General features: G+C 36.0%; 3 protein-coding genes and 1 non-coding gene across 5 annotated transcripts; 3 read left to right on the forward strand and 1 right to left on the reverse strand.

Annotated features, from left to right (window-relative positions):
• The first annotated feature begins 41,570 nt into the window (after positions 1-41,570).
• On the forward strand, positions 41,571-60,938 carry EIF3M (eukaryotic translation initiation factor 3 subunit M). 2 transcript variants are annotated; one of them, XM_069469787.1, is made up of 11 exons: positions 41,571-41,672; positions 44,217-44,349; positions 45,872-46,010; positions 46,287-46,410; positions 46,569-46,663; positions 53,458-53,541; positions 54,368-54,467; positions 55,087-55,168; positions 59,088-59,231; positions 60,152-60,212; positions 60,684-60,930. In XM_069469787.1, exons 1-11 carry the CDS (start codon positions 41,631-41,633, stop codon positions 60,802-60,804), a joined length of 1,125 nt encoding a protein of 374 aa, XP_069325888.1. In that variant the 5' UTR covers positions 41,571-41,630; the 3' UTR covers positions 60,805-60,930. The 2 variants fall into 2 exon arrangements, with proteins under 2 accessions (XP_069325888.1, XP_069325889.1); XM_069469788.1 differs by lacking the exons at positions 44,217-44,349; positions 45,872-46,010; positions 46,287-46,410 and having other exon boundaries at positions 60,684-60,938.
• A 326-nt stretch (positions 60,939-61,264) lies between these two features.
• Positions 61,265-155,777, reverse strand: CCDC73 (coiled-coil domain containing 73). The gene is made up of 17 exons (XM_069470565.1): positions 155,640-155,777; positions 141,569-141,640; positions 130,854-130,925; positions 128,679-128,714; positions 127,673-127,747; positions 114,996-115,034; positions 109,050-109,185; positions 108,737-108,816; positions 94,688-94,816; positions 94,154-94,213; positions 93,011-93,115; positions 84,039-84,149; positions 79,218-79,352; positions 70,194-70,380; positions 67,522-69,024; positions 65,465-65,598; positions 61,265-61,483 (listed from the first exon to the last, which is right to left on the reverse strand). Exons 1-17 carry the CDS (start codon positions 155,775-155,777, stop codon positions 61,265-61,267), a joined length of 3,231 nt encoding a protein of 1,076 aa, XP_069326666.1.
• A 10,470-nt stretch (positions 155,778-166,247) lies between these two features.
• Positions 166,248-166,350, forward strand: LOC138385538 (U6 spliceosomal RNA). Its single transcript, XR_011233771.1, has one exon. It is a non-coding gene; the product is annotated as a U6 spliceosomal RNA (small nuclear RNA).
• Positions 166,351-211,676: 45,326 nt separating this feature from the next.
• On the forward strand, positions 211,677-229,047 carry PRRG4 (proline rich and Gla domain 4). The gene is made up of 5 exons (XM_069469789.1): positions 211,677-211,779; positions 216,504-216,667; positions 218,123-218,171; positions 219,031-219,163; positions 228,813-229,047. Exons 1-5 carry the CDS (start codon positions 211,677-211,679, stop codon positions 229,045-229,047), a joined length of 684 nt encoding a protein of 227 aa, XP_069325890.1.
• The last annotated feature ends 9,958 nt before the right edge of the window (positions 229,048-239,005 follow it).

A 239,005-nucleotide genomic window follows, 5' to 3' on the forward strand; every position in this document is an offset into this window, starting at 1 on the left:
ATTGTCGGAGTCTTCCCCACCCACTCCTGTCTTACACCTGGCCCGATTTCCTCACGGCACCACCTGCTTCTCCCCTTTGACGGCTGAACTGACTGCCTTTGCATAAGCCTTTTAGATTTTTTACATTTATTCTTTTAAAAAAGACCTGATGTGTCCTTAGAAGACTTATAGCAGATTTATTCACACAGAAAAACAAAAACCTGAAAAAAACCCAAATGTCTATCAACCAGTGAACAGATAAACCAGTTTTGGTAACGTCCACATGGTAGAATGATGCTCAGCAATCAAAAAAAAAAAAACAACCAAACTACTGATACACATAGTAACATGCATGAATTTTTAAAAACATTTTGCTGAATGAAAGAATCCAGACGCAAAAGAGTACAGATTATATGATTCCATTTATACGACATTCTAATCTATAGTGGCAGAAAACAGACCACGGGGTGCCTGGGGCTGGCAAGTGGGATGGATGGTGGGGACTGAGCATGAGGGCCACCAGGAGGTTTTTCGCGTGACAGAAATGTGTGTTATATCTTGATTGTATCTTGGATACACAACTGTGTGCATTTGTCAAAGCTCATTAAACTACACACTTAAAATAGATGCACTGAATTATATGTCAATTAGGTTTCGCTAAAGTTGAATTTTTTTTTTTTTTTTTTTTTTTGAGACAGAGTCTCACTCTGTTGCCCGGGCTAGAGTGAGTGCCGTGGCGTCAGTCTAGCTCACAGCGACCTCAAGCTCCTGGGCTCAAGAGATCCTCCTGCCTCAACCTCCAAGTAGCTGGGACTACAGGTATGTGCCACCACGTCTGGCTAATTTTTGTATTTTTTATAGAGATGGGGTCTTGCTATGTTGCTCAGACTGATCTCAAACTCCTGGCCTCAAGTGATCCTCCCCCCTCAGCCTCCCAAAGTTCTAGGATTATAGGTGTAAGCCACTGCACCTGGCCAATTTTTTTTAAAGCACTGGTGTGCCTATTTTTCTTTTTATTCCTACTTCCTGCCACAATCATGCGTGGAGTTTGTGGCTCGTGTGTTGTAAAGGTGTTCTGAGGAGACTGGGTGTCCGAATTGCCAAATCCTCCAACCCAGATCTTTCTGGGAAAGATCAGATGCGTCTGTTTGGAAGTCAGCCCTGTTTTTCCATCACCCAGGGGATTGCTGCGGAACGCCGCCCCCAAAGTTCATTATCTCAGCACTTAATGTTTTGTTTTTGTTTTTTCAAAATACAGAAAAGTAATTAGAAGACATGATGAGCAATAACCCCTGTGCCAAATTACCTTGTTTTAATTTGATGGTGCTTTCGAATTGTTCAAGCTCAAATAATTAATTTTAAAACTGCCAGTGTCTTGATAGGATTTTTTTTGGAATGTGCATGCCAAGTATTATAAGGAATGTTTTTCACGGTAAAATCTTAACCCTCTAAGACACACAATGACCACCGGACCACTGATCTGCTTCAAATATTGGAAAGATAATAAGCCACAAGTTCACAGGCGGCGATTATTGCCTGGCCAACCCCTGGCAGTCGAGGTTTGACTATTTCTTTAGTGACATTTATAAAACCTCATTGCTTTAATCAGATCATAAGAAGACTGAATCAGGTTTCAGATTCACTCGGGGTTGATATTTGAGCTCATTCCTGAAAGGCCTCAGGAGCACTAAAGCACTGAAGTGAAACCATGGAAATTAGGGATTTGAATAGGAGAATCGTGAACTTTGGTAAAGAAAACATTCCCCATCGAGGGTGCTCAAGGAACGAGCTTTGCCGAAACCTGCTAGGATTAATGAAGGTAAAAGTAAGGAAAACACCATGAATCTTGTTTTCCCTGGGAAGAAAGACGAAAAAGAAGCAGGGGGAAGATCAAGCTCATTTACACCCTTAACTTTGTCATTACAGCCCCACATGGAGGGGGCAGCACCATGCTCCTTTCTGGGAGAGCCCGTGAGAATGCGCCGTCCAGCTCTTTCTGCTGCTGCGGATAGGGTTTGCCTTTGGAATAGTTGGCCTGTCGGAATGAAACTGGAGCAGAATTCCAGGCCATCTTTTATAAATGTTTGTTCTCCACAAGGGCAGGGTGACTTCCTAAGTGGGTAAGCTGGCTGAAGATCTGAGCTGAGCTTTAAAAAGAGAGTCAGGCCTGCCCTTGAACTCTGGGAGCCGTGCACAGCAGCACACACATGGTCCACCCTGGCTTGGGGCCCTGAAGTGGAACCCAAACCACAACTGCTCCAGAAAGGTCATGGTGCGCCCAAAGCACAGGTCTCATGTCTACCTTTAAGTCTCAGCCATTTTTGTTAAGAACAGGTAGGGCACAAGCCTTTTTAGATTAGGTTTTTGCTGGTACAATTTTAAAGGATGGCATCGAACCCCCTAGACCCCACTACTAACTAAAAAGTGGCCAAGTTTTAATCTTATCTATAAGAGGGCTCACAACCCTCTACTCGTTGGTAGATTCAAGTCTCTGGAGCTAAATGCTACCTCCGAAGTGGTGGCTAAAGTTAGAACGCTGGGAGGCTGAGCAGGAGAGCGCCCCCACGTCCCCGTAATGCCCGAAGTTTCACAATTCTGGACAAAAGGGCAGCCCTTCCTGCCCTATGTGGTGATTAGATTGTTTGCTCGTTTGTTAATTCAGTGAATTATTTTTGAAGCGTGAGCGTGTACTATGTGTGAGGCAACGTGCCTCATGTTGGGGAAGACACACACAGTGATGTCTGGGGTGCTCCAGTCCAGCCTGAATTATGATCAGATAAAATCCTGGCTCTTCCTCATGGAATAACCTTGGGGACAGGATCTGCAAACAATAGGTATCCCACGTCAGTATCTGGGCTGTTGGCTGCATCCTTGTCTCTGGGCTGGAACGCTTGTCCTGGTGGAAGGAGAAACCATGGATCAGGAATTTTGAATCGGGATACTTCAGAACTTCCCTCTTCATCTTCTTCTTCTTGTTTTTTTTGTTTGTGCTTTTGTTTTTGTTTGTTTGGTTGGTTTTTTTTAGAGACAAGGTCTCGCTATCTTGCTATGTTGCTTAGATTGCCCTTGAATTAATGGGCTCAAATGATCCTCCTGCCTCAGCCTCCCGAGTAGTGCTCTTCTTTTGTGGCAAGATGCCAAAAGCTTTCTATTAATAATAAACCACAACTAATCAGGAGGGATGAAAAAAAAATATTTTTGACTATTTCATGTACATGAACCATATCTTAATTTGAATTTAGGAATTTACCAATGATCACAAATCTAATTTTTACAAAAGGACTTAACAATCTGTTTCACTACACCATGGGTGCCAATAAATTAGCTGCAGTGGTAGCCACACTTGTTCAGCACCCATGCAAAACAGAGATTTCATTCATTTGTTGGTCTGTTTGCTCTTTCACATGTTTGTTTCTTTGACAACTCTTTATGTGCCGGACACTGTGCTACGAACTGTGAATGATGCAAAAATGAACAAGGTGCTACCAATGGCCTTAACACACTTGGAGGAAAGAAGAGGAGATTAAATATGCACTTAAAGAAATGTAGATTAAAATGTGATAAATCACCTAAAAGAATTAAAGTGCTGGGGGACGGAGATCTAGCTAAAACAAAGGGCTTTATAGAGGAGGCAGCTGGGTGGCTGGAAGGATAGGATACAGTTATGTGGAAATAGGAATGGGGTTGAGGACTGGGAATTAACATAAATTCTTCTGCAAAGAGGCAGCAAAATGCAAGACCTTGATGTGGAAAAATGAATAGTTCTATTTGATGAGAGTGGAATGTGTATCAAAAAGAAATCAGAGACTCATGAACACCCAACTAGGGAAGTTTGGGGTGAGGTGACCATATAATTTATCATCAAGATAAGGACACATTTGAGAGTGAAAAGGGGCATAAAAATAATATAAATTCTATATTTTTGAAATATTTATTGACCAACACATTTTTGTTATATCGGTAAATCTTTTAAAAAGTTCTATTCCAAAACTATTTTCAAAAATAAAATTATTTTAAAATACTAAAAATTATCTACCTGTATTTAGATAGATAGATATCTGGGGATGCTCAAGTAGAATTTTTAAAATTTCATGTTGATCATCTGAACATTTACAAATAACATAACCAGAACACTCATCCTTGGTGCATATTCACATACTTGAATCATTTTCTTGGTTGGATCTGTCTTCAATCTAGGGCACTAGTATTTTTCTGAAGAAGTATTATTCTAAAATTTTTTATAAAATTATCTGTTCTTCAAAGTCAGTTTGAAACTTTTGATACTTGTAATTGATGACATTTTGTAGACTATAGTTTTTTAAAAACATAGTTGCTCCACATGTCCTGAAGTGTCTATTAAGCTCAGAGTAAATTATACTAAATGGAAGGAAGATGTTATCAGTTTTATTTTTCAAAATAAAACTTGTGAATATTTTAGTATAAATAATTTATAAAATGCCCCTTTAATCAACTTCATTAAGGTATAATTTACCTGTAATAAAAGCACCCATTTTCAGTTGTACAGTTTGATGAGCTTTGACATAGGTACACACCCATGTCACCACCAACACAATTAAGCTATAGAATACTCATATCACAAAAAGTTCCTTCATATCTCTCTGTGGTCAGCGACCACCCTGCGTTCCTGGCCCCACAGAACCATTAATTTGCTTTCTTATATTATGGATAAGTTTTGTCTGTTCTAGAACTTCATATAAATGGGATTATATAGTAGATCATCTTCTGGATCTGTCTCCTTTCCCTCAACATAACGTTTTGAGATTCTCTCGTGTAGTCACTCATTTCAGTAGCATGTTCTTCTTTTATTGCTGAGTTGTGTGGATATACCACAATTTCTTTATCCATTCACTTGTTTTCCAGTTTGGAGCAATTATGAATAAAGCCGCTCTGAATGCTATCAATGTTCGTGTACAAGTCTTTATGTGGATATAATGTCTTAATTTCTTTTGGATAATACTTATGAGCAGAATTGCCGAATCATACAAAAAGTGAATGTTTAACTTTATAAGAAATTGCCAAACTATCTTCCCAAGCAGCTATATATTCTACACTCCCCCAGCAGTGCGCGAGAATTCCAATTACTCCACATTCGCTCACACTCGGTATTGTGAATCTCTATTTTAGAGATTTTAATAGCTGCATAGTGCTATATCACTGTGGTTTTAATTTGCTTTTCCTTGATGACTAAAGATGTCAGGTATTTTTTCATATGATTGTTGGACATTCATATCTCTTCTTTGGTGAGGTTCCTGTACAAATCATTTGCCTATTTTAAATTGGGTTTTTATCTTATTGAGTCATAAAGGCTCATTATGTACTTTAGATACAAGTCCTTTGTCAACTACATGTATTGTGAATATTGTCTTTTAGTCAGTGGTTTATCTTTTCTTTTTTTTTTTTTTTTTTTGAGACAGAGTCTCACTTTGTTGCCCGGGCTAGAGTGAGTGCCATGGCGTCAGCCTAGCTCACAGCAACCTCAAACTCCTGGGCTCAAGCGATCCTACTGCCTCAGCCTCCCGAGTAGCTAGGACTACAGGCATGCACCACCATGCCCGGCTAATTTTTTCTATATATATTTTAGTTGTCCATATAATTTCTTTCTATTTTTAGTAGAGACGGGGTCTCACTCTTGCTCAGGCTGGTCTCGAACTCCTGACCTTGAGCGATCCACCCGCCTCGGCCTCCCAGAGTGCTAGGATTACAGGCGTGAGCCACCGCGCCCGGCCGTTTATCTTTTCTTAATATTTACTTTGGAAGAGCGGAGTTTTGATTTTAAGGAAATACAATTTATCTTTTTTATCATTTATGGTTTATACCTTTTGTGTCTTATTTAAGAAATATTAATATTTGCTTTCCCAAAGTTACAAAGTGTTTCTTCTATATTTTCTTCTAGAAGTTTTATTGTTTAGCTTTGATGTTTAGGTATATGATCCACTTCCATCACGATTATGATTAATTTTTGTGTATTGTTTGAGGTAGGAGACAAGGTTTACTTTTTCCATATGAATACCCAGTTGGAATAGTTCCATTTGCTGGGGGGGGGGTCTTTCTTTCCCCATTGAATTATCTTGACACCTTTGATTAAAATCTCCTGACAATATGTGTGTGGGTCTATTTCAGGGCTACATATTTTATTCCATTGATGTTATGTATCTATCCATCCTTACACCAAATCTATACTGTCCAATTAATGCAGCTTCATCACAGTTCTTTATATCAGGTAATTTTTCCAACTTTTTCTTCTTTAAAAATTAGGAAAGCCAGTTTGATTTGTTTTGATGATAACCTGTTAGCCAACAATAATATCACAGACATTTTTGATGAATTATATGGGCACTACAACCAATTTTAAGTACTTTTCTACTCCAAATTAAGTTTCATAATTTAATATGAGCATTGTTTCTACCTCAACACTGTGCTCCACCAAAATTCATATTTGTATTTGTACCAGAAACATAAATAATTTTATCTTCAATGAAAGACTTTTAAACTGAATTTATAATAACTTTCACAATAATGACAGATGTTTCACCTTTAACCAAATGAACTTTCAAATATTTCACTCTGATATCATGAATTGAATTAAAAAGTGGAACCACTATTGAAGTGGATTTAATTGAATTTCTATTTAAAACATTTGATTTAGTCCATATAAATCAGGCATCCTTAACTAAGTGGTCCCCAACCTTTTTTGGCACTGAAGACCAGTTTCATTGAAGACAGTTTTTCCATGGACCAGGCTGGGGTGGGAGGTATGGTTTCAGGATGATCCAAGTGCATTACATTTATTGTGCACTTTATTTCTATTATTGTTACATTGTCACTTGCCACTCACTGACGAGGTTTTGATATGAGTCTGTAAGCAATTGATTTATTATGGTCTCTGTGCAGTCAAACCTCTCTGCTAATGATAATCTGTATTTGCAGCTGCTCCCCAGCGCTAGCATCACTGCCTCAGCTCCAGCTCAGATCATCAGGTGTTAGATTCTCACAAGGAGCACCCAACCTAGATCCCTCACATGCACAGTTTACAGTAGAGTCCGTGCTCCTACAAGAATCTAATACCGCTGCTGATCTGACAGGAGGCGGAGCTCAGGCAGTGATGTGAGTGATGGGGAGCAGCTGTAAATACAGATGAAGCTTTGTCTGCTCTCCTGCCACTCAACTCCTGCTGTGTAGCTGGTTCCTAACAGGCCACAGACTGGTACCAGTTCACAGCCTAGGGGTTGGGGACCATAGATTTAACTGTTTGTAAAGTTCTTTTTCTGCTAATGGAGCCAACACATTAGCAGTTTTTGCTGTGTATTTCTTGTAAGTACACACACACACACACACACACACTAGAGAGAGAGAGAGAGAGAGAGAGAACGAACCTGTTGTGCACCACTGCAATTTTCTCAGCCTGTTCTGCTTAGTCTGCACAGCAGAGCTTCCAAACTATCTTTCATCTCAGCTCTGCACTTTCAGTTTGGGGTTCTATTTTTTTAATTTTTCTTTTTTTTTTTAGAGACAAGGTCTTGCAATGTTGCCCAGACTAGCCCTGAACTCCTGGGCTCAAACAATCCTCCTGCCTCAGCCTCCTCCCAAGTAGCTGGGAATACAGGCATGCCACCACAACTGGCCTGGATCTCTTACTTTCTGTCCCAAAGCTTCTCTGTGGACCCTGGGGCAGAATACTTGTCATGCATGCACAGCCTGAAAGTGAGAGGAAGTAATGGCTCCTGGAAGGAACCTATAATCAACAGGGAATAGGAGCTAATTGTTAAATGGTACTTTTTTCTTCCTCTGAAGGACTCTCTGGAGATGTGTTAGTACTAACTGTACTAAGAGTGTTCAGGTGATTATACATTCTTCGGTAGAACTGTTCAGCCTATATTTCCTGTACATGTACACCTAACCTGTAACTTCCTCGTTTCCCTCTGCCTAGCCCGTGGGAACCAGCAGGAACAGAATCATTGACTACGTCTCCTGCCACCACTGCAGATGGAAGGAATTGCAGTCTCTAAGCTGCTCCTGTCCAAGGGCACTTTTTGTTTTTATCAGCAAATACTTTGCACACTGTCCTTCAAAGGAAGGTGTTAATTGCTTTATATCTTGAAAGGGTCCAGTAAAGAGAGGAGGGTTAATCTTCCAGATTTAATCATGTTTTAACATGAGGATTGTGTTTATTGCACATATATCTCACCTACAATAGACACCACAATAAAACCCCAACGTTCAAAGTGGGCATCTGTCAAAATCATCCCAAAAGGTGTCATCTAATCTTTTAAATTAATACTAGATACAGATTTCTATGTTTGTGTAAAAATGTTACAAATGTTTAATCTTTATAGCAACCCCATGGTGTTGTGAGAATTAAGTAATACATACAAAACACTTAGAATAGTGCCTGACAGCAGACACCTGTAATTTGCTGTTATTGTAATAATGTTTTATTTGGAAGATTTAGAAATAGTTACAAGAAATTTCAGAAGTAGACATAGTTTACTGGAAAATTTTCAAGCAACCGCTCAGATTTCTGTTTGGGATTTTCCTATTCATTATTCATTTACTCAGCAAGCATTGGTTGAGCACTTATTCATTGTAACTATTCTGATTATTTGAGGCTGGCTGTCACGTGATCAATATAATTTAATCACGTCAACATACGATCAAGACAATTCTATTGTTGCATCTCATTCTTTAACCAGTTTTAACTGAATCAGATAAACCATATGATAATAAAAATTTAAGAAGAAATTAGTTTTTAGATTAAATGAACTCATTCTGATGTTCAATTTGCAGACAATAATTGCTCTTCAGAAATGCCAGCAGGACGCAAGAAGCTGTAAAGTCAGAGAAATGTGGACATTAACTGAACAGCCAGGTCAGTTATGATGTCATTAAGTAAAACACACACTCACATAACCAGAAGCCAAATAGACCATAAAACAGGTGATTTCTTTCCACATAGAAAGACCAAATGCATCTACCTTAAGGGTGAGGACTGGTTTTACCAATTAGGTTGTATAGGGTAATTTCTGTAAATTGAATGAGTATAACATGAAGCTCCAAGGACCTGATAAAAATATATTTAAAGCATGTGGAAATATAAAATAATTTTAGCCAAAAAAACATTAACAAAGGAGTACTGAAATTAAAAAAAAATTAATATTCCCAATCCTTTCTGAATGTAGTGGGTTAAATAGGATACATTATAACATCATAAGCAAAAGAATAACAAACATAACTAATAATTATTTGTTACGTTTGGGTTAAAACTTGGGGTTAACCTCCCAGCAATTGAGAAATCAAATTATTTTAATAGCTGAAGCACAAGTCCTTTTACAAAATTTAAAAAGGATGTAATCTAGTTGTTGGCCAACAGAAAATTTTAAAAATTACTGATGCTAGATAATTATGTTATTTTAACATGTTTTTTGGAAGGAGTTCAAAGTATTGAATGACACTGCCCTAATAAAATTTCTTTGCTTCAATTTATAAGTGAGGTTTCTCAGTACTTACATACAAAAGAAAAATTAGAATAGAATTATTGCAGAAACCATGTTTCATTCTAGTCATAAGTAATATTCATCCATGAATATATAAATCAATTTTTAAAATGCCCATTTGCCTCATTAATTTTACTTTTTTGATTATTCATTATGTATTAGAATTTACAATATATTTTATAATCTTTTGATTTTGTGTACTGCAATATACTGTGAAGAATTTTAACTCATAAATGTTTATGATTATGGGATTTTTTTTAATTTAAAAAATTTCTATTTCAACTTATTTACATATTTCTGTGGTAGGGAAATATGAAAGAATGATTAACAAAAGAATTTCACGTTTAAAATAATTTACATCTGATGATATTCTGTAGGAGAATTAGAATGAAATATAAATCCAAGGGGAAAGAGAAGTGATATTAAATTTCTGACTAATATAGAAGAGTGGGTTTGTGTATTCCTTAAAATGGTAATGGAGGCCAGGCATACAAAGTCTCAGTTTGAAGGATGATAAAGTTTTGGGGATCTAATGTACATCATGGTGACTGTAGTTAATAATACTGTATTGTATACTTGAAATTTGCCAAGAGGATAGCTCTTAAATGTTCTCACCTCATAAGCACAGAAAGGTGAAGTGATGGGTGTGTTTATTACATTGATTGTGGTAGCCATTTCACAATATATGTGTATTAATATATCAAAACATCACATTGTATACCTTAGCTATATACAAATTTTATTTGCCAGTCATAAATTGGGGGGGAAGGGTGATGGAGCATCAAATCATTGAAGTGTCTAAATTCTACTGGATACATTTAAAAGAGTGGTATAACAGTTTTATTTTAAAATGTTAATGTTTACAATAAACCAGAAATTACATCCTTTACAACTAAATTTATGATAACACTTTCCTATGATCAATATAAATTGTGCAAAGGGGTACAGAGTTTTTCAAAATAAATTTGGGAGGTTTGAGAGCAAAAGCATTGCAAGATCCCTGCTGTGGGACATTATAGCCACATTGAGCCCAAAAGAATGAGGAAGGGCTATCCAGAGAAAAGGGGCTGGGGCTGGGTGAAAAGGGGCTGGGATTAGGTGACAGCCCTGTAGGACATGAGCAAATGCTAGGAGATTGAAGAGAGAGACTGACACATTGAAGGGAAAAGTATTGTACTAGAGCTGGAGCGAGGCCCCAGGCAGGTAGCTGATATGGGAGCAGACAGATCATCTGGGTGAAATGTTAGAATAAGCAGAGCAGCAGTCTGGGGATACAGCCTAGAGCCACAGGTGGAGAGGAACTCCTGAGGACCCTAAGGTGGAGATCAAGGTGTGGGAAGAGAATGGGGAGGGGATATCTGGAAGGCCCAGGGGAGAAGGAGTTTCAGGAAATGAAACTGACAATAGTGTCCATTGGATTCAAAGGGAAAAAGAATTGCTGATGAATCTGGGTCGCAAGCCAGAAAGTAGTTTTAGCAAGAAAAGTGGTAGCTTGTAAAGTCAGTGGTGAACGGGAATCAGGGCAGCTGTAGGAACTTGCACAGCTGCGACTACTCCCAATCTTCTGATTTCTGTTCAAGTTTCAAACTGCTAGGAGGTGGTGGGCCCTGCTCAGGTTAGGTGTCTACTCTTAAATAATCAGCCATTGCCATGGGAATAACATAGCCCAAAGTGGCCAGTGTGGGTCTATTCCCATGCACTGGAGCTGAATTAGGGAAGGCAGAGAACAAGGGGCCACCCAACTGGGGCCTACCACAGAGGGTCTTAGCGAGAGAAGAGGCAGAAGCAGAAGGCAGATTGCCGTGCTCAAGGAGTGAACGGGAAGTGAGAAAGTGGCTTTCAAGAACTTGGCCATGAGGGGACAGAGGGAGAGAAGGTGGTAACAATTGAATGACTGGGTTGAAGGAAGGTGTCAGCTTTGAACATCGGGGCATTCTACACATCTCCAGTGTGACAACTCTCCCCGTGCACTTAAGAATCTGGTCTTAAAATTCAACAGTAATTGTTTCTCAGTGTGCTTGAACTATAAAATAGAAGCCATAATGTGATGTGAGGGGAAGAATATGGACTTTAGAGATAAAAGACATGGATTTGGGCCCTGGGCTCTGCTCCTTAATAGACACATGAGTCTGGGCAAGTCACTTAGTTTCTCCAAGCCTCAAGTTTCTAATATACAAAATGGTGGTAGTAAGAATTGTGGAATGATTAAATTATAAAATGTATGTAACCATTTTATAAACTCTCAAGAGCCAAACAAATAGTATTACATAACATCCACCACACACATACAAATTAGAACTGGCACACATACACCAAAACAGCATCATTCACACTCTTCAGAAAATTCTATGCATTTGTTAGTCTAATTTTTGTTTTGGAGACCATAGAACTTTGGGGCTGGAAAAGTCTGTATCAGTCATCTAATCAAATGCTCTAATTCATTAAAAAGAAGCTGATGCTCAGAGAGGTTTAGAGACTCATCCAAGGTCATACAGCTAGTAAGTGACAGGATCAGAACTGACTCAAGCTTTCCTGAGTCCTAATCTTATACTCATTCCACTTAGTATGCTACTTCTAGTATTTGATTTGCATGTGGAAGTATAACATGCTATTTCTACAATGTCATATGTGATTTTTTTCAGCCTTTCCACTATGGTGAAATCTCCTTCTTTGGAAGTAAGGAGAAATCTCTACCGCATAGTCTTAAATGGGAAGAGAAATTTCTGTTAGATCACAGAGTCCTTGTCTTCCAATTGTGGAGGTAAAGAAATCACACTGGTATAGCTAAAGGGAATGGCTACTCAGGGCCAACAGCAGCCTCAAATATGTAGCCTTCTTGGGAGCACAGGTCTGAATCATGGCAGGGTCAACATGAGAGCTTAACCTTTTAAGACAGATAAATTGAGTTCTTGGAATGCCCGTTTAGTGGGCTCATAGGGGTCTTTCGGATGAGCCCCTTGCTAAGTGAAGCTCGGTCTGCTTTGCATCAACTTTACGCAGTCTCCCAAGATAATCTCAGACTGGATCTTCATGAAGCTAAAGCCAGCAATAGGAAATTCAGTCTATCAACTCTTTATTTGTCATAGGAGAAATTGCTGTATTATTCATTGCAACATTACTTATCATAGCAACGTTTGGAAACTGCGTATGTGCCTAAAAATTAAGCAATGTTTAAGTAAATTATGATCCATTTATGGGAAGGAAAACTGTCCAGTCTATGAAAATTATGCTTTTATAGAATCCAAGCATCTTATATAGCTAGTTTTTAAAATGATTGGACTTATATTTTTGACAAATTTTGGCACAATATTGACAAAGCTTCAGTGAGATCTTGTATGAGTCCCTTTATAATGTTCCCACTTACCAAACATCATATTATCTGGCCTATCCTGTAACGTCTTAACTATGACGACTATAGAAAACTTCTGGGTTCCAATGGGATTCATGGAATGGGGGGTGGTGGTGTTAACTCTAGAAGTGGGGTTTTAATCCTTTACAGAATCCTGAAAGATGTGAAACTGTTGAAAAGTTGAAAGTGCTACATAAATTTAATGCTATACCTCTGTTAACTACCTTTTCTAATTAAAAATCAAATATTTTTCTACGAAGTAAATACTTTCTCTAGTCTAATACTCATTCAGTGTCTGATTCTGACATTGTAACAATGGTACAAATAAACTCAGAGAGGCTATAACCAAAATGACTGTAATAACAAATTTTATTGAAGATGTGGAGAAATTGAAACATTCCTACATTGCTTGTGGGAATGTAAAATGGTGCAGCTGTTTTAGAAAACAGTTTGGCAATGCCTCAAAATGTTAAACATATTTACCATACGACCCAGAAATTCTACTCCTCCTACATATCTAAGAGAAATTAAAACATAAGTCTATACAAAAACTTGTATACAAATATTGATAGCAGCGTTATTCATGATAGCCAAAAAGTGGAAAAAACTCAAATTTCCAACTGATGAATGGACAAACAAATTATGGTGTATCTCTATAATGGAATATTATTTGGCTGTAAAAAGGAATGAAGTACCAATACACTCTACAATGGGTGAACCTTGAAGACATTATGCTAAGTAAAAGAAGCCAGTCAAAAAAGACTACATATCGCATGATTCAATTTATATAAAATATCCAGAATAGGCAATTTATAGAGACAGAAAGTAGGTTAATGGTTGCCTAGGGCTGGGAGCAGTTGGGGGAAAATGGAAGTAACTACTAGTGGATGTAGAGTTTCCGTTTGAGGTGATGAAATGTTCCAAAATTGATCATGGTGATGGTTACACAACTCTGTGAATATACTAAAAACTGTTGACTCATATACTTTAAATGGGTAAATTGTGTGATATGTGAATGATATCTCAATAAAATTGTTAAGAAATAAACTCAAAAACTAAAGTGCTCTTTGGTTAAATGCAAGGTCATACATGTCAGAAAATGGAGCATTTGTTTCTTCTCTGAACTTGAAAAGTTTATGGTAGCTAAAAGTCACGATTTCAAATGAATGAGTAAAGGTATATTTGGAGCCACTAACAAATGGGGAAAACACTTGATCTAAAACTTAGATCAAAAGTGCAATACACCTAGACTAATTTTTAAGACACCATCAAATAGTAGATGACAAAGTTGATGCAATTAAATAAGCTAAATATAAACTGAAGCATTCTGTTTTACACCTCTCCAATAAAAATAATTTAAACTATCACAAAAGTCAGTGGAAAATCATAACTTGCATGCTATTTAGTGAAACCCCTCTGCCTATCAATGGAGCCTAATCTGCCTATCAGAAGTGGATACAATTTTGATATATCTTTTGCTTTAGCCAGAGGGAGGAAGACATACCTACCTAATAATCACATCCTTACAGAAATTAAAAACGTATGTTCAAGCCATGGTGGTCCCGCAAAAACATAAACTCATAAAGGATTTCTTGATTCATTGTCACCATTCATTTTGTTCTCTGGAATAAGCAGAGTTTTACCAGCCTGGATGTTGACTGATAGCTTTTTCATAAAAGGATATTTTACAAAATATTGAGATGTAGCCTATTTCTACCTGATAAATGCCTGGACCTGTAAACTTTGAACCCTCATTGGCCTTTGTTGCTTGTGACCCTGTTTAAATGATTAATGTTCTTTTAACAATTGCAGGCTCTGGAAGGCAGCATGTATTTGCTGTGTGCAGATCCTGTATTTGAGGCAAAATGAAGTTGTTCAAACATAAAACTGCTAATAATATGCACCCTGGCTGGGTCATTTTAAAATTTCACATACCGTACTAAAGGGCTGGGGTTTGTAGGTTATGTATTTTTGAGACACATACTTTTTATTTTCAAAAGTTGTAAAGAGTCCCTGAATTTTTAATCTCTAAAAGAAATAGGAATACTCTGTTGACACAATTTATTCATCATCTCCAAACTCAAAATTAATGGGTAATTAGGATTACTTTATCACATGTTTTAAATTATTCTTGTTTTTTCAATGTTTTGCAGCACTTTTTTTTTTTTACCACTTTGCTATTATCATGGAAGTTGGTGAGTTATACCACTATTGAACTATGTGAAGTCCCAGACACCCCCAACTCTATCCACTGTTAAAATTTGAAACATAAATATCAAAGGTCTACATTTACTATAAGTCAACAGAATTACTTTTAGGGACCGAATGAAAAATAGACTGGATCTTTCTTAACTAACATCACTCTGGAAACGGTGAAAACATAAAGCATTTTTCTTATTGGCTTTACAGTAGCCTTGAAAACAAAAGAAAGAAAAAAAGGAAAAAAAAAGTTTTATTGGCTTACAAAATATTTTAGAATGTCCCCTGAAAAGGTTCATAGGAAATTTTAAAAAATTAAAAGTCTTTAGCAACTTGTTTGGTACATCGTTCTTCTCAGTAGGTAAAAGGATATTTGCAATTCTGAAAATGGATGTGTTTGATAAAATACATTTTCTCGTGACTATGGCAAGAAAGGCCCTCCTCGTTTAGGGACAAGGGAACCAGGGATGAAGAGAAGCCAGGGGGCTGTCCCATCACAGTTAGGAAGAACAGCTATGTTTCAAAAAGCTCATCTCCCATGTAATCAGTGGATTATTACATCATCACCACAAATGAGACGTTTCCTACCTCATCCAGGATCCACATCAGTATTTGTAGGGTTTCTGTTTAGCAATTTACATAAAATATTACTAGAGGTAAGTTTTTTTGTCTTAATGGCTCTAAGGTTAAAGTTGAAAATAGCAACTTGATGTTGTGCAGAGATGTGGCTGTATAGCATGTCATTTCCACGTTTTCCAGTAAATCACTTCATTATCCATAATAATAATCTTCACTGGCTTTACAAATAATTGCTTTGCTAAACTTAAAGGAAGTCTGATTTTAATTTGCTATCTACATCTACATTCTCATATTCTTTTTATAGATTTTTTTAACAAGTTATCAGTAGAATCTTCCTTCACTCAAACATAAGTGAAAGTTTTATCTATCTTGAGATATCACTAAAATAATTTATTGCTGGGGAAACAAAACCTTTTGTCTCAAAATATATTTCTTCCCGACAGCTGTGGTATTTCAGGGAAAGCACCAAAGCTATGATGGGCTGGACTGCAATCAACCGTTCTTAATAGGAAATTTTACAGACTTTTAATAAGATATCCTCAAATAATTTATGGAGAGAGGTTTTGAAGTGAAGAGGCATTGTTTGGCAATATGTTCTTCCTCTAATCTCAGGAAATTTAAATAAAAGAGTACTCATTTCCTCTGAACTCAGCAGTTCTCCTTTAAAAAAGATTAAAAAAAAACACCTGCCACAACATTCCCAAAACATGCTTTACTTTCTTCAAACAAAATTGTGCTAAAACACACAAACAAATACTGCAGCACTGGAGTTCTCTTGTAGACTTCCTTGTCTGTGACAGGTTAGAATTTTCCACTAAGGCATCCACAAGGACAGGGTTGTTTGAAAAATCATCTGAGAATCATCCTCTGTTTATGAAATGTACACAGTAGTCTCCCAGTATCCTGCTTCGTTGGACCAATGGTTCTCAATCTGTCCCATAGATCCCCATTCCCTACCCAGCTGTTTACTTGATATTATCTTGATGCTATTCTCAATTCTTTCCATTAAAGCTTCTACATTCACCTTCTTTGATTTCCTACCATTTTGTTGGGAGTTTTGTTTGTTCATTTTGGTTTCAGTTTATCATATGGTTACTTAAAAATGGAACTTTAAACTCTCTGTACCTGTGTTTACCTTGATAATTTCATCACCTTGGGTTATACCAACGTTCATTCCATTTGGTTGGATGGACTAGATCTGTGCCTCTCATGCTTTATGTACACTACGCACAATATACACACAAATCATTGGAGCCTTTTAATAAAAGTCTTAGTAGGTCTGACTTGGGGCCAGAAATTCTGCATGTCCCACAAGCTCTTGGGCAATGCCAATGCTGCTGGTCCTTGGACTGCACCGTGAGTAGCAAGGACTGGATGATATCAAAGGTCTCTTCCAACTTTAGATGCCATATCCTGGGATTTCAATGGGGATGGTCCTAAATCCTGATGAAAAGTTCAAAAAACTTAACAGCCACATATATTGTCCTTCTTCAGGAAATGCAATTAGGAGAAGAAAAAAGAAGCCTAACATTAACCAACGAGCCGCAAGTGTGATGTTGAACACATCTTTGTCTTGGGCCAAGAGAAAATTATTTTGTTCATTTTCATGCTATCTCTTTCTCTCCCTCTCTCCCTTTTCTTCCAATAACCTTGACCCCTCTCCCCCACACACATTCAGTTGGGAAGCTTCTGTGCTTACATAAATTCTGCTTTTATTCGTCAACCATCATTCAGAAACTCACAGCTGTACTGTTAAGAGAAAAGAAAAAAAGATGCTGACCTATGCCTGTGGTGAGACATACAAAAATTTACTAAAAACATAGGCTGTGTTCTCAGTGAAAGATGGGAAGAAGCATGGACTCATCATATATGTTCCCAAGATATCCTGAGGCTTTAGCCACTAATCCAGGAGACTTCTTTCTCCAGTAGCAACTCATCCCTACATTATTCTTACTGCATCTGTAGTTAGGGATGGATGATTCTTAAACCTTCAGCCAAGATGTGAATCAAAATTTTCCCCCAAGTTTAAATAATACTTGACTAGCTTAGAATCTATTGTTGTGCGATGGATTTCATGGATTTTTCTTCTTTTCTCTTTACGGTAAGAGATATGCTAATTTAGAAAGAGATATACTAATATCTCAGTTTTCTGATATCTCTTTGTTTCCATTTTCTGTATTTTTCAAGATCGAGGATAATGACTGCAATTTCCCACTTCACTTTGTAGATGAATATCCAGTTTAACAAAGGAAAAGACTTCAAGAACATTCATGGTACATTGGGTAAATGCAAGCAGAAAGAACTTTAAAATCTTTCAAGATATTACTTTTTATAAAATTGCCAGATCTATTTGCATAAGCCTTAGGTCAGATTATTTGAATTATTCGGAAACAACTAATGTCTAACATAAATTCAAAGGCTGATAGCAACTACCACAAAGCAAACAAACAAAAAGATGGAGAATGGAGCAGGGGATAGATATAGGAAGGAAGAGCAGGCTAGAATTGAAATAGTTGTCTCTTTCTGGGAAGGTTTCCCTTTGGAAGAACGTTTAGATCTATGAGGATTATACTTAGCCAGTATAATCAACTCAAAGGGTCAACAGTGTAGCAGACAGTACAGACTGATGACCCCCAGTTCCAGTTATTTATTGCTGTGTAATAAGCGACCCTGAAACTCAGTGGCTTAAAACAATAGCTCTTTTTATTATATCTCACAATTTTGTGGGTCAGGATTTTGACCAGAGTATGGATATTCCATGTGGTGTCAACAGAAGTCACTTGGGGATATTCAGCAGGTAGGCAAGCTCATCTGTAGAATCCAAGGTGGCGTCACGCACACATCTGGCAGTTTGACAGGAGTGGCTGTAAGGCTAGGCTCAGCTGGAACTGTCAACCAGAATGCCACCAGAAAGCTTCCCCAGCCTGGCAGCTTGAGGGGTTGAACTTCTTATAAGTGCCAGTGTCCCAGAGAACAAGGAGGAATCTGCATGGCCTTTAAAGACCCAGCTTTGGAGGCCACGTAGCATCACTTCCCTGTACTGTTTTTGTCAAAGCAGTTGTAAGTCTGCCCGTTTTCAAACGGCAGTGATATAGACCCCATCTTTTGAAGAGAACGGGTCAAAGAATTTGTGGCCGTCTTTCAAAACCGTCACACCCTAAAACCCATGAAATACTCCTCGAAATGGTGGAGCTCAGTAGTTAACTACTGACTACCATAGTGAATGTAAACGCAAACAAATGTACCTTTTTTCTCAGTGTTATGTATAAAAGGACATATTTGAAATAAAAGCTGCATATCCTAATTCACATTATATTCAAATGTATGAAATCAGTCCTTTAAAACTTTATTATTCAGTTTGGTAAAAATTCAGTTACCTTTTTTTAGATTACTCACTACTGGTATTTTATTCTATTGCTGCCTACTTTGAAGAGTATGCAAATATTGGTATCCACTGTTAGCTACATGACAATAAATCGTAGCCCTTGCTAATAACAATATACTGTTAGCTTATTGTAAAGTGTTTTCCATGTTAGGATTTTATTTGGTTTCTCTGCAAAATAGATAATGAGTGGATACAAAGTGTTTTGATATCTATGAATTTCATATTACCTGGGGGCACAAATTAGCATTTTCGGTAACAGTGATCATAGTTTGTTTAGTGGTTTTGTGCCAGATATTGTCTTAGATCCTTTACTTACCATTTCCAAATTCCTGCCCATAACTCTCCAAGGAGGTTATTAAATTTTTACTATTATTAACTATTAAGATAAATTAAAATCTGGGGAAGATTTTTTTTTTGAAAGAGAATGATATAAAATTAGGTTCACACACTTTTAGTGGTTCACTGTTTGTATTATTCTTTGCTCTGGAAGCTGAGATTTGCATCTGTTAGTAAAAACTAAATTGGCAAGAATTTGAAAAATCAAGGGCCTAGAATAGTCAGTCTGGCTCATCCTAGAAAGTGCACCTTCACACCATCTTAAGGGGACATCTTAAGCACCTGATTCTCATAGATGATGTGCTCCTGGATGACCTCTCTCTTGCTTTTTATACATAAGTCAGTTAAGTATAAATATACCTGGGGAGTGACTGCTAATGGGTGTGAGGTTTCTTTTTGGGGTGATAAAAAGGTTCTGGAGTTAGGTAGTGGTAATGGTTATCCAACTTTCTGAAAACAACACTGAATTGTACATTTTAAAAAGGTGAATTTTATGGTATGTGGATCATATCTTAATAAAAATATAAATGTGCTATTAATAGCACATGATCCTTATAAAAATTTTGAGAAGTAAATGTTATTAACTGAGAAACTTTAAAAATACTTTAGCAAGTGAAGTTATTATATATGATATGTGTGAAGCACGAACTAATTTATATTTTCTACCACATGTGTTGACAGTGCCAGCAAGAGTGAAGTATTAAATCCTGCAGTCAGGCAAATGAATAGCGAGTTAATCTTTGCCACTCGTTCCCACTTACTATCACCACGCCAACCACCCTCCCTAAACTGCTCATTAAAATGTCATGGAAAGAATGTGACCCAACCTCTCCGGCCTTGCTTTAATAAGACTATCAACACCACCAAATCAATATGTAAACCCACATACTCCATTTTATCAACTATTCAAAGAGGCATTTGCTTTGAAACCCATTTGAAAACACAGCACCAGAAAAACCACCACTAAAGTGAAAATCGCTGCTCATGTTTTTCAAGATTTGTTTGTTTAACACGGATAGCGTCTTTTTTTTGTCTTTTCTCCACTTAAGTGGTTTTCTCATCATTAAGGCTCACATTACGTTAAAAATACAGTTTTTTTTTTTGTTGGACTTTTTGCTGCAAAAAGGCCGCAAGAATGCCTGCTGATGATTAGTACTTAGAGAGTATGACTTGCTGCTAATATACCGAGATAATACACAAAAATATCTTTTAAATTCCAAGCATAAATTGGTAAAGAAAAGTTCATGAATTAAGTCACCAAAAACTAGGGTTGTAGCTATAATTCGATAGTCCCTGCCATGCTCTTCCACAACAAAATATTATCCCAGATTTTCACCACTGGAAATCAATAGATGCTGGATTTGCCTCTGAAAATAGCAGGGCCCATGGTGCTGCTAAGAGCACTGAGAGAGTAGATCGAAGTCATGCATGCAGGGCAGCAGCAAGAATGTCCCTGTGAGTGGGGGTACAAGACACTGAAGCAGTGAAGTCACTGGGGGCGTGCTCTGTCTGCAGCGCTCCCTCTCCAGCGTTCTCAGGCCCCTGTTGGCCCTGCGTGCCCTTGTGATGCTGGAGCCCTTTGATGTGTCCCTCCACTCAAGCTGTCACCTCTGACCATGCCCGATGCTCCCAAATTAGTCCTCCCATATCTCTCCATCAAAGCTCCAATTTCCTCACTGGCCCCTCCCCATAGACATTAGAAAAGTGATATGAAATATGGACAGGATGATGCTTTGAAAATCTTACAGCTCTATACAAATGGCCTCTGTTATTATAACTGATATGTTAGCCCTCCCTGTGGTTTATGCACATATAAACGAGGCTGAAGGCCAGGGTTGGTGGCTGACGCCTGTAATCCTACCTGTAATCCTACTACATTGGGAGGCCAGGAGTTCCAGAGCAGCCTGAGTGAGACCTCATCTCTACAAAAAAAAAAAAAGAAAAATTAGCCGGGCGTGGTGGCTCGTGTCTATAGTCCCAGCTACTCAGAAGCCTGAGGCAGGAGGATCCCTTGAGCCCAGGAATTGGAGGTTGCAGGGAGCAATGAAGACACCACTGCACTCAGCCTGGGTTTGGTGACAGAGTGAGAGCCTGTCTCAAACAAACAAACAAACAAACAAAAAGAGACTGCTTATGGTGATAACTTGACCCAAGGGATGAACCTGTAATGGTGGAAGGGTAAACGGTAGGAACGTTTTGGGAAACAGGTTTCCCAGACAGCCAGCCAGCCATAAATCACATCACGTAGGTGCTGTCTACTCTGTGATATTGATAAACACACAAGGCTTCTGAATTTCATTAGTTTGGAGTTAGAGGCTGAATGCTTCATCTTTAATGCTAAATTATTTATTACTGGATGGAAACTATTCACATGGCTTACAAAATGTTGACTACTTCACTTCGTTGAGTTTCTGACTATATTTATCACAAGCTTATTATTACACTGGGGCCTTTGTTGTCCAGGGATGTTCCTTCTACCCTGGCCCTTTAAACTGCCTAACCCACCGGGGACCATGCCCTGACTCTTTATGAAGAGAAGGCACAAACAGCAGAAGCCTCCTAGATCCCAGATGGTCTCGTCACTTGTGTCATCACCCTATGGGCTCAGATTGTCTGCTCCACGTCCTTACTTCAGTATATGCTATTCCCTCTTCTGTTTGAAGATCTACCCGTACCTCCTTCTGGCGTTTTGAACTTCGGATTTGCACAAGATTCTAAATTCTGCTCCTTCTCCCAGTTTCGGTATCCCACTTAGTTTCAGATGAGAAACTCCTCCCACGTAGAATCCTACCGAAACCAGCTCAGTCTTCCAGCAAAGGGGCAGTAGAATTCGCACAGGAAGAATCTTACTTTCAACACTAGTAATTGTTATTTAAGATAATAATTCATTATATAAGGGCTTACTTACATTCATTTTGCTGGAACAACCTGAGAAAATGATTCTTTTATTTTGTAAGACTATAAACTCGATGTAACTAAATGTATATAATGCCAGAAACAACACATATTCTTGCATGTCTTAAATAGGATGTATATTTCATGATGTGGCACTTAATGTCTCATATTTAATTCCAGGAGGCATTCTGTCATGTACCATGGAAGACTACTGTGCCAACAGGAGTGAAAATAAAGAATGCTCAAGATTTTTTAATAAAAGTAAGACACCTTCTGATGCTTCATAAATCAAGGTAAATTCAGCCAATTTAGACTTGGCCCAAGAGTCTTTATACAACATTTTTAAATGAAGAGGACATTGTCGTTGGTACTGTACTTTATGTGTGCTTGGTTGGTGGCAATTCCTTTAAGGGGGTATACATGAGAACTAAATCTGTGATTTTATCAATGTAAACAAGCAGGTTTGATGTTAGCTGTCACCAAATAGACATGCTCAGAAGAAATCTTTGTTCTAATCTGATCTGTGGAACCTCCAATTTCCAAGTGGTAGACATGGTAGATTAGCATTCAGCATCCATCCAACCAACTTTCTAGGAATATTCTTTTACAACAGAGGTTGGGAAGCTGAAATGACACTTCCTCGAGTCACTTGAAGCTAAGTGCATTATTTCCTGGCCTGGCTGTAACAAATTACCACAAATTAGGTGTCCTAAAACAACAAAAATGTATTCTCTCACAGTTGTGGAGGCCAGAAGTCCAAAGTCAAGGTGCTGGCAGGGCTCTTTCTTCCTTGCCTCTTCCAGCTTCTGGTGGCTCCAGGCGTTCTTCCGTCTGTGACTGCACCACTCCAACTTCTGCCTCTTTCTTCACATGACTTCTCCTCTCTCTGTCTTCTCTCCTCTTCTGTCTCTCGTAAAGACACTTATCATTGAATTTAGAGCCCACCCAGATAATCCAGGATGATCTCATCTTGAGATCCTTAAATAAATACACCTGCAAAAACCTTTTTTCTCCAAATAATGTCACATTCTCAGGTTCCAGACGGACCTATTTTTGGGGAGCCACCATTCAACCCATTGCACTAGGGTTTCTGGATATGAACTGGGTTCTGTCCGTTAGATGCGCTTTGTGGGAGTTGGATGGCAGAGGTGCGGGGGGGCATCTTCCCACTAGTTTGGCTGAAGCTGTTGGCAATCACAATTATGAAGACCTTGGGATTTACTGAAGGAAGTTAGCGGGGGATAGCCTTTGTATTTGTGAAGTTCAAAGGCAGTTGCAGAACTGTGTGGTGGCTTCCTGATCTGCAAAATCCAATTAGGGCAGAGGTAGCAGCTCTCTTGGAGAGTCAGTTCTTTGGTGTTGCTCTGGGAGTCATTCTGGGGTCCAACCTAGAACCTACAATTGGACTATTTAATTCTCTGTATTAAATCACTTTGTGCTTGAAATTATAAGTTCGTTCTGTTTCTTGCACCTAAACCTTGCCAGTACATTCCCTTTCTGCAGCTGAAAATAAATTTTTAATATTTAAAATGGTATCGTTTTAGGTTGAGCTCCATACTGCCTCTTAGGTTTGGCTCATGGTGACTAGAGCAAAAAATGATTTGTGTAATGAAGCACAAGAGAATTTTTTAGGGTGATGAAACTATTCTGTATGATATATCTTACAGTACAGGTGGATAAATGATGCTATACATTTGTCAAAACCCATAGGATTTCACAAAACAATGAGTGAGCCTTAATGTATGCAAATTTTTAAAAACTCATTTAGGAAGCTGAGCAATCCTCTTGAAGAATGTGACAAAATAATCTAACTCTATTCCAATTGTATGAAACAACCTCGATGAAGGGGTGGGAAGGAAAAACACCAACCTAACTAACTTTGGAAATGAGTAGAGTCTGTAAGATTAAAAGCCAAAAGGAACATTTTTTTTTTAAATTGCCCTTTAAAATTCCGTTTTAAATGATTATTTCCCTTCTTCATTCTTACCTGGGACATTCTGTGTAGAAGATATGAGAGTCCTGTCCTTTTCTCATGAATAACCTACATATCCTCAAAAATGTAAAGTTTGTTCCTAAGTTAATTCAAGGGTTGTAAAGTGGTGGCCTGAGGGCCAGATTCAGCCTACAGATATATTTTATCTAGTCTGCACAATGTTTTATTAATATTGGAATTAGTTGTTTATATTTCAAAAATCAGAGGATTATGTGTAATGCTATGATTTCCGGGTTTTTTGAAAAATCAGAAGCTCTAGCAAGACTAAGCCCATATTTGCATCTGACCATGTGCATTACAACCGTGGGCTGGAGCTAGAAGATGTTGGCCTTTTTAGACAAGGCTTGTTATCTAGTTTGCCATAGTCTCCACCAGGCCCACATCACCCATATAAGTTACCTGTGTGCCCTGTAGACATCTGAGTTTGCAGGCCCCCCATACTGGGAAGAGCCAGGTCAATCCCATGCAAGATTGTGATTTCAGCCCATCTCACCTCTTCTTTCAATACCCCTCCCCATCTTTCAGCTTCCCCCTACCCCTATTTCTCAACACTTCCAAAATTGCTTCCTGTTTTCCCAGTGGAAAGAAATCTGACAATGTGTGCCTCAGAATAGCATCTTTTGCATTGCAGAGAAAAGTCTAGAAAAAAAACCAACTGAAAGCTGTGAATCTTTAATGATAACGTTCTAAGCACGGTGAGGCATATTCTTGGCCACAAGACTTTACATAACTGTCATTCTACCTATTCATCATATAGGTCTTGGGCACATTCTTTGTATTAAAGCTTGAGGGCCATATCCTTAATTAGAATAAAGATTCTTTTTTTCTTAACATGGACATAATACAGTGAAACATACTAACAAGTAAGCCTTTAGTGTTGAAAACTACTCATTAAATTTATTGGTTCTTTGATGTCTAATTCATGGCAAACTCTCAAAGTTATTTTGCCAAAGGAAGTCAAAGTCATCAAGTTGTGTTTTTTAATGGGGATTGATACACTTTTATGAAAGGAACTTTGTGGAATTTTTAAAGACCATCCATTTCTCTTCTTCCTAAGTACAGTAACCTTGCCGTGGCCTTTTGAGGCTACTCAACACCAGTGTGAATTTGCTGCTCTCTCGTGAATTGCACAACCCATCGGACAAATTATTCTGACTTTTTCACCTAAATGTCAAAATCTTTCAGTTATCTAAGAGAAGAAAACATCATTGTCAAAAGCCTTTCTCATACTGATTCCATGGAAACCACTGACCATACATAGGAAAAATAACAGGCAGCTGAAGTTTAGATTGGGGCATTCATCTTTCCTTTGTGCTAAAAAGTTGGGCTGTGACTTGGGAACTCACTACACGCTTCATTGGCAGAAATGCTGTCTTTCTGCTTGAAAGCGTGGGTACTTCAGCAGTGCCTCCCTTTGCTAGGATGAGTAAAAACAATATCATTTTCCCTGATAGCTGCTGAATTGAAGTGAAGGATTATTTATTTAAACTTTTGAAGCATGAAGCAAAATGCAGCCAGTGCGTACTGTGTCTGTCTTCGAAACCATAAGTCAGAGATAAGAGTTTACGAAGCGTTAGATCAGCAGGGTGAGTCCCACTTTCTCATGTAAGCTACACAGAGCACAAGGTTGCAGTTACCAGCCTCCAAATCCCCATTAAAAAAAGCAATGGTTTCAGCTCCTTCCTTCCTACTACCGCACAATGCCATTACCTCTCCTTTCTTCATAAAAATATGTTTCGAATTATTCCACTACTGATTGTTGGTGAAAAGCTCTTTTATTACCTGCTAACAGTTATTGTTATTACCAAGAATATTGAGTCTGAAAGCCTTTGCTGCCCACTCATCCCCGGCCAGCCCCACATAACATTATGGGTTTGCCAAATCCCCTCCCATCAGCACCCAACTATTCCTGTGAATTTCACACATTCCTTAAAACCTGGCTTGGCTGCCTGCAATCAGATCTCCAGCAGTAGAGCCTCCAAACAAATTATCTCCAGAGCTGCTGCAGCAGAAATTCAAGTTGCTAAACTTGTGGAAGGTGAAGTTTAACAACTGCCCTGTTAACTAGTCCTTTTGCTTTCTTTTATCTAAACACAAGCCCTGCACCAGATCCCAGTAGCCTTGGAAGGTGCAAAGTTTTTCTTATTATTTTGTTATGATCCAAAACATACTGCCCTACCTCCTATCTCTTATTTTAGCACGAGGCTTGGTATTAGTTTTCTATTGTTGCTGTAACAAATGGCCACAAACGTAATGGCTTAAAACAACAGAAATACATTCTCTTATAGTTCTGAAAGAGAGCCATCCAAAATAAATTTTACGGGGCTAAAATCCAAGTGTCCACGTGCTGGTTCTTTCTGGAGACTCCAGGGGAGAATTCATTCCCTGCCTCTTCCAGCTTCTGGTGGCTGCTGGCATTCTTTGGCTTGTGGCCACATCTCTTCAATTTCTGCTTCTGTTGTCACATTGCCTTCTCTTCTCTAGCCAAATCTCACTCTGTCTCTCTCCTATAAGGACACTTGGGATCATTTTTAGGGCCAACCCAGATAATCCAGGATAATCTCCCCATCTCAAGATCTGTAATTAATCACATCTGCAAAGCTTCTTTTATCATATAAAGTAACATTCACAGGTTCCAGAGATTAAGATATGGACATCTTTGGGTGTGGCACACACCATCAGCCTACCATGCCCTCATGTGCAAAGTAGTGCTATTGCTATCATTTCCTTCTAGGTAGTAAATTTTCTTTTTAAATTTAAATGCCCAAAGAACACAGTGCTTTATCAAAGTAGTAATTCTGTAAGAAAAAAACCCTCAGGAGTCTTGGGAATTTCTATAACTGGATAGTGCTCTAAAAAGTCAAAGGTTTTGATATTTGAATCTAGAAAAAAAATTTTTTAATTCCCTTTCCCCCTGGTTCTCAGATTGTGTTTTCTAAATACCATTTTACTCTAAAATAACCCAGAGCTCCTTGAAGAAATAGCTGATTCCAGGTCGGGTAGGAAATTTACAAGATGAGCCTGAAACATTTTTCTGTGAAAGTTAGAATGTCGTCAAAGACTCCTGAGGTCTCTTAAAAGGACTCAAGAGACAACTTACAAATGCTCCCACTGGCCAATAATCTCAATGGATTGAAACACATGAAATATACACAGATCCATGAGTTTAAGCTGATGGTTAAAAAGCACCTCCCTTCTCATCTTTGAAGAATGCTGGGGAATCAACTTACTCTTAAAATTTTGTAGATAAAGAATCAAGCATTTATGCTTCTTTTCTTGTGCGAACTATATCCCAAAGTCATCAAATGGTTGATGAGAAGAAGTTTCTCTTTATAGAATTATTTCAGCTGAAAAACAGAGAAGGAACTATAGAATTAGGAAAATCAAAGTAACCCTTAATGAATTAGTGAATTGTGCAACCTCTAATGAATTAATGGGTCGAGATAGTGATACTCCATGACTGGCAATATCACAAAAACTAAAATAACCAGGCAAACGTGCCTCCTGGGAGCAGTGCACACCTACAAACCATTACTTGACAAAATGAATCTATCAAAGCTCTAGACATAATAACCAATATACAGGAAATACAGAGGAGAAAGGAACATATTAAACAATATCAAGTAGGTGCAATTTATAAAATTCTTATGTGAGGTACCCTACCGAACCAAAATTGGGAGAAAAAGTAGAGAGGGAGGGGGAACCTATAAATTAAAAGAGGTTCAGTGAACAAATCCATCAATCACAAGGTATAAATTCTAGTGCATCTTTATTCAAACAAACTGCAAAAATCTAACAATAACACAATCAGGGAAACTTGAACTCTGAATAGATATTTGATGATGTTAATGAATTATGATTAATTTTTAAGATTTTTTTTTAAGAGCGGTTTTAGGTTCACAGAAAAATCAAAAGGAAAGTACAGAGATTTCCCATATTCCCCCTCCCTCGCACATTCCTGGCCTCTTTCATTGTCAACATCCCCCACCAGAGTGGTACATTTGTTACAATTGATGAACCTACATTGACATCATAATGTCCCAAAGTCCCTAGTTTACATTTGGGTTCACTCCTGGTGTTGTAAATTCTGTGGGTTTGGACTAATGTAGAATGACATGTATCCACCATTATAGTATCGTACAGAGTCGTGTCACTACCTTAAACATCCTCTGTTCTGCCGATTCATCCTTCTCCCACACCCAACCCCTGGCAACCACTGATGTTGTACTGTCTCCGTAGTTCTGCCTTTTCCAGAATGTTACATAGTTGGAATCATACAGTATATAGACTTTTCAGATTGGCTTCTTTCATTTAGTAGTATGCATTTAAGATTTCTTCATGTCTTTTCATAGCTTGATAGCTCATTTCTTTGTATCACTGAATAATATTCTAGATGTACCACAGTTTATTTATCCATTCACCTACCAAAGAGCAACTTGGTTGCTTCCAAGTTTGGGCAATTATGAATAAAACTGCTATAAACACCAAAGTGCAGGTTTTGTGTTTTCAGTTCATTTGGATACATATAGAAGGAGCACAACTATTGGATCATATGGTAAGAACACGTTTAGTCTTTAAAGAAACCTCCAAACTGTCTTTCAAAGTGGTCATACCATTCTGCATTCCCACCAGCAGTGAATAAAGAGCTCTGTTGCCCCACATTCTTGCCAACACTGGATGATGTCAGTGTTCTAGATTTTGACCATTCTAATAGGTTAGCCGTCAAATTTCCTTATTATTTTAATTTGTGTTTTCCTGATGATGTGTGACGTGGAGCATCTTTTCATATGCTTATTTGCTGTTTGTGTATCTTCTCTAGTCAGGTGTCTGTTAAGGTCTTTGCCCATTTTTTAATGAAGTTGTTTGATTTCTTATTGTTGAGTTTTATGATTAATTTTTTAGATGTGGTAAGTGAAAAAAAAGAGTCCTTATCATTTAGAGACACCTACAGAAATATTTATAGACAAATGATATGGTGTTTGGGATTTGCTTCAAAATAATCTGGATTGGAGTGAGGACCAATACATGAAATAAAACTGGCCGTGAATTAATAACTGTTGAAACTGGATGGTGGGTACACAGGAGTTCATTATACTCTTCCTTCCAATTCCATATATAGTTGAATTTTTTCATATTTGTCTTTTGGTTCTGAAGTAAAATCTTGCTTTTATTATTGGCTTTAACCTAACACCAACAATAACAGTAGTTTAAAATTCTCCATGGGCTTGTTAGTAGGGAACATAAGATTCCAAGTTCAGGCACTGGGGCACTAGCTAGCTATTCCATGTACCTTACATACTATGTGAATTTTACTAGAATGTCCCACTGTGTTTTGTTATATATTAGGGCTAGACGCTAGATTTAAACATGCTATAAATCTTACCAAGTTCATAGATTGCTCTTATTACCTGTTCTCAAATATCTTGATAATCTTAAAGGCTGTAAATATCAGATCTGTTTCTGCCCTTTTGTGCCTTGGCATTGGAGAGAAAATTATAAAGCAAAATTCAGCCCATTGCCAAATGCAGACTTTCATTAGGAAGGAGGGCTAAAAACTATTAAAATTGTTCACAATAATAGCATGCTTATTAAGCTGTAAAGATCTTCCCCCGAAGAGTTAGCTATTTCTCAATAGTTACGCTATTCTCTCAGTAAACCAGACTCAACACCTTGGAGTCATCATTGATGTGTCTGGTGTGTTCTTTTCGTTAAATGTTTTCTGAGTGGTTACTATGTGCTTGGCACTGAGGATCCAGAGGGAATAAAAAACATTCTTGTCCATGAGTAAGTAAGCCTAGTGGATGGAAGAGACACATGAACAAAAATATTTGGAAGTCATTTGACTCAAATACTCACGGGAAATGTTGATCAAAGGGTACAGGCTGGGCGTGGTGGCTCAAGCCTGTAATCCTAGCACTCTGGGAGGCCGAGGCAGGTGGATCGCTCGAGGTCAGGAGTTAGAGACCAGCCTGAGCAAGAGCGAGACCCCATCTCTACTAAAAATAGAAAGAAATTATCTGGCCAACTAAAAATATATAGAAAAAATTAGCCGGGCATGGTGGTGCATGCCTGTAGTCCCAGCTACTCAGGAGGCTGAGGCAGAAGGATTGCTTAGGCCCCGGAGTTTGAGGTTGCTGTGAGCTAGGCTGACACCATGGCACTCTAGCCCAGGCAACAAAGTGAGACTCTGTCTCAAAAAAAAAGGGGGGGGGGGAGGGTACAAACTTTCAGTTATAAGATGGACAAATTCTGGGGCTGTGATGTCCAGTGTGGGTGGCGAGGGATGTGTTAATTTAATTGTGATAACCATTACACAATGTATATAGACATCAAATCATCACACTGTACACCTTGAATATATATTATCTTTATTTGTCAATTAAGTATTTTAATTGAAAAATGAAAATATCTGGCAAGTGCTCTGATCAAGTCCCCAAGTGCTGAGGCTTTTACGTGTCATCTTTTCCCCCTGTTTTTCAATGCCCATTGTCTGAAGGGATTGCAGAATGAATGGTCCCCTCCCAAGTGACATTAGAAGGCAGCAGTTAAGAGCACAGACTTGGGCACCACATTGCATGGGTTTGGGTCCTGGCCCTACTGCTCTCTAGATATCTTGGAGGTATTTGACATCTCTGTACCCCAGTTTCCCCACTATAAACTGGAGATAATAATATACCTGCTTCATAAGGTTGTTGCTAGGATTAAATGAGTGAATATCTATACAGGTCTCTGAATAGCGCCTGACAGAATGAGGACCACATGAGTGCCATTATCATGGCTGCTGTTTTTGTGACAATCCCCAAATCCACCCTTGATGTTGCTCATCACCCCTGACCTCCTCCTGAACCTCATCCACTTCTTCAGGCTGCTCTCCTCCCCTCAGGCTGCGGCCCTCCTAGAAGTTATAATTGCTTTCTTTAATTCAAGAAAGCACTGCTAATGAAAGGTGGTACTGTTTACAGAAACATTGCCAGAACCTAGAGTTCATGGATGATGCTCCTTTTCAGGCATTCACTTGGAGGACATCTCTCTGCTCAGCCCTCAGCCTGCTGTTGGGTTGCAGGAGCCAGCTCTTGGACCTCAAGGCAGGAGTCCCCTACAGCTTCTCCTCAGTCCCCACGCCTGGTGAGGCATGCCAAAATCTCTTCCATGGCCCTAGCAAGTAAGAGCTTGGTTTAAATAATAATTTTGGCCGGGCGCGGTGGCTCACACCTGTAATCCTAGCACTCTGGGAGGCCAAGGCAGGAGGATCGCTTGAGCTCAGGAGTTCGAGACCAGCCTGAGCAAGAGTGAGACCCTGTCACTATTAAAAATAGAAAAAAATTAGCTGGGTGTGGTGGCATGCACCTGTAGTCCCAGCTACTCAAGAGACTGAGGCAGGAGAATTGCTTGCGCCCAGGAGTTTGAGGTTGCTGTGAGCTAGGCTCTGTAGCCCAGGCAACAGACTCTGTCTCAAAAAAATAAAAAATAAATCCTTGAGTAAAAGGATAATTTGCCAAACTTGAAGAATATTTTATAAGTTAAACAATATTTTTAAAAAGGCCAGGAAGAAGCTAGGCTTTATTAAACTATTTATTATATCATCCTCTCAGTACTTTAGAAACACTGAGAGTTCTATCACCTTTACAAAGATATACACTTTGTCATTATAATCCATAAAGAAAAAACAAATGAATATACAATTTCAAATGTCATACAGGATACTTATGGAATTATTGGGGAATAGCAGGAGATAGAAAGATGTTATCCAAAGGGGTAAATCCACTTAAACTTGTCTTCAAAAAGGAACCTAAAGACATAATTTAATATGCCTAGGATCTGTCTCTACCCAACAAATACCTAAGAAGGGAAAAGCATTTGGCAGCCTGAGCCAAGATGTCTCTGCAAGGAGGCAAACTCCTATCTGTTACCAAGACACTTATGACTTTGAAAATATCAAAATGTCATCATTTGTTTTTAAAGCATTTCTTTTAGAGAAATGGATTGCATTGTGCAACCAATGAAGAAATAAATTTTTCTACCTGGTAAAATGTTTTTCTCTTTCCTTTTCCCATTCTGCCTCATTGGTGGGGGGGGGGGGGGTGGAACAGCAGAGGTGTTATTTAGCAAATCATCACCTCATTAGGACAAATGACATCACTTTCTTTTCTTACAGGGAGTCTCCACTCCTCCCATCTGCCCCCAACCCCAGCACTTTCCTTTTGGATTGGATCATTTTTTCATATACATGGGTTTTCCTTTCCTAGAGGTAGTGTGTCTCTCCAGATAGACTGTAAGCCGTCCCAGGGCTGGTTTCTCTATTTTCTATAAAACTTCCTTAGCTCTTTGCACAGTGGAGCGTCAAAATATATATTAAACTATTATTGGGTTGTATTCTTCTCGGGAACAGAAATGGAGTCATGACTCTGCTTCTCTCCTTGATTCTTTGGGCTTTCTTTAAAACCACGTTCCCAAACGCGGCACAGCTGAAATAACAACAGCACCAGCTTGCATTTTTACAGTACCATATACTTTTCAAAGTGTTTTCACATCGCTTATCTCTTTTATTCCTCACCAAAATCCTAGGAGGTAAGTAGAGCAGATATGGGTCGTAGTCTTTGATAGATGGTAAAACAGAGGAAGAGGGAGGTTAAGTGACTTGCCCAGTCTCTCACCACTCCAGTCCATCTGCCAGAATTATCTTCCTCCAAATAAATATAAACATGTCATTCCCCTGCATAAAATCATCAACAGGACTCTGGCTGTCTTCAGGGTAAAGTGCAAACTCCTTAGCAGGCATGTGAGTCCCTTCACACGCTGGCCTCTGATCCTGGCCAGCTTCATCTTCCACTATTTCCCGTGGCCCTCTCACTCCCCCAGCCTCACGGAACTCCCACCAGTACCCACCCGCCCCCATCCTCAACGCTCAAGACAGCAAGCCTCTGGACACGTGGCTTCCTCTACCCGGCATGCCCTTTTGGGTTTAAACTTCTCACTGCCATGCACCTTCCAACCTGAGAAATTCCTACTCAGACCCCCACAGGTGGGTCAGATGAAATCTGCTAGAGTGGGAGTCCCACAAGGGCAGGGACCTCTGCTGGTCTTGCTCACCTGGAACAATGTCTGACACACAGAAGTGCACAGTACATTCACAAAGCATTAATTAAGCAACTGCTATTCTGGCACTGAGGCTATATGTCTATATCGAACAGTCCCTTTGGTCCAGGAGAGAGAGGAGTGAGCTAAACCGTTACCGTACACAGTGAAAGTGCAGCGCTAGAGGTGTGCACTGCTGGGAATGAGAGCCCAGATAAGGGGTAGCGCAGGAGACAGGCCCGGGGGCAGGGTGTAGGTGAAAGCAGCAGACAGGGAAGGCTTAGGCTGCACGCAGGGGCGATGTGTGAAGAGAGAGCCTTGACAGCCATGCACAACAACCAAGTTCAGAAGGAGGTGGGGAGAATCTTTGCATTTGAGAAACTGCAAGTAATTTTTTAATAGCTCCATTAGGGTGTATATGGGGATAGGATATAAAACCAGAAAAATAGTATCTGTTTATATCTGTTTAGAAAAGGAGACAAAACTCCTGAGCAGAAAGGACCATGACTTCACCGCCGATTCAAATCTAATTGGGTTGTTTCTACCTCCAAAACAATGATGCTGCAGAGCACCCTTTCTTTGTTATAAAAAACTGCACATATACAACCACATGTGATGCATTTACACAAAGGAATACTACTCCACACAATAAGAATGAATGATCTACAACTACATGCAGCAATATTGATGAATCTTACAAACATAATGTTGAGCAAAGGGAGCCAGAAACGAAAGTACATATTTACAATTTCATTTATTTTCAACACAAAAGCAGGCAAAAATAATTATGCTGTTAGAAACTAGAATAGCGGTTATCCTTGGGGAGGAGTATTCTGATTGGAGGGGAGGATAACGGGGCATTTTGAGGTTCTTGTAATATCATCTCTTGATTTGGGTTCTGGATACAATGGCATGTTCAGTTTGTACAGATTTATTGGGCCATATATTTCTGATAACGTGCAGGGGTGTACTTAGAGTATTTATTTTTTAACACCCTCCTCCTCTACATGACAAAATAATTTTCAGTAAGAGTTATGAAATAAAACTAAAATAATAATAGCCATAAAAGAAATGTGGATAGCAAAATTTTTCTTTAAGTTTTATGTATACACACATAGATGTATTAGTTTTAAAATAATTAACAATATAAAAAAAGAAATTTTGAACCGGGTGTAGTGACTCATCCCCATAATCCCAGCTACTTGGAAAGCTGAGACTAGAGGGTCTCTTGAGGCCAGGAGTTCAAGACCAGCCTGGGCAACATAGTGAGACCCTGTCTCTTAAATAAATAAATAAATACATTTTAAAAGAAATTTTAATTTTAAAGATATTCAAATTCAATAAAATATATTATGTATGAAGTAAAATTTGCACTTACCATCTAAAAAATATTATGGCTTTCAGTTCATTTTTTGTTTCACTGTTTTAAATTCTAAACACAAAAACTTCAAGTAGTTACATGGATTGACAGAACTGAAGTCATTTAAGTTCTCTGTCTTTGTCTTTACAATCATGACACTATTAGTTGTTTATTTTGAACCTCCTATTTAAACACAGAAATATGTAGGACCACAAGGGTCAGAAAGAAAAACTGTGACAAAAGCCAGCTCCCGAGATTTCAAACCTTTAAGACTGACTCTTGATATGTACACATGTAGCTGAGCCTGCATGCATGTCAGGGACCAGCTGTAGACCTGAGAGTTCTCCAAATTAACTAGAATACAATTATTATTAAGGGATAAAAGCTGAGGCAGGAGGATCCCTTGAAGCCAGGAGTTTGAGACCAGCCTGAGCAACATAGCAAGACCCCATCTCTACAAACAATAGAAAACCGCCGGGCATGGTGGTGCACACCTGTAGTCCCAGCTACTTGGGAGTCTGAGTGGCAGGAGGATCACTTGAGCCCAGGAGTTTGAGGTTGCTGTGAGCTAAGATGATGCCACTGCACTCTAGCCTGGGCACCAGAGCAAGACCCTGTCTCAGAAAAAAAAAAAAAGGATAGAAAAATTTTAATGTGTTGATTTGATTCTTGCATATATATATCTCTATAGGTTCAGATGTATTTCTGGCTAAGAACTCCTAAAGGGAGATTCTTCAAAAAGGACTGAGGTTCCATTTTTATCCATTTGCTGCAGCTGGCCTTGCCAGTGTCAGCACAAGGGGCAGAAGTCAGCTTTTCAACCTGCAGGGCTTCAGAGCAAGGAGTTCTCAGTCAGTTGAGATTGGAGGCTGTCGGGAGAGAGTGGCTCTCAGCCTAAACTGTATTACTATCCATCTCTGCTTGCAAAGTAGCTAAGTTCTAGTCTGAATTTACCCCTATCCTTTGGGACTATGCTGAAAGTGGCAAGAAGTAACCAGAATCAGTCACCATAAATTATATCTACTCTTTCCCCTAACAATGACATAAAACATCATGGTTTACGTCCCAAGAAACAAAAGGAGACAGTTTTCCGTGGAGAATGTTTTGACATCATAAAACAAGGGTCATATTCTTCCCAGTCTATGAAATCTGTGTCCCCATTGTCAAAGCCTCAGTTCTTTAATGAAGCCAATGCCAAATTTTAGGTTCTATTACTTAAAGCACTCCACTTCTGGTACCAAATCTGTCCAGTTATGTTGGCTAAAAGTAACAAAATAAAACTGACATATAGTGGCTTGCAACATATAAGATGTTTTTTCCTTGGAAAACTAGAAATTCAGGAGTAAGTTCCACAGGGTTGAAAAGGTGGTTCCATGATGGGCCAGGACCCAGGTTCCTGTTAGCTTTCCACTTCTCTCTTTAGCATGTCGAATCCATTCTCAGCATGTTACCTCAGGGACTGCTAAATTGCTGCCCCACCCCCAGCTTCACATCTACATCCAAGGTAGGAAGAAGGGGAAAGGCAAAAGGATAAAGGATAAAGCCTCCTGCAAGTTAAGTATCTCCACTCAAAGAACTTTCCAGAAGATCCCACAAAGCGACTTTCCTATCACCTTATCAGCTAAAAGATGTCACTTCCCCATTCCCATTGGTGAAAGAGCCTGAGAAATGTAATTCTTTAGCTGGGCATGATGCCACTCTGAAGAAAAGCGAAGTGGGGCTAGGAAAGTAAAAAGAGAGAACATGTATTGGGTAAGTTACTAGCAGAGTCTGCCACAGCAATTAACTCAAAACAAAAAATTTAGTGCTATACAAGACAAATAAAATCTTTAGGCTACATCTGTTCTGAAGGTCCCCTGAGCACAATCGCAAAGAATGAGTAGCAAGACAGTAAAAGTGGAGGTAGGGAGAACAGTTAGGCGATGACATCAACTGCCCAGACAAGAAATGATGAGGGGCTGAAGAGCAGTACGAAGGGAAAGGATGGAACTGGTCAGTGTGGAGAGAAGTGGTCCCTCCCTGCTCCTGATGTCTCCCTTCCAGCTGAAGGGAGCTCTACAAAGTGTCTGTGCTGACACTCCTGATGTCTCTGTATCTTCATCTCACTCTGCCCGATGGGGAAGTTGAGTGACTTATCAGACTGGTGCATGTGGGAAGACTAATGAGACAGGCTCATTTCAGGTCCACCATTTTGCAGGAGAGAGTGGGCCTCCCTTGAAGAGCAGCGTTGGCCTGAGAAACTGGAAGTCTCCCTACTGGGCCTGCAGAGTGGGGAGCCCAACTGTCCCTGCCTTTTGTTTCTCTTGGGCATGCTGGCCACAGAAGGCATGAATGCTACGCTCCTCCCTGGTGTGAGTCTTACCATATCAGAGGCCTCCCTGTCTCACCTTGCCCATGCCAATGTCTGGGGCTGAGAGTTACCCAGCATGTTTGGTTCACAGATCAAAAGCCATAGCTGACCTAGCCTCTATCAGTAATGAAAGAGGTGCCTTTCCTGTGCATTTTTTATTCCTTTTTAAAAACAATTGCATTGATATAATCACATGTCATACATACAATTCACCCACTGAAGGGATATAATTCAATGGTTTTTAGGATATTCACACAGTTGTACAACCATCTCCACAAACAATTTGAGAACATTTTTATCATCCCGTAAAAAAAAAAAAATCTCTTACCCTTTAGTCATCATTCCCCATTTTCCCCCCTCAAATAGGTGCCCCCAATCCCTGCCAAATGGAATTATACAATATGTGTTGGTTTTGGCTTCTATCACTTAGCATAGTATTTTCAAGGTTTATTCATTTGGTGGTATATATCAGTCCTTCATTCTTTTCATTGCCAAATAATATTCCATTGTAAAAATGTATCACAGTTTGTTTATCCACTCATCAGCTGTTAGACGTTTGGCTATTATGAATGCTTTTGGCTGTTATGAATAATGCTGCTATGAACATTCGTGTACATGTTTTTGCACAAAAATATATTTTCAGTTCTCTTGGATATATACCTAGGAGTGGAATTACTGGGCCATATAACTCTGTTTAGCTTTTTGAGAAACTGCCAACGTGTTTTGCAAAGTGGCTGCATTTACATTTCCACTGTCAGTGTATGAGGGTCCCAAATTCTCCGCCTCTTCTTCAACATTTGCTATTGTCTGTGTTTTTTATTATGGGCATTCTAGTAGGTATGAAGTGGTATCTCACTGTGAGTTTAATTTTTATTGCCCTTATGGCTAATGAATGCTCTTTTTTTTTTTTTTACCTGGATGATTGTTATATGCGTATAACTCATCAAAGTATACATTGAAGATTTGTGCATTTTATTGAACATAAGTTATACTTCAATACAAAAGTTTACCTTAAAAGCACATACTCTACATCAAGAATTCTTACATTCTATTTTTATATTATTTTTATTTTTAGAGTTAGGGTTTCACTCTGTCACCCAGGCTGGAGTGCAGTGGTGCCATCATAGCTTACTGCAACCTCTAACTTGTGGGCTCAAGCAATCCTCCTGCCTTAGCCTCCTGAGTAGCTGGGACTACAGGTTCATGCCACCATGCCTGGCTAACTTTTTTATTTTTTGCAGAGACAGGGTCTCGTGTTGCTCAGGCTGGTTACAGGCATGAGCCACTGCGCCTGACCCTATTTTTAAAATGAAATCACCAAGAACAAAAAAAGAAGAGACAAGAGCAGCCGTTTTTAAGTAAGACAGACCTGAACAGGAATCCTTGCTGACTGATCCTTGCTCTGTGTCTCCTAGGAGCAGAGCTGCCTAAATCCTCTGAGCCTCTGCTGCTTCATCTTAATAAAATAAAGTAAAATAAAATAAAACCTCATATGGTTGTGGTTAGTGTGGCTCATATAGGAGCTCAAGATAATAACTTTTTTCCCAAAAACAAAAATTATTAGCTCATAAAATTACTCTTGCATTTGCATTGTTTGCAATTGATTAGACTCTTAACTAGTGCATTAAGTTTTTCTCTCTGGTATGGCCATGTCTTTCTGAAATAATTTTAAAAACATAAATGATGAATACATCTTCTTTGGATTCAACAGATTTATGAATGTTTCAATATCCAGCTATGTCACTTGAAGTGAAGAGGTTAACCTTATAAATTTTCTCTTATTACAATGACTAATGGGAAGATTAATGCTTTCAAATGGACTAAGTGTTTGAGATTTAAGGTACTGTTATTAGTTCTACTGCAGGATCTACAGCTCAGGTGTAATATATTTCAGTGAGCCACCAATCAACTGGCTTAAATATCATTTGTTTCACCTATAAAGTCACTATAATCATATGGTGCATCGCTAGTATAAAATTTAATTATTGGCTATAAATCTCTGAGATCCTAAGATGATAGGAGCTTTGTAAATTCAGTGTTACACCACAACAGCACTGAGAGAGATTCTAAGATTCCCACTATAAATATGCATGATAAAAATTTGTTAACTTGCATTTACATAAATCTTTCATTTACAAAATTATGACTTTAGACTTCAAACTTTTCTCTCTGTGTCAATCAAGATTAGGTTCATCTGTATATAAGAGAAAATCAACACAATAGTGCATTAAACAAGATGGAGGTTTCCTTGTGTTTTATGTATAACAAGTTCAGAGGTAGGCAGTTATAGGCTGGCACCACACCCTCCTGACGCCATGGAGATATGGCTTCTTTCCTCTCCACCATCATGGCTTCCACCCTCAAGGCCATGTCTTTGATTTGGTTGCTGCAGCACCCACCATCAAGTCCATATTTTAGGCAGCAACAAGGAAGAAAGGGAAAGGGAAAAAGAGTCAGCTTCCAAGCTGAACTGGCTCCCAGAAAGAGCTTTCCCAGGAGACTCTCTCAAAATTTTCATATGCATCTCATTGGCTACATCTAGCTGTAATAAGGTTGATAAATTTAGTTTCATAGAAGGGTACAATGCTACATCTACAACTACGATTTTACTACGAAGGCATAATAGGGTGGATATCAGGTTGACAGTCTTTGCCACACTTTAAAAAGTTCTTTTCTATGTCTTTCTAGAATGTTGTAATCATATTCATTCAAAATTAAAGTTTTTTCATTTAAAATTAAAATTTAAAACAATTATCAGAGATTTGTTGCAAATCAATTTACTGAGTTAACTTTTTAGGGTATCATTCACTAATACAACAAAAACTTACTCTGCCTTCTTTTAATAGGCACTTGTTAAAAAGTGACAGGATTTTTTATAGAGATGGGGTCTCGCTCATGCTCAAGCTGGTCTTGTACTCCTGGCCTCAAGAGGCCCTCCCGCTTTGGCTTCCCAAAGTGCTAGGATTACTGGCACAAGCCACCGTGCCCAGTTATATATGGATATGAACATGACACATTCACCACATCCAAAATAAGAAACATATCCATAACCCCCAAAAGTTTCCTCATGCCCCTTTGCAATACATCTCTCCCTTCTCCTTGCCCAGTCCCCCTCCCCCAGGCAACAATGACAATCTATGATGCTGCCACTGTAATGAATAACTGATAGATTGGTTTGTATTTTCTAGAGTTTTATATAAATGCAATCATACAGTATATGTCTGGCTTTAACACGGGAAAATTATTTTGAGATTCATTCATGTTGTTGCATGTATCAATAATTCACCCTTGTTTATTGCAGAGTAGTAGTCCAATACACAGATATATAACAATTTTTTTTATCTATTCCATCCACCTGTTGATGAACATTTGGGTTGTTTCCTGTTTTTGGCTATTAAAAATAAAGCTGTTGCCTTTGGAAAATAGCTCCTCAAAAAGCTAAATATAAAAGTTACCTTACAACTTAGCAATTCCACTCCTAGTTATATACCCAAGAGAAATATAAACATATGCCCACACAAAATGTTGTGTAGCAGTGTTCAGAGAAACATTATTCATTATAGCCAAAATGGAAACAATCAAAATGTCCACCAATTGATGAATGGATAAACAAAATGTGGTTTATCCATTACAATGCAGTATTAAGCAATAAAAGGAATAAAGGACTGATACATGCTACAACATACATGAGCCTTGGAAACACGCTAAGTAAAAGAAGCCAGGCATAGAAGGCCATATATTTTATGATTCTATTTATATGAAATGTCCAGGAACAGCAAATTCATAGAACAGTAAGTAGAGCAGTGGTTGCCAGGGGTTAGTGGGGAGGTGGGGCGTGTTGGGGGAGGGAGAAGTTGGGGGAGTGTTGCTAATGGGTACAGGGATTCTTTTTGGAGTGATGAAAATGTTCTAAAATTAGATAGTGGTAATGGTTGCCCAACTGCCAAAGTACTAAAACCTACTGAATTGTATACTTTAAAAGGGTAAATTTTACGATGTTATTTTATCCCAATAAAGCTATAATTTTTAAAAGCTGCAATGAATTTCGAGTACAAATCTTTGTATGGACATACACTTTCATTTGGGAGGGTAAATAATTAGTAGAATAGTTGGATCATATGACGGGTATATGTTGAACTTTTTAATAAACTGCCACTCTTCTGCAAAGTGATTGTATCATTTCACATTCCCAGTAGCAGTTTATGAGAGTTCCGGTTCCTACACAAACCCACCAGCACATGGCACGACTGAACAAGCCTAAAATTTCAGGGAGAAAGAGGACTTAGGGAGGGGCGGGCGCGGTGGTAACGCGAAGGACAATAAGCTACACGGTCCAGGAAGCCAGAGGCCGCGAGAAACTTCACTAGAACCAGGCGCAGCAAGTTCTGCTCACGAGTCCCACCCAGCCGCGCCCGCCACGCCCGCCACGCCCCCAGCCGCGGAGAGAGCGCGCGGTATGATTGGCTCTCCTGGCCCCGCCCGTCCCAGCAACCCCGGCCCGCCAGGACCTGCGCGGAGTGACCCGGAAGTGATTGTGTGCAACCAGACCGCCGCCCCGCTCCCTTTTCCGGTCGGCGTGGTTTACGAGTGGAGTGTCCGCGGTTCCTGGGCCTTCAGCATGAGCGTCCCGGCCTTCATCGACATCAGTGAGGAAGACCAGGTGTGCTCCCGGGCTGCGGGTGCCGCCAGGGTGGGCTGGGGATGCCTCAGGGGCATGAGGGACGTCTGCCGAACCTGGGCCGGGCGGGCGGGACGCCGCCTCGCGGAGCTGGCTCCGGGGCAGAGACCCACAGCTGTCTCCCACGAGGCACGGGCGCGCATTCCTGTCCTCGGTTCGCACCAGCAAGCCTGCCGGCGGTCCCAGCGTGGATCCCGACACTCCACGGCCAGCTTCCTGGTTGGCGCGGGACTCTCCCAGTCTGAAGTCACTTACGATATAGTACTTTTTGACTAATTAGGAATGGTGTCTGCTTCCGTCCCCCAAATGCAGCGGCTTCCGGAGTGGGAGGAGGCGAATCTGTAGTCGGCATAAGCAGTCTAGGGAAAAATAATACTGTACTAAAGATCAAAATGGTTTTATTATTGTGCACAAAGGCGAAGGTGACCCGTATTTTATACGTAGACCTGTGCTTTCTAGTACCACTTGTGCAAGTACTAATGCAAGAGTTGTTCTGTATCCCGAAAAGGTCAATTCCACCCTCATATACTTTAAAGCGTACACCTGGTGGATCCTTCTGATAGTTTTAAATTTCCCGTTTGGGGTTTGCTCTTTGGTACGCAAGGCAGATGTTTCTAATTTTCCCCATAACAAAAGTTTAATTGGTTGGGGTTAAAGTAAACATGAAATGATATTCTTTAATTTTGTATAGCTGAAAACTATTCTGTGAAGTCCTAAGTTTGTCATTTTGTTTATTTCTGCTACTCCACTAACATGGACATTTTGGTTTCCATGTCTTTACAAGTCTAAGGTAAATTCTAGAATTGCAGAAGCGTTTTTTTTCCCCCCTTGGTAGAAATGCAGTCCTGCAGCCCTGAAAAGCAAGTTAGGGAAAATGAAAAAAAGAGTAAAAATTTCAAGGATAGGGAGGGAGTTAAGCAGAGATAGAAAGGAAGGTATAAAAGACCAAAAAAAAAAAAAAAAACCTGAATAGGAATGGAAGCATGTTACCAGCAGTTGGTTATTAGGTTACTGAAAAAGTGTTGGTTTTTTTTTTTTTTTTAATGTACTTGTGGATAGAGAAATATGTCATTTACTACATTTTAAAGTGTCATTTCTTAGTTTATGCTTCTGTTCTTCAGATTTATCAGTTTCATACTAGGCAGTCCTTTCACAGGGACATACGTGATTGCTTCGGGAGTTTAACTTTGGTTACATTCTCAGCTTGGTTAGGATTAAAATGGGTTTTTTAATCTTTTTTTGTTTTGTTTTGTTTTCCTTTGCTTATACTGCTTCACAACCACCTGTGGCCAGTGAGGATGACATAAAAACAATAAACTGTTAACTGAATAGTTATTAGAAAAAGTTTGCTTTGTATCTGGAAAGCAGAAAGTGGACCAGTGCCGTTTTTCTTGATTGAACCATGTTTTATGCTTCCTTCATAGAGAAGCATGCTTTCCAGTGTTATTTTTGTTCTCCCTGACATGGTGACAGTGGGGTTGGTTTTTTTTTTTTTTTTGAAATCTTGCTTGTAATACCAACTCCTGTATGAAGTTACTGTGTTCTTGTTATCTGAAAGGATAGTACCATCAGAGCTATAGGTTTAACATACTTTTCTGAGGTAACTAAACATATTTTGGGGTTTAAAAATCTAATGGCCTCCACCAAGATTTTTTTGGTTTGGTCTAGAAAATGTGATACCTGTGCATTTACTAGTGGTATTTTTTCGTCTGCCTGTTTCACTTCATTTTATTATCTTTAAAACCATCTGCATTTGTTTGGCTGCCATAGTAACAAGTTGCCAAAAGAAAATTATTAAATATTATATGTAGGCAATAGGATAGGAAATGCCAAATGAGTGAACGTGGTATGTAGTTGTGTCTTTGTAGGACCAAAGGTGCTTTTTGACCCAGATATTCACTTTGCATTTTAAGAGATTAGTTATATAGTAGATCAATTTGATATAAATATTTTATTCTAAAGCAACATTCACAGACATTATCTTTATATCTTTGTATCTCCCAAAATGCTTGTCTCAAGTAGGTTCTCAAATACTTAATTAACAAATGATTACCCTTTTGCCAAGGTAATGTCTAACTTTTCTAGTAATTGTGTTCATATATACATTTGAGAGCAAAAAAATTTTCAATCTTTCAAAAAAGTTAAATTTACCAAGTCAGATTGATTTCTTCTCCCCAACAGCTCCCTTTGCCCCCCAACCCATAGAAATCTTTTGAGTTATATTAGAAAGGTTTTTGCTATATACTGGAAGTCTAGCAGGGTACAGATGGCATGAGAGAAATTCTGAAGGTGATCTACGTATGCAGTAGTGTGTCTTAAGGAGCCCCTGGGCCTTGTGGAGAAAAACCTTTGGCTCCTGTGCAGTTGTCATGAAGATGGGGTGAGGGAGGAGTTCTTTAACATAGTTGTTGAGTACAGTGTCTGCATTCTGTTTTTTGAGAAATAGAACAGAATGGGTTGAGATTTTGTGTTTTGTCATTCATGGTCAGTTTTCTAAATAAATAGTAACCATATTTCATTCAACAGGCTGCTGAGCTTCGTGCTTATTTGAAATCTAAAGGAGCTGAGATCTCAGAAGAGAATGCAGAAGGCGGACTTCATGTAGATTTAGCTCAAATTATTGAAGCGTGTGATGTATGTCTGAAGGAAGATGATAAAGGTTTTTAATATTTTCTAATATTTCGTACCAATAATAAGAATCTACCTTTAAAATTTTCTTGTGAATTACAAAGTTGTCCTTTGGTATCCAAGGTTGGGTGGAGGGGGAATCGGTTCCAGGACCCCCAGTGGATACTTAAAACCTGTGGTTTCGCATATAATCTATGCCCATCTTCCTATATACTTTAAATCTCTCAATTACTTATGATACCTAATACAGTGTAATGCTATAGAAATAGTTGTTATGCTGTATTTTTTTATTGTTATAATATTTTTTTATCTTCCCCTCCCAGATATTTTCCATCCAAGCTTGGTTGAATCTGTGGATGTGAAACCCACAGACCCAACAAATATTTTTATGTTTTGAATGTCAGATCTTAGGACTTTTTAAAAAATTGGTACATAGTGGTTGTACGTGTTTTGGGGGTACATGTGATATTTTGATACATGCATGCAATGTGTAATGATCAAATCAGAGTAATTAGATATCCATCACCTCAAACATTTGAGTTGAAACCTAACCTTCCAGTTCTCTTCTAGCTATTTGAACTGTACAATATATTGTTAACTATAGTCTAGGCACTGTTGTTTTTTATCTTATCTTTGAACATGCTTTCAGTTTATCTAATCTATTTTACCTATTAAGTGAGCCTGTTTTGAGAAAACATCTTTTTAACACCAGGTATATTTATTTCTTGGATATTATTATTACACACATTAAATGCTGATAGTTTCAGAATGAACTGAAGGGGGAAAGAAAGCTCTTTCCTGTTCGTAAGGTTTAGATTAATATCAAATGGTATATAATTCCAAGTAATCTAAAAGCCATTTTATTATTAGGTTTATTTCCTACTTATTAAGATAAAATGGGAAATTTCAAAAATTATGAGTCCTGATCTCTAGTTAAGGTTTAGAGCTTAAACTTGAGTATTTGCTTTGGTAAGAATATACTAAAAAAAAATTAGAGATTAAACTTAGGATATGGTTAATACTTACAATACTTGAAAATGAGTAACCCAGCCAGAAAATTAACAGCTTTAATTTCTTAATAATTTTCTATATGTAAATATAATGTTTTCCTTAACTGAGAAAGCATTCTAGCCTAAAACCTTGCCAGTATCTGCCACATGATTGAATATCATGACAGTAAAAATAGAAAGTGTGCATGTGTATGGTGTACATAAACATATAAATCAGTCTCTATTTTACTAGTTAGAAACCAAATCTTAGATACCAGTTTCCTTCCTCTTTAATAAAATATGTCATACAAGTTGCTCTCTGAATGTTTAGCTATGCAGCAGAGCTAGTTTAGTTTGAGTTCATGTACGCTATATTTTTGTTGCTCTCCATGGAAGGAAAAATATCAGTCCTCTAAAACTGTTTTACAGTAGCCGAATTACATCTTTTTAAAGTATCTTATGTCTGATGGTCTTCGTTCTATTGAAACACTGGAAATACATATTTAAGTAGACACATTGAATATTGTACTGTCATTATTGATTGTGTTATCAATACTTGTGTAGATGTTGAAAGTGTGATGAACAGTGTGGTTTCCCTCCTCTTGATCCTGGAACCAGACAAGCAAGAAGCTTTGATTGAAAGCCTGTGTGAAAAGCTGGTCAAATTTCGCGAAGGTGAACGTCCATCTCTGAGACTGCAGTTGTAAGTTAAGAACTGAAAAGGTGTTGGTATTTTAAGGGGCTATTGTCGTGTCACTAACTTTTAATGGTTCAAAGCAGGAATTCTGGAACTTGACGGCCAGCTGTGGCTCTTATTAGCTGTGACCTTGGACAAGTCACTTAACCTTCTGTACCCCAGTTCCCTCCTTTGTAATATGAAGTTATTAGTAGTACCTGCCACACGTTTGTTGTGAGCACAGATAACCTGAACTTAATGCCGTGGCTGCTAATCTCAAGTGTTGTTTTATTTGTTAACCAGGCTGAGCAACCTTTTCCACGGGATGGATAAGAATACTCCTGTCAGATACACAGTGTATTGCAGCCTCATTAAGGTGGCAGCATCTTGTGGGGCCATCCAGTACATTCCAACTGAGCTGGATCAAGTGAGTTACTATGTGGAATACTTGTTCTGTTTATCAGAAATGTACTTCTGTAGCTAAAATAACTAGCAGATGTGTGTATTCTAAATGTTGTCTTTTAAATTGTGAAAATATATTTAGCGGTGTTACTAAATTTTCTCCTTTTGATAATCTCATTGTAGGTTAGAAAATGGATTTCTGACTGGAATCTCACCACGGAAAAAAAACACACCCTTTTAAGACTACTTTATGAGGCACTTGTGGACTGCAAGAAAAGGTAATTCAGAAGTAATGAACTAACTTACAACTTAGCAGGCAGTAAGTAGGTGGAGATGTTTTAAAGACAAGTAGGGCCAGTAATTTGCTCTACTTTGTTCTCCACAGAGTTTCTATAAATCCGTTTCTATAAAATTTGCCTACTGAATTAAAGATAACTATAAAGATGAAAGTAGTTTTCCCCCATCTTTAAACTTTTTAAAAAGAAAAACTTACTTTTGTTCCAAAAATGGTATGATTACTAATCCCAAAGCTATTTATAACATTGGACTAAGTTATTTAATAGTGCTTTGATGTCTCAGTACAGGGTAGTGCTACCAATTTTATTTAATGGTGGTGAGGATCTATCAATCAAAAGTTACCACAGTCAGTCTCCTCTATACACAAGGCCTCTGAGATGAAATTTTGCAGTAGACTGTATCAAATGAGTACCTATTGGGCTTCTGCAAGATCTTGGGTTTCTAAGTCTTGTATTTAACCCAAAAAACTTTATACCCAAAATACTCTTCCATATACCCAGTTTTAGGATGCCTGCCAGATGATAAATTTGGTACAGTTTATGGAATTAGTCCTGTTTTGTGTGATAAAGGATGCTTCTGACTTTTTGCACTGGCTTTTCAATTTCTCTTTTCACATAGTGGTTAAACATTTTCAGAAAAAGTAAGTCTTCAGTTTCATTTTCTTGTATAAATTTTATACTGACTTTTACTGCTGGGGTGTTTAATGCATTAGGATCAGCAAGATTAGTATATTTCTGTTATGTTAGATGAAGTAGTATAAGTTTTTTACAGACCATTTAAATTAAAATACAAGAGGAAATGTTTGTATTTTTGTTGTGAAAGTTGGAACGTTATGTCTTAAAAGAAGATAGCAGGGGATCTTGCCTTTATAGCTTATTTCTTCCTGAGAGTGGACACTGTCTGTTACATGCTGGCATACTTGTGACAGCATTCTAGCCAGTTGTCAGTAAAGTGTTAAGAGTAAATATCTTATAACAAAGACCATTTCAAGTGACATAAAACTGTTGGAGACGTAAAAACTGTGGGAGAAAGAATCCACATTTTAATCCAGACTTTCACTGTGCAAGATGTGGGGTCAGACTGCGGGGATTCAGATCTTAGGTTTACCACTTGTTGTGTGACCCTGAATAAATTACTTAACATATGTGGACCTCAGTGTCCAACTTCAAAGTGGAAATGATGATAGTACTTACCTCAAGATTGTCAGCTAAATCAAGATAATGTACATAAAAAGTTCTCAAAACGATGGTGTCATTGGAAAAACAGTAAGTATTGGATATTATTATTCCTTTCCCTATCCTTTTCAGTTTTTTAAGCTCACCTTTAAGAACTTAGTTGATTTTCTGGCACAGTAGTTTTAAATGACAGGTGCTGTGATTTCCCTGTGAATGTCTCATGCTTATCAGAGATGATAACTACTCACTGGATGATTTCTCTTAACTGCTGTTAGTAGGTCCTCAGTCTGTGAGGTGTAGAAGGGAAGTAACTCAAGTAATGTTCTAAAGGATTCCAAAGCTAAGTCTCAGAGAAATCGAGATAGGACACGAGTACCCATTGTTCTCTACTAGATAGGTCCTGATGTTAACATATTAGAAATTATTTGCAGCATTTGTCACAGATGATCACTTTTTTCCCTTCTCGAAACATTTTCTTCAGTTGGCTTTTGGGGGTCCTTTCTCTTTCTCTGATTCTTTTATCTCATTCGCAACTCCGCATTTGTAGGTTCCTCCTCATCTTTCCTAACTCTAAACATTGGAGTAATTCAGTCCTGGAACTTTTTTTTCTCTATTACATTTATTTCCTGTTGTTTTTGGGGTTTGTTTGGTTTTTTTTTTTTTTTTTGCTGTCATTGTGGAGGTCGCTGGGGGCCAAATGCATTTTTGGAGGGGATGGTTGTTTGTTTGTATTGCTAGATTGTTAAGTCCACTACAAGACGCTTAGCATCCCTACCCTCACTGCCGTGATGCTAGTCAGTGCTGGTCGTGCTTCCCAGTCAGCACAGCAACTCCCATATACTTTCAGTTGCTCCCCAGGTACCCGGTGGAGAGCCATTGCTGCCTCAAGTGATCTCGTTCAGTCTCATGCCTTTAAACACCATCTATAGGTTGATTATTTTTAAATTTTTACCTCTTGTATTTCTTCCCTGAACTCCAGATGTCTATTCCTATTTAATGTTTCCGTTCTGATGTTCAAAAAGGCATCTCACACTGGACATCTGCAAAAGTGAGCCATTGATGTTTCCTTCTAAACCTCTTCTATTTTCTCCAACTTAGGGAAATGCCATTTCTATTCTTCCTGGTGCTCAAGACCAAAACCTGGGATTCACGCTTGACTTCTTTGTCTTATATCCCAAATCTAATTTACCTGTCAGCTCTAAATAAATATAAACTGGCCAAGTTCTCACTACCTCTATTGCTAGCAGATGGTCTAAGCCACCATCATTTCTTACTTTGATTCTTGAAGTAGCCTCTTACCCAGACCGTGTTTTGGTCCTTGTCCCCACTACAGTCTGTTCCCTTTAATGTGGAAGATCAGATTATGTATCCCTTCCACTCGGAACCCTCCTGTGGCTTCTTTCAGAGTGAAAAGGCAAAGCACTGTTGTAGAGCACTCTTCTCTCAGGTATCCACGTGGCTCCCGCCCTTCTTAAGTCTGCCCATTATTACCTCATCAGCAGTGCCTTCCCTGGGCCCCTGTATAGGTGGTGGTACTCCCACCCCCTCATTGCTTTTCCCCCATCCCTGTGTTGTTATTTCTCTTTTGCACTTATTATTAATAGCCATACTGTATATTTAAAGTTTAGTGTCTGTCCCTACTGGAAAGTAAGTTTCATGAGGGCAGAGACTTTGCTTCTTTCATTACTAGAACAGTAACACTGGTAGGCACTCAGTATATATTTGTTGAATGAATATTTATAGGGAAAAAAAACATTTGGCAAAAGCAGTGGCTACAAGAAACAGAGATGTGAGAGATAATAGGAAATGGTACTTTGAACTGGAGAGTGCACGCCTTTCCCAAGGCATTCAGATTAAAATATTTTAAAGCACTGCAAGTGTAAGAGCTGTGAATTTCTCCTGATTTTCTGATGGGGAAAGTTAATTTCTTGTATTTGAGTTTTGCTTCCTTCATTTTTAAGAACAGATGCAGTCCAGTGGACATTCTTCTCTTAATCTCTCAGCAGAGTGTGGCTGTGGTACCTCTTCCCTCATAGAAACTCTTCTCTTCACTTGGGTGACACCACCTCTTTGGCCGTTCATTCTCAGACACCTTTGTAAATTACTGTCTTTGCTTCTTTAAATGCTGATATTGCTCAAGATTTTGGCCTTGGACCTTTTTTCCCCTCACTCTACTCTCTCCCTAGGTCATCTCGTCTGTTCCCATGGCTTCTCTTACATATGGAATGAAAATCCATGACTGTAACTCAGGCTTCTCTTCTGAGCTTCAGCTCTTTATACCCAACCACTTTCTACCTTTTCTACTTGGCTGTGGCCCACAAGTGCCTTAATTCAATGTGACTAAAAGGAATGTATCATTGTCTCCCTCTAAGTTAAGTCTCTATATTCCTTATCAGTAAATGGCATGACTGTTGCCTAAGGGAGACATCTCCATGACATCCTTGATTCCTTTCTCTCCTTTCTCTCTTTTATTTATTCACCAAGTCTGTTTTTTTTCTCCCTCGTCAGTGATTGCATCTCTGCAGGCCGTCATTGTCAATTCTCTGGGTTGTCGCAGCAGTCTTAGAAGTGGTCTTCTCTGTATTCTGCACTGTGCAACCATAGTTTTTGTGAAACATATTTAAGCATATTATTCTTTCAGTTTTCATTTCCTTTAGGATATAGTATAAAATTCTTAGTATGGCATACAAGGCCTTTCTAACATGAGTTCTGACTTGCTGTAAATGTGAAGAACATCTTGCCATTTTTGGATGGTGCGGTGACACAATACAAAAACTTTGGTTCATATAAATATTCCCTCTCTCAGTTTCTGTCTTTATCTCTTACACATACACATGCCACACCCTTCCTCTTGCTTATCACACCCTAGACATAGTGAACCTGTGTCAGGTATAAAAACCATGTTCTTTTCTAGTCTGGACCAGGGGCTGGTACCTGTTTCTGTATGGTGCACAAGCTAAGAATGATTTTTGCATTTTTAAATGGTTGACAAAGACAATAATATTTCATGACATGTGGACATTATATGAAATTCAAATTTCAGTGCCCATAAAATTTTATTGGTACACATCCATGCCTATTCATTTATATATTGTCGACAGTTGCTTTTGCCAAGAATTGAGTAGTTGCACAGAGACCATATAGACAGCAAAGCCGAAATTATTTACTCTCTGGCCCTTTATAGAAAGTTTGCTTACCCTCGTCTAAATGGTCTACTATACTCAACTTCTCATCTCTGCCTCAAACACCCCCCTCATATTTAGGGTAGGTGCCTCCTTTTTACAGCACCTTCTACTTCTATCCTAGCATTTAATGCCCTTTGTGAAAAGCGAGGTTGTAGGCTTAATGAAGGCAAGGAGCCTCATCTTGACCTCAGCAGTGTGTGACCATGGTACCTCTTCCCTCATAGAAATTCTTCTCTTGACTTGGGTGACACTACTCTCCTTGTTTTTCTCCAACCTCTTAGGCTGTTCATTCTCAGATACTTTTGTAAATTACTCTTTCTTTGCTCCTTTAAATGCTGGGATCACTCAAGATTTCAGCCTATGACCTGGGTCTTATATTCCCAAGAAGGTCTTTAGCACATAATGGGCACTGAGTGGTTAAATGTTACCCACCTTAGGGAACTGGAAGAGGAACAATTATTTAAACACTAAATTTCTGTTACTCTGCTGATTTAAATTCTAAGATTTGGTTTTCTTCTTTAGTACACATAAAATACATATTTTTTTCTACTTTTAAATAGTAGAATTCTGAGATTTGCATCACCCTTTTAAGAAAGTATGTTTTAACATTCACAGGTGCCCCCTTCATGATTTTATTTATATTGGTGGTTGATGAGTGCAGATGGTATCATGCATTTTAAAGGATAACACTAGTAACTGAGCTGTTATTATATGTCACATGCTATGCTGTTCACTTTAAATGAATTAATTTATCTGGATGAAGGGTAAAAACTTACCTATTGGATAGAATGAACACTGTTCTGGTGATGGGTACACTTAAAGCCCCAACTCAAGCATTATACAAGGTATCCACATAACATTTGTTCCCCCTAATATTTTGAAATTTTAAAAATATTTTATCTGATCTTTGTGAATGAAAAATTTCTTTAGTTGATAATATGTACTAGACTGAAGTATACTGTGGCTGCTAAAACTGGAAAATTACATGTATCTGTTTGCAGTTTGGAACAAGATAATTAATGAGTAAAACATGGTTTTTCTTACAGTTTTTCTCTGAATTTTCATAGTTATATCACAGTGTTTTTATTTATTTAATTTTTTTTAGAGACAGGGTCTCGCTGTGTTGCCCAGGCTGGACTTGAACTCCTGGGCTCAAGCAATCCTCCCACCTCAGTCTCCCAAGTAGCTGGGAGTATGGGTACCTGCCACCAAGCCTGGCATTTATATCACTATATTTAAGATGCTGCTTACCATTTAGCCATGCCTATAATTATATATTAGTAAACCTTAATTTTGAAAGAAGTTTGAGAATACCATTTAGCTTTTTAAATGATACGGTTCCTACTGATTTTACCCAGGTTGAATCCAAATGTGGGGGAAAAGTGTTTCTAGAAAATGAAAAAATAAACTTTTTTCTAGTTAGCAAAGCTTTCTATACACTTTCTGTGAGCTAAAGATTGATCACTTTAAAGGAAATAACGAAGGATGAAGACAAACATTTCTAAGAGTACAAACTGAATGCATTTAATTACTTTGCCCTTTTCTCTATGGTGAAAATTGATCTGTATAATTTTAAGGATAATTTAATTGGAAGGATATCTTAAGTAGAGTTTTTTAAATACTTGGTGTTAGTCCAACTTGATGTATGCTGTCCAAACAGTTTCTGGGACACACAAAACTTTTTTCCCCACCCAGGGCCTTTATACTTGGTCTTCCCCTCTGCCTGGAAAGGTATCTTAACCCACCTTCCACCCTAGGCCTTTTGATGGCCAAGAAAAGGATGTAAAAGGATATTTTGTATCCTTTAGGTCTCATCCCATCTTCTCTTCAGAGAGACTTCCCCTGCTCACACTATAGAAAGTAGCCTCCTCTTTCAGTGTTCTGCCCTTGTTACTTTATTACATCGCCACTTACTGCCGCCTTCATAGCACAAACTCATTCGTTATTTTTCCTTAGCTGTCTGTCTTTTCTACTAAAAGAAAAGTTCCGTGACTTTTCCTATAGATAGGGACCATGTCTGTTTTAGTCACCATTGCATATATCATCAGCGTAGAACCTGGCACTTAAAAAATACCTTTAGGCTGGGTGCAGTGGCTTGCACCTATAATCCTAACACTTTGGGAGGCTGAGGTGGGAGGATTGCTTGGGGTCGGGAATTATAGACCAGCCTGAGCAACATAGCAAGACCTGTCCCTACAAAAAATAGAAAAATTAGCTGGTCATGGTGGTGCACGCCTGTAGGGCCAGCTACTTGGAAGGCTAAGGCAGGAGGATCACTTGAGCCCAGGGTGCTCAAGTGCTCATGCCTAGGCAACAAAGCGGGACCCTATCTCAAAAAAAAAAAAAAAAAAAGCTTTTAAATGAATGAATGGCAGTAACAATACTTCAGATTCCTAAAGCAGAACTTCTTTTTAGTGACGCTGCTTCAAAAGTTATGGTGGAATTGCTTGGAAGTTACACGGAGGACAATGCTTCCCAGGCTCGAGTTGATGCCCACAGGTAAAGTTAAATATTGTTCTAATGAGGGCTTGTCAGCTACTGAGAGGTTAGCTGCAGTACTAAATTATATGACTCGAATATGCTTGCAATCACCAGTGGTGCAAAGGCATTTGATACTGTGTGTTCCTTGGTGATTCTAATGTAGTACTAAAATTCAGGAGTTGATACCGGAAGAACCATAGATTGCATGTGAAATAACTGCGTGATGTTTAGGGATGATGATCCCAACCTAAGAAATAGAACCTAGTCTTGGATCAGTTATCTTAATATTAAAGCATGTAGATGGAAAGTTGTTGGCTTGCCAAAAATTAGCCCATTGCTAATGAGAATAAAGGCCCTAAACAGTCCTAGATCTAACTAGTAATAATAACAGGATCAGTTTTTTAAATCTGAGAAATGAGAATCATGAAACTTGTTTATTGGGTTATTGCTTCATGTGGACCTATATATGCTGAGTTGGTAAAAAGGGGAGTTAGTAGTAAAGACCCTGGACTTTGAGGTCAGACTGCCTACATTCAAATTCTTACTCCATGCCAAGTTAGTCCTTATTATTGGGCAAGTTACTTGTTCTGAGTCTGTTTCATCATAGATAAAATGGGCATGATGATACTGTGTGTTTCTTAGGTTGTCGTGAGGAATAACTGAGACACAATGCATATAAAGCACTTAGTGTCTGGCATATGGCATTCTGTGGCCTTTTTAATGCTGTATATATTGGACTCTTGGATATTTTACTGAATTGAATATATTTTGTGATTTGCAAAAAGTCAGTGAAAAGCTAGGATTTCAAAACTCTTGAGATTACATTTTTGTTTTCCAATTTAAGGTGTATTGTACGAGCATTGAAAGATCCAAATGCATTTCTTTTCGACCACCTTCTTACTTTAAAACCAGTCAAGTTTTTGGAAGGCGAGCTTATTCATGATGTAAGTAGTTTATCCTTTAATGTGAAGGATGTTCTTTTCCTAAATCTTACATAACCAAAACAATACTTTTTCTTTGTATTAATAAAAACGACTATTGGAGAGATCCAGAACGATAGGAACTATTTATTATTCTTATTTCAGGAACTGATATTTCAGGACTAGCTTTTCTCCAACCACTGAACATAGTCCTGTTTTTCCTCCCTTTCCTTCATCTCCTCATTTGCATGGCCATTATGGACTTAGATAATACAAATTTCTTTTTATTACTTCTGTCTTTAGCTCCAATTAGGAAGCTAAATCTGGTATCTAAAAACACATGTGAACACACTTTTCAAGTGCAAGAATAAATACATTTTGAATTATTTTCTACTTGGACTATGCCATTAAGCATCATCATTCAGTGTGAATAATTTAGAGCTCACTGTATTTACCGATTATTTCATTTTTAAAGTGAGCCATGTGAAAGCAGATGGTTTGAGTGGTAATTTGATGAATCAGATTGATATTTTTGCACTAAAAATCAGAGTTTTATTGTTAGGAGTCAGTGTCTTTAAAATATCTTGAGTATAAATCTTGATTGTGTATTGATAGTATCTTTTTTTTTTCTCTTACCTTATAGCTTTTAACCATTTTTGTGAGTGCTAAATTGGCATCATATGTCAAGTTTTATCAGAATAATAAAGACTTCATTGATTCACTTGGTAAGTTTGGGGGTTTATTCTTTAAGGCGTAGAGAGATGAGAACATGTTACTCTCTATTAAGCACTGTGAGATCCAGCAGATAATGGTTGTGGCCTTATTTGTAGATTACCCTACAAGTGGAGTATGTCAGAACAGCACAAACATAGGTGGACAGTTTAAAAGATTACTTAGAATCAGCTGGGAATCAGAAACTGAGAAGGCGTAAGAGGTAGCATTTGTGACAGAAAGCAATGAAAGTAGGAGTATGAAACAAATAACTTGGGCCCTTTTTCCCTCCAGCTCTTCTTTATCATGATTCTTTGAGGTAAAGTTATAGCAGGAATCAGGTGCTTGGAGGAGATTCAGATGGAAATAAACAGTTCCATTGATGTATGTGTTTTTAAATTTTTGGGAGGGGGGAGGGAGAAGAAAAGCAACTGAAAGGATCACCATTACTTTGATCATAATGGTAACTTTTGGAAGTACCTATTTTAAGAGCTTATAAAATTTGATGATTAAAAGCACTTTATTAAGCTAAATGTTATTGTTTCAAGTCATTTCTTTGTAGAAGACCTTGTTCCTCAGGTGTGTGGTGATCTGTATTTTCGGTGCTTTTTAAAGTTGTAGTTACGAAACTGTGAACAGTTTTTCCCCTTCTAATATGGTATTTTATGCTTAGTTCCCCGACCCCCCATTAACAAAAGTATATAGCATTGCTAATTAAATCTAAAAGATAGAATTAGGAATGGAGATGTAGTAATTTTATACCATAGTAGAGACTTTCCTAATTACAGTTTGTTCAAGACAGCATAGTAAGTCTTAGTTTATCTTTGACTTTTCTTGTCTAGCACATCAGAGTTCAGTAAATGTTTACTAAATTGAATCTTAGTAATCCTCACTGAGCAAACCTCATTTGAACATTTATGTTCTACATTTTAACATGTTCTGGAGCTTGTTTTTAACATACTAAAATTACAAAAAGAAAACTTAGAAAATCTGCACTTGGACAGGTTTTAAACGTTCTAAAACTCTACCAGTTTTTTGACAGTGAAGTCAACTATGAAACTAAGGTGCTTTGTTTTCCACTAGGTGAAAGTCAAAATACATTGGATGTTGATTATATTTTCCATATTAAAATTGAATTTTTAGTCTTCCTGGTTATTTGAGATATAGATGAAGAGTATAATTATAATCTACTTTGATTCTACTTAGTCCTTGACTTTGTAATCATTAATTCCTGTCACCTGTAAATTTTGTGCAGCCACTGGAATTGGGGAAGATTGACTTACTCTGAACATAATAAGCCATTTGAAATACACCAAGATAAAGTAGATGCAAGTGTGTTGGTATAGAATGCTTTGCCAGGTGCACTAGACCCAGAAAACCACATTCTGTCCCAGTTAATTTGTAATGTGGCATGAAGCTATGTGATGGAATGTTAATGTCAGCAACCTCTTTATTTACGCACCAAGGAAAAAGGAGTAGTAATTAACACTTTGACACTCCCCCATTGATGTGTAATTGACTGTTTCAAAGGAGCACTGGTTCATAAGCTATTGCATGCATTAAAATTGCGTTTTCTATATTGCAGCATTTTAAGACAGGGGTCAGTGACAATGCAGAAATTGCTCAATGATGCACATTTTTTTATTACTGCATTAAGGTTTTGACATATTAGTAATGAATAAATGTTTCCATAAAAGTAGATTTTTTATAACTTTAAAATTGAAATATGGCACAACACACTGTGACTTCCTCTTTAAAGGTAGTATTCTAGTTTTATGAAACAAAGCACAGCTTCCTGCAAGTCTTTAACTCATACTTCACTGACTTAATAGTTTGATTTTTCAGAACAAGAGTCCTAAAGGCTTTAAATTTGGTTTTGTTTTAAAATGACTTTAAACATTGATTTGAAGTGTTTTTTAGACATTAAGTTTCCATGTGTAACATAGATAATGGTTTTATGTAATTCATTCTAGAAATAGTCTTCATTCCTCTGATAAGTTTTAATTTCAAGAGTATTTTAAATCATATCTTAGAAATTTTAGGAGTTTCTATCATTTTATCATATTGAAAGAGAACTGTATATGTCCATAGAACTGGGAATGTTAAGGAATTTTTGAGAAAATCTTTAATACTTGGTCTCTGATAGAAAAAAATTCATAACATTGCTAATTTATTGTGCCAACTAGAAATCAAATTCCCTCATTTGCCTTTTGTTTCTTAAATATCTATGCAAATTAATGATCTTCTGTTAGAAATTTGTTTATGTAAGATGCCTTTCCCAAAAGCATTTTATTAAATGTATATATTTTTGGTTTTAGATGTATATCTAGACATTTATTACAGCTGAAAGTCTGGTTACAAATGTCTAGATTCCACAGGTGGCAATCGGTTTGTCAAAACATTTTCTTTTATTAACACTGACAACTTGGGCCAACAATAGCATTATCTTGTGTCAACTGAATTGCCCTAACATGTCCACATGTAATCTGGTGCTATCCAGTTGCTACCTTCTTGCTTCAGAAAGTTAATCAGAATCTAATTTGCATTTGTTAATTAGGGTTAATGTGCACTAATTGATTTTTTTGATGCTTGTAGATTTCCATTAAACCCAGTTAGCAATACTTACTTGTGTACCTCATTCATTTGAGTTATGATGATCATGTTTTTGTTGAATCTGTGCCAAATAGGAAGCCTGTATTGTAATTACAGCTAATTAACAGATGATCATGCCCTATATTAATGGGCTTCCCTGGTCTTCCACTAATATATGAATAACTTCAAATTTATTTATGGAGTGCTTAGATAACTTTTTTAACAATACAGACTTGAAGCGCTGAATTATTAGAGGGCACATGATTATTTGCGGATTTTACGTAATTTGAAAGTTCAGAGAAAAGGAACATATAAATCTAGGTTAGTTTTAAAAACTTGTTTTCATAATTTAGTATCAAAACAAGTATATATGATAATGTGTTTTAATTCTGCTTCTGTTTAGACCAGGTTATAATTTGGATATTTAGGATTTATAAATTTTATTTGCATTTATAGTCCTTTATTTTACAATTGAACTTACATTTTAGGTCTAGCACTGCCTACTGTGACTGTAAGTCATTTAATCTCTTTGCTCCTCAGTTTTGTTTTTGAAAGTGAAAGGATCAGGACTAGATAATTAAGTTTCCTTCTATGGTTAACAAATTGTGATCTGAATAATTATAATAGTATGATTCATCAGAAATTATTATGCAAAATTTGAATTATTTATACAATTTTCTACTTTTGCCTTCTAAAGAACAAGTATCACAGTTATTGGTACTATTTAAGTTTATCTTGTACTAACCATATTGGCCTATAAATGCTAAATGGTAAACATACTTTGTCAGTTTTAATTTTTAAGTATTAAATCCAAAGTAACCTGAAGCAAAATAGAATGTTTTCATAACTAAAAATGTTTATGAAAATATTTTAAAACCTCATGTTTACCAGCACTAGTGACACAGAAAAACCACTAAGTAGATAAGGCTTGTGTTTAAATGAAAAGCTGTTAGTGAAAATAAGCTTAGGTAATTCACTAAATAGAAAATGTTCTCATGAAATGTCTTTGTAGATTTTTGTCTCCTAAAATGTATAACTATGAACAATATAAAATATACAAAACTTTAGAGCCTAAAAATAATTTTATAGCCCATTCTTAACTTTGAACCTATCACCTATGGCACTAGTAATAAAGAAATACAGTTTTAGAAAAGTAGTTTTAAATACTTCGTAACTTCATTGTGGGGTCAGTTTATGGTTTGTAAATATAAGAAGTTTTGTCAAAATTATCCTGTATAAGTGCTCAGACAGTAATTTCCATAACTTAACATGAGATATAAGTGTATAGGTCTTGACTGATTAGTATGGATACTCATCGGGCTTCACTGTTATGTTATTTAGGTCTATTGCATGAACAGAATATGGCAAAAATGAGACTACTTACTTTTATGGGAATGGCAGTGGAAAATAAAGAAATTTCTTTTGATACAATGCAGCAAGAACTTCAGATTGGAGCTGATGATGTTGAAGCATTTGTTATTGATGGTAAGGCAGATAGAACATTTTCATTTATTTCTAGAATTTCTATTATGTGAACATACTAATATTTTTATCATGAAACTGAGTCTTATGCTAACAGAGATTCTTTTGTAGCAAATGTGTTATGTTTAATTAGCAGATACACCTATAGTAGAGTGAAAGTTGAATGGAAATTTAAATTGTGTGGTTTGTGGTGTTTGTTCTATCCCTTGAAATCATGTAGAACAAAGGCCTTTAGGTAATATGCCATAGCGGTTATAAGGGCACAGATTTTAGTATCAGACCCGAGTTTGAGACCAGGTCTTCCTCTGTGAAACAGGAATGTAGGAGTTCATTTGTGATTGAGGATTAAGTGAATGAATGCAGGTAAAGCACAGTGTCTGGCACGTAGTAAATGACCTGCAGATGTTAACCATTAGCAATTTATGTATAGTCTAGAAACAAGACCTTCTTCCCCAGCAATTATAAAGTGATTTAACTGTTAATCAGGGACTTTTTTTTTCCTGAGCTGTAAGTTTGAAAGTTGGGATTATATATTTATTATATATCTTTATAATTTTAAGATAATAAAATGTACGGTACCATTGACATGGTTTTTTTCCTAATCCAAGTCTCAAACAGTCCTATAAAGAAATAATAACTTATTAGGAAATCAGGTTTTTTCCTCATATGAAATAGTAGGCATAAGAACACCTAGAATTCTTAGTAAAAACTGTATGTAATATTAATAAAGATAAGACAAATGTATGACTTTCCTCTTGGTTGCATCATACTGCTTTGCTTATTAGAGTCGAACAGTCAGTTTGTAAAATAATGCTAGAAAACTGTGTAAAGTTTTATTATGGCTTAGTTGGTCAGTTTCATACCTTAGCTGTTTTTCTTGGAAATTGTCCATATAACATACCATGTAAAACTTCTTTTTCCAGCGGTAAGAACTAAAATGGTCTACTGCAAAATTGATCAGACCCAGAGAAAAGTAGTTGTCAGGTAAGACATTTAATACTTTGCAGCATTTTATAGAACAATTTAGTTTGATTATTTCACTTAAATGTTTAGAGAACCAAGGTGGTGTTCTTTATCAGTTGACTGTAGTTAAATAGTTGCTATTTATCATAATTTTATTAAAGTTCAGACTGAATGTGATTAGCTTATTTAATGAAAGAGTCCTATTTTCCAGCACATTTCATTTAATGGCTAAGCATTGGCTAGAATACTAATGACTTTTGTATCTGCTTTATATAGTTGTTCAGGAGAATAGGTGGTTTAGGATCAATATGGTAAAGAATTTTTAAAAATGAGCTTCTAATTCTTAAATTCACTTACAATTCTAAATTATGTCTTTTATGTATATTTAATCTTGTTTTGAACTACATTTAAATGTGTAGGATATTATAAAAGAATACCAGAGGGTAGATAAAAGATTGACTAACATTTTGTTTTTAATTTTTCAATTTTTAGTCATAGCACACATCGGACATTTGGAAAACAGCAGTGGCAACAACTCTATGACACACTTAATGCCTGGAAACAAAACTTGAACAAAGTGAAAAACAGCCTTTTGAGTCTCTCTGATACATGAATTTTTATGCATACAATTTTGATCTTTTTGGGGGGAAAAAAACCCTAAATCATAGTAAAACATTATAAATTAAAATTTTGACTAGTCTGGACATTTATTGTCTCAAATTTAAACTAAAATCACCAATTCCAGGGGATACAAAGTAACAGTTACAAAAGGTCACAATGTCTATCTTGTATAAGTTCTGTTCTGTAAGGAAGGATACTGAAGGAGCAACAAGCTCTATAAAGAAAAGACATATGCAGGGAAGACAAAAGTTTAGAGTATTAGATGCTCACAGCAAACTCTGCAATAAAAGGATAGCTCTCAAATGACAAATTTGCAGAGCAAATAATGTTTTTAGAACTCATGATATAAAAGTAATTTCATCACATCAGAAAAGATTGGAAAAGTGAAGACAATTGTTTAAAGCTTTAAATGTAGTCATTTCATTCTAGTAAAAACTATACCAGTATTTCTGTTAATCTGTTGTTTTTTCCAACATCTCTTCGGCTTTTCTTTTTTTAGGTTGGTTGTCATTTTCTAAGTTTAGTGACTTTTCAATTTCATTTATTTGATTTGTTATGAGCCTCTGCCAGTCATCTTCACCAGAAGAGGCCACTAAACCAGTAGTATCTTTAATCTTGATTGCTTGAAAATGGCTTTGTAGCAGAGTTGATTTGAGAGGCTTTGTTTTCACCTAGGAAAAAACCAAACTAGTATTACCATTAAAATTATTATACAAAAGACTTCAAAGAAAATCTGTGAATCCTCTGCAATTACCATGTTTATGTGATAAAGCCACCATATTCTTGGCTGGCTTGCAACAACCTTAGTAATTTTGGCACCAGAAAACTATACAATGTGAATTAGTAGGCTTGTGTAATAGTTCTTCAAAATCTCTAATATATAACTGAAGTAAACTGTATAAAAACTACCTTTTATTTCGTATTTCCTCTCATGCTTCAGAGCACCATTGTTGAAGAAAATGACGTATTTGGAAGCTGGCCTGTTTTCAAGGCACTGCATTGGGTCATACTTTTTAACACTCTTAAAAAATAATGCATTTTAAGGTTTTTTTCTGATAATACTGGCAATTTAGAAAATAGAGAAAAGTACAAAGAAACTAAAAATCATTAGTACTCCATTACCCAAAGGGACCTGTCAACATTTGGTATTGTTTGCTGCTAGTCTTTTTTTTCCTATTTTTAGCATATTTGATCATTCTATAGAATTTTATATCTTGCCTTTTCCTCTGTGAGCAATTTCCTAGCTCATTAAAATTTTTCATAAACAATTGTCAATGGCTGCTAAATACTCCCTTTTATGGATGTGTGATGATTTAACTATGTTCTACTACTGAATGTTGTTTCCAGTTTATCCCTCTCAAACATAAGTTTGAGTTACTTTCATGAAAAAAAATCTGTCTTCAGATAGATTCCCAGATAAAATCTTCTATTCAAAGAGAATATATTGTTTTAAAAATAAGTTACTGTATTTTTATTTTTTAGTTGTAAGGGAAATACACATGTATTTTAGAAATATGGAACAGGATAATAATTAAAATCATCCAAGATCCCAGCCACCATTAAACATTTTGGTATAAATCTTCTGATCTCTTTTCTGTATATACTTTACTGGGATCCTATTTTAATCAGTTTATGTGCTATGTTAAAAACATTTTTAACATTTCTGCCTGTTAAAAATTTATTAAGAGGATGTATATTGTTAGACATTTAAATTGCAAGGAGAAGATCACCGTTATAAATTAGGCTGCAAAGAATCATTTGTTCATAAATCTCTGAAGATCTCTGAGGTATTGCTTAACATTAAAATCTTTTCCAGTTTGACTAGAAGTGTCATAATATTGTCATTTTCAATGTAAGATTATGTAGTAATAAGTTAATTTTTTAAATGAGCTTAAATGTTAAGAATGATTAAATTCACAGTTCGAAGTGATCCATACAATACCGAGAGTAGATGGGAAGAAATGGAGCAAATCTAAATCTAGGTTGCTAATAATTTTGAAGAAAAATGATTGATCATCTGTATGACTTAATGGTCCTATCTTGCCATTAAAATGCTTTGTGCATTTTGGTATATTTGGCATCCAAGTACAAATTAGCAGTTTCCCAAAATCCCAATTCTTTGGCTTTAAGATGTTGGAAAGAAAGGACACATTTACACATATCTGATTGGGTTTCTTTCTCCATAACTACCCACTTGGGAGGAGGGGTGGGAGCAGGGATAGGCTATAGAGAAACAAGAGATACAGTATAGACTAATGTTTGCACTTAACAAAACTGGTCCTATTTAGCTTACCTGAGGTTTACTGCAGCCTCCTGCACTAATTTTACTTGTAGTTGTTGCCAGATGTGTTGACATAAAACTTTGCTTGTTCTCTTCCTATCTCTTTTAGAAAAAATTTTTTGTTAACCCCCGCCCCCCAACTTCCTCTTTCCCAGCCTGATTTAGAAGATACGCTTTTTGTCCTAAAAATTTCCCCTCACTTGGTACTAGTCCTTTTATTTCAGCCTGGAATGGTAGTTTAAAAATTTAACTTAAATGAACCTAATTCATTGGATGTATAAAATAAGTCACTTGCTTTGCTTATTTGGGGTCCTCTCTTCCATCCTCATTCCTGGATATCATCACGATTGTAGCAGACTACCAACCTAACTCTCTTCAAGAACAAAAAAACATACCTTATTGTTTCAAGTTGCTGTGAACCCATAGAGAGAAAGTGGACTGGCACCTAATACCTGCCCTGAGTTTAACAGAATAATGTGCAGAGTGTACATAAAAATATGTTGAAAAATAAACTTCTGTTCCTTTTTGGGCCGTAATTCATTTGTGTTCATTTAGAACAGGTTAACAAACTTTTTCTGTAAAGAGCCAGATAGTAAATATTTTCAGCTTTGTAGGCCAAATGGCCTGCTTAATTCTGTCACTGCAGTGCAAAAGCAACTTTTACAATATGCAAAGGAATGGGCGTGGCGGTCCTCTAATAAAATACTACTTTTGGATTTGTCCCACATTACATAATAATTGATAATCAAGCTTAAGCTAGAATAATGCTGCTTAGCATAGTGCTTGGCACATAGTAATAAGCACTTAGAAAATGTCTATTTAGCCAGAGTACTGAGTTTGTTTTATATCTACCAATATTTTGAGAAGAAACGTTTTTTCTGTTATCAAAGTTGAGAAAATACAGCATTTGACTAAGAGCCAAGACATCTAGTCTAGGTCTACCAGATTCCCTTGATGACCTTGGAAAGTTATTTCGCATTTGTCATTGTTTCCCTATATGTAAAATAGAAAAAATTATTTACCTTTACAGGATGGTGGAGAACTATTTCTTTGAAGAAGTTACAATTCTATAAACATAAATTCTTAAAAGCAACATTAATTGCAGGATGAGCATTAGGAATTAGATACAAAGAACTTCCTTGTTAGGTTAATTATAAAAATGGGCTTTCCAGGGAAACCTGAAACTTCTACTTTGAAAATACAACAGCTATCTTGTAAGTGTTAAGTATTCAACCTAATTAGAAATGAGGGTCTAGCTTTGATGCTCGCAAGCTTCCCCTTTGCTTTGACTAATTGGCCAAGGTCGGAACTTTTCCCAATGCCAAAATTACTGCTCTTTAGTTACCATATTTTAAAGATACACACCAAGTTGAAACTATACTGTTGTAGCTGAGCACAATTATGAAAATGTGAAAAGGGTTAAATCCTGATTTTTATTTCAACTCTTCAAGAGGGAGAGTTATACTATCTCACTTGAGGTTTCTACCATTTAAAAAGCAAAATATAAAAAATATATTCTTGAAAACTATTATTTATTAAGGATGTGTTAGTACTACAGTTTTCATTTTGTATGTACTAAAGAGAAAGTTGTTTAATGTGCATCTCTAAAATTTAAAATATACAATGACTTTAAAACCTGTCACTATGCAGTTATTGTTTTATAAATAATCTTTCCTAACTTTTTGAGATCACTTTTTAGCAATTATACCTACAATTTTTTTGACTTTGAACAGTACAGACTTTTTCTTGCTAAAGTTCTACACACTAATATATAAAACTTATAAATTGAACCAAATAACTTTCCTGCTGTAGTTGCTTTTCTTACAACAAAGGGACTCCTGGGAGCCATATAATCTCTACAAATACTTTGCTAAATATATAGAGCCCTACTTACTATTGTATCACACTGTGGACATTTGATTCTTTCACATACTGTGTTCTAATTGAAATAATTTTAAATAAATTCCTTTCACCGTAATAGATTCCAAAAATAATTGAATTAACCTAAATGTTATGAAAAACAATTGGACTTGACTTAGCTTTTTTAGACGTCATCTTTTATTAATATAAACTTTTAAATACTCAAATGCCACTATTTCCAAATTTAGGTGAGTAAAAAATAGAAATATATAATCATGCCTCACATTCTCCTTTACAAAACAGGCTGCATTATATCTATTTGATTTATACACTGTGACTTTTTCCTGCTGTTTTCTATCAACCTTAATTGTGAAAAATGGTGCCATGTTGCCCTCTTGATATTATTTTGGAGATCAGTTAGGTCTTAAAGCATCCAGATGCGTACAGTTCTACACATATCTGTAGAATTAGCTCACTAAGGTCTGCTCGGCAATATTTTTAATTGACTTACATGTTCTGTGGGAAAAGAAGAATCATAAAAAGTCTTTGCGATTGCATTCCTCTCTTCACTGGGTTCTCCCTTGGGATCTGGATGGATACTCCAGTTATTCAAAGTGTCAGCAACTCTGTTAATGCTGGTAGTATCTGATTGACAAAGAGGAAATGGCAGCAACTGAATTTTATTCTCCAGGCACTCATTTTAGTGACTGAACTTGTTTTTCTCTGATTCTATGCTTTTGCATTTAAAAAGCAACAAGTTCTATGTTCCTTTTACTTTGAATATTTTATAGTTTTCCTAGATTTTGCTCTTATATTAGGCATTTCATTTCAGAAAACCTGACTACTATAATTCCACATTAAAAGGAGTGAAACAGTATAAGTATCTTCTAAGACAAAATAACTCACATAAAATGTTATCCTTATTCCCCTGGTCATTGCATTGCCCACACACGTAAACATTTATATAGTGAACATTTTACCAATTCAGATTAATGGAAAAAGTCTCAACCAACTAAATGCCAGATTTGTAAATTATATGTAAAGAAATTAGACATAGTAAGAATCCCAACAAAGGGCTGTTTAGAAAGGCTCATTGGGCTTTAATAAATAGATAAAAATGATTTAAGGAAACATGTCAACTATAGAGGTTAAAAGATAACTTATGTTTAAGAGTATTTCATAAGTTGAATTTCTACAGAATTTTAGATTATCTCCCCGTATATCTTATTTATATCACTGAAATTTAACTTAGAAGAAAAGACCTTTGAGAAAATGGTAAATGATAGACCAGTGCGTAAAGCAGCACTTGATGACTACCTCTAACGGAATCTAAAGTAATACATTTTATTATAGTAAAAAAATTACAGTTTGGGAAATGACGTTATACAGTATTTTGGCTATTTTTTATTTTTCCCTACATTACTTTCCATTGGTGCTAGTAAACAAGATATACTTATTTTGTTTTTAATCCCCAAATATTCTTTTTAAATTTTTCTCAATTTTCTTTGTAAAAGAAGCCTGTTAAAAGGACCCTACAAAGCTTTCCTTGTAATCTGCATTTAATGGGTCTAAATGCACATTGTTAAACCCAGCAAAGTTTCCTTAAAAATGTAAGAATGTCTTTAATAATCTCGTAGTTATTCAAGACACAATGTTTTTATTTTAAAACATTTTTATGAAAAATTTCAAACACAAAAGTAGAGAGTATGAACCTCAATGTACCTATCACCCAACTTCAACACCCATCAATATTAAGTCATACATTTTATCCATTCACCCATTTTATTTATTTTTTGGGGTATTGTAAAGCAAAATTTGGAAATTAAGTCATCTCATACGGAAGTTGTAAAGAATAGAACTGCCCCTCTATTCTCTAAAGTATTTAACATTTGAAAATATTTAAATAAAAACATTATGGGATTTAAAGTGTTTCAAACAGTGACAAGTATCAGTGATAGGAAATATATTAATGTTATGCTTCAGTATTGCTTATAAAACAGAAGAAAGCTGGATTTATGGTGCTAGTGAAGGAACAGATAAAAATGGAAAAATTAAGGAAAGGGGGAGAAAATTACACAAAGAAAGTGACAACATAAGAGAAACTAAAATGTGGTTCAGAGAAGAAAATTTTTAAAGATCTGAGAGTACGGAAAGAAAAGGAATAAACACGCACGCACACTTTGCAACTACTTCACTGCATTTGCTCTAGTTTTTTTTAAAAAAAGGGAATCAGATTGGGTGGGTAGTTGTTCCTGATTTAAAATTAATGCTTGGAACTGTTGTTTTTGCTATTCCTTGATGACAAAAAAACTTTTAAAAATTTCCAAAATGCGATTGTACGCATTGATAATACTGACCCAGATTTAGGTGAAAAGAAATTCACTTCCTTTTAAACATTAATAATGCCTTTCCTACTTTTATATATGCACATATGTGTGCAAAACTTTAGGTTGAGGCAAAAAAACAATTAGTGTAAACATTTTCATGTTAAACAATTTGGAGACTTTTTTATCAAGAATAAGTGGTAAAACACATTTTAAGAATTAAAACATACCCTTATTTTCTTACCTGGTCCACTATCTTTTCTGATGTCATCCACACCAACATTTTTACAAAGAGCCATTGAAATTATCTTTTTGTTTTCTGATGTACCTATTGGTCTCTCCTTCAGCAACAAAGAAATGCTAGACGTTGAAGTATCCACTGTTTGACTTTCAATTTGATTTACTTTTGACCAAGGACTGGGTTCTGAAAAACTGATGTATACTGGAGTTTTCTCAGTTTTTTTATCTGAAGTTGAGGGATCAAAGGCTGACCTTCCACTTCTGTTTACTAAATCTCCAGATGGCTTTATATGAAATGAATGTGATTCCTCCAGCTGTCCTTCACTGTATATATTTCCTGAAACGATGTCATTTAATGACTCTGTTTTCTCTGTATTAGTTAACAATGTATGCTGTCTTTCATTAACATTCACAAAAAGGAAGAGGTCGTTTTTTGTGGCTTCAGTTATCTGATTCTCATCAATCTTTCTCTCTTTATTAGAAAACTGTATTTCTGTGGAAGTTTTCGGGTCAACAGCAGTTTTCACATCTTTGGTTTGTGAAGCATGACTATTCTCATCATTAACTTGAAGATGGGAAATGGTCACCTCATTGTTTTCTAAATATCCTATACAGTTCTTAAACTGATTGTTTTGAATATCATTCATATTTTTCCATACAGTTCTTTCCCCAGGGCTTGAATTGGGTTTCACCAACGTAGGCATACTGTTAACATTTTTATCTGCATTCTTAAGTACTTTCAAATTATCACTGAATGCAGATGAAATGGGGTGATCAATTACTGTATCACACGGAACAGTTAGTTCAGGTTTCTCTGAAGTATCATTGCAGACTTGCTGAAAATCTGAAGCTTGTTTAAAAGGTAATGTGCTACACTCACTTTTTTTATTTAACAGTTGTATTTGTTTTATTTTACATTGTTTATCATCTAACGTAATTGAATCCTGTAAACTATGTTTCTGACACAGAACAGGATCCTTTTTTACATCTAGAGATGAATCCAAATCTGCTTTGGTTTGGTCTCTAATTTCCTTCTCTGTAGCATTTTCTTGAGTCCACAGGAGTGAACTGAATTGTTTGAATGGTTCATTTTCAGAAACATCTTTATTATGATTTGCATTGTGAGCTGTCTCATTTAAAACACTGTTAAATGATGTTGTGTTGTTTTCATCCTCCTGGTGTGTATCTGCACGGTGAAGATCTAATTCTAATCCTTCAGTTCTTTCTGGGTTTATCTTTTCTGTTTCTACTGCTATACCTACCACTAAAAGAGGATTATTTGGTGTTTTAAATTCTGTACGTCCATTGTCTTTTTCTAAGCACATCATGTCTTTTATTTCTGTAGTAACTGATTTTCTAATGTCAGTAACATTCAAGGTTTGTCCTTGATGAATTACTTCTCTTTGTAAGCAGAGGGTTTTGCTTAGGGAGATTTCACTTTGATTTTCCTTCTGAGATACAGTAGTATCAATTTCATTCTTGAAGCTTTTTTCAAAAAGCTGTAAATCTGTCATGATAGGAACATAGTAAAATTTTATATTATACATTAAGCCTGATTTTATAAAACATATATATCACCTTTTTTATAAAAACATATTTAGCCATAAGTTATTTTATTGGCCAATAATTATACAAGTTTGATGACATCAATTTTACCTAAATATTAGGTTTCCTTTATTATAACAAGCATATATTTAGCATGCTAAATACTTGGCCCTACCCACATTAAATTTTTATTTCATAACAGCAAAAATATTTTTGGTTTAAATAAGGGGAAGTTGAGATATTACAAAATGGTTTATTTCTCTAGTCTATTGCTTCCTTTAGGGCAGACAGCATAATTCCATATAAACACATAGCTGATAAAAATTAATTTATGCTAACAGTTTACACTAATTTCTATTACTACCCAGGTCCAAAAACATCCAGAAATTGCTAGCTGGCTTCTTTGAGACAGGCAATCATCACTATTTTATTCACTGCCCTGTGAATATTTTTAAATTCTGGAATAATTTTGGGCAGTGTATAGAATAACTACTTAATCAAGACATTAATTTTATTCATCTATGTTTTAACAATAGGTTTCAAATTTTTAGTATAGTTAAAATAATCTAGAATACAAATTTCACGTCTTTGAAGGCCTTTTTTAGTCCAATCATTTTTTCTACAACATCTCCACCAAGTGGTTGTTCAGCCTAGGTTTGAACACCTTTAATCAGCATCATCTTTAAACAACTCTTTTTCAAAGATTGAAGAATTAGTAAATTATTTCAATGGTTACAGAAAGGTCATTTGAATTAAGAAAAGTACTCGAGGTCTGGTCAGCAAAAGGCTACTGGTGACTCAAAAAACATTCTCAGTAAAGCAGTGAAGGCATAAACCAGAATACAAAAAGCCAAGGAATAAGTGATGATAAGGGGAGACAGAAATGTAGTTTTCCCAAAAATATTGACTATAAAACAATAGCTAGAAGGATGCTTATTTTGTTGACATATACAAATGAAAAGGTAAGTGTTTCTTCAACTACACTACAAGGTTCTCAAAGCAAAGACTGTAATTGATACTCCCCTAAATTCCACAGAGGGCCCAGCACAGCGCTATTGCAGATCCTTTATTTTGGAAAAAAAAAAAATTCAGTATACAAATTAGAAAATATCAATATAATTTTAAAGTTACCTTCTATAATGATTTCTTCTACAGATGGGCCTTCTTTCTTTTCCTCCTTTTTTCTGTATCCAGTATCTGAACAAAAACTCTCAGTATTTTCTTCCCTTATTTCTTGCTCAGAATATTTCTGTATGATAGTGTTTTCTAATTTTTCAGTTGACATTTCACTGTTTTCACTATTTACTTCTGGAACATTCTAGTAAAATGGAAAAGATTCCTTTAATGTAAAAACAGATTGTTAAAAAGTATAAAACCTTTGTGCAACCTTTGCTGCTAAAAGTGGAATGTTTCAGTTCAACAATACAGCAATTTCCATTTCAGAGCCAAACAATTTTTAAACTAAGTTTAATATACTAACTCTTCATAACAAGATCACTTTATATGTTCATTTTATATAGCCTTAAACAAAATGGAGATCTTTATATGTTTTCAAACACGCATACCACATTATTACATAATACCACATATTCTATGTAATAGAAGAGCCACCCCTTTATTAAAAACCAGCCTGGGCAACATAGCGAGACCCTAGCTCTGGGGGAAAAAAAAAAAAAAAGCAGCAGCAGCAGCAGCAAAAATTAGCCAGGCATTGTGGCCCACGTGTAGTGAACTATGATCAGCCATTACATCCCGGCCTGGGTGACAAAGTGAGATACCATCTCTAAAACCACCACCACCACAAAACTAAGGTTGACATGGCAGGCAACTGTTTTAAGCAGTATTTTTCTTTTTTGAGAGACTGGGTTTCACTATGTTGCCCAGACTAGTGTATAGTGGCTATTCACAGGTGTGATCAGAGTGCCCCATAGACTCAAACTCTTGGGCTCAAGTGATCTTCCTGCTTCAGCCTCCCAAGTAGCTGAAATTACATGTGCTCACCACCTCACCTGGCTAAGCAGTCTTTGTATGTATCTTTAAAACAGTGAATCAATTCAATATGCTTTTTCTTCCTCTATATATTAGACTATTAAGTATGAAATGTCCAATTTCCTTAAGTATTAAGTTTGACAGTTGATATCTCTGACATTTCACTTTGACACATCTTGTTTTATTTTTATTGTGAAGGTACATCCTTAGTCCTTCAAATGCATGGTTTGGCTTCTGATTATCTTTCAAATTATTTTTTTAGAGCAATTTTTGTGAAACCATGGATAAGTCAAAAATTTGTGTTATTTTCAAATAAGTTCCATCTTGGAACCAATGCAGCACAGACAGCTCAAAATATCAATGAAGTGTTTGGGAAGGATGTGTCTAATGAATGCACAGTACATTGATGGTTTGAGAAGTTCCATTCTGGTGATTTTGTTCTTGAAAATGAGCCATATGGCTGACCTGAGACCAAGGCGGATAATGATGAGCTGAAGCTGTAGTGGAAGTGAATCCATCTCAACCTATGTGTGAATTAGTAGCAAGGTGTGACATTACTATTCCAACAATACTGAACCATTTGAAACAAATGGGCAAGGTAAAGAAGCTGGACAGATGGGTACTGCATGAATTAAATGAGCCTCAGAAGAGAAATCATCTCAAAGCTTGCCTTTCTTTGCTGTCACGCCATAAAGGCAAACCATTTCTACATGGTATTGTTACGTGTGATGAAAAATGGATTCTTTTTGACAATCTCAAGTGTTCAGCACAATGGTTGGATAAAGATGAAGTGCCAAAACACAGTCCAAAACTGAACATTCATCAACAAAATCTAATAGTGTGTGTTTGGTGATCCAGCACTGTTATTATCCACTACAGCTTTAAGAAATTTGGTCAATCAGTTACAGCAGATGCTTACTGCAACCAACTGGACGAAATGATGATGGCTGCCATGAAGCAGCCGAGATTAGTCAATAGGGATAGGCCAATTCTCCTGCAAGACTATATGTCGCAAAAAACAATGCTGCTCAAAGTATAGAAGCTGGACGTGGAAACTCTTTGTCATCCACTGTATTCACCAGAATTTGCACCAGCTGACTACCACTTTCTCCAGGCTTTGGACCACTTCTTGAAAGGAAAAATATTCAATTCTCAAAAAGCTGTGGAAAACGCCTTTTGTGATTTCATGGCCACTCGCTCTCCAGGCTTCTTCACTGCTGGCATAAACAAGCTACCATTAAGATGGTAAAACTGTGTTCATAGTTTAGGCACATACTTTGATTGACTGTACTGCTTCTTGTTTGAGATATAATATACTACGTTTTTTATTTGAAATCAGACACTTCATATTTAATGAGCTAATATTAAGCCATGTTACATGTGAAGCACTGCACTAAGCTTTGGGATACAATGATGAACAAAATACAGTCCCTGCCCTCAAAAAACTTATAGTTTGGTACTAAGATAGGAAAAGAAATAACAGGCAACTTTAATAAAATGTGGTAAGTGCTCTGAGAGGGATAAATACAGACTACTAAGGGCACAGAGAGGCAAGTCCTTTCCCTGCTTTGGGGAGTCAAGGAAGGCTTCTGAGAAAAGGTGATAACTAAACATACCTGAAATATAATATGGAGTCATATACATTGGGATAAGGAGGCACTCCCGGGAGAACAAATGGTATATATAGATGTTTGAGAGCAAGCAAGCAAGATTAGAATCTCTTCAATGAACTACGAGTGATATAGTTCAGTTAGAGCTTAGATGCTGGGAGAGTAATAGAAAGAGAAGGCTTGAGGCAAGCTGGGCCTAAGTCATTAAGGGTCTAATATAGCATCCTAAGGAGTTTCAGCTCTACCAGGAAGACACTGAGAAGTCACTGAAGTGTTTTAAACAAGGAATCAATAACATGATCTGACTGGAGAGACCATTCTGGTTGCAGTATAAAGAATAGGTTAATGTTTTCCAAACTTCATTGTCTGAAATCAGCAATAAGAAATATGTTTTATAACTCAATGAGTACACCACACAATACTTATTGTGATACAGTCTAATGTTTTCTATCTCATTTTTAAAAGAATGCTGGTCACAAACCACCAAACTAATTTCTATGAATCACTGATAGACTGCACCTAGGAAGTCTGCAAAACACCGAGTTAAAGGGAGATAAGACAGGAGGCAGAGAGATATATTAGGAGAGTGCCTGAGTAGTCCAGGTGCTATCAATAATAAAGAGCATCCCCTCCTCACCTAAGTAGAGTTGATCTCTCCTTCCTTTGTGCCACTAACCTGCTCTAGGTATGCTGCTATTTAAGCACTTTCCACACTACACTATAATTGCTTTTTAACCCATTTCTTCTACTAGATTGGAAGTTCCTTGGAACATCATATGTGTCTCTTTCATAGTAGTCCCACAATCTTCCACAGTATGTGACACATAGACGATATTCAATAAACATTTATTAGTACATAGGTAAAAAGAATGAATTAAGTTAATAAGCACATGTATTATCTATTTAATAAAAAGCATATGTACATTACAAAAAATAGAAATATTTGCTTTAAAAGGGACTAATTACAGAGCTCTTTAAGACAGTACACTCCCCTAGATCACTTAGCATTTGATTTTTAAAATTTAGACTTATACATCTAGCTATGTCAGAGTCCTGACGTGCCTTCCCAATTTTCTTGTAAATTATTAGAAAACTAGATGAAATGTATGAAACAACAGCTTTCAGACAATGGACTACATATGGTGAAAAAATGTGTTCTCTGAGAGAAAGGAAAAAATGAGATGAATAAACCTTATGATTACTCAGGCTTACTGCCGGGACACTCTCTTCACAGCACGAGGAGGACGTACTCTTGCAAAGTAAGATGGTCTGAGTTGGCAAGACAGGGATCAGAGTTTGGAGAGGCTGAGGTGGATATTAATTTGTAAGGCAGAATACTGAAGATGAGGGAACTATACAGAAAAAGAGTTCCAAGAATTTGCATATTCAGTCTGTTGCTGAATATTAAACTAGACGTGAGGAGTAGAGACCCCAGAAGAATCATGCCCTACTAGTAGGTTTAAACTAGCCCTAGAGTAAGGGCTATTCTAGATTCTCCCTTACATTTAAAAACAAGCCTCAAAATGATGAAGCTTATCAGCAAGTAACTTAACGCCTGCAAAATTTCAACATTCTTAAAAGGAAGACAACAAAATCTAGCAATCAGCAATGTAAAATTCAAAATGTTCTAGTCCAATAAAAAATTACTAGACAGGTAGAGAAGCAGGAAAAAGTAACCTGTTATGTTACCTTTTATAAAGCAATAAAAACAAATACAGAAATGACACAGATGGTGGAATTAACAAAGAAACTTTAAAACAGCTATTATAAATGTTCAAGATTTGAAGGACAATAATATGAACATAATGAAAAGAAAAATTAAAAATACCCAAAAAAGAACTAAATGGAAATTCTAGAGATGAAATACACAGTATCCAAAACAAAAACTCACTGGTTAGGCTTACTAGCAGATCAGACATTTTAGAAAGAAAGATAAATGAATTTCAGAACATAATAGTAGGAATAATCCCAGTTGAAGCAAAGAGAGAAAGGGGCTGAAAAAAATATGAAGTGGAGACTTAGTAACCTATAGGACAATATCAAACAGTCTAACATGTGTAAATGAAGTCCCACAAAAGGAGAGGAGGGGGAAGGAAAAAAAAATTGAAGAAATAATGACCAAAAATTCTCCAAATCTGATGAAAACTATAAATCCACAGATCCAAGAAATGCAATAAATCGCACAGAAAGATACATACAAAGAAACTATACCAAGGTACATCGTAATCAAACTGCTTGAAAACAGTCAAGAGGGAAAAATCTTAAAAGCAGCCAGAGATAAAAAGACACTCATAAAGAGGGATTATAAACATATAAGAATTGCCCCAGATTTACTGCCAGAAGCAAAGCAAGCAAGAGAACAATGGAAATGGCACCTTAAAATTAACGAAAGGAAAAGATTATTGATCTAGAATTTTACACCCAGTAAAAATATCCTTAAAAATTAAGGAGAATTAAGTACCTTTTCAGACAGACAAAAGCTGAGAGAATTCCTTACTAGCAGATATACACAAGAAGAAATGTTAAAGGAAGTTCTTCAGGATGAAGGAATATGATAATAGGTGGAAACCTGGATCTATGCAAAGGAATGATGTGTAACAGAAACAGTAAATATGGTGATGAATATAAAAGATACTTTATCTAATTTTAATTTTCTTTATCATGTAATTGACTGTTAAGAGTAAAATAAATAATATATTGTGGGGTTTATAACATACGTAGAAGTAAAATATATGATAACAATAGCACAAAGGACTGGAGAGAGAAAAAGGTAATGTAGTTTTGTAAGTTTCTTACCTGATCATAAATTTGGTATATTATTATTTGAAAATACACTACAATAAATTACACTCTAGAGCAGGAATTGGCAAAATATGGCCAAAGGGCCAAATCTAGCCTACTGTTTATTTTTCTAAACATTATTTTATTGGTATAAGACCATGCTCACTTGTGAATGTACTTAATACCATTGAACTATACACATAAAAGAGATTAAAATAGTAAACTATGTTATGTATATTTTACCACAATAGCAAAATACAAATAGTTCTCAAATAAAGAGAAAATAAAGGACTTCCTCATATTATTCAACATAAAAAAATGAATATTCCCATTAAAAAAGTAACAAGATGAAAAAGATATATTAAATATAATGCAAACACTAATCATAAAAGATGAAATAGCTATATGAGTATCAGACAAAAGAGATCTCAGGACAAGAGGTATTACTAGGATAAAGATAGACATTTCATAATGATAAAAAGGTCAATTAATCAGGAAGTCATAACAACCATAAATGTGTCATAATAATCATAAATCATATACTTAATAACAGAGCTTAAAAACACAAAAAGCAGAAACCAACAGAACTGAAAACAGAAAGATAAATTCACAGTTATAATTAAAGGTTTCAACACCCTTCTCCTACTAATTGACAGAACAAATACCTTCTCCTACTAATTGACAGAACAAGTACATACACACACACACAAATCAGTAAGGATGGAGAATTTGAGTAACATTATCAACCAACTTGACCTAATTGACATTTATAAAATATTCCACTAGCCAACAGCATGATACATATTCTTCAACAGCACATGAAATATTCACCAAGAACAACATGCTTGGCAATAAAACAAGCAATAATATATTTAAAAGGATGAGTCTTAGCTAGAATGTTCCCTGACCATAACCAAATTACATTTGAAACCATTAACAGAAAGGTATTAGGAAAATTCTCAAATACTGGGAAATTAAACAACATACTTCTAATGGGTCATACTCATACCCATGGGTCAAAAAAGACTGCACAAGAAAAATCTTAAAATATTTTCAACTGAATGAAAATGAAAACACTACATATAATTCATGGATGCAACTAAAGCAGTGCTTAGAGGAAAGCATTTACCTTTAAATGCTTATATTTGAAAAAAAGAAAGGCAAATAATCAATTATCTAAGTTTCAACCTTAAGCACCTAGAAGAAGAAAAAGCAAATTAAACCCAAAGTAAACAGAATGAAGGAAGAATGTTATTAATAGTAAAAGTCAATGAAATAGCAAATGAATAAACATGAGAGGAAAACCAACGAAACAAAAACCTGGTTCTTCGAAAAGACTAATAAAACTGAAAAACCTCTAACTAAACTAAGATAGACAGATCTCGGGGGTGGGGAAGAGAGAAAAAAAGAGAAAGATACAAATTACCAATATCAAGAATGACACAGGGACATCAATACTGATCCTACAGAATAATATAATAAGAGAATATTATGAGCAACTCTTAGCCAATAAATTGATAACTTATGAAAAGGACAAGCTCCTTGAAAGACAAAAATTACCCAAAAGGACTGTGTTGGGGGTCCCCAAGACCACCATAAGTATCAGTGATTCATTAGTAGGACTCATAGGACTCAATATACTCTTACTCATGGCTAAGATTTATTATAGCAAAATAATACAAACCAAAATAGGCAAAGGAAAAAGCACATGAGTTGAAGTCTGGAGGAAACCAGGTAAAAGCTTCCAAGAGTCATCTCCTAATGGAGTCACATAGGACACCTTAATTCCTACAGTAATGAATTGTGACAACATATGTAAATCTTTGCCTACCAGGGAAGCTCATTAGAAACTTAGGGCCCAAGGTTTGGGGGTAGGGGTGGTATTCGTGCAGGCACCCTCTGCCTAGCATGTGGCAAAACTCTAGACTCTCAGAAAGGAAACAGATGTTCAGAATAAACCACATTGCTTACACTAACAGTTTAGGCACACTGAGCCATATTTTTATCAGTTAGAAAATGGTGAGAACAGCCCCCAAAATCCAAGTTTCCAGCCGTCAGCCAAAGGCCAACCTTATGCAGGTCTTTATAAGGACAGTATCCACAGGCACACTAAGTTAACTCTTTTCTGCACATCAACACAAGAAGAAACTGAGAATTTGAATAGCCCTGTAAATAATTTAAATACTGAACTAGTTATTAAGACTATTCTCACAATGTAAAAGTCCAGATAGCTTCACTGATAAATTCTACCTAACATTTAATAAAGAAATAATACCAAGTCTACACACTGAAACAAATATATTACAAATCCATTTATGAGGCCAGTATTACTCCTGACATAAAAACCAGATCAAAGATTACAAAGTAAAAACATAAGAAAAAACAAAACTTACAGATCAATATTCTTCATCAATGCAAAATCCTTAGCAAATCATTAGCAATTCAAATCCAATCATATTAGAAAAAGCATTTGATGAAATTTAACAGCCATTCATGATACAAACTCATTCATGATAAAGGCTCAGCAAATTATGTACAGAAGGAAATTTTCTCAACCTGATGAAGAGTATAAACAAAAAACCCACAGCTAACATCATATGAAATGATGAAAGACTACTCTCCATCGGAGATAAGAAACAAAGCAAGCATGCTCACTCTCACAACTGTCATTCAACATTGCATTAGAGTGTCCTAGATAGTGCAGTAAATTGAGAAAAAGAAAATGTATGCAAGAGTTTTAGAAAGTAAAACTGTCTCATATTTGCAGACAACTTGATCACATACATAGAAAACCCCAAAATTCAGCAAAAATCACTACGACAACAATAGATTAATCTAAAAATGAGGTCAATGTACAAAAATCAATTGTACTTCTAAGTTGAGTCCAATGGCACATGCCTGTAATCCCAGCTACCCAGGAGACTAAGGCAGGAGGATTGCTTGAGCCCAGGAGTTTGAGTCCAGTCTGGGCAACACAGTGAGACCCCCATCTAAAAAAAATTATACTTCTGAATATAAGTAATGAACAATTATAAAGATAAAAATTTTAAATACTATTTACAATAGGATTCAAAAACATAAAATATTCAGGGATAAATGTAACCAAAAATTTCCAAGACCTACACACTAAAAACAACAATACATTTCTGAGAGATATTTTTAAATATCCAAGTAAATGGAAAGCTATACCATGTTCATGGACTGGAATATTTAATCCCAATCAAAATCTCACAGACTTTTAAAAATAGAAATTGAAAAACTGACTTTAAATGTGATAAGGAAATATTAAAGATCTAGAATGGCAAAAACAATTTTGAAAAACAAAACTGAAGAACTTATGCTACATTTTAAGACTTCTTAAAAAGCTATACTAATAAAGACAGTATGGTGTTGGCTTAAATATAAACATATAACCAATGAAACATATAAGAAAAATAGACCCACATATATTTGGTCAATTCATTTTCAAAGAAGTTACAATGGGAGAAAAAATAGTCTTTTTAACAAATGTGTATGCTGGAATAACTGTAAATCCATATCCAAAAAGTGACCCTCAATCCTTATGTCATACTGTATACAAAAATTAACTAAAAATGTACTACAGACCATATGCTTATATTCATTTTTTAATTTTTTTTACTTGTCACTAAGCTCTTTAAAGATGAAATATACTAATTTTTTAAAAGTTGATAAACTTAAAATGTAAAACAAGGAGAAAATCATCAGTGATGGCCTTAATTTAACAATTTGTGCCCCCCAACTACTTGAATTTTACCTGAAACTTCTTGTCTTCCTCAAACTTTTTCTGATTGCATAATTTGTTGTAATGTTCTTGTAACTTAATATGAGTTTCTTTAAGTAATGATAATTCATTTTTAATCTCCTTAATTTCCCCATTAAGTTCTTCAACCTATTATAAAATTTAACCAAAATAAACAGGTATATAAATATGTTTTACCTGAAAATTATTAACACAAGTTTTGGGAATTAGTAAAAGAATAAACCAATCATGAAGTAACTACAAATATTAACAGCTACCATTTACTGAACTGGGCTGAGTACTTAATAAACATAATTGCATACTCATAAAAACCCTATGAAGTATTATCATGCCCAAATAACAAGTGAGAAACATGAGGCTCACAGAAGTAAAGTAACTTGCCCAAGTGCACACAGATATAAAGTGCAGTCAAGATTCAAATCCAAAGCTAAATCTAGAGGCTGTGTTCTTAACTAGTATATTAAATCCCTCTTGTTACAAATGAGAATTTATGAATTTATTTTTCATCATACAAATTCTATAAAAGTTACACCTTCACTGCCTTCTTAAAAATTTATTTTCTTATTGTAAACAGGATACACAGATTTGAACTAGGTGAAGAGTACTGAACATTAAGTGGTACCATAGAAAACTGACATTTCAGCCTAATATTTATATCTATAAATTGGACTTTCACTGCCTACAAAATTTCATAATCTTTTTTTGGGGAGAGCAGTCTTTTACGGAAGGCACAAATATGAGACAAGGTAAATTCTACTGAAGAGAAAACGCCCTTTTGTCATGGAAGATTATAAGTTTCTCTTGAACAATTTTAAAACTCCTACCACAAATCCCAAAAATGCACATAATATTCCTAATATTTTGTAATTAATATTGCTCTATCTATCCCTATATAGAGACCAGCAGACATAAATTCACATTACTTTCCCTTCATCTATTAACTATCTTTTAATCTATCTCTGCAAAGTATTTTTTCAAGGCTAAACTCTCCATGTGTGTGTTTTTTTTTTTTTTTTTTTTTTGACAGAATCTCACTCTGTTGCCTGGGCTAGAGTGCCGTGGCATCAGCCTAGCTCACAGCAACCTCCACCTCTTGAGTTCAAGCAATCCTACTGCCTCAATCTCCCGAGTAGCTGGGACTACAGGCATGAGCCACCATGCCTGGCTAATTTTTTCTATATAATTTTAGTTTTCCAGTTAATTTCTTTCTATTTTCAGTAGAGATGGGGCCTTGCTCTTGCTCAGGCTGGTCTCGAATTCCTGACCTTGAGCGATCCTCCCGCCTCGGCCTCCCAGTGCTAGGATTATAGGCGTGAGCCACCGCGCCCAGCCCATGTGTTCTTTATCCCATCCTCTCCTATCTCCCTTAGTCCTAGCTCTAGCAATTTTCTCTTTTCTTCTGCCTATCCTCAATCTCTCACACTACATCAGCATCTTCTCAGCCCACAAATACGCTCTCCTCACATTCCTATTTTTTTTTCCTCCTTTACCCAGTTACTCTGTCTCTCACTTCTTAAAATAGTCCACACTTGATACTTTCAAATTCTGACCCCCCCCCCCATCACTCCTTAACAGCCTAACTTTAGCCTGCATTGTTCTGTTTTGTCAATTATCACCTGCAAATTAGCAAGGGAGTTTTTTCCCCAAGTCTCACACCATTTAACAGTTCTGTAGCATTTGACCATGTTGACTATCCTGTTTTTGAAACAGCCTCTTCTGGCTTCCATGGTACTACTCGCTTTATCCTATCTTTCTCACTGTTCTTATCAGGCTCTTGGCTCCTCTCCTACTCACACACACACACACACACACACACACACACGCCCCCACGCATGCACGCACGCTCGCTCACTCCCTCCCTCCACTCACAAAATGCTGGTATTCCCAAAGTTTCTTTTTTAGCTCTCTTCTCTTGAAGTCCTCTATTCCTTCCATAGATGATTTTATTTCACCTGTAACTTCAACTTTCAGCTTTTGCTAGTAAATCTTAAATCACCTATCTCCTCCCCAACCTCTCTCCTTAGATTCACATTTCCAAACGGATAGTATGCATTTCAAGCTAGATGTCCTGCAGGCACCATAGGTTCAACAGTTCTCAAATTAAACTTATGATTTTCATCCAGCAAATCTGCTTTTCATTTTAGATTCCTTATGTCAGTTAGTGACGTTATTATTCTATCAGTTATATTAATCCTAGAGTCATATTTGATGCTTTTCCCCTCCCAATACCCACTATATAAAAAATGTCACTAACCATACCAAATCTACTTCCAAAATGCTTCCTACATCTATCTCTCTTCACTGTTCTCACTATTACTCTAATTCATACCCTCACAGATTCATTATTAGATTATTACGATATTCTTCTTACTGGTCTCTTTCCATAAAGTCATCCTCCATAGTGTTGCGAGAGTTATTTTTTCTAAAACACATGTCTGTTTATGTCATTTCTTTGCTTTAAAACTCTCAATGGCTTCCCATTATTTAAATCCTAATCCTTTAGCAAGGAACCCTTCAAAAGCTGAGCTCAACCTATTCTCCAATGTCACAATCCACATATCCTATTTATCATTTGGAGCAGGTGATTCTTGAAAATGCAGTTTCATGCTTCCATGATGGTTTCTGTTCTTGCCTAAATGGAATGATAAAAGGATGGAATGGAAAGGTAGAGAATGGGTACCTTTTGCTTGGTGAAATCCTCTTCATCCTTCAAAGCCAAACTCTAGTGTCATCTTTTCTCTAAAACTTTCTCCAAACTAGCTAAAGGATATGATTTATTTTGTGCTTTCATACTTCTTTGTTAATAATACTAAAAAGCACTCTGCACTGCTGTGATTAATTCCATAGTTTATCTGTCCCTTGAGAGTGTAAGCTCTTTGGTAATCTTTGTATTTTAGACATCTCTGAAAACTCATTGTCTAGGATACTGCCTAACACATAGTATATGTACAACAGACGGTGTGAATTGAATTCCTTTTGTGACCTTCCTTTCCCTAAATAATTTCTGAACATCCTCATTTATTGTCTGTCTATATTTATCTACTGATTATATAACTAGTCAAAGACAGATAAACATAACACTTATTTTAATATTTCAATGAATTTTAAATATATTATCTAAAAATACGTACTAAGTTTTATTAGCACAGCATTTTTTCACTGTTTTTTAAATGACCAAATATAAAACAGCAGTTTGATTCCAACTTATAGCTGTCATGTCTGTATTTTTTTTTAACACATTTTAATAGAATCTCAGCAGCTATACTATTTATTACTGTCCTTCACTCGAGAATGATGAAAAACTTACAGAGACAGAAATAAAATTAAAGAGTAAATCTGATCTCACATTCACGAAAACTCTTATAGAACCAAAGCAGCTTTTTCTTACTTATATTCTCTTTAATAGTAAGGCATAATGGAAGCGAAATGACTGTAGAATCTAAAATTTCTAGGATAAAACCAATTGTATCCAAATTTATAGATCAAGGCCTCATCCGTGGAACTATTAATTTTTCTTAATTGTCTTTTTCCTTGGGGAAGTGGCATGGTTGTAGATGCAGAGAAAATGAATGTTTAATTTTCTCAGCTCAACTGATTTTTTTTTTTTTGCATCTTTGGCATATTTATATTTCCTTTTCACTTATAGTTTTCCTTATCCTGACACTACTATTTCTTTTAAACATTGGGGATGAAAAGGAGGTACTGGGATGCAGTATTGACTAACTGAAGCTAAAATGAAGATTGGTATGCTTGTTGCTTAATGATAAATTTTACTAGGGTAGAGATTATTATGTTTTTAGTATTCTGATAAAATTAAGTACAAAATATTTTCTTAGATTTGAGTAAAGCTTATCAAAATTATTGAAGACTTGATCTCTCCAAACTATAAATTAAGAAAACATGTTAGCCTCAAATGAATCAAATCAAATTACTTATATAAAAATTTAAATCAAATAAAATCTACAGAAAATGTTATCAAGCTAGTATTTAGACATACATTATGTAAGTATAAAATATTATATAGTATAATATAATATATAATTAGTACAATAGTCTAAAACATAATCATGCCTTTGTAAAATATAGCTTCTTAAACTCATAAATAGTGACTTTCTACTGTGTTAATTCTTTAAAAAGAATTTAAAATATAATTGATGTTAAAATAATCAATTTTGGAGGTCTACCAATCATTAAAGTGAACCTTCATATTTCACAACTTGAATTTACATCATTTTACACTATTATTTTATCTACTTTGCTGAAATTAAAATTTAGTGTAAAATAAACAAATGTGGTTTAAGGAAACAGCCATGTTTATAACTTATCAACTCTTATGGATAAAATGTTAATACTATAGAACTCAACTACTACATACAAGTTCTAAACATGGCTCTAATATATCTTAAGAAACTGCTGAGGAAAGCAAAATAGATCAGTTAATAACAGTACATATATAATTCTTTATTTTAATCATTTACTAACATACCATGCAATGGTTTTATGAAAAAGTAAATCAATTTTTGACACATACGGAAGATCAAATTATATATATATGTGTGTGTGTGCATATATATATGGATGTATATATACACAAACGTATTTGTGTGGTCTTCCATTCATGAAAACATTACAGGGAATTTTATTCAATTTATTTAGCTTTCAAAACCATTCACCTTTTTAGAAATATGAGTGTAAGAAAAAAAATGTGTCTGACTTTATTCCTGTATTATTTCTGCAATATTTTCTTCGCATTTAATAGTTAAATGTCTACAACTATTTAAAATATTTTAATATTTTACCATTTAATAAACCTACATGTCTTTTCCAAGTTCCTAGTACTTTCTCATGCTCATTTTGAAGATTGAGAAACTTTTCTTCATTTTCTTTTACCTTCTCCCTTTGCAGCTCATTATCTCTTTCAAGGGTCTGCAATAAAATTAATTATCCAAAAAATAATCAATACCACATTAATGAATTTTGATGTGTTTTATGTTGCTTGGACCTTTGCTTCTAACATGCTGAAAGTGCCATACAGATCAGTGATAATGTGCTATCTCAACAATAATTTTAATAAATTAATGGAAAGGTGCTTATAGTTTAGCTAACAGGAAATAGGGGGAGGTTATGATAAAGAAATGGCTATAAAAGGGTATAAAAACATTGCCATTATTCAGTTTCACTGCATAAGTTTTAATGTACTGAAAAAGTAATATAAAGTGCAGCACTGAAAAGTATGAAATGTAGCATAATCCAGCCTAACCCTACTAAAGAAATTTAACTACCACAGAACACTTTTTCCATTATCCATTTTAGAAATTAAGTGGCTAGAAAACCCTTAAATATAATTTTAATTTTAATTTCAAATTAATACTTTTTAAGCATAATTTAAATATCTATCACATTAACCTAATTACCTCATTGAATTAATGTGATTAACACCATGCTACCCCTCCCCCAAAATAAACTTATAAAGAGTAAAAATACTATCAAGTGTTTTATAAGACTAGGCCTTTAAAGCTATTAAGTCAATGTCACTAATATTATGTTTCTTCAATGTCTGCTGATAATCCAAGTAAACTTCTGTAAAAAGATAAATAGTAAGAACTCTTACCTACATGTCTAATACATCTGGAATCTTTAAGTTCATTTGTTTATCATTAAAGCTATGTACACTCAGGGTAAAAGCCACACAAAAGGATATAGAAAGAAAAAGTAAAGTTATCCTCTATCGGTTCTCCCCAGAAGTAACCACTTTAGCACTTTCTTGGGTATCCTTCCAGAAATTGTCTATAAACATACAAGTATATAAAATATATCTTTTAAAATACAGATGAGACCATATCATACATCTTGTTCTATGTTTATTAAAAAAAGTCTTGCTTACTTTCCATATTACTATACATAAATCCATCTCATTTAAAAGGCTTCATAATATTTCATCTACTTAGAGTTTTCAATTATATTAATAAAATTCTATTAAATACACAGTTACAATTATGCAAAATCATGGCACCTTATAAGCATTTTACAATTTTAACATGGAGATTCTCCTCTAGCTCATAAGGAGCTGTGCACTTTGAGAGCACCCAATAAATACCTATTTTGATTCCCTCTATGTCAGGATAACAATTTTTTTGTTTTTTTGTTTTTTTTTTTTTGAGACAGAGTATCGCTGTTGCCCTATGTAGAGCATAGTGGCATCATCATAGCTCACTACAACGCAAACTCCTGGGCTCAAGCGATCCTCCTGCCTCAGCCTTACCAGTAGCTGGGACTACAAGCAGGCATACACCATGACGCCCAGCTAATTTTTCTATTTTTACTAGAGACAGTCTTGCTCTTGCTCAGGATGGTCTTGAACTCCTGAGCTCAAGCAATCCTCCCATCTCAGCCTCCCAGAGTACTAAGATTACAAGCATGAGCCACCATGCCCAGCCAACAAATATTTTTATAAAAGTAACATTTCCTTAATTTATAGATGTATACACAGTCACGTGATGCTTAATGACAGGGATACATTCTGAGAAATGTGTCATTAGGAGATTTCACCATTATGCAAACATCACAGAGTGTATTTACAAACACCTAGATGGTACAGTCTACTACACACCTAGGCTATATGGTATAGCCTATTTCTTCTAGACTACAAACCTGTACAGCATGTTACTGTACTGAATACTCTGGGCAACTGTAACACAATGGCAAGAATTTGTGTATCTAAAGATATCTAAACGTAGAAAAGATATAGTAAAAATATGGTGTAAAAGATAGAAAATGGTATTATCTGTATACGGCACTTACCAAGAATGGAGCTTGCAGGACTAGAACTTGCTCTGGGTTAGTCAGTGAGTGAGTGGTGAGTAAATGTGAATGCCTAGGACATTACTATACACTACCGTAGACTTTATAAACATTGTGCACTTAGGCTACACTACATTTATTTTAAAAATTTTTTCAATAATAAATCAATCTTAGCTGATTATAATTTTATAAGCTTCAATTTTTAACTTTTTGACTCTTGTAATAACATTTTGTACAACTGTATAAAAATATTTTTACTTATACCCTTATTCTATAAGCTTTTTTCTATTTAATTTTTTTTTTAACTTTTTAAACTTTTTTGTCAAAACCAAGATACAAACACACACATGAGCCTAGGCCTACAGGTCAGGATCATCCATATCACTGGCTTCCACCTCCACATCTTGTCCTGCTGGAAGATCTTCAGAGCAAATAACACCCATGGAGCTGTGATCTCCTATGATAACAATGCCTTCTTCTGGAATACCTCCTGAAGGACCTGCCTGAGGCTGTTTTACAGTTAACTATTTTTTTATAAGTAGGAGGAATATACTTTAAAATAACAATATAAAGTATAGTAAATATATAAACTAGTAACACAGTCATTTATTATCAAGTATTATGTACTCTACATAATTGTATGTTGAATGGCAGTGGTTTGTTTACACGAGGATCACACCAAACACATGAGTAATGCATTGCACTACGATGTTATTATGGCTACGATGTCACTAGGTGATAGGAATTTTTCAGCTCCATTATAATCTTATGAGGGACTACTGTCATATATGCAGTCTATCATTGACTGAAACATTGTTATGTGGCGCATGACTATAATAGAGCAGTTTCTAAATATTTATAGTGGTATATAATTAATAGATGCTTAGTACTTTAACATTCTAACAAATATTTTACAGTATTTATTTTACTCATAACATATCGCATCTTAAGATATACGGAGTTTACAGAGGATATGGGAGAATAAACCACAGTCTCTATTCTAGTAATAATAAATGACCAAGAGCATCATGTTCTTAAAACAGTATACTAGATGTCGATCATTTCCTGTCCCTACCATACGCCCATCTAAAAGAAACTGTCTATTTCAGGTATTCTCTCAGTTTCAGTTTTTTGGAGACATTCATCCTTCCATTACAATTTTGACCTATTCCTTTCTCAGTCTGCTGCACAAATCAGGTTATCCTTCTCTCTTCTGTCATGGGTCTCCTGTTTCCTAGATGTCATAGTTTCCTCTTTCTTGGTTTACTCCCTTGTTTGTCTTGGTAGTGCAAATTTTATGTTAATATTACTTCTTAATAAAGGACGCATGGATGGTAAATTTCTGGAGATCCTACATGTCTGAAAATGTCTTTATTCTACAATTAGTTTGATGGAGTACAGTATGGCAATCAATTTTTCCCCAACTTTGAAGGCATGGTTTTACTGTCTTCTGTATTTCATTATTCCATTGTTGCCACTGAGAAATCAGAAGCCATTATGTTGCCATTCTTTTTTTTTTTTTTTTTTGAGACAAAGTCTTACTCTGTTGCCCTGAGTAGAGTGCAATGGCGTCAGCCTGCTCACAGCAACCTCAAACTCCTGGGCTCAAGCGATCCTCCCGCCTCGGCCTCCCAGAGTGCTATGATACAGGTGTGAGCCACTGTGCCTGGTGCCAGTCTCATTCTTAATCCTTTGTATATGACCTACTTTTTTTCTCTACAGTTTTAGAATCTTCTCCTTATGTGTAGGACAAAATTTCATAATGATATGCATTGGTATTGGGCAAGACAAATTCATATCCTCCAGGCCTGGGTAACTTTTTTATACTATTTCTTTGATCATTTCCCCTCCCTCCATTTTCTCTGTTCTCTAAAACTCACCAGACATCTTGGAATGACTCTTTTTCTCTCCTGTTTCCTACCTTTTTGTCTTTTGGTTCTACTTTCTAGAAGACTATCTCAACATTATCTTCCAGCCTTTCCACTATATTTTTATGTCTGTTAATATAGTTAAGGGCTCGCTTATTTTATGAGTGTTTCTTTATAGACTTCTAATTCTTGTTTTATGAATAAATATATTTCCTTCAACTAAATATATTTTCTTAGTTTCTACAAGGTTTTTTCATTACCCTATTTGTTTGTTTTGTCTGTTTTTCATATTGGACGCTTTCTTCAAATGCCCAGTAATCTTCAACTATCTGGGCATATTTAAGAGTGTGATATTAAAAGGCTGGTTGAAAGTTTTGTCAAATGGTGGGTTTCACCATAGGTTGATCTGACTGAGCTATTTCATTGGAGAGCTTAACTGCAGCAGCTACAATCTTTTCTCTTGGGCAGGTTAGTTTCCCCTGAAAGGAGAACCATTCTCTTGCCTGGGAAGTTAGGCTAGCTGTCCTCTAAAAGAGGAAACTGGGCTGGGAGGTCTCACCATTTAGAATTTAGACTTTCCACCCTGATTTTCAATATCACACTCCCAGTAATGTACTGGTGAACTGATTGTCAAAAAAAAAAAAAAAATTGCCTGATTTGTAGCATTTGCTATTTTCATTAGTGTTATATATTTCCATCATGGTCAATGTCAAACTATCATCGGTTTAACAATAAGTTCTCAAAATTCCTTAATACCCAATAACCAGCTCTCATTGGTTGGCTCTAGCACACCACAAGATCCCCTCCCAGCCTCAGCTGTCCCTCAAACTCTCCAACATAAACCTCCAATCTTCTGCCAAGTAGGAGAAAGACACTGCCTATTCGCACAGCCTGGGGAAGAGAATTGGAGTTGGAATGGCTTCTTATATAGATCTTGTAGTTTTTGGCTTCAATGGCATACCTTATTTCTAGAGGCACACAGTAGTTGTAATTCCTGACCATTTCTGCATCTTTGACTTAGGTTTCTATTTCCTCTCTGTGCTAAGTAAATTACTAATTGTCAATCTGTTTCCCACTTTTAATACTTTATTTTTATCTTTTCCTCCCCCTATTTCCTTGTCCTTGTGGATTTATTAATTCCATTTTATTGCAGTTTCAAAAGTAGAAGTGACTGTGGGGTTCAATTCAACATGTTTCACTGGTAGCCCTGACCAGGCAATATCTGAATTTGAAAAGACTATGAGTTTATTCACTGTTCATCATTCTTTCATTTAGTAAGATTTAATGAGCTACTATTATGTGGCCAGACACTGCTTTAGGTTCCTATGCTACACCATTGAAAATGTTGCCATCCCCATGGAGTTTATATTCTATCAGGAAATTATTTTGTATTATCTGTATCTGGATTAACAAATCTGCAAACCATCTCTGAAAAATGGATATTGTGAAAGGTCAAAATGAAACCATCTGCTACTGCTTTAATCTACCACAAACGAAGTAAATTATCCTAGTTAATACTATGACTATAGGAACAAACTAAGTAAATTATTCTTGTTAATACTATGACCAAGTGAATATAACAATACTCATAACTGCACTAAATTACAATTAAATCACAGAAAATATTTTCTATCTTGAGAATTCAGCTATGTTCTAAATTTTACTACTAAAAGAATAAGACACATGACAGCATGATTGCAGAGCACTGAAAAACAGTTGGCCATTATCAAGAGTAATGATCCCTTTTAGTACAGGTGGAATGAGAATGCTCAAGAAAACACTTGCGATATCTATGCAGCGTAATGCAGCAACAGTTCAACATTAATATTTTGTTATGCTATATATCAATGGTTCTCAGACACCAGGCTGTAGACAAGTACTGATCCATGACAAAATTTTCACTAGTCCACAGCAAAAAATGTCAATATAAGGTCATCAATGTCTTTTCTTATAAAGGACTGTCCTTTATCCTGAGATTATAACCTCAATATACTTTTGATGATAAAATGTTCTCTTATAAAGTGACAGTAATGATAGACAGTATTGTTTGGTTTTTTAATATCTTTACTAATCAAAATAAAAAACTGACAATTCTATCCTGTTCTTGATACTTTGAAATTTTACTGTAAAAAATCTAGTTTCTCTTTGTACTATAAAGGGTCAGGTAATAATTGTGATAGTTAAAGAAAAAGGTATTTGGAAAAAAAAGAAAGAAAGGCATTTGGATTATCTAAGATATTGGCAGTCATAGTTAAAAGATCCTGGAATCATATTTACAGTCACTGTTAACTCAGAGAAACACATAACTATATACTTATGACTACTGTAGGCTCTTTAGAATTCAATAATACATACGTACTGGACTTAAGCTCATGAAGGGGCAATGTATTGTAATAGCTGTGGTCTTGGCATAACTGATCTAACAAAATTGGCAGCTCTCACAGATCTAGGAAAAATATCTTCATGGTATAATGTTGTAGAAATAGTGCTGGATTAGAATCAGGGGAAATATTTAATCCTGGTTTTGCCATTAATCATGAGGCTTTGAACTATACTGCTTATATTTTCTGAGCCCCTATTTTATCATGAAATGAAATGGTTGGATTAGCTAATCTTTAACAATTTGCTCACCCTTAAAAAAAATCTATGTTTCAACTCCTTTAAATAGATTAGGAGATGCTCTTGGTAACAGCTATTCATAAAGAATTTGGTTAAATTATATCATATGTTTCTTGGACAAAGGTTCAATATATTACGGAAATAGCCCATTATCTGACTTTAGGGTGGGAAAAGGGGGTGGGAAGAGGAGATGTGAAGGCAATACTTGCTGATACAGCTGGACTTTCAGAGAAATTTTTTTTACTGGAATAGATGAAGGGTTAAAGGAAGGGAGAGGTCTGGCTCTAGCACACCACCTCTCTCTCCCTCTTCTATAGTATTGGGGTCAAGCAAGAGAAATAAGGCAGGCAAAACTTTACATGACAAGCCACATAACATAAATGGTTAGATTAATTTGCATTGCTCAGGTTAAATGTGATTCCATTCAATGATGATAGACTCTGCATAATTTGTTGGGCCTGGTATAAAATGAAAAAAGCAGAAGAAAAGTACTGTCAAAGACACTAAAATATAACTTTTTCCTTTCCTTGCAGTCCCTCTCAACCTGTCATGGAGCTTTTCATTTTCTATTTAATGTCATGATGTCATGATCCCCTGGGCTAAAGGATATTCACAGGGCCAATGTAGACCTCACACATGTCTAAGGGCCTCATCACACAACTCAGCATGGGCAAGATCTACCAGTTACCGGATTTCCCTTCCTGCCAGCTGCTGGACCCTTCTACCATGCCCTGACCATGGGTGGGGGAAGTTAATCTTACCTTCAACCCAACCCATGGCAGATAGGTGACTCCCAAGGGATTTCAACCACCCAGAATGATGCACTCAGTACCTGGACTGGGGATTCACCCCACCCCAGCCTCCTGCCAAGTCTCCGGCCTAACATGCCAACGCACTGCTGACCTGGAACAGGGCCAACTATTGCCATGCCATTGCCAGCATTGTGGGGCACATGTACTCAACCTAGACCCTCCCTGCCTACACCTAGGCATCCACCAAGTAAAGGTTAACAGCAGAACATAGGCCTTTCCCTGCAAATGTGACCCAGCTGACCTGCAGCAGTGGTGGGATAGGAGCAGGGAGGAGGCAGCCAGGCAGGGCCCAGAGTGGCGGACGGTAGAAGAGCTAGCAGCTAAGAACCAGACCTGAGAGGTAATGGGGAAAAGACAATGCCTGAGCTGAGGCTTCAAGCCTCATTCAAGCCCCCAGCACATACTCCATTGTCCCATAAGACTTAATTTACAAAATGTAAATTCAAAGATAAAAATTAATAAAAACTTCAAGCCAGTGACCATGAAATATTAAACCTAAACCAGGAAGCCCTTCTGAGTGTGGGTCCCTATGCAACTGCACTGGTCATATACTTATGAAGCTGGCCCTGGTCTCTACTGATGGTAGTCTCTATGTGGGAGGTGACTATAGTTTTCATGGGAAACATTCTGCTTTACCTTGTTTCCTTTGCTACCAAGAAGCTCTTCAAAAGGGCAGAAATATCTTCTACTGGCCACCCTAGTTGAACATGCCCTCAATTTCTCAGAGTTGGACAACCCATCATTTGGCCCAGTGACACCCGGGGCAGTTCCTGCCCCTCCCCCAACCTCTACTTTCCTTCATGTGGAGCCAAGGAATCACCAAGGTTCTCTCTTATGCACCCTTCTAGGGCCATATAGTATTAGAACAAGCATAATACACTTTAAACCTCATTGGTACAGATAACTCCAAAAACTTTTTTCGAAATTTCTAGACCAAAACTGGGCATCGGTTGTTATGTTTGTGGTAAACATCCAAACTTTAAGAAACATATGCCAACCTATTCCACATGAACATGTATGTCACATTTCACTCTACTGGCAACACTAAAGTGGACCTTTAGCTTTCTACAGCATCTCAAGCATCTATCCAAGGAACAAGATGGCAGTCTTCCCTTCTTGTAACCCCAATCATTACAAGAGATTTTCTTGTAGACTCCTTCACTTAACTTCATGAGAGAATGTAGGAGAAAACCTTTGAACCCTGCACTCTGAAAATATCAATGACCATAATGTCTTCCCCTCCCCAATCATTTTCATATATATACTAGGAAGAGGATGATGAGGTGATTATTGCGGTAATAGTGCCAATTTTGTCACGTTCCTGTAAAGAGGGATCTGCCCCAAACTTCTGAGAGCTGGCTGACTGTTCTCTTAAAATGTGGTTGACATTTTCACCTTTTATTTTCAGTATTAGATCATGGCCACAATTCTAAGACGAAGAAAAAATCCCGTTTACCCTGTTACAAAATGAAGTCAGATACTTGATAAATTTTAACATTTAACTAGTTACTTAAATGTTGAAAAATATATATTCATTACTTTAGGCACTAATACCAAATTGATATAGGAGGTCAATATCTTACCTCTAGAATTCAATATGATCTCAATAAAACTGGAAAGAGGAATCCAACTAAGCAGGGAAGCTCATTAGATGGAAATATACTAAAATATATATGTATATATAAACCTGTTTATTTTCTTTTAGCACCTTCAATTCTGCCTCCATTTCAGAATTAGCTTGAATTTGTTGCTGAAGTAACTGCTGCATATGTTGGAAAGAAATGATGATATCCTTGAAAAATACATAAATATATACTATATCAATTTTTTAAAAGTTTTAAGATAGTAGTTATCTTTCTAAACTCATTCTTCAAATACATTTTCTAGTTTATTAACCCATTATCCTTACAGTTTAATTTCAATACTTTATATTAAACTAATGAGACATTTTATAATTTAACATCTAAAATAATTTCTATTACATGATTTCCTATAAAGTACTATCTCCAAGACTCCCTCAAATAATTAATAGTTTTTTTAAATGACTGCAGACTCTAAGACATTATTGAAAAATATGAAGAATTCAGGCCAACTAGAAGTATATATAGAAAAAATTAGCCGGGCATGGTGGCACATGCTTGTAGTCCCAGCTACTCGGGAGGCTGAGGCAGTAGGATTGCTTACGCCCAGGAGTTTGAGGTTGCTGTGAGCTAGGCTGACACCATGGCACTCACTCTAGCCTGGGCAACAAAACGAGACTCTGTCTCCAAAAAAAAAAAAAAAATTTAAAAAAAAAAAAAGAAAAGAAAAGAAAAATATGAAGAATTCAAAACTAAACATTTGTTGGCTTGCCCCTCCCAAATAGTAAATATATCACTAATAAAATGACATATGGGCTATAATATTATAAAACATCATAATGGGATGTCATGGTATGCATTCAGAATCAAATGGAGGGAAGGCAGAAAAGAAAAAAGAAACAGCAGTCATTTTCTCTCACACACCTTTAAGAATTATAAATATCAAACAGATTCAAATGAGAGCATACTATCCTGAAAAAGCACACACTAAGCATAAACGCATTTCAGTAATTATCTGCTAGGGTACCACTGGTCTAAACTATCAAGGAAAAAAACTAATTTATTTTTTAATGGAAGTATATGTGAGACTGCTTAAAAAAGTATACATGTGTCCATTCACTACACATTAGCTGAGTGCTTACTATGTGCTATGCATTGTGCTAGGCATGACTGCATTTATTATTTAACTTGTTTATTTCCCACATTGTATCTTATTTTTAAAAAATTTACTGGCTTCCAAAATTGCTTACTTGTTTTTCTTCTTGCATACGGGTAACCTCTTCATTAATCTTCTTATTTAATTCCAATTCCTTTTAAAATTTGCAGAATTTTAGGTATGATACAAAACTGAATAAATTCTATATTAAATTCTGTGCTCAACAAATTTGGGAGTGTTATGACCTATAATTACCCCAGAGGACCCATATTTGTTTGTGGTTGAAACAGTGACTTCAAGCAACTGAAGAAGGTATCATATACCCAATACAGTCTGGTACAAACTTGCAAATGTTAAAAACTACAAAATTCCTCATCTCCAAAGCTGTTCTGGAGATAATAGCATACCACAAATTACTCAAAACCATATTAAAGTAGAAATAAAATGGTTAAAGCCAAATTTTATTGTTCTAAATTCTTGCTAATGCCAACAAATATCTAATAAAAAGAAAAAAATCCTAGTACCTTAATCTTTTTACTATGTATTAATATATTACAAGGGCCATTTTTATGTTATAATCCTGAAATTCTCATTAATTTTATAAACTTGAATACATTTAACCAAATACCATGTTGAGTCTTTCTTGAAGTTCTTGAAATTTTTGTTCTTTAATTGTTAGATTGATGTTTTCTTCTCCCAGCTTATATTGACATGTGACCTTGGACTTTATCAAGTCTGAGGCTACCTTTTTTAGTTCCTTAACATAAGAAACACATCAAACAGAAAATTAGTATACATATTTTATCAAATCAAGGTACTTTCCTGACAACTTCAAAATTCATCTTTAAACCTATAATTACAATTTGCTATATTTTATAAATCGAGGTAACATTACTGGTCCATCAAGGTCTATCTCCCCTAGTTTCCTTGCAAGATTACCGAAGGTGGGAAAATAATCTGTGGTTATGAATTAGGCAAAGCCAATCAGAAAGATAGAATGCATGACCTTAGATCTTAAAAAGAATGTACTAGCTAAATGAACTAACCAGCTAGAATTAGGGTGTTTTCATTCATTACTTATTCAACATCTTCTGAGATAAAAATATGATAAAGAAATCTGAATTCCCAAATTTGTAAGAAAAATTTACGTGAGAAATTATTACAACACAACGTGATGAGTGCTATGTTACAGAAATGTATAAGAAACATAAAGAAGGAAACTGTTTGAAGGCATCAAGAAGGCATTACACAAAAAGGTGATATTTGAACTGAATCTTTAAAGATAAACTTGCAAAGAGGACAAAAAAGGGTAGACACTGAGGCAAAAGGTTCTAAACACACAAAGGCTAGCATGGTATTTTTCAAGACAATAGAACTTATAAGATATAACTGGAGCTAATACATTATTTTGGAGGACAGAGTAGAGTATTTATAGGTGTAACTAGAAATCTGGCAGGATTCAAATATTGAGAGAGATTTGTATGTCAAACTAAAGAATTTTAATTTTATCCTACAGAAAATAGGGAATTAACCATTGAAAGATTTTGAGTAGGAGAATAACATAACAAGATTTGCATTTCAGAAAAATAACTGCAATGTTGTGGAGGGTGGAACTGAGGATATAAAAGAAGTCTTCATTTGTGAAGTTACTTGTCCACTGAGTTTAGCAGATACCAATCAACCACATTAAAATCCTGAAACATCAACTTCTGAACTGGTAATTGTACTGCTGCTGTTCTGTGTATACTAACTATACTGAATACTCAGGGATCATGATTCCCTTTGTATTTTAGAAGAACTCTACAATATAAGAGACTACTGACCACCAGAGAAGCTGAAATGCCAGATACTAGCTTTATAAGCATGAGGCCAGGCTCTGCTAATCACATGTACCTGCCTTGGATTTTGGATCAGGACCTTGTATCACAAAGAACAAGGACTACTGCAAATCCATCTGTTGGCAGACAGTGGGGAGAGTGTAGTAACTGCAAGCTTCCGTGGGCGACAGTGATACCATGGCAGCAGTAACAGCATCCACTATGGTCAGCAGTGATGGTACAAGCTGTAGTACATAGTATTCAGCAGTGGAAACTGGTTTTATGTTATGGTCTTGGATACTGCATAGCCTCCCTTGTTTCTAACCATTTTTAAAGTCTGAGATGACCAATATCCTTCCAATAAATTCCTTTGCGGACTAAATCAGCTTGAAATTAAGAATCCTAACTAATATACTTCATTTTTTTAAAGGTTTTATTATTTGGATAAATAACAACAAACTTTTCAGTCTTTCACAGAAGTAAATTGATTCATGAGGGTAGTGAGATTATAGGAAATTTTTATTTTCTTCATTATGCTTATGATTAGTGTTTTCTATATTTTTCTAAAATAAAAACATTTCTTGTGCAGTTTTTAAAATAGTATTTAAAACTATAGAAACAAGTAAAATCACTTAGAGAGTTATTAGAGGACAGAAGATAAATGACTGAGTCCTAAGGAACTCCAACATTCATAGATTAGAGAAGTTAGTATAGAAGGCTAAGAATTACAGTCAACTGAGGTAGGAGGAAATCCAACAGAGTGTGGTATCAAGGAAGCAGGAAGAGGAGCAGTAGAAAACAGGGCTGCCAATACCTCCAGAGTTCTGCATATTACAAATTCAGCCCCCCAGAGAGAAACTCACCCAATTATATCTTGACCTCAAATTCAAAATCCAGGAGAAAGGACTCACTGGTCTTAGCTCATGTACAACCATTGGACATGTGCACTGCATAAAATGACTGCTACAGTAACCATGTGAGTCAAGAGATAGGGCTGTATTCTCAGAAAAGCAGGCAGACAAATTAATGTCTCATACAAATAGAACAATTAGCATATATCAAAGTAAGGAAAGTAAGTTTGAATGGAAGAGGTGAGGTAGACCTTGAGCTGGGCTTTGAAGAATGAGCAGTATACTGGATATCTAACATTTGTCCCCCCTGATTCACTTTGTACCCTTTCTCCACATTGCTCTGTGCCCTGTGTGGCTGAAATCTAAGCAAACCCCTGGTGTTCTGGCCTCTGGTTAGGTTAAATGTGTGGGAGGTATCAGTAGATCAACAGTCCAGGAAGAGAAAAAGAGTGAGGTATTTCCCCAGCTCCCTCTCTACCTGACCACAAATTGGCAGTGGCTTTATACCTTTACCAAAGACAACAGCTTCTGACTAGTGGCTTTTTTCCAGCATCTGCTTTCATTCCTTTCAGGTGTGGTAATCATTCCCCCCCTACTTTTATCTGTGGGTTGCTTCAGGATCCCTTGTTTTCCTTACCTCTGTCCACAACTGAGTAAATAGTGTCTTCAAACTTTTCCCAATTATCCATTTCAAATGTGCCATCTGTTTCCTGGCCCAACCATGTTTAATACAAGCAAATTGAAAGGCATTTCAAGCATGGTAAGGGATATGGAAGAAAACAAAAGCAAAAAGACAGGAAGAACTAAGAATTATGCTAATGGTAATAAAAGATTTTGGCTAAAATAGAAAGGAAGATGCTTGATAGGAAACAGTAGCAAACAATGTTGAATATGTAGAATTGGCCACACAATGGAAGCTCTGGAAAGCCTACTAAAGAAGTCTGGGACTTGACTTGGTAGGCAAAGGAGAACTATTTAATCTAACATTGCTTCTACATATACTAAGTATTCACTGTGTGTCAGGCACATAGAACTGATACATTAAACCAGTAATATAGTAAACTTAGTCTGGCAAAAAGAGTGAATAAAAACTAGAGAAAACATTAGCTAAGAAACTATTATATTAATTCAGGCATGACATGATGAGTGTCTATATTATTAAAAAACAGAGAATGAAAAATATGAGACATTCTAAAGGAAGACATAATAGAATGGAATGAAGGAAAAAAGATGACTCAAAGATGACTCCAGAAGCCAGGCATGGCAGCTCATGTCTATAATCCCGGCACTGTGCAAGGCCGAGGCAGGAGGATTGCTTGAGGCCAGAAGTTTGAGACTAGCCTGAACAACATGGTGAGACCCCATTATATAAAAAATTTAAAAATTAGCCAAGCATGGTGGCACACTCCTGTAGTCTCAACTACTCAGGAGGCTGAGGTGGAAGGATCGTTTGAGTACAGGAGTTCAAGGTTGCAGTGAGCTATGACTGTACCACTGCACTCTAGCCTGGACAACAGAGTGAGACCCTGTCTCTAAAAAAAATATTATTAATTAAAAAAAGATGATTTCAGAGTGTCTAGGTGAAGCTGGAAGAAATGAAAAGGGGTCCATGAAATGTTAAAGAGAAAGATGGATAAAAGACTTAAAAATGTAATGCACGAAACTAAGAATTCTAGAAGAAAATGTAGGGAAAAGTTCTAGATATTGGTCTGGGCAAAGAATTTATGACTAAGACCCCAATGGCAATTACCACAACAACAAAAACAAATAAATTGGACTCGATTAAATTAAAAAGCTTCTGCAAAGCTAAAGAAATAATCAACAGAGTGAATAGACAACCTACAGAATGGGAGAAAATACTCGCAAACTACACATCTGATAAAAGACTAGTATCTATAATCTATAAAGAACTCAAACAAATCAGTAAGAAAAAAACAATCCCATTAAAAAGTGGGCAAAAGACACGCACAGAAGTTTTTCAAAAGATTATAGACAAATGGCCAAGAAACATATGAAAAAATGCTCAACATCACCGATCATCAGGGAAATGCAAATTAAAACCACAATGAGATATCACCTTACTCCTGTTACAATGGCTTTTATTAAAAAGTCCAAAAACAATAGAGACTGGCACAGACGCAGAGAGAAAGGAACACTTATACACTGTTGGTGGGACTGCAAATTAGTACAACCCCTATGGAAAACAGTATGGAGATTTCTTAAAGAACTAAAAATAGACCTACTATTTGATCCAGCAATCCCACTAATGGGTATCTACCCAAAGGAAAAGAAGTCATTTTATCAAAAAGACACCACTCTTGAATGTTTATTGCAGCACAGTTCACAATTGCAAAGATGTGGAATCAACCCAAGTGCCCATCAATTTATGAGTAGATTAACAAAATGTGGTATATGTATACCATGAAGTACTACTAACCCACAAAAAAGGATGAATTAATGCCTTTTGCTGCAATTTGGAAGGAACTGGATCCTAAGCAAAGTATCTCAAGAATGGAAAAACAAGCACCACATGTACCCTCTCTAATAAATTGGAACTAACTGACAGGCAAACAATTGCACAGAGGGAAGTAAAAGTCACTGGAAATCAAGCAGGGGAGAAAGGGGAACAGGAGAGGGCAAAAGCCCACCTAAAGGGTACAATGAACACTATTCAGGTGATGGGCACATTTATAGCCCTGACTCAAGCCTTGTAACAAAAACATTTGTACCCCCTTAATATTTTGAAATTAAAAAAAAAAGAATTGTGAAAGAGAGAAACATGAAGATGGAAAGATATGAAAAATATCTGATGAAAGATATGAAACATATATTTAAGACAACATTAAACAAGAGAGAAAATGTTCTGAGACACTCTTAAGAAAACCAAAAAGCACATTAAGCCTTAACCATTGGCTAGTATCATTCTCAAAAAAAGTCCGTTTATATTTTTTGGAATTACAAAAGGCTGCACATGATGAATTCCCCCAAATGAACTTTCAATGTATCAGTCATGATTTACCTTCACAGACAGCAAGATGGTTTCCTTTGAAAGAATAGCATGAATTTTGGAGGTGAGGGAGTAATAGGAGATGGGAGAATAAAAATCCTATGTGTGACCAGATAACACTGAAGTTATAAGAAGTCACAAAGGAGATGATCTATAGGCAGTTGAAAATACAGAACTGGAAATTAAAAGATATGTGAGACTGAAAAAATGTATGGGAAGGCATGTACACAAAGTGAATGGTAGAATTAAGAAGCATGAACTCGTTGAAAAAAAGACTATAAAAAAAGAAAAACAGAGACCTTAGGATAGTGTTTCGGAAGAATGGAAGGAAAAAGGTAATTAGGGAGTCAGAGAAATTTGTCAGAGTAGCAGAAGACCTTAGAAAAGTGAACCATCACATAAATGTCATAAAACTAATCCATTTTATGTTTTAAACATCCATCATTTTGAACAAAACATAATATTCTGTAATGAAAAACACAAAGCATCAGTGTGTCAATTAGGATGCTTTGGTTACAAGTATCAGAAAAACATAACTAAACCACCAAATACTAAGGAAATGTACACTCGTATTAACAGGGAACCTAAAGTTAGGCGGATTCTAATGGTGGTTGATTCAGGCACTTGTATATTATCAAAGACTAGTTATTTTCATTTCTTCACTTTCCATTCTTAGGACTCTTCTTCCTTGGACTATTAATAGCAAGAGGCCAATTCAGGTGTTATGCAGCAACTATCTCATCGTGGGAATCCTTTTGAAGAGAAAGAAAATGTTTCCTTGAACCACTTCTTGCTTGCCAAAATTGGGTCACATGCTCATTCCCAAACCAAATACTGAAGAATGGAGTGACATTAATTGGCTTAGAAATAGACTGATCATCTGAGGTGGAATGGATGTTGAGGAATTATCACAATGCTTAGTAGAGTTTCAGTTAACGTTGTAAAAGTTACAGATTGTTTAGAATAGTACTGATTATAAACATTATGTAGAACAAAGTGAGGATATGTGGAGAAACTTTTTATAAGCTGCTTGACATTGAGTAACTCACTTACTCTCTTTGAGTCTCAGTTCTCACTCCAAAAAAAGAAAAGTTTGAATCCAGTTAACAATTTTCAAATTGCACTCTGAGAAGTCTTGCATGGAGCCCCTCCGGGGCTGCTAATAGAGAAGAGAAGCCAACAGGTATAAGTCCAGGTTTCCTCCAATCCTCCCTTCAAGCATATAGGCTCTGTCTACCTTTATTTGCTTCAATACTGAGCTTCGACATCTTGCAAAAAGGTCAAAGAAAGATGAAAACTAACAGATTATATTGTTATGATCTATGAAATTTAGAGATGATCTGTAGAAGGTAACAGTTTACAGAGAACTAGTTATTATAGAAATAGAGTATAGTTTAACCATGGAGGAAGAACAACTGATCAGTCACAGGGAATTTCAGACTTTTCAACTGAATAAGGCATTTTAAAGGCAAATGAGTCTCATATTTTATTTATATTTTTATTTTTTTTGAGACAGAGTCTCACTCTGTTGTCACAGCTAGAGTGCAGTGGCATAATCATAGCTTACTGCAACCTCAAATTCCTAGGCTCAAGTGATCCTCCTGCCTCAGCCTCCCAAGTAGTTGGGATTCCAGGCGCGTGCCACTATACCTGGCTAATTTTTCTATTTTTGGTAGAGACGGGGTCTCACTCTTGCTCAGGCTGGTCTCAAACTCCTGACTTCAAGTGATCCTCCTGCCTCAGTTCTCCAACAGTGCTAGGATTACAGGCGTGAGCCATGTGCCTGGCCAAGATTAGCATTCTAAAAGTTTTTTCTCCTTCAAGGTTACAAAATACAACAGACTTCCAGGTTTTTCTACATATTTCAACAACTAAAAATCTGGAGCTATTGTAATCAGCTAAGTCTTATAGGAGAAATCCTAAAATGCATCAATTCCTATTACAATTATTGTTATGAAACAAAATGGAGGTGGGGAAAAGAAAAGTAGAGGTAGAAAACCAGTATATTACTGACAAAAGTAAAAACTAATAATTTCTTACATCTTTCTTTTTCTCTTATATATTAATCTTAAGAGCATGATAAATTAAAATTAGAGACCTCACAAAATGATTTTCCACTGAAAAATATGCTTTTGATTTTATAGTCTTTATAGGGCTTTAAATATCCTGAACTTTAGTACACTGTCTGTTTTCTAACCATATTATTCAAAGCTGTTAGTGTAGCAAATAAACAGCACATGCTTTGATCTCATTAAATTACAACTTATAGTTCCTAGAGTCATAAATATTGTGCTCTTTTCTCCTTTACCCCTCCTTTTCTGGTATGGGGTAGTCTGTTTAATATCACTATCTCCTTGAGTGCTCTGACATTTACTCAGACAAATAGCAGAGGTTATGAATGCTGCTCATAGATAGTATCGGGAATTCTTCACGATTGCCATAATGGTGAACCCAGCATTCAGAACTGTAATACCTAGTTTTATCTAACAACTAATTTTGGTCTGTTTAACTTTGCGCCACAAAAAAAGGAATTCCATCTTATCACAAACCAATAACTTAACTGTTCTGGACAAAATCATAGAACAGTATAAGAAAAATGAAAATTATCTTTAGGAAAATTAATGATTAGAAGTTTTAAATGAGTGACATAACCGATGTTACTAGACTTGATTAGCTTCTGAAAAAGAAAATGAAAAAGAAAAATCTTTTCCTAAAGTTAAAAGCTACATAAAATATACAAAAGATAAAATTAGTATACCTGGAATACCTAAAATATTAAAAATTGGCTCTTAAAATATATTTTAAAATTCTCACCCTTTCAGTTTCTCAGACTTTGAAGTCTCAAAGGTAATAAAATTCTCTCACTTTACCCTTCCATACAATCTCTCTTCTAGCATGGACACTGATAGTAATAATGCTTTGTAGAGTGACAGAGACCACTAATGCATGACATCTCAGTACATTTAAGTAGCCCTAGCCTAGGTCCTAAGACCCGAGAAAAAGAGGCAAGTGTCCCCATGAGCAACACGATTCCACTCATGTATGGAAAGACATTCTTCACCTTCTTACATAAATCCACTAAGAGTGATTCTCCATGAATTTACATGAGCCTCATCTGCATCTACAGGTCAATGTCTTACACCGTACTTTGGAAATACAATAGTCTATTATGTTACAACAAAATATTTGTTTTTATTTAATGCAAAAAATAATTTAGTATAAAAATTTATGAGGCATAATCTTTTCATAATAATGCAGAAACTACTTCAAAAAAGGCATATGAATATTTTAATATAATCACCAAATTAATATGGATGTTATTTACACAAGTCATTGTTTAAAATATTAATATATAAATGAACCAAAGAAACATCATAGAAAATGTTCTTGTTCACAACCACTGAGTTATTTAGTTATTTATATTTACATTTGAGGTTTATATTGATAAAAATGAATGGTCCTTTTAATAATTCTCTGACTTGCAATTCCAGACAAATTTTTTAAACTATAACTTTTTCTCTTTATATTAAAAAGAGCCATATTTAATTTTCTAGGATGTGACTAAAAAGATATGCTTTCTACATATAAATTGTCCCCTTAAAGATAGAAATAAGACTTTTAAGGGCAGAAACAGGGGATTATCAGCACCCATTCTAATGTTCTGAACCGAGCTACAAGTATGCTCTTACTTTCTGATCCCTCAGGTATAAGAATATATAACCAGGGAATATATAAACAATTTATTAGCAGTTATAAGATCAAAGACCCACATTTAACAGTCAATAACATTATAAATATTAATGGTCTTTGGACTCTGGCTTAGTATTTAGAAGGCACCTCAATCTTCATCCCTGCTTTCCTTGAAATAGTGTTAAAAGGGAAAATAATAAATTTCCTGATTGCTTGAATTATGCATTGAAGTATTTGTCATCTATCTGGTAGCACAAAACACCCTGCTTCAAAACTTATGCCTATGTCTCTATATCCCTAATAAAATTTTAATTTTAGTAAAATTATAGCTAAATATAGTTTCCAGATGGGCATATAAGGAGCTTAGAGCTGCAACTCCAACCTAACAAGTAAACAGGATTTTAAACAATCAATAATTCTTCTTAGATCTGTCAGAAAAGTGAGGTCACAGGGCAAACTGCTGGCCCCAACAATGGAGAGACAGACAGGCAAATACAGAGTATCACAATTTGCTAGATGAAAAAGCTCCATGAGAACCAGCACCAGGGTAGGAAAACCTGAATTGTAATCATACAAATTGCTGGAGGCTCAGTGTGGACAAGTCTGAGAGTGAAAAGCTCCAGGGGTATCCAATCACTGGGGGGTGAAGGGAAGGGGAAGCACACTTTTCTGAGTTTTACCTCCAGGAGATCTATCAGGTCCTTACAGTGAATACTGGAGAAAAATCCCCTTCTACTTTTGGCAGGGGGAGGAGAAAAGGAACCATTTTGAAATACACCAGAGTACTATGTTCTTTTGCTCCTTTTAACAAGGCTTGCCCTCAGGAGAAACTATTTTACCAAAGCCTAACTTGCTAGGGTTACATCAGAGGCTAACCTACCTAGGGGAAGGGAAATACCCAATTCTAGCTCCCTCCAGCTATCCTGTTCCACCTAAGAGGGAGGAAAAAAAATCTGAGAAACACTGGTGAAGGTCACAGTCTGGTGACACAGGTTCACCAAAAGACTGAGACCTAAAAATAGGACTACAGAACACATCTCCTCCCCTGGACACCATACCACTACAATACTAAAGGCCTATTTACCACAGTTGCTTTTACCCAGTACATCATGTCCACCTTTCAACAAAAAATTACAAGGCATACTAAAAGGCAAAAAACACAATTCAAAGAGACCAAACAGAATTAGAACTAGAATCAAGTATAGCAGGAATGCTGGAATTATCAGGCCAGGATTTTTTTTTTCTTTTAAATTATGATTAACATGGTAAAGGCTTTAATAGGGCATGGTGGCTCATGCCTGTAATCCTAGCAATCTGGGAGGCCGAGACGGGAGGATCGCTCAAGGTAAGGAGTTCGAGACCAGCCTGAGCAAGAGCGAGACCCTGTCTCTACTAAAAATAGAAAGAAATTAGCTGGACAACTGAAAATATATATATAAAAAATTAGCTGGGCATGGTGGTACATGCCTGTAGTCCCAGTTACTCAGGAGGCTGAGGCAGTAGGATTGCTTGAACCCAGGAGTTTGAGGTTGCTGTGAGCTAGGCTGACGCCAGGGTACTCTAGCCCAGGTGACAGAGCGATCTGTTTCAAAAAAAAAAAAAAAAAAAAAAAAACACCAGACAAATAATCAGTGGAACAGAATAGAGAGTCCAGAAATAGGCCCACATAAATATAGTCAATTGATATTTGACAAAGGTACAAAGACAATACAGTGTAGCAAAGATAGTCTCTTCAACAAACGGTGCTAGGACAATTAGATATCCACATGTGGAAAAAAAGGCTCTAGACACAGACCTTATATTCTTCACAAAAATTAACTGAAAAATGAATCACAGACCAAAATGTAATAGGGCAAAACTATAAAACTCCTAAGGAGAAAATCTAGATGACCTTGGATATGGTGATGACTTTTTAGATATAACACCAAAAGGCATGATCCATGAAAGAAAGAATTGAAATTCTGAATTTTACTAAAAACTTCTGCTCTTTGAAAGACACTGTCAAAAGAATGAAAAGATGAACCACAGACTAGAAGAAAATATCTGCAAAAGATTCATGTAATAAAAATGAAAGACTGCTATCCAATACACAAAAAACTCTTAAAACTCAACAACAATCCAATTTAAAAATGAGCCAAAGACCTGAACAGACACTTCACAAAAAAGATACACAGATGACAAGTAAGCATATGAAAAGATTTTCAACATTACATATCATTAAGGAATTGCAAATCAAAACAAGACGCTACTACAGACCAATTGGAACAATCAAAATCCGAAACTGTGACAACACTAAATGCTGGTGAGGATGTGACAGTGGGGAAGGTTGCACATGTGTGGGAACAGGGAGTATATGGGAACTCTGTATTTTCCACTCAACTTTACTGTGAACCTAAAATAGTTACTCTGAAAAACAGTTTATTAATGAAAATATATTAAATTATATTAAAATGATGAAAGTCTATGTATAAAAAAAGGTATATATGCTTGGATTTGTTTTTTGGTATTTTTATCCTTTTAAAAGCAGAATCTGGCCAGGCATGGTAGCTCACGTCTGTAATCCTAGCACTCTGTGAGGCCAAGGCGGGAGGATCGCTTGAGGTCAGGAGTTCAAGACCAGGCTGAGCAAGAGTGAGACCCCGCTTCTACCAAAAACAGAAAAAATAAGCCAGACATGGTGGCATGTGCCTGTAGTCCCAGCTACTTGGGAGGCTGAGGCAGGAGGATGGCCTGAGCCCAGGAGTTTGAGGTTGCAGTTAGCTATGAAGATGCCACGGCACTCCAGCCCAGGCAACAGAGCAAGACCCAGTCTCAAAAAAAAAACAAAAAACAAAAAAAACCCCAGCAGAATCCTTTAGAGTCATGATGACAACACTGACCCAAATTAGTAGAAATTATTTTCTCCTCAAAATTGATGTATCTGAACACCACCATTCCATTAGAATCCAAAATATATTCCTTAGAATCCAAAATATATTGTTGAAAAATGGCTGCGTGAGGTTTAGGGTACAATCTTTGACTGTGAAACAGAATTTTCTCTGTATGAATCAACTATCCTATACAGAAACTGAATTCATAGCTTTGGTTTACTAATGTCATACCCTAACCAAACATATAGTCAGAATCCCAACAGGAAACAGATGGCACACATAAATTAGGATAATTTGAAGATGGTTTATTTGCAAAGGCATTGACAGGATATAAAGGAATTACAAGGGATGGTGCAAGTTCCAGCGGCTAGTAGCAGTGGAGCTTTCAGCACCCCTAATCTAAAAAGGGTAAGAAGAGAGGTTACTGGAACCCAAAAAAGAAAGAGTATCAGGTAGATTAGGCCAATTTGAGACAAGTAGTGACTCGTTAAGGGATATGGCCAGCCTGAAGTTACTTTACAGGGAGGAAACAGGGGAAATAAATACCCTGATTCACTCTTTTCTTTCTCCTATCTCCTGCCTAGGCTTTCCACTGGCCCAGTTCAACAGAAGGGCAGAAGATATGGAAGCCCATTGATGCAATCCATATAGTTAAGCCTTCAAAGGGTAAGTCTGTATCTGGAGGGACAAATGGAAGATATATTACACATCAATAAATTGAATAACTACAAATAAAGTACATTTTAAATGGTACTCAGTAAATGTTTCAAAACATTTATGGAGTGCCAGTAAGGACAGGTACTTAATTTTCTCAGGGATAAGGTGATGGTCCTAAAATGATTCAAAGTGGTATTACTTGAGATGGGGCTTTGAAGGGAATGGAGAAGGGAAACAAGAGGTCATTCTCTGTTGAAAGAACAAAGACTCGGCCGGGCGCGGTGGCTCACGCCTGTAATCCTAGCACTCTGGGAGGCCGAGGTGGGCGGATCGTTTGAGCTCAGGAGTTCGAGACCAGCCTGAGCAAGAGCGAGACCCCATCTCTACTAAAAATAGAAAGAAATTATATAGACAGCTAAAAATATATATAGAAAAAATTAGCCGGGTATGGTGGCGCATGCCTGTAGTCCCAGCTACTCAGGAGGCTGAGACAGGAGGATCGCTTGAGCTCAGGAGTTTGAGGTTACTGTGAGCTAGGTTGACGCCACGGCACTCACTCTAGCCTGGGCAACAGAGTGAGACTCTGTCTCAAAAAAAAAAAAAAAAAAAGAAAGAACAAAGACTTACCTACTTCTTTCTCTCATATCAACCCTCCCTATATATCAGTTGGAATATTTTTAGTTGCAAATAATGGAAAACTGACTTGGTCCTAACCAAATTGGCTTAAATAGTAATGGGGACTTACTGGCTCACATAATTAAAAAGTCTAGAGGTAGGACACAATGCAGGGTTTATTGATCCAGACACTAAACAATGTCATCAAAGAATAGGTTTCTTTACGCCACACCAATTTGGCATCCACATTGTTAGGTTTCTCCTTTTCAGTTTCTCTCATGGTTATAGGCTGAATGCCAGCCACAGTGGAGGTTACATTCTTCCTGGTTTATAACCAGAAACTAGCTAAGATCATTTGCCCATTCCTGAACCAATGACTACGGCCAGAGGAAAGAAATATGTTTGTGACCTTCTGCCAATTTAGGGATCAGCTCTAAAGCCGGAGGCATCAAAAAATCTGGATAAGTTTAGGGAGAAGAAAAGAGGATACTGGTGCTCAGTAAGCAAACAATAAGTACTTAATGCACACCTTCATTTATGATGCTCCAGCGATACTAGACTTTTTCTAGTTCCTCAAGAGGAACGAGAGTACTAAACTCTTTCCTGCCTCAAGGCTTTTGCACATGCATTATTCTCTTCCCTCCTCCACCCTATAACCCCCAATCTAATAAAGTCACCTGTTATTATATCATCACATCCTTTTTCTTCAGCTCACTTACAAGTTTTAAGTTATTTAATCTGTGTAATAAATTTTTTTATGTCTAATCACCCCATTAGACTATAAACTTCCTAATAGCAGGAACATGGTTTATTTTCTTCATAGCTATCCGTATCCTTAGTGCCACAGTACCTGGGACACAGAAGTCACTCAATATATATTGAATGAATGAATGGTGCTAATAAGGTTGACATACAGTGAATCCTTATTGAGTATTCACGTCACCATAAATATGTATGCCACTGGTCATAAGTCAAAGAAATAATATTTTGCATGGATTGGAATTTTTTACATTTACTGGAATCCTAACTCGAATTTTATGAATCTGTATTTAAAATATTTTATTTATCCTTCCACCAAAAAAATCTACCCAATTGTTTTCTAGTAATATTCTATAAGACTATTTTAAACTATAATTCTTACTTAATAGTATGAAACTATATCAATCATACCTTCTTTAAACTGCATATTTCAGATTCCTGTTTTTTATTTAAAGCTGAAAGTCTTTTGTTTAATTGCATTGCTTCCTGTACTGCAATATGAAAGGCATTTAGGAAATTATATTCAACGTACATTTCAAAGAAAGTATCACTACCATGAACAGGGAAAATAGTACCACTGCAATGCATATAACGATCACTTAATTTAAATAATAGTCATTAAACTGCCATTTACTATTACCAATATAAGTTTTTATTTGTAATAACTTAAGTCCACTTAAATATTCCCTATTAAACATGCAAGTTTAAATAAGATAGCACATACCATTTTGTTCTAACTTTTCATGATTCTCTTTTACCAATCCAAATTGACCTGTTATAGTGGCATAGTATTTCTCGATTTCATTTAGTTGCTTATGATAGTCTTCTTTAGCCAGAAAATGTAACTGGACCTTTTGTTCCTATTTTGAAAAATAATTTTAAATGTTATACACATAACACACACATATAAATATATATTGAAGTATTTTGTGGTAAACAAATGTTGTTAATAATATACCATGAATGTCATGAAAAAGTACTGACTACACCATAGGGAGCAAACGTTAGGAGATATTTCTAAATCTATGTAAAACTAAAGCAAACATTTTTTTTCCTGTAACTAAATAGTCACTTCAGGTTATATTTCCCATGTTTACAATTTCTTTTTCAAAATCAATTATTTATTAAAATGTTCATCAGTCCAGCACTAAGCAAAGTGGGGAGAAAATTAAAGCAATATACTCTTGGTACTTTAGGAAATATTTTTTTTTTCTCTAAATCACCTGAATAATCAGGACCTACCTAAATTACTGTTTTGATTCTTTGTCCTTTCAATTTGCTAGCATAATTTCAATGTGCATTATCAAAACCCAAGTAATTTTTCTGAGATTAATTTTAATGCAGATAGCACCTTCTCACTACATTGAGAAATGAAATGACAAAGACAATAACTCTCACTGACAGGGAGACAATACAATATAGGAGAAAGTCTACTTAAAACTAGAGACAAAACTGGTAAAAATTGGACCCTACTTATATGAGCCTCCACTGCTTTCAGCTAAAGGAGCTACTTTTACCATACTTAGGAATATGACTAACTCTTAAAAAGAAATATATTAATAAAATCAATAACACTTGTTAAAGGTTTTTATCTTGACATTAGCAGAATCATTGCTTGGTTTCACAATTTTCATCTATTTTTTTCCAACTGCTTCACCTTCTATGACAACCAGTGCTAAACAAAGAACCATGTAGATCCCTAAATTAGCACTCAATAACTGTTTTCTGAATAAGCTGTTGTTGTCTATATAGGATTCTAACAGTGAAAATTTGTTAGATTTCACCTGACCAGCATCCATTTCCCTTACTAACGATACCACAAATTTACTTTACTGCAATACTTCTTCCTCATTATAATCTCATAGGACTAAAATTCAGGGGTCCTACTCTATCCTAATCAAGAGAATGGCATATTACTCAAACCAATTGATTTTTACCTTCCTGGAATTTGAATCTTGAGCAAAAACACTATAAAACTAAAGTAGTTCAGGGTGATCCTGTCCAAACTGATGAGACCTCTGTTGAGGGTTCCTATACCCTGTTTCACAAACTCTGGAATTACTCTGGCCCCTGTTCATTCTCATACAATTCCTCACTCTCTGGTTGACTATGAATGCTTCCACTAAATTTCTTTTTGCTTAAATTAACCAGAGCCATTTTGTACTGTTTAAAACGAAATACGGAGCACAGTGGTCAAAAACTAGTCTGCCTGTGTTTAAATCCTTTCTCTGTGACTTAGTGTGACCTTGGGTAAATTATCTACCCTGTTTTTGGAGGTGGCATCTATAATAGTATTTCCCTTATAGGGTTGCTATGAGAATAAAATGAATTAATATATATATAAAGCACTAAGAACAGAGCCTGTCACATAAAAAATCACAATTATAACGATTTGTTATTATTCCTTAACTGACAAAAGTGTCAGTTTAACTTTCATTTGGAATAAGAAAAACCTTCTCTAATATTAATAAAGAACACACATTACAATTTAAGCTGTGCCTAATATATTATCTCAGCAAGTCTGAAGGTAGTCTTAACTTTTTCAAAGTTACTTTTTAATGATTTTAAACAAAGTGATAATATCATTGTTAAGGATCATGATGTATCAGTTGAAAGTTTCTCATGCATTTTGTTGGGCTTTTCAAATTCCCTACTTAGTCATTGGAATTAATTGTGCAGCAGTTATAAATGCAAACAAGTTGACAAGTGTATTTAGCCTGAGAGATCTTATGCCTACCTGGGTAGTTACTATTATTAATATCAATAACTAATGAACAATAGACCATATATTTTCTTCTAAAATATCATTTCATTCCTGATCTAAAGAGTTATATTAGCTCTCAGCAGATGTGTAGAAACCAAACTTGATTTCACTGAAAACTGGGCCAACAGCATATTTTCAATTCAAGGTATTTTAAAATTTTTCAATTTAAATCTATATTTGTGTAGCCTTTATTAGAACATTGTCTACTACATATTAATGCATGATCCCACAAAAGCTTTCTTAACCTTTCAGCTAAAAAGTAAACAGGCAGTCAATGCCTGCAACGGTTAACAAGCCTGTTAACTAAAAATATAGCAAAGATCAAAGAGATTTCATGGGTAGTCCTTATGCATACAGCTTTATACACATTAATTTGTGATATATCTATTTCAACATCTTTTGCTTGAGGCCAAAATTGAATTCAATGAAAATGAAGTTTCATTTTTTGCATGACACACTCTAATTTTCAAATATATTAGCCTATTCAATGGCCATGATAAATACTATTAAGACTTCCAAATCACATGGGCACCTACAGCTTATTAGCCCCTATATGTCCTTATGAACCTAGTTGGCTGCCCTGGTTTAGTTTTGATAATGAGATGAAGAGGTCAGCTGTCAAGTCTGTCACTAATTGTGTGACTGTCAACAAATAGTTTAAATTCTTTGGGAAACAACAAAAAAAAGTAATTAGTAATCACACCCAACAGATGTAAGAACATTTTAAAGAATACAAATTGATGTTACTATTATTAAAACTTTAATATTACATATTATATTTTAATAGTAAAGATTATTTAATTGAGATGACTAAGAAATAATTAAGTATATATTGTTTTTGTTCTTTTTACTTCCATGAATTGATTCAAATTATTTTTTCTTTTACACAATTTTACTACTAAATCAAAGAGTCACAAGAAAATAATATCAGGATTCACTGCTTTCTAAACAAATGCATACCTCATTTTTAAATAAATCTAATTTATGAAAATCAAGATTAGAGGAAAAATAGCACATGCATAATTATGTATGTGTGTAGTCAAAAGTTTACTTTAAAGGCTTGAGGCATTTAAAATAGGAATAATTTTAAAATATTTGCACACAAATTTTTAGAAATATATTTACTAATAGAAGGCATAGATGCATGTTTCCCCTTTTTCCTATTACTTAAGGAGATTTTGGAGACAAAATTAATTTTGCTTAAAATAATCAGTTTGCTATGAGTAAATTTCAGAGGAAAAAATAACAATCCAAAAATAAACTTCATATATTCATTTCCAATTTTGCAACTTACCTTTTTCTTCAATATGAACCCAAACTAAATCAATGGCATTATAAAACTCAATTTTTAAAAACCTATGGTATGCTTAAGATACCTTTCCCTTTTTAGTCACAAATATAAGGCATCGATTACTTAAGAAATCTAAAGTTATGCTGCTAATATGTGTGTACGAATATACATATTTATAATCATGAAGTTATTTCCAGACAAGTCCTTCAGTTTCTACATTCTACTCTGAAAGAAAATACGGGGTTATTTCAAACCATATCAAGACCTTCAATATTGAAACCGCTTTAATTTAATAAAGAAAAAGAAATCTTTCTTGTAAGTCTTTTCTCCAGAGGAAAATGATGTACAAAAAGAGAAATGAAATATGACTTAAAGATGGTTGAAAAATTTTTACTTTATTAAACTGTATTAGCTACTCAGTTATACAACAGTGACCTATAAATTCAATTATACAACATAGTCATCTATAATCACCGAACTCAACAGGAAAGATTTTTATCAATGACCAAATCACCATGATGGTTAATTTCAGGTTCTAAAGTTTCTCTTTAACATGCTTTGTTGCATTCTTATTATTGATAATGATTGTGATTTTTTTCAAGGGGGAGGTGTTGGTACTTTTTGGGATAGACAAATCTTTTCATTCATGATTGTGTTAACTTATCTAGGAATATATCACCACCTCTACAAGAAAATCAACTTACTGAATTCCCAGAAGACAGAAATTTACTAGTTAAGGACTCACCTATGGGAGATCATATACTTCAAAAGCTTTATAATGCTATTTTATAATATATATAAAAATGTTTAGAGAAAATATTACTTTTAACTTTTAAATAAAAAAACATTCTGCCAAAATAAGCACAAAATATTAAATGTTTCAATATATAGAACTATTTTAATGAAAAGTGATGTAATGCTTTGAACTATCAGAAAACAGTATTACAACTATAACTCAAAAATCATTTTAGTAGGTATAAAGGTTGTAACTCACAACAACAAAAAGCTCAGAAACCAAAACTAGGACAACTTTTTCTAGTTTCCATGTTCTTTAAAGATTATAAGCATTTGTTTGATGAAATTTTAAAGTGGAATAAAATAAAACACATTTTATGTTGCCTTTGATACTTGTAGCCTTATCTCCCAGGTCAAAGGGCACATTATTCAATTTCACTATATTTTGTGTAAAACCACTGTTGCGTTGAAGATGACTTTCAGTACAAATGTCATGGTACTTAAAACTAAACCAGAATCCAGTTTTTCAGCGTCTTAATTAAAATCACAGTTTAAAATAGTCTGACAATATTATTTTTATTCTTTCCAGTTGAACAGTGACAGAATTTTCACATCTTTTATTCGATCAAGCTTATCAATCTTTCTATGGCTCTTTTATTTTCTAACATACCAAAATAATTTCAAGAAGCAAAACACTTTATGTAACGTCATAAGAAGTGATGTCTTATTTTTTTACTTCTCATATATTAATATATATAAGCCTTACTCGAAAATTAATTTTACTTGCTTTACATATTGCTTCAAAGAATGAAGACTGAATAGCATAAACCCACCCAAAAGCCCTCTGAAGATTTAAGCAGATATAGGAGAATTTTGCTCAAAAACACAGGGAAAAAAAAAAAAAAAACCCTTCTGAACCAAACAAGGCTAGAAAGGAAGAATATCAAAGTAAATATTCCATAAAATGTTATACTGTAAAAACAAAAATATTATTTTTTAATACACTATAAAAGAGGAATGCACAATAAACACTTGTTGAACAAAAAAAGGATCAGGACCACATCCCAAGTGTAGTACCATACCCCATGCGTAGAACAATAAAAGTTGAGCGCCATATCCCAAATACCACTTCATATATTTCAATTTTTTCAGGCTATAATTAACAACCACATATTTATATAAATACCTAGAAAAGATATCATTAAAATAAGAGACTTTAGAGTTTGGTGTTTTTCTTTCTTTTTTTCTTTTTTCTTTTTTTTGGTAGAGACAGAGTCTTGCTTTGTTGCTCAGGCTGGTCTCAAACTTCTAGCCTCAAGCAACCATTCTGCCTCTGCCTCCCAAAGTGTTAGGATTACAGGCATGAACCACCACACCTGGCCTTGTTGGTTGTTTTTAATAGAGGATCTCTAACAGTAGTTTGGGAACTGTGTAAAATTTTATAATATACAAGTTGAGTATCCCTTATCCAAAATGCTGAGCCAAAAGTGTTCCAGATTTGGACTTTTTTTCTGGATTTTGGAATAACTGCATTATACCCGTTGAGCATCTCAAATCAGAAACTCTGAAATCCAAAATACTCCAATGAGCATTTCTTTTGAGCACTATGTTGGTGCTCAAAACGTTTCCAATTTTGAAGCATTTTGAATTCTTGAATTTGGGATGTTCAACCTATGAGCACTATATAATCTGGAAACAAATTTGTGAAATAATTCATTTATGCAATATTTGAAATCAAGTCAGGCCTTCAAAGGGGATAGCAACATTCAGTTTCAACTACTTTTTTAACTATAAAAGTCACATTTATATTCACAAAAATACTAAGCACCTTGTGTTATTGATCCAGGTGGGGAAATATATATATATTGTAATTTCCTTACCATTTCACTCATTTTCTTCTGTAAAGAATATTTAGAAACCTTGAAAAATGAAGGGAAAATCTCATTAAAACTCTTTAATTATCTACAACAAATTCCTTCTGACATTAAAATTTCATGCTCTAAAATGTGGCATTTATCTTTTATGTAGCATTTTAGTGGCATTTTTTTCCAAAATATTATTTATAATAACCCTCTTCCTTGTAACAAAAACAATATATTCACATATTTATTCAACACATATTTATGGCACCTACTATATGCCAGGCACTTTCCTAGACTCCAAGGATACAGCACTGAACAAAACAAAGTGCTTGCCCTTAAGCAGCTTTCTTTCTAGTAGGGGTGGTGGTAGACAGACAATAAATACAAGTAAAAAGTATAATATGTTAGACAGGGATAATTACTAAGACAAAAATAAAGCAAGAGAGATAGGGAGAGCAGTCTAGGACAGTTTGCTAGTTCATATAATATTAGCTCTTCATTGAAGATGATTTTTTTTAAAAGATGAGCATTTTTCAGAAGAGCTTTTGGAAGAAAAATAAATAATTTTTTAAAGGCTAAAAAAAAGATAAGCATAAGAATAAAAACTCTTCTAAACAAATCATCTCACAACCCAGAGATAACAGTCATGAACACTTTGATACGTCCAGATTTTTTTTATGCATTTACACTTTAAAAGAGAGCCAGTTACTATTTTGTAACCTATTTTTACCTAATATATAATAAACACCTTTCTATGACAAATATACAACATAATTTTTTAATGGCTACATAATATTCCATTGTTTAACTTTACCATAATTTACCTAAATGTTCTCATGTTTCAATTGTTTACTACTATGAATTATTCTGAAATAAACATCCTTGTACCTAGCATTCTGTAGCTACTCATATTAGAATTCCAAGCAGAATTCCTAAGGTTTATTCATTTTTATAGACTTTTAAAAATTGTCGGCCAGGCACAGTGGCTCACGCCTATAACCCTAGTACTCTGGTAGGCCGAGATGGGTGGATTACTCGAGGTCAAGAGTTCGAGACCAGCCTGAGCAAGAGCGAGATCCCCGTCTCTACAAAAATAGAAAGAAATGATTTGGACAGCTAAAACTACATATATAAAAAAATTAGCCAGGCATGGTGGCACATGCCTGTAGTCCCAGCTACTCGGGAGGCTGAGGCAGTAGGATCACTTAAGCTCAGGAGTTTGAGGTTGCTGGGAGGTAGGCTGACGCCACGGCACTGACTCTAGCCCGGGCAACAAAGCAAGACTGTGTCTCAAAAAAAAAAATTGTTACAAAGATCTCGAGAGTGGTTGATCAAATTAAACTCCAACCAGTCATATATAAGTGCTCATTTTCTTAACCCCTACTTCTATTTGTTAAACTTTAAGCAAGAGTATAATAATTTCACATTTCCTATGAAATTTTTTAGCCTACTGCCATGAATGAGCTGATAATTTTATTTTGGTAGAATGGGTTATATATGATTCATTTCTTTAAAAAATATTGAATGCTGGCCGTGCGTGCTGGCTCACGCCTGTAATCCTAGCACTCTGGGAGGCTGAGGCAGGTGGATCTCTCGAGGTCAGGAGTTTGAGACCAGCCTTAACAACAGCGAGACCTCGTCTCTACTAAAAATAGAAAGAAATGATCTGGCCAACTAAAAATATATATAGAAAAAATTAGCCGGGCATGGTGGCGCATGCCTGTAGTCCCAGCTACTCGGGAGGCTGAGGCAGTAGGATTGCTTAAGCCCAGGAGTTTGAGGTTGCTGGGAGGTAGACTGACACCACGCACTCACTCTAGCCCGGGCAACAGAGCAAGACTCTGTCTCAAAAAAAAAAAAAAATATTGAATGCTTACTGCAAATAAAGCATTGATGTAGACATTGGGGGTACAATAATGCTGGACAAAAAAGAATCCTGCCCCATTTAAATTGTGGGCAAGATAGACAGTAAGTAATATAAATAAGTTAAAATATATGGTATATTAGATGACATTGATAAATGCTAAAGAAAAATAAAAAATCAGGGAATCAGATTACATAGATCAGAAAAGGCCTTTCTGAGATAACAACTTTTGAGTAAAGACTTGGATAGAAGTAAGGAAGAACATTTCAACAAGTTCAGAGGCTTTAATATGCGGCAATGCTGAGTGTGTTCAAAGAACAGCAAGGAAGTCCGTGTGGCTGAAATGGAGTAAACAAGGGGAAGAACAGCAAAAGATGAGTTCAGAGAGGAGCAAGCGAAGGTAGGGGGACTCAAATAATTGTAGGCTTTGTAATTTGTGACACGGATTTAGGTTTTTACAATGAAGGAGACAGAAAGCGACTAGAGAGTTCTAAGCACAAATATGACACAGCCTTTGTTTTTCAAAGGATCACTCTCACTATTAACATTAGAAGGGAACAGAGATTGTGGCAGGAAAACCATCTAGTAGGCTACTGCAATAATCCAGATGAAAGAGGATGATGAAGGACTAGGGTATTAGTAGTGGATATAGTGAGAAGTAGATGCTAGATACACTCTGAAGGGAGAGCTGAAAAATACATGCAACTGGAAAAAGAGTTGTCATTAACCAGGATAGAAAAGACTAAATGCTGGACATGGTGGCTCAAATGTCTAAGAATTCCTCATAGATAAATGTATAAACTCAAAGCTCCGAGAAGTTAATTTCCTTTTGTCAATGTGATTAGGTATGGCCTAATAAAATTAGGTTTCAATAGTAGAAACAACCTATTTTGTATTAAACATGGCTTCAGTTCTCTAGGAGGAATTAATATTTTACAAATTCAGTAAGTTTAAATTTAGTGAAATAAAACAGACCTTTAGGGTTGAAAATCTTAGATATCATCTATCCCATTACTCCCAATCTCGATTTTACCACATTCTACCTACTCTCTCTTATTCATGTCTTTTCTGGGAGGTTTAATGAAGCCTCTTTCTCCACTTCTTAAATCCTGTTATCCAGGGTAGAGAATATAAGTATGTTATTGCTTCACAAATGGCCTTGTTTGGGAAATGCTGATGTAGTTCAATTTCTTCATTTTAAGTAAAGGAAAATTGAAGCTAAGGAACAAAGTGTTTTACCACAGGACTATGTAATAAGTCACTGATAAGCAGAAAACAATTTATTTAAAATCTACAGAAAAAATTAGCAAAGTATGTTTATTTAGTCCCCAGGCATATTATCTTTATAAACAGAGTTTTGTCAGATAATTTAGATGCAGGAAAGCTGCCCTGCTCTAAACCCATCCCTTTGAAATGAACAAGTTACCGTGTTTAAATAGAAATGGAACACATTAAAAGAATACATTAAAGCAAAAATAATTCAGTTTTTTGGTGTGTGACTTTGTTTTGTTTTGGAGTTCAATAAGTAGAATGTCTTGACTCTGAGCTCCATAAGAAAAGGCAACTTATCTGATTTCAAATTCCTGCTACTCAGCACATAGTAGAAAGGAAAAAGGGAGAAAGAGAAGTAAGTAACTAGCAAAGCACAGGAGGGAGGAAAGTTGCTACATATTGGTTGAGAGACTTCCTTGCCTACTGGCTTTATATCAGATTCTTAATTGAACAGAAACTTCACTTATCTTTCTTCAACTTTGGGGGAGGGGAATCACAATGTTCGGCAGACCATGAAATACCCTATACATCACCTGTACTATGTCACAGGTTAAACAAGGCAAAATAAATCTTTACAGCTCTTGCATAGAAGGTCAGCCATCTGAGGAATTTTTTTTTTCTCTGAAAATACTCTTTATTATATAGATAATTAAATATTCATGAATGACAGCAAATAAAACAATTTAAGAAGGAATGCTAAAAAACAAAGTACTTAAACAAAATGAACACATTTCTTTACTGACAACTTTTTAGTAGGAAAAAATGTAATACTTTTTCAAGATTTATTAAGAAAAAAGAAATTAGGCAAAACAAAAGATAAAACTTATGACTAGTTCAAGACACTGTAAGAAAACATTAGAGAGGTGTTTTTACAACAGAAATACAGCTACAAAGGTAATTTCTGTTCTCAATTATAAGAAAAATTTTTAAATTTTTCCACATAATCAGTAAACAAGTTCACCTACTGGGATCATTTTAAACTGGACATCTGAGGTGTGGTAAAGTCACTAAACTTTATAGCTACATAAACTTTAAATAGTAAACTTGTTCCTCTATTTCTTGTTCCACCAACTTGAAAAATTATTGCTGGATATCAGTATTAACTTCTTGCCACATCATTACTTTTGCATTGACAAAGTTAATAACATTTAAGTTTTATTCTATAACCATAATTAAGTTTTCCATGCTTTGTTTATGGGTTAATTCTAGAAGTGGAAGCCAACACAGTATTTACATTATCACAATCAATATAGATATTGTTTAATTGCAGAGCCCAATAGGGTGCTAATACTCATTTCCCTTTCTATAGGTCCAGTGAGCTACTTGAAGGATGATTTTAGTAGGCTCAGGACCAAAATAACTTCTCTTCTTACCCTCTACCAATTTCTCTAAACCATTCCAAATTTTAATTTGCTTTATATCTTTCTTATGCAGTCATCTGTTTTCCCCAGAGTTTCTAATCACCACTTTTTTGGTGAAAAAAGAAACAAGGAGGATTCTTTACTGCATCACAAATGTCTTCCAGCCTCTTATTCATTCCATCTGAGGTGTGGAATCAATTCTCTTCTTTTGCCTGAAAATATTTATCTTGTAACTCATTGACATTTTGTTGCACTTGATTTATTTTTCTTTACTCTTTTCCATCAAAATAACAAAAGTAATAGAAAATTAAAATTGCCTAGTACCCCTAATGAAGAGAACCTAAATAGTGTTAAGATAATTGGATAGAGATCTGGAAAAATACATACTTAGAACCATATCTCATATTATACTACAAAGATAAACTTCAAATGATCAAAGATCTAATGTAAAATTTGAGTACACAGAAGTAATAAAAGAGAACACGAAAGAGATTAAACTGGGCATGTCATTATCTAAACAAAAGAAAATCCAAAAGTAAGAAGCAATAGCTGCTCCAGATGAGAAGGAATCAGCAAAATAACTCTGGAAGTATTAAGAATCAAAGCAAAAGGACACCCCCAAAAGGGAACACCAGCTCTCCAGCAATGGGAACCAACCAAAATCAGAATATTGAAATGAAAGATGAAGAATTTTGAACATGGATTGTAAGGAAACTCAATGAAATACAAAATAAAATGGAAACCCAACATAAAGAAACCACAAAAACAACACAAGAAATGAATGAAAAATTCATTAATGCAACTGGATTATTAACGAAAAATCAAACAAAAAATTCATTCAACAAATTACAAAACACAATGAAAAGCCTTAAGAATAGGTTAGATCAGGCAGAAAAAAGAACATCAAAGCTTGAAGACAACATCTTTCAACTAAGCAAGTCAGTCACAGAGATAGAGAAGTAACAGGAGCAAGCAAAGCCCACAAAAAATATGCAATTATGTAAAGAGACCTAACATAAGAAACAAGGCATCCCTGAGGGTAAAGAAGAAAATACACAAGGGTTAGAAAACCTACTTGATGGAATAATCAAGGAAAATTTCCCTGGCCTTCTTAGAAATCTAGATATCCAGGTACAAGAAGCTCAAGGACTCCTAGGAGATCCACTGCAAAGAAGAAAACACCATGACACACAGTCATCAGACTGGCCAAAATAAACACAAGAGAGGAACTCCTACAAGGCATAAGGAAAAAGCAGTAGGTAACTTACAAAGGAAAACCCATCATACTAACTGTACACTTCTCAACCAATACCTTACAAGCCAGAAGGCATTAGGGCCCCATTTTCAGTCTTCTAAAACAGAATGGCCAGCCTAGAATTTTGTATGCTGTAAACCTACATTTTGTATATGAGGGGGAAATAAAAACTTTCTCAGACAAGCAAACACTGAGGGAATTTGTCGAGACGAGATATGCCCTACAGGAAGTACCCAGAACTGCATTACACGCAAATCAGCACAATAGACATCCACCAGTGTAAAATCGCCCAAAAGCTGAAAGTCAAAGCCCAGATACCACAATGGCTCAAGAGATAAAACAAAGCAACAAAGTTCTACTCAATAGGATGAACAGAAATCCACTCCACTTATCAATTCTTTCAAATAAATGTGAATGGCTTGAGCTCCCCACTGAAGAGACATATGCTGGCTGAATGAATAAATACAAGGCAAGTATCTGCTGTCTCCAGAAAACACATCTAACCCATAAGGACTCATTCAGACTCAAGGTGAAGGTATGGAAAACAACATTCCACGCAAATGGAAACCAAAAGAAAGCTGGTGTAGCAGTTCTAGTATCAGATGACATAGTCTTCGAATCAATAAAAGTAATGAAAGACAAAGATGGTCATTATATAATGGCAAAGGGAACAATTCGACAAGAAGACGTAACAATTCTAAATATTTATTCACCTAACACAAATGCACCCAGATTGATAAAGCAAATCCTACTTGATCTAAACAAAATGATAAAGAACAGCACTGTAATAGTCGGGGGCTTCAACACCCCTCTGACATAAATGGACAGATCCTCCAAACAGAAAAAAACAAACAAACAAAGACTTACACAGAACTCTAGAACAAATGGGCCTGACATTTACAGAACATTCTACTCAAAAACCACTGAACATTCTTCTCATCAGCTCATGGGACATTCTCTAAGATTGATCACATTTTAGGCCACAAAACATGTCTCAACAAATTTTTAAAAATATAAAAATTATACCATGCATCTTTTCAGACCACAGTGGAATAAAATTAGAAATCAACTCCAACAGAAACACTCATCTCTACATAAAGTCATGGAAACTAAACACCCTACTAAAGAATGATAGGTCAAGAAGGAAATTAAGATGGAAATCAAAAGATTCCTTGAACTAAATGATAAAGGGGACACAAGTTATCGAAATCTGTGGGATATAGCTAAAGCATTCCTGAGAGGAAAATTCATAGCGATAAATGCCTACATCCAAAAGACAGAAAGATCACAAATCAACAATCTGATGAATCATCTCCAAGAACTGGAAAACAATGAGCAAACCAATCCCAAACCCAGCAGAAGAAAAGAAATAACCAAGATTAGAGCAAACTAAATGAAACTGATAATAAAAGAACTACACGGAAGATTAATGAAACAAAAGGTTGGTTCTTTGAAAGATAAATAAAATTGACATGCCTCTTGCTACAGTAACCGGAAGCAGAAAAGAAAGGACTCTAATAAGCTCAATCAGGAATGAAAAAGAAGAAATTACATTGGTACCACAGAAATACAAAATATCATCTCTGAATACCATAAAGATCATTATGTACAGAAACTTGAAAATGTGGAGGAAATGGACAAATTCTTAGAAACACACAGCCTTCCTAGGCTCAATGAGGAAGAAATAGAATTCCTGAACAGACCAATATCAAGTACCCAAATTGAAGCAGCAATAAATAATTCAAAAAAAAAAAAAAAGCCCCAGAACAGATGGTTTCACACCCAAATTTTACCAGACCTATAAAGAAGAACTGGTAACTATCTTGCAGAAATTATTCCACAACATCGAGAAGGAGGAATCTTCCCCAATACATTTCACAAAGCCAACATCACCTTGACACCAAAGCCAGGAAAGGATGCAACAACAACAACAAAAAACTAAAGACCAATATCCCTTATGAATATAGATGCAAAAATTCTCAATAAAGTCCTAGCAAACCAAATTCAGCTGCTCATCAAAAAAATAATCCATCATGACCAAATGGGCTTCATCCCACAGATGCAGGGATGGTCCAACATATGCAAATCTATAAATGTAATTCACCACACAAATAGAAGTAAAAACAATGACAATATGATCCTCTCAATAGATGCAGAAAAAGCATTCTAAAATATTCAGCACCATTTTATGATAAGAACTTAACAAAATAGGTATAGATGGGACTTATCTAAATATGATAAAAGCCATGTACAACAAACCCACAGCTAACATCATACTGAATGGATAAAAACTGAAATCATTCCCACTTAGAATTGGAACTAGACAAGGTTGCCCTCTATCACCACTTCTATTCAACAAAGTGCAATCAGACAAAAGAAGGAAATCAAGGGTATCGAAATTAGGGCACAAGAAGTTAAACTATTACTCTTTCCTAACAGTATGATCTTATATCTAGAAAACCCCAAAGATTCTGCCAAGAGACTACTGGAATTGATAAATAAATTCAACAAAGTCTCAGGTTACAAAATCAATGTACACAAATCAGTAGCATTCATATATACCAACAACAGTCAAGCTAAGAACCAAATCAAAGACTCAATACCTTTCACAATAGCAACAAAGAAAATAAAACACCTAGGAATACATTAACTAAGGAGGTGAGATACCTCTACAGGGAGAACTACGAAACACTGAGGAAGGAAATAGCAGAGGATGTAAACAGATGGAAAACCATACCATGTGCACAGATCGACAGAATCAATATTGTTAAAATGTCTATACTACCCAAAGCAATCTACAGATTTAATGCAATCCCTATTAAAATACCAACATCATTTTTTGGAGATCTAGAAAAAATAATTCTACACTTTGTATGGAACCAGAGAAGACCCCATACAGCAAAAGAAACCTTAAGCAAAAAGAACAAATTGGGAGGCATCAATTTACCAGATCTCAGGCTACACTACAAGGCTGTAGTAACCAAAACAGCATGGTACTGGCACAAGAACAGAGACACTGACCAACGGAACAGGACTGAGAGCCCAGATATAAAACCATCCTCATATTGCCATCTGATCTTTGACAAAGCAGACAAAAACATACACTGGGGAAAAGAATCCCTATTCAATAAATTGTGCTGGGAAAATTGCATAGCCACACATAGAAGACTGAAACAGGATCTACACCTCTCACCACTCACAAAAATCAACTCACGATAGATAATAGACTTTAATCTAAGGCATGAAACCATAAGAATTCTAGAAGAAAATGTCTGAAAAACTCTTATACACATAGGCCTAGGCAAAAAATTTACTAAGAAGCCCGCAAAAGTAATCACAGCAACAACAAAAATAAATAAATGGGACCTGATTAAATAAAATGCTCCTACACAGCCAAGAAAACTATCATTAAAGTGAATAGACAACCTACAGAATGGGAGAAAATATTTGCATGCTATACATCCAATAAAGGGCTAATAACCAGAATCTATATAGAACTCAAGAAAAATCAGCAAGAAAAAAATCAAACAACCCCATAAAAAGTGGGCACAGGACATGAACAGAAACTTTTCAAAAGAGGATAGACTAATGGCTAAAAAATATACAACAAAATGCTCAAAATCTCTAATCATCAGAGAAATGCAAATCAAAACCACAATGAGGTATTACTTTATCTCCAGTGAGAACAGCTTTTATCAAGAAGTCACAAAACAACAGGAACACTCATACACTGCCAGGGGACTGCAAACTAGTACAACCTCTACGGAAAATAGTATGGAGATACCTCATAGAACTAAAAGTAGAACTGCCATTTGATCCAGCAATCCCACTACTAGGTATTTACCCAAAGGAAAAAAGGACATTCTATAAAAAAGACATCTGCACTCAAATGTTTATAGCAGCACAATTCACAATTGCAAAGATGTGGAAACAACCCAAGTGCTCATCAGTACAAGAGTGGATAATAAAATGTGGTACATGTATACTGTGGAGTACTACTCAACCATAAAAAAAAAAATGGTGAACTACCTCTTCTATTATCCTGGATGGGGCTGGAGCCCATTCTACTAAGTGAAGTATCACAGGAAATGGAAAAACAAACACGTGTACTCACCATTAAATTGGTACTAATCAATCAAAACTTATGTGCACATATGGAAGTAGCAGTCATCTGGTGTTAGGTGCGTAGGAGGGAGGAGGAGGGAATGGGTAAACTCACACCTAACAGGTGTGGTGTGCACTATCTGGGAGATGGGCACACTTGTAGCTCTGACTTGGGTGGTGCAAAGGCAATTTATGTAACCAAAGCGTTTGTACCCCCGTAATATTCTGAAATTTAAAAAAAGAAAACATGAGCAAATTCCTTTATAGTTTTGGAGTGGTAAATGCCCTTCTACCATGACAAACTCCAAAAGCCATAAAAGAAAAATAAATGAACTTATTTATGGCAAAAATTAAATAAAAAGCTCAACAAACAAAATCAAAAACGAAAAGACAAATGACAAACTAAGAAAAATTACATGAATCTCAGATCACAGACACTAAGAACTTACTCCTAGGAAATAGAAACATGAAGTAAAAAGACCAACAACACAAAAGAAAAATAGGCATGAACAAGCAGTTCACAGAAAAAGCAACACACATAGCATCTTAAAAATACTGACTCATAATCAATAAGCATACTTTATCTCATTATTTATATCTTTAATTTTTCTGAGCAATGTTTTATAGTTTTCAGTTTACAATTTGGCACATTATTCATTAAATTTATCCCCAAGTATTCCCTAAGTTTTGGTGCTCACATAAATTGTATCATAAGTGTATTTCAGGTTTCTGATTGTGCACTGCAATAGAAATACAATTAATTTTTGTATTCCATGACCTTGCTAACATCACTTATTAGTTCTAGTAGCTTCTTTGTAGATGCTATCAGGTTTTGTATAAAATGGCCATTTTGTCTGAAAAAAAAATACAGAGTTGCTTTTTCCTTTCCAATCTGTATGTCTGTTATTACTTTTTCTTGCCTTATTATAGAAGTCTATATCCAGAGAAAATATTCTTCATGAGTGAAGGTGAAATAAAAACATTTTCAGATGAGGAAAACTAAGAAAATCTACCACCAGAAGACCTGGTCTAAAAGAAGTGCTAAAAGAATTTCTTCAGACAGGAAAGAAATCATAACAGAAGGAAACTTAGAGCCAGGAATGAAGGCTGAAACTTCTGGGTAAATATAATAACCTATTCTTTTCCTCTTGACTTTTTAAAGTTATATTTGGTAGTTGAAAGAAAAAATTATAACGCTGTCTGATATGATGCTTAATGTACAGAGAGGTAATATTAAGATAACTGTATCATGAAGTGGGAAGGGTAAGAATCTGAATGGCGGTTAAGTTTTCTACACGTCACCTAAAATAGTAAAATGTTGCTATAAGTAGCCTATGACAAATACGTATGTTTCTATATCTATATATAAATACACATATTCACATACAAATACATTTTTAATCCCTAGAGTAACCACTATAGATATTATAAAAGAGATATGCTAAAAAACCTACACCTGCAAGTCTTTATTCATACCCTTCAGCTAAGAATGATCTTCTCCAGGTTTTTCTACAAAATCAATTACCATTTTTCCTTACTTTCTTTTCATTGTGTTTATACACACATATACTTTTTGGTTTTTTTAAATTATCTGAAACTAAGTTGTAGCTATTAAGTAATTTCACCCATAAATATTAATACTTTATCATGCATTTTCTAAAAATAAAAACTTTCTGGCATATGTAGCCATAATGCCAATATTACGCCTAGGGAAGTTAACAATAATTCACTAATATCATCTAACATACAGTCATATTCAAATATCCCCCATTTGTCTTCTCAATTTTTTTACTGGCTATTTTTTTCCTTGACCCAGGATCCAATGAAGGTTCATATATTGCACTTGGTTGCTATATCTCTTTTATTCTCTTTTAATCAAAAGTAGTTCCCCTCATCTTTTGGGGGTGGGGGTTTCATGACACTGAAGTTTTTGAAAAAGCCAATTGTCTTACAGAATGTCCCATACATTGTGATTCTGTCTCATTGTTTCTTCATAATTAGATTTCAGTTAATATTTTTGGCAAGACAATTACATAGGTGAAGTTCTGTGCTCCTTATTGCATAATAACAGTGGACCCATGGAAAGCCAGTATCATTATTAACACTGCTAGACCTCATCACTTGATTAAGGTGGTGACCTTCAGCATCCTTCCATTACAAAAATATATTTTGCTCTTTGTAATTAATGTCTATAGGGTGACACTTTGAAATCATGTGAATATCTTCTTTATTTTACTAGTTACTTCATTTAATTTTTTGTCTCCCCCACTAGATTGTAAGCTTCACAAGGGCAGATATTTTTGTCTTTTTAATTCACTGCTGTATCCTCAGTGCTGATAAAAGTGTTTGGGACATAGCAGACCTTCAATAAATGTATATTGAATGAATCATCACTAGTTAAATACCTCTGTATTCTCCACAAGACCATGAACAACTTAAGGGCAAAGGTGACGTTTTCTTAATCTTTATTTGTAGAAAATAAGCACAGTACATACCACATAGTAAAGATTCAATTAATGCTATTTTAATTTTTAAAGACCATGGGTCAATCAGTTATAAATATAGGCCTTACAGGTTTTCATGATGAATAAAGTGTTAAAAACTCTATTTAACTGTATTACTACATGAAATAATGAAAGTTATTTTAACATTTCTTCTTAAAATAAACTATGAAAATCCTAATTTAAAATTCAAAGTTCTCAGGAAAAAAATATTAAATTATGTAATACATTATGAATTTTTGTCAGCTTTCTTTTGTCAGCTTACATATTTAATGGTGTTTAACTGATACGATGCTAAAATGTCAAATTCCTTTTTAAGCAATACTAAGTTACTTTACCTGTAATGCTTTTAATGTTTCCTTCAAACCTTCTATTTCTTTTTCTTTTATTTCTGTAGCAAGTTGATATTTTCCCTTTAAATAAAAGACCATATTTCAGTACTTTCTAATGTAAATCATATCACAAAAGGGTAAAATTTAAGAGCTCAAGAACCAAAATCTCTACTTTAAACCTAATACTTCACAAGCTTTAATCTCGTATCTACACTACAAATTACATTTCTAATGACTTAAAAATATTATAAAATTATAATAAGGCCATTATATAGTTATAATTATCATGAAATGGAATGTCTTATTATAACAACAAATCATTTTCTCAGTAGAGCATTCATGAGAATTTATAGAAAGTTTATAATTATTTAATTCATACAACTAGAATAAATATATTCTAATTAATAAAATACAGGTACATTTATCTTGTGACTGTAAGGATATGGGAGAATTTTTAAAAGAAGGTCTTTTGCTAAAAATAATAAACTATAAATTATTATAAATGATATGTTCATTGATACAATAAAATATGTATTAACTACTAGATAGCTAGAGAAAATATTTAGTGCCAGATAAATTTCTAGGTTTGCTGGAGTTGTATCCTCTTTGTCAGTTGGTATACACCCGGACGTAAGTCACTTCAATGTTTTTTAAAGAAGATAATCACATTGAAAAAGCCCTAGAAACATACTATAGTTAATAGAAACATTGTAGTAGCATGGTAAGAACATTAATTTGGGGGCTGAAGAGGTATGAGTACTAGTCCAAACTTTGCCACTTCAAAGTGAGACCTTTGGCAAGTCATTTAATCTTGCTAGGCCTCAGTATTCTCAATTGTAAAAGGACAGAAGTCAAGTAAAATGATTATCTCGGGTCCTTTCTGTTTCTAAGATTTTAGGCAGTTAACCATCTCCATTAGTTTATTACTAATGCTCTTTTCTATGATGGTAAACAACTGACAATTAAATGCATTTAGTTATGTTTTAAATTATTTTTAAAAATTAATAAATACCTTTTCTTCTTCCAAGGCACACATCTTCATTTGCAACTGATAAACAATTTTAAAAATTAAAATACAGGTAGGTAAACTGTTAACAGTGATTTATACTGGTCAGTGAGAGTTCAGAAACATTTTACACATCTATATTGTTTGAATTTAATATAATGTGAATATGTTACTTTCAGATTCAGAAAATAAAATAAAGATATAAAAGGATTAAAAAAAAAGCCCGTCAGCCAGGCATGATAGTTCATGCCTGTAATCCTAGCACTCTGGGTGGCAGAGGTGGGAGAATTGTTTAAGGTCAGGAGTTCCAGACCAGCTTGAGCAAAAGCGAGATATCATCTCTAAAAAAATAGAAAAAAAATTAGCCAGGCATAATGGCACTCCGCTGTCCTAGCTCTCAGGAGGCTGAGAGGCAGGAGGATCACTTGAGCCCAGGAGTTTGGGGTTGCAGTGAGCTATGACGATGCCACTACACTCTAGCCAGGGTGACAGAGCAAGATGCTAAGAAAAAAAAAGCCAGTCAGTAAATGAACAATTTATTTATTTTTAAATTTTTTTAGAGACAAGGTCTCACTATATTGTCTAGGCTAGACTCCAACTCCTGAGAGCAAGTGATCCTCCTGCCTCATCCTCCCAAGCAGCTGGGGACTAGAAGTGTACACCACTGCACCTGGTTGTAAATGGACAATTTAATCACACTGATTAGAGATATCAATCAACCTTGATAGTTTCATTTTCTCCTCCAGAAGTTTTTTCCTTAAATGTCTGAATACTTTGCCATCTACTCCCAAATAATGGCATGTATCATCTTCTGAAGGTACAATTTTCTGAATTAATATCATTTGTATTTGCATTGACAATATGTATGTTCTGAAAATTTTTTAAAACTCATACAGTGGTCTGATAAATAACTTTCTTAAAAAATGAAATTTCAAAACAGAAAAATTAAAGTGCATGTGCCAAAGGAAAATTATGAAATATTCTAAGCAGCAATAAAGATATTAGCTAAAATTTTCAAGAAATATAGTTTTTCGTTGGAACTTCCCTATCTCTTTTTTCACACTTCTCACTTATATTCAAGAATCCTTTCTATGAGGTAAACACAAACAAAAAAAGATGGAAAAAAAGGAATACAAGAGCACTTTCTCTTTTACCCTTCAGATATGTGTATTCTTATTTTGCCCAAAGGTCCTTGTGATAGCAGAGACACAGACTTACTCTTTCATAGAGAATATTATGCTACGCTTTTGGCTTCTGTTTCCTTACCCTTCAAATAAAACTCCTGTAACTTTGGTTAGGTCTACCTCAAATTAAAGGAAGAAAGTCTGTCATTTATTTAACCAAATTCATACTAAGGTGTAAATTATCAAGAACCTTTAACCTACTAATGACGTACATTATATAGGTTTATTTTTTTATGTGTATTTCTTTTTCTAAACACACACACTTGTATAGAGATGAAGATAAAAAGGAAGGAAGGAAAAAATAAAAAATGATGATGTGAGATAAATACAAGGAAAAAAACTTTCAGAGAATACTTTACAAGAACACATTTTCTTAAACTAGTATTTTCTAACTAGGAACTAAAGAAAAATTTGAGACAGTCAAGAAGAGCTACAGAATTCAAATTGGCTGAAGGTGTTGCTATTATTTTCTTCAATCTTTTTTCTTTATTTTTCTACTTCTATTTCTTAGTTACTGATGGTTGACATTTACCAAGGGTTCAGTATGTAATAATTACCTCTCCTCATCCTTGACATCCCCCTACTTACATCTCAACTTTTCATCATAATGTTATCAATCTACTTGGGTAAAGTGGGCTAATATGAAAAAGGTAAGATTCTAGGATAGTCTAATAAAAGAGAAAAGAGGAAAGGGAAGGGAAAGAACACGAACACACAAAACCCACTCACTTACATTATTCAGGACAGATGAAAACACATCTCCATCTCTAGGAAAACAGATTTCCTAATCTCCCTTCTTAACTAACTCATTTGACTATTACATACTTTATCATCGGTTGTTATTCAAAATAAATTTATTCGTTTCCTACTTTCCACAATACCATCTTGTCTTTTTCGTCTTTGGTGAGCATGGAGAACAGCTTGCCATAATGTTCACAGAAGGAAAAGGAAATGCAGTATTTACAACTGTAGTTTTTGTCTATCCTTATGAAATTACCTGCTTTTTAAAGACAGCCATTGCTTCCTTGTGTTTATTTGCTAATGTTTCCTTTTGATTCTGAAGAGTTTCCTATTTTAAAAATTATAAGAAGTTAAAAGACAAATTCTAGTAACTCAATTTTAAATCTTAATTGCATTCACAATTTAAATAAAAGTTAAATATACTTTTTCGCCTACATTATGTTATGCTTTTGAAATGCAACTTCAAACCAAGTTTATTATTAATTGTCATGGAATCATTATACAAAAATACTGCTTCCAGTTGCTTCGTCAGGATAAAACCACATTGCTTTTTAAATTTTTAAACTGGACATGATTTGCTTCAAAGCTTTCCTCAAGAAAATATCTTTTAACTAAAAGTTACTATTACAATGAATAGTTCTAGTACACAAGCAGACTATATAGTCTTAGGGTTTCCAGAGAAATCGATGTTATTATCCAAGCACTAATGCTTACCTGTCCACATATATGTCTTTAAATTCACTGAAATAATTTTTTTTGAGACAGAGTCTGTTGCCCGGGCTAGAGTGCTGTGGCGTCAACCTCACAGCAACCTCAAACTCCTGGGCTTAAGCAATCCTTCTGCCTCAGCCTCCCGAGTAGCTGGGACTACAGGCATGCACCCCCACGCCCAGCTAATTTTTTTCTATATATCTATTTTTAGCTGTCCAGATCATTAGTAGAGACGAGGTCTCGCTCTTGCTCAGGCTGCTCTTGAACTCCTGACCTTGAGCAATCCTCCCGCCTCAGCCTCCCAGAGTGCTAGAATTACAGGCGTGAGCCACCGCGCCTGGTCTGAAATAATTTTTTATAAAACCAAAACTACCCCAGGGAATTTTTGAAAAACAAAAACAAACAAAAAAAAAACCCCACATATATGATTCCATTTTTTTTCTTCCCTTCTTCCCCTTTTTTTGGTGAAGGTTGTATGTTCTGTTCTTTAGATTCAAGATGACTTTAAATTTTTTCTTCCATTTTTGTCAAAGTTAATAATTCTTATTAAAAAATTAGGTCTCAAAGTGACAAATTTTTCAAATTTTTCAAAGTGGCACTTTCAAAATTTTATTTGCCTGCAGATTTCTAAATAATTATGTTATCAATTTTAGAAGTGTATCTATTGATCTCCTATTATGATAGTTGGAAGTTTAGCTTTTTTATACAACCATTACCCCACACCACCTCCCCTATTCTTCCAATACAGTTATATCAAAATCGTGGCTTAGGGAGGCGGGGGCAAGGGCAATATACGTAACCTAAACATTTGTACCCCCATAATATGCTGAAAAAAAAAAAAACTATGATCAAATAAATTTAGATACCTTTTGTCCTATTAAAAAAAAAAAAAACTTGGCCAGGCACGGTGGCTCCCGCCTGTAATCCTAGCACTCTGGGAGGCCAAGGCGGGAGGATTGCTTGAGCTCAGGAGTTCGAGACCAGCCTGAGCAAGAGCGAGACCCCGTCTCTACTAAAAATAGAAAGAAATTAGCCAAACAACTAAAAAGAGAAAAAATTAGCCAGGCATGGTGGCGCATGCCTGTAGTCCCAGATACTTGGGAGGCTGAGGCAGGAGGATCGCTTGAGCCCAGGACTTTGAGGTTGCTGTGAGCTAGGCTGACACCATGGGGCACTCTAGCCCGAGCAACAGAGTGAGTCTTTGTCTCAAAAACAAAAACAAAAAAAAATTTACATGATTATTTATAATGGCCATAAATAATACTGCAATTATGTATCTGTCACTGAGTTCTTGTCAGTATATTAAAGAAGTGTCCATTGGAAATAACTATAATGGAGATAAGTTTTGTTTAGCTTCCTACATCAGCAGATATACAATATTATCTTAATTTTTCCACATATCTCCTCAGCTATTGCTATTTTATACAAATAAAGAACTATCCCTGCCCTGAAATAAATGATATCTTAATAATGATAACAAATCACCTGGCTTCTTTATTTAAAAAAAAAAAAAATGCAAGAAAATGACATACTGTTTAGGAACACATCCACAAGAAATATGAAGACATTCACGGAAGGATGCCCACCAAACCCAACATACTACGAAGGAATTGATTTAGTGTGGGTAAGCAAAATATTTCCACAAAAAAGTAATAATCTATCATTTCATAACCTAGGTAGTAGATTATATAATGTTTATTTTATTAATTTTTAGCTTTCTGTTTGTCACAAATATTTAATAATAAAAATAGAATTTAAAAAATCGTGGCTTGGCCAGGCGCGGTGGCTCATGCCTGTAATCCTAGCATTCTGGGAGGCCAAGGCAGGTGGATCATTTGAGCTCAAGAGTTCAAGACCAGCCTGAGCAAGAGTGAGACCCCTGTCTCTACTGAAAAAATAGAAAGCGATCAGCTGGACAACTAAAAATATACAGAAAAACTTAGCCAGGCATGGGGGCGCATGCCTGTAGTCCCAGCTACTCAGGAGGCTGAGGCAGGAAGATCACTTGAGCCCAGGAGTTTGAGGTTGCTGTGAGCTAGGCTGACGCCACGGGGCACTCTAGCCTGGGCAACAGAGTGAGACTGTCTTCAAAAAAAAAAAAAAAAAAAATGGTGGCTTAAATCAATAGTCAGTATTTACACTGTCATGACTATGTAATTATTATTCAATGTTAAGCCATGTAGTATGCCATGATATTTTTATTTCCATACAACTTTTTTTCTGAAGTTAGTAATTAGTTTAAAATATTTTAATTCCCACAGCTAATTAATACTGCATGTTCCACGATCTTTATCAGTTGGCTCATATTCTTAGATGCCAAAAAAAAAAAAAAAAAAATTTGAATGAAAAAGGCAAAGAAAGAAGATACCAAGAATGACCAAGAACTGTATAGGAAACCAGACAGATTTAGAAAAGCTGCAGATATTTGACAAAATCAGAGGCTATCCCCAAAGTTTTTCCTGTGAAAATAAAGTTAACTCTAATCCAGTCCTGCAAGGAAGGAAGAAGGAAAGAATGAGTCCATTGGAGACTTCAGGAATAGGTTCTTTGTGGAATAGATTCTGAAGATGTGGTAACATCTAGCTCTTTCCTTTTTTGTGAACAGCCTGAAATCCAAAAACAGGAGATTTAATATGCAACAAGTTTGAAATGGGAAATAGCTGTATTACCAGATCTCCAAATCCAGATCTTCAAAAAGGGCTTAGAATAAACTGATGGCTTTATAGATAAAACAACTAAATACTCCCACTATAATTCATCGAGCACTGGGAGAAATGGGCCTCTTGGTAAAGACACCTATAGATACTTATTATAAGCAGAAAGGACATTAGAAAAATAATTGTCATGTTCTAGCTAAGAAAATAAAGGGGAAAAAAATCAAGTGGGCAAATCAATGGTACTGCTCTGGGGGAAAATCATGCACCCAACTTCTCATTTTATCCTCAAACTTGCAAAGAGAAATTTCTTTAAATATTAAAAGAAACCTCTCCTTTGGAGTGAATGAACTACTCAGATAATGGGCATCTCTAATAATCCACAGATTATTATGCTTGTTTCAGCCTATAACTGTTCCCTTGGATCCCCAAGTAAGAAATATTACTTTCTCCTTTGTGACACCACACCCATTAACTTAAAAGACAGGGATCTATTATGTAAATAGAATTGCAAAATTAAATTGTCTCCTGATCTTTTTTTAAGATCCCTGAAGACTTTCCTATTCATAATCAGATCATAGCTAATTTGCATATTGACTTATTGGTAAACCTGTACGTGATCAAACCAAATTGTAGAGCTCCATGAAGTGGTACCTTTGCGGGCAAAAAGTTTCACTGATATCAGCAGCAAAGTTCAGATCAACCCATCTAAACTTCTACATACGTTTACAAAATGCCTCTAAAACCAGAAGCTAAAGATGAACTAAAGCCAACAGTCCAAAGGAGAAAGGATGAATCATACATTCTACCAGTCTTTAAACACTGTTGTTTCCCAGTCAAGAAACCAAAATAAGTGAAAATAAAAATTTGTTCAGGACCTTAAGGCCATAAACAAAATAAAAATTTTACTCACTTCTTCATAGTACTGAGCCCAAATACTATTTTACCTTCAGTGCTACCTGAGGCTGCATATTTTACCACTATATTTTATTTTTACCACTATATTTTAACACTATATGTATTCTGCTTTCTATGGAGTCCCTTTAGATCAAGATAGTCAACACCTATTTGTTTTTTCCTAAGAAAGTCAACAATTTACCTCTACCGTTATACCTCAGAGATTTAGTGAGGAACCTTAAGGACCTTAAATTTCCCTGTAACACTATAGTTATATGATATGCAGACAACGTTTTGCTATGCTCTAAAGATGAGGAGAGCTCTAAGATTAACTCCATTTATCAACTTACTGTTTTAGCAAAGACATGAAAATTCACAAAAAAGTTTAGAATTTTGTCAAAACAAAGTAAACTATTTAGGGTATGATTTATCTCAAGGGGGTAAATCTATCACTTCTGATGAATTATAACCCATTCAATACTTTCCAAGGCTGGTTACTAAGAGACAAGAAATTCTCTGAGTTTCACTGGCCATTGCAGACACTGGGTTCCAAACATTTCTAAAATCACTATACTTCCATGTAATTTAAGTCCTCAATAATGGAATCTCTCCCTCAGGAACTTCAACAAGAATTTTGTGATTTAAAAATTACTCTTCAATAGCCCCCCTCCTTGGGGCCTTCCTAATCGTCATAAAGCTTTCTATCTGTTTGCACCTGAGCAATGTAGGTAAGCCCTTAATGTTCTAATAGAACACCACGAGGAATCATCAGAATCCAATTTCTTACTACAGTCTTCCCTTAGACCTACTGGCAAAAGCCAACTCCTTGTCTAAGGGCAATATTATCAGCTGCTAAACTAGTAGAGGCTTCTATTGACTTAGTTTAAGGATTTGTTTAAACTTCATGGTTCCTCATGCTGTGCAATCTTTGTTGCTTACTAAAAACACAGTTCTCAGGAAGTAGGATCACCTCCTATGAACTCTTATTACTTTCTCCCCCACATATTTCTACTCAGTACTATAATACCTTAAAGCCCACTATTAGAAAAATATCACATGATTTCACTTACATATGGAATCTAAAAACGTAAGACTTATAGAAAAGTAGAATGGTGATTAACAGAAGCTGGGGAGGTGGGAGATGTCGGGTGGAGGGAATGGGAAGATGTTGATCAAGGAATACAAAGTTCCAGTTAGACAGGAAGAATAAGTTTTTGAGATCTATTGCACAGCATGGTGACCATAGTTAATAATAAAGTATATTTCAAAATTGCTGAAAGAAATTTAAAATGTTCTGACTACAAAAAAAAAGTATGTGAGGTGATAGATATGTTAATTAGCTTGATATAACCATTCCACTATATGTATGTACATACACACACACACACACACATAGGTTTACCAAAACATTGCATTGTACCCCATAAATATATGTAATTATTTGTTGATTAAAAAAATCAAAATTTAAATAAAGAAGCATGAAAACTAAAAAAACCTAATTTACTCATTCCTCATTTTTAATTTGCAAAAACTATGCAATAATACTATTTGACAATTGCCCCCTAAAATTGCTAAGTCCATCATATAATCTTACCTAATTTTACATATATGCACACATGATTAATTTTACTGTTTATGTTATTCATTTTATATATGTATATATACACATATGGTGTTCATTTTATACATCGCATATAAAGATTTGAATTTAAAAAGGTTAAAATTAAATGTTTTTATCTCTTAATGAAAAAAATATATGTATACACACACACTAATATCTTAAGAGAGATGGGGATTGAACAGAGTACCTGGCAAACTGTCTTCCAAGAGATATTTTGAAGATCAGTAACTTCCTATGTAAAATATCTCTTTGATCTTTATTTCTAATAAATGTTGCTTACAGAGAAACTTTTTTTAAAAGCCTGGTACTCTTTTGCCATTACCCAAAGAAGGGGAAATCCATGATGATCTAGTCTCTGAGCAATGACTACGCCTCAGAAAGACTTATTAGGAACTCCCCTTAGATTAAATCTAGGTTTAATCTTTTTTGTTGGTAGGTCATTTTTTGAAATTGAAAGGGGAAAAATATTAGGCAGGATGCACACCGCAACAGTCTCAACTGACACCTAAATTATGACTCCCTTATCAGAGTTCTAATCAGCCCAGATGACAGAACTTATACCACGCAGCAAAACTTGCCAACTGTTACGAGATAAGAAGAGTTAATATTAACAGCAGCTACGCTGTTGGAGTTATCCAGGGTTTTGGAATACTGTAGAAACCATGAGGGTTTCTGACCTCAGCAGGAATCCCAGTTTCATATGGTCAACAATTTTAAGTGCTCTAATGCTTCCTAAGAGGTGGCTATCATAAAGCCACACCAAAAGGGATAACATAAACACTAAAGGAAATGTACAAATCTTTATGACACATGAGGGTCCTGACCCTTGTGATATCCAAAAAGCCAAATCTTTGGAGAAGTTTAAAAAGGCTGTTTTGTAATGCTCACAACTGGCTCCAGAGTCTAAAAAGAAAACATGATTATAAATTACAAAAAGAAAATCTTTCAGGACACTTTCAGGACAGACACTTGGTGGCACCAGAGGATCTCAACGGAACTTGCAAAAATTTTACATAAAATTACTCATCAGAGCATGAACAAATTGAATATTACACTCAATTAGCATTGGTGGGGAAATTTTACCATGCTTACTGAGGATGTCACTGTTGCACATTCCCGTCACCAGCACCATTCTGGTAAAACTGTTATCCTTGTAAATCCAAGTCTCAGGGTCCCTATAATCACTTCCAAATGCACTTCCTAAAATTAACCCCTGCAATGGGTTCTGAATGTTTTCTCATCATTGCTTAAATCTTCTTAGGATAAACTGAAACCTTTTGTTGCCAGAGAGGTACAGGTCTGTAAACAGGAAAAAATTTTTTGATTTTATATTTCCAACCTGAGGATCTCCAGTGACAGAATCATTCATTTTACTGGGACTATCATTAAAGAACTTTGCAAAGCCTTGTCATTTATTTAGAAACTTCACTGCCTCCATCATCCTCAAATCTTTAGGAAAAGTCGAGAGCTAATGGCATATTAAATCTAACAGTCTTGAATTTCCATGAGCAAGAAAAGGTTACCTCTAACTCACAATACCATGAAGTCAATTATCTCGACGCTCAGTGGCTTTCACCATTTAAACTTGTTAGAAATTGCCCTACAAAGTTGACTACTTCTCTGATTTTGGACACTTCCTTACTTCATACAAATGTGGTAAAGCACTCCAAGAGACTAATGCAATATGCTTCATAGTCTCATCACCAACAGATAAAAGTTCCCTTTCCTCTATATGACTATATGACTTGGAGATAATGTCTCCTGAAAATAAAGCATCCTATCAGGTACTTGGACTACTGGCACAGTAGCTAAACTCCAGGGCATAGATCCTTGGCTTCATTTCTCCTAAATGAACAGACATTAGGTTTCACCCTCCAATACTTGGACTGTCATTCCATCAAGAAATTTAAAACTAAGGAGTCAAGAAAATGTCAGAAGCAGGTTGTCTTCAGAAAGAAACAGCTTCCACCCAAGAGCTTTGGATCAAGAAGGAAACTATTAAATATATGATATAGACAGCCTCCATCCAAGACCTACAGAATAAGATCTAGATCAGGAGTCAACAAACTATGACCCACAGGCTAAATCTGGCCAACTGTCTGTTTTTGTATGACTTGTGAGCTAAGAATTGTTTTTATACTTTTTTAATGGCTAAAAAGAAAAAGAATTTTAAAAATACTTCAAATCACTTTAAAAATTGTATGAATTTAAATTTTAGTGTCTATAAATAACATTTTATAGGGACATAGCCACATTTATTCATTTAAGTACTGCCCATGAGCTGTGTTCACACTACAACAGAGTTGAGTGGTAGTGATGGAGACCACATGGTCCACAAAGCCTGAAATAATCACTATGACTCTTTACATAAAAACCAATATCCAATCTAGATAATCAGAGCCACAGATTGTGATGCTTTGATTTGCAGGCATTTGTTCTTTATTTTCCTAGATATCTGCTTTCCTCTTTGTTAATAAATCCAGAACCTTAAGTGAGTAAACACACATTATTTATTAACTATGATATTTCTAAGGTCTTTATCCTTAACATTGCTCTTTGCATTCTTGGTCACTCTATGATATGAGTCCAATCACTAACTGAATTTGTTTGTGATTTGGGGATGGCCACTGTTCTTTTGGTTTAATATAGCTATTCTTGGCTGCTGGCTTAGAAGTGATCTACAAATTCTGATGATAATCTTTTCCTTAGTATTTTTCCATGTCGGTGTGTTCAAACATACAACTTCTGGAGTCTTAAACACTGTTGCACAGCCACTGACTTATTAAATGATCCAACAAGTGATCATCTAAGAAAATAGGAAAAGCTGATACATAAATATAGATACACACACACACACACACACACACACATACATACACATCACCAGAAACAATCTTATATGCTATCATGACTCATCATCAAGCAGCATAAATCTTGATTGATCACATTTTAAATAATAAAGTTCTATTCTCCAGCTGAGGCTGAAGAAGCAAAAGGAGACTGAGAACTGAAACCACCTGTATCAATACAACAGTACTATCAGTACTAACAACTGAGAATACCTGTGTCAACACAACTTAAGTTTCTCTTCCAGGAAACCTTTACCTAATGAATATAAGCCTATAAAAACCAATAAATTATATCACTGTTTCAGGTTACAAAAAAAATTATCTGAGACAATAGTTTATTTGGGTAAACGCCTGGTTTATCAAACAATAATATACTCTCAAGACTAGCTTCAAGAGCCTCATGTTGCTATATTCGCCAATCTTAAAATACTATGTTACAAAATTTGCCCAATCCCAATCAATACCCTGCCTTAAAAGAACTGTCTAAGGCCACTCAGGCCTACACCTCATAGCCCTCTACATATTCCAATTCTCATTTGCCCCTTTTGAAACACTACTAAGATTCTGTAGTGTTTTCACTTACTGCAATGAGTCCTACTAAACATAGCTGCTTTATTAACAAGTTCTTTGGTGATATTTTGGGGACTGCAACAAGGCACTTCTAATATACACTGCCAACAAATATGAAAGTTCCTTTTTTCCTACAAGTTTGTAAAGTAAGTTAGGAATCTGGCTTTTTCTTCAGATGGAACCCAGCTCTAATACCATTTCTTTTTTTTTTTTTTTTTTTTGAGACAGTCTCACTCTGTTGCCCAGGCTAGAGTGAGTGCCGTGGCGTCAGCCTAGCTCACAGCAACCTCAAACTCCTGAGCTCAAGCGATCCTCCCGTCTCAGCCTCCCAAGTAGCTGGGACTACAGGCATGCACCACCATGCCCGGCTAATTTTTTTTCTATATATATTTTTAGCTGTCCATATAATTTCTTTCTATTTTTAGTAGAGATGGGGTCTCGCTCTTGCTCAGGCTGGTCTCGAACTCCTGAGCTCAAATGATCCGCCCACCTCGGCCTCCCAGAGTGCTAGGATTACAGGCGTGAGCCACTGCGCCTGGCCCCATTTCTTAAATAATCTACTCTTTCCCATTGATTTGAAAGCTACCTTTATCATTTACTAAATTCTCTCATGTATTTAGATTTCTGGACTCTATTATGTTCCACTGAATAACTATATACACACTACCAAGCTATTTTAATTATTATAGTTTTATAATATGTTTAAAATCAAGCATGGTTATTTCATCCTCTTCTTTTATAAAAATTTCCTGCCACCCTTGTATGTTTATTTCCACATAAACCTTAGAATCAGCTTAAGTGCCCTAAACATGCTCTTCGGATTTTAAATTGGATTTATTGACTTACTGATTAACTTAGTGAATCTGATAACTTTATACTATTGACTCTTTCTATCCAAAAACAAGATACGACTTCACATTCTGAAATCTGTTTTGAGCTTTAATTTGTACTTAGTATTTACCTGTTCTTTCTCTCCACAGACAGGTCTGTTTCCAATCTATCCCTCATATAATCCAACCTCGGTTTTACTACCATATATTCTGCATAACCTTGTGGATCTTTCTGGCCTCAAAATTTCAATAATTTCTAGTTTGGTCTAGAATTCTGATTCTGACTTGTTACCCCTCAAGTCCCTGTTTCAATATTGCCAAATACTGCGAACAGAGACCATCATAATTAAGCTTGCAATTTTTAGCTGTTAAGATTACTTTGATGGAAAGGCATGAAAAATACTACCACAAGTACTTCACTACAAATAAAGCTACAGAGAAAATAAGAGCTGATAGTATTTTTTTATGTTTTGTTACATTATGTAACAATGCCCTTGGAAAATACAGCACTAGTTATGAGGTTTCCTTGCTTTCAAAATATTCTAATTCCCCTATAACATACAGTATGTTTCTCAGATGTAAAATAGTTCATAGCATAGTAGTTTTCAGTTATCCTCAGTGTTACAATATGAAAAAGCCTGAACAAAGTTTTTATTCTGTTTTCTGGTAGCCAAAATGTTACCAACAGTTTTACTTGGGATTTTCTTGAAACATTATTTAAAATAATGCACTACCCCCAAATATGTTAGAAAATGTAAAAATTGACTTTGTAATAAGGATTAGAATATACTTTAAAATAGATGCTAAAAATCCTAATCTGAGGGGAAAAAAATACTTACCTTTTGCCATTTAAGTTCTTGTGTCTCCACAATAATTTTACCAATTTGCTCTTCATATTGAGTTTCTGCTTCCTAAATCAAAAAGAAAAAGAAAAATACCATGAAAATTAGACTTTAAAACATCCAGTTTCAGCTCTTTTGAGAAACAGTATCCTCTTAACCTTACAAGAAAAAAGCTGGACAAATTGCAAATTAAATGGGCAAATCTATGATAGAACTGAGGTCCCAGATCTATCAAGTACCCCAAAATCTGGATAGAGACAGATGCCTGGAGGGAAAAACTGAACCCCAGCATTTGTTTACCTGGGACATAAGCCACTGAGTACCAGTATGAAGATTGATTCAGCTAAAAGTCCTTAATAAATTACTAACAGCAAAACGTGGGCTATTGTAAAAATGTGAATCTCCTGGGGGTCCCCAAAATATGAAGGTTTGTACCCTCTAGCAGGCTTTTCTTGTAAGAAACCCACCAAGTGCTTACAAGAAATGAGAAAGTTTTTCCCCATGGCACTGGCTGTGTAGGGGAAGAACAGTCACAAACCATCTCTCCTATTTTCCCTACAGACCAAAACTCTTAATCTGCAGGGAAAGGGCAACAAAAACTATAGCTAAGGACACTAGTGCAAAACTTGTGCATCTGGGCAAGGGGACCACAGTCACCACTGAAAACTCTATCTAGACAAAAGCTTTACAAGGAGAAAAGCAATAAAAACTACCACCTGACAGGAGGATCGCTCGAGGTCAGGAGTTTGAGACCAGCTTGAGCAAGAGCGAGACTCGGTCTCTATCTCAAAAAAAAAAAAAAAAAAAAAACCTACCACCTGAGAGCACTTGTGGAAACCCATGGCAGCTGGGAGGAAGATGACTGGAAAAACAAAGCAACAACAGTTCTATCATTGGGGGAGGGGCAGGAGTACATGCTAAGTCTAGTATTACTTATGAAGGAGGCACCAAAACACTCGTGAAGAACTTATCCTGAGACTCAGGTTCACCTAAGATTGAGGCTTACTGAGAATATCAGAGAATGCCCTTCTTCCCTATCCTGCCACCACCACCTCACCAATAAGCATAAAGTAAAAAGAACAGGGAGATACAGCTGGGAGAGCTACAAAGACAGATTTTCTCTGGGAAGTAGCACAAAGGGAACACTCACAGTCAAGTGAAGGAGGCCCAAAGCCAAGCAGTCATTTTAGAAAAACTCTCTGGGGGCTGGCAATATAAGTAACCTAAACTTTTGTACCCCCATAATATGCTGAAATTAAAAAAAGAGAAAAGAAAAAGGAAAATGCTCTGGTTTTGTTTAAAATAATGTAATACTCCTGAATTAGCCCACACAATAAACATAAGTTTTCACTACAGAAATCTGAAAACTTTAATAAGCAAAGTTGAAAACTGCCTCATTTGAGTGTTGAAGGTGTGCTTTAACAAACATACACAGAGCCCTTCTGCAAAAACTAGGAGATTTTTTTTTTCTAAGTGTTCAGGGAAATCTCTGTCACTAGTTAACCACTAAACTAACAATACAGCAACTTCAGTGGCCACACAAAACAAAGACTATAGACTTATACAAATCAGTTCAGTAAAGTTACTGAGCAAACAAAGAACAACAATCAAGCAACTCTAGAAAGGGGGAAAAATCTGATTTCCAGAGTTGCGGCATATACACAATGTACAGTTTTCAACAAAAAAGGCATGCAAAGAAACAGTAAAGTGTGACCCATACACAGGGAAAAAATTAATAGAAACTTAATAGAAACTTAGGAAGCCCAGACGTTGAACTAAAGACTGTAAATCAACTATGTTAAAAATGCTCCAAGAGCTAAAAGAAACCATGTACAAAAATACTGTAGTCATTAAAAAGATCATAAACAAATGCTATAAACAACCTTACATTCATAAATATGACAACTTACAGAAATGGGCCAATTCTTCAAAAATTACAAACTACCAAAACTCAACCAAAATGATAGACAATCTGAATAGCCCTGTAACACTAAAGAAACTAAATATATAATTAGAAAGCTCCCTAAAAAGGAATCTCCAGGCCCAGATGGTTTCACTAGAGAATACGACCAAACATTTAAAGAATTAACATCATTTTCACACAGTCTCTTCCAGAAAAATGTAAGAGGAGGAAACACATGCCAACTGATTTTATGATGCTTGTTTACCATACTACCAAAACTAGACTTTGCCAGGCATGGTGGTACATGTCTGTAGTACCAGCTACTCAGGAAGCTGAGGCAGGAGGATCGCCTGAGCCCGGAATTTTGAGTTTGCTCTGAGCCAGGCTGACGCCACAGCACTCTAGCCCGGGTGACAGAGCGAGACACTGTCTCAAAAAATTAAAAAATAAATTAAAAGTACAAAAAGGGAAAACTCCGACCAATATCTCTCACAAATTTTGATACAAAAATCCTTAATATCAGCAAACAGAATCCAACAATATATATAAAAAAATTATACACCAAGGCCAAGTCGAATTTATTCCAAGTATTCGAGGCTGGTTCAACAGTCGAAAATCAATCAGTGTAATCTACCAAATTAATAAGCTAAAGAAGAAATAGCATATGATCATATCAATTAACCCAGAAAAAGCATTTGACAAAATCTAACACCCTTTCTTGATAAAAACTCTCAACAAATCAGGAATAGAGGAAATTTCCTATAATCTTTGTAAAGAATATTTACAAAAACCTTACCTTTAACATCATAATTAATGGTGAAAGACTGAATGCTTTCACTATAAAATCAGAAACAAGGCAGGGATGTCTACTCTCTCTGCTCTTATTAAACATAGTACTGGAAGTTTTAGCCACAGCACTAAAGCATAAATAAATAAACAGATTGGAAAAGAAGGAACAAAATTGTCTCTATTTGCAAATGACATGATTGTGTACATTGAAAATTCTAAGGAACCTACAAAAAAATTCCCAAAACTATTAAGTGAGTTCAATAAGGTCACAGGATACAAGATCAACACGCAAAAACAAATCAATCGCATTCCTACATTTTAACAATGAACATGCAGAAATCAAAACTAAAAATACAATATAATTTATAATCACACTAGAAAAAATGAAATACATAAATATACACTTTAAAATGTACAGGATCTGTATGTTGATACATACAACATAAATGGATTAAAAACATGCTGAGTGAGAGTACCCTATCTAAAAAAATATATAATGCATGATTCCATTTATATAAAATGTTAGAAAAAAATAAAACTAATTGAGTATGGGAAAAAATCAAAAGAGTAATTATCTCTTGTGGAGAGAGTAAGAGTAGAATTTTCCTGGAAAGAGGCATGAGGGAGCTTTCTGGGTTGATGGAAACATTTTATATCTTGATAAGGTTTTACATTATACAGTTATATTCATCTGTCAAAACTCACTGAATGTACAGCCAGGATTTGTACATTTCATTGTATGCAAATTTTAGTGTAAAGAAAAAAAAGCTGTAAAGAAATAAACTGCTTTATGATATGCATTTTAAAGTATTTAGGAGGAATTGTACTGATAACTGATATTTACTTTGAAATCATCAAAGAATGAAGTCAAAAGGATAAACATATATGTGATAAAGCAAATACAGTAAAATGGTAATGGTATATGAGTGTTCACTGTAAAACTATTTCCATTCTGCTGTATGTTTGACAATTTTCATAACAAAATATTGGGAATAAATCAAAGAGTAGATGTTAGAGAAAATATGTACTTTTTCAACAAAATACTTTCCTATTACTTGTATTCTTTACTTTATTATACACACATACACACCCTTACACTATGTTACTCAAACATAGACTTTCATGAAAGTTGTCTTACTTAGAATATTTTCAGCAGCAAGTAACAACAAAATCCAACTCACAGTTGCTTATGAGAGTTCCCATTTCACATGAAAAGGAGTCTAAATGTAGAGGCCAGGTGCAGTGGTTCACACCTGTAATCCAGCACTTCAAAAGGCCAAGGCTGGAGTATCACTTGAGCCTAGGAGTTCAAGACCAGCCTGAGCAACATAGCAAGACCCTGTCTCTACAAAAAATTAAGAGAATTAGCCAGGCATGATGGTGTGCACCTGTACTCCTAGGTATGTGGGAGGCTGAGGCAGGAGAATCACTTGAGTCTAGAAATTCGAGGTTTCTACAGTGAGCTATGATCACCCCACTGCACTCCAGCCTGGGTGATAGAGCAAGTCTCTTGTCTCTTTAAAAAAAAAAAAAAAAAGCCTAAAGGTAGAGTGCTTCTAGGATTGATTATTTCTGTGGTTCACTCAACAGTATCATCAAGAACCATGACTCTGCCCACCTTTCCATTTTGCCATTATGAAAGTGACTTTCTTCAGCCTTTCCATCCCTCAAGGTTGTAGAATGGTTATTTTAGTTACAGGCATTAAGGACAAATCAGAGAGTATCTTGCAGTAGAAAAGGTATATTCTCTTAATAAAAAGTTAAAACCTTTCCCAGAAACTTCCCAACACACATTCCCTAATATCTCATTGGCCAGAACCAGGTCACATGCCCACTCCTAAGCCAGTCATTGGCAAGGGGAGTACACTGGATCTTCATGAGTAATTAAGACCAGTGAGGCTATATCTGACTCACATTCATGAGAAGTAGACCCTAAGACACAATCACGGTTTTTCCAACATGGAAGGAAGGAAATGTATATCAACGGTGTATACTACATATTATTAATAAATGAATGAGGAAAGATTAGACTCTCTTACAGTAATACATATCTATTGTCAAAACAGGTTGAAAGAGGAAATAAATGTATATATATACATTTTTTCTGGGAGAGAGGGTACATAAAACATACATCTCTTCTCAAAGCAGTTGGACTGAAAACGGGTAAGACACTGTTTTCATCATGTATGTCTAGTTCTCTTTTAACCACTTCTCTTTTAGTGGTTAGAGTGGGTTCTGAGATCTTACCATGATTCTAGATACTGTTCTAAGCACTTTTTATGTATTGATTAATTTAATACTGGCATAATTTTATGAGGTAGGTACTCTTACTATCACCATTTTATACATGAGGAAACCGAGGTGGCAAGAGGATAAATAACTTGCCTAAAATTACCCAGCAGGTAAACAGCAATGCCAGTATTTGAACCTAGATGATCTGTCTCCAGAGTCTCTTAAATGCTGCATTATATTACCCTAAGATATCTTAAAAGTAAGATGGATGATGTAGGACACTATGGATTGTTATGATATACTCCTTTCCTTCAAAAACTTCAGAAGTTAGGCTGGGCACAGTGGGTCACACCTGTAATCCTAGCACTCTTGGAGGCTGAAGTGGGAGGATCGCCAGAGGTCAGGAGTTTAAGACCAGCCTGAGCAAGAGCAAGATCCCGTCTCTAACAAAAATAGAAAAATTAGCCAGGCGTGGTGGCGAGTGCCTATAGTCCCAGCTACTCAGGAGGCTGAGGCAGGAGGATTGCTTGAGCCCAGGAGCTTCAGGTTGCAGTGAGCTATGATGACTCCACTGCACTCTAGCCAGGGTGACAGAACAAGACTCTGTCTCAAAAAAAAAAAAGAAAGAAAGAAAGAAAGAAAAAACTCTTTAGAATTTAATCTTCATATCCCCCAAAACTTAAAAAACCTTTCAAAATCATTTTACCTATGTTAAATATGCAACTACATTCTGATTATTCAGTAGAACATTTCAAAATAAAACTAGAAATTTATTGAATGAAAAACAAAAGAATTGCTTTGAATGTTCTAATATTAATATTTTTCCATATCAGAAATCTTTATACTAGAGTAAATCAACTAATGTGAAAACAGTACTTTAAATACTATTGGAAAAAAGATTTTTTAAAAACATTAACTTCTCGCCTATCCCATGAATAGTAGAGATAATTATCTTGAATACTTTTTAGCTAATCAAACTAAAAATCTCTGGAAGAGTGATTAGTATTTTCTTACACAACTTGAGAAACCCGTTTGAACAATTTCATAAGAGATGGATTATGAGTTTGAAAAGGAATGTAAAAGTACCCAGTTACAGTTTTGGCTGTTTGGACATGTGCCTGCTGTATGTACTATGTCCCTAAATCTGTTCAGGGTCAAGAATTGAAAAGGCCTGACCAATACACAGCCCATCTTGTAAAACTACAGCCTGAAGCAAGCACTTTAAAAAAAGCATGACACTTTCTAAAGGTTACAAAGAGTAAATAAACCATCAAATTACTCCTCTTTTATTGTTTTTTTAACACTTAAATCCTTGTGGTCCTAAGGCATCTAATAAAAAATAAACACTTTCAAGATTCTATATTCCGGGATACTTTATTGAAGTTAGACAGAATTTTCTTACTAAATTTAATATAGTTGTTCTCATTGACAATTTAAAAGGAATTTTTATTAATAATTTAAAGCTGCTACAGGAATGGACAGAAGAAAAAAATGAAAGTTCTGATAAAAAGTTTAACAATTTTTAATAGAAAGCATAAATTAATAAAATCTTAATATAGAAGTATATTATAATGCTATTTTTTGGCAATGTGGCTAACACCCATTTTAACAGTTTTCCATGTGGTATAAAGACATATTAAATATATTCTACAAATCATAATCAGAAAGGACTATGATTCTGCTTATAGGATTTTTAATTTTATGGGCCACTGAAGTGTTGCTTAATATTATTTACCACATATTATACCATTAATTACCCAGTTTTCCCTCACAACTTTCTTAGAAAATTATTATTTTAGGCTACCCCAAATTCCATTGAGTTTTATTTATTGCTAATTTAGCATTCTAAAATTTATTACTATTTAGATATTTAATAAATGTAATGTGCCCTTTCTCTGAACTATCATAATACTTTGCTCATAAATCTATTGATACATAATACATACTATGTGATAATATAGTTATTAATTTACATGGCATGTAGTACCTAATAAATCTTCAATTCTCTTAAGGCACAGACTGAGAAATGGTTTGTAAAAGGTTATCAAATGAATGCATATTTTAAAAACTTTATGGTAGAGGTCCTTTATCCCCATTGTACAGATGATTTGCTCAGAAATATATTTTGTTTAAAAACTGTCAACCTACTTCCAATTTTTAGAATCTGATAGATTTCATATTGAAATCTGGATTTTTAGTTTCTCTTCAACAACTGAAGGAGCTGATAGCACAAAGCCCATTTTTCTACCTGGATTGGCAGCTGTAGGTTGAACTGAAGATACAGGCTTTTCAGTTCAACATAATTCCTACCCCACTCACATCACATGCCAACTACTTGAATACTGACTAGAGTTGAGGTTGTTACTCCTGTGCTATTATTGTTCATCCTTACTCTTTATCAGTAAGTCTGTGGATCTATCTGATAAGGGCATTTAACAGAAATAGTGTCTAACTGCTTTTTTTTTTTTTTTGAAACAGAGTCTCACTCTGTTGCCCGGGCTAGAGTGAGTGCCGTGGCGTCAGCCTAGCTCACAGCAACCTCAAACTCCTGGGCTCAAGCAATCCTACTGCCTCAGCCTCCCGAGTAGCTGGGACTACAGGCATGCGCCGCCATGCCCGGCTAATTTTTTCTATATATATATTTTAGTTGGCCAGATAATTTCTTTCTATTTTTAGTAGAGACGGGGTCTCGCTCTTGCCCAGGCTGGTCTCGAACTCCTGACCTCGAGGGATCCACCCACCTCGGCCTCCCAGAGTGCTAGGATTACAGGCGTGAGCCACCGCGCCCGGCCCAATAGTGTCTAACTTCTAAAATGCAAACATTGTGGATTCAATATAAAGTATTCTGTTGATTCAGACTGTTAATTTGTTAATTACTGTTAATTTAAAACATTCCATTTTTTTCAAATACTATCATTATCAATTTAGGTCCATAAGGAAAAAAATGAGTAATGTTCCCTCTTTTGTTAATTACTGTGTAGTTAAGTAGGAAATACACTTTAGTACAATAGGAAAAATCTTTTTCTCTGACTTTACAGTGGTCCCCCCGTATCCACAGGTTTGCTTTCCAAGGTTTCAGTTACCTGCAGTAAACTGCTATCCAAAAATAGGTGAGTACAGTCAATAAGATAATTATAAGATAGAGACCACAATCACATAACTTTTATTACAGTATATTATAACTGTTCTATTTTATTGTTAGTTTTTGTTGTTAATCTCTTATGTACCTAATTTATAAATTATACTTTATCATAGGTATGTATGTATAGGGAAAAACATAGTATGCACCATATAGGGTTTGGTACTATCCAAGGTTTCAGGCATCCTCTAGGGGTCTTGAAACTTATCCCCTGAAGGGGGAAACTACTGTATTTTGTCTTACTTATTTATAAAACACTTAACTGTGTTTTGCTCATTATAACTAAAGCCATTTTGAGATCTAGCCCATTACAATATAGCTCAACTTTATGTTGACTATGTTATTCATTCCAGGTGATTTATTAAATATATTAATGGAAGAGTATTGAACAAAGAATAGGAGAACTGAGTACTAGTTTCTTAAAGTCTCTGGGTTTTAGGTTAGTCTAGAATCTATCTCAGGTCACTTCCATCTCTAAAACTATACAATTTCATGATCCTGCAAAAAGACTGATGATTTAGAATACATCTCAAAGATCACAGAGAGAAGGGAAGCATTGAGAGGTGATCCTAATAATTAGTATTTGATAACTGACTAGAGGCTGAGAAAATGAGGCAGATCTACCAGCAGTCTTACGGGGATAGGCTTAGTTGGTGTTCAGGGCCCACCAAAGAAGAGGGACGCTGGCAAATATCCCGGAATATCCCCAAAAAGCTACACTCTTGGAGTAGAGAGTAGAAATAAACCAACCCTCACTAAGATGGAAACTCAGCCTCCAGTCAGCTCAGTCTCTCACTAGTAAAATGATCTGCCCAACGCTAACTTTCAGAAGCAAATGTAAATGTCTCTAGAGAAAGATAATACCAACCAAAGCCTCAAATTTCCTTTGTGAATTTTCTTTTTTCATGCACAAAGTTATTCATTCAATAAAAATGTACCCTACTTTCTAGGAGATAAAATCAAATGACCAAAATCGAAGGGGGAAAAAAAAAACAATAAAAATAGATCTACAAGAGGTCCGTATATTAGAGTTTATTGACATATACTTTAAAATATATGTGATTAATATACTTAAGAAATTACACAACAAAATGAACTTCAACAGGAACTGAAAATTATAAATGAAGAACCAAATGGAAATTTTAAAACTGAAAAATACAATGACTGAAATTAAGAACTCAATATACTGACTTTATTAGTAGATTAAACAAACTGACGAGAGGATTAAGGAACTGAAAGGACAGGAGAAAATAGCCAGACTGAAAAATGGAGAGAGAAAAAGATGGAAAATATAAACAAAAACTCAGTAATAATATAGGAGATTTGAATAAGACTGACAAAGTTGATCAATATAATACATATTCTTAGAACATTACATCCAAGAAACACAGACTACACATTCTTTTCAAGTTCATCAACGCTGGAATATTTACCAAAATGGATTATATGCTTGGCCAGAAAGCAAATATCCACTTATATTAAGTGATTGAGATTACATAGAGTATATTATCTCATATAGTAGAAATAAGCTAGAAACCAATTTTTAAAGGTTAATAAGAAGTAAAAGAAAATTCCCAGATTTTTTTTTTTTTTTGAGACAGGGTCTTGCTTTGTTGCCCAGGCTAGGGTGCAGTGGCATCATCATAGCTCACTGCAACCTCAAACTCCCGGGCTCAAGCGATCCTCCCACCTCAGCCTGCCGAGTAACTGGAACTATAGGCACACACCATTATGTCCAGCTAATTTTTCTATTTTTGGTAGAGACAGGGTCTCGCTCTTGCTCAGGCTGGTCTCAAACTCCTGACCTCAAGCGATCCTCCTGCCTCTGCCTCCCAGTGTGCTAAGATTACAAGTGTGAGCCACCACACCCAGCCATATACATTTTATATTAAAAGAATATATAAACAAATATTGAACTCTAGTAAATAATATGCATACTAAAGTGTGTAACTTCCAACTTAATTGGCAATGCATCAAAAAAATAAGATCAACAACAGACGGATATATATGAAATCAAGCATAGACTCTAGATGATACGTATATTAGATTCTTTTTTTTTTTTTTTTTTTTTGAGACAGAGTCTCGCTTTGTTGCCCGGGCTAGAGTGAGTGCCGTGGCGTCAGTCTAGCTCACAGCAACCTCAAACTCCTGGACTTAAGCGATCCTCCTGCCTCAGCCTCCCGAGTAGCTGGGACTACAGGCATGCACCACCATGCCCGGCTAATTTTTTGTATATATATATATTTTAGTTGTCCATATAATTTCTTTCTATTTTTAGTAGAGACGGGGTCTCACTCTTGCTCAGGCTGGTCTCGAACTCCTGACCTCGAGCGATCCACCCGCCTCGGCCTCCCAGAGTGCTAGGATTACAGGCGTGAGCCACCGCGCCCGGCCTAGATTCTTATTACAGCCTCAACAAATGACAAACTCAGTGGCTTAAAACAAATTCTATTACAAAATTATTCTATTATCAAATTTATTCTATTACAGTTCTTTAGGTCAGAAGTCCAAGGCATCTGCAGGGCTATATAACTTTTGTAGTCTCTGGGAGAGAATCCATTTCCTTGCCTCTTCCAGCTTCCACCTACACACACATTCCTTGGCTTTCAGAACCTTCCATCTTCAAAAAGCCAGCAGCATAACATCTTCAAATCTCTTTCTCTCTGACTACAACCCCTACCTCCATCATTACTTCTCTTTCTCTGAGTCATTCTCCTGTCTCTCTCTTGTGAGCAGCTTGCTTTATTTATTTATTTATTTATTTATTTATTGAGACAGAGTCTCCCTCTGTTGCCTGGGCTAGAGTGCCGTGGCGTCAGCCTAGCTCAAAGCACCTGGGCTCAAGTGATCCTTCTGCCTCAGCCTCCCTGAGTAGCTGGGACTACAGGCATGCGCTACCAGGCCCGGCTAATTTTTTTCTATATATTTTTAGTTGTCCAGCTAATTTCTTTCTATTTTCTTTTTTTTTTTTTTTTTTTTGTTAGTAGAGACGGGGTCTCGTTCTTGCTAAGGCTGGTCTCGAACTCCTGAGCTCAAATGATCCGCCCGCCTTGGCCTCTCAGAGTGCTAGGATTACAGGCGTGAGCCACCGCGCCAGGCCTTGTAAGCAGCTTTATGATTCTTATGAGAGTCAACATCTGGGTCCACCCAAATAATCCATCAAAATCCCTCCATTTCAAAATTCTTAATTTAATCACATCGACAAAGTCCCTTTTGCCATATAAGGTAGCATATTCACAGGTTCTTGGGATTATGACATGGACATCCATGGGTGCCATTATTCTGTCTACCACAGTGGGTATGTGGATGTTTACTGTGAAATTCTTTCACCAATTATGTACATTTGAAATTTTCCTAATAAAATGTTGGGAAAAAAATTAAAATCCAGGAATGCAGATAAAGTGTTACCATCAGTATAAATATGAAAACCAAAAACTATCTTTTTCCATGAAAGGGAGAAATTTTTTCCCCTTTTTAAGAAGAAAGCTTTCTTTTCAATGAGAAATTTCATTGAAGGTAGCATATATTCTTTCATGTGATTATTAAAAACACTGTTCCTCCTCTTCCGAAGATAGTGTCTAAAAGCACTCAAAATGGTCTGGCATTTGACATATCATCATAGGCTTTCCTATAATATAGCCCCTAACACAACTAGGCCATATCGAACCCTGGTAATAGAATTGTTTATCTTTTTTTTTTTTTATTTCAATACATTTAGGGATACAAATGCTTTTTTCTAACATGGACGAATTGTATAATGCTGAAGTCAGGGCTTTTAGTGTATGCATCAACCAGAATGGTGTACATTGCACCCAAGAGGTAGTTGTTTTTATCTCTCACCCGCTCCCACCCTCCCCCTTTCTTAGTTTTCAACATCCATTACACCATTTTATGACCATATATACCCTTTCTTCAGCTCCCACTTGTAAGTAAGAACATGTCATATTTGTTTTTACATTCCCAAGATATTTTACTTAGGATAATGGTCTCCAGTTCCATCCAAGTTGCTACAAAAGACATTATTTCATACCTTTTTATGGCTGAGTGATACTTCATGTGTATATATACCACATTTTCTTTATGCACTCATTAGTGGATGGGCACTTAGGCTGATTCCATATCTTTGCAATTGTGAATTGTGCTGCAATAAACATTCAGGTGCAGGTGTCTTTTTTATAAAATGACTTCTTTTCCTTTGGGTAAATGCCCAGAACTGGGACTGCTGAATCAAATGGTAGGTCTAATTTTAGTTTTTGAGGAATCTCTGTACTGTTTTCCACAGGGTTGTATTAGTTTATAATCTAACCAACAGTGTATAACTGTTCCCTTTTCACTGCCACGTGCAAAAGAATGAAACTGGATCCCTCTCTCTCACCATATATAAAAATTAACTCAAGATGGATTAAAGACTTAAATGTAAGACCTGAAACCATAAAAAGCTAGAAGAAAACATAGGAAAAACTCTTCTGGATGTTGGCCTAGTCAAAGAATTTATGACTAAATTCAGCAACAACAATGCAAATACAGCAACAAAAACAAATAAATAAATGGGACTTAATTAACTAAAAATTTTCTGCACAGCAAAAGAAATAATCAACAGAGTACACAGATAACCTACAGAATGGGAGAAAATATTGACAAATTATACATCTGACAAAGGACTAATATCTAGAATCTATTAAGAACTCAACAAATCAGCAAGAAAAAAAACAAATAATTCCACCAAAAAGTGGGCAAAAGAGATGAACAGATTATTTTCAAAAGAAGATATACAAATGGCCAAGAAACGTGAAAATATGTTCAACATCACTAACCATTAGGAAAATGCAAATTAAAACCACTAACACCGTTCCTTTGCTAATCTGAAATTTTTCAGATTTTTAAAGGAGGCTTATTTTTTAAGTTGGAAATATGAACAGACTAAAATATAATATTTAAAACATAATAAAACAGAATGTTACGTTTTAAACAATGGCATAAAGTTATTTTACTTAACGAAAACATTTTAAACTAACTTTATAAAAATAGTTCTTTGTAATGGTTATCCAAGATACCATTTTTTAAGTAGGATTTCATCATTAAACACACTTTTGTTACACTAATAAGTAGCTTTATATAAAATGAATTGTAACATTTAAATTTTCTTATTATAACAATAAATTTCAACATTTTATATCCTAGAACAGGTTCATATTATAATAAAAACATTTCAGATCTCTCATTTATAGCTTATTTTCAGGATGTCATCAAATTCTATTGATTCTTCTTTCTGCCTCTTCTGTTCTATCTTCATAGTCATATATAAATCCCAGTGAACTCACTCCTAGATCATTATTGCAATAGTTTTATAGTTTATTTTCTTTTCTCCAGAATCTTACAAGCTCCAATCCATTCTATACAGTTAACAACATAGTTTTCAAAGTCAGACACATACTCAGAAATGAAACGCTTTTTAAGGGGATTTGCATAATATAGATCTCCTGCTGAAATCAACATATTTTACAATTTTATACTATATATCTCCTTTTTAAAAATATCAGTTATTACTTTTAACAATAAGGATATTTCACTCTTTGGACCCAGAACACTTGCTACATACATTTATTTTGTCACTTAATCATGTGCTGCTTTATTTCATTATTTAATCATTTCATAGGCACTTATAGTATAACAAAAACGTAATCTCCTCATGAACAGTTCTTTTTCTAGTATCCACCTATAGTACGATCTGTGTATTTCCAGGGACTCAATAAATACTAGTTGACTTATCAAGTATTAACAATCTGAAAATTCCTGTTTATTTTTTGGTTTAGTTTCCAAATTCTTATTTTCCGTTCCCTGATCATTGACGTAATCTGTCCTATTCACTTTACTTCATTATTTGGACTGTATATTTTCTTTCTAAACAAGAGGGGCTTTTAGGTCTTTTCTTCCCCCTTGAGAAACAAAAAAAGTTAAGAAAATCAAGTTCTCTTATGAAAAAAGCATTTAAAAAAGGAGCTTACCCTTCTCATACGCAACTCTTCTAATGCTTCCAGTAAACTTGTTTTGAAATCTAGTAGCTGAATAGAAAACAATGTCTCTGAAGAACTTTGAAGAGTAAAGGTAGATGATGATGACTCGGTCTTGAAATCATCCTCCATTTTAATATTTATTTCCTGTAATATAAAAAGGTTTTAACTGAAAAAAACATTTATCTAGGTTTTTCAAGTAAAAGGATAGTTACCATAAAAACACAACAACCTATATTCCGTAATCTTCCAAGTTCAGCACCAAATAACAGTTTTGTTACCACTCTGACTCTGATACAGAAAACACTCAACAACAATGGTCCTATTCTGTTTCTCTATGGCTGAGGCCTTTTCTGGTAGTGGAGTACTCTCAAAGCATAAGATTTTCTGCCTCTAAACACCAGTCTCCTAAAGGCTGTGTTCATAATCTTGCAGGCAAGGCTTGGCCCTTCACTGGTTGCTTCATGCCAGGGCTGGGATACACATTCTGCTTCCTAAACTTTGCCTTCACATAAAGCTACTTTGCAAGGGCGATGGGTGACTTGAATACTAATTAATAGCAATGCAATCTTTTTTTTTTTTTTTTTTTCTATTTTGAGACAGAGTTTCACTCTGTTGCCCTCGCTAGAGTGCAGTGCCATCATCATAGCTCACTGCAACCTCAAACTCCTGGGCTCAAGCTCAATCCTCCTGCCTCAGCCTCCTGAGTAACTGGGACTACAGGTGCCCACCACTACACCTGGCTAATTTTTCTATTTTTTTGTAGAGACAGGGTCTCAACCTTGCTCAGGCTGGTCTCAAACTCCTGACCTCAAGCGATCCTTCCACCTTGGCCTCCCCACGTGCTAGGATTACAGGCATGAGCCACCATGCCTGGCCATAATGCAGTCTTTAAACTTACCAAAGTTGGAAGCAGCAGCCTGGGAAAACTGCCTTTTATTAAAAACCAAGGGACTTAAATAGTTTTCTCAACTCAGAAAATATATGAGTCAGGCTGCAAGAAACTTTTCAACTTTTCCATTTGAAATAATTATCCAGCCTGAGCAAGAGCGAGACCCCATCTCTACTAAAAATAGAAAGAAATTATATGGACAGCTAAAAATATATATATAGAAAAAATTAGCTGGGCATGGTGGTGCATGCCTGTAGTCCCAGCTACTCGGGAGGCTGAGACAGGAGGATCACTTGAGCTCAGGAGTTTGAGGTTGCTGTGAGCTAGGCTGACGCCACGGCACTCACTCTAGCCTGGGCAACAGAGTGAGACCCTGTTTCAAAAAAAAAAAAAAAAAAAAAAAAAAAAGAAATAATTATCAATTCACAGGTAACTGCAAACAAATGTACAGGAAGTCCTATGCACCATTCACTCAGCACCCCTTTCCAATGTTAACATCTTGTATAACAATAGTACCATATAAAAAACGTGTGTTTAACTTTGGTGAAATCCACTGAGATTTTGAGGATTTTACCAGTTATACAGGCACTCATTTGTGTGCATCTGTATATATACTCCTATGCAAGTTGATCATGCATATAGTTTCATGTAACTATGACCACAATCAAGACAGTCTTGAACAGAATTCTAATATCAATACAGGTTCCCTCAAGCAAACTCTCTGTTGCTATACCCACTCTCTTCTCCTACCTTTAACCCCTATTAAGTACTAATCTGTCCTCTATAATTTTGTTATTTCAAGAGACATAAATGGAATCACATATCATGTAACGTATGGCCTTTTTTTTAGGTTCATCGAAGTTGTTACATGTATGAATAGTTCATTCCTTTTTATGTTGAGGGGTATTTCGTGGTATGAATTATTTTTTATCTCTTTATTTATTATTATTTATTTAACCACTCACCCATTGAAGAACACTTGAGTAGTTTTCAGTTGGCAGCTATTATGAATAAAGCTATTATGAACATTCATGTACAAGTCTCCATCTGAACATTAAGTTTTCATTTCTTAGGGATAAATGCCCAAGAGAGCAATAGCTGGATTGAATGAATATTCAGTCCATTTTTAGTCATAAAAGAAACTGCCAAACTATTTTCCAGAGTGGCTGTATCATTTTATATTCCTACTGGCAATGTATGAGTAATCCAGTTTTTCCAACTTTCTGCCAGCATTTGGTGTCATCACTATTTTTTATTTTAGCCATTCTTATAGGTAAGGTATTAATAAGCATTCTCCAGAGAAACAGAAATAACAGAATGTGTGTGTGTGTGTGTGTGTGTTTACATATGTATTGGTGGGTGTGGGGAGGGAGGGAGGAAGATATGTGAAAGAGTTACATACATACATACATACACACACACACACACACACACACACACACACACACAGGGTAGAAAAGGTTTATTTTGACGAACTGGCTCACACAATTGTGGGGCTAGCAAGTCCAAAATCTTTATGATAGGCCAGCAGGCTGGAGATCCGGGGAAGAACTGATGTTGCAGCTCATGTCCAAAAGCAGTGTGGAAGCAGAATCCTTCCTTCCTCGGGCACTCCTCGTCTTTTGCTCTTAAGGCCTTCAACTGATTAGATGAGGCCCACCCACATTATGGGGAGTAATCTACTTTATTCAAAGTCTATTGATTTAAATGTTAATCACATCCATAAAAATACCTTCACAACATTATCTAGACTGGTGTTTGACCAAATATCTGGGTACTATGGCCTAGCCAAGTTAACACGCATAAAATTAACTAACACAGGTGTGAATGCAAGAAACTTTCTAAAAGGAAAACTTCCATTCCCGAAAATGATGAGCTATGTTATTTGAACAAACCCTCCTACTAAAACTAACAATTCTAAATAAAATATTTTTAAATCTTCTTAAAAGTATTAATGACCTGAAAAGATAACAAATTATGAAGCTAAATTATAAATTCTAAGATAGACCCAGAACCAAGAAGTAAACTGAGAACAAAATGCCATCTTTACCCTGGCAGCATCTGGTAAATGAAGCAAAATTAAACTGTGGTTTTGATAGATTCTGATTTAAGAGGTATGGAATTCAAACTTAGGGCTTGCCAAATTAGGGAGTCTAATATAAGTCACACTATATTAAGTGGAATTCAGAAGAGTTAATCTCTCAGGTAAAGTTGAACCAAAAGTAACCCACCTTGTACAGGAGAGCTGCCTTAGCACCAAGCAAATAAAGTATAAGGAGAAGAAAAGGGAGGAAAAGACAAAGAAAGAGAAGAGAAAAAAGTCTTATCTCAGAAAGTTGTAAAAAACTTAATTTCACATGAATTTGTTAATAAAAGTTGCCTCATAGGATGGTGAAAGAAACTTCAATCTAGGCCGGGCGCGGTGGCTCACGCCTGTAATCCTAGCACTCTGGGAGGCCGAGGTGGGCGGATTGTTTGAGCTCAGGAGTTCGAGACCAGCCTGAGCAAGAGCGAGACCCCGTCTCTACTAAAAATAGAAAGAAATTACATGGACAGCTAAAAATATATATAAAAAAAATTAGCCGGGCATGGTAGTGCATGCCTGTAGTCCCAGCTACTTGGGAGGCTGAGGCAGTAGGATTGCTTGAGTCCAGGAGTTTAAGGTTGCTGTGAGCTAGGATGATGCCACGGCACTCACTCTAGCCCAGGCAACAGAGTGAAACTCTGTCTCAAAAAAAAAAAAAAAAATATTCCACTGAATTGCACAATAGATAAATAAAAGGAAATCCACACCTATCATAGTAAAGTAACCCAAAGTAATCTGAAAAAATCTTAAAGTGGCAGCAGCCTTCTCAAAAGCAGCATTTGAAGCCAAAAGTCAATGGAATGATATCTTCAATGCGCTAAAAGAAAAATGCCAACCTAGATTACTATACCCAGCAAAAATAACTTCCAAGAATGAGAGAGGAATGACATCAGTAGGAATGAAACTAGTAAGGACCTCCAAAAATCCTTTCCTCCATAAAAGCAAGTGAGAACACTGGCAAGCATTGTCACAATCAACTTTTTCAAGAAATTAGAACTTTTTCTGAAAATTAACCAAAGACTTACAGCAATCCAGGGTATTTATAGAGAAAAACAGATGAGTCTAGGTAAAGTATGGAAGCTTTGTGGTGTTTTAATTTGCCCTTTCCCCAGATCTATGAGAGCCTTGAAAACCAACGGTCCTACAATCAATGGCATAGCAGCCACTAGGAGTTAAAATGGAGTTGGAACATCTCCAAACCTCTATTTCTAGAGAATTGTTATTAACTGACCTGTCTGGTAGTTCTCTAGAAAACTCCACTCACTAGACTAATCTTTATTTAATCTGACTCAGAGTTCATTTAGTGAGAATGGCATTTTTCCCAGAGGCATCTTCTGAAGAAAATTACTGATTATTCATAATTACAATGACCTGAAGCAAAGATAACATTTGGAATGCACAACAAATGGACCAAAAAATTTAAAAGGAAAATCTGGGAAAGGAGACATCCATAGGGGCTTTGAAAAGTTCTGACATGTTCCTGGGACTCTAGGATGCCATACACAGGGGTAGAGCTGTGCACATGCCGAGGAAAGACCTGCAGAGGTCCTAAACTCTCACCTCTGGCTGACTTTGAGGCTTTGCACAATCAAGAAGTGAATATTTATTTACATGTAAATAGGCAGACATGTAAACTGCCTGCCTATGCATTGAGGGCATGCCCCAACATGCACAAAGAGCATCTCAGCAAACTCTGGAAGACTCATTGCTTGCAGGCATCCAATGAAAAATCATTAACTGACCCCCACTAAGCCAACCAAATAAAGGCTTCAATTATCACACACAACAAATACAGACCTTAAAGAATTAGAACAGAAGTCACTAAACAAACAAATAGCAGCAACAACAACAAAAACAAAAAGCACCAAGAAATAAATCCTGTGGAGAAGGAAGAATCTCATTTCTACAGTTGCCATATTACATACATTACATCTTAAATACATGGTTTATAAATTGTATATTATTTTAAATGTCCAGTTTTTTAAAGAAATTAGGAACATGTAAAAAAAAAAAACCCAAGAAAGTATAGATCATACACAGGAAAAGAAAACAGTTAATGGAAACATTTCCTGAGGAAGACTACCTGTTACATTTACTAGAAAAAAAAAATCTAAATCAGCCACTTTAAATATGTTCAAAGAACTAAAGGAAAATATGCAGAAAGAACTAAAGGAAAGCATGAGAGCAATGTCTCACAAAATAGAAAATAACAGTAACAACATAGGACCAACTTTAAAAAGAATCAAAAAGAAATTATGAGCCCCACTACAAGGGCTCAGCAGCAGATTTGAGCTGACAAAAGGAAGAATCAGCAAACTTGAAGGAGATAGATCAATTGAGATTATCCAGTTAGAGGAACAAAAGGGAAAAGGAATGAAAAGAAATGAACTGAGCCTCCGAGACTTCTGGGATCACATCAAGCATACCAAGTTATGCATCACAGGAGTACCAGAAGGAAAGGAAAAAAAGGAAAGAGTATTTGAAAAACTGACTACAAACATCCCAAATTTGATGAAAAACATTATTCTACACATTAAAGAGGTTTAACAAAGTCCAGGTAGGATAAACTCAAAGAGATCCACACCTAAACACATTATAATACAATTGTCAAAAGACAAAAACAAAAATAATCTTGAAAGCAATGTACAGAGAAATTATTTGTCATGTTCAGGAGATCCTCAATAATATGAACAGCAGATTTCTCACGAGAAACCATGAAGACCAAGGGGCAATGAGATGACACATTCAAAGTGCTGCAAAAAAAGATGAATCAAAAATTCTATATCCAGGCCGGGCGCGGTGGCTCACGCCTGTAATCCCAGCACTTTGGGAGGCCGAGGTGGGCGGATCGTTTGAGCTCAGGAGTTCGAGACCAGCCTGAGCAAGAGCGAGACCCCACCTCTACTAAAAATAGAAAGAAATTATATGGACAGCTAAAAATATATATAGAAAAAATTAGCCGGGCATGGTGGTGCATGCCTGTAGTCCCAGCTACTCGGGAGGCTGAGACAGAGGATCGCTTGAGCTCAGGAGTTTGAGGTTGCTGTGAGCTAGGCTGACGCCACGGCACTCACTCTAGCCTGGGCAACAGAGTGAGACTCTGTCTCAAAAAAAAAAAAAAAAAAAATTCTGTATCCAGTAAAACAATCATTCAAATGAAATAAAAATTCCCAGATCAACAAAATATTCTCAGATCAATAAAAACTGAGTGAATATATCACTAACAGACCTGCCCTACAACAAATACTAAAAGGTGTGTTTCAGGCTAAATTGAAAGGACCCTAGACATTAACTTAAATACACACAAAGAAATAAAGAGCACAATAACAGTAACTACATACGTAAATATAAAAGACAGTATAAATATATTTTTGTTTGTAACTCTTTTCTTCCCCTGATGTAAAAGATAATGACAAAATGCAACAGTTATAAAACTGTGTTAATGGGCTTATATGTATAAAGATGTAATCTGCATGTCAATAATAGCACAAAGGAGGAGGGAGGGAATGGAGCCATAGTGAAGCAAAGTCTTTATATACTATTGAAATTAAATTAGTATTAATCTGAACCAGACTGTTAAAAAAATAAAATGTTACTTATAATCACAGGAACACCACTAAGAATATAACTCCAAAAAAACTGTAAAAGAAAATACAAGGGAATTAAAATGGTCATGGGGAAATATCTATATAACACAAAAGAAAGCAGTAATTGAAGAATGGATGGAAACAATAAGACATATAGAAAACAAATAGCAGAATAGCAGATATAAATTCTACCTTATCAGTAATTACTTCAAATATAAATTAATTACGCACTATAATCAAAAGACAATGATTGACAGAATGGATTTAAAAATATAACCTAAGTATATGCTGTCAACAAGAGACACACTATAAATTCAAAGACACACAAGGTTGAAAATAAAAGAACAGAAAAAGATGTACCATGCAAACAGCAACCAAAAGAGAGCTGGAGCAACAATACTAATATCAGTGGAAAAAAGACTTTAAAACAAAAAGTGCTACCGGAGACAAAGAAGGATGTTTTTTAATGAAAAGGGGTCAATTCATCAAGAAGATGTAACAATTTTAAACACATATGTACCTACAACAGTCTCAAATTACATGAAGCAAAAACTGACAGAATTAAGAGAAGAAATGGATAATTCTACAATAATAGTTGGAAACTTCAATATCCCACTTTGAATAATGGATAACTAGACTAGATAAATGATCAACAAAGAAACAGATGATTTAACAATACTATGAACCAACTATACCTAACATATCTATAGAACACTCCACCCAACAGCAGAATACACATTCTTCTCAAGTGCACATGGAATATTTTCCAGGTTAGACTATACCTTAAGCCATAAAACAAGTCTCAGTAAGTTTAAAAGTTTGAAATAATGGAAAGTATGTTATCCAACCACAATGTAATGAAATTAGAAGTCAACAATATAAAGAAATTTGGAAATTTCACAAATATGTAGAAATTAACAGATTCCTAATTAAGCAAATGCATCAAAGGAAAAATCACCAGGGATGCCTATATTTGGAAAATATATTTAGATGAATGAAAACAAAAACACAATGTACTGAAGCTTATGAAATGCAGCTAACAGAGTGCTTAAATTTATAGCTCTAAATGCCAATATTAAAAAAGAAAAAAGATCTCAAATCAAAACTTAACCTTCCACCTTAATACTGGAAAAAGAAGAGCAAACTAAACCCAAAGAACACAGAAGGAAGAAAATAATAAAGATTAGAGCATAAATAAATGAAATAAAGAATAGAAAGGCAAGAGAAAATCACTGAAGCAAAAAAAACAGTTCTTTGAAAAGATAAAAAAAATTGACAAGCCTTTAGCTACACTGATCAAGAAAAAGAAAAGATTCAGATGACTAAAAGCAAGGATGAATGAGGGGATATTACTACCAAATTTACAGAAATGAAGAAGGATGACAAAAGAACATTAAGAACACTTGTATGGCAACAAACTAGGGAACCTAGATAAATGGACAATTCCTGGGAACAAATTAACTACCAAAACTGACTCAAGAAGATATACAAAAACTTGAATAAACCTACAACAACTAAAGAGATTGAATTAGTAATCAGAAAATTTCCCAGAAAGTAAAGCTCAGGACCAGATGGCTTCACTGGTGAATTTTACCAAACACTTAAAGAAGTAGTAACACCAAACCTTCATAAAATTTTTCCAAAAATAGCAGAGAAGTGAATACTTATTAACTCATTCCACGAAGTCAGTATTATCCTCATGACAAAACCAGACAAAGATATCACAAGAAAATAAAACCACAAACCAATATCCCTTACAAATACAGACACAATTCTCAACAAACTACTACCAAATCCACAAACATATATAAGGAATTATATCCCATGATCAAGTGGGTTTTATCCAAAAATAAGAAGTACAAAATGAGATCCCATAGTGACATTCAAATATCTTGGTTATGACACTGAATATAAGTAAACTACCTATTACAGTGAAAAGAAAAAAAAGTCATATTGGATTTTTAAAATTCTAACTGTTTACTGTTTAGACACCAATATGAAACATAAATATACAATAAAGCTTGAAAGTGAAAGAATATCTTCTTTTCAAAAACAAACAGTTTACCTAAAAATGCCATAAAGCAAATATCAACAAAATTGCAAAACATATAAAGCATATAGATATAACCAAATCAAGGAATCAATAAAACATAGAAATGAAAAATTATAAGCCAATATAGTTCATGAAATTAGATCCAAATTCTAAACAAAATAATAGCCTACTGAACCTAACAATGGATAAAAATAATATATCATAACCAAGCTGGCTTTATCACAGAAACATAAGGTTCATTTAGCATCTCGCACCTGTAATCCCAGCTACCCTGGAGGCTGAGGTGGGAGGACTGCTTGAGGCCAGGAGTTTGAGACCAGCCTGGGCAACACAGTGAGACTCCATCTCTAAAAAAATTTTTTTAATCAGCCAGGTGCAATGGCACAAGCCTGTAGGCCAAGCTACTCAGGAGGCTGAGTCAAGAGGATCATTTGAGCCTAGGAATTCAAGGCTGCAGTGAGCTATGATGACTGTACTGCACTCCAGCCTAGCCAATAGAGAGAGACCCCATCTCTAAAGAATGACATAATAAAAATAGAAAATCAATTAAATGTAATTCTCTACGTTAAGATGGTATAAGAAAAAAATTACATAATAGATTTTAAAAAGCATATGAGGGCCAGGCGCGGTGGCTCACGCCTGTAATCCTAGCACTCTGGGAGGCCGAGGTGGGCGGATCGTTTGAGCTCAGGAGTTCGAGACCAGCCTGAGCAAGAGCGAGACCCCACCTCTACTAAAAATAGAAAGAAATTATATGGACAGCTAAAAATATATATAGAAAAAATTAGCCGGGCATGGTGGTGCATGCCTGTAGTCCCAGCTACTCGGGAGGCTGAGACAGGAGGATCCCTTGAGCTCAGGAGTTTGAGGTTGCTGTGAGCTAGGCTAACGCCACGGCACTCACTCTAGCCTGGGCAACAGAGTGAGACTCTGTCTCAAACAAAAAAAAAAAAAAAAAAAAAAAAAGCATATGAGGCCTGGCACTGTGGTTCACGCCTGTAATCCTAGCACTCTGGGAGACATAGGTGGGAGGATCATTTAAGGTCAGGAGTTCAAGACCAAGCTGAGCAAGAGCAAGACCTTGTCTCTACAAAAAAACAGAAAAATTAGCTGCGTGTGGTGGCACACACCTGTAGTCCCAGCTACTTTGGAGGCTAGACAGGAAGATTGCTTGAGCCCAGGAGTTTGAGGTTGCAGTGAACTATGATGACACCACTGCACTCTAGCTGGGACAACAGAGAGAGACTACGTCTCGAAAAGAAAACAAACAAACAAAAAAACTTAATTAATTTATCATTACCTAATGGAATATATGCATGCAACCACTTAAAATGACAATGGCTAATATTTGTTGGGCACTTCACACATGCAAGACTTTCTTCTAACACTTTATATTTAGTTCTCCAAACAACTTTGTAAGATATTTACTATTATCATTTCCATTTCTAAATGAGAAAACTGAGGCATAGAGAAATTAAGTAACTTGCCCAAGGTTACACAGTAAAGGGTGGAACCTACTAATCTGGTGCCAGAGTTGCACTCTTAACCACTACATTATATTGCCTCTCAAAACTGTGTTTGAGGAGTTTATAATAACAGAAAATATTTATGTTAAGGTTTTGTTAAAAATTGGCCGGGCGCGGTGGCTCACGCCTGTAATCCTAGCACTCTGGGAGGCCGAGGTGGGCAGATCGTTTGAGCTCAGGAGTTCGAGACCAGCCTGAGCAAGAGCGAGACCCCACCTCTACCAAAAATAGAAAGAAATTATATGGACAGCTAAAAATATATATAGAAAAAATTAGCCGGGCATGGTGGCGCATGCCTGTAGTCCCAGCTACTCGGGAGGCTGAGACAGGAGGATCGCTTGAGCTCAGGAGTTTGAGGTTGCTGTGAGCTAGGCTGACGCCACGGCACTCACTCTAGCCTGGGCAACAGAGTGAGACTCTGTCTCAAAGAAAAAAAAAAAAAAAAAAAATTAACATCCGTGCTTGCTTTGGCAGCACATACACTAAAATTGGAATGATACAGAGAAGATAAGCCTGGCCCCTGCGCAAGGATGACATGCACATGAAGTGTTCCATATTTAAAAAAAAAAAAAAAAAAAACCTACTATCAACAATAACAAAAACAGAACTCAGAGTCTTCCAAATAAAGAAAGTGGGTTGAACACAGGTATTTAGTTCCACTCCACTAAAATGACAGTGGGTGATTTAAGGCATAAGCCTTAGGACAAAGAGAATGGGAGATGAGACAAAAACAACAAAACTTTGTTTTTTGACAGGCAGATAGAGGAGTAGAAATATATACCAGACCTGGGAAAGCTAAGTCAGCAATAAAAACTGAGACACAATTGGATTTACATAACTCTCTACTCTTTCTCCCCTCCCCTGCCAACAAAGGGTCTGATGATACCTGGGACCTCTGAAGCTGAAGGTACAGCTGAAGCCAAAAACAGGATGATTACTTGAAAGTCTATCTAAGAGGTGAGACCCACCAATTCCCTCTCCCTCTCTAGTTGGCCAGATGACTGCCCCTCCCTCACCTGGACAGAAGATTGAATGTTGTTTTGATGATGACAAAAGTGAGCCTCAGGAATGGGTGATGACAGGCACAGTTGAGAGGGGGTGGGGGTGGCTACTATATAGAAAAATTTGTATACCAAATGTTGAGACACCCCGGCCCCACCAGCCTTCCTCCTCCACAGGGCTCCCACAGCTGCTGACCAGCCAGGCAGCTCTTGAGGCATCAGATTGGAAGTGCGGTCTCTAGGGGATTTGACCTGGCTAAGAAAAAAAAAAACCATAAATATTAATAATATGACACCAGGACTTTCCTCACAAAATGTTCTAGTCAGATAACCCTAAGATGAAGACCATAGTCAATAAGCCCTATCCATGCATATACAGCTTCCAATTCAGTTTTTGGGTGTCATATTCTTAGATACACAGAAGACAGCTAAAGACCAATAGATTTTTAAGGGAAAGTGTCTAATTTCAATGACAAATACCAAAACAAATTGAAAAATTTAAAAAGCAATTCAAAGGAAGCAAAGATTAATATCATAATGATATTAAGAATATCATTAATATTCTTATTAAGAGATAAGAGTGTATGTTACATCTGTAGAAAAAAAGATGCTACCATAAAAGGAAGAGTCACAGAAACAGTTCTTTTAAAAATTAAGATAATTGAAATGAAAAATTCAATAGAAGAGTTAGAACACAAAGTTAAAGAAATCTTGCAAAAAAGAGCAAAAAGCCAAAGAAATATAAAATGGAAGAAATAAATTAGAAAAGTAGAGGATTAATTCAGAAGGTCCAATAACTGAACCCTAGACGTCCCAAAAAGAGTGAACAGAGAAACTGAAGAAAAAAATCATCAATAATTTTCAAAATAAATTTTCCCAGTACTAAAAAAAATATGACATTGCATATTAAAACAGCCCATGAAGTGCCAGCACCAAGACATATCACAGTGAAATAACTGAACACTAGAGAAAATGGAAAGATCCTATAAGCTTCCAGAAGGGAAAAAATTTTTTTCATATAAAGGTCAAGAATTACATTGGAATTTTCAATATCCACAATCAAAGCTAGAATAAAGAAACTAAACCCTCAATTTTAAGGTAAAACGATTACCAGATTGGAATTTTACTAGCCATGTCAAGTGTGAAGACAGAAGATATTTTCAGAAAAGCAGTGTCCGAAACAATTTACCTTCTGTGCTCAGGAAGCTACTTAAGGATTTCTCCAAGAAAGAGGAAGGCATGGGATCCAGGAAACAGGGAATCCTCGTCTTAGTCTCTTCAGGATACTATAACAAAATATCATAGACTGAGTGGCTTATAAACAACAGAAATTTATTTCTCTCAGTTCTGGAGGCTGGGAAGTCCTAGATCAAAGTGCTGACAAATTCAGTGTCTATTGAGGTCCCACTTCCTGGTTCATAGATGGCAATCTTCTCATTGTATCCTCACATGGTGGAAGGGGTAAGGGAGCTCTCTGGTGTCTCTTTTATAAGGGCACTAACCCCATTTATGAGGGCTCTGCCTTCATGACTTAATCAGCTCCCAAAGGCCCCCACCTCCAAATACCAGCAAATTACCTGGAGATTAGGTTTCAACATAGGTGTTTGGGGGCAAGAGGGAAACACAAACATTCAGTCTACAGCAATTCTATCCAAGAAAGAGAGGAGGAAAGGAACCCTGGCATGATGGAGGAGGATACCAAGATACACTTATATGAAAAGAGAGATAGTGCAACCAATCCAGATTAGAGTGGTTTATTAGGCTCTGGTACTTCCTCAACACGATTAAATTAACAGATTATCAACTATTTTTAAAACAGAAAAGTCTAGGATTGAATTATAATGAATACATTAAAAAGAAATAGGAAAAAATAAGACATTCCAACGTGGTGAGGAAAAATAATCATAGTATATTACAACAGTTCAGCTGTGAATAGCATTTATGTAGTCATAATAATGTAATTCTAAATACTAATATAATCAAAAGTATGATATAACTATTGAGGATGGATAGTACGTGAAGGAGGAAGGGTTAGGGCAAAAGATAAAAGAAAGCTAAATCCTCGTTTTCCGTTATGGGAAGTCATTAGATAATGTGTAAAACTGGAAAATCAAGAAGTGTCAATGACAAGCATATTTAAAGATATGGAAGTAAATGTCTAAAGAATTAGCTGAAATAGTTTTAAGTAGTTGCTCTGGAGAGGAGGAAATGGCAGGTGGATCCCTACATTTCTGAACAAAGCTTGTAAAAAAGTATGAGTGATTTTGTCCCTTTCATTCTCTTTTTCTATGAAGAGTATAATTAATTTCTACAATGGAGGGAGAAACTTTATTGTGTATGTTTTAAGTTGGTACAGAATCCTTAGACTAAAATATATAAAATCAGTTTAGTTATGCTCATCATTTTATATGATGAAACAGAACACAGTAGATTAGATTAGATAGATCGGCAATCTTCACATATGATAAATTTTATAAAACCTTTGTTTAATTATATGTAAATACATGTACATATACCAGATCAAAATGTGAAATGCATTTCTTACTGTAGGTCACTGTCAAAAAAGTTTTACAATGCTGTTATAGACAGCTTGGAAAAGTGAGAAGTGCAGCAGTTTTGAAGTTGTGTGGTAAAATGTAGATTTTTTTTGTTCTGTGCTTTTGAAAAAGACATAAGTATTTTTGTAGATTCCTATATAAGAATCCACAACAGATATGGATTAAAATTCTCTCTCCTCTTACTAGCTGTGTGACCTCTCTAGATTTCAATTTCCTCATCTATATACCAAGGATAATGATAGTTATTTCAAAGAATGTGAGGATTAAATAAGGTAATGTAGGTAAAGTCCTGGTTTATAGTAGGGGTTCAAAAGCCAATGAAGAAGAAATAAGAATGCTTATATGTATAATACATGACATTCTGGTCATCTAAAACAGACATGTAATATTTAACTTGAAGCTTCATCCACTTTTTACTTTTAACAGATTAAAATATGCTCACATTCCAACAATGCCTTTATCATAGGCATCTGGAAAACTGTATACGCTTTTCCCTATTTTGAACCACAATTGGAATAAACTCAAACAATGGTTCCATATAGGAAAGTAGCCATTAAAAATGCTGACTATCTTTACTTTTAACATTTGGCTTCAAATTGTTACTAATAAACATTTGTAAATAGTTCATTTATTTATAGTAGTTGATAATACTCATAAATACATATTTATAATATGTAATAAATATTTGTAGCTATAATAGATACTTGTCATTTATAACAAATATTTTATTATAAAAGTATATTTTAAAATAAAGCAAATATAATATTATAAGTGCTTAAAACATTACCTTGGAATTCAACATATTATTGATTTTATATTTTACAGGTATTGCAGGTTTTAAAATATTTTTTTCAAAAGTACATAACAAAAATCTATATTTTTCACAATTTAAGAGGTATAAAAGCTTTTATATCTTTGAAGGTATTTATTAAAAATTACATTTTAAATACTCTATGGTAGAAAGTAAGTTAGCCTATAATCCTGATAGGGGTCAGAGTAATAACACAGAATGGACAAATTACACTGTCATTCTACTTAAATTATTTAAGTTATTTAATTTGACCTGTAGATAGTCTCTTGTCTTCTCATCATGCCTGACTTTTAAGTGGGAGGTCTTCATTCATGATGATCCTTTAATGGAAGCAAAGCTTTCTCCATTTAACCCATACTGTTATCAATCATGTACAGGGATAAATGAGCCTGTAAGATTTTGCCAGTATCACAAATGACACTGTGACCTGAGGCCAACATCTTTATTTGCTTCTCCAGTGATTCACTTCAGCAGATATTAACCAATTTTATAATCCATGAAAGGCAAAATTAAAGGACACCATCCATAAAACAGAATAATTCCTATCAGCAACAAAGTGATGTGTGTATTATCTTATAAATTATATGGCCATACAGTGTGGTAATGTAATGAAGTAAAGATGGTAATAATCAAATGCCTAGGGCAAACGCTAATATGCATTTAATCACACAGCATGAAGCCATTTGTCACTACAGTTGAATGCATGTGTACATAAAATACATGAGTCACGTCCTTATTGTTATACTTATAACAGCATCAATTTCACACTATCATTTCACATAATAACAATCGGTAGGCTTTGACATTAGCTAAAACATTCAAAGAATATAAGCGAAATTGTCAACAACAGCTTTACAAATATGAAAAACAATTTGATTTTTCAGTAACTAAAACATTTTCCCCCAAAATTTTTTATTAAAGAACTATGACTCCTAAGTTTTTTTCCTTAAATACCACACAAGTTGGTTTAATCATATTGCCTTTTATTCTTAGGAATATTCTTATGACTTGAACCACATGCCAAATCAGTCTTATAAGCATATTTCCTTAATAAGTAATTATTAATATAGTACTTACATGCAAAATATGAATAACATTTGTCACAAAAAGTGAATCTTTGTGTTCAAAATTATTTTCCTTAATTATACACAAGCTGGTGTATGTGTAGAGTGAAAAAGGTTAAGAAAAACTATGATTAAGAAAAAATATGATCTAAAAACATAAAAACACTAATTATCTGATCTTGTATTACTACAGGATTCATTGGGAACCTTCTTAACTCCATCAAGACCCTTTGTGATTTAACAGTACTATAAATATTACATTTCTGGCCGGGCGCGGTGGCTCACACCTGTAATCCTAGCACTCTGGGAGGCCGAGGCGGGTGGATTGCTCGAGGTTGGGAGTTCGAGACCAGTCTGAGCAAGAGCGAGACCCCGTCTCTATTAAAAAAATAGAAAGAAATTATCTGGCCAACTAAAATATATATAGAAAAAATTAGCCGGGCATGGTGGCGCATGCCTATAGTCCCAGCTACTCGGGAGGCTGAGGCAGTAGGATCACTTAAGCCCAGGAGTTTGAGGTTGCTGTGAGCTAGGCTGACGCCACGGCACTCACTCTAGCCAGGGCGACAAAGCGACACTCTGTCTCAAAAAAAAAAAAAAAAAAAATTACATTTCCTAATGTGTACCCCCTCTAAAAGTAAAGGGCTATAAGGCCTTTTATGTCCCATATAGCACAAATACTGAACTGGAAATGATTACATTTACACTAATCGTATTCTTTCTTGTACAGTAAGGGCTGCATTAGCCACTATATTGTAAATTCCTTGACCAATTACAAGTCTTACTTTTGTATTCTCACACCTGCCAAATATAATAATTTACAAAAGGCAGGCATTCAATTATTAATAGTATTTGTTGCATTGCATATTGCACTGAATTGAATAGATCACTCATATTCTTTGGGAAAGGCAGTAGGATACTTGTAAACCCAGAGTCAAAGAAGGCAGTGTGTGTGATCAAAGTGTGATAGACAAACTTTTAGAAAGCTATCACAAAGCTAGAAAAACCTAGAAAAGAATAATTATGTAATGAAGGAAATGGAAATTTGTCCATATATGGATTTTTAAAATTAGGCTTCTTACGTAGACACAATAAAGAATAACAGTGATATAATTCAATGTGATATAATAAAGAATAACAGTGATATAATTCAATTCTGGTTAAGAAACTACATGCGATACAAATTTGAGTTAATATTCTTTAACCTCCAGGTATTTACAGTCTAGAAAGGTGGATAAAGCACATATTCAAGTAAGTATAACCCCAGATATGGTAACACCAGCCATGATATAAAAGACACAGTAGACAAACAAAAAAAAGGTGCTATAAGTGTTCAAAGAGTTCAAAGTCACGGTGTACAAGCCTCATTCATATCATCTGTAAAATAAAGATGCTAAACTAAGTTTAATTTTTTTTGGTTAATTTGTAAATATACTGTCTCATTGCAAAAACAGTTATAAGTACAACAGCAAATTAGATTAGATGGTATCTAGTATAATTCTCACTATAAAATTCTGATTTAATTAACCTATGGAGAAGAGATTTTAGGCTACTGAGAACTGAAGAAACAGTTTACAGAGAAGGATTTTGAGATAGAAATCCTGAGCAAGGGGAAACTGAATTTAGCTGAAGGATAAGAAGATTAGTTGTTACTAACTTTTCATTAACACAAACTTTTTTGAAGAGTAGGAGGTCATTAAGCAGTTTTCAAAATATGAATTGCAAAGTAAAATATAAGATAGTAGTTTTAGGTCATAAGTAATCAAGGAAATGTAGAGCATAAGAGAGAAACTCAAACATCTTACATCTTGTAGAAAGAAGCCAAAAAGATTAAGCAATTATATATGAAAAAGAGGGGGCCGGGCGCGGTGGCTCACGCCTGTAATCCTAGCACTCTGGGAGGCCGAGGCGGGTGGATCGCTCAAGGTCAGGAGTTCAAGACCAGCCTGAGCAAGAGCGAGACCCCGTCTCCACTAAAAATAGAAAGAAATTATCTGGCCAACTAAAATATATATAGAAAAAAATTAGCCGGGCATGGTGGCGCATGCCTGTAGTCCCAGCTACTAGGGAGGCTGAGGCAGTAGGATCGCTTAAGCCCAGGAGTTTGAGGTTGCTGTGAGCTAGGCTGATGCCACGGCACTCACTCTAGCCTGGGCAACAAAGCAAGACTCTGTCTCAAAAAAAAAAAAAAAAGAAAAAGAAAAAGAGGGGCTAATAAAAGCAGTGAGGTTTGAGAATTGACAAGAGGAGAATTGTATAGAAGATGAATGCTTAGCCTGGGGGCGGGGGGGAAAGGAAAAACACTCTTCTCTTTCTTAGAAAGTAGAGTGAAGAATAAGGTGAAAGGACCAAGATACAAAGACCACTGAGGTTCCAAAAAAAAAAATAGATTATAAAATCAAGATCAACCTGATCTTGTTAAATAAACTTCAAAATGCCAGAACTAAGGAGAACCTTAAAGGCTAAAAATACTAATGTAAGCAAAATAAGAGACAAAGAAAAAAAGAATTCATTTATTCATTCAACAAAATTTATTGAACCCTTTCTATATTCAAAATGTAATGATTTTAAAAAATACACCCTGTTTTCAAGGAACTCTGATAGAGAGATACAGATTTACAAAAATAATTATAATGTGATCATGTGCAATGGTGGAGATCTGTGAAAAGTATTATGGTAGCACAAAGATGGGGCTTCTAATCCAGCATGAGAAAAATCAGGGATGGCTTGGGAAGGTCAGACTTCCAGAGAAAGGTGACTTCTGGGCTGAGACTTACAATCTTAAAATGTTAAGATGTTAGTAAAATGAAAAATCAGATAAGGGTATTTTAGAACATAAGACATCACATAACAGCATAAGCAAAGTCACAAATGGAAGAATTATCACTTTAAATGAGGCGATTGGAGTCTAACATGTAAGTCTGGGAGAAGATAAGATGAGGCTTGAAAACCACACAAGTCTTAGTGGGGTTTTTAAGCCATGTCAAGGAGCTTGAACTAACATCTTAACACATTTTATTCTCTCATATGGAATGCTTTGCCCCATATTCTCTGTTTAAACATATTTAAAAATCAGATAAAATTTCATCTCCTCTGTGAAGCTTTTCTTATGCATTCTACTCATGCCAAATTCTCCTTTTCTGAACCATACTTATTGTCCAGATCATATGATTTAGCACTTTATTGTGTATATTGCTCCATTCTCGTCTATTTCACATATTTTATACTTTATTTTGTGAATTTGTAATACTGACATAAATGATGTTATTTTTTCATTAACTGTTTCATGTTTGAAGAAGGTTTATTAAGCTCCAAGTAGGAAACAAACCTTGGGAGCACCATGGACATTGATAAATAGTTTATTAAATTACTATAAATTATATAAAATTATGAGAAACACTTTGAGTCTCTTAAAAGAAAATATTTACACTATTATGAGTAAAATATTCTCTATTCACAGTAAAAATCATTACCAAATTTCTCCTTGTTTTAAGAGAAGTGAGGATTTCATATATAAATTTTAGAAACTGGGGGGGCGGCGCAAGGGTAATATACATAACCTAAACTTTTGTACCCCCATAATATGCTGAAATAAAAAAAAAAGAAATACTTAAACTGAACATGAGCTGTCTGATATGTATGAAGGGAATGAGAGTATCAGACAGTCTCTCCATAAGGATCATCATAAAACCCTAACATGAAATAAACTAACAAACATGCTATATACTAAGGCAACATAATAGAGACCTTTGGATCAAGTACATAAACACTAATTTTGGTCACCTTACAAATAAAATATAGGAAAATCCTTTAAAGACTCCGCAAAACACGTACAACTTATAACTAAACTCCAAATTCTTCCAAACATGAAATAAGAATAAATTGCCAAAATGTCTTAATAAAAGGTGATTCTTAAAAAAAAAACCTAGAAATGTATTGCTCATTAAACTTAAATTTAAAATAAGCTTTAGTTTTACACGAAATTAACCAGTGCCAGAGAATTTCATAAAGGCTTTTCTTACTATTAACAGAAAATTTCTATGGGTCATAAGGAAATTAAGAAAACTGACCGGGCCGGGCGCGGTGGCTCACGCCTGTAATCCTAGCACTCTGGGAGGCCGAGGCGGGTGGATCGCTCAAGGTCAGGAGTTCGAGACCAGCCTGAGCAAGAGCGAGACCCCGTCTCTACTAAAAATAGAAAAAAAATTATATGGACAACTAAAAATATATATATAGAAAAAATTAGCCGGGCATAGTGGCGCATGCCTGTAGTCCCAGCTACTCGGGAGGCTGAGGCAGGAGGATCGCTTGAGCCCAGGAGTTTGAGGTTGCTGTGAGCTAGGCTGACGCCACGGCACTCACTCTAGCCTGGGCAACAAAGTGAGACTCTGTCTCAAAAAAAAAAAAAAAAAAAAAAAAAAAAAAAAAAAAAAGAAAACTGACCGGCCCCTGATGCATTTCTCTATCCTACTGACATTAGCAAATAAATGAATTATGAAAATGATGGTAAATAATTTACAATAAAAATTTTTACCTGAATTTTCACCTAAATGTACATTACAACAAAAACATTTCTGTCTTAACTATCTACATAATCATTTCCAAAGTGTGTTCTAAGGGGCAAAAGGTCCACAAGATACATCTCTAAAAATGGTTCCACGGTCAAATAAATTGAGGAAATACTCCATACTAATTCCCCATCTTAAAAATTAACAGTCCCGTTGGCATAGTTAGAACCTGTTTAACCCATATTTCCCAAGTTTACCTTGACTGTGAAACACTTTTTATTTCATAACTCATAAAGCAAACTAATATTCTGGGGAACATGTACTCCAAAGAACATACTTTAGGATTCTAATCTACAAAATTATTATGTTCTTCCTTCACTAGTGGCCTGAAATGATTACGAAGAATAATTTCTCCTGGGCATGATGGCTCATTCCTGTAATCCTAGCACTCTGGGAGGCTGAGGCAGGAGGGAGGATTGCTTGAGCTCAGTAGTTACAGACCAGCCTGAGAAACAGCAAGACCCTTCTCCACTAAAAATAGAAAAATTAGCTGGGCGTTGTGGCACGCGCACCTTCAGTCCCAGCTACTTGGGAGGCTAAGGCAGGAGGATCGCTCGAACCCAGGAGTTCGAGGCTGCAGTGAGCTATGATGATATCACTGCACTCTACCTGAGGTGACAGAGTGAGACTCTGTCACACAAAAAAAGAATAATTTCCCGGTAAGAAACACTGTTTCATTCAACTGTAACCAAGACTGATAAAAGAACATTTCCTTCAACTACAGCCCTTACACAATTTCCCAAGGTGTACTCCATTAATAAGTGCTTCACCAAAAAATGAGATCCCATGGTAGTAAAACTGTAGACTTTGATTCATTCATGAGTCAAGAAACCAATGTAAGAGGCAGGGTGCAATGGTTCATGCCTGTAATAGCAGCACTTTGAGAGGCCAAAGCAGGAGGATCACTGGAGGCCAGAGTTTGAGACTGAGCAACATGGCAATACCCTGTCTCTACAAAAAGTAGAAAAATTAGCTGGGCATGGTGACATGTGCCTGTAGCCTCAGCTATTGGGTAGGCTGAAGCAGGAGGATCACTCGAGCCCAGGAGTTTGAGGCTGCAGTGAGCTATGACGACACCACTGCACTCTAGCTCCAGCAACAGAGCAAGACTCTGTCTCAAAAAAGAAAAAAAAAAAAAAAAAAAAAAATCAATGTAATGAGTCTTGAACAAAATTTTTTTAAATGAAAGGCTAGACTGGAAAAAAATAAAATAGAAAATATAACAGTATACTGCTTATGGTAAAGGTAAGTATTGCCTCATGTGTATTTTATTTCAGGTGTATATACATATATTTGTACTAGCCTACATATAAAATGTATTTCTTAACGTGGGCTGTAGTCAAAAAAGCTTAGGACTGCTTGAGTTCAAAAAAAGTTGGGCTAAAGGAGATTCTTTAGTGCAGAACATTTTAGAGCCTTTAATGAATTCCAAGGGCATTTCTGGCCACAAGAACCTTTTTTTATTGAAGCACCACAGAGGACTAGTGTTCCTTGGAACATGACTTAGGAAATACTGCCTTCTGGAAACAGTGCACCTTCAACTGTCTTGAGGCACATTATATAAAACAATGCTCAAGTCTCACCTCCTTCAGAATACCCACAATCAGATTTCTCATCTTAACTGCACCGATTCTTCACACTTTGGTCAAACTTACAATAACTTGAATTTGGTTAGCATGAAGAAATGGTTAAGTACCTGGGTTTCAATTCTAGCTCTACCACTTATTGGCTGTGTAGTTATCATCCTTACATTGTTATTTAATCTTTCCCACAGTTTTCTCACCTGGTGTAAGAATAACGTGAATACCTGTCACAGGTTTTGGGGTTTGTTTCTTAGGATTAAATAACATAATGTACAGAAATCATTTATTCCAGCTCCTGGCATATAAAAGGCCTTCAACATATGATATCTATTACTATCAGAATAGCACTATCACACCACCAGTACAGTTATGAGACACACAGACCTAAAGAAACTATTAATATAATAAAAACACTATGCTGCCGCCTAGTGGGCACTGTGATTTACAAAACGGATAATTAGGCTCCTTCCTAACACTATGGAATGAAGCAATATAAAAATTACAATATTTTCTCAAGCTACATTAGCACAATTTATAATCATCACAGTGAGGAATTTAATTTTTCAAAATGTAATAACTACCTCAAGGCAACCCTGAAACCAGGAAGTGTAATCATAAACACTCAAATTGGCTGAAGAAATGGCTAGAGAACTGTGAAGGACTACAGAGCAAACTCCACCCACATAGTATTTGCTGATTTTCAGGTTAGAATATTTCTTTTTTTTTTTTAATTTAATTTTTCATTTTATTTCGTGTTTTACCAATCTGGGTACTGTTGAGAAGTTAGAATATTTCAGTAAGTATTTTTACTTCAAGGTACAAAATAAAGACAGCCACAGGAATTTATCACAACTAAGGCAAAAATAGCAAATAATCAAAAGTTAGGCTCAACGCCTGTAATCCTAGCACTCTGGGAGGCCGAGGCGGGAGGATCGTTTGAGCTCAGGAGTTCAACACCAGCCTGAGCAACACTGAGACCCCGTCTCTACTAAAAATAGAAAAAAATTAGCTGGACAACTAAAAATATATAGAAAAAAATTAGCCGGGCATGGTGGCTCATTCCTGTAGTCCCAGCTACTCAGGAGGCTGAGGAAGGAGGATCACTTGAGCCCAGGAGTTTGAGGTTGCTGTGAGCTAGGCTGACGCCACGGCACTCTAGCCCCGGCAACAGAGTGAGACTCTGTCTCAAAAAAAAAAAAAAAAAAAAAAAGTTAGGGGATCTCAATTAATCTTCTAAGTGAAAGATTCTTACTGGAAGCTTCACATTTTCTTTCTAAATGTAGTGATTATAAAGGTTCCCAAAAATGCCTTAAAAGTTAACACTTATTATTTCCAAAAGCAACGTGAGTGGAAGATTGTTACAATAACATGAATAATTTTTATGAATAATTTATATCTATGATTTGGCATTATCTGGATTACAGGACAGTCATTTCATTCCCAGGGAAATATCATTTAATTTACTTGTACAAGGCACTTCAGAAGGAACAAAATTACCAGATGAATAAAGAAAAAAATAGAGAAATTTCCTTGGAGATTTACACACTTAAAGACTGTTCATTGAGCTAGAAGAAATTTATTTTTGGAGATGGAGTCTCCCTATGTTAGCCAGGATGATCTGGAACTTCTGAGCACAAGTGATCCTCGCGCCTCTGGACTTAAAACATTCTGCAATGTAACATCCACCAAAGAAAGTCGAGATTCACCAGTAACAGTTTGAAATACAGCAAACGCTGAGCGCCAGACTTGTTTGAAATTTTTCACAAGACTGACCAATATTATCACATCGCATTTATAAGACAAACACGTTTAAAACAAAAACAAAAAACCCCTAAGGCACGTGCATTAATAAACAAGATTCTCATTACTAACCTGTAGCCTCGATATCGTTTTATGAAAAGCAAAGAGAAGCCCGTGCGAAGAGATCGCGATGGAGGCCAGAGGGTGCCAGCTTTTCCTGGGTTGCAATGGTGGAAGATTCTAGACACAACACGATAGTCAGCAGACTCCCGGAAAGGCGGCCCCTCGGCAGCCAGAGCCGCGGAAGCGGTAAGTCAGGCAACCAGGGGTGCAGGGCAGACCATTAAGTGGGCCCTGGATGAAAAGATTAGGGCGCTTCCTAAACAGCCCAATTACAAAACATTCCAAGTTACCTCAGGAAAGCGTCTGCGGCTCCTCTTGGAGCTTCCGGTTGACCTTCCCCCAACCCCCTGCCTTAGGGCACTTCCGGTTTAGGGCTAATGGTCTAAAGCTGAGGATGAGTGGGAAAACGTGAGGATCTGGGGCAACACGTGATTGATATTTTTTTAAAGATGCAAGCTCCTTAAAAGATCTTTCTGGATGTTTAATGCTTTTCTTTGTTTAACATACTGACTTCCACGCTACAAAAAAAATAAATAAATTTCCTGGGGCTCATGGTGTTTTATTACAAAAATAGAATAAAAACTTCGAAAACAGGCAGGGTGTAGTGTCTCACGCCTGTAATCCTAGCACTTTGAGAGGCCAAGACAGGAGGATTGCTTGCTGTCAGCAGTTCAAGGCCAGCCTGAGCAACACATTGAGACCCCCTTCTCTACAAAAAATACAAAAATTAGCCCGGATTGGTGGTGTGCACCTGTAGTCCCAGATACTGGGGAACCTGAGGCAAGAGGATCACTTCAGCCCAAGAGTATACCTGTGGGAAACAATGGAAACTGTACAAATAGGGACAGGAGATGGGGGAGTCTTTTCACTGAATATCTTTTTATACTTTCTGATGTTTGAATCATGTGAATGTTATCCATTCAAAAAATTAAATGTTGCTTATTTTTTAAAGTGAAATAGTAAAGAGAAAAGAAACTGTAGTTCTAATTATACTGATGATCACACCTATTCCAGCACCTAACTAGCAATATGTTTCAATATGTTATGTTGAATATTCATTCAATGTGAATGTAGTATGACCCAAATCCGAAAGAAATGGATCCCTCCCTCAAAATTTTAATCATATTTCTAAGTAAAAATCTTTTTGGAACTCTTTTTACTCCCTTCTTTCCTCAGACCTTTGCCCAAATATCACATTAGGGAGACTGTCCCTGACTACCCTTAGTAACACCCACACATGTGCCCTATTTTGCCCCAACCTTGCTTTATTCTCCATAGCACAATCACCATCTAACTTGGTGTATTTGTTGATTGTCTATAGAACAGAAGCTCCATGAAAGCAGAGATGAATTTTGTTGACTTCTCCAGACCAGATTCTAGCACCATACCTGGTATACAAATGCCAAATAAATTGAGATGAATGAATGGATGGAATATTATTATCTTTCAATTTGGTATATACTAACCATAACAGCTATACTCTAATAAGTAATATTTACTGGTAATTTATGATTGTGCCAGATAATGAGCTAAGTGTTTTACATACATTATCTCATTTTAGTCTCCACAGCGTACTGTTACTAAATACTTTTTGCATATAAGGAAACTAAGCCAAGAGAGGTTAATGAGTTGAACTTAATGACCTCTGGATCCCTTTCTAACTCTGTGAAGTTTTCTCAATGATCAGTGCTATGATTTAAATGTTTTTGTCCCCTCCAAAATTCATGTTGAAATTTAATCCCCAAAGCAACAATATTAAGAGGTGTGGCCTTTAGAAGATGATTGAGTCATAAGGGGGAATGGGATTAGGTACCCTTAAAAAAGGGTTTGATGGAAGATCTTTAGCCCTTTTCACCACTTCAAACATGTGAAGACACAGCATTCCTCCTTGGTGGATGCAGCTGCAAAGCACCATCTTAAAAGCAGGAAGCAGCCCTCACCAGACACACAACTTCCTGGAGCCTTGATCTTGGACTTTGTAGCCTTCAGAACTGTGAAAAATAAATTTCTATTTTTTATAAGTGACCCAGTCTGTACTATTTTGTTATAGCAGCACAAATGGACACAGACAATTGGTAAATACAAAATATAACTTGTTCCTAAAAGAGAGATTTCAAATAATTTTCAGAATTGTTTTGTTGTTGTTGTTGCCATTTCTACTTTTCTAAAGTGTTCATTATAGATGTTTCTACTACAATGGAAAATACCTTCGTTTCAATTTAAAACAAGATCTTGGTTAATGACTTAAAAATAACCTCATTATTATGTTAACAAGAGCAATAAGACTAAACATATCCTTTGCCCAGTAATCCCACTTTTGAGATAACATTCCAGGGGGAAAAATCAAATGGAAACAGGAGAATGAAATAACTTATACAAAGGTGTTTATAGCAGAATAGTGAAATTTTTAAAATAACCATTCTGAAATAGTTTTTACATTTGAAAAACTATAGTATATACCAATAAATCCAAACTCTTCATAACCTTTAAAAAATAAGTATGCTGTTTCAATGCATAAAAATGTGAATAATCTCAAATGAAAAAGACAGGACCCAACAATAGGTACACTGATTAAAACTATAAATATATCTTTTTTTTTTTTTTTTTTGAGACAGAGTCTCACTCTGTTGCCTGGGCTAGAGTGAGTGCCGTGGCGTCAGTCTAGCTCACAGCAACCTCAAACTCCTGGGCTTAAGCGATCCTACTGCCTCAGCCTCCCGAGTAGCTAGGACTACAGGCATGCGCCACCATGCCCGGCTAATTTTTTGTATATATATATTTTAGTTGTCCATATAATTTCTTTCTATTTTTAGTAGAGACGGGGTCTCACTCTTGTTCAGGCTGGTCTTGAACTCCTGACCTCGAGCGATCCACCCGCCTCGGCCTCCCAGAGTGCTAGGATTACAGGCGTGAGCCACTGCGCCCAGCCAAAACTATAAATATATCTTTGAATTCTGAGGATTGAAGAAAACTTTAGAATGAGGTAAATGGTCATTTAAATGCATGGGATTTTTTTTAATTCTTAAAGTATTTAACAAAACTTAATAAATTCTAAAGCCTTATACTTTCAAGTTATAATTATGTAGACTTTCTTTAAGCCATATTTGAAAATTTTCTTTTACATACAATGAGAGAACCCATGAAATGACCATCCTGGTAGTTCCTCAAAGAATGACAAATCAAAATAAACTTGAAGCTGTTTTTAATTCTTATTAGCAAATTTTTTTGTTAAATCATAATACCTAATACTAGTGAAGAGGTGATTAAAGCGGTCACTCACATACTTTTAATGATTTTATAAAAGGTACAACCTTTTTGGAAAGCAATACAGTAAAACACAACAAGAGCTATAAAAATGCTATTTTTTCACTCATTCCTGGAAATTTGTCCTAAGGAAATAACATGAGAGAAAAACTATATAAACAAAGATATTTATTACAGCATCATCTGTAATAGAATGAAAGTAGAAATAACTAAATATCAAAATAAAAGAATGATTGAATAAATTACAATGCACTAAAATGATACTTTAAAGATTACCCCAGAAATAATAGAAAAATTGTGAGGGAACAAACCCCTTTTTATTATAACATTGTTATTATGTAGCGTTTTAATTTATAAGATTACCATTTTGGCTTAATGGACTCATACTAGAAACAATGATACCTGCTGCCTATGTCTGTCAGTGATGGAGTTTGTGGTTTTAAGTCAACCATGTGGGGAAGAAGAGCAAGGATGAGCCTAAAGTCTAAAGGGGGAAAACTCTAAAGGAAAGCTTTACTCCACCCACCTGCCCCCAGCCCAGGATTCTTTATAGAAGGGCCTGTGAAACTCAGAGGGCCTAAATGAGGATGCATTTTAAGCTAGACATCTCTCCCTAAGTAAAGGTTTTTCTCTCAATGCTTACTTACATAACGTATACCCCACAGATGGAAGCCTTAAGACTTCAGTCTGTAAGGTATGTTGCCTAACTTGTTTTTTCCTCTCTGAACACCAGAATTTTTATCCTAGTAGCTGGATAGAAACTGCCTGATCTATCTATGCCAACATAATTAAAAGGTTTGTTTTATTTTGTTTTGAGACAGAGTCTCACTCTGTTGCCCCAGATAGAGTGCAGCAATGTGATCATAGCTCACTGCAAACTCCAACTCCTGACCTCAAGTGATCCTCCTGCCTTGGCCTCCCAAAGTGCTAGGATTACAGGCCTGAGCCGCTGCCTAACCCTAAAATGCATTTTTTAATACAAGATGATAAAATGGAAATTATGTTTTTTAAAATTTTCACATGTACCATGACCTGAAAGTGACATCCCAAAAGTGAAAATAATGGTTAAGTCTTTTAATCTTTAAAATTTTTATCAAAAGTTGTTGTATTTTTATGTGAATTCTATTTAGTGGCTTGGCTGTTTTCTCTTTAAATAAGTAGCTAATGGAGACATGCCTTATCAAAAAAAATAAACATATTAAAAATGTTTAGAATTCCATGCATCTTCCTCCATTTGCCTGGCATATCTTTGCAGTCCTTTCCCTGCCCTCCCTCCATGCCAACCCCTTAGCCTTTGCACATGCTGCTCCTTCTACCTGGAATGCTCTTTCCTGTCATTAGGCCTGCCTAAAAACACCTCCTCATCCTTTAAATTCCAGTTCACAGACCTCCTCTTTGAAATAGCATTAACGCTCCACTCCCATCTAAGTAGAATTAATCCTTACCTGCTTGGTGCAATCACTGTACTCTACATATCTTTATTGAAGTATTTATCATACTGCACTGCAATTATTTGTATACAATTACTCTCTCCTAATAAACTGTAAACTCCTTGAGGGAAGGGACTTTGTCAATTTACTTTTAAATCCCCAGAGGTTAGTATAGCAGATGGCACATAGCATACTAGTTAAGAGCAAATGGAGGCTGGGCGCGGTGGCTCACGTCTGTAATCCCAGCACTCTGGGAGACCGGCTGGTGGATCCCTTGAGCTCAGGAGTTTGAGACCAGCCTGAGCAAGAGTGAGATCTTGTCTCTACTAAAAATGGCAAAAATTAGCCAGGTGCAGTGGCATGTGCCTGTAGTCCTAGCTACTCAGGAGGCTGAGGCAGGAGGATTGTTTAAGCCCAGGAGTTTGAGGCTGCTGTGAGATAGGCTGATGCCACAGCACTCTAGCTGAGGCAACAGAGCAAGACTCTGTCTCAAAAAAAAAAAAAAAAAAATGATATAGGGTGACCATTCCTAATCCAAAAATCTGAAATCCAAAAGGCTCCAAAATCTGAAACTTTTTGTACAGCAACATGATGCTACAAGTAAAAAATTCCACATTTGACCTCATGTGACAGGTTGCAGTCAAAACTTTGTTTCATGAACAAAATTATTTAAAATATTATCTGTAATTACCTTCAGTCTGTGTGAAACATAAATGAATATTGTGTTAGGCGTAGGTTCCATTCCCAAAATATCTCATTATGTATGTGTAAATATTTCAAACTTCCTGCAAAAAAATCCAAAATCTGAAACACTCCTTGTCCCAAGCATCTTGGGTAAGGGATATTTAAGGTACTTAGTACCTACTCTGAGATACAAACATGGTAGATAAGGTACATAAAGTGCATAACACTGTGCTTGGCAGATAGTAAGCATTCAATAAGTGTTGGCTATTATTATTATTGTCATTATTATTTTTAGAAATTCAGTAAGTATTAATTGATTGAATGAATCAATGCATGAATGGGCAAACATATTTTAGGTGGCTGCTTAGGTATCTAAATCCAAGCCCAGATGATGGGAAGTTCTTCCTCTTTCTTCTGCACCCTCCCTCTTTCTGGTTTTATTCTCGTCCCCATTTTTCTTTCTCAATTAATCTAATGTAATTTTGCATATATGCAGATTAAAACCTTCCTTCGCTATAAAGTCTGTGTTCTTTTTTTAGTGAATAAAATGTGAATCTTTGTTATAATTGGGAATTATTTTTACACTTAACATAGATTAAAGCCTCAGAATGTCTTAATCCAGTCCTAACTATAATTGTCAGAGAGTGAAAATATATCATTTTTACCTGATGTAGTAAAGGGAGTGAGCATATTTACATGTCTCCCAAACTAGGTTCTCTAGAATCATAGTTTTCCAATCCTGTACTAAAAGGCCTGGAGCTAGTTAGAATTTGTTGTGAATAAGCACAATGACTCCCTAGGAGAATAACAAGAGATAATATCTATATCAAAAAATAATGTTATATGCACAAAGTAAATGAACAGGTTTTTACAGCCTACTTAAATGCTGTAGTGAAAACAAGTGCTTATAATTTGTTATAGGTGCAGCACTTATCACATTTCATTATAGTTATTTGTTTCCATGCTTGTAAGCAGGGAATGTATCTCATTCATCTTTGTATCTGCAACCTCAGCATAGTGTTTGGCACATAATATTCATTTAGGAAATATTTATGGATAAATACTTATAGTCAAAATTCCATGTCACTCAAAAAATTTCATGTAATAATTGGTAGCACCACAAATTGTGGTAGAAATCTCTCCAAAATTTGCTGGATATATTGGGTTTTCTTTTTAATATTTATAATCTATTTTATTTAACCCAGTATATCAAAATATTGTCATTTCAACATGTGGCATAGCCATATTTTAAGTGCTCAATAACCCACATGTAGCTAGCGGCAACTATATTGGAGAGGGCAGTGTCAGAGAGTTCTACTTAATCCTAGTAAGCTCCCACTCTAGTAAGCTTACCATGTTAGAAAAATCATGGCAAGTCAAGACTTCTCAAATGTATTAGTAAGGGTTCTCCAAACAAACAAAACTAATAGGATGTGTACATATAAATATAGAAAGAGATTTATTTTAAGGAATTAATTCATGCAGTTGTGGAGTCTGGCAAGTCCCAAATCGGTAGGCTAAGACAACAGGTTGGAGACCCAGAGAAGAGCTGATGCTACAGCTTGAGTCTGAAGGCAGTCTGGAAGCAGAATTTCTTCTTCCTTGGGGGATCTCAGTATTTATCTCCTAAGCCCTTAAATTAAGGGCTTCAACTGATTGGACAAAGCCCATCCACATTATGGAGTGCAATTTGTTTTACTCAAAGTCTACTGGATTAAATGTTAATCACATCTACAAAAAATACCTTTAAAGCAACATCCAGACTGATGTTTGATACAACATCTGTGAATCATAGCCTAGCCAAGTTGACACATAAAATTAGCCATCACACCAAACAAAGCAAAGGAAAAGATTTGAAGCAATGACCCACATAACTCAGGAAGGAATCTTTATCCAAGAAGTCTAGATAGAATTGATCTTTTCTTTGGCTGTGACATCCTGGCAAAAATAAAGGCTCTACATTTTCCTTTAAGTTGCATATTATTCTCCTGGATGGCCCTCACTTGAAACATTTTAACTATTATAAAAAATAACTTGATTGAATTATTTTAGCAGGGACGATGTTTTATAAATTAAACAAATCAACAAAAGAAACTAGGAATGTCTCAATAGCATTCCCTCAGGAAGAAAGGGTAATCCACAAGAATATGTTTATGTATATAATATCTAATGACATCATGGGAAATTACAGATGATGGTTATCAATTTTTTTCACATTCTGTTTCACACAGGACTGATAAATACAGAAATCGCACACTTCAATTACTTCCCTCCTTTTCTGTTCTTCGTAAGTTAAGATCTATATAGTTGTCATTTTTGGCTGCCCCGTGTTGCAGTATCCCAGAAAAAATAGAAAGCAATCCGTCTTCTCCCACTTTGGAACCTGAGGGGAAAAGACGTTTCCCTTGCCAGTCCTTGGCAGCTGGGGTGAGGGCATGTGAATGAGGCTCAGTCAGTTAGATGATCCCTCTAAAATGTTGACTGCTGGTGTAGGAGGATCAGACATTATTGGAGGTGGCTGTGGTGGAGTTGAAAGGCCAGTGGGGTGGAAGTGAGTGTACAGGAGCACCAGTGCCAGCAGCAGCAGCTCTGTTCACCAATCATAATGCCATAACACGGTACCACAGAAAAGACTCTTGCTGTGGCAGAGACTGGATCTTGCTGTGCCTCACATTCTTGGCTGCTGCTCACCGTCTGATTCTATGAGCTAGCAATTATAATATCTTTCCAATATGGTTTTTTCTTCTAAAGTATCCAGAGTTAATTTCTGTTGCTTACCACCAAGAATCTTGACCCAGTGTAGAACCCCATCTACAGAAGGTGACATTTTTTTCTTTTAAAATGTTTAATTATTATGGGTATATAATAGGTATGTATATTTATGGGGTACGTGTGATGTTTTGACACAGGCATACAATGTGCAATGATCAAATAAGGGTAATTGGGGTATCCATTACATCAAGCACTTATCATTTCTTTGTGTTAGGAATATTCCAATCCCACTCTTAGTTATATTGGGTTTTCACTCAGGCTTTTCACTTTGTATGTAATATTGTAATATGTCAATTAGCTGTTGAATTTTAGGTGTCAATATCAGGATGACAGGTTAATCAACTATAAATCATTATCTAGAAGATGTACTACATACACTACAGGAGAGATTTTTATTGCAAACTTATGATTTATTGATTTTATTTAACCTTATTTTAGATGTAGTCTACATGGGGGAAAAATAAAAAGTTGTTCTTATTAGAAAATTGGGATTAAGCATATTCTTCCTAAGACTTTTGCTTTTTTCTAATAGACTGGGTTTTTTGAACTTCCAATTCAAAACTTAATGAAAGACAATAAGACAAACTCAACAAGTTTATAAAATTAGTCTTTTTGGCCCCCTCAACTAACTACCTTTCTGTACTCCTTTACTTATGTTAATAGCATCATTCTCCCGGTTAGTTAAGATAGAAACATCAGAGTAATAGTATACTTTTCTCTCCCTCTCTCTTACTCCCTTCCTCCAAGTTTCAGGATTAACTGATGGATTTTGGATGAAGTCAGAGAAGAAAAATAAAATAATGAGTCCTAGGGTTCTTGCTTGAGCAACTGGGTAGATGGTGTAATCATTTGGTGAAATGGAGAAGAAAGAAAGGTCAACAGTGTAGGGGTAAAAATTGTTATCAAGATGCCTTTGGCTGCAAGTAACAGAAATATTCAACTTAAATTGAGTTAAGGCCGGGTGCGGTGGCTCACGCCTGTAATCCTAGCACTCTGGGAGGCCGAGGTGGGTAGATCGTTTGAGCTCAGGAGTTTGAGACCAGCCTGAGCAAGAGCGAGACCCCATCTCTACTAAAAATAGAAAGAAATTATATGGACAGTTAAAAGTATATATAGAAAAAATTAGCCGGGCATAGTGGCACATGCCTGTAGTCCTAGCTACTCGGGAGGCTGAGACAGGAGGATCCCTTGAGCTCAGGAGTTTGAGGTTGCTGTGAGCTAGGCTGACGCCACGGCACTCACTCTAGCCTGGGCAACAGAGTGAGACCCTGTCTCAAAATAAATAAATAAATAAATAAATAAAAATAAAAAAATAAATTGAGTTAAATAATAAAGAAAGTTATTATTTCAGTTAAGTCAAGAGATGGAAGGCTCCAGATGTGGTTTGTTAAATTATTTGCTCTATTTCTCAGTAATTTTTGTTTTGCCCTTCTCCAATGGTGGCTCCATCCTCATATTGGTAGCAAGGTTGCTTTCAGTTCTGAGCTTCACACCCAGGTACAACAATAAAAAAAGGAAGAAAAAGACTATGTTGTGTAGTGACTACTTAGAAGGGAGAAAAATCATTTCCAGAAATGTCCCAGCAGACATCCCCTCATATGTCATTGGCTCAAACTCACTCACATTCCTATCTTAAACCAACCACTGACAAAAGGAATGAGATAACCAGGATTTGCCCCTGGGCCTGGGGACAGAGTCATCTTCCCCAAGCCATGTGGTGGGGAGGGGTATGGAAAACCTAACAAACTTGTGAGTCTGCCAATAAGAAAGAAGGGGAAAATGTGAATAAGCAACCAATAGCATCTGCTACAAAAATCAATGGTTCTGTTTTTGCAGATATTAAGTTTAAGGTATCTATGAGACAGCCACTTGGAAAATTTAAAAAGGCAACTGAAAGTATGAGTTTGAAGCTCAGAGAAGGGTCTCAGCTGGAGATATAAATTTGCAAGTGAGCAGCATAAAGGTACTGTTGAATCCTTGGGAATAGATTAGATCACTTAGCAAGAGAGTATAGAGAAGAAGGCCTTAAATTAATCATCTTTAAAGCAAAGATAATAACATTACACACCTTATTGGATTATTGTGAAAGTCAATTGAGATAATGAGTATAAAGCACTGGATACATAGTCATACTCAATATCTATTAATAATATGTAAACCAATATCTCTGATAGCCAAATTTCAGTCACAATAACATCCTAAGAGAAAAGATACTTTCTATCAGGCAGACCTTCCCAATATCACACTTTATAGATGATTACCTACTATGTTAACATTTATTGTTCTCTCTCTTTTTCTCTGGTATGATTACCATATGGAATGCCTAATTAATTCAAAATTCTGTTTATGAAATGTTACTAATATCATAAAGGATAACTAATTTTCAAACACAGAAAAATGTGCTTAATGTCAAAACATACAAACCATAATTTAATCTTATTTAGTGAATCAAAAATTTTGTCCCTATCTTTTTATCTCTCAGAGTCTTCATTAATATCACCAATTGTGAGAATATTGGTTGGTATGACATGACACCATTATGCTAAGATTGTACAATTCTGTAAAAAAGTGATGGATGATCAGGGAAAACGCTGTGTACCAAAATATAGAAGCAAGTTACAAGCATCAACAAGCAATTGCTGGGTTTACATATACTGTATACAGAATTCTTCCTAACAAAATTTCGTCCTGCTTTATAATGTAAAGATTTTCCTAACAAGCAACTCCTGGTGATTATTACACCAAAGTTTGTGGACCACTCACTAATAACTTTACTATGGAAGAGAACCTCTTGTACCTGGATATTGTGGCTTCAGATCATCCCTTTTTTCCTGACACTCTATTTACCATAACAACTTTTGATCCTAGTTTGCCTTCACCAATAGATTAATGTACTAAATGGCATGAACTTCTTATTGAATATTAACAAATCATTTATCAATTTAGTTCACACAATTCTTTAGTCAAATCAATTCCATAAGAGAACATATAAAATTGAATTTTTACACCTTTAACTTAAGGACTAGACATTGAACCTTTTATGTCACCACCAAATTATGGCTACCCTGTGTTGCCATGCCTGAAATGCATTAATTGATTATCCTAGATAGTATAATGTGACATTTTTCTTGATATTTGAACATTAGACTGCTAATCACGTCTGGCTCTCTTTAATTAAAATATAACCTAACGTCCAGTATGTAACTATTTTGTGGGTAATTCATTAAATCTGATAGTCTTGTCAAATTGAAGATATCATTTCTAGTAACTTTTAATGGCCAAGAGTTTTCTTTACTAACTACAGCTGCTTAAAATAACAGGAAGGGTCATAGAATTAAAATTAACTCCATTGTCACATTAACAGCTAACTGACCCTACCTTCTGCCTATGGTTTCAAATACTGAACTATTCATCTGTTCAATAAGCCAAGAATTTTCCCCAAAATAGTGGATGAGTTGCTCTGAGTTTTCCATACTCTTTTCCTTCTCCTTTCTTCCATACTGTGGTTAAAAATTTAGTACATAACCCCAAAACAAAGGTTTACTTAAGCCCTGTCTGTTTGAGTGCCTTTGGTATATAAAGTAGGGACATTCTGCATTGAAATTAAAAAGAGTCTCCACTTATGCTAAAGTATGTAATAAATATTCATCTTCTACCCAACCTCCACTGTCTTCCTCCAAAATTAGTTATAGAATATAGATAAAACACCCATTTTTCCCTGACTCAAACTGCAGAATAAAGGAGTGGAAACAGATAAAAACCACCTTAAGTGAACAGAAAAAAGAATCAGAAAGGAGTTCTAACCCTGCAATCCTTGATACACTAACTCAAACATACAGAACCTTATAGCCCAAAGAAGGTACTTCCATTACTCACCCTGAGTACTGACTTTCTCCCAATACTCTCGCAACCTTAAAGTGAAAAACAGAGGCACTTGCCTAGATAATTATTAATAATTCAATTTCCCTTTAAATTCTCTTCAATTGCTAATATAGACATGTCTTCAGCATCTTATTTTATGCTTTTCATGTTAATGCTATTTGAACTTTTATCTGATGTTCATGAACAGGTAATATCATTTATATACCTACAGACTGCCTACAAACTTTTCAAGGGCACAGACTCCCTTCATTTCAATTGTAGTAAATCCCTGTGACATTAATAAGAATTCCACATAAGTAGAAAAAGGATAAAAGAGCTCTTAAAACTTACACTGCTGTAAAAGATACTAAAATGTTTGTTGGGCCCCTTTATTCATATAGTTCAGTGAGTCAAATCAAGTGTAAGAAACTGTATCCAAAATGTGGATCTAAGTTAAACAAAAATGTAAAACACAAAACCAACTTGAGGTAATTTTCTGAAGAAATTCTGCAGATCAGCTCAGATTTATCTAACATACAAATTCATATTCTGGCCAAATGTGGCTTGAAACATCCATGTGTGGTCAGTTAAAAACAATTTCACAAGACATAGAGAGAAAGACCTAGAATAGTCTTGGGGAAAACTATGGTATTGTTTTTCAGTTAATTTCTACATCTTTATGCCCTTTCCCCTTGCTCCTGAGCAACCCTCTGAGCCACCAAATCCACCTCTGTGGAGACTCACCGGAGCTGAGCAATGACAGGCTCCAGACTGCACTCAGGAATAATATCAAAGAATTTGAGAGCCAGAAAGAAATACAATTCTCGACTCAAACTACAAGGTTGACAGTTAGAAGCCCAGAGAATTTAAATACTTTTCCCAAAGTCAAATACACTATAACTAATCCCAAATCTGCAGTTTATTTTGTGGCCTTCACAGGATCTAAGACCCATTTTTGGAAAGTCTTCTTTTCTTGTTATAAAGTAGTAAACTAATTCGACCCAAGACAATGATGGTGTTTAACTCACATTGTCTTATGTGACCTTCCTAATATGTGTATAATCTATGCTGTAAACAGGAAATCAGTTAAAGGAGGTTAAAAATGCAAGTTTATTTTCATTATTGACTGTAGCTGTTTATGTCAAGCCAAAACCTCTTAAAATAACACTTTGATTCCTGTTGGTTTGTGTTAACATAGAGGAGAAACAGGAAAAAGCAAGGAGACAAAAGCTCATCTTCCAAGTAGACTTCTTCCGGGTAGTTAGCCTCCCTGAGTCCAAATCGCAGAGCTGGCCATAAAGGCAGAGTGGTCAGGAAATTTTCTGGAGAGTATGAACAGTGAAGACAGGGTTGTGTGAGGAAGAAGGCTGGCACAGTTGAGAATTCTCATTTGGTAGGCAAGTTTGAAAAAGCCCCCATTTGAGTCCGGAGTACTAACCCTTTGTTGGTAACTGCTGATGTGCAAATTTAAAAAAAAATCTCTGGACCTATGAAAACATTCTGAAATTCAAAAGTAAGAAACCACCTAGAAAGGGAGCCAACAAACTTTCTCTGGAACAAGCCAGATAGTAAATATTTTGGTTTTGCAAACCATATAGCCTCTGTCACAACTTTGTCCTACATTGTAACAAGGAAGCAACTATTGTAGCTTTATAGTACAAAAGCAGCCATAGATACTATGTAAATGAATGGATGTGGCTATATTCTAATAAAACTTTATTACTGTCAAAGGAAAGTAATTCAAACTCTGTAACACAATTTAAAGAGGTTTATTCTAAGCTGAACATGTGCGACCATGGCCCAGAGATCCACACCCAAGAAGCCTTGAGCAAGTGGTCTGCTGTGGTTGGGTTACAATTTGGTTTTATAAATTTGAGGGAGACAGGAATTACATGTAAAGTCATAAATCAATACATGGAAGGCATACATTGGTTTGGCCCCAAAAGGCAGGACATCTCTAAGCGGAGGATTACAGATTTGATTTGTAGTTGGTTAAAGAAATGAAGCTTTGTCTAAAGACTTGGAATGTTTTAAGTTAAGATAAGGAAGTCTTTAATCAGAGACAAACCACTGGATATATACCAAGACTCAGGTGATCTGTTAAGTAAATTGATGACCTGCAGGTGTGGTTTAACCTTTGTCTTACATGGCCTTAGGCTTGTTAATGATTTTATATCATCTTATTAAAAAGAATAACTCCAAAAGGGCCAAGGAATAACTAGGCATGTCTGACCTCTCTTCTCCTCATGGCTGGCAACTCAACTTTAAGGTTTTTTTTTTTTTTTGGTGGGGAGGGTCCCCTTGGCCACTAAGGGGTCCATTCAGTCAGCTGGGGAGGGCTTAAGATTTTATTTTAATTCACATTACAAAAATAGGCAGCTTTAGCTTGTCCATCACAACCTAGAATAATCAGAGGAATGGCTCCCTCTAAAATAAATTCATTATAAAAACACGAGAAAAGTTTAGAAAATTTTCTGATTCTTTTTAATAAGATCAAAGAATAAATTGCATTTATGAGAACAAAATAAGCATTCATAAAAATGAAACAATTTGAGAACAGAAAAGATTGAATTTAAAACATAATTACCCAAATTAAAATTGCATTAAAGTCAGTGTACAACAAAGTGGGAAGTAGAATTAGGAAATCAGGAGGCAATTTAACCAAATTAAAGAGATAAAGGATAAAGGCAAGAAAAATACGAGGATAGGAATAAATGCATGGAAGAAAGAGATGTTGAATAAGAATTCCTAAAAGAGAAAGTAACATACAGAAAAGAAGGATAAGTTAATTATTAATTATAATTGTGCTGATAATTTAGCATGAGTGGGGAGTAGGGTACATGTCAGGTAAAAGAAGATAGGCCATGTGTTGATAAATGTTGAAGCCAAGTGATGAATATTATTCTTCCTACTTTTGTAAAATGAGAACTCTTTTTCTACTTTTATAAATTTCCATAAGAAACAAATTTTTTAATTATTATGGGTTTTTCATAGTTGTAAAATAATGCATGTTAATTTTTTAATGCCAAATAAAGAACAAAGAAATCCAATTTATGATCCTACTACCTAGACATTACTCCTATTAATATTTTCACGATCTATTCTTCCAGTACTTTTTTCTATTCACATATATGCTTATAAAATTGAAATAGTTCTATACATACTGCTTTGTATCTTGCTTTGCTTTGCTTTGCCTGACATAACGGACATAATTCCGTTTTAACTTTATTAATTAGGACCAGTAAAAAAATATGTTTGACCGTCTACTGAAGGCCATATTCACAGACTCATTATGATTTTGCAGCTAGATGTCAACTGATTTGGTAGAGAAATTTTTTAATTTAATGCAAAACTTAAACATCATAAATGTACAGGACAATTTAGGGATAAAAATATGGTGCCTTCAACAAAAGTAAGATTAAGGGAATCTGTGTTCTCGGGTGCAAGCAATTGAAATCATCTCTGTCTAATATAAGCAAAACAGGAATTTACTGGAAGGATATTGGGAGCTCACAAAATCGATGAGTAACCTGAAGGAAGAAATTCAGAAAATGGCAGAAGGCAAAGGTAGCAAGAGCCACAATCCAGACAATACCAAAGGAAGAGTCTGATTAGGACACTAGGGGGCAGCAGGAGGGGAGATGGCATCACACCACAGAGCACTACTGACTGCAGACACTCAAAACCATTGTAGACTCTTGCTGTCCTTTGGCCTTACAAGTCCTAGATTCTTTCTGCATCTGTGTGTCACTCCCTGGACTTGAGTGTCCAAATCCTGGAGCCTAGATAAAGTGCCCTTACCCTGGCTGTCACAAGCAGGGGAGAGAAAGATTACCCCCTTTGGTTTTATTAGTGGAAGGCAGGCCCCGCATCCCACTAGAGTTGCACAAAACAGGGAAGGAAGGAAGGTGGATGGGGGAGGAATACATATATTTCTGTAGTTCCAGTCTTAATGTTCATGACAAAAAATTACTATGTGATCATGACCTAATCCTTGACTTTTAATCTTCTCCTTTAAATAATGAGAACAATACTTGCTCCTGCTGGCTTTGTTGATATGTTGTATAAGATAAATGATTTAATACCTGCTAACTACACTGAACACCTCAGGAAGAGAATGCATTATGGATACAAGTTATTTTAATTAGGGAAATTGTAATTAGTAAAGATCACAATATCTGCTGTGCTTAAGACATAGGTAATAATAAATGTTACTAACTCAAAGATACTAAAAACTGCAAATATTTTCCTCTAAGGTCATTAGATTATATATAAGCTTAAGCTTTAAAACTACATTAATTTTTAGGTAAGTTTTTAAACTTTGTTTATATAAAGTACAGTTCCAAGGCTTGGAATTGAAGAGGAGAAGAAAGATGCATAGGATTGTTCAGTTGGTTGGATCTGTTACATTAATTTCACAATCTGTGAAGGAGTGGATTGCCCCTTGAATGGTAATGGAAAATTAGTTTCTTTATTTCTTCATTAAGACTGTGGGAGGAAAATTAATACTGTCTTCAGCTTTTCCAAATTAATAGAATATATCTTTATTAAAATGATGAATGTACATGCCTACTTTCTTTTTGGTTGAGAGACTCTGTAACTCATACAATAACTGAACTTAAAGCTGAGACTTAGAAATCATCTTGTTAGGAAACTGAGGTTCATTAGGCTAAATTATTTGCCCAAGGTCACACAATTAAGGACAGAGCAAAACTAGAAACTTAGGTTTCCAACTGTTAAACCAGTCCTCTTTCAAATTCATCAAGCCCTTTAAAGGGGGAAAAAAGAAATTTCCTTTATTAGACTTTTCATGCTTTTGGTTCCTATACTCTGAGAGGTAGTAATCCCTTATACTAGAAGAAAATATGTAACTTTTCCTGATTTTGTTTTTGTGAGGTCAGGTGGAAAGAAATAGAACCACGTTGGAAACAGCAAATTTTGGGAAAAATCATGAAGTCAGGTCTTTCTTTAATTCCCCCTTTCTCCATTTTATTTTATTTTATTTATTTATTTTTATGATGGGGCCTCAATATGTTGTCCAGGCTGCTCTCAAACTCCAGAACTCAAGGGATCCTCCTGCTTCAGCCTGCTGAGGAACTGAGACTATGGGCATGTACCACCACACCCAGCTCCATTTTACACTCCTGCACAAACCCAGTTCCTACTTAATTCATTCCTCTTCCACCATCGTTCTTCATTAAAACAACTCTGAGATTTTATTTTACTACTTTTTACATAAAAACTATTGTGAAGTACACGCGCGCGTGCACACACACACTGCACACGCCTGGTGTACCCACCACCCATTTTAGGAAATAAAACATACCATTGGGGCCTCTGTTTTAGCTTTTCCTGATTACATTTTCTCTCCCACGCTTAGAAGTAACTAATCACTCTCTTGTCATTTCTTTCTTTTCTATAATTTCTTTGGTTTTCCTTTTAGTTTTACCACTTGTGAGTAAACCCCTAATCGATACATCGTTTAGTTTTGTGAATACATTCAAACTTTATATAAGTGACATAAACATAAATATGTTCCTACAATTTTCTTTTTTCACTCAACATTTCATTGAAGAATTGTTATATATGTTGATGCATGTTGTCTTAATATGTTTACTTTCAGTGCTGTATTGCATGCCATTAGATGAATATACCAAAATATATTTATCCATTCTTCTGTTGATGGTCAATATAATTTCTTTGTTATTGCAAACATTGCTGCCAAGAATATTCTTGCACCTATCCCCTGTTGTATGGAGGTAAGAGAGCCCCAGTAGTAGAATTGCTGAATGGTAAGGTATGGGCGTCTTCAAATTTGCAATAATGCCAAATTGCTTTCTGGAGTTATTTTTACCAACGTTCCACCTAGCAGTGATTTTTATTCCCACTGATCTATATCCTTAGAAATGAATTTTTTTCATTTCTTCCAATCAGGTAGTAGTTTTATTTTACATTTAGCTGATTAATGTAACACTTGAGCATGTTGTCATATATTTATTGGCCATTCTGAATTTTCCTGTGTTCATTTTTTATTGGATTTTCTTTTTTGTATTGATTTGCAAATGTTCTTTATATATTCTGAATACCAATTACTCATCAATTATCCATTTTGAAAATATTTCTTCCTTTTTGTGAGTTATCTTTCAAATTTTTCATTATGTGTCTTTTGCTGAAAAGACATATTTATTAATATACTTCTTTGGGGATTTGTTTTTTATATCTTAAGAAAGCCTTCTCTCCCTTGATGTTGGATAGATATTCTTTTACGTTCTTGTTTCTAAATTTTTTTAACTGTTGCTTTTTACCTGTAAGTCTTTAAGCAGCCTAAAATTTATTTTTATATACCATAAGGGGACTGAATTTTTCCCCATATGAATAGCAAATTGTCCCAGTATGATTTATTGAACAGTCCTTTAATCCTTATGATTTCCAATGCCAAATCTATTCATATATAAAGCTATACATTTTCTATGTTTCTATTGCCAGCCTCTATGATCTATAATCTCACACCATCTTAATCAGTGTTGCTTTGTAAATCATGTTATTATGTGGTGGGACAACTCTCCTTCCATCATATTTTTCTTCAGGAGTGTCTAGTTTTTCTTGGCCTTTTGTTTTTCCAAGTCAGCTTTAGTATTATTTTTGTCAATTTTCCATGAGTAGTCCTGTTGGAATTTTTATTGTATTGTATTGAATTAGATTATATTAGTGGGAATTGAATCTTTCCATCCTTTAACATGTTATTTCTCTTCATTTATTTAGGTCTTTTGATCTCTTTAAGTAAAGTTTTATAATTTTTCCCCATAAAGCTTATACATCTCCTTGGTTAGATTTATTCCTAGAGTACCTTATATTTTGCCCTGAGATTCAAGATTCATCAGTAAGTTGTGCCAAATGGCTTTAACCAGAACCTTCAAATTCAATTATCTATGGAGCCAGGTAAAAAAAAAGATAAATGTTAAAAACAGCTCAGGTATAAAGCAGTGGAAGGTGGTGAACATTGGAGGGCTTCTACTCAGCTACAACTGATTGTTGTCCAGTGTTACCAGAGCTTCCAAATATTCCAGGCTAGCTAGAAATCTCCTGATTCTTAAAACACTGTGTAGGCTGCCAGTTTCGATCATGCTCAGATGATTTAAAATAAAGAATGAAAAATGAAATACCAGGTTTCAGCCAGTAAGTAAGGTAGGACTTCAGAGAGCAGAAAAGAAAGCAAGCCACTAAGATGGCCATAACAGCAATAACAAAAAATGACAGACAATAACAAGTGTTGACAAGGACGTAGGGAAATTAAAATCCATTGCTAGTGGGAATAAAAATGGTACAGCCACTTTGGGAAACAGTTTGACAGTTCCATAAAAAGTTAAACACATGGTTATCACATGACCCAGCAAATCTACTTCTGGGTATATATCCAAGAGAAACGAAAATATATGTCTGCACAAAAACTTGTAACAAATGTTCATAGCAAACATTATTCATAATAGTCAAAAAATGGAAACAATGCAAGTGCTCATCATTAATGAATGGATAGATAAAATGTAGTATATTCACAAAATAAACTATTATTTAGCCATAAAAAGGGCTAAAGTACTGACACATGCTACAGCAGGGATGAACCTTGACAACATTATGCTAAGTGAGGAAGCCAGTCACGAAAGACCACATATTGTATGATTCCATTTATACAAAATGTCCAGAATAGGTAATTTCATAGAGACAGAAAGTTGATTAGACTGGATAAAAAGGGCTAGAGAGAGGGAGACTGGTGAGTGATTGCCATTATTTATTTATTTGGGGGGTGATAAAGGTGTTCTGGAATTATATAGCTGTGATAGTTTCACAGCCTTGTGAAGATACCAAAACCTCTGAATTGTACATGTAAAAGGGTGAAGTTTATGGTATGTGAATTATATCTTAATTTTAAATTTTTTTTTAACATTAAAAAAAAGAAGAAAAAGAAAAGAAGCAAGAATGTGTCGGGCATTCCTCCAAAGCTCAAATCTGCCAACATAAAGGTAGTTTTGACTTTGAGATTAAATTCACCTATAACTAAAAGTGAACATTTGCAGTTATATTATTTTTGCTTTTCTAATAACCGCTTTTAACAGTAACACCTTTGATATTGTACATTTAGCAAGACCTATTCTTCTAGATGAAAAGGAAAAGGTTTTGTTACATCTTTTTGCTTATTAAAAGTCTGTGCCTTATGTTTCCTTGCACTGGTATAATCTTTCCTTTATTTGTATTTCTGACAACAGATGACCTAAGTGTTTCCTCCAGGTCTCTGTGAAGGTCCTCACCCAAACCTGCCACCTTCGCTCTTGAATCCCATCCTTTCCTATCTCTTCAGGGACCTCCTGTCCAGCCCCATCTCCTTGAAACCTACCGCCCTGATGCACCTGCAGTTTCCTCAGACAACCCAGCCCTCTTAGGTCTCTGTGCCTTTGTACATGATATGCTCTCTGCCCAGAACTCCTTCTGGAGTGGGGGTAGCAAAGGACATGGAAAGAGGTTGCTGGCTACATTTTGGAGGCAGTACTAAATGGACCTGTTAATAAATTGCATATGGAAAGAAGTAGGAAAGAAGGAAAGAGTCAAGAATGCCTACTAAATTTCTGACTTTTCAGATGATACTGCCATTGTCTTTGGGAAGACTGGGGGTAGGGGGATGTGGACCAAGTTTAATATGGTAAGTTTGAGGTGTCTATGAGACATCAAGTAGAGATACCAAGTATGGACATATTAGCCTGAAATGAGATGATATGCATCTGGAACGCAGAGGAAAGATTTGTGCTAGAAGTATAAATCTGGGAGTTAGCAGCACATAAGTCATATTTAAAACCATGGAAATTAACACAATCACCTAGAGAGGACATGTTGCCCATGAGTAGTGCTCAACAAGTTTTATGGTAGTGAAAAGTTATTCCAAAATTTATTTAACCAATCCCCCCGCTTTAACATAGAAGTATTCCCAATGCTTTGTGTAACTCATGAGTGATTTTTATATCCTCCACACATATTTATAACAATTTTTTTTCTAAAAATAAGTCTGCTTTTTAAAAAAGAGGCCTGCTCAGAATAGACTCTGATGCCCAAAGTCAAGTGGAAAAAAGTGACTCTGTACAGTAAAAGAGAGAAGAGGAGGACCAGGACCAAATGCTGTGTGGAGAAGAGTCATAGAGACATGGATCTCAGCTCTGCACACGAAGAGAAAAGAAACGTCTAAGGGGAATTCATCAAGCTGTGTATTGAGCGTTTTTCAATTTTTTTTAAAGCCTGTCTTCCACCTCCCTTACATAATCTTTAGTAAATTCAACATTGCTGACTAAATGGTTTTCACACAGAAAGCTCTCTATGGTGAATGTAGTTAAGTGCCAAGTCTTGACTCAGGTTGGCTGGTGACAAAAAGAGAAACTGCACAGCCAGTATCTTGGCTGGATTTGTTTTTTAAAATAGCAAAGCAATGAACATTTTTTAGGGCTACATCTTTGCACATATCTAGGGTTATTTCTGTGGCATAAATGTCCGGATACTGGATTAAAAGGAAAGGACCATTGTTAAGGCTTCTTATCTCTGTTGCCAAACTGCTCTCCATAAAAGTTGAACCAATGTATCGCCAGCAGATTATTTAGATATTCATTTCCTCATACCTATATTTTATTCTTTATCAAATTAATGGGAAAAATGGTAGCTCCTTGTTTTGGCAGGGCTTTATCACCACCCGCTAAATTTTTCAACATTGCCCTAAATAGTCTCCTTGTCTCTCATCTTTCACCACATCGATTCTCTCTGTTTGCCACTGCCAGATTAATCTTCCTACAGTAGGGCTCCTATGACACTATTTCTCTGTTTAAAAATTTTCCCTGACTCCCCACTGCCCACTGACTGAAGTACAAACTCTTTAGTCTATCATTTAAGACACTTGGCAATATGACCTCATCACATATTTCTAACATTATTTTAGCCTCCACTTTTTGCACATACCCTATGATCCAGTCAAAATCATACAATCATTGTTTTTCAAAACATGACCCATAATTTCTCATCTCCGTGTCATAATCATCCAGTGATGAAAATTTATATCATGAGTACAGTAAATCTCCCCTCCCCTGCCCATGGCAGATATTACTAATTAATCATCGCACTCTTTCCCACTGAGCTGGGATACAATGTCTCACATAATGCTACAAACTGCCCCTACCAATTAACTGGAATTGGCACTTGAGGTGAAACTGACTTGCCAATCCTTTCACCTACTTGGCCTTTACCCCAGCTCCTCTTCTTGAATTTGTTCCCATGAGTTGAGGTTCACTTCAAATGCTCCCCTCCTCTAGAAAGCCTTTCCTGATTCCACTCACCACAGGCAATTCTCTAAGCACATTACAATGGCTCTTACAATTCTTACTTCATTTTGCCTTATTTTTTCTTTTTACATGAGTGCTGCCCTCTGCCCTTTTGGGACTGACTATAAAAGTATTAAGGCAATAAGAATAGTAAAGAGTTCAGATTCTGGAGCCAGACTGAATTAGTTCAAATCCTGGACCTGTCCCAAATAGCTATACGCCCTTGAGCAAGTTGTTTAACATCTTTGAGCATTAGTACCCTCCTCTATAAAATGGGCATGATAATTGGACCTACTGAAGAAAGCTGTGAGGATTCAATGAGAAAATGTAAGTCAAGTACTTAGCCAAGTGCCACACACATATTAAGCATTCAAGAATGTTATTAAATAGATACCTCTCAAAAACTTATACATACAGTTACCATATTACCTAGCAATTCCGCTTCTGGATATATATATACACAAGAAACTTGAAAATATACGTTAACACAAGAACTTTCACATAAATGTTCATAGCAACATTATTCATAATAGCCAAAAAGTGCAAACAGCCCAAATGTCCATCAACTGATGAAAGTTAAACAAAATGTTGGGTATATCCATACAATAGATTATTATTTAGCCATAAAAAGGGGTAAAGTACTGACACATGCTACAATATGAATGAACCTTGAAAACATTATACTAAGAGAAAGAAGCCAGTCACAAAAGACCACATATTGTATCATTCCATTTTTATGAAATGTCCAGAATAGGCAACTCCATAGAGACAGAAAGTAGATTTGTGGTTGCCCAGGGGATAGAGGGAGAGGGAATGCGGAGTGACTGATTAATGCATACGAGGCTTCTTTGTGGGGGTAATGAAAATGTTCTAGAATTACATAGTGGTGATAGTTGCAAACCATTTGTAAATATTCTAAAAGCCCCTAAAGTGTACAGTTTATGATGGTTAAAATGGTATATTTTATATTATGTAAATTTTATCTCAACTTAAAAAATGGTTTTTATATTACCATTCATCTTTATGTCCCCTAGAGCATTTAAGGAGATATCATTAAGAAGGTGATTTTTTTAAAAAGGGAAAGATATTTAATGTGGTCTTAAAGGTGAAAGTGAAATGATTTGAGTAACCTCTATAAATTATAGCTATTACAATTTGCATGCAGGACAAACCATAGACAAAATAGTAATTTATTCTTCCACAGAAATTCCAAGAATAGCCTAGGCCCAACTAAAAACAGTTCGAAAAATCTTGGGATTACATTTGGCTGAAATGCAATTCGGCAAAAACACTAATGGGGAACTATGACTAACCAATGAGTCCATGAAAAAATCCAATTAAAACAAGAGGCTATTTTTAAACCATTTTCTTAAAATGTTAATATCCACTGTTGACAAGGGGAAATGCTTGTCATTTTCCATTATATGAAGGTGGACATATACCTTAGTAATCCTTTCTGGAGGTTAGTTTGACAATATGTATAATACATACCTATATTTATTCTGGCAAAATGATTGGAATGATGTATTCTAAGTGGTGAACTTGGAGGTAGAGTTTGGCATTTTTCTCTTTTTCTCTTATGTCCTAATTTTTCTATAATAAACATAAGCATTGCTTTTTAAATAAAAAATAATAAAAGTATCATTTAACTTTTTGACAGGTCATTTGGGAGTGGAGAGGTGAGCCAGTTGTTGAAGTCAACTTATTTTTTTTTTAATTTTAAGAATAAACTAGAACTTTTTTGATATGCCTAGAATGAATATGTAATTAGAGAATGACTCATGAGATATGATTTTTACAAATCAGCAATGCAAAAGTGCAATATTACGTTCCTGAAAAAAGGTGAGGCAATAATTTCTCGTAATTTTAAGAACAGAATCTCCACACTTATTGAAGCAAATTGCTAAATTGCCTTCTAAAATGGTTATTCTAGTAGTGAATGGAGAGTGCCTTTTTTCCACACCCTTCCCAGCACTGAATGTATCATTATTTTTTCTCTTTGGCAATTTATATAGAATTTCATTTTAATTTTTTCTCTGATTGCTGGTGAAACTGAACATTTTCTAAGGTTTTACTTATTGGTCTCGTTTTTTTTTTTTTTTTTTTTCTTTTTGAGACAGAGTCTTGCTCTGTTGCCCCGGCTAGAGTGAGTGCCGTGGCATCAGCCTAGCTCACAGCAACCTCAAACTCCTGGGCTCAAATGATCCTACTGCCTCAGCCTCCCAAGTAGCTGGGACTACAGGCATGTGACCATGCCCGGCTAATTTTTTCTATATATATTTTTAGTTGGCCAGATCATTTCTTTCTATTTTTAGTAGAGACGGGGGTCTCGCTCTTGCTCAGGCTGGTCTCGAACTCCTGACCTCGAGCGATCCACCCCCACCTCGGCCTCCCAGAGTGCTAGGATTACAGGCGTGAGCCACCATGCCCAGCCTAGGTTTTACTTATTGGCTATTTGTATTCCTTCTTTTGTGAGTTGTCTGTTTCCATGTTATATCTGTTTTTAAATTATCTTTTTTCTTGTTGATTTGTTACAACACTTTACGGATAAGGATCTTAACCCTTTATCTGTCATATATATTGCAAATATTTCCCCCAGTTTGCCATTTGTTTTAATAGTGTCTTATGATGTCTAAAAATGTTTAATTTTTATGAGATCAAATCTGTCAATCTTTTCCTTTATCATTTTTCCTTTGCCTTTATTTAGACAGTCCTTATTCACTCCAGGAGAAGACACTATCCACCGGTATTTTCTTCTAGTTCTTTTATGGGGTCACTTTTTAATTTAATTCTCAAAGCCATCTGGAACTTATTAAGGAGCAAGATGTGAGAGTGGTAACTAACTTTTAAGAACATATTTTCAAAACATTATGCATTACCACAGATTCTGTGTAAAGAAATGTTTACAATATTAAATGTGTCCAAGGAATCATCACTTAATACAATGAAATTTCCTATGGTGTGAGCGTTTTAACAGTTCTTCAAAGTTCATTGAAAAAAGGATTGGGCTATATGCAAACTTATTTTAACAGTTTTCTCTTAGAAAAAGTGTCTTTTTACTAATAAACTTCCATATTGTTTGGATGTCTTACAACAGGTATGGATTGCTTTGCTATTAAAAAATTGGAATTTTTGCAGTGATCTATGATCATGCCACTGTACTCTAGCTCAGGAGACAGAGCAAGGCCTTGTTTCAAAAAAAAATTGGAATTTTATTTTTAAAAAAGAAAGAAAAGCTATGCCTTTCATTGCATGAGAAGATGATTCCACATGTCAGAGTCAGATCTTGAATTTCACCTTTTGATGACTAAAAGTGAACAAGAGAATATAGTCATAAGTCATAGGGAATGAATCATAAGTGCAATTACTGAATGATTAAGTAGAATTAAAATGCCAGGGGGTGAAATGGAAATCCTACTGGGTAGAAACCAGAAACCCTAGTTTCAATGCTCCCTCTGATTCACCTACTAACCTTCCTTAGACTAATCTCTTAAAATTTCTGCACCTGTTTGTCGATGCATTAAAGATCTTATTCAGTTGTTAGAAATGATGGGCTTGTGAGTTAACATATTTAAGTATTAGAAGCATTTTGAACTAAAAATTTCCATGAATAGGATCAGCAATTGCTGTTATCAAGCAATTCAGAAAACTTAAAATGTTTCCTCAGTTAATAAGTGTCCTCTCCAAGGTGCATGCAGCTATTATTTCAGTATGCATAAAATCTCAAAGGCCCATTGAGGGAAGTGGATTACCAGAGGTAAATGGTTTGGGAACAACAGATATGTCATTTCACTGTTAATGAGACTGAAATAATAATGTATTTTAAGAAACATAAGCTTTTTTCAATCTCTGCCATGTCTGAACAAGCTTTTTCTCTTTTAACATATTTCAGCTTTTTGTATATATATGCGCACGAAACAAAAAGATTCATGCTTTATAAATAAATGTTTACTAATATTCATACAAATATGTATAGAATAACATTAATGTGGGTAACCATGTGTTTGCTCACAAGCTCATCCTCAGGTTTATCTATAGCACATTGATGACATGGACTAAGAGAATCAGGTAATTAGCAAATCTGGGAAGATCATTTATGACTAAATACTTCCGAGTCAATAATTGGAAAGGAGTTCTCTCCCTAATGTAATCTAGGCCCTCAGTCTCAAGAATATAAATTTCCTAGAATAGTTTGACCAAAAGAGATGAAAAGGAGCATTTATTTATTAATTCATTCAACAAGCATTAATTGAACATCTGCCAGGCCCTGTGCTAGGCAGTGAGGAAAATGATTATGTTGAACCATAGGAAGTTGCTGATATTTGTCTATTTTTGACTTATAAAAGTGGCAATTTCAAATGGTTCAACCTAAGAAAATTATAGAAATCCCTTAGAGAGGGAAAGAAAATAAGAAAGAGTTGAGAAGCATAAGAAAAAATTTTCAAAGCAACAACTTAGGAGAAATAAGAAAGAGTGAAAAGAGGAAGAACAAGATAAAATTAGGAAATGGTAAAAAGAAACATACAAGCAAAAATAGAAGAGAATAATAAAAACATAGAATAATAAAAACTGACAAATTCTTAATAATTTAATTCATCCAATATGTATTGAGTGTCCAACACTATATAAACAATGCCATGGTAGATACAATACATGCCTCAAAAGAAAGAAAAGACATTGTTCTCCCTAAAAATGAAAGACAGACCAATATGCCCTATATTTTAAAATTCTAAATTCTGTAGATTAAAGAGAAAATGAAAAAAATATTGAGGCAGTGGCAGAGCTAAAACAGGGGGAAAAATAGTAGAAATACAAGAGAGATATATAAATTCAATATACATCCTAGAAAAAGAAAGCAACATTGGAAAAAAATAAAAAATAGAAGTTCTGATAATAAAAAGATTCTGCAGTCACATAGAGATCTCCCATCAATTTCCCACTTTATATAATTGTGGGTAAACAATTTATAAAACATACAATTTGTGTGTGTGAATTCTAAAATTTATATTTTTCTATTATGGATTTCCCTTTTATATAATATATAAATTATTTAAAAGCAAGTAATTCAAGACTATCCAGAACAGGAAAGAATAAATAGAAAATGACTTAAATAGAGCCCTCCTTACACTTCTGTTATCAAGGAAGATCAAAGAATCATAGAGTTTTAGCACAGGAAGGAATCTCAGAGTTCATTCAGACCAAAACCTCAATGTCTCAGAAGAGGCAGAGAAAGGTCAGAGAAGTGATTTGTTCAAAGTCATCTACCCAGAGAGAAGCAGACTTAGGACTAGAATTTATTTAATACTTATTCTTTCATTCACTTAACAGTTAGGAAATCCTGCCTTGTGCCAGGTGAGGTGCTAAAGCAGCAAAAATACAAAGAGGGATGAATTTTGTTCCTTGGCTTTCAAGGAGCTGTCAGGGTGGGAATATTGAGGATGGGGAGGGACAGACATAAACTTTACTAAAGCCATTAGAGAACATCAGTAGAAGAAACAATGCTTAAAAATCTACATTTTGTTTTTCAAAACTACGTTAACACTTCATGTGAGAGCTCCAAGCCAGGGTGGTACCTAAAATAACAAAGGAGAATCTTTCACCAAAGGAGGATAAACAGGATTCTAGTTTACAGATTTCTACCAGAACTTCCATGTAATATCTGTCTTTTATTATAATCAGTACCAGCAACATTAAAACAGTATTATTGTCCTTCTCAGATGCAGAATTAACAAATGATTCTCAAACACTGTTGATTGTATAGCCAGAAATACATAATTTGTTTAAACTCCCTTTTCATCTGTTGTGTATGGAAAGTATGGTTTTGCAGTTGATGTCAAATAAACTTGTGTATAAAAATATTTGTTTACTTAGAACATCATGATTATCTGAATATGAGTTTACAAAAAAGAGGTCAAGAAATTGTGTGGCAACCAGAAAGTAAGACTATAATGATAAAATTAATCTCATCAGTGAATTATAGTTGTAAAAATGCCAAAACCTGTACACAAAGTGACAGTTCTGTGGCCAGCTGTGACATACATCCCTGTAACGGGCCCCTTGGGGCAGCTCAGAACCACACTGATCCAAATTTCTATGTGCTCTGTAAGGACTATAAGAATTACTATTTTTTTAAGCATGACATGTAATTCTATTACTACCCAAAGCATAACAGGAAACCAGATGACCTCTCATACTGTTCTATTTTATTTAATTGTTTTGTTATTAACAATCATTGTTCTTAAATGATAGAATTAAATATAAGCTCTCTCAAAAACTTTCCTTAGATGGCTTTAAAAAATGTTTAATATAAAATCTTTACCTATTTGTTGAATCTGAAAATACCTGCATACAGATACATAATCAACCTTGAACAGTGGGAGTCTTTTCTCCTTTTTAAGAGACAGGACAATGGGTAGGGGGGTATTCTCCCTATGTTGTCCAGACTGGCCTAGAATTCCTGGGCTCGGGTGATCCTCCTGCCTCAGCCTCCTGAGTAACTGGGACTACAGGCATGCACCACTGCACCCAGCTAACAGTAGGAGTCTTTCACTTCCCACTTGCTGACTTTACTGGGATAAATGAAAACAGCAAACAATTGATATTGAAATGTCAAGGCTAAAATGTCACAGAAACATCAAGTTCAGTAAAGTCGTATCTCCTGTAGTCTAATGACACAATCATCAATGTGTCTTTAAGGATGTGGCTGTGACCTTACATTGCAGAGTTTCATGGCTGCAACCTTAACATTTCCTGTCACAGTCCTTGAATCAATCCTCATGCCCACACAGTAAAGTGAGTTTTCATTTCATTCTTGACTTCACTCAGGTAAGTGGGTGGGTATGTGCTCAAACTCAGAGACGAATTATCACATTAATCTGAGTCCATTAATCTCATTGCTCTGATTTTTTTTTTATTTCCTTTGAAACCAAATAGTTCTTTACCTACTGCCCTTCATTGCTTGACAATAACTCAAAAAAAAAAAAAAGTACTAGAAAGAGTCAAGAACCAGGGTACTACTTGGCCAATGACTATTCATTTACATCTTCATGCTTTAGTATCCCTCTTTTTAAAATGAGAATCATAGTATCTGGCCCAACTCTGTAGATAACCAGAATAAGAGAAATACTACCTGTGAGAACACTTAAAATGCTTTGGAAGAAAGGCATAAGAATATTGTCACTGTAAAAAAAAAAAATGGTACAAAATAAGAAAAGGAATACAGCAAGTAAATAACAGAAGAAATCAGCAATCCTGGACACTGTTGTTACTGGCTATTCTCTTTTCTCTCTTAGCCATCTAACCTCAAAACATCTTCTGCAGTGATTGAAGTTTGTGTGCATGCTGCCAAATGCTCTAACATTCTTTAGGACCCAATATTGTAGGGAAACACACAGGGATGTAATTCACCCCTGAGAAATAGACTTTCATTTCTCTATCCGCCTCTCCTCTCAGTCTGTAAACTGATATTTGATGTAAGCACAAAGCCTCACTTGTTTTGGTCCAAATATCCAGATACGTGGGTGGACTCCTTCTACCAAGGAATGTCATCAAAGTTCACATCTGCTGATTCCATAGCATGAGAGACCATTTGCCTCTCCCCAAAACAGGGTAAAGCAGTTTTCCCAACTGAAAATAAATTGCTTTCACCCATTGAAAACGTATTGAGCATGAAAACATAGAAGGCACACTCCTGGGTACTGTGAAGGATGTAAAGATGAGTAAGTTAGTCCTTGCCCTTGATAAGACCTTTTACAGGCCCACATTCTCAGATATAGATTTTAGCTGGATTCAGTTTTCCTCCAGAACAGAGGCTGTGGTGTTTTCTCCCTATCCCCAGGGCTTAGTGCTATAGGTTGACTGAATGAATAAACAGAAGCATGGGTGTTCTAGTGAAGATGGTACCTGTTCTTATGTTCAGTTACAAGAAATTACATTTCTAGCCTCTTCACAGTCTGATTCCAAATGCTTAATTAAGAGGGAGAAAGAAGAATCCATCATAGAAACAGGTTAGAGACCACAAGGTAGACAAATGGAAAGTGAAGAGGAAAAGATTGGAAGAAGGGAAAAGAAAAAGTATTGTGTAGGAGTCAGTGAAAAAAAATTCCGCAGAAAACTTAGGAAGAATTCAGTTGACTCTCCATAATCAGAATAAAATAGACAATAGCCTTGATGGGAAGAAAAAAAGAATTTGGTGAAAATTTAATTAACCAAAAATTAAAAAGGGGGAAAAAATGTTTCCTTTGGCCTCCAGCAAATGCCAGGCCACTTTGGCCAAAGCATGGAACCTTAAATAATGTTCCAAAGAATTTTATTTGGACAAGGAAGAATATGAACCTCACCTAGCATAGGTCTCTGTCCACCTGCTGCTTTCATTACTCAAGGAATCAGTTCTCAAACTCATTGATCTCATGACCTCTATACATCCTTTAAAATTATTGAGAGTCCTAAAGAACTTTTACTTATGTGAACTATATCTAATGACATCTACCATATAGCATATCAAAACTGAGAAATTTTCAAAATATTATTTCAAATCAAGACAACAAACTGTACTTAATTTTTTTGTTGTGTTTACGCACAAACTTGAGGAAAAGTTCAAGATTCCAAGATAATAATTTATTTGAGAATAATGAGGTTACAGCTATCCTGGTAGATATGAACAAAGATAGCTAAAAAAAGTACAGAAGTTTTGAGAACAAATGAATTTTATTAATCTCTATAAATCCACACAAATCTCTCTAAAATGTACATATTGATACTTTATACCTACTACCATAGAACACACCAGCAAGGACACACAGGTATTCTTTTAATTAGCAAAGTGATGATGTCATTCATGTAAAATAGCCCCCGGAAATTTTCACTGTACACCCTTGAGAGAATGAAAGTGAAAAAAAGGAAATCATGTGTTGTTATCATAATGGAAATAGTTTCGACCTCATGGACTTCTTGAAAGGATCTTGAAGACATCGCTGGCAGATCACCATTGGAGAACCAATGTAACAGATTAAGTTTAAGGTCATTTTGCACTTCATATTACTAATAAAAGTGCATTTTCTCTGACAAATATTTTGTTCTCGTCCCCAGACCACCCTTTGAGAACAAACAGCTGGCCGAGGGGACCCCGAGCCTAGTGGAACCCAAAGTGAAAAAGTCCCAGACGCGCCGAGGTGAGCTGAGCGCTGAGAACTGAAGTGCTCCTCTGGATTCGCCGAGAACGCCGGGTCTAGAAGCAAGTCGAGAACCAGCCACCCGCGCCGCCGAGGCGGGGCCAGAACTCGCGGAAGGCGGCCGGGTTCGCCCGGGCCCGGGGCAGAGGCCGCGGCGGCTGAGAGAGCGCAGCGCGGACTCCCCGGGACGCCGGCCCAGCGCCCTCCCGCCGCAGGTAGGCCGGCCCCGGGGAGGAGGAGCGCGGCCAGGTGCTCCCCAGGTGGCCGCCTCCGCCCTTTCCCACAGCTCTGTCGGCGCCTTCCTGGGAGCGAAGCAGGAGCTCGCGCCTCGCGTGTCCTCTGGATTCCCCTCTGCGGACCCCTGGCTCTTCCTTGGTGTGCGCGCGGGGGCCACCCCGACCCTGCGGAGAGCCAGGCCCAGAGCGTCGCCGAGATTTGGGGGGCACCGGAGATCGAGGGCCTGGCGGCCGCAGGAACCACTCCAAAACGGGACCCCGGCCCGGGGGCGGCTGGAACATGTGCCGGGGTCTACAGGTGCAGGGCCCGGCGGCGGGGCCGTGGCGGGGAAGGGGTTACTCCGAGGGGGCCACCTCGGCTGAGGTCTTCTAGGCGGGCGGGTCGCTTTAGAATGCGAAGCTGAGAGTTGACCGCGGCGACAGGTGCTCGGTCAGCCCTCGGCCGAGTCCTGGGGCGCGGCTTCCGTCCCAGGCGTTCTCAGGGGCCGCTTTCCGGGCGCGCGTCGGGCTCGGGCGACCGAAACCGCGCGCGGGGCGCTTTCGCGCGGAGGCTTTGGGTACAACAGGTCGGTGATTCAGTTCTCACGGCAACTCAAGTGCCGAGCCAGGGGCTTTTCTGATTTTTTTCTTTTCTTGTTCGTTTGTTTGTTTTAGTTTGTTTGACAGTTGCCAGACTATGTTTGCACTTCTGGTTCTACTCAGCCAGCTGCCCTTGGTTACCTTCGCGTTTCCTGATTGCACAAGAACTCCGAAGGATTCTAAGCATGCGGGAGAAGACGGTAAGCAAGGATTCAGTTTCAAAGAAAACCCTGCCGGAAACTGGAGCCACACGTTATAGATCTCAAGCGGGAAAGTGTAATATTTGAAATTACATGCCCCCATCAAGCGTAGAAGCACTAAAATATCCCTTAGTTTAATTTGTGGTTTATTTGGTAAGGTTGTGGGTTTTTATGTTCTTTACAATTTATACAACTTTATTTATGTGTTTCCTTTGATAAATATAAGACCTGGTCTGTGGTTAACTGGAAAAGCTATTTTGACTTCTGAAAATCAGTGAGTGACGTTTTTCTAGATCGAGCTGTGTGGTAATTATAATGGGCATAATTGTTCTTCCTGGAAAGATGGACAGGAAGTCCACGTTCTAGTCTGGACTTGCCACATAACTCTGGGCAGGGTACTCAGTCCCTTTGGTCTTGAATGTCTTCGGCTGTACAGTGATGGAGGTGGGTGTAAAATGATCTCTGAGGTCCTTTTTGACTTCCAAATGTCTGGTTGTCTCGATTGAGGCAGATGGTTGAGAGATTAAGTTTGAGGCTTGCTAATTTAGAATTCCACAGCTTTTAAGTTCCGAGTCATAAACAGATTGGTTCCTGCCTGTATTTTAAAAGCCTAACCTAGCAAAACCAGAAAAGAAAAAAAATTGCCTGTGGTTCTCAGTCTCCTTCTATCTGTCTAGTCATTGTGTTTCCCCACCCTCTGCCAGCACTTTGAATCTACTTCCCCACACATTCCCATCCCTTATCTCTTCTCATCAGATGCTACTCTCAGCTCATTTTCATTTGGGAAGGATCTGTTACACTAATACTCCTAGCTGACTTATTAATGATTAATACAGCTTACTCTGTGTGTATACAGTGTGTGTGTGTTTTAAAACAGGACAGGCCCTTAACCGAAAGGAATCAAATTCTGATAACAGAATTCTAGGCAACTGAATAGGCTAGCTAGTGGGATAAGGAGAGATTATGGAAGAGGATCTTTCTTGGTACCTCCCAAATTGTACCATATATATAAGTCCACCCATATATAAGATTGTACTTAAAAGGTTCATACTCAGTAGGACCAGATGCTCTTCCCCAGAATGAATATACAGTGAGTGTGTTCATTCATTTACATGATAGAGGCCTAAAAGACACTCTCAAGGACATCACAAACTATGGAAGGAATTTAGAGATCATTCTTGAGTGCAGAGGGCTGGAGATGTCTGTGGGAAATGTACATGAGGGATCCCACCCATTTGAAAAGCCAACATATTCAGTCAGTAGCCACTTTATGAACACATGCTGTATGTTAGGCCCTATGCTAGGTGCTGGAGTCACAGAAATGAAAGACTGTAATTCCTGCCCTGGAGGACCTCTTCATCTGGTGGGGGAGGCAGGGTGTAAACAGATAACCTCCATAAGCTCTATAACAGAAGTAGGTACAGGGAACTATGAGAGCAAAGAGCGAGTACCAGTAACTGTGCCTCGGGAGAGTTGTATGGCACAGAAGCCAATGCTTTCCAGCTGCAAATGGGATATAATAAATGGAAATATGAAAAGTAACTGGAAAAAAGGGATTTTCAGCTAAATTCTGATAAAGGCTGAGAGCGGAGTTGAAATGACTTAAAAGGAGCTTATTTAGAAAATATGGGGAGAGAGAGGAGAGGAAAAGAATGGAATATTGTATAACAGTGGAATACAGGGAAAACCTCTCATAATAGTCTAAGGAAAAACAGAGAAGGGAAGAGAATCTAAGGAAGCAGATGCAAAGTCCAGTGCATCCTCCAGCAATGATCAAGGGGAAAATACAAGCTCTTGCTGAGAGCCAAGGATGCTCCAGGATCAGGGAAGTTTGCTTCTTTTCAGGATTACTTAGAATCCAAATAACGAAGGACACTATTTCTCCTGAGATTCATAAGGAATGCAGAGAAAAATTTGATCTGGCATTGAAGGTTAAGTCTAAGGTCAGCCACTAACAGAACCAGAACTTTCATACTCAGGGAAAGGGTAAACAGCAGCCCTTGGAAGGCATGTTTAATACGGTACTAATTATGCTATCATGATTAGTCATAAATATATTTATGACATCAGCATAAATATTATTTTGGGAAAAACAAAAACGTGTCTTTTAAAAAATTTCCCTGTAAGTTAAAAGTAGCTTTTTTGAATCTCATTGTGTGGGGGGATATTTTTTATAACTCAACCTACTTGAACCGAAGACTGTCAATGGGAAATTTGGCATTGTTTTTTTAGCCAATAAAATGTAAAAATCCTGAGCATATCTGAGAAGTAGCAATGCAGAGGGAGATTTCTAATTCTCCATTCTGAAATTAGATTTCATGTAGAGTATAGCTAAGTTAGGCAGGCTGTGGGTTGCTTCACCACTGGTTTAGTACTTTAAACCTATGCCAAGCTGAGAAACACCAGACTATATCTATGAATTGCCTCAACTGGTAGACTTTAGGTCAAGATTTTCTTCCTAATGTTGGAAAGCTGAGTTTGTTCATTCATTTAGTAATTTTTTGAACATGTCCTATGAGTCAGGGACCAACATCCCTGATTTAATGGAGCTTCCCTTCTATTAACGGTGAGGACAACAGAGTAGTATCAAATAAATAAGTAAAGCATATAGAACACCAGATGGTGGTAAGTGCTATGGAGAAAAGCAGAGTGTGGACAGGTCATGCCAGAGGTGAGTGGGTAGCGATGGGTGTTCAAGGTAACAGTGAATCAAATCCTGAAGGAGGTGAGGGACACAAACTGAAAGAAGAAGGTTTCATTCAGAGGAAATAGCAAATATAAAAGCAGGTGAGAACCAGGTGTGTTGGAAGTCAGTGTAGCTACAACAGAATATAACAGAATATAGGAGGGAAAGTGGTAGAAAATGAAGTCAGAGGGATACGGGCTTTGGACCAGATCACTAGATCATATATGGCCTTGTAGGCCATTGTAAGGACTTTGATTTTTACGCTGCAGGAGATGGAATTTCTATTAGGAGGTTTTAACAAAGCAAAGTAGGAAAAAGTAGGAACAAAGTCTGACTTACCTTTTTAAAAAGATCTCTTTGGTTGTTATATTAAAAGCAGATTATAGAGGAACAAGGGAACCACTTAGAAGGCCATTGCAGGAATCCCACTGAGGGGTGATGGAGGCTTGGAAAATCTTTCTATCTCCATTTGGTAGTAGCATAAAATCTACAAGAAGACAAAGGAGGAAAAAGAATAGAAATATTTCACCACACTGGCCCCTCTCTGCCCGCCTTTTAGAATACCTCTTAAAACAACTCTCCCATTCTAGCTTCCCCCTTGGTTTAAATAGTCTGAATCTGCTATTTATAACATAGACATCATAGAGTAGTGCTGGCCAAAAGAAATATAATGTGAACCACACAACATTATTGAGCTATTTCACATTGTTTTCTTTTCCCCTACTAAGTCTTTGAAATCCTGTGTGTGTTTTACACTTACAGTACATCTCAATTTGGACTAGCCACATTTCAAGTTCTCAATAGCTATAGGTGGCTAGTGGCTACTGTATTGGACAAAACAGTTCTAGAAAATTCAGACCTATTTGGAAAGATAATTAATTCATAGAAAAAATATCTTGGACGAAATGTGACTTCTCAAGGGGCTAAGAATAAATGTGCAACCTAAGGTCACTTACAAATTGGTATGTATTAGCTTTCCAGACCATGGTCTCTCATAAACAGTCTTTGCATTGCCTACTTTAATATATTCTTCCTTTAGTAATGGTTAACAGTGAGAAGTAACAAAACTTTTAAATTCTTTCAGGCATTTCAATGTAGTTCTCAGAGAATTTCTGAATTCTAGTCTTGGCAATATGATCTGGCACAAAATCACTTAAGTATTGTTTGTGTGACACCAGAGCAAATTTAAAGTTTGTGAGTTTTGAAAATACTACCATGGTGCGCTGTTTTAGATTTGTGTCAACCTGTGCTTAACCTTATTAAGTTTACCGTTTACCTTCCCAGCAAATATAGAGGGAGTCTCACAAAACATCATGGATATATATTTGGGGTATGGGGTGGAGGGAGCTGCTCCTTTGGGAGAAGGGGCTGAACGTCTTTTAATTAATCTTATAATTAATTTATAATTTCATTAACTTAAAAGTTTAGAATTTTATAAGTTTTAGTGTAAACTTGAATACAGAAATTTTACTATAAAAGTATTAATTTATAATTTTAGAACTTAAAGATATCTTAGTGATTATTTAGTTCAATTCCCAATTTTACAAATGAAAAAATGGCAGCTCAGAGATTATAAGTGATTTATCCCATGATACACAGCTGATAGCTTAAGCCAAATCAAACCAAAAATCTCTTGTCTTCTAACTCTCAGTCCAAAACTCTGTCCATTATGCCCCACTAATTTGTCTCAGTAGAGATAATAGGGAACCAATCCTGTAGAAATAGAATAGTCTGACCTGTCATTTATTGGAAAAACAATTGGAAGGAAAAGTGATAGTCAAATAATTTTCATTTATGCTACTAATTTTGGACATAATCAACTCAAGTATTTTCTAGAATTATGCTAATATTTGTACTTCATATTTATCAGAAATTATCTTTACTGATACTGTTTTTTTGGTCAGATTTTAAAGCCATATAAGACAGTTTCGTATAATTTAATCACATCAAGAGGACTATTCACTTTTTCCATAATAAAAACAGGAATTTTGTGCCTTATTTTTATCAATGATTGAAATCTTTTTTATTTCTTTATTAGTCTTTACATCAAAAGAAGAAGCAAACTTTTTCATACAGAGACACCTCCTATATAATAGATTTGATTTGGAGCTCTTCACTCCTGGTGACCTAGAAAGAGAGTGCACTGAAGAACTTTGTAATTATGAAGAAGCCAGAGAGATTTTTGTCGATGAAGATAAAACGGTAATTTGGTTGTTCATGTTGATTTCCTGGAAACTTATTAAATTGTACTTAAGAAAGTAGAACTTTCAGTTATTCGAGATTTTATGGTTTAAACAAAATCAACGATGTGCATCTGTTTCTACTTCCTTAAAATGCTAATTAACCTATTTAGACTTGGCTTTATACTTAATTCACTGGATTTATAGTAATTAGCAAATTGTTGACTATGTTGTGATTTTGTGTGTTTAATGTTTATTATATTCAAAATAATCATGGGGCAGAGTGAATTAAATTTTACGATATTATTTGAGTTAGTACTCTAACTCAGTCAATCATTTATGACTCTGAGCAATTTCTCCTATGGGACTTTACGCTTTTTCAATTACCCATATTTATAGTTAAAGTATAAATCTTGAACTTACAATCTACTATGTGCCAAGTGCTCTGCTACACTGAGGATACAAAATACATAGTCCCTGTATTCAGGAGTTTATTGTTTGGTCTATTAGTGTAATATAAGGGAAACATTTTTAGAAGTTCTCCCTGAAAAGAAAATTAAATACTATCTATTAATCTTAATCTCAATAAGGTACAAAACAGAAAGCACTGTGCCTGTTATAAACTGACATAATCTTAAAGAATGTTAAGTGATCCAAATTCTTTACATTAGTATTAATAGGTTAAATAACCCCAGCTCCTTTTTCCATTTTTTAAGAGTCCCATTTTACTCTTTGGTCAATAAGAACCTCTCCAGGTGTCCTTCGAATGCTAGTGTTAATGGAACCTATTTCTTGATTCTTCTGTAATTGTGTCCAGCCTCCCATTCTATACAAGTATTTGCCACATCTATTAAAGAGGGAAAACAAAGTATATACTTTGTATTTGTGCCTGTTCGGATTTTATTCTGTTTTTCACAAACCCATTTTCTCATTTTATCATGGTTCCTTAAAATCACTTCTGTTCTCTCAAGTAACACTGAACTTAAATTGCCTCAGGGATGTCTTCCCAAATCAATAAATACCTTTCAATAAAATCTCCTGAGACAAACTGAGGGCTCACCTAGCATAGAATTCAGACTCCTTTTCAAACATGGCAATGGCTCCACAGCCTCAACTTCTACCTTTGGTATTTTCACCTACTCTCTATGCAGTAATTTTCCTTTATTCCTGAGAAGGGGCTCCAGTCAGGTGAAGGAAGAATAGTAGGACACAGTAGTAGAAAGCTGGGACTCACCGTAATCCCTTGACCAGTTAGAGAGATGCCAGAGACAGTGGTGGGGGTTAGTACTTTTTTTTTTTAATTCCCTCTACAATAATTTATCTTAACTAGTGCTTTAATTAGAGTGAGTCGTGCCTTCCAGCTTGAATGAACTGCGTGTGGCACATGCCAAGAGTTTACCACCCCTAGTCTAGGTCATTGGAACCAAATGAAATGATAAAAAATGGATTAAATGTGGAAATTTTACCTTCTTCTTAGACCGCATTTTGGCAGGAATATTCAATAAAAGGACCAACTACAAAATCAGGTAAAGCAACAATTGATCAAATTTAATGTTTTTCTTGACTCCTATTGTAATACATTTTAGTTTTATTGTCTCAATTTGGTTGTTGCCCAACATACATACCTTATAAATCCAAGAAAGATTTCTCAATTATACACTGGGCTATCTAAGACAGAGAAGGCTACATTCGTCTATTTATACACTGAAAATCAAGTTTGGTGAGATACTACAGAAATGAGATAATAGGCTTAAATCTGTTTTAAACAGCTCAGCTAAGTCAAGACTTGCACAGAATAAAAGTAGGATCCTTTTACCATTACAAGTGAATGGAATACCTACGCTAGGTAAATTAAGATTGTTGAATAGAATTAAGTAATTTCTTAATTAATTAAGAGATCCTTTATCCTATCTGTACTGATCATCTCTAACTGCTTTTTAGTCGGGTGTTTATTTTTTGCCAGCTATTCTTTCATTTCTCATAGGCAGGGCTCCCTATTGGAGACTATATCGCAGAGTTTCCCCGAGTTGCTTAATAAATATATCTTTGCGGTTAATAACAGAATGCGTCTAGTTGAGCAAAGAATATATTTATCCCACTTAGTTTTGAATATTATCCGTTTAATATGACTTATTTAAAATAAATAAAAGAATGAATAACTAATAACTAGGGCTTTTAAAAGTGTCATTTAAATTTTTTTTCAGGTAGATTCGCTAGCACAGACTTTTAAAGAAATCAGTATCAATGATTAGAGACTTAATAATGTGTTTAGAACCTGTTTAGACCCAGTGTTAACTTTGTTGAAATCATAAATGATACCGTACAGTTATATTTATGTTATTTATATTATGTTACATTTATATTATTTTAATGATTTCTCCTAAGATGGTAACAGAGAGAAAATCGACGTTATGGGCCTTCTTACTGGATTAATTGCTGCTGGAGTGTTTTTGGTTATTTTTGGATTACTTGGTTACTATCTTTGTATCACTAAGTGTAATAGGCAACGACATCCATGGTAAGTACCAAGTAAAAATATTTAATTCATTATTACACATTCTATATTGTTATTTTTAAGTGGATCAAGGAAATGGCTGCCTATTTTTTGAAGAAATTTTTTATTTTAGAATAATTTTAGATATATAGGGAAGTTGGAAAAGTAGTATAGAGAGTTCCTGTATATCCTTCACACAGTTTCCCACATTAACGTCTCACATTACCATGGAAGATTTGTCAAAGCTAAGAAAATGACATGGTACATAACTGTAATGTTAACTAAACTCCAGACCTTACTTAGATTTCATCTGTTTCCCCATTAGTGTCCTCTCTCAAGGATCCAGTCAAGGCCACGTTGCATTTCGTTGTCATGTCTTCCCAGGCTCCTCTAGTCTGTGATGATTGTTTGGTTGTCTAATTTGACACTTACATAAACAACCTGATGATGCTATTTCTGAGGTTCTTTAAAAGAATACAAGAAGTTCCACATACGTCAGCTCAATTTTTCAATATTTCCTTCTTAAGCCAGAAGCAGATACCAGTGTCTGCACATTATTTCCAGAGGCAAGAAGCCCTGTAGTTTTTACTCTGAGTCACAGAGCTAACAGATCTATGTGGCTACCCAAACAGAAACAGTGCGTCTGGCTTTTTAACTAAACTATTTTTATTGACACTTTAAATAGAAAATAATAAAATGGTTATGAAATGAGGATACTAGCACATTAATAAAGCTTCATAAAGATTGATAAAGGCCATAATTGTTTGTATAATAAAAGTTCAGTATCCTTATTGAAATAAAAGTGTTAATTATCTGCCCAGTACGTATGGATGAATAGGTACAGAAATAACCTTGTTCAAAAAAAAGCTAAACAGATGCTAAACAGGCTGTTAGAAATCAATGCTTGTATATTCCTAATCACACTTTCAAATTCTGTGAACTAGCTCATGATGGTGACCAAGTGTACTTTGTTGTAACTGGTCTTTTGATTTATCTTTTCAGCAAAATGGCCAGAGTTTTGGTATCCTTCCAATAGAATAGAAAGTATTCTTTATCATATATATTAAAAGATTCTTTTTTTTCTAAGTTAGGAATGGCTTTCAACTCTTATCAAGTAAAATTTAAATTCCACAAAACGACTGGCTTATACTCTTCAAAAAATGTCTGTCATGAAATTCAAAGGAAAAGCTAAGGAGCTAACTGTTCCAAATTAAAATGGATGACATGACAATTAATGCAGTGTGTGATCCTGGACTATATCATGGGCCAGAAAAATAAATTGCTACAAAGGAAAGTTTGGGGGAAAGTTTAAATGTGGACTAGATATTAAACAATATTGAACCACTGTTAAGTTGCCTGAATTTGAAAACTATTTGAAGACCTTTTCAAAATAATTATATAATGATTCTAAAATTCTATTGGCAGTCACTGTTAAAAAAAAAAAAAAAGCTAATTAAAACAATATAGCATTAAAAATTATGTTTTTTTGGTTGAATTTTTTAAGTTTTTGTCCATTTTAAAGGAGTATTGTACAACTATTCAAGTCTAAATGCAATGTAAAAGTAAACATATAGGAAACCAGAAGACTTTAATTATAACTGTTTAATTTAATTGGTGCGAGGCTGTTCTTAATTATTTTATATCAGATATAAATTGAAAACAGAATGACATGTAGAGGAAGCGTATCAAACTGGAATTTGGCGACAATGATTATCATGTTAATTCTGCCACTATTTAACCATGGAGCTTGAAGCAAATTCCTTGATATTTTGAGCTTTCCTTCTCTGTAAGATGAAGGAATGGACTCTGATTCCTCTTAAAATTCCATAATATTTTTTTATTTTACCAAAGACAAGAATACATTTTATGCCCTTGATTATATTGTCAGAATTAGAGTTTTTAAAGTTATTTATTAAAAAAGAAACTTTTTCCTTCTCCACTCCTACTGCTTCACTTGACTAGCCTTAAAAGAAACTTTTACATACACATAGACCTAAGTGAAATTAGTAAATATAAATAATACATTTTCCCTTAAAATTTAGTTAAAAGTATTTTCTCTTAAGGTTTAAAGAAGGCCATTTCATTTTATCTGCCACGAATCACTTAAAAATCATTTCCATTGTGATGAGAACATCTGAAAATGTATTGATAATGGAGATTAGGATCTTTAAAGAAATTTTATCATATTTTGTGCCTAAAAAGTAATACATGCATTATTTAAAATTCAAATATTACATAATAGAAAGATATACTATCAAAAATAAAAATTCCCATAATTCTACTTTTCTTTTTCTTTCTTTTTTTTTTTTTTTTTTTTGAGGCAGAGTCTCACTCTGTTGCCTGGGCTAGAGTGCCGTGGCATCAGCCTAGCTCATAGCAACCTCAAACTTCTGGGCTCAAGCAATCCTCCTGCCTTAGCCTTCCGAGTAGCTGGGACTACAGGCATGCACCACCACACCCTGATAATTTTTTCTATTTTCAGTTGCCCAGCTATTTTTTTCTATTTTTTTGTAGAGACAGGATCTCACTCTTGCTCAGGCTGGTCTCAAACTCCTAACCTCAAGGAATCCTCCCGCCTTAGCTTCCCAGAGTGCCAGGGTCACAGGCATGAGCCACCACGCCTAGCCAATTCTACTTTACTTTTGGTTGGTTTTTTTTTTTTTTTTTTTTTGAGACAGAGCCTTGCTCTGTCACCCAACCTAGAGTGCAGTGGCATCATCATAGCTCACTGGAACCTCAAACTCCTGGGCTCAAGAGATCCTCCTGCCTCAGCCCTCCCGAGTAGCTGGAACTACAGGCATACGTGCCACCACCTTGGGCTAATTTTTCTATTTTTGGTAGAGATGGGGTCTCACTGTTGCTCAGGCTGGTCTTGAACTCCTGACCTCAAGTGATCCTCCCACCTCAGGCTCCCAGAATGCTAGGATTATAGGCAGTGAGCCACTGCGTCGACCGCATAATCCTATTTTTCAGAAATTGCTACTATTATGAGTTTGATGTGTATAACTCCAGATTTTTTTCTATATATAAACTAATATATTTTATGTTTTAAAAAGATGTTTGTTATATGTTCGCTTTTGCAACTTGCCTTTGGCACGGGAATATAATTTAAATACATTTCCAGTACAGTACTTTTTTTAAAAAATGGTAAAATATATGTAAAATTTACCATCTTTTTTTTTTTTTTTTTTTTAGACAGAGTCTCACTCTGTTGCCCGGGCTAGAGTGAGTGCCATGGCGTCAGTCTAGCTCACAGCAACCTCAAACTCCTGGGCTTAAGCGATCTTACTGCCTCAGCCTCCCGGGTAGCTGGGACTACAGGCATGCGCCACCATGCCCGGCTAATTTTTTGTATATATATATTTTAGTTGTCCATATAATTTCTTTCTATTTTTAGTAGAGACGGGGTCTCACTCTTGCTCAGGCTGGTCTCGAACTCCTGACCTCGAGCCATCCACCCGCCTCGGCCTCCCAGAGTGCTAGGATTACAGGCGTGAGCCACTGCGCCCGGCCAAAATTTACCATCTTAACCATTTTTAAGTGTACAGTTCAGTGGTGTTAAGTACATTCACATTGTTGTGCAACCAATCTCCAGTTTTTCCACCTTTTCATTTTGTAACAGTGAAACGGTGCACCCACTGAACAAACTACACTCCTCTCCTGAGGCCCTGACAATCACCATTCTACTATCTGTATCTGAATTTTCCTACTTTGGGACTTTATATAAGTGGAATCATACAGTATTAGTCTCTATTTCTGACTGGCTTATCTAATGCAGTACTTTTAAATCATTAAGAGTCCTCAAAATTTTTATTGTAGCATTTTATTTATATATTCTTAGACATTTATTTATTCAATTATTATATTTGGTATAAAGTAGTTTTTTATTCTGCAATGTAGTAAGATATGATTCCTTCCTAAAATACATTAGTCTTAGCCCCATACTGTTTCTGGAAGAGAACAGAGTGTATTCTCTCCATCCTAGAAATAGATATAGTATAGTGGTTAACTGTGTGAGCTCTAGAGCCACATTGCCTAGGTTCAGATCCCTGATACACAACTAACTATCCTGACTTTGGACATGTTACTTAAATGTACACCCTGCCTCAGCTTCCCTATAAGTAAACTGAGGACGATAATTGGAACCTTCACATTACATAGTTCCAGAGGGGTACCATTTACACGGACCACAGTATATTTTGTGCAGTATGGTAGCCCAGATAATAATTATACGTATCTCATAGGGGAATTATGAGAACTAAATAATTTGATATAGAAAAGTATTTAAAATAGTGCTTGGCATGTAGCAAGTATTCAGTAAATGTTAGCCATTATTATTAATTTGCAAACCAAGATTCTTCTAAAAGCTTGTGTAAGAATTTTATGTCTTCCTGTCTGGTATTCATTGTTTCTTTAAAAATAGATCAGGACTTGGAATGAGCTACAGGTTATCCAGCATTCGTATAGAATTAAAAGGTATTATCAAAAGGTAATAAAGGTAATCAGAGATATTATATTGCAAATAAGTTTTTTTCAAACTTAGCAGATCTACAAAAATTTTATTTGGCCTCTGAAATCTCCCTTAGCCCCATTTATAACTGTCTTCCACATCACCTGTTGTTGCTAACCAAACACTGTTCACCACTTCCACACCACCTTCTCTTTTAGGGCTGTCTGTATTTTGTAGAAAGTGTATTATGGCACATGAAGGAGAAGACATGGAGTGATGACCATTTGATTGAGGCCACTAGATAACAAAAAAGCAACTTGAATATAAACATGTAAAATGTAGAACAGTCCCTCTCCTTGTAAATGGCTCGGAATGTCAAGCAGGCATATGATCAGTGTGGGATACAACTAGTCACTTTGGAGGACATGAGTTCCAGAGGAAATTACTGGAAAAGGGTGTCCCAAGGAGATAGAACCTCGGGAGCAAAGATGGCTGCTACCAAGGCTCATGTAGGAGATGATAAGCAAAATAATCTTGACCACAGATTTAAGAGCTCTGATAAAGAGTAGCGAGTGATTGGGGAAATTGTTGGATAATTGGAATGGCAGCCACAAGGAGTTTACATCTGAGTTGCTAGACAAGGAGGGGTGGACCACTTATGCAGAGGATTAAAAGGAAAAATGGCCTTTGGGAAAGGTTTTTGAGAATGTGGTAATATGCTGGGTCTTAGGAACACAGTGGTGAGTAAAACAGACATAGTGCCTGCCCCCATGGATCTCATACTCTGGTTTCTTAATTAATTTGTACTAGAACAGGGAGAAACTGGAAGACAGAGAAAAACAAGTAAGGATGCTAGTGTGGTAATTCAGGTGTGAGGTCATGAGTCTAGATTTGTCTTCGGGGGAAAAAGGAGCTGTAGGACTTGATGCCTGATTAGAAAGCACTAGGGGATGTTGGAAGAATGTGACTTGAATCTAAACTTCTATGCTGAAGGTATTATATATACATGGAAACTGGGAGGAAGAAAATAAAATTTGGATTTGATAGAACAAAATAGTACATATTTTAAAGATAGCTCAAGAAAGGATTACACAACAAAAAGATAACCTGATTTTTAAAACTATAAAGGACTCAAATTGACATTTCGTCAAAGAAGATATACATACATATACATTGCATGAATATGATATATTCATTCAATGGAATATTATTCAACCATAAAAAGAAATGAAGTTCTGATGCATGCTACAACATGGGATGAACCTTGAAAACATTATATCATATAAAAGAAGCTAGAAACAAAAGGACAACTATTGTATGATTCTACTTACATGAAATATCTAGAATAGGCAAATCCATAGGGACAGAAAGTAGATTAGAGGTTACCTTGGCCTTGGAGGAAGGAGGTGTCTCAATCTATTTGTGCTGCTGTAGCAGAATACCTGAGACTGGGTAATTTATAAAGAACAGAAATTTACTTCTCACAGTTCTGGAGGCTGGGAAGTCCTAGATCAAGGTGCCAGCACTTTTGATGTCTGGTGAGGGCCTGGTCTCCGTCTCCAAGATGGCGATTTGAATGCTGCATCCTCCAGAGGAGAGGAAAGCTATTTCCTACATGGCAGAAGAGAGAGGGGGAACCCCTTCTGCAAGGCTTTTTTATAGTGGCATTAATCCATTCACAAGAGCAAGGCCTTCATGACCTAAATACCTCCTAGAAGGCCCCAGCTCCCAACACTGTGGCATTGAAGATTAAGTTTCAACATGAGTTTGGGAGGGGACAAAAACATTCACACCATCCCAGGGGGAGTGGAGAGTTATTGCTTCATATGTAGAGTTTCTGTTTGGGGTGATAAAAGGGTTATGGACATACATAATGAAGACAGTTGCACAACATTGTCAGTGTTATTAATACCACCAAATTGTAAATGGTTAAAATGGAAAACTTTATGTTATATTTTTTGGTCACCAAAAAGTTTTTTTAATTGGAAAAAAGAAAAGAAAGGGTAAGAGTTTAAGACAGCAGATGTGGAATTAGGATTCACCTAGTGGAGGATAAAGTTGAAGACATGAGAGTAGGCAAGTTCTCTAAGTGTAATGAAAGCACAGAAGGGAACGGATAGAGCCTTAAAGGATACCCACAGTCTGGGTGCAGAAAGAAAAGGAGGTGCCAGCAAAGAGGGCAGAGGAAGAGGGAACATAAACAGTAATTCTAGCCCCACTACGGAATGCTTGAAAAGCTCCCGGGGGCAGTATGTGACTGATGGGCATGGACTAAGAAGTTTGTCTCTGAATCCTGTAAAAATTTGCAAAGTGAGAGAAAGTAAGGAAGAATTTGTTTAATTTTTCTTAAGCCACTGTCTTTATGCCATAGACTTCTATTAATTTCCCATATCTCGGAGAGAGGAAATGAACAAGGCCTTTCCATTTTCTAGGACTTTTCACTAAGACATTATTCAATATGGCTCTCTCCACAAGCTGAGGGACTCCTCAAGGTTAATAAAGATAGGCAAAATTTGTCTTTGGAAATTCTTCTTGCTTTTTATCTTTCCTTCTTTTCCACCTGATTCACAATGTTTTTCTGGAAAAGATAATGTATGTCCTCATGTTTAATAATTTCTCTCAAGGTCTGTGATAGCCCAGCTATTATTCAGTGCCCTCATGCTTCACATTTCCTTCTCTCTTCTCTGCTTTTCTTAATTTTTCTACTTTTCTGCACCACTGTGTCTTCTCACTTTATGCCTTCTTATCCATGAAACATTCTTACCTTCTTCCCTGCATGAAGACAAAAGGAGAGTTCAAAAACACAGGAAGGGGCTGGGTGCAATGGTTCATGCCTGTAATCCCGGCACTTTGGGAGGCCAAAGTGGGAGCATCACTTGAGGCCAGGAGTTTGAGGCCAGCCTGAGCAACATAATGAGACCCCATCTCTTACAAAAAAATTTAAAAATTAGCCAGTCATGGTAATGCATGCCTGTAGTCCAAAATACTTGCGAGCCCAGCCTGGGTGACAGAATGAGACCTTGTCTTTTTTAAAAAAAAAAGAGAGAGAGTGTAAATTGGTGCCATGATTGTGGCATGTCTTCTTGTATGTTATTGTAAAATTTAAAACCTTACGATATCTCTTATTTTAAAAGTAAAATTAGTTATACTCAGTGTTAGTACAGCGTAATGCTGTGTAGTTCACAGATCATTTTTTACATCAGTAGTCTCACTCTGATCTTCACAGCAACTCTTTGACTTTTAGGGGAAATTTCAAACTAACTTTACTAGACATTCTCTTAGGTTGGTATTAACTTTTAACACTTACTAAAGTACCTTTCATTTATTATCTCAAGAAATTCTTTCAGCAGAATTATTTGTTCTCTTTTTATATTTTGTAAGTCTGAAAGTAAGAGGAGGGGAGGGAATATTTGAGAAAGAAAAGAATAAAAAATAAGATCATTGTCAGAAAACCTTGCCTCATTCCTCTGTAAAAACATGCCAAGAAATGGGAAACAAGATCTTTTCATTTCTTCGTTTCTATATTTTGTGGAGGAAAGCAGGCATAATATGACGTTGCCAGTTCTAGATATTACTAGTACATGCGTTCTGATTTCAATCATGTAGGGGGTGTGATGTATAAGAAAACACTGTGTGGATATTTAATAGCTGATATAATTATTACATCATTTCTATATATTAAATTTTGAAAGTCAACATGGAAAAATGTATTTGTTCAAATAAAATATCTGTCTCTACCGTTCCCTATAAGAAAATAAATAGCACTTTTCGTCACAAGCTATTGACTGTGCGAAGTGGCTGCCTACCATGAATACATTCCAGATTTCTGACAGAGGAGGAATTGTGTTGAGCCCTCTAAGTAAACTTGTGATCCTCTCAGTCACCTCTCAGTGATTGACAGATTTATCCAGTTCCCAGATTTACACAGACCTTTTGCTTTTCTTCTCTCTCTGCAATTTTTCTCTCTGCTTTCCTCTAATTTCAAATCTCGTTATTACCTCCAGAAGAAAAAGGTGTGCTAAGGGACAAATTGGCTGATTTAGTTTGGAAAAGTTTGCAGTATTTTGGGTCTGTTAAACTGTTTTTTGATGGGGAGAACATTGTAAATATTGATTAGAGGTTGGGGATTACCTATGAATTTTAATGATCTCATTAGCCGTAACTATAGGAGGTTAATTTGTGTATAGATTCTTTATAGACAGCCAACTTCACAGTCTAAACACTTCGATTTCCTAATCTTTAAATTATAATTTGTAATTCACAAGTGAGAAGGAAAAACCATAGGTTTAAAACACCAGACTCAGTGTTGCATTTCAACTTCCATTGGCTGACAAGGTTTTGTGAAAATGGTGGGACTTGAACTAAGCCATATTTTTTAAAAAATTTGTTGGGTTTAGATCAGTGGGGGTGGGGAGGGGGTAGATAATATTTCAAGAAAGGGAACAATACCAGTGAAAGCACAGAGAAAGCCTAAGAATTCGCTACACATACAGGGGAGTATAAAGAAGCCGCCTTGGCAAGAGCAGAGAGCTATAAAAAATAAGGCAAGGCCAGGATAAGGGAGGCTTTGAACAGAAGGCACAGGAGTTAGAATTTGATTCAGTGGAAAGTAGGCTGCAGTTAGGCTTTTGAGGAGAAGAGTGAAATGAAGGAAGTACCGTTTAGGAAGGCTTGACCAGGCAGCAGGACTACAGGAGGGAACAGAGGAGGACTGGCATCAGCTGTTGTGATTATCTCTGTGGCATGTGTTTCCTTGGCTTGGGGTTGTGCCACCTTTCAACAAGGCCAAGATTTGGTTTCGCATCATACGTTGAGAAAGTTCTAATTCAGGAGTGGGAGAAGAGCATTCATGTGTTTTGAGTCTCTGTTGTAGCGTGCCAGACGCTGCTAGAAGCTTTCCATAGAACATGTTACTCAAGCTGCACAAAACAACTCTGTTGAGGTAGTTACTGTTAACCCCGTTTTAGAGAGGAGGCAACTGAGTTAGGTAACTTGCCTTTGGTCATATAGTTATAAAATGACAGGATCACGTTTCAAACTCATGTCTGACTCCAAAGCTATTGGTCTTTCCCCTATACCTAGACGCTTTCAGAGTGTGGATAAAATGAAACTGTTGTTGTATTCGTAAATTGTGTTCAAAATAGTCAGCTGGATTTTTAAATACTGCCATCTCACCCGAAAAAGGCTCTCTTTCCTAGATGTGAATACTGTCTCTCTGTTTAGCTCGTCAGCCGTCTACGTAAGAAGGGGTAGGCATACTCCCTCCGTCATTTTTAGAAGACCTGAGGAGGCTGTCTTGTCTCCATCGTCACCTTCTGTGGAAGACACAGGATTACCTTCTTATGAACAAGCAGTGGCACTGACAAGAAAACACAATGTTTCTCCCCCACCACCATATCCTGGGCCAGCAAAAGGATTTCGGGTATTTAAAAAGTCTATGTCTCTCCCGCCTCACTAAGTCCACTTTGCCATCTTGGTATTAAGAAATGCATGTTATTTAAATGGTTTGTTCTCCCTGAATGAAAAAAGACATATGTATTCAGCTCTTTATGATAAACTACAAGGAATAAAGGAGGAATGAGCACATGTACTGCACCACAGATGTTATGTCTGCAACTTGGACCTGAACTTGATCATTATCAGCTTGATAAGAGACTTTGACTCCATATTCTTGCAGATAAGAAGAGAGCACTTTTTTATGTTTTCATGGTTCAAAAAAAAAAAAAATCTTTGTTATAGATAGCATAGTTAAAACTAGGGAACTGTTTGTATCCTTTGTACAGATAAAGGTTGTGGATTTCTTGTGTTGAATATTTTAAAAGTAAGAATTTCTAATCATTAAGATTATCCAAAATCATGGTATTAGATGTACTCTTTATTAGGATTTCTTTTTGGTTGGAAATACTTCACAGAATTCTACATTTTAATATAAATCTGTGACCTTAATATAATCATGTGGTTTTATATTTTAAATTATTGTATAGCAATCACCATATTTTACAGGTTTTGGTTCTTAACTCTTACTACCAGTCATGTTTTGTTATGGGTAGTGGGGTCAGTACTTTTCCTTTTTTTGGGGGGGGGGACAGAGTCTCGCTCTGTCGCCCCAAGGTAGAGTGCAGATGTGTCGTCATAGCTCACTGCAACCTCAAACTCCTGGCCTCAAGTGATCCTCCTGCCTTAGCGTCCTTAGTAGCTGGGACTACAGACACACACCACCACACCTGGCTAATTTTTCTGTTTTTGGTAGAGATGGGGGGTCTCGTTCTTGCTCAGGCTGGAACTCCTAACCTTAAGCAGTCCTCCCGCCTCAGCCTCCCAGAGTGCTAGGATTACAGGTGTGAACCACTGTGCCCAGCCTAGAAGTTTTCTTTTTCTAAAAAATACTGCTTGGTATGAAGTTAGTTCTTCAGAAGGTACAGGGTTACAATGGAAAGGATTTATAAGGGTTGTTATGCTATCAAATAAATAAATAGGCCTCAAATCTAGGAATGACTAGAACTTGATAAAGTTGCCGGTGTTACTGATGAGTAGATATTCCCATCTTCAGTGCTAAATTTTCTACATATATATAATATATATCTATAACGACATGTGATTATCTTGAAAATTTGTTGAACTTCATAAATAATAGTTTGAGAATCTGGAAAAAGTAATTTGCTTTTCTGCTATTAAAATAATGTTGATTAAAGTTACCAGAAGCCCCTTCCATCTCTTCATATGTCTAAACACAAAGGAAAAACACTGTAAGTAATCATTTTAACCCATTCTTTATCTAGTCTTATAATCATATAGAACCAGTTTTTCCTTAAGAATGTAGCAGAGTATAAGCTATAAACTTCTGGAGTATGTGTGTACAAATTTATGTGGGTGGGTATGTATATGTGTTTCCATATGTATATATGAATTTGTTTCCTCTTTTCAGGAGCTCAAGAAATATCATATTTCTGAAAAACAGAATAGAAAATTCTGTTCTTTATGTTTTTGCTAAGCATTTCCTTATTATTTAGGATCATTTACAAAATGATGTTTTGTTTTATAATTTTTACAGGGGTAAGACTGCAAACCCACATGCATTTGATAATTCTTTCCAAATTAAATGTTTAGAAAGTATAAATTGTATCATAGTGCGTGTGGGAGTGTGTGTCTTCATTTTATGACAGCATAATCTTAAGGCACATAAAAGTAAGACCTTCATCATTACAGACTGCCAAACACCTTTCAGAGTCTCTGAGTCTCTTTGGTTGCTTGTCACAAATAAATCATCTAGCAACATTGAGATTTAATTAGGAAGTCTAACTTTACTTTTAAAAGTTACCTATGTTACTACAAAAATTCTATTAGTCTTATCTTCCTTTAAATAAGCACTTTTTCTAGTGTAACTTCTCACTTTGCACTTTTTTTAATCCTCTTTAAAAATGTATGGGCAAATTCTACTTTGCTCACTTTGTAATAATCATTCTAAGGCATAGGAAGGATAACTTGCCCACAGTCTAACAGGTTGAGGACAGCTGGGTTTAGAATAAGTGAGCATACTTTTCTAGTCCCATCTTGTGCCTATAAAATTACAGTGCCTCAAATTATGAAATCCAGGGAATGGTCAATTAATTCTAAATTGATGAGAGAAGTTTATAAGAATTGCTCATATATACGTACATTATTTTGTATATATACATATGTTACATATATATGTTTATACATTCTCACACACATGAGAAATACGACAAATAGAAATATAAGATATGTATGTATCTTTCGCTGAATCTTAATGTGAAATATTCCATGAACTCGTTTATTTCTATGGACTCCCAAAAGTCTAACTACAATGCTAGCTTCAGAACCTGTGACAACCCCACTCTGCCCCAGCAACAGCCTAGATTTGTCATCTGCCCTCATTTTGTGTGAAACAGTTGTTCTAGCTTGAATGAATCTAGAATTCATCATTAAGATTGTAAAGTTACTGGTACTTACAGGACATCCAATGTCAAGATCATAATACTTTAAATATAAAAAGGAAAATGTGACAGAACCATTATTGGCAAATGCTTATAAAGACTGAAAAGAAAATACCTCAATATAAAATCACTGACATATATTTCTGTCTTTTTCACCTTTTTTTATTCCTGTTGTACATTTGGTGATGGATTTGTTGCTTTGTTTCATTGATTTGTTTTGTTCATGTTTCTTCCTCAGGCAATTGATAAGTGTTAACCATTAAATCTATCTTTTTTTAAGGGACAAGGTCTTGCTCTGTCACCCAGGCTTGAAGAGTGCAGTGGTGCAATCATAACTCACTGTAACCTGAAACTCCTGGCCTCAAGTGATCCTCCCACCTCAGCATCACAAGTAGCTAACAATACAGGTGCACGCCACCACTGCCCACCTGATTGTTAAACATTTTTTTTCTAGAGACAGGTCTCACTATGTTGCCCACGCTGGTCTTGAACTCCTGTCCCCAAGCAATCCTCCTGTCTCTCCCTCCCAAAGTGCTGGGATCACAGGCATGAGCCACTGGGCCAGGCCCATTAAGTCTATTTTGACACAAGGTTTTATATATAATTAGATCAGTTTTCTACTCTGTTCCAATCAGGAAATAAATGAATATGGAAAGGAGAATTGAATTGAATATAAAAGGAGAATTGGGGCTGGGCACAGTGGTGTGAATAGTCCCAGCTACTTGAGAGGCTGAGGCAGGAGGATCACTTGAGTCCATGAGTCCTGGGCTGTAGTCTCCACTATGCCAACAGGGTGTCTGCACTAAGTTTGGCATCAATATGGTGACCTCCTGGGAGCGGAGGACCACCAGATTGCCTAAGGAGGGGCGAACTGGCACAAGTCAGAAACAGAGCAGGTGAAAACTCCTGTGGTGATCAGTAGTGGGATTATGCCTGTCAGTAACCACTGCACTCCAGCCTGGGCAATACAGCAAGACCCCATCTCTTTAAAAGAAAGGAGAATTGGACTTGAAAGAGAGAAATACACATTTATAAGGTTATACCTTCAGTAGGATACAAAATTATACATAGAATATTCTCTTTTGAAAATGAAAAAAAATTAAAGAGAGCACAAATTCTGACTATGTCAGAGTTTTGCATCTGTTAACAATGTGCCCTCTGAGTGAATACACAGAGAAGGGGGAAAACTCGGAACAATTAAAAGCTGCAGAGCAACAATGTCCTCCATGTCTTTGGTTTCCTGTTTGCCTCTAAAATTCTAATCAATTTTTTTCTATTTCTCAGATAATTTATGTGTGTGTATACTCTTCCTATATATACAAGAGAATTTTTAATGCTAAAAGATTTGTTAGAGCTTAACAAAAGCTCAATTCTAATATTCATATTGTTTTTGTTTTAATTAAATGTGAATTAAATCTTTATTACTTATCAGTTTGATTTGAAATGTTATATATGACACTTATACTATTAGGGGAATGTCTAGCATTTCTATTTTTTTAGAAAATTAGATTCTTTTGTAGATACTGCCTATGTGGCCATTTTAGAACATGTCTGACATACATTGATGCCTTAATTCTTCTGTATTGTGTGCTTCTTGCAACCTTTTTTGCTGTTTAAAATGTTTCCCTAACAGTTTAACAGTTTAAGGTAATCCAGTACAAATATATCAGTATTTTCATTATCTGGAAAAAGCAGCCCACTTTTTTGAATACATATTTTTTCCTAAAACCTTATTGTGTTTTTATTTTCATGAGTTTCCTGTTATATATACTTTTTCTACATGTAAATAAACTTTGTACTAAGTAAATATTTATTGCTTGTTCTATTTAAACATTCCTCTTTGTCATATAATGGCATATAATGACATATGCCATTACATGAATTAAATCTGAAAACACATTGCATGTTTTCAAAACAATGTTTATAGTATGGTGTTCCTGTATATATCTTACACTAAGTATAGCTAGCATTCTATTTAAACAATTTAGTTGCAATTGAGAATTGTTATTTTGTTTAACAAGTTTTTAATATTTAATGTATTGTTTGAGGCAATGATAATATATTACTCCTTAAAACTAAATTTATTTCTGTGGCCTATATGTATACATAATTGAAAAAACAGAAGAAAATATAGTAATGTTTTACTAAATGATAAAAGTAACATAGTACTTCCAGCTTAAGAGAAACACATTAAATAATACTAAGTATCATAAACATAAATGAACATTATTATTAAATATTACTTACATCATGTTAAACATTTAAATCACCTTAAAATTTCATTCAGTCAAGTGAGTTATACACAAATGTTAACACTTTTATCGGCCGGGCGCGGTGGCTCATGCCTGTAATCCTAGCACTCTGGGAGGCTGAGGCGGGAGTATTGCTTAAAGCTCAGGAGTTCGAGACCAGCCTGAGCAAGAGTGAGACCCCGTCTCTACTAAAAAATAGAAAGAAATTTGGCTGGACAACTAAAAAATATTTAAAAAAATTAGCCCGGCGTAGTGGCGCACACCTGTAATCCCAGCTACTTGGGTGGCTGAGGCAGGAGGATTGCTTGAGCCCAGGAGTTTGAGGTTGCTGTGAGCTAGGCTGATGCCACGGCACTCTAGCCTGGGCAACAGAGTGAGACTCTGTCTCAAAAAAAAAAAAAAAAAAAAAAAAAAAATTAAAATTATTTTTATCAAGAAAGTAAGACACAGCACAGACTGGGAAAAAATATTTGCAAAAGACACATCTGATAAAATGTGTTCAAAAACATACAAAGAACTCTTAAAACTCAACAATAAGAAAACAACCAAGCCAATTAAAAAATGGTCAAAAGATCTGAATGGACACTTCAACAAAGAAAATATACAGGCTGGGCATAGTGGCTCACACCTGTAATCCAAATACCCTGGGAGACCAAGGTGGGAGAATCGCTTGAGGTCAGCAGTTTGAGACCAGTCTGAGCAAAAGCGAGACTCTATTAAAAATAGAAAAAACTAGGCAGGCATGGTGGTGTGCACCTGTGGTCCCAGCTACTCGGGAGGCTGAGGCAGGAAGATTGCTTGAGCCCAGGAGTTTGGGGTTGCTCTGAGCTAGGCTGATCCCACAGCATTCTAGCCCAGGTGACAGAGCGAGACTCTGTCTCAAAGAGAAAATATACAGATGGTAAATAAGCATATGAAAAGATGTTCAATATCATATGTCATTAGGGAATTACAAATTAAAACAACAGTGATGGCCTAGCGTGGTGGCTCATACCTGTAATCCCAGTGCTTTGGGAGGCTGAGGTGGTGGGAGGATTACTTGAGGCCAGGAGTTCAATACCAGCCTAGGCAACATAGCAAGACCCCATCTCTACAAAAAATTTAAAAATTATAATAGCTGAGTGTGATGGAGCACAACTGTAGTCCTAGCTCCTCAGGAGGCTGAGGCAGGAAGATCACTTGAGTCTAGGAGTTCAAGATTGCAGTGAGCTATGATCCTGCTACTGCACTCCAGCCTGTGTGACAGAGAAAGACCCATCTCTAAAACAAAGCAACAACAAAAAAAGAAAACAGTGAAATACCACTACACACCTAGTAGGACAGCCCAAATACAAAACACAGACAGCACCAAATGCTGGCTGGCAATGGGAATGAAAAATGGGATAGCCATTGGGGAAGACAGTTTGACAGTTTCTTATAAAACTAAGCCTACTCTGGCCGGGTGTGGTGGCTCACACCTGTAATCCTAGCACTCTGGGAGGCCAAGGCGGGCGAATCATTTGAGCTCAGGAGTTTGAGACCAGCCTGAGCAAGAGCGAGACCCTGTCTCTACTAAAAAAATAGAAGGAAATTACCTGGACAACTAAAAACATATAGAAAAAATTAGCCGGGCATGGTGGTGCATGCCTGTAGTTGCAGCTACTCGGGAGGCTGAGGCAGTAGGATTGCTTGAGCCCAGGAGTTTGAGGTTGCTGTGAGCTAGGCTGACTCCACGGCACTGTAGCCTGGGCAACAGAGTGAGACTCTGTCTCAAAAAAAACAAAAACAAAAACAAAACTAAGCTTGCTCTTACTATATCCAACAATCATGCTGTTTGATATTTACGAAGGAGTTAAAAACTATCGTCCACACAAAAACCTGCACCCGGATGTTTATAGTGGCTTTATTCATAATTGTCAAAACTTAAAAGCAGCCAAGATGTCCTTCAGTAGGTGAATGGATAAATAATAAACTGTGGTACCTCTAGACAATGGTATATTTATTATTCAGTGATAAAAAGAACTGAGCCATCAAGCCATAAAAACACATGGAGGAACTTAAATGCATATTATAATATTAAGTGAAAGAAATCAATCTGAAAAGGGTACATATTGTGTGATTCCAACTATATTCTGGAAAAGGCACAACTATAGAGGCAGTAAGAAGATATGTGGTTGCCTGTGACTAGGGGGTAGGGAAGGACGAATAGGCAGAACACAGAAGTTTTTAGGGCAGTGAAACTATTCTGTATGAGCCAGGTGTGGTGGCCTGCACCTGTAAGCCCAGTTACTCAAGAGGCTCAGGCAAGAGAATTGCTTGAGCCCAGGAGTTCGAGGCTGAGCTATGATCATGCCACTCCACTCCAGCTGAGGCTACAGAGCAAGACCCTGTCTCAAAAAAAAAAAAACCCAAAAAACCAAAACCCAACTATTTTGTATGATACTATAATGATGGATATGTGTAATTATACATCTGTTAAAAACAACTCATAGAATGTAAAGCACTAAAAGTTAGCCCTGATATAAACTATGGACTTGAGGTGACAATGATGTGTTGATGCAGTTATAACAAATGTGCCACTCTGGTGGAGGAGGTTGATGGTGGGGAGGCTGTGGGTGTGTGGGAACAGGGGGTATATGGGAACTCTTTGTACTTCATGCTTAATTTTGCTGTGAACCTAAAACTTCTCTAAAAATAAAATTTATTAATAAAAAATTGCTTTTAAGACAAAAAGTTTTCTTGGGCTCAATTGAAAGGATTTTTTTAATCCTGTTGAAGAGTAGGAAAAAAAGAATGGATTCTTTTAGTAATGATTTTTATGTAATATTTAACTGGGTGAAGTCTATAAAGTTTCAAGGGATTAAAAAAATCTATCTTAAGGCTGGGCGCAGTGGCTCACGCCTGTAATCCTAGCACTCTGGGAGGCCAAGGCGGGTGGATTGCTCAAGGTCAGGAGTTCGAGACCAGCCTGAGCAAGAGCGAGACCCTGTCTCTACTAAAAATAGAAAGAAATGATCTGGCCAACTAAAATATATATAGAAAAAATTAGCCGGGCATGGTGGCACATGCCTGTACTCCCAGCTACTCGGGAGGCTGAGGCAGTAGGATTGCTTAAGCCCAGGAGTTTGAGGTTGCTGTGAGCTAGGATGATGCCACGGCACTCACTCTAGCCCAGGGCAACAAAACGAGACTCTGTCTCAAAAAAAAAAAAAAAAAAAAAAAATCCATCTGAGATTTTGGTTGCTGTGGCAAGATAGTGAAAGAAACACACATACCAACTTTAAAAAACTAAGTGGAGTAGCCACATTTCATCTAAAGGTAGAACCTGTCCTAACAATAATTTAGTAAATATGTTCCCAACAAAGATGTCAATTGGAGAAGAAAAGGTTTGGAGACTAGGACGGAGGTGTGGATGGTTAGAAAGGCCTTCACAAAGTTAATGCAGTACTTATTGTCTTACGTCCACTTCTGACTTTAGGCACAGGGACCAGAAGAAATGACTTAGGGACTGGCAAATAGGTTAGGAAACAGGGTCTAAAAGATATATATTAATATAAATCTAAACTCCAGTTGAAAGTCACAAACTGGCCTACATAACTGGGGTTGGAACAATCCCCAAGCACTTAATATCTCAAGTTCTTCCAAACTCTGCTTCTTTGTGTTACTCACTTTCTTTACTGCGGCACATAGGCTTTCTCCGTGTCCAGAGAAGGGCACAGTCACAGGCTTGCATCACACCTGCTCCAGACTGCAGAGGAAATGCATTTTCTCTCACCCAGTGCCCACATAGTACAACCCAAATAAAAAGATTCTAATTGGCCAGGCTTGGGTCACAAGACTATAACAAGACCAATTAGTGGGCAAGTCTGGTTCTTGTGCCTACCCTGTGGCCAGACTGCAGCCTAGGATTGGAAGTTGGGGAGAAACAGTTCCCCAAAAGAAGCTGATGATGTTACTAAAGAAGGGGCAAATGGATGTTGGGCAGAAAAACCAGCAGCTCTCTACTTCAGTTATGAAGAATCATCCCAAAATGGGTAGCAATCTAACTCAAACTGATATCTAAGCATTTGGTCTCGTAACAACCAAGATGGGGTGGGTGTAGAAACAGTCCTGGACTAAAACAATGATCAGAAAGAGGGTGATTAGACAGTAGCCCTAACCTCATTTACGTTTCAAAGGGATTAACATTTATTGAGCACTATAATGGTATTCTTTTTGTCCTCTTTAAATTTTTAATTTTTATTTTGATCAGGGTTATCTACTTATTTCTAAAAAGTTGGGTTGGGCACAGTGGCTCACACCTGTAATCCCAGCTCTTTGGGAAGCTGAGACAGGAGGATCCTTGAGGCCAGGAGTTCAAGACAAGCTTGGACAACATAGTGAGACCCTGTCTATACAAAAAATTCTAAAAATTAGCTAGGCATTGTGGTGTGCACCTATCCCTAGCTATTCAGGAGGCTGAGGTGGGAGGATAGCTTGAGTCCAAGAATTTGAGGTTGCAACAAGCTATGATCGTGCACCGCACTCCTGTCTCACCATAAAAAAAAGAAACAACTTTATAAAGGTTTTAATGAAAACATTAGTTCTCTGTCACACCAATTGCTTTAAACTCTTTTTGTTCTTTTTTTTTTGAGACTGGGTTTCACTCTGTCACCCTGGCTAGAGTGCAGTGGCATCATAGCTCACTGTAACCTCAAACTCCTGGGCTCAGGCAATCTCCTGCTTCAGCTTCCCGAGTAGCTAGGACTACAGTTGTGCACCACCATGCTGAGCTAATGTTTTTATTTTTTGTAGAGACAGGTGTTGCTATTGCCCAGACTGGTCTCGAACTCCTTGCCTCAAGTGATCCTCCCCTTTCAGCCTCCCAAAGTGCTAGGATTATAGGCATGAGCCACTGCACCTAGCCAACTTTGAACTCTTTTAGTGAATTTTTTGAGTATTCACATCTGTATTTCTTTTTTTACTAATGTTTTGATTGACAAAAATTATATATATTTATGGTATACCATATGATGTTTTGAAATATATACATTGTGAAATGGCTAACTCAAGCTAATTAACATATGCATTACCTCACATACCCTTTATTATTGTTGGGAACACTTAAAATCTATTCTCTTAGCAATTTTCAGGTATATAATATATTGTTATTAAATGCAGTCACCGTGATGTACAACAGATCTCTTAAACTTATTCCTCTTGACTAACTGAAATTTTGTGTCCTTTGACC

The sequence above is a fragment of the Eulemur rufifrons genome, chromosome 6 (assembly GCF_041146395.1).
Source record: "Eulemur rufifrons isolate Redbay chromosome 6, OSU_ERuf_1, whole genome shotgun sequence".
NCBI lineage: Eukaryota > Metazoa > Chordata > Mammalia > Primates > Lemuridae > Eulemur > Eulemur rufifrons.

What these genes read in the sequence shown, in the direction of transcription:
- EIF3M (XM_069469787.1), top strand. Translation starts at nt 41,631, where the DNA reads ATGAGCGTCCCGGCCTTCATCGACATCAGTGAGGAAGACCAG. An exon ending in TCTGAAGGAAGATGATAAAG is followed by an intron (nt 44,350 to 45,871) that starts GTTTTTAATATT and finishes ATACTTGTGTAG; the next exon opens with ATGTTGAAAGTGTGATGAAC. An exon ending in AAGGCGAGCTTATTCATGAT is followed by an intron (nt 54,468 to 55,086) that starts GTAAGTAGTTTA and finishes CTTACCTTATAG; the next exon opens with CTTTTAACCATTTTTGTGAG.
- CCDC73 (XM_069470565.1), bottom strand. Translation starts at nt 155,777, where the DNA reads ATGGAGGATGATTTCAAGACCGAGTCATCATCATCTACCTTTACTCTT. An exon ending in AAGAACTTAAATGGCAAAAG is followed by an intron (nt 130,926 to 141,568) that starts GTAAGTATTTTT and finishes TTTTTAAAATAG; the next exon opens with GAAACTCTTCAGAATCAAAA. An exon ending in TAGGAACTTGGAAAAGACAT is followed by an intron (nt 79,353 to 84,038) that starts GTAGGTTTATTA and finishes ATTTTATAATAG; the next exon opens with GTTGAAGAACTTAATGGGGA.
- PRRG4 (XM_069469789.1), top strand. Translation starts at nt 211,677, where the DNA reads ATGTTTGCACTTCTGGTTCTACTCAGCCAGCTGCCCTTGGTTACCTTC. An exon ending in TAAGCATGCGGGAGAAGACG is followed by an intron (nt 211,780 to 216,503) that starts GTAAGCAAGGAT and finishes TTTCTTTATTAG; the next exon opens with TCTTTACATCAAAAGAAGAA. An exon ending in TTGTCGATGAAGATAAAACG is followed by an intron (nt 216,668 to 218,122) that starts GTAATTTGGTTG and finishes CCTTCTTCTTAG; the next exon opens with ACCGCATTTTGGCAGGAATA.